Source organism: Heteronotia binoei, chromosome 5 (assembly GCF_032191835.1).
Source record: "Heteronotia binoei isolate CCM8104 ecotype False Entrance Well chromosome 5, APGP_CSIRO_Hbin_v1, whole genome shotgun sequence".
NCBI lineage: Eukaryota > Metazoa > Chordata > Lepidosauria > Squamata > Gekkonidae > Heteronotia > Heteronotia binoei.
In genome coordinates, this window is record NC_083227.1 from 90,327,638 (window position 1) to 90,571,430 (window position 243,793).

Sequence of the window (243,793 nt, forward strand, 5' to 3'; positions counted from 1 at the left end):
TGTATGAACATATGAAGTTCCTTATTTATTCTACATTTCTGTTTCCATTTCTTGAATTGTATTGTGTCCACCTCAAAACAATCTCATAATTTCACAGGGTTTTATTTTATCCACCATGCTATTTAATACCTTTATGAAGCCACTAGGAGAGGTCATCAGGTGGCATAGGCTGTGGTGTGAAAAATTTGCGGAAGATGCTCAATTCTACCTTTCTTTCCCACCTAATTCCAAAGATGCATCGGGCAGATACATCAAACCCGGGCAGATAGAGCTCGTTAATGTAACACCTTCCATCTGGAGGACTCGCTGCCGGCGTCCCGGCTTACTGGGCCATGGCAGATGACCCCAAGGTGAAAGGGTGGAGCCAGTACTGCGCACACTGTGCTTCACCTAAAAATTCCTCTGCGCAGGCCTGAAGGGCATATCCACATCCACAACCCACAACACACCAAGTCCTGCAGCGATGGGCAAGGGGCGAAACGGCAGGTGGAAGATGCCACTGGAAGCCGCAGTCCCGATCCTGCATGTAGGCGGTTCAGGGTATTGGTCGCCTGATGCTGACCCGGAGACGAAAGCATCTTTCGGCAGCACCCTGAATGACCAAGCAGCCTTATCTAGGGACAGCACTGCTTGCTCCACACGGAGAGGGGCCTAGAAAAGGTGGCCTAAACAAAGCTCGTCTCCCCCACCCCAGTTGGCTAGCTGCGGTCAACGGGCATCCTTACTTGCGGTCAAAAAATAACAACAAAGAAAAGGCATGCACCTGCCTCACAAAGTGTGCAAAGACTTAAGCTTGCTTGTTGGAACATCAGAACCATGCTTGACACAGTAGACAGTGGTCGCCCTGAACGACGCTCTGCTCTAGTTGCCCACGAACTTCTCAGGTTGAATATTGACATAGCAGCTCTCAGTGAGGTTCGTTTCCCTGAGGAAGGTAGTCTTCAAGAACATGGTGCTGGCTATACCCTCTACTGGCCGGCTAAGTCAAAGGCTGAGAGCCGCCTTTCTGGCGTTGGCTTCATGGTCAGGAACTCCATTGCCTCCAAACTCGAAAACCTGCCAACAGGTCACTCAGATCGCATCATGTCCATGCGCCTCCCACTTCAAAACAAGCAGCATGCAACACTCGTCAGTGTGTATGCACCAACCCTTCAAGCAGATCCTGCAGAAAAGAAGAGGTTTTTTCTGATCTACGCAACCTCGTACGGAAGACCCCTACAGAGGACAAGGTGATCATCCTTGGTGACTTCAATGCCAGAGTAGGTAAAGACTCGGAAGCCTGGAAAGGAGTACTTGGCAAACACGGCATTGGCAACTGCAATGATAACGGGCGCCTCCTGCTAGAATTCTGCACAGAGCACCAGCTCACCATCACCAACACTATCTTTCAGCAGAAGAACAGCCTGAAGACAACCTGGATGCACCCACGGTCCAAGCACTGGCACCTTATCGACTACATTCTGGTGCGCCAGAGAGACCTTCGAGATGTCTTACACACCCGAGTAATGCCCAGTGCGGAATGTCATACGGATCATCATCTTGTACACTGCAATCTCCGTCTTCACTTTAAACCCACACCCAGGAGAGGAGGTATCCCTCGGAGGAAGCTTCAGGTTGGCAGCCTTCAGTCAGCCGAAGTTAAAGCTGCCTTCCAGGCAAAACTCCAGTCAAGAATTGAGGACCCCAGTTGCCCCACAGACCCTTCTCCAGAAGCACTCTGGGAACACCTAAAAACTACCATCCTGTCGATCTCTGAAGAAGTCCTTGGGTTCTCCACAAGGAAAAACAAGGACTGGTTTGACGAGAACAATCAAGAGATCCAAGAATTACTAGCGAAAAAGAGATCTGCCTACCAAGCACATCTTGCTCAGCCCTCCTGTCCCGGGAAAAAAGCAGTCTTTCGCGCTGCATGTAGCATCCTCCAGCGCAAGCTTCGAGACATTCAGAACGAGTGGTGGACCAAGCTTGCAGAGAGAACCCAGCTGTGTGCAGACGCTGGTGATTTAAGAGGGTTCTACGAAGCCCTGAAGGCAGTATATGGCCCATCATATCAGGCTCAGAGTCCCTTGCATAGTGCAGACGGCCAAGTGCTCCTCACAGACAAGGCATCCATACTGAACCGGTGGTCGGAGTATTTTCAGGCTCTCTTCAGTGCCAACCGCGTAGTTCAAGATTCAGCAATCCACCTCACCCCACTTCAACCAGTGAAAACAGAGTTGGATGAGATCCCCACCCTAGAAGAGACTGTTAAAGCCATCAAGCAACTGAAAAGTGGCAAGGCAGCGGGAGTTGATGGAATCCCACCAGAGATCTGGAAGCATGGGGGGCACAGTACTACATAGCACACTTCACAAAGTACTTGTCACCTGCTGGGAACAAGGCAAACTACCACAGGACTTTCGCGATGCAATCATCATCACTCTACACAAGAACAAAGGAGAAAAGTCAGACTGCTCCAACTCCAACTACTCCATCGCAGGCAAAATCCTTGCCAGAATACTCCTGAACAGACTGGTGCCCACCATTGCAGAAGAACTCCTCCCAGATAGCCAGTGCGGCTTCAGAGCTAACAGGAGCACCACTGACATGGTATTTGTTCTCAGGCAGCTCCAAGAGAAATGCAGGGAACAGAACAAGGGTCTATATGTGACTTTTGTCGACCTTACCAAAGCTTTCGATACCGTTAGCAGGAAAGGCCTGGAACGTTTAGGATGTCCCCCAAGGTTCCTCAGCATGATCATCCAGCTACATGAAGACCAGCGAGGCCAAGTCAGACACTGCAACGACCTCTCGGAGCCCTTCCCAATAGGCACAGGTGTAAAGCAAGGCTGCGTTCTTGCGCCAACTCTCTTTACGATCTTCTTTAGCATGATGCTTCAAAGAGCCGCAGTAGATCTAGATGATGACAATGGTGTCTACATCCGCTATCGCACTGATGGCAGCCTGTTCAACCTGAGGCAACTAAAGGCTCACTCCAAGACAATGGAAAAACTCATCCGAGAGCTACTATTTGCTGATGATGCTGCACTCGTCTCCCACTCGGTATCAGCTCTGCAGCGTATGACGTCCTGCTTTGCAGAGGCTGCCAAGCTATTCGGCCTAGAAGTTAGTCTGAAGAAGACAGAAGTTCTCCACCAGCCTGCACCCCAGGAAGATTATCACCCTCCCTGCATCACTGTGGGTGAATCAGTTCTGAAGACAGTCCAGCAGTTCAGCTACCTAGGGTGCATCATCTCCTCAGATGCCAAGATCGACAAGGAGATTGACAACAGGCTGGCAAAGGCAAACCGTGCATTTGGCCGACTGCACAAAAGAGTGTGGAGCAACAAGCATCTGAAAAAAGGCACAAAGATCAATGTTTACAAAGCGGTTGTGATGACAACCCTCATCTACGGCTCCGAATCGTGGGTTTTATACCGTCATCACCTGCGACTCCTTGAGCGCTTCCATCAGCGCTGCCTTCGCACCATCCTCAACATCCACTGGAGTGACTTTGTGACCAACACTGAAGTCCTCAAGAGGGCGGAGGTTACAAGCATCGAAGCACTGCTGTTGAAGACGCAGCTGCGCTGGGCAGTGCATATTTCTAGGATGGAAAACCACCGCCTTCCCAAGATTGCTCTGTATGGCGAACTTTCCACCGGCCATCGAAATAGAGGGGCACCAAAGAAGAGGTATAAGGACTCCTTAAAGAAATCCCTTGGCACCTGTTGCATCAACCATCACCAGTGGTCTGACCTAGCCTCAGATCGCAAAGCATGGAGGCACACCATCCACCAGGCTGTCTCTTCCTTTGAGAACGCACGCATAGCTGGTCTTGAGGACAAAAGGAGATTGAGGAAGAATCACACTGCTACAGCACCAACCCCAAATCAGACTTTTCCCTGCAGCCACTGTGGCCGGATCTGCCTGTCCCGCATTGGTCTTGTCAGCCACCAGCAAGCCTGCAGCAGACGTGGACTACTGCACCCTTCTTAAATCTTCGTTCGCGAAGTCAAGCCGAGAGAGAGAGAAAGAATTCCAAAGATGCTGTTGATGTTCTGAACTGATGCCTGGAGTAATAATCTTAATGGCCTGGATGAGGGTGAACAAGCTGAAACTTAATCCTGACAAGACAGAGATTCTCTGGGATAGTAGAAAGGCACACCAAGGACTTCTGATTGTCCCATCTTGAATCGGATTATAACCCCCTTGAATAGCTTTGCAGTTTGAGAGTGCTCCTTGATGCAGCAGTCACTTTAGAAAACCAGGTGGCTGTGGTAGCTTAGAAAGCTTTTGCCCAGCTTTGGCTGTGTCCATTTTTGGTTCAGTCACATGTAGCCACAATGATCCAAAGTGCCTTAGGTACCTCTAGACTGGATTACTGCAATGTGCCCTACTTAAGGCTACCCTTGAAGAGTGCAGGATGCTCCAGCTAGACTGCTGGCCAGGACCAACTACCAGAAGTATGTGACCTTGTACTACAGCAATTTCACTGGCTACTGATCTGCTCCCAAGCTCAAAGTGTTTTTTGTCCTTTTAAAGCCTTAGAGGCTTGGGACCAGCTTATCTGAAGAACTGTCTTCTCCCATATGTTTCTGCCTGGGAATTAAGATCGCAGGTAGACTTCCTCCTTACTGTCCTACCAATCAAAGAAGCTCATCTGGTGGGCATATGAGAGAGGGCCTTTTCAGTGGCATCCCAGAGGAGGTGCACCTGGCCCCCTCACTTTCAATCTTCAGGAAGCAATTGAAGACAGTTTTATTTAGGACTGCAGAGTGGTAAAGCTGCAGTACTGCAGTCTGAACTCTCTGCTCATGACCTGAGTTCAATTTCAGTGGAAGCTGGTTTCAGGTAGCCGGCTCAGGTTGACTCAGCCTTCCATCCTTCTGAGGTCGGTAAAATGAGTACCCAGCTTGCTGGGGGGAAAGTGTAGATGACTGGGGAAGGCAATTGCAAACTGCCCTGTAAAAAGTCTGCCGTGAAAACAGTGTGAAAGCAGTGCCACCCCAGAGTCGGAAACGATTGGGGACCTTTCCTTTCCTTGAGTACTTTAGTTTCTGTTTACTGGCAGCCCTAATTGAGATTTTAAATTGTGGCATTTTAGGGGTGTTTTTTTTAAAAAAAAATATTTACATCATAAATATTTACATCAAAAAAATATTTACATCATAAGCCAGGCAGTTCTGCAAGATAAAAAGGCAGCTAATAAAAGTTTTAAATAAAGAAATAAATTGTTGTACAACAACACGTTGATTTATTTACCAAAACGATGTAGTGTGTGATCCCATATGAATCTGCCTCACTACAACCTGATCATTGCTAGCAAAGCAATAGCAGTACCTTTCCAAACCTGACCAAGACCTCTGGATTATATTCATATTGATAAATGCTATTCTCTATCCCTAGTGATTGTATGAGTCTCTGAAGAGGTGAAGGGCTAATTAACCCTGGATTCAGAGTAACAATCAATCTTATAGTCAGAGATCTCCCTCCCCAACTAAAATAGCTAGATTCATGCAGGTCCAGCACTAGGGGTTCTGGCGCCCAAGGGGTCTACTCTTGCACACTTTGTGCACATGGCCCGATGACATCACCAGGAAGAGTGAATGCTTAGTCCACTCCATGCAATGCCCTCTCCCTCTTCAATGGGAGCTGTGTTGGATTTCTTATACATATATATGATGTTTCTATATGACTGTTCTTATTGAAGGGTCCCAAAATATTTCTCCAATAAAAAGGGGTGATGGATGAACTTATCTGGGAAAATACATTTGATACTAATTAGCGGCTGGCCGGATATGTGTGGAGTCAGTATCTTGGTATGTGATTGCATAGTTGCACAAGAATGTTGTAAACAACTTGGTCCCAGAACATCTGGTGTCCTCAACGCATGGAGTCCTAATGAGGATCTAGGAAAACAAGTCTATTAATTTCGTTCCAGAAGAGGACTTTGACAATGCCCTTGTATGGGGCTCCAATGCGTCCAGCATGAAGAAATATTGCTAAATAGCCTGAATCCTATAGAATAATATTATGGATTTTGTCTATACCATGTTGGGAAGAGATGAGATTGATAGGAGGATGAAATGGTCTCCTATAGAGGAGATTCTATAACAATCATCCCAATACTGTAGTGAAATGGAGAAAGGAGGGGGTGAGAGAGAGATTGCCAAATGGGGAATCAGCCGGTCAGGAATTCAGGTATGGGACACAGAGGAGAAATTTTTTATTAAATGGATTTGTTAGACTTTCCTAATAGGCTAGGTCCCATCTGGAAGCTGGCATTCCTACCAATCAGGTGTCTTTGCTTATTTAGGAGCCTGCAGCAAATGTGGACTATTGCACCCTTCTTAAATCTTCGTTCGCGAAGCCAAGCCGAGAGAGAGAGAGAGATGCTGCCTCTTCAGAGTCTTGCTTAAGGTAGTTTACATTTAAATAAAACACAATATTTTAAAAAGCAAGCCATTAAAACATGGAGTTTCAAAGGTGTTATAGTTCATAGTTTTTAACCTTTTCTCTTTTAACTTATCTATATAAGCCTCTTCTGAGGAAACCCTATTGTTGACCAGCCTCTTAAAACTTTTTCAATAATTTACTGTCCCAAATTCACATATGGCATTATTCCTGGTCTCGCATGTGATTTTATTATGATATATTATGATATTATGTTTTATTATGATATATGTGCATTAAGGTATTGATTAGAATGGGTGAGATAGGGTTCTCAGGCTTTCATGGGAAAGTTTTTGTCCCAAGATGGGGGCTTCCCAGGCTTTTGTGGGAAGTTGTTGGTCCCAGATGGGGATTTTTGCCCTTTAGGGTTCAGTGGCCTATCTGGTACTAATTAGCAGAAGTATTTGGCAACAATATGTGGTTTTTTATGTAACAGGGGTTTTGGGGCTTTCAAGCCAAAAGATGACGGAATCTGGCTTTTGGATTCTGATTGGATAGAAGGATCTGGCTTTCTGGATTCTGATTAGATAGAAGTAAAGGGGTGCTTTCTGGATTCTGATTGGATAGACGGAAGAGGAGGGCTTCCTGAATTCTGGTTGGACAGAAAGGGAAAAGGTGGATACTATGGAAAAGGTATAATTGGGCTTACCAAGGAGGGCGCGGCTGGTTAGTCAGTTAGCTAGTTAACAGTGAGTTTAAGAGAAGCCTCTTGGGAAGCAAGACCCCTCCATACTTCTGCATAGACAATTACCTGAAGCCATAGGAGAGGTGAGGATGAAATGCTTTTTGATATCTTTACAATGGCTTTGCTTTTACTAAATGTTATAGGCTAAGGAACCTGAGCATAGGAAGGACTATAACCATGTAACTAAGAAGCTATGTAACCATGGGTCATGCAAACCCATGAGTCCATGTAGTCATTTAATCATGTAGTCTTGTCAGAATGCTGCAGTAACTAAGATTTAAATAAATTTCCAATATATATATTTCAGAACCTGAAGTCTGGTGTCTTTGTCCCTGAGGGGTGTTCTTCCCAGAGTATCTGAATAAAGATCCCCTTTTGTTATATAGGGTCAGAAGAACCCTGTATACTTTATCTGTTAACAGCTGGAAAGAACTCTTCCTGGCTCCCTCTGAAGTGGGAGAGGGGCGGGCAAGGGGAAGGCCAAGTCATGCATTCTTGAAGAAAGAATGTGCAGCTCGGCCCACTTGGTGCCTGACCCTCTCCTGTTTCACAGGGAGCTTGAAAAAGCATAAAAGTTGCCATCAGCAGGGCAGGGAGGGGGCGCCCACCCCGGCCCCTGGCCCTGCAGTGAGGTAGCACCCCGGGCAGCCACTTACCTCACCAACTCCCATGTGCCAGCCCTGGATCTATGGGAACAACTTCTGATCCCACTCCCAATTTCAAAGTAGCTTTCCATGTGGTATGGGAGATGACTGTCTGAATAACAGTCTCACACAAGAGTTCTTGGGGTCACCTACTTTTTATCATATCGGAAAGGCAAACAGAAGGAAATGGGATGGTTTTGTTTCAAACCAAGCCAGACTCAATTTAGCCTTAATTTATTTCTTTTTTTCTAGCATTTGTGTCTGTCTGTATGCATGCCTAGAAGTCATGGCGATTTTTGGTGATCCGCTACTGGGGCTAGAACATTTTCAGAGATGTGGCTTGATATTGCCTGCCTCTGCATCCCAGCCCTGGTATTTTTCGGAGGTGTAACGTACTCAGACGGGAGACGCAAGTAGGGCAACATTCTTTATTAGGAGCACATTGCAAGAGAGAGAACACGCGGGCCGGGTCCCGCTTATGTACAGTCCCCGGTACAGCCTACTGGACAGGTCGGGCCAATCCTGACCTGTTAAACTTCCCGCCACAGCTGGTGATTGGCGGGGGATTTCGCGCCCCGCGCTGGAGGCGTCTGGGACAGCCCAGTCGCCTCTGCGCATGTCGCGTCTGGCTGCTGATGCACTACACCCCTCCCCCCCTGGTTAATGAACATAGTCCTTAAGGTATGCGGGAGGCCGGCGCTCCCTGGTGGACCGTCTGGGGAGGTCCTGTGGAGACGGCGCGGCTTCCGCTGCGGTTGGTGCATCGGTGGACTGAGGTGCGGCCAGTGGCTGCGGGTCTGGGTCCGCGGGTCTTTCGGGCTCTGTTGGCCCCGGCGCTTCGTGCGTCGGGGTTGCTGGTGTTGGGGCCGCTTCCTCGGGTCGGTCCATGGTTGGCTCCCCCCTGGATCCAGCCTCTTCTATGTCCGCCGGTTCCTCCGGCAGAGTGCGGCGGCGCAACTGGTCTATGTGCCGCCTTAATACCTGGCCCCCCTCGGTTGATATATCGTAGTGGCGGGACCCTGTTACTCTTAGCACATGGCCCGCCACCCAGTCTGGCCCCCTGGCATAGTTCCGGGCGTATACCGGGTCGCCCGCGAAGAAACCCCTGGCTGCATCCCAGACCTCGGGGCTGCTGCGGGGGTCTGGCGCCTGGTCGGGGTGTAGCCGGTCCAGTCGGGTTATGAGCTTGCGCCCCATGAGGAGCTCTGCCGGACTGACCCCTGTGACTGGGTTGGGAGTGATCCTATTATTGAAAAGGAACGCGGCCAACCTGTGGTCCCAGTCACCCTGCACGATTCGGCTCAGGGCCTCCTTTGTTGTGCGGACCATCCGCTCTGCCTGGCCGTTGGTGGCCGGATGGAAGGGGGCAGACCTTATGTGTCTAATCAGATATCTCTGGAGGAACGCCTGGATGTCGGCCGAGGTGAACGCGGTCCCGTTATCAGAGACTATGGTGTCCGGGATGCCGTGTGTGCATAAGACCCTGCGCAGCAATCTGATCGCGGCTGTGGACGAGGCGGACCCTACGGGAATGACCTCCAGCCATTTGGTGTAGGAGTCCACTATTATCATGAAGACCTGCCCCTGGAATGGCCCCGCGAAGTCGAGGTGGAGTCTCGACCATGGCTTCCGGGTGGACTCCCACCTTGTGACGGGGGCGCTGGGCGGCTCGGGCCGCGACTCCTGGCACGTCTGGCACCTGCGAACCCAGCTCTCAATCTCCCCGTCCATCCCCGGCCACCAAACGTAGCTTCTGGCCAGGGCCTTCATTCGGACTATGCCGGGATGGGTCTCGTGTAGGGATTCTAGGACACGCTTCTGCAGCGGGGGCGGGATCACCACCCTACTTCCCCATAATAGGCAACCCTTGTGTGCTGCTAGTTCCTCCCTCCTGGCCTTATATGGCTTGAATTCTTCCCCCATGTTCCCCTCTGGCCAGCCCCTCACCACCCAGTCGAGCACCCGTGCTAGTGTCTTGTGTTTCTGGGTGGCCTTGGCTACCTCCGCTGCGTGGAGGGGCGGCTCCGGGAGGCTCTCCATTAGCATTACCTGGTGTGCAGGGGCGGGGTCTGGACCTACTTCCGGCAGTGGCAGCCGGCTGAGTGCGTCCGCGTGACCCATAGCTTTGCCAGCTCGGTGGACCAATGTGTAAGTGTATGAGTTGAGGAATTGGTTCCACCTCAACACACGCTGTGATAGGATTTGGGGGGTTTGTCTGTCAGGGGCCAACAGACCTAGGAGGGGCTTGTGGTCCGTGGCGATAGTGAACCTCCGACCGTACAGATACTCATGGAACTTGCGGACCCCCGCCACGATTGCCAGAGCCTCCTTGTCTATCTGCGCGTAATTGCGCTCGGCCGGAATCAGTGTGCGGGAGTAGTACGCTACCGGTACCTCCCTCCCGTCTGGGAGTTGGTGCCCCAGGACTGCTCCCACCCCATAAGGCGATGCATCACAGGCCAGGATGACGGGGAGGCCCTCGTCAAAATGGTGAAGCAACGCATTGGACACCAGGACGTCCTTGACCGCCTGAAACGCGGCGGCCTGTCGTTTGCCCCAAACCCAAGGGGCTTTTTTGTCCAACAGCCGGTGAAGGGGCTCTGCAAGGGCTGCCTTGTGGGGGAGGAATGAATGGTAAAAGTTGAGCACCCCCAAGAAGCTTTGTAGCTCCGCTTTGCAAGTGGGGGCCGGGGCTTGCACGATGGCCCGGGTCTTTTCTTCCGTTGGGTGGATTCCTGCTGCATCTACGGTGAACCCCAGGAACTCCACCCGTGGGACCCCCAGCAAGCATTTCTCCCTCTTAACCTTGAGCCCCGCTGCCTGAAACCGGCGGAGCACCTCTCGTAGGCAGTTTCCGAACTCTTCTGGGTCTGGGGCGGCGACTAAAACGTCATCGAAGAACGGCTGGACTCCGGGGATCCCTTTAAGGAGAGCGTCCATTATACTCTGGAAGATCCCCGGAGCGACGCTTACCCCGAACTGTAGCCTCCTCACCCGGAAGGCCCCCCTGTGTGTCACAATCGTTTGGGCCTCGGACGTCTTATTGTCTACCGGGAGCTGTTGGTAGGCCTGTGCCAGATCCAGCTTCCCGAAGATTTTAGACCCCGCGAGGGCAGCCAAGACGTGGCTCACCACCGGCACTGGGTAGGGGTTATCCTGTAGTGCCTTGTTTATCGTGCATTTATAATCTGCACAGATCCGCACCTCCCCGTTTGGCTTGATTGGGGTTACGATGGGAGTCTCCCAGGTGGCGTAGTCCACTGGCTCCAGGACTCCCTGGGCCGTGAGGCGGTCTAGTTCGGCCTCTATTTTTGGCTTCAAGGCGAACGGGACCCTCCTCGCCTTGAGCCGGATCGGCCTGACCGTGGGGTCTAGTGGTAGGGAGATGGCCGGCCCTTTGTAGCTCCCTAGGGAACCATCGAATACGTCAGGGAATTCTTGGCATATCTCCCCAAACCTTCTGTGCGTTAGGGTTTGCCCCACCCCCTCCAAGCGGATCCCCAAGGGTTTGAACCACGCCAGTCCTAGCAGGGTGGTAAGCTGGCGCTTTACCACCAGGATGTCCAGCGGGCCGTAGAAGGACCCCCGCTCGACTTGCACCCGTGCCCACCCCGCGATTTGCACCGGATTCCTTTGAAAGTCCCGGAGTATGAAGTCCGTCGGCCTTAGTTGAAGCCGCTGGCGGGGGCACAGTTTCCTCAGGGTCTCCTCCGCTATGATGGAAATGGAGGAACCAGAGTCCACCTCCATTTGGCAGGGATTCCCTTCGATGAGGACCGCCATTTTGATTTTGTCGGGGGTGGCGAGGGGCAAGTTCAGTACCTGAAGGTACGTGGAGTCCGTGGAGGGGAACTCCGCCGACTCGTGATGCGTGGTCGGCCTCCGGCGGTTGGGCTTGGCTCTGCAAGCCCTGGCGATGTGGCCGGTCTTCCTGCAGCTCCGGCAGTCCCAGGTCCGGTACTGGCAGTCTCTCGGGTCGTGGGGGTCGCCGCAGCTGGCGCACTTGGTGGCTGGGACCCTCTCCGTCGCTGGGGGTCGTTCGGGCGCTCAGGGGCGTTGGGCTGCTCTGCTGGGTGGCCCGGCTGGGCGGCGCAGCTGGTAGGCTTCTTCCTCCTCGGGGCAGTCGTGGTCCAGCTCCTCGCGGTGGACGGCGTCTGTCCAAGCCTTGGGGAAGGTCCTCGCGGTCCTCTCGAACGCCACTGCTTCGTTGAAGGCGCTCTGGAGGGTGAGCTCTTCTTTGGCGAAGAGCTTCTGCTGGAGCCTCTCGTCACGGAGGCCCCACGTGAAGCGATTGGCCAGGGTGTCTTCCAGCTGGGGGAAGTTGCAGTTCCCGGCGATCCTGCGGAGGGCCGCCAAGTAGTCGGCGGCCGATTCGCCTGCAGCCTGGTCCCTTTTGTGGAACAGGAACCGGCGGGCCACCTGCGACGGCTGCGGCAAGAAGTGGCCGGTGAGGAGTCGGCTGACCTCTGTGAAGGACTTCTCCGTGAGGCAGGCGGGGTTCGAGAGACCCTTAGCGATCTCGAATGTGGCCGCTCTGCAAACGCTCAGGAGAACGTCCCTCTTCATGCTGTCTTCCGTGACTTTGTTCGCCCTCAGGTAGCATTCGACCCGTTCCAGGTAGGACTCCCAGGCCTCTGGATTCGCGGGGTCGAACGGCTCGACGTGACCGGTGGTTCCGCCCTGGTTGGCCATGGTGGCTGCGGCAGCGGTCGTGGCCGGGTGGTGCCCTTGGTCTCCTTCGTAGACGATGAGGCTAGGATCCCACCTTCGTCGCCAGTGTAACGTACTCAGACGGGAGACGCAAGTAGGGCAACATTCTTTATTAGGAGCACGTTGCAAGAGAGGGAACACGCGGGCCGGGTCCCGCTTATGTACAGTCCCCGGTACAGCCTACTGGACAGGTCGGGCCAATCCTGACCTGTTAAACTTCCCGCCACAGCTGGTGATTGGCGGGGGATTTCGCGCCCCGCGCTGGAGGCGTCTGGGACAGCCCAGTCGCCTCTGCGCATGTCGCGTCTGGCTGCTGATACACTACAGGAGGTCTCCCTTCCAAGTACTTGCCAGGGTTGGCCCTGCTTAGTTTTCAAGAACTGACAAGATCTGGCTTGCTTGGGCTATCCAGGTTAGGGCAATTTAGCCTCAGTTTCAACGTTCACCGTCTTTAGTTATTTAACTGCAATGTTGTGTAAACTATTTGATAACAAAGCTAAATTAAGCACTCACACTTTGAAATCTGCAACTAATTATCTGTCACTTCCAAGAACAGCATTACTATAAATTAAGTTAAACATAATAATGTACTTTGGCTGACATAAGATACCACATACTTTCAAATGTTTCCAGCTCTTCTATCATTCTGCACTGCAGGGGAAGTGCAAGCCAACGCAGAGCATTCTAGCCTTGCCCATGTGATGCAGAGTTATCTCTGGAGAGGCAGGCACTTTGAGGTATCTTTGGAGAAACAGCTGCCTTCTCTTCCAGCAACCAAATCCCCTGGAGTCTGTCTACCCAAATATCTGCTCATGCAATGTGGGTTTGTCAGAAGCCCAGATTTATCTTCCTCCAATATTTGAAGCCCCAACTTCTGTTACAGACAATGCTTTTAAGTCTCTTAATTTTTGATGGGGAAATTAGCTAAGAGACTAGGTAGAGCGAATTTAGGAGCGAGGATCTTTGCTTTCAAGAATACGGAGTTTGGGTTTTCAGCCAAGAATAGTCCAAGCAATTATATTTTTATAGTGTTTACTTAGGATATGTAGCAAAAGGATTTACACACATACACACAGATCTATGCAATCAAGAGACTATGAAAATAGAGGTTATCGATAGAGGAATTCAAGGGTTGTTGAAGCGGATAATATTCACCTGATCCAGAAAAGGAGACACAGTGTAAATCCTGATTCTTGTATTTGTATGTGGGGGACAAACACAAGTTCTCCTGCTTTCATGAACTGGAGGCTGACTCAAGATGCTCCAAGTCACGAAGCCTTCAGTTACACTCTGTACTTGATGGAGAGGAGAGGGTGGTAAGGAATGAGGGCTACTCAGGAGCACAACAGCAAGCTGTGTTCATGCTCATCATGGGCATCTTTCTGTTTGTTTTTTCATGAGAACTAAAGTCATCCCCATTTGAAACAACTGCCCTTTTGCCACAAACCATGATTTGTCCCTAAATGAGGCATTAGCATCACTTTTGAAGTTGTGATTAATATTCAGATTTAGCTGAGGAGGGGAGGTAATATGGAGGCATGGAATTCTCCGCTTCAGACACTGAAGTTGCAAATAGAATTTGGGACAGTAAATTATTGAAAAAGTTTTAAGAGGCTGGTCAACAATAGGGTTTCCTCAGAAGAGGCTGTGATCACCAGTAATTTATATGGCTTTAAAAATATAGATAAGTTTAAGAAGAAAAGGTTAAAAACTATCAACTATAACACCTTTGAAACTCCATGTTTTAATGGCTTGTTTTTTTAAAATATTGTGTTTTATTTAAATGTAAACTACCTCAAGCAAGACTCTGAAGAGGCAGCATAAAGATACCCTAAATAAGCAAAGACACCTGATTGGTAGGAATGCCATCTTCTAGATGGGACCTGGGGATCTCTTGGAATTACAACTCATCTCCAGACTACAGAGATCAGTTCCCTTGGAGAAAATTGATATTTTGGAGGATGGCTTCTATGGCATTATACCCCCACTGAGGTTCCTGTCCTCTCCAGGCTCTACCGCCAATACACCAGGAGTTTCCCAGTCTGGAGCTGGAACCCTACCCCCCCCCCACACACACACACACACACCAGTGGCAAGGGAGGAACTGGCAACCCTTCGTGATTACAAAGTGCTAGGAACAATCAACTAGGGATGGTTGACTTCCTGCTCTGAGCCATCTGCCTAGTTCCTGTTGGAAACAGAATGCTAGACTAGATGGATCTTGGTCTGAGGTTCTTCACCTCTCTTAACAAAATCTATTGACACTGCAAATATTAAAATGAATCTGAAGATATGTCAGTATGTTACAAAGACAGGCCTTGAGCTTTAATTACACAGTTGTGTCTTGAAGCTGTGACCCTTAGCAGAATGAGTTCAGACATGCAAGGAACATTTGCATCATGGGTGAGTTTCCAAGTAACTAGAGAGTGCACCCATTATTAGGCCCTGGCCGTCATACACACCGTTCATATTTGCATTTAATGGTAATCTTTGTGACTGCAAGCTTCTTTTGTGCAATATAATAGGCCATAATTTTCAAACAATTTGCAGTCATTGGTGAAGAACACATCAGGCACTTACAGTCAGAAGCACCTCTTAACATTTCTTTGTAGTCATGTCATATATTTGAAAGACAGCCATGTCATGGTGATGTGATCTTAATAACAAGGGAGTGAAGAAAGGAACTGGACTAAAAAGCAGCTAGAGGTGATACATTCAGGGTTTTGTTTATAATACTGCTTTTAAACTGCTGCTACTGAGAAGTTGGCTCATGTCACATGAAAAAGAAGAAAAGTTGGGTTTTATACCTTGCTTTTCTCAACCTTTAGGGGTTTCAGAGCAGCTTACAATCACCTTCCTTTCTTCTCCCCACAACAGGCACCTTGTGAGGTAGGTGGGGCTGAGAGAGTTCTAAGAGAACTGTGACTGGCCCAAGGTCACCTAGCTGGCTTTCTGTGAAGGCATAGGGGGGAATCAAACTCAGTTCTCCAGATCAGAATCTGCTACTCTTAACCATTCCATGCTAGTTCCAGACTCAGGGCCTTGCTTCAGCCTTTTTAGTGCTATTTAGATCATTACCTATATCATTTATATTCAAATCATTGATATTATTTTTATAATATATGTATTTGACCCCCATGGATTTCAGTGTCTTATTTCCTTCAAAATGAAAATATTTAATCTCACAATGGATCAAGTTGTGTTTAATTACAAAATATCTTTAACTGAACTACTTCGATCAACATTTACTGTTTGGATAAGCCATTATGGAAGGGAAACTACACTCTGGGCCTTTGGAGTACCTGCAATGGCAAATGTATGCATTGAAGTCAAACTGCATCTTCCCCTCCTCCCCTTGAAGACTGACTTCAGATCTCAGGGTGGGGCTGCAGCCTGAAGAACAGCAATGCAAACAAAATTCTAGAACAGCAGCTTGTATTCAGCAATGGGCACCTACTGCCTTATAAGTAGAGCATATGGAGAAGGACTTCTTGCTTCCTCCTCCTACTGCAGTCCATTTGAGCCTGGGGGGGGGGGGCACAGCATATGTAGTACAGCTGGGGTCTGCAGAGGAAGCAGGGAATAGCCAGGAATTGCTTCCCCTCCCCAAAGACAGAAATACTCCTAAGTGTATCCAAAAGGCAAAATGGAAATAATGATTTCTTAGAGAGAATAACAAAAACTTAAGTTTGTCCTGGGTAAATGGGGGGGGGGTACCTGGGTAAAAGTTTGTCCTGGGTAAAGACTGCATAAAGACTTAGATCAGCAATGGAGCATCCTGAAAGATTAAAATGTTTTTTCCCACTGGTTCTTGAGTGTCATGATTTTTTATGAAAAGGAATAAGTATTTTAGAATTTCCATGTAGGGACCAACTTCTCCATTGTATATTTATGTAATTAATTTACAAAACAATTTCTATTTAAGCAGTGAAATGTCTTACCTTTATAGAGAAGTTCTTGCTATATGTACTCCTGTACTTCTCCTACCTGAGTGTTTAATGGGCACCTACTGCCTTATAAGTGTTATAATTAACAATGAATGACACAAGGTCATCCTCCCAGTTTGCTGTACTGGTTAAGTGTGCAGACTCTAATCTGGTAGAATTGATACATTCCGCTGCTGGTGTGACCTTGGGTCAGTCACAAGTTCTCTCAGAGCTGTTCTTTTAAGAGCAGTTCTCAAAAGAGCGCTTTCAGTCCCACCTACCTCAAAGGATCTGTTGTGGGGAGGGGAAGGGAAAAGAGATTGTCAACCACTCTGACACTCTGGTCCTTTCTGCACTCAGCTTTGATGCAGGGTTTGTGAGCACTCAATCTGCCTGTTACAGATCCACATCATCTAGATGCACATAATTGATTCTATTTTTAAAATTTTGTTTCGCACCTTTTGTGCAGTTTTCCTTCTATATTTTGCATCGTTTAATGCACTTCATGTCCTCCCAACTTTCAGTTTGCTGACAAGACAGAAACGGATCAGATTATAAAGAGGAAGAGGGACACTGCTGTTCATCATTAACAGAAAACATAAGGAAGAAAGTGCCTGGAAATTTAATTCCCTTTGCAAATTTTTAAGGCTGTATTCCAAATAGTCTGTATTTCTATCCCCCCTCCCCCTCAATCGTAATGCTGTTTATTCCTTCAGTCAGTCAGTGGCTAATTAGTTGCCTAGCAACTTTAATGCACTGGGGAAGAGAACAATTAAAAGTGAGGCAGAGCTTGTGGAGGAGTTTGGAAACAGGAAGGAAAACTTCTAAACTAGGCTTTGGATCCGGATCTTCAAAAAAACTCCTGATCAGAACTACTCTTGAAAACTGTGGGAAAACTCAAGTGTGAAATCAGCTTCACTGCACATTCAACAAAATGAATATAGAAGACTTATGAAAATGTGAGACAACAGACAAATGATGGCAATGTGCAATGTAGAAGGTGCCTTTGGAATTCACACAAAGAGAGGATTTTTTTGTAAGTGTAGAAACAGCCTCTGAGTGAAGGGTAGGGAATAAATCCAATTTCTTCTTCTAAATTTTGTGGGGGAGAAGATTTTTTGTTTTAAAAGGTACTGTATCCTTCCCTAACATCTGCCCAAGGGCAAGCATACAATCAGATTTTTTTCCCACAGTGATACACTTTCACAAATGAAGCTCTCTAAGATTACATTTGTCCAGTCACTTTTTTCTCAAAGTAAGTATTTCACAGATTTACTGAGAGGGCAAAATGAAGGCATACAGGAAGCCATGTATGCAAAATAAATGCACACAAATATATATTTAACAGTGTGATGTTAATGCCCCCCCCCCCAGGTTAGCCCTTTTCCCTTATAGCAATGTCCACACCATACTCTTAAGTTGTGTTTGTTTAGTTAAGATGAACATATTTATTTGGGACCTGTGCACTTTGTGCCTTTATAGAAGTGCTTATGTAGTTAGATTTGTTAAAAGAAAAGAAGTGCATGCTAAAAAAAATTTAAATTACAGTTAAAGGAAACATTGCTTCTTTCATACCTCATTCTGTAGTGGCAACGCTGTCTTACAAAGTCAGTACCAGCAACATGTTATTATTTACAAAGGTGTAGGCCATTGTGATAAGTGTTCTAATCAGAAAGTAAAACATCGCTTAATTCAAGCAACATATTACAGAGTCAACTTTAGCAGAGGGTAAGACGCATTTCACCAATTCTACTCTTCTCACTCTCTGTCCAAGGGATTACTGAATCTGAAGCAATCTCTGCTGCTGATGCTCCAAAGCCTACAAGTTTTGGCACAGTCCTTTCTGGAACCTATGCCTCCTGAAAGAGGCCTGCAGAAACCTCATTTGCCCTTCTGAACAGTGGTCTAGACTGCCAGGCTTTAATTGGGCTATTTCCTTTACATCCTTTCTGGCATAGATCCTTAACCTTTTCACTTGAAAAGTCCAGCATTGGCTTCAAGTAGAATTGCTTCTGTTGTATACAATATATTTAGGGTTGCCAGCTCTGGGTTGGGAAATAGCTGGAGACTTCAGAGGTGGAGTCTGGGGATGGTGGGGTCTGAGGACAGAAGAGCCTTCAGAGGATATAATGTCATAGACTTCCACCAAAGCAGCCATTTTCTTCAGGGGGACTGATCTGGGTCATCTGGAGATCAATCATGATTATGAGAGATCTCTAGGTGCCACCTGGAGACTGGCAACCCTACACTTGACTGTGCCACTCTCCTACCTTTCTGGAAGAGAATAATTAAGGTCCACTCCACCTTTGGCTGAAGACAAATTGCTCGGTGAGCCTGTCAAACAGGGAGAGCTCTAGACAAAACAGCTGCAGGCTACTCTCAGGTACAGAGGAAGAATAAAGTTTTAGCCATGAAGACAAAAGAAATCAAAAGAATGCAATTTTTTTAAAAACTTTCTTTCAGCTCCACTGTGATCAACTGTTTCCTTCTCATCTTTCATCTCAAAGCAATCTTTAATAGCACATCTTTGACTAGAAGCAGAACTCTTGAAATCTGCAAAATGAACTGTCTACCTGTGGGAGGATCATGCGTTCAGCATGCCACCTGGTTCAGCTATATTCTGCAACGTCTGTAGACATAAGAGCACAAGAGCCTTACATCCACGTTCAACTTTATTTCTGCTTCCTCAGATAAATCTATTCCTGATAATTGCTGAGTTTGTATTAGTTTCTGTAGACTATGAAGACACGGCCTCCTGGTAACTGGGCAGATGTTTCCTGTTTGAGTGATTTCAGTGTGATTGCAGCATGTTTTAAAATAAAGGAACCTTGCTGGGAGAAGAGAGAGAGCTTCTTCTCCTCTGAGCAGGTTTTTTCTCTCAGAACACGTTGAGTGATCATTCCTATAAGTGGCGCCCCGAAGCAGGGACAGCTCACCGGAGCAGGGAGTGCTCAGCTCCCGGGACAAGGGACAGCTCCTGCTTTCAGGCATTGCCTGGCACAGCCCAGCAGCTCAGCTCCTACTTATCAACCTCCTGGCACAGGCCCCAAGTGCACACTCCATTGTTCTCAAAGACCCCTTATTGGTAGGTATGGGTGGACAGTTATCACAGGCTGAGCAGAAACATTTACATGAGTTAAAGTTTTTGATCCAAAAGTCCGGTGGGTCGTGACTTCTGGTCAACTTAAGACTGTTACAAGAGATCAGTAAGCAATGCCCCTGGTACCCGGAGGGAGGTTCTCTTAAACTTCGGGACTGGGAGAAGATAGGGAAGACCTTTCATACAGAGCCCTGAGCTTCTATTGAACTTCTGCAAGTCTGGCATCAATGCAGGTATGCAGTAGAGAAATTTATGCCCATTTCTAACCCAAGCCAGCTCTCCAAAGATTGTCCCCTAAAAGGCACTGGTATCCAACTTGTGCCCCCTGCTCCTCCTCTTCATCCTCCTCCTTCTCCCCCTCCTCCACCAACAGATCCACCCGTGGGCCCACCATCTAACGCCCCGGGACGCATGGTCTGTGAAGTTTTGGAGAAGGAACTTCATCAGGCTAACCATATAGTTTCCCTGAAACCCTAATACTGTGTCCATGTTTGCATAGACATGTACTCTGGAAATCTTTAGGCTATTCCTCACTGTGGTGAAGCCACAAAACATGTAATGGCTCACCTTATTTCTGCCTTTGCGGTAATGGGTCATCTACAACTGTTGAAAACTGATAACACCCCAGCATATAGTTTTTCTGAATTTATTGATCTTTATACACAATGGAACATTCAAATCCAGCATGGCATTCCATATAATTCCACAGGCCAAGCTATTGTGGAACATGCTAATCAGACATTGAAAACCACTCTTCAAAAACAATTAAAAAGAGTGAAAATGGAGGTTCCTACCCAAATGCATGTTCAGGAACAATTGAATTTGGTCTTTGGGCTTATTAACTTGGCATGGTCCAGCTCCCCTTACCTGGGGGCACAGGCATGCTGCTGTGTTTTCTCTTGCAGGTCCTTTGTGGGTTCTGGTACGCTGTGTTCGCCCAGCTAAGGATGGCATGGCATCAGGGTCTCCCAACTCTGATTCCCAATTCCAATCACAGCCTCAAACGAGAGATTGTGCGACATCCACACACCCAGACAGCTCGTGATATCACATGAGGGGATGTGAAGCCTCTAACTAATCCAGCTCAACAAACGCTGGAAGAGGCTGGGCAAGAGCCTTCTCCAGAGAATTTGGTGGCTGCTATTTTTGCAGCTCACAATGATTTTTTGTTGTTTGTGTTTATGTATTTTGTCTCCTGTCAAGGCATTAGTTTTACATTTAACACAGTTTTCTATCTTCCCAATTTTTCATTCATTTAAATCTGAAAATTCCTTTTGTTGTTGGTACTGAATTTTTATTTTCTGAAAAGAACAGTGTTTTATAATTCTACCTCACAAATTTTGGTTCCTACAAGACCTCTTTTCATTTGAAGTTATAGTATGTGTTATAAAAGAACATCTGTACCCTTCCTTGGATAAAACTACCCTCTCACTGTGCATCTTCTCTCTTAAGTCTTGAAAAACTAATACTTTGTTTTATCAGTGACCCAATTATTCTCAGTGTCGTTCTCATAGAAATACCTTTTCTAGATTTGTTGGTAATTCACTAGGCAGAATTCCTGAAAACTCTTGGTCTTCATTAGAAAGCTGGACTTTAATAATATTCTGCATTCCTCAAATGTATATCTTCATTTGCTCTCTTAATGTCATTTAATGTCAATGTTTCATCCATGAACTGCATATATATATCAATCTTCCTATTTAGCTATTACCTGTGGAAAGAGGCATCTACATGCTTATCTATCTTATTTTATGTCTCCATCTATAACATCTTGTTGGAGTTTGACATTTTCTCATTGTTTTGCTCAGTTTGCTCATCTTTTCTTTCAATATCGCTGTGCAGGAAATCTGGACCTTCAAGTCAAGTTTAAATGCATGTTCATTATGATAGTTTTAAGAATTATTGGTAGGTCTGTTGAGAATTGTTTTATGTATGTGTAACCATTATGTTGCTTTTCAGAATTCTTGTTTGAAGTTTTGTTGAAATCTATACCAGGAGGTTTTGGCTGAACTGGCACAGAGAAAGACTGGATTCAGTGGGACTTGATCACCTCACTTATGTCTATTTTTTTTAATTTCTCTGATATAGCTCACCTATCATCTTGGGTCTGATCCCTCTCATAGAATGCTAGCTAGCATTGTTGTTCTTTTCCTTCCTTGAAAAGGAAAAAGCTCCTATTATTGTTGTTTTGTTTGTTTGTTTCACCAAGTATGTTTTCCAGGCTCTTCCATATCTACCCAGCGGTCCTGAAATTTGCCTGGCCATGCCTCATTGATGTTGGAAGGAAGGCCTCCTCCCAAACCCCATCCAAACTGAGTTATGGAGAAAACTTATTTCCAGGGAAATTCCTCTGCCTAGCAAAAGGCTGGTTGCCCCAGCTGATCACAACAGCAGCCCCACTGCCACTTACAAGTTGTGCTTCCAGGAAAAGGAATTCCTTTTGGCTGCAACAGAAACAGATTTCCCTGTGAAAAGATTGTTATGCATAGAGCACACAAACTCTCCATGAACTCAAGAAAGAAAACCTTTTGTTAGACTAAGGAGGAGGGGAACAAAAAATTAGAAAATGGTTTTTGTATTGTAATAATGTAGCCAGTATGGACTGCCCATCTCTGGCAATGCTCTCACCTATGTTTGAATGTGTCATGCTGATCACCCCTACCACAATAAGCTGCTTGTCATAAAGGCACATGAATTGATTCAGTTTATAGCACGTCACTTGCATATGTCCCTTATGTGTTTTAGAAATTGAGATGAGTTCTTGCATTTTTCCATTATAGCTAGTAATGTTTATTGATAAAGAATTGTCAGTACACATAGCTTTTCCTCATGCATGTGTAGCTTACTTTTTGGTGGTTGACATTCCTAGGCCATTTCCCTTTGTCCCAAGTGTGTCCCAACCCTGGTTGTATGAAGTCTGAATGGCAGCGTATCATGAAAAGTGGCACACATCATCCAAGGATTAGGCAGTACTAAAAAAGGGGGGAATTAATACCAGAGTGCTGCCAAATAAAGAGGATAGCCCTGAAAGACATGGTGCGCCCTCTCAAACTAGTCTGTGCACCCAGAAAGGCCCCATGACGGAGACCAGAAAAAACTCCATGCTGGAAGGCTGGGCTGCAAAGCCAAGGCATGTCTCTGAGTGACTTTTCCCCCTCCACACACACATTTTCTCTAGATGGAACGATCCTGAGATGTGCCAGTGTAAATGAGTAATCCCCTCACTGTCTCTCTCCTCCCGTGACCCATCTTTACCTCATCTCTGTCAATTTTATTACCCCATTGTAGCGTCATTTCAGTCTTTCTTGGGAATGTCAAAAACCAAATTGTCACTTAATTGCCTTTCCTGAGTGGTCACACAGAATTATGATCACACAAAATTGTCTTAATAAAATAAGCTTTCAATAAATAAATAAAAAAGAGTGAGATGTGGAAGGATCATGCATTCAGCATGCCACCTGGTTCAGCTATATTCTGCAACATCTGAAGACATAAGAGCACAAGATCCTTACATCCATGTTCAACTTTATTTCTGCTACCTCAGATAAATCTATTCCTGATAATTGCTGAGCTTGTATTAGTTTCTGTAGACTATGAAGACACGACCTTCTGGTAACTGGGCAGATGTTTCCTGCTTGAGTGACTTCAGTGTGATTGCAGCATGTTTTAAAATAAAGGAACCTTGCTGGGAGAAGAGAGAGGGCTTCTTCTCCTCTGAGCAGGCTTTTTCTCTCAGAACACGTGTCGAGTAATCATTCCTACATCTACCAGAATGCTTTCAGCTGTCAACAGCATGTAAAATACCAAAAGGCAAGGTTCCAGTTAGGTGTCAGAAGAAATGTAGTTTTCAAATGAAACCATGTACTTCTTTGCTCGAAATGCCTGGTGGTCTATGGGGGTTTCAGTGGTAACTCCCCATCTGTATCAGCAGCTAAATACCCACCCCCATTATTATTGACAGAACAGCCCCTTTTAGTTCTACCCCTTTTCTCCCCTCCCTTTCCAATTGTGCCATCTAATTTTAGATTGTGAGATTACAGTCAAGGAATTGTCTTTTTAAAATTTACTAGAGGTGCTCCAGTAAATACAATACAAATGATGCTTGTGATCATCAAATGCCATATTCTTCTCTAATCTAACTCCACAGAAATTGTATCTTGAAATGCATTTACTTGGAAGAAAGCCCCACTCATTTCAATGATATTTCCATATGAACATGATTATGGCATTACACCTGCCATTGTGTGGCCTTTTTCTTTACCAAAGTCCTGTGTCTTTCACAGTGCACAAGAAGCAGAGTTGCAGTAGATGAAATTTTTCCTTTTGCCATGTAGAGGAAAACTGCACCTGCCAGTTGAATGCCTGCTTTTCTGCAGCTGTTAAATACACACACACACACTTATACACAAACAAAGCTCTGTCAAGAGAAATGTAGTAATTTTGTTTCATTGCTGAAATAAAATGCAGCTGCTTTTGTAGTAATGGCTGCCTAGTGATATATATAAAACCTAAGCTACTTTAGTAGCTTTAAAAAGATCTTCTAAAATAATTGTATTATAAAATACCCTAAAATCTTCAAATGTTTCACCCTTGCTCTGTTCTCCATTGTAACACAAGAGGAGCTGACGGAAAAGTATTTTACACTGCAGTCCTAAGCAGAGTTACATCCTCCCACAGCTTATTCAAACATATTCTATTTTTGTTAACCATGCTGAACAGTCTTGTATAGTCTACCTTGATATTCTTTTGGCAGAGAAAGCCTCCTGCATAGAAGTTAAATGAAACAGACAGATTGTATGCCATAGCTTACTTGTTTCAGCAGAGAGCTTCTAAGGGAAAAGCTACACTATCTGGTAGAAAAGGAAATAAAAGAAACAGCACTGGAGGTCAGGCAGAGAACCAACTGCATCTGTTGGACATGGGGCAGAGGAAGATCCCCACGCAAAGCAAACTACTAGAAAGTGGTGCCATTCTCTATGGCTGAAGAGCTGATCACCAGGGGTCATTTAACAGAAAAAGAGGTGCCAGAGCTTATTAGCACAACTCATTTGCACATGCCACACACCCCTGACATCACCAGAAGGTGTACTAAATTATATCAGCTCAGCATCTACCTTAAAATCCTTTAATTATAATTGTCATAATAAAACCTTACTCCCAGGGCTTTTTTTGAGCAGGAATGTACAGGAACACAGTTCCAGCTGGCTTGGTGTCAGGGGGTGTGCCCTAATATGCAAATGATTCCCACTGGGTGTTTTCTATTAAAAAAAACCCTGTGTGAAACAATGGTGACATCTGGAGGCATGGCCTAATATGCAAATGAGTTCCTGCTGGACTTTTTCTTCAAAAAAAGCCCTGCTTACTCACATAATAATTTTAAAAAAATTTTCTCCATGGACTGCTGTCTTAAAAATCAAATAACTCAGATGGTTAGGGAAAATGCTAATCAACTATCTTGGACACATGTCAGCTTTTAATGAACATGCAATTATAACCCTGGCTCTTGGAGTGGACAATATTTCAAAGGATGGTTTGCTAGAGCAAAACAGACAACAGGCATTTTACAGATTAACAAAGTATTAATTCTAGCATACATTTTTTAGAACTATAGCCAGTTTCAGGGTTTTCCCATACATCTTATTTTTGTCATGCATGCCTGTACTGTGTCTTTCCCCCTCCCTTTTCTGCATGTGTTTTGCTCCCTCTAGTGGTCTCTTTGATATTTCATCACTGTATCTCTGGTTTATTTCCCTGAACTTTCAAAGACCTTGGGAATACACCAGTGATACAGTGATGAAATATCAAAATGACCACTAGAGCAAAACATATACAGAAAAGAAAAATATGACACAATACAGGCATGCAAGTGATGAAATAACACAAGGGGGGAAGCCCTCATTCAGGAGATCCTGTCATTTTTCTAGAGCTTCATCAAAGTCCAGAGTATTTGCCATAAACATTTTAGGACTTTGCCAAAATACAATAGTAATAGTAAAAGTATCTTATCCCTGTGTATATATTTTCTCTTTAACTTATGACTATTTATCCCAGGCTTCTTATTAAGGATGGAGATGCAGGAATAGAAATTTAATAAAGTAACTAAATACTATTACTTTGCTCTGCATTACGAAACACTTCCCTTCCTCTTACAATTAATGGAAGTTTAGTCCTGGTAGAGAAATCTAGCCTCTGTAGCCCTTTCCTTCCATTTTTTTTTTAATATGGGGAAAAAATCCATGGTAGATATAATCAAGGCTCTTTATACTTTATCTTTAAACAAATGGAAGCTCACAGAATGAAATCAGACCTGCTGTGTGTTGTTTAGTGAAATAGCATTTTAATTAATAGAATTATCTCCGCTAATTCTTCCCTAATCTGATCAAGGAAACTAGTTGGAGGAAACATTCTTCTTAAACCACAGGGGAAAAACAAGAGAGCATCCGTTTCGCACCTCATCAAAGCAGCTAACAGGTTAGAAGAGCTTGGAGTAGATATGCCAGGAAAATAATTTACAATGCAAAGCTTTTACTGTGGAAGGAAGGGTTGGAGCTGCCTCCCAATCACTGGGGGCTGATTAAGACACCCTTTGTCCCTTAGTGAACAGGTATTCTGAGTGCACTCATTAATGGGGAAGAGGTATAGCATGATCAAAATGGCAGGCTTCTCCACCTTAGTGTATATAGTTCACTGGACCGTATTCAAAGCACCCATGTGTATAGGGGAGGGGCAATGGCTCAGTGGTAGAGCATCTGCTTGGGAAGCAGAAGGTCCCAGGTTCAATCCCCGGCATCTCCAAAAAAGGGTCCAGGCAAATAGGTGTGAAAAACCTCAGCTTGAGACCTTGGAGAGCCGCTGCCAGTCTGAGAAGACAATACTGACTTTGATGGACCAAGCGTCTGATTCAGTATAAGGCAGCTTCATATGTTCATACGTATCAGTGCAAAGCAAGTGTTCTGATTATAAGCAGACAGCTGAAAGCCTGTCCAAGGTCAAAATGTAGCTTTTTGGTATATATTATCAATGTATGTATGTGTTTCCCTGACCTTGATAGCCCAGGTAAGCCTGATCTTATCAGATCTTGAAAGTTAAACAGAGGTTGGTCTTGGTCAGTATTTGAATGGGAAACTACCAAGGAATACCAGGGTTGTGTCACGGGCTGGGGCCAGGCCAGGCGAAGTCCAGGGGCAGTTCAAGGTCTGTAGCTGGGTAGCAAGGAGGGTCCAAAGTGCCAAAACCAAATCACAGTCCAGGTATCGTAGGTCAGAGGTTCAGAAGCCGAAGTCAGGGGGTCCAGAAGTCAATGCCAGAGTCAAGGGGTCCAGAAGCCGAAGTCAGAAGCCAAAGTGGATGCTAGAACGTCAGGTAAGTGACTAGTTGCTTCCACAAAGCCTTCTCTCAAAGCCCACAGTTATATAGCCCTCTGCTGTCTGTTGCCCATTTGGGCTAATTGCTGACTCAGAGGGCAGCCAGGATCCTGCTGAGACTCAAGCACCCTCACTCCTAGAAGGGCCAGAATCCTTTCAAAACTCAGGGCTCAGGGAGCGTCTTGCTCGTAAGCGTGCCGCCCTCCTCCGATCCCTGAGGTCCTGACGAAGGTGGTCACGCACACGAGCCACCCGAGAGGGCAAGGCAGGGGGGCTTGGGTCTTCTCCAGCAGGAGGCAGGGGCACTGGTGCAGGTGGCAGGGGCACAGTTTCTTCTGCAGGCTTGGCTTCTTCTGCAGGGCCCCCAGCACCCATGACAGGTTGCAGTGCAGAAACAGGGGACAGCAAACCACCTCTGAATGTTTCTTGCCTTGAAAACCCCATGAGGTTGCTCTAAATACTTGACAGCAAAACAAAAAACAAAAATGTGCTCAGTCAACACCTACTTGAAGGACTGCTTCCCCTTGCATGTTCCTGCGTGATAGATTAGTTCTTTTCTGCAAGGTCTGTTGGTTGCCAATAACATGGAGAAAAAAATGCCTTGCATCTTTAACAGGAGCTTAATGTGTAGAAATGAGCAGCTGATGGTTTTCGTGGCACAGAGGTAGATAACATTAATTAAGCCTGTATTAAAGAGACAGGTCTTTTTTCCCTCCAGTTTGTTGGGAACCATGTTAGTTGGCTTCCTAAGAACTTTTGGCTTGGGGATTGGGATTGTGCTGTAAATCACTGAATATATCAGATCAAATCCTAGTGGAAATAAAATGTAATTAAAAAAAGAAACACATACAAGGGAAGATGACAAATACATCAATAAATTAAGAGTGGGATTTGAAAGAAGGATAATTTCTAATCCCCAAGTAGTGTCTTAACTGGCTTTACTCAAAAGGGCTGTTTGTAAAGCTAGGTGAACAGCTGAAGATTAAATATTTTCTCTCCTCCTCCATACAGACCTTCCACCCCTGCCCTGCCTGGGATTGTGTTTCTTGTTGAATGAACACACCCAGAATTCACTTTGTAATACACACTGGCAGATGGTGTGCCAGACAACCTGAAATTTGGGCTCTCCATTCATTCCCCTGTGTTTCTCCTCTTGGCAATGTGCCAGATTAATGCTGTCAAAACAGCCAGGCCGGCCGGCTGCAGAGCCTCTTTCCCTCCCCGTTTTGAATTAGTTTCTTAAAGTTCAGTAAAACCAGCCTATCCAGATTTAAGACTAAAACCATTCATTTCTATGACTGTTGCTCTCTCAGTTTTTGTTACACCCCAAACCCATTTCTAGCATGTATGAGATTGTGCACCCAATTCATATCTTTTTTTATAACTTCCAACTTCATTTCACATTGTCACTCTCAGAATCGAAATGCACGCAGCATGCCAGAGAGAGAGAAAGAATACTGGGAAATGCAGAGTTGAGGGAGGAGGAGAGAGGCACTGAGAACATCTTTGTCTTTCTCAAATGCAGTTTCCAGACTGAGAGAGATGAGCCACTATATTTCCAACACATGACACCTCAATTCTACTTCAAGCCCTTATGAAAATCTAGTACCTAAACTGGGGAGGAGATGCAAACTGTTTTGACCTGTATCTCTAGCAGCTGATGGTCACTAATTTAGGGAGTTGTGGGTCAGGCCACAAGTGCAAAACCAATCTTGTACCTTCCTCCACTTACAGCAAGAGCTTATTTCCATTTAGTCTGACAACCCTTAAAGCCTGGTACTGTAGGTGACTGCCTATTTTGCTTGTATTTCTGGGTAAACCCTGGGTATGCTGGGAAGGGAAAGACTGAACAAGAGAGGAGAGAGTAGTACAGACCACTGAAGGGGAATGGGAGAAATTCTGGATTCTCCACACCCAGCTTGATGTGAGCAGGGGATTCCCTGATTTTGTGGGACCTGCCCATTGCTAGCCAGCCCTGCACCCAAAAGCCACAAGCCCATGGGACATCCCTATTTGTTTTCTTTGTTTGATTTCACAATGGTGCATATAAAAACAACAAAACAACAACAAAAAATTAAGCATAATTTATAGTACCATAATTAATTTACCAATCTGTCTATCACTTATTGTTTGTAGACATTCCTGCACAGCTTTGTGTCTGTTTTATAGGATTCAAATATCTTTTCCAAAGGTGATTACAGGACTATCACATTTCCCTCAGAAAAATTCACAATATTCTGTTGCTTTGAAAATGTGCCTCTGTCCTTCCTAGTATCCTTCTTATTCATGAGTACAGTTTAGAATGTGGTTGGACAAATGTGACTGGCATATGGCACATCACCAAAGGGATTCATGGTTAAATTAGTGAAGGTTTCATATTCCAGCTTCTTGACTTGTTCTTGAGTAGTGAGTTGACTGAAATGTGACATGTGAGTCAGGAAGTTCCCAGTTCAAATCCTATTTGAGCAATGAACTGAGTGTCCTTAGACAAGCCAGAGTCTCTCTGTCCCCAAGTGCTGAGAGAATGAAAACATGCACATACATGCACACTATCTTAAAGGACTTTTGCAAGGATTACTGATAAAGTGTGTAAAGCATTTGAAATGTACTACAAAAGTGTGAAGTATTTTTTTATGCCTTGCATTACAATTTTCACATTTACTGAGCAGGTTAAAATGCTCTAGAGGGTAGCTTACACAAGCCAGCCATTTCCTGCCCAACAAAGATAGAATTCCCCAAAGAAGGGTTGGATAATTAAGCTTTGATGTGGGTGTGGTGGTTATGGACTGGTGCCAGTCTGGCCAGAACTGTCATTATAAGCTTTTATAATGCTAATCACGTTGTCTCATCATCTCACATGAATTCTATCCTTGGCAATCTGCCTTTTTCTAAACACAAACAGATGTGCCTGTGGAATAGCGGTTCCTGCTTGCTACTGATTGTCCTTTATATTTTGGATGACACTCCTATTGAAACTACTCTCAGAAGGAAATGTAATAAAAGACAGAATCCGTGACAAGGCAGATTTTTTGGGGGGGTGGGGGATGGGTTGTTGGTTCTAACCTATGGATTGTTCTATAGGTTTCTGAGGTATAAAAGTATCCTGGTTAGCTCTCTAATGCTTTGTCTGTTGAACTGATTTCTATATATGTACATGTGCCTAGGATGGATTAGGTTTACCTGTCATTGCCACTAGGATTTTAAACTATTTGAGTATTTAGTATCACATCTCTTGGAAATCATATGAAATAGAATGAGTCATTTCCTATTAAGTGTGTTTAAGATGGCAACATTTCATTGCCATCCTAAGCAAACTGCATGTTGATATTCAATTTATCTTTATATTCTACCCCATAGTATAGGTAAATTGAATGTCAGATGGTGGAGGAAGAAGATGGAAACAAAGAAATGATGGTATCAAGTCATACTAGTTATTTTGTACTGGAGTTATTTTGTATGGTTTACTGGTCAGTGTCAGACTAGGATCTGGGGAACACAGATTTTGAATCCCCACTATGACATGGAAGTAGGGATGCCAGTCCCCAGGTAGGCATTGCACACATTTATGCCATATCAATGAATAAATTTATAACTTTCACATATATGCAATTCAAACTATTTCAGTTTCCAATACTTTTAAAGTCCATAGTCCATAAACACAAATTGATGTCCAGTTCAGATGCTTGAAATTCCACAAATTCCACTGGTTGAACAAGAGGATCATTGCCAGATGAATATAAAGTGCTTCACGGTACTACCTGCATCTGGAACATACAAATACAGCAGGTGTCGATACCTACTTTTTTGGGGTGGAATTTCAAGGTTCGGGACTGAACATCAATTTGTGTTTATGGACTATGGACTTTAAAAGTATTGGAAACTGAAATAGTTTGAATTGCATATATGTGAAAGTTATAAATTTATTCATTGATACGGTATAAATGTGTGTAATGCTTATGTGCAGCGGTTTTGGTTGACAGTTATCTACACGCTGTGGTTTCCTGTTTATGTTTATACTAGTCCCCAGGTAGGGGCAGGGGATCTCCCGATTTTTCAGGCTCCCTTCAGATGGCAGCCAGTTGGTGAATGGGAGAAGCCTCACCCCAACAGTTGTCTATGGCCCTGCTTGAAAAGAGCAAGTGCTGTGCACACCTGCCCTGCAAGAGGCAATTCACAGATTGCAGGGCAGGTGTGCACAGCATCCACTCTTTTCAAGTGGGGGCTGCCCACTCCTGCCCTGCAAGCAGCAAATTCACAGCTTGCAGGGCAGGCGCTCATGGTGCCCATTTTCTCTCCAACCATTAAAAGAGAAGATTCCCTTTAAATGGTGGGGGGAAAGCAGTGTGTGTGTGAGAGAGAGAGACATCATCATGTCGGGGGCAGCCCTTCTCGGAACACCCCTCAAATCCCCTTGCTAGGGAGAAGATGGGACCTGGCAACCCTACATGAAAGCTCAAGTCACACACTCTCAGCCTAACCTACATCACAAGACAGTTATGAAGTTAAAATGGACAAGGAAAGAACTATGTTTGAAGCAACTTTTAGTCCTCATTTGGGAGGTAAGTGGGGTATAAATATCCAAATAAACAAATAGAACACAACAGCTGGTATTATGATTGTTCTGGTATCTGCATGACCTGCTCCAAGAAAAAGATTGGACCCTACTAGCAGTTGCCTCTGTGCTTTAGCTTTCAATTTTTGGCTTGTATCGATTCTGCTGATTCCATTCTTTAATACATCAGAGTTGAGGCTTGGCATAGGAATTGTGCAAATCTTATGGATATTTGTGAACCCCTGTTCTACCATTGGGAAAGGTAGCAATTATTCTTATTTTCTGCAAATAAGTATTATGCACAGCCCTGCCATGCCTGACTGCCAGCTCTGACTCCCCCTATGACAGGACTGATCTTGGATAATATAAAAATACTTAGGAAGATTTTTTAAAGTCAGTTTGGAAGCTCTTATTCACTAAACTTCACCCAAATGATTATATCTGAACTATTTGTATGCTCATTTGTGATATTTTCTGAAGGAACAACAAATCAATGGTGCTTCAGAAGATTCTGCTAAAGGTTCAGGCCAACGTCTTTTATGTAGAATTTCTTCATGTAGGATTGATGAGTTCCTCATGAACTAATATTTGGATAACATAGGTGTAATTTGTTTATTTATTTGATTTTTTTAAAGTTGCTGCTTACGTCAAGGGTCTCGCTGTGACTTACAATACCAAAACAGTATAAATAAGGTAAAACAGCATAAAATCAGATAACAAATATAACATACTAGTAATAAGGCATGTTGTGAGGAGAAATACAACAGGTGCTAGAAATTTGCTGTGGGTGATTGTCATGGCCTTGGTGGGGGGGGGGCTGAGGAGGGAAGGGAAAAATAGAGCGAGGCAAAGTATGAGTTGACCATGATGTTATGGTCAGCAATCTGCCAGCTGCATTCTGGATCACCCACAGTCTTCAAAGTGTTTTAAAGGGTAGTCCTACATAGAACGAATTACAGTAGTACAATCTGGAGGTGAGGTAACATGGATCAATGTGGCAGGATCTGACCCAGAAAAGCAAGGAGACATCTGGAAGGCCTGGAGTAGATGAAAAAATGCCAACCTAGCTACCATTCTGTACTATAATTATCCAATTATAGTACAGAATCCAACCATACCCAAGGCTCTTTACACAGTCTACAGCTGTAAACTGAACACCATCACTTAACTCTCCAGCTATCATCTCAGTCTTTCCCAGCCACATGACCTCCATCTTGGATGGATTCGGTCAGCTCCCTCTTAACCTGCCACTGGCTGCTTATTCACCTGGAAGGGGTGAGTATCATCAGCATATTGATGACACCCAGCTCCAAACCTCCTGATGAGCTTGGCAAGAGGGTGCATATATATGTTAAATAACACCAGAGAGAGACTGAACCCTGTGGGACCCCTCAATTTAGGTCTCATCAGAAGACCTCTCTCTGATAACAACCCCCAGAAAGCATCTCTGGAGGAATGAGGAATGCCAACTAAGGGTGATGCCCCTAACCCCAAGGGACGCAAGGTGGTTGATCAGGATCAAATGGTTAACTATATTGAAGGCCCCTGATACATCTAGAAGGATCAACAGTGCCAGCATACTTTTATCCAGATGTAAACAGAGATCATCAACCAAAGCAACCAGTGCTGTCTTGGTCCCTAAACTAGGTCTGAAGCCCAACCGAAAAAGGTTGAGGCCAGACCTGGAGCTGCTTGGCCACTGCTTGCTCATTTACCTTCCTCAGGAAAGACAGATTAGATACTGAGCAGTAATTGGCCAGCTCCAAGGAGGGTTTCTTTAGCAAAGGTCTAGCAGTTGCCTCCTTAAGGAAGCTGGGGAGACAAATTAATAATCTCAAAGGGTCACATCACTTTGTGGCATGATTTTATCAGCAATGAGGGACAAAGATCCAAGGAGCAGGTAGTTCGTGTCACACATGTCAGGATCCTGCCAACATCCCCAAGAGTGAATGGCCAAAAGAGTAAAAAAACAAAAAACAAACCCAGTCAGTGCAAGCAGAGCCCCCTTCCCTCTACTGTTACCAAATTCAGCGGCCAACTCTTGGCAGAGCTAAGAGACTTATCCATGAAAAAGCTCACAAATGAATCATAGCTGTATCAAGTTTTGCACACATCAAAGGAGTGGTCAACTGTCAAACCAACTGGAATGAGTAAGCTGGTTGTGAGCTAGCAAATGCAATGGAGGTGGCAAAATCTTTAGTAAAAGGCGAAAGATTTATGCGATCTGAAGAGATATCAGAGTATGGAGGTGGCAAAATAATCTATTTTCACTACTTTCACTACCACCTCATAGGCCTTCAATTGGTCTCTATAGTGTGGTGGTGTTGTTGTTGTTGTTATTTGTTTATTTATATTCCACCCATTCCCCCTAGGGGCTCAGAGCGAAGTACAACATAAATAATAAAATCACAACAGCATGACAATAAAAACCGATTACAATGTTCAGTCCAACAGAATGGTTCAGCGGGACCATATAATAAGTTAATGTAGCAAGACAATACAGCCAATCAGCAGAGCAGGATAGTACAGTAGGGGAGGCCAACTGATCTAATGGATAGAATGGATAGATGCCTGCTGTATCCCCCCAAAACCTGGCAGAACAGCTGCATTTTACAGGTCCTATGAAAGGTTAACAAGCTAGGTAGGGCCTGGATCTCCATACAGAGCTGATTCCACCAGGTTGAGGCCAGGACCGAGAAATACCTGGCTCTGGTAGAGGCAAGACAGGCATCTCTTGGGCCTGGGACAGTCAGCCTATCTTGGGAGGCCAAACGAAGTTATCTCTGGGGCACATACAGGAAGAGATGGTCCTGCAGGTATGTTGGTCCCAGGCCGTGTAAGGCTTTAAAAGTCAAAACTAACACCTTGAAATGAATCTGGTACTCTATAGGCAGCTAGTGCCTGCTGCGGAGCACTGGCCGTACGTTCACCCATACAGGTGATGCAGTTAGCAGGCGAGCTGCCGCATTTTGCACTTGCTGCAGTTTTCAGATCAGTCTCAAGGGCAAGCCAACATAGAGCGAGTTACAGTAATCTAGTCTGGAAGTGGCTATTGCATGGCTCACTGTGGCCAGGTCTTGGGGGGAAAGATATGGTGCTAGCTGCCTGATCTGCTATAGATGGAAGAAGGCAGACCCGGCAGCCACCATGACCTGGGCCTCCATAGAAAGAGAGGCATCCAGGATCACTCCCAGACTCTTCACCTGTTGGGTCAACATTAAAACAGTACAGTCCAAGACTGGGAGCCGGGTGCACAAACCCACCCCCCCTCGACTCAGGCACAGAACCTCCATCTTAGTTGGATTTAACTTCAGTTGGCTCTGCTGTAACCATCCCACTATGGCCACTAATGCCTCGGACAGATGTTCAGGGGCTGCTCTCACAGCTTCATCCTTTCATCACCAATTTCACTCTAGCCATCTGAGCAACCTCTTAAAATCTCTTGGACTCTCATTAAACCAACGAGCTACAGAGACACGAGGGTGCAGAGGGTGTCTGGGGAGCAATCTGATCAATGGCTTCCTGGAGACCTCTTCCATATCTCAGTCAGCTCATCAAGGGAACTGCTGGCAGTTCCATATAAATCCTGCAGAGCATTTTGGAAACCAACAGCATCTATTCGTCTCCTTGGGTGAGCACAAATATGCTCAGTGTCCCTGCAGGGGAGAATGGTCAAACCCAAACTGACCCTTATGAGGATGGCAGTCAGGGCTGCAAAGAGAACCTATCTCATGGCCACGATTGCATCTGTGAGCTCACGTCCAGCACAATTGTTTAGATCAATTTGGTCATTTGACTACCCTACCACAGGGTAAATTAAATGCCAGGGAATTGGATATAGGCTGTGAAGTTTTTGCAAGTTTTTTCGCAGATAAGGTCTTGTTACTCCACCGCGACCTCCCAGCCACACTTGAGACAGTAAAGGAACTTAAGGCTCCACCCACATATTCTAGTCAGATTTTGGATTACTTCACTCCACTCAGCCTGGAGGAAGTTGACAGAACGCTCTCCACTGTACGCCCAACTACTTGTAGTCTGGATCCATGTCCATCCTGGCTTATAATGACTGACTGGGATGAACTACTGGTCCCCCTGAGGGAATTTGTCAACCGGTCCCTATCTGAAGGGACCTTCCCACAGCCTCTTAAAGAGGGAGTAGTCCGCCCCCTTCTAAAGAAACCATCTTTGGACCCAGATGTATTGGCAAACTATTTACCGGTGTCAAACTTGCCTTTCTTGGGCAAGATTATCAAGAGGGCGGTTGTGATGCAGTTACAGAGCTTTCTGGATGACGCTTCCATGCTAAACCCTTTTCAGTCTGGTTTCCACCCAGGTCATGAGACGGAGACGGTTTTGGTTGCTCTCATAGATGACTTCCAGAGGCATCTGGATAGAGGTGGCTCAGCAGTACTGATGCTTCTAGATCTATCAGCTGTGTTTGATACTGTTGCTCATCAGTTGCTGACGTGCCGCCTTGTTGATGCTGGGATTCAGTGGTTGGCCCTAAAATGACTTTCCTCCTTCCTTCAGGATCAGGGACAAAGGGTGGCAATAGGGGAGGAACTGTCTCATCAGCACCCATTTGTGTGTGGTGTGCCACAAGAGGCAGTCCTCTCCCCAATGTTATTTAACATCTACATGAGCCCACTTGCCCAGAGGTTTGAGCTGGGATGTCATCAGTATGCAGGTTTTATTACTGACCTTTGATGGGGCACTACTTACACCAGTGCTCAAGGTTAAAAGCTTAGGGGTGCTCCTGGATCCCTCCTTATATATGGAGGCCCAGGTGGTGGCCACCACCAGATCAGCCTTCTATCATCTTCGGCTGATAAGACAGTTGGTCCCCTACCTCGAATGCGACGACTTGGCAACAGTGATCCATGCTATGGTCACCTCAATATTGGATTACTACAATGCCCTCTACATGGAGTTGCCCTTGTCTCAAACCCAGAAGCTTCAACTAGTGCAGAATGCGGCAGCCAGGTTGCTATTGAGTCTTCCCTTATGGGAACACATTTAACCTGGGTTGAAAGCACTGCACTGGTTGCCTATTGCATACTGGGTTCATTTCAAGGTACTGGTCCTTACCTTTAAAGCCCTATATGGCCAGGAACCTGCATACCTTAGGGACCGCCTTTCCCCATATGTTTCCCAGAGAGTACTTCAGTCTGGATCACAAAATCTACTGTCAGTCCCCGGCCCTAAGGAAGCCAGGCTCATGACAACTAGAGCCATAGCCTTCTTTGTAGTGGCCCCCCACTGAAGAAGTTAGGGCCCTGCGAGAGCCCATACAGTTCTGCAGGGCCTGTAAGACGGAACTCTTCCACCAGGCATTTGCAAACTAGATTGTTGGCCCCTACAGTCCTCAGGGAACGTCTAGACCACCTCTTGCAAGCTGCCCTGAAGCAGCAGTGGAAAGGAACATCTAAGATCTGTTAACAGAGAACATAACTTTGAATTTAAGACCATAGCATCAAAATGTTAACTTTTATGTTTTAAACAGTTTTATTGCTTTTATGTCTTTATGTGTTTTATACTCACGCACATGCATAAGCATGTAAGCCGCCCTGAGCCCGCCTTAGCGGGGAGGGCAGAATATAAATGGAATTAAATAAATAAATGACGATGTGGTCTGACTATAGCACTAGCTCAGAAATGACTGCACTGTTCAGATCAAGCTCTGAATAAAAGATCAAGTCTAGTGTGTGGCCTATTTCATGTATGAAGGTCAATACAACCTGGGAGACTACCAGTATTGCCATAGCAGCCAAGACATCTGAGGTTGCACCAAGTAAGCAAGTCCCTGCATGGACGTTAAAGTCCCTCAAGATCAACAGTCTAGAGCAGTGGTCCCCAACCTTTTTGGCACCAGAGACCAGTTTTGTGGAAGACAATTTTTCCATGGACAGGCGGCGGGTGGGGGGAGCATGGTTTTGGGATGATACAATTGTGTACTTTATTTTGGTGTAGTGGTGAAATGCATGAACTCTTATCTGGGAGAACCGGGTTTGATTCCCCGCTCCTCCACTTGCACCTGCTGGAATGGCCTTGGGTCAGCCATAGCTCTGGCAGAGTTGTCCTTGAAAGGCAGCTTCTGGGAGAGCTCTCTCAGCCCCACCTGCCTCACAGGGTGTCTATTGTGGGGGAAGAAGGGAAAGAAGATTGCAGGCCACTCTGCGACTCTATCCTTGAAAGGGTAGCTTCTGGGAGAGCTCTCAGCCACATCCACCTCACAGGGTGTCTGTTGTGGGGGGTGGAGGTGGAAAGTAAATAAGATTGTGAGCCACTCTGATTTTCAGAGTAGAGGCAGGATATAAATCCAATGTTGTCTTATTATTATTATTATTATTATTATTATTATTACATTGTAATATATAATGAAATAATTATACAACTCATGGCCTGGTTGCTAACAGGTCACAGACCAATACCGGTCCACGGCCCAGGAGTTCGGGACCCCTGGTCTAGAGAAATGGAGGGTCCACTAAGCCACCACCTCTGACAGCTTCAGCAGGGAGTCCACTGGTGAACTGGGTGACATCCCAAGCAAAACATTCAAGAGCAGGGATGTTTGGCGAAGAGACCTTCTGGAAGGGAAAACAGTCTCAGATGAGGATCACACATCCCAAAAAATCCCCTCAGTTCAATGTTGATGGAGGTTTGAGTATACTGGGGGAGTAAGCTGGGCGAGGGAACTTACCTCGTTCTCACCCACCCAGATGTTGGTTAAGCATGCCAGGTCAAAGCATCCCTCCAGGATAGTCTCCTGGAGAACTGTGATCTTATTTTTTACTGACCTGGCATTACACAGCATCAAGGTTGAAGAGAAAGGAATTAACTGGGCTGGTGAACCAACATTCCTGGGTTGGGATGGAGATTTGAAGGGGTCCAAGTATTTCTATACCTCATCACCCTTCATTAAAAAAAATCTCCTCCCACCATCGTACCTGCCCCCACCCATCTTACAGGAATAGCCCAGTCAGCAAGACACAACATAGACAGTAAGGAAGCACCTCCAGACACCTGTTTGTTCCTCCACCCCAGGTTCCAAGACAATCAATATAATTGTCAATTGGACCTCTCTATTCCATCCATCCCCCCTGCTAAGTCTTCAAAAATACATCAGTTTTTGAGGGATATGAGTTAGGGAAGTTATCTTGCTTTTCATTTCTAAGGTGATAAAAGGCCTAAGCCTTTAAAAATAGTAACTTTGTAATCGTAAACTAATTCTACAGTGTACAATGACGGCAAACACTATTGCTACTATTATTTCACAGATTTGGAATAGTAACTATTCAAGTACGTAGATATGGTGAAGTAGAAGCAGGCCAGTAGCCAGAAAACTCCAGTTGGGGGGCCCACAGAAAATATTTTTGGATGGAGGCCCCCCCGGCGGCCCCTACTCTCTCCGCTGCCACTTTTCTCCCTGTGGCTCTGGCAGCCCCCCTCCGCGCAGCGCCTCCCCCTCCCTCCCACTCACCCACAGGGAGAAACTTTAAAGAGCGGGCTCTTGCAAGGCACCTCCATTCCCGCTGATCACATGATCGGCTGGGAAAGCAGCTCCAAAGCCGGTGGTTCCTACACTGGCTTTCCTGCATGATAGGCAAGTTCAGTGCTGGGGCAGCCAGTGCTGATCGCGCAGGAAAGCTGGCGTAGGAACCACCAGCTTCAGAGCTGCTTTTCCAGTCGATCACATGATTGACGGGGGGGCACCTTGCAAGAGCCCCTGGAACCCACTCTTTACAGTTTCTCCCTATGGGTGAGTGGAAGGGAGGAGGGGAGGTGCCGTGCGGAGGGGGGCCGCCAGAGCTGCGAGGAGAAAAGTGGTGGTGGAGAAAGCAGGGGCCGGGGAAAAGAGGGGCTGTAACGGTCCGAGGGGGGGTTGGATGGGGAGCCATGCCCCCCCATGGCTACGGGCCTGAGTGAAGGACAAGATCTATCACAGGATTATGGATAATGGTGGATCAGTAATGTTTTACTGAACAGACTCACTGCTGTCCATTGTTCAAAACCAAAAACTCTTGCAAGCATTTTGGATAGGGTTGCCAGATCCTTTGGAACAGCCAGTGGGTGACAGGAGGTAGACTTAATGGGTGTGAGAAGGAAAGTTGGAAATTAACCTGATGAACCTAAGTGACCCAGAAGTGATCCAGCATTTCTGCCTTATTGGGGAATAATTCCCCTCTATCAGCCAGCTGGCCAGTGGTGGAGAGGTGGGGACTGAATGTGGGAGATCCCTGCTCCCACCAGGGGCTCAGGCATTCCTGATTTTGGATGCTGGGGGGGCGGTATTTCTACAGATTCCTCCCTTCTGTGGCAGACCTCTGATTCCCCCAAGCTAATCCTGAGGGTACTCTATAACCCAGGAACAACATTTTTGGGGTCATTTCGGGCCTCAGTGGAAATGGGGAGGCAAGGAAGCCACACTCTCGCAGACAAAAAATCTCTCTCTACATCTACACCACAGACTTCCAGCAGTCAACAAACTCAGCAGCAGTCTTTGCCCTTTGCTTTACAGTTTATGTCAGCAAAATCTTCACCTGTTGCATTTCAAAATTCTAAGCTGTTGCTAAAGCCACAGGAAGCTTGCCAGAAAAAGAAGGCAGTTTCCCCACTCCGTATTCCTTTATCAAAACTATCTTCAAAGCAGCAGTTTAATATTATGATGAAACATGGTAATAACACTGATCATTTTGTGCTTGGGTTTCCAAGTCCCTCTTGCTTGCTGGCGGGGGATTTTGGGGGGCATTTCTGGAGGGGGCAAGGGACATCCCCAACCAATGACCTCACACAGAGGTGATATCATCATGTCAGGGACCCATGCTCCACAAGCCTGAATTCCACTTGGAATTCAGGTGTGGGAGCTCCATCCACCCCCACTCCCCACTTCTTGTAGGGAGAAAGGACTGGATTGGGGAGGTGAGCCTGTGTCTCTCATCCAGCTTGCCTTCCCTGCATGCACTACCTCAGCAGCGCTTTCAGGAAAAGGGAGAATGGGGGGCACGTGAGCCAAGCAGCCACCCCTCTTCCTCCATATTGCAAGATCTAAAGGTCCTTCTAGCTGATGGGTGAGCATGTAAATCTCACAGGAGGAGGCTTCAGGTGATCACGCTTGGGGGTGGATCTTCCCCACTGGCCAGGTAGCTGACAGTGGGTTGGAAGGAACCCCCAAAAGTAGGGGAACCCACACCAAGACCTAGTTGTTGGCAACAATATTTTGTGCACCACATTTTTGTTATACCAGCAGATGTCAAATTCTTGATGGTATATAAAGTTATGTTGCACAGCTTCTTACAGAATGCAGCCTCCAATGATCCTTTAATTTTTTTTTTCTGTGAAATGGTGGAAGATATTGTGCAATGTTTTCTCCCTGGTCTTTGGGGTCTGTTTCTGAACTGAGCTCAACTAGGATAAATGCCACACAAGCAATCTGGATTTTGCTTGAGACCAATGCAGCTCCTAGGACAGATGAGAAGTATATGAAGAATGTGGTAGGAGAGAAAAATAGAATGAGAAGTTAGTAAATTGAAACCTTCTCAATGCTTTGCAACAACTGTGAAGGTTTCAATTGTAAATGCCAGTGGTTGTTGCAAAGCCCTTGCTTGCACATGAGTTGAATACAGCTCCAAGGGAGATTTACTGCCTGACTTGCCACGGCATGAATCCAGAACAGGATGCACCCAGTGATCTCCCTGTGCCACATTAAAACACTTGATGTGCTGCCAGTGTTGCAGGGTTAGAAGGTAGTCAGGCTTTCATTAGCACTAACTTGATGAACACAAGTTATTGAGGAAGACTCAGCATGGGTTCTGTAAGGGATGTAAAAGTGATCGCACTGCTTGGGAGCAGTGACCATAACGTTATTGATTTCACCATTTGTATAAATAGGGAGTTGCCCCAAAAGACCAGCACAACCACGTTTAACTTTAAAAGGTGTAAATTCTCTGAGAGGAGGAGGCATGTGAAGAGGAAACTGAAAGGAAAGGTAAATGCAGTCAAAACCCGTGGGGAAGCTTGGAGGCTATTTAAAACTACAATCCTAGAAGCTCAGATAAAATATATACTTCAAGTTAGGAAAGGCACAAACAGGTATAAGAGAAGGCCTGCATGGTTAACAAACAAAGTAATGGAAGCTGTAAAAGGTAAGAAGGACTCCTTTAAGCGGTGGAAAGCTAGTCCAAGTGAGATTAATAAAAGGGAACACAGGCTGTGGCAAATCAAATGCAAGACTGTGATCAGGCAGGCAAAAAGGGACTATGAGGAGCATATTGCAAAAAACATAAAGACCAACAATAAAAATTTCTTCAAATGTATTAGAAGCAGGAAACCAGCCAGGGAGGCAGTAGTTGCCTTGGATGACCAAGGGGTAAAAGGATTACTGAAGGAGGATAGGGAAATGGCTGAGAAGCTGAATGCATTTTTTGCCTCCATCTTCACTGTGGAAGATGAGAAGTGTTTGCCTGCTCCGGAACCACTTCTATTGGAAGGGGTGTTGAAAGACCTGAGCCAGATTGAGGTGACAAGAGAGGAGGTCCTACAACTGATGGACGGATTAAAAACTAAAAAGTCACCAGGTCCGGATGGCATACATCCAAGAGTTCTGAAAGAACTCAAAGTTGAACTTGTGGATCTCCTGACAAAAATATGTACTCTTTCATTGAAATCTGCCTCCATTCCTGAGGACTGGAAGGTAGCAAATGTCACCCCCATCTTTAAAAAGGGTTCCAGAGGAGATCCAGGAAATTACAGGCCAGTCAGTCTGACTTCAATACTGGGAAAGTTGGTAGAAACCATTATCAAGGACAGAATGAGTAGGCACATTGATGAACACAAGTTATTGAGGAAGACTCAGCATGGGTTCTGTAAGGGAAGATCTTGCCTCATTAACCTGTTACAGTTCTTTGAGGGGGTGAACAAGCATTTGGACAAAGGGGACCCAATAGATGTTGTTTACCTTGACTTCCAGAAAGCTTTTGATAAAGTTCCTCATCAAAGGCTCCTTAGTAAACTCGAGAGTCATGGAGTAAAAGGACAGGTCCTCTTGTGGCTCAAAAACCAGCTAATTAATAGGAAACAGAGTGAGTATAAATGGGCAGTCTTCGCAGGGGAAGACGGTAAGCAGTGGGGTGACGCAGGGCTCAGTACTGGGTCCCATGCTCTTTAACTTGTTCATTAATGATCTGGAGTTGGGAGTAAGCAGTGAAGTGGCCAAGTTTGCAGATGACACTAAATTGTTCAGGGTGGTGAGAACCAGAGAGGATTGTGAGGTGCTCCAAAGGGATCTGTTGAGGCTGGGTGAGTGGGCGTCAATGTGGCAGATGAGGTTTAGTGTGGCCAAGTGCAAAGTAATGCACATTGGAGCCAAGAATCCCAGCTACAAATACAAGTTGATGGGGTGTGAACAGGCTGAGACTGACCAAGAGAGAGATCTTGGGGTCATGGTAGATAACTCACTGAAAATGTCAAGACAGTGTGCAATTGCAATAAAAAGGCCAACACCATGCTGGAAATTATTAGGAAGGGAACTGAAAACAAATCAGCCAGTGTCATAATGCCCCTGTATAAATCGATGGTGTGGTCTCATTTGGAATACTGTGTACAATTCTGGTCACCGCACCTCAAAAAGGATATTATAGCATTGTAAAAAGTGCAGAAAAGGGCAACTAGAATGATCAAAGGCTTGGAACATTTTCCCTATGAAGAAAGGTTAAAACGCTTGGGGCTCTTTAGCTTGGAGAAACGTCAACTGCCGGGGTGACATGATAGAGGTTTACAAGATTATGCATGGGATGGAGAAAGTAGAGAAAGAAGTCCTTTTCTCCCTTTCTCACAATACAAGAACTCATGGGCATTCAATGAAATTGCTGAGCAGTCAGGTTAAAAGGGATAAAAGGAAGTACTTCTTCACCCAAAGGGTGATTAACATGTGGAATTCACTGCCATAGGAGGTGGTGGTGGCTACAAGCACAGCCAGCTTCAAGAGGGGATTGGATAAAAATATGGAGCAGATTGGACTGGATTGGCCATTGGCCTGATCCAACATTGCTTCTCTCATGTTCTTATGTTCACTAAGGCTATTGCTCCAACCCTTTTTGAAATGCCAGGGTCCAGTTCTGGTAAATATGCATAAACCAATTTCCAGAGCTCTGTTAGACTCTCATGTCAGTTCAGAGTTGGTCAATGCAGATTAGGCTGGCTTGGTTATGTTTCCCATGTGCAGTCATGAGTTCAGCCCCTCTTCCCCCCCCCCCCCCCGGGTTATATGCCTGAAACCACGTTTTATATAATCCTGTGTAACTGGTCGACTTCCATTGATTCCTGTGGTGAAATATAAACTGCTGTTTTTTGGGGACAAAGTTATAGTGAATTACAAAAATGACCACTCTCTGCTGACCTCAGAGCCTGGAGGGGCTGCAATGCATTCAGTTTTTACAGACATACTTTGAGCCTCATTCTGGTGTCTACAATACATAGGTCTTCCTTCTGTAAGACACTTATCACACTGACTTATTTTTTTGTAATTAATAACAAAGGAAACAATGACTCTCCAAGCACAAGACTTTTTTGTAGAAAAAGCCCAGCAGGAACTCACTTGCATATCAGGCCACACCCCCTGATGCCAAGCCAGCCAGAACTGCATTCCTGCTCAAAAAAAGCCCCCAGGTCTACTCAGTTTGGTAATGGCTCTCCAATGTGATATCCACTTTTGACTGCGGGTTCCCAGGTTAGAGTACTCACCAGTTCTCAGCTTTCTGCTGTGATCCTTGCAGTTTTTCTTGATCTTTTATTTTAAGAAATTGTATTACCAAATCCCATTATTTCCCCACCCTTCAATTTGAAACAAAATATTGCAACAGTTTTAAGCATGTGTGTATTTTAAGTTAAAAAAAATAATGTCTTTGTGTTTGTCTGGGTCCTTTATAAGTTTGTATATCCACTACCTCACATTACATTTTATGATACACACGGCCCAGTCACAAGTCCCATTTGTGTCAGATCCAGCCCTCCTAAGAGTTTGACACCCTTGCTCTAGACCATAGCTTATTTTCCAGTATATTCTGATGAAGGAAAGTTACCAGGATGTAGTTTACATAGACTTGTTTCTACTGTTTCTTTGTTGTTCCCCACCATGTTTGGAGGCAATGAATCAAGAGACTGCATTCAGAGGCACAGAGAGATTATGAAACCACACAAGGCACTTTTATTTCTAAATGTAAATTGCAGCGCTTGGTAATAAGGCTGTACTTAAATGAACCCCATGTTGAGAGCATCAAATCACAGCAGCTGATGTACTTTATTTCCTGAAAAATAAGTAGGCGAGGTCCCAGATTGCTGCAGAAACTTGAAAACTCCCTCACAAAAAACAGCCTTTTCTCTTTTTCAGTGATACACCTCCTCGTTTTTTAACTGCTTTTTTACCAGAGTATGCCATTTAGTGTCAGAGAGCTCTCTTTGGTACTCTAAGCTTGTATTTCCAGATCATCAGAACTATAAATATTTAGAAAAACCAGTGTTCCCAGATTGCTATCTTGAAATAATCATCTCAGAAACTCTATGCATTTGTTAGTATAGCTGAGATGAGATGGAAATTCCAACTACAGCTTCTTCCTACATTCCCTCCACGCCACCTCAGGAAAGTGCCTGGAACTAGTATGACTGCCATATTTGTTGGTGATTTACCTTCTTCGTGAAGGTAGCAGCAACCCTAGGCATATTCATTGCCCCTCAGATTTAAATTAGTGTATTAATGATATGGTACCCCCTTCTCAGCTCTCCTCCATTGACTCTCTGACAGTGATCCTTCCCTCATCCTGTCCTGTCTTCTTTCCTGATGCCATTGGCAGAGGAGGAAAGCACCAGAGTTCTCTAAGTTAGGGAGTCTGGAACACTTAAATGGGTGGCAGAACCCCTTCTGCTGGGTCATGGGCCTCTATAGAGCCATCAATTTTTCCTGCCGCATTAAGATAACTTCCACAGCCAGAAGAACTAAACTAGTTCTAAGATGCAAGATCCGGGAAGGCTTTGGCCTCTCTGCCTTATTCATTGGCCCTTCTGGGCAACTGTTTGGATTGTGTGTGAAATAGGATTCTGGGCTAGATGGGCTGTGGATCTGTTCCAGCAGGCCATGTATTACAGGAAGGAGTTCCTTGCTGGAGAACTCACTCCCTGGAAACCAGCTGCCACCACTCAGGAACCTCCTGAGAACATCTACACCAGAGGTTTCCAAACTTATTTGGTCTAACGCCCCCTTTTCAGAAAAAAAAATTACTCAGTGCCCCCCTGGAAATTGACCTTCAAGAAGTGGACTAAAAGATGCAGTGACATATTTGTACAAAGAGTAAACAAGGATGTTGTAAAGAAGACACTATGAAGTGTTCTGAATAAAACTAAGTTGGCCTTAAGGTGCAATCAACTCCTATTTTGTTCTACTACTTCAAACCAAAAGGGCTGCCTACTTGGATATATCTACTTTGAAGCTTAAAATTCTAAAATTATTTTATAAAACCAACCATAGTAACATTTGCATACACAGACAATTTTTGAAATTTCTTTGTAATTATTATCCCACCCTCCTTGCAAGTGGGCTCAGGGCAAGCAACAATAATTGAAATATAGTATACAATGCATCACTTCCATCATACAGAACAATGCAACAAAACCAATGGAGATAAAATATGCATGTAGCAGTAAAAAGGAAAAGCAACAGGCAGTCTAAGTTCAATTCACCAATTAGTTCTGGCTTGCAAAACACTGTGGTCAGTTAAGTCCGACTTCTCAGTCTTGCTCATCCACTTCTCTTTCAAATAGATTCAGTTCCAACAAATTGGCAGCCCTGAAGTCTCCAACTTGAAAGATATACACACAGAAAATTAAGATAACAAAGGATAATATTAAAATAAAAATAAGGTATAATGGAGAATTGATCCATGGGTATCTGGGGCTCTGGGAGGGCTGTTTTTTTGAGGGCACCAAATGTTCAGCATAGCATTCAATGCCGCTACTCAAAACACCAAGTTTCAAAACAGTCGGACCAGAGGGTCCATTTCTATGAGGCCCCAAAGAAGGAGCCCCTGTCCTTCATTGGTTCAAATGGAAGGAAGGCATTTAAACAATGTGCAGTCCCTTTAAATGTGATTGCCAGAACTCCCTTCAGAGTTCAATTGTGCTTGTCACAACCTTGCTTCTGGCTCCACCTCAAGGTCTCCTGGCTCTACCCCCAAAATCTCCAGATATTTATTGAGTCAGACTTGAGAATTCTGCCCCCACATGAATAGTTGGGGAAAAGCCACCTTTGCAATTTCTTTAATTTTGAAATCATTACTTACCATCAGCAGTACAGAGATTAGTGTACTATTTGAAGCAGCAGCTGTTTATCTCAGTCAGCTCCGTGGGAAGTAAGGTCAGAGTGTGGAAAACATGAAGTAATGAATGAAGCAGGCAGCCAGAAGTGGGCTCCTGGCTTCAGGCGATTCAGGAAACACTTAATGGCTTCTGGAATGACATGAAAGAATAAGGAAGTTTCTTTGAAGAGGCTTTACTACTATGGTGATATGAGAGGCTTCTTTGATGTAATGCCAGTTGGTCATTGCTTAGGTTGGTCATTGCTTAGGTCATTGCCTGAGTCATAGCTACAGGATTGGGTTGGGAGGGCAGACTAGACTACCATGGTGCCCCATCCACAAGTTGCAGAAGCCTCCTCTCAAGAAATTGAGCGTTTCATCAACCATGTGTGTGTTTGTCTGCATCATTACCTGGAAAATGACAATACCCGAGTTCTAAGTGTTTCTGTGGGTTGCTATCAGTTTAAGTAAGCCTAGAGACCATGTTCTTAATAGTAAACACTTGTAAAATAGTAAACACCTGTAAACTGTCAATTCCAACTGATATGAGGCCATCTAGTTTGACAGGTATTTGACAGCAGAAGATCTATATGGGCCCACCTAGATTGTTTGGAAAGAAGCCTCTGAAGAGTGTCCTTTTTATACTATTTGAAAGTGGCTGGGCGGGTGGCACCTTCCCATTGTGCACATCAGCTCTAACTAACTCAATGGGAAGGTGCTGCCACCCAGCTGCTTTCAACCTGAAAGCAGCAGGCAGCAGTAAAATGGGGCTCTCTTTGGAGGCCTCCTTGGAAGCTTCTGACAAGCACAGGCAACATTTGCCCTGCAAAGAAAAGGGGCAGCGCAGCAGCACTGCCCGGGGCTCTCGGTTTGCCTGCTGACTGGCAAGATTGTGCCTACTCCCATGCACTGTCCCTGCAGAAGACTCTCTTGTGTCTGGGGCATTGCAGTTGGCTGAAATCAACAGAAGCAACCACCTGGTAAACAGAGGACTGTAAGAAGCTTGACGCTCTGCAGAAAACCTTGTGAGGAGAAAGCTGCAGGTTGGAACTCTTCAGAGAAGTTTGTGCAATTGCCTCAGTGCTTCCACTGTCCTGACTTGAATTGTATTACCGAGGAAGAAACGGCAAGCAACCTTGAGAAGTGGCTAGCTGTAGCAAGTATTGGCTATGATAGGCTTGCAAGGTTTTTTGTTTCTGTGTTTCTTGTTTGTCTGTACACCTCTATTTTTTTATTATTCTGTCTTGTAAATAAACTGAATCTTTCTTATATTTTAAGTGGAAGGAGTTCTGGTCCTCATTACTAGTCAAATTAGGTGAATTTGCACTAAGTAGCACACAAAAAGGAACACTCTCTGTTTGTTAATGGAAATTTTTCTCTACATTAGAAATTCTGGATACCTCCCAGAAACATGATGTTTTGACATCTACCACCCTCTTCTCTTCTTCCTTTATGCTTCCACCACCCCCTTATTTTTATTCACCGCCCCCCAATTGCACCCAAGGCTACTATCGCCCCCCTGATTATTCCAGTGCCCCCCAGGGGGCAATATCACCCACTTTGGGAAACACTGATCTACATTGATCCATTGAGAAAGTATCCTTCAAACACCATACCAGACCAATAATGAAATAATAGGGTAGAAATCCTATGAAAATACCTTATAGCAAACCCTGTAGTGCCCTGCAATCCAAAGTAAGAGATTAAGAGAAATATCCCTGAAAAATATTGTACTAAGCACAGCCAAAAGAATCTTTAGAAAAAGGTTTATTATGAAAGAAAGAGAGAGAGAGAGAGAAAGGGAGGAGGTGTTTGGATTAAAGATATGAGGTTGAAAAAGCACAGAACGAAAATACAGGGAAAGGACACACAATAACACAGCACACAGACTTCGAAACAAAAAATACAGTTCATCTAACTCAGCTACATACACATTGCCTAGGTTCCCAAGAGCACTGGCAAAGCTCCTTGCAGTAAAAAAGATGTTGGAACAGCTGGATTTGAGGCCAGTAGCACTTTAGAGACCAAAAAGACTTTTGAGGTATAAGCTTTTGACAGACAAAGCTCCTTTCATTAAATACATGTGTTGGAAGACTCTAACTCTAACTAACTGATTAAGCTGCACCTTGTCAGAGGCTGAGCACATTTCAAAGAGCTCTGAGAGAGAGCAGATAAGAAGCGCTATAAGGGTGAGGTTTGGCTTTCTAAACAGCTGGGGAAGTTGCTGAGAATTTCTGAGTTTGTGTGTCTTTGTGATTGTTGGAAATTCTGAGTTTGTGGTTGCTGGGGAACTGATGTTTGTTTGGTTTGAGTAGGCTGAAGGTGATTGTTGCTGATTGATTAGGAGTGGCTGTGTTCCTGGGGCAGACTGTGGCCCACCCTCTTTGCATTATTAAGCTGCGCTTTGCCAGAGGCTGAGCACATTTCAGAGAGCTCTCAGATAAGAAGTGCTATAAGGGTGAGGTTTGGATTTCTAAATAGCTGAGGAAGTTGCTGAGAATTTCTGTTACTGTGTGATTGCTGGAAATTCTGAGTTTGTGGTTGCTGGGGAACTGATGTTTGGTTTGAGTGGGCTGAAGGTGATTGTTGCTGATTGATTAGGAGTGGCTGTGTTCCTGGGGCAGACTGAGGCCCCACCCTCTTTGCATAATTAAGCTGCGCCTTGCCAGAGGCGCAAACCAAAGGGCGAGAGCTAAAGTGCTCTTAGCCTGGGGGCTGTGTAAGCACCAGGAACCCAGATCCTGATTTTCCTTGTGTTCCCAGTAAGGTAAGAAGACCCTCCACATAAACAAACAGGATTTAAAAGAGGACTGTATATTTTTAAAAAGCTATCATGAAGGTAGAATGCCAGCAGGGGGGTGGGGGCTTTCCAGTGTTTTGCACTGAGTGTCACATATATGACTATCTGCCCACAGGACAGAAGTCTTGGGTGTGTGCTCGATGCAAGGAGCCCCTGGTCCTCAGGGAACGAGTTCGTAACCTGGAGGCTGAGTGACTGACCTGGAGAAGCAGACACAGATAGGAACTCGGAGAAGACTCTCGGGGACTTATTAGATGAGCCTCACTCTGAACGTGGCAGCCCTGTTCCTGACAGGGAGCACAAGGGTCGAGAGGGAACAGGGCACTGTTCTGAGGATAAGAGGAATGCGCCTTCAGAAGGGACATCTTTTTCAGTTGGTGAGCAGGTATCCTTTCGCACCAAGGAACTATCCCTGGGCAGGGAGGGAGGGGGGGGGTCTTGGTAGTTGGTGATTCGATCCTTAGGCAAGTAAACACCTGGGTGGCAAAACCGCATACTGACAGGTAGGCTGCTCCATGGAGCTAGCAGAACATGCTGACCGGATGCTTCCCTAAGGATTACACAGCCACACCATGGGGCTGGATGTGTGCGTGAGGGGGGTGGGGCATGTGGGCAGCCTATTGCCAGGGAGCGCTCTCTCTGCCGCCGAGTGTCATGTGGGCCGGCTCCCCAGCCACCACCAGCCAATCCCTGGTGTCCCTGTGGAAGTGCCCCATCCTGTCCCTGCCCTCGCACCACTCTGGGAGTCCACGCTCCAGTATATTTTACTCATCTACAGGTGGCGGCCTCGGCTTGAGCATGCTGTGCGCCGGTGCCCCAAACCCTTTTGGAAGCCAATGAGAGGTGCCGTAGATCTGCCCATGCCCGAGTGGCTGGCTGCCACGTATGTCTGGATTGGGCTGCCTGTCTCTTAACGTATTTATATTGGCTTTTCTCCAAGTTTTATATTCATTTCTGTAGTCCAGGAGCATACCGTTTCTGTCCTAAAAAATCAGAAAATCGGGATATTTCTGGTACAAGTTTTTTTCTGTATAAATCCCATATTTTTAGTGTAGTAAGAAGTCATTTTCTTGGATTTTTTTTTTTTGGTCTAATTTTTATTTTGCCATATTACTTCCTTTATCTCATAAGGTGCTGTGAATTCGTTAATTCCTAAAACCCAGTCTGGTATATTAAATGATTTTAACATAATCAATATTCTCGTTATATGGGTTGCTATATAGTAATTGCATAGATTATGGAATTGAAATCCTCCTAAGTGGGACTGCCTATACAATGTATTAGCCTTAATTCTGTTTTTTATTATTCCACAAAAAATTCAAGAGCATATTTTGCCATTCTAAAATTTGAGATTTTTTAATAAAAATTGATCTAAATAAAAATAAAAACTTAGGCAAAATAAAGGATTTTATTAAATGGTATCGATCTATCCAATTAAATATTTGTTTATTCCATTTTTGAAGTTGTATTTTAACTTCCTGCACTATTTTACAATGATTCAACCGAAATATATCTTGAAGATTAGATGATATTTTTATTCCCAAGTATTTTAGAGATAAAGTAGTCCAATTAAAATGGAAATTTTTTTGCAAATTCTGTATTTGAGTTTTGGTAAAATTTATAGGTAGCAATTTTGATTTTGTTTGATTTATTAATAGTCCAGAGACCTCACCAATTTCTTGAAGTATCTAACTTTTGCAATGATTGGTAGGGGTCCGAAAGAAACAATAATATATCGTCTGCAAACATGGTAAGCTTATGTTTTTTCTCTCCCATATTAACACCTTTTATATCATTTGAAGTTCTAATAATAGATGCTAGAGGTTCTATCACTATTGCGAATAACAATGGGGAGAGAGGGCATCCTTGCCTTGTGCCTCTTTTTAAATTGAATGTTGTGGAATAAAAATTATTTATTTTCATGGTTGCCTGTGGATTTTCATATAGTGCTGAAATAATATTTAAAAAATACATTCCAAAACCCATTTTATATAGTAACATTTTTAAATATGATATACTAACAGAGTCAAATGCTTTTTCTATATCTAAGGAAAGCAATATATGTGGCTTTTTAGTTTTTTCAGTTAGTTTCAGAATATTTAATACTTTATGTGTAATCTATTAGATCACTATTGGCATGAAGCCTACCTGACTTGACTTAATATACTGTTATAAATGTATTTAGCTTTCTAGCTAAAAATAAAAAAAATTAAATCTACATTTAACAGAGATATTGGACGATATGAGGATGGTAAGGTTAAGTCTCTATCGCAGGGGTGGCCAATAGTAGCTCTCCAGATGTTTTTTGCCTACAACTCCCATCAGCCCCAGCCATTAGCCATGCTGGCTGGGGCTGATGGGAGTTGTAGGCAAAAAACATCTGAAGAGCTACTGTTGGCCACCCCTGTCTATCGGATTTTGGTATTATAGCTATTTCAGCTTGTTTCCATGACATAGGCATTACTTCTTTTTCTCTAATGTAATTGCATACATTTAGAAGAGGATCTAACAAAAGTTGCACAATTTTTAAAAATTCTGTAGTGTATCTGTCCAGACCCAGGGCTTTATTTGTTTTTAATTGTTTAATAGAATAAATAATTTCTTGTTTTTTAATTTGGCTATCCATATACTTTTGATGTTCATGTTTCAACAGGATATGAAAATTTTTATGGAGATAATTCTCTAATTTTGTTTGGTCAGTCTGATGAATTGAGTATAAATTAGTATAAAAATCCAAGAACATTTGTAATTTTTCTGGTTATTAGAATGTAGTTTTTCATTCTTATCTTTAATTAAATGAATTGTTCTATCACCGCATTTAGCCTTAGCCTTTTTTGCCAGTAGTTTTAAATTTTTCGGCGAATTTTGCCATAATTTATTTTTCAAATATAATATACCTTTTTGAATTGAATTTAGTTCTAATATTTCTAATTTACGGCGCTCTTGCAATTTTTTGTATATTTTTTACTGCATGTAATTTTGTGTTTCTGCTCTAAATCTTTTATATTGTTTAATAATTCTTGTTTTTTCTGCATTTTCTGTTTTTTTAAGGAATGAAGCTATAGATATTAAATGCCCTCAAGACTGGCTTTAGTGCATTCTAAGTAACCATTGGATTCATCAATCCCGGTTGAAATCAATTATATAACTGAAATCCCCACCTAGAATAACATCTCTTTCTTTGAAGTGGTCTACTTTTTGAAAAGTTTCCTTTAAGAAATGAATTTGTTCCTTATTTGGTGCATAAATTGAACCAATTGTTGTTAACTTATTTTCCAAGTGGCCTTTTATATGCCTCCCTTGGGGGTCTTTCATAGTATCAATTAAATTAAACCTTACATTTCAAGTAATATTGCCACTCCCCGTGACTTTGACATTCCTGAAGCTTGAAATTGCTGTTGAAACCATGAATTCTTAAAAATCAAATTAACAGAATTTTTAAAATGCGTCTCTTGTACCAATAAAACATCAGGTTTCAATTTGTGTAGATTAGTTGACACCCCTTCCTTTTAACAACATTATTCAAACCTCATACACGCCGAGAAAGAATTTTTAAATTTTGAACCATTCTAAAAACACTTTATATTAAAGATATGCTATTGAACAATGAATTACCTATAATATTATTTTTATAAACAAAAATATCCTAATAATAAAATATTTTAACAATAACAATATTTTAACTCTTATTCTATATTTGTATTTATATTCTGTTAACTCCTTATTCTCCTACAGTTCTAATCTAATACCTCTTAATTTATAAGACTATTTCCCTATACTATTCTAATATCTAACAATCAATTTTACTATTCTAATACCTTACCTATTAACTAGTATAAATTTCTAATTTCTATTATCTCTAATTCTACTAAAACGAACTATTAAAATATTTTATTGAAAATTAACTAAACTATTACTATAACTCTTCCTATATCTAGAATTATTAAACCGCAATTGCTCCTGCAAAAAAGCAGGCCAGTAAAAGTACCTATTACCTTGACTATTAAAAATGGGATACAAACACAAAAATGAGGACTTTTTCCCTTTTGTTTACTAAAATCTAAGTTAGTCTCCCTCAGAAGCCGGCTGTAATATTAAAGCATACATAATTACTTATATTAGTCTTTTTTTTTTTAAAAAAAACTTATTCTGTACCATGAGTACTGTTACTCTATATTCAATTTTCATATCATTTATAAACAATATAATAAGAAAAAACAATAGAGTTTTTTTCACTGTGTTGTTGTTCTTTGAGATGAAGAAACAGGAATCCTGCAGTTCTTATTCTTTGGGGGAGACTGAGTAAACAGCTTCCTTTTGGTGATCTTCTTAGCCATTTCCGATGGTTCTTTAAGTCCCCTTTTTTAAAGAGTTTCAGTCCTGACTCTATATCAATTGCTTGAAGTCTTGCTCCATTGTAAATCACTTGTAGGGTTGCTGTGCCAGACCATTTATATTTTTGCTGTACTGCTTGCAGTTGTTGCAGTATAGGTTTTAAGTCACGTCTTTTGTTGATTGCTTCATAGGGCAGGTCCGGGAAAACTTCTATTTTAATTTCCTTATATTGAAAGGCATCTTTTTTGCCTAGCTGTTTGAAGTATTTTTGTCTTGACTCTGTAGTCCATAAGTGTTACCACTATGTCTCGAGGACCTTTCCTTTTCGCATTGAAAGGAGAGCCCAATCAGTACGCTTTTGTTATTCTAGGCACTACTTCGTCCTTTGGCACTACAGTTCCTTTGCCAACCAACTGGCCATGAACATTTGTAATTCCTGCATTTTGGACTCTTTTTCTGGAAAACCTCTGAATTTCAGATTATTTTGTCTGAGCTCTGTTTCTAAGATAAGAATTTTAAGAGCAGTAGAGTCATTTTCCTTTTGCAGAATTTGATTTTCTTCTGAAACTGTTTCTGCCAGCGTCATAGTCATGGCTGCAGTTTTTTAAACTTCTGTTAGTGTCATTTTTATTTCAGTTAACTGTGATTGCATTGGCTCCAGCGGGTGGCCATAATATCTGCAGGCCAGCCAGGGACACCTTGAGGGGGGAATGAATGTGTGTGTGTGCGCGCGCAAAGCGCGCGTCGCGGGAAACAGGAAGTGAAGTCACTTCCGGTGACGTCATGCCACCGCCGGAAACAGGAAGTGACATCACTTCATGTGACATCGTTTCCCTGCGCCACCTGCCAGAAGCAGGAAGTGACGTCACTTCCTGTGACATCATTTCCCCCAAATGCCACTGCCGGAAACAGGAAGTGACATCACTTCCTTTATACAAAACCACCAACTTCTTTCTTTCGTTATGTAGTGGCACATTTCATATTTACATCAGAAAGGTACTTCTACTTTTAGAATAAAATTACCTGTTTTCAGAGGAACTCATTCCCTGAGTTTGATCTGGGTAGTCTTCTTGAATAAAAGGTAAGCCTAGACCAGTGACTCATGCAGAGATACAACAGGCAGCCTTTTCAGAGGGCAGGTCACTTGTTGCTCCTTTGCATTGGGAGTGGTTGAAGGATCCAATTGTATCTGGGTGCAAAGATGTGGCAGAATAACCATGCTATCAGCAGGGGCCAATAGAAAGAAGCCAATTCCAGAGCAGTGATTCATGCAGAGAGAGAGCACACACCCTCTCTGTATTTTAATTGGATTCCTCAACCATTCCTATTATATAAATGTATCAGAATTTGAGTTCCCGCCGGGAGAAAGGAGGAAGGAAGGAAGGAAGGAAGGAAGGAAGGAAGGAAGGAAGGAAGGAAGGAAGGAAGGAAGGAAGGAAGGAAGGAAGGAAGGAAGGAAGGAAGGAAGGAAGGAAGGAAGGAAGGAAGGAAGGAAGGAAGGAAGGAGGGAGGGAAGGGAGGGAGGGAGGGAAGGAAGAAAGGAGGGAGGGAGGAGGGAGGGAGGAGGAAGGAGGGAGGGAGGGAGGGAAGGAAGGAAGGAGGGAGGGAGGGAAGGAGGGAGGGAAGGAGGGAGGGAAGGAAGGAGGGAGGGAGGAAGAAAGGAAGGAGGAAGGAAGGAAGGAGGGAGGGGGGGAGGAAGGAAGGAGGGAGGGAGGGAGGAAGAAAGGAGGAAGGGAGGGAAGGAGGGAAGGAGGGAAGGAGGGAAGGAAGGAAGGAAGGAAGGAAGGAAGGAAGGAAGGAAGGAAGGAAGGAAGGAAGGAAGGAAGGCCGCCCCCTCCCGCCAGCCGCCCCCCCTCGCTTTCGGCCCCCTCCCTCCCTGCCTGCCTGAGCAATGGTCGCTCCCCAGTGGGTTTTGCCATTGGGCAGCATACATCTTATCCAATGAGTTCCAGGTGGTTTTACCTCAATTCACACTACAAGACTGATCCTGCAGTCCTTTGCATAAGATTGTGCTGTGAATGACTGGCTGAAGGGGACACTGTGAATTTTGTAGTTCCCATGTGAGTTCTTACCTATCAAGACTATTGGTCTCCATCACATTCAGGCTAATTTTCTTGAAAGTGAAGGCCTGAACCTTGAGGACTCACTGAGACAACCACTGACCACAAACTGAGTGGTGGTAGTGGTTAAAGTGTCAGACCAGATTCTGGGAGACCAAGGTTCAAAATCCCCACTCTGCCTCATGGAAGCTTGCTGGGTGACCTTAGGCCAGTCATATACTTTGCCTAAATAATGTATGCTGCTTCAGCCATGTTGATCCTGGAACTAAAATAAACTAAGAACATGATACCTGCTTGGGCTCATTCACACATATCATCCCTCTGTGCTTTTGAAATACCTATATATACAGATCTAGACAAAAGAAACAATGCAAGAAACAGCTCACTAAATACGTCTTCCTAAATAGTTATGATTTTTCTTCTCCCAGCTTTCTAAACCTGTTCGTTCCCACCCATTCACAGCAAAAAGAGCTTTCAGACCCCAGGTGCTACATAAATGGATCCATAGACAAACTGCTGAATTTAAACTGCTGCGCCACCAGCAAAAGTAGAGTTTGCACACACAGCACTACCTTGCTCCCCAACGGAATATTTTGTTCAGTGTTTGTAGACAAAGTATAAGGAAATACTGTTAGAAGGAGGAAAATAAAGGGTTTTCTTCAACAAAATTCTCAGGAAACATGCAGATAGCAGTCTAGGTTTTTCAGTTTCAAGCAGCAGGTTTATCTTGAGAATCTTAAAGGATGCTGATTCTTGGACATACCAGCAGGCATGGTCTCTCTCACACATGAATCATCTACAATTGCGGTTCCTTATTAGAAAAAAAAATCACTTTTGGAAAGACTTACAGTGGCTTTTTCCTGGCGTCTGTCCCCTTTTTTTTAGCATATGAAACATTCCCATAAAGCCTCAACATAAATAAACAACATAGGTCTACAAAGGAGGATTTCTATTAGAGAGATAAAGGATCACTTTGTGCACTAACTCAATTCCTTCTCCCTGAACACAGTACCAGATTTGGACTTTACTTAATATAAACACTGTCCGGACAACCCAAATCTCTCTTACCTTTTCTGACCTGACCAACTGTGTTCTCCTCGGACTGACCAGGAAATAAAAGCGAAAGAGAAATTCCCGTTGTCTTTGCAGAAAGTTAGTTCAGCAGGCCTTTCTCAAGCACTCATTCTTGTCCTCTGTTGTCTATCCCTTCTTATTTTGTACAGAGATTGCAATTCCCTGATTCAAGCCACAGTTTCCCAGCCCCCACCCCCCAGTTCCTCTGCTGGAAACAAAATTCACAGGCAGAGGCAGCCACCGGTCCGTGCCCTTAGTTCCTTTCGACGTCAGCATGATCTTTGAGCCCGCCAGGCAGCGCTCCTCAATGGAATGCTGGGACATGTAGTTTATCTCCTTCAATGACCCTTCATTGAGAAAAGAGGACGTCAGGTTTTAGAAGCTAGGAGGCGTTCCACGGGGCTGAGGAATGTCCAAAGTAGAACGTTCCCTTTGGCCACGTCTTCTGCTGTCTTTTAACGCAGAGAAACTGGAGTCTTGCGGCAGACAAACAAGATTTTATTCCGGCATAAATTTTCGAGTACAAGAGCCCACTTTGAGATGTGCGTGTAGAGCATCTTCTCTAGACAGATACTCGCTCGCTCCCTCCCCGCTGGGCGGGCGGACTGGCCAGGAGGCGCAGCAGCGCGAGGAGGAGCAGGAGGCGGCGGCGGCCCCTTCCCGAGCGGCAATGCTGGTGGCGGCGCTGCTGGCCGGAGTGCCCTGGCGGCCAGGTAAGAGGGAGCTGCTCAGACCCCCTCCCCCCTAGGCGGGGCAGCCGCAGCCAGGCCGCCGGGCCTGCAGGGAGGGCGGGGCACCTCGGCCTCCGAGCTTGAGCCGTCCGGGCAGGGCTGGCTGCGGGGCTGAGCGCAGGCAGCATCTCCCCGACTACTGCTGGGAGCAGCTGGGCATCCGGCCGGGTCCCAGGGCACCCAGTGGGTGAGCAGGGAGGGGCGCCCGGGCTTGGCCTCCCTTTCCAAGCCCCTCCGCGCAGGCTGCCAGCCTCCAGGCGCACGACGCCACCACCGGCTCCAGCGGGAAGCCCTGGCACGCACTACAGCCGAAGAGCCCCGCCAGGGCTTCCTCCTCCTCCAACTCCTCCTCGGGATTTTGGCGAACCCGGGATTTCAGTGGTCCCGGGTAAGCCAACCCGTGAGGCGGGAATTTGGGGGCAGGGGCGGGACTTTCCCGGGTGGGTGGGACGATCTGGCCACCCTAAATAGCTTTAATCTTTTGTAATAAGCTATTTTCTAGTTCAGATAAGTCTGTTTTAGTAAGGGGAGCATTTTGTTCTTGAGTCTCCTGAGTCTCCATTTCCCCCTCCACCATTGTAGTGTTGCCATGGCTTCCTCTCTCCACCTCCGTCGGCAGCGTTTTTGTGAAATAATGGCTTACCAGGTGTGATTGTTTCTCTGTGTGATTGTTTCTCTGGTTTCTTCTGGGTTGGTACTGTCTCTTTTTCTTTTGTTTTATTTCCCATTCATTGAAAGGGATCGCTATTTTAGAGTATTTTCTTGCCGGGATCTGGCAGAGATAAAGCTTTAGGTGTTCATTCTCTTCCACGACGCCACACCCCCCCTCCCACCGTGGCTGTATTGTAAAGCCTGGCAATATACAATGGAACACTTGGTATGCTTAGGATAGTAGCTGGAGGCATGTAGGTATGTTTGTCAGTCCATAGGTTTCCAGTATAAGGTGGTGTCTGTACATCCATTGTGTATTTTTACAGCAGTGTCCAGTAAATGTATTTCTTGAATACATTGGTTCGTTATCATATTGATGGTGGGGTGAAAGCTGTTGAATCCTTGGTAGAATATCTCCAGGGCATTTGTGTATGAGAATACACAAGGTGTTGTACCTCATATGGAAAACGTTGATGTTCACACTTATACAACAATTTTTGTATGTCTAGTAACATCAAAGGACAAACCAGAGGTGTCAGCTTTGCTCTGTGAACTGCTATGAAAGAGAGCATTGAAGATGTGGAAGTAAAGGTCAACCCTCTTCAAAATGAAGGTGGATGTTCCTTAAATAAAAGCTATCCGGAACTTCTCTTCTGAACACTTATTAGTGTTAACATATCTAGAGCAGACTGTCAAAGCAACAGCATCACTAATTCACAATAGCTTTGTCTTTTATAGTCAGTGTCAGGAGTTATTTCCATAGGACTTGCTTTTGAGCATTAAATCTCTCAATCTGTTCTGTTCGTCTTTGGGAGCAATCCTAATGAAGTTTGCTCAGAAGTAAGTTCCATGTTATTCAACAGAGCTCATTCCCAGGAAAGCATGCTTACATTGTAACACATTTGGTAGACTATGACAACACAAGACCAGGAAGAAAGGAGGTAGGGACTGGCACCAGAGCCTTGTTCAATCAAGCAGTGAAATGGAGGTCAAAGACAGGGAAATTGGGCAGGAAGGGACTCAGTACCAAGTGCCTTGTTCAGCATTGTAATGGAGTTCCAATAAAAGGGAGGAACAAGTTCATTACACACTCAGCTTTGGGAGGGGGGATATATCCCAGTGTCTTGTTCACTGTCACAAATTAGCAAACAGTTTTTTCTTTAAAAAGAGGGGGGTGTTGAATCACAGTAATAGTAGAAGAAGAAGATGAAGAAATTGGATTTATATCCCACCCTACACTCTGAATCTCAGAGTGGCTTACAATCTTTTTTACCTCCCCCCCCCGACACACACACATGACAGATGCCCAGTGAGATAGGTGGGGCTTAATGAGCTGTCCCAGAAGCTGCCCTTTCAAAGACAGCTCTGTGATATCTATGGCTGACCCAAGGCCATTCCAGCAGGTGCAAGTAGAGGAGTGGGGAATCAAACCCAGTTCTCCCAGATAAGAGTCCACACATCTAACCACTACACCAAACTTGCTCTTTTAAGCAGTCTTGAGTAGTCTTGAGCAGTGCTATGCATGCACCATAAAAATGTAAAAAGCGGTGGCTGGAGAATCATGATGGAAATGACAACATCATGGAAACCATGGCTAATAATGATGAGAAAAAAAGATTATCCTGTACTGTCTGGAATCTCTGTTGCAAGTGTGCATTGACCAACAATTGCACTGGCAACATGATCATCACAGAAAAAGTTCTTTGTGTGGAATCAGCCGTGAAGAAAAGAACTGCCAGGTGGTTTGGCCTCTCTTGAATTTCTTCTGCATTTCACTCTTGGTGGGCCTGACATAATCCCTTTAGCTCCAATTGTAAGCTTCAGGCCAGGAAGACTAGAGAGGAATTCTACAGGTTTGGACAGAACTCAACAAGCATGCCACTTCTGAGGTATGGGTGTCAACTGCTTCTGTCTGAAGGGTTCAGAGTGGATTGTTTTGGGTTCATATCCAAGTACTCACTGATAAGAGTCACAACTCCAGTACTGCATGTTGTCAATAATTGCCCCACCCATACTTTGAGGGATATTAACAAATGTTAGTTTACCCATACACAAACCATGCGGGACTAACATGAACTGATGCATAAGCTTATTTTTACTTTCCCTCACAGGGCTCTGACTAGCTTACATGACTGCTCCCTCTGTCTTGTATCCCCATAGCAAGCTTGTAAAATAGATTATGCTCAGAGAGAAGGACTGACACAGGATCATTCACTGAGCAACGTGGTGGGGAAGGGATTTAAAACCTCATCTTGCTCCGGCACATGAACAACTACACTGCACTGGCTCTGAATTTGTATGCCTTCAGAGGTTTACTGAATATATATACAGAAGAAGAGTAGGTTTTATACCCTACTTTTCTCTATTTTAAGCAGTCTTGAAGTGGCAAACAATCCTAAACAGGCATTCAAATACACATAAATATTTTCGGGCTTGGAGCAAGAATTTACAGATTTGTCATGAACAAAGATCATGAGGCATTCTGAAAATAAACATAAAAGGAATATTCATTAACTATGTAAAATTGATTATATCAACCTTTTATGTTTTGGTTTCAGGCAAGCTTTATAACAAGGAAAAGAATGAGGATGTTATTTCATTTTCTGACACATAATATATCCAGCTCCACAGTGTGATGTGCTGAGCTAGAATAAAATCCATAATAATAAAAAACAGCCAGGCTATTTCATGATTCTGATTTACATGGAAGATTCTTTATTAAGGGTGGTGCTTTGTAGGGCCAAAGGATGAAAATTATTGAAAGGTGGAAGATTAAAGCAGTTTATATATGGCCTTTGGCACTAGGCAGGGCAGTTGTTGGGTGATCTAATTCTCAGGTGTTTTCAGAACAGATAATTGTTTTGGCTGACACTTAAACACACATGAAGCTGTCTTATACAGAGTTAGAGTTTCTGCATGTCAAGATCAGTGTTATCTACTCTGCCTGGTAGTTGATCTCTAGGGTCCAATGTTCCCTCTAAGCTGTAGAGTCTTGTGAAAAAAAATTCTACTTTGTGAGCTACTGGTATTAAAGTTGTGAGCTACTGCATAAAGTATTGTGCTCTGGGACCATTTCTTCCTGAACTAAGACAAAAATGTGTGAACTGGTGGCTAAAAATCTGGGAGCTAGCTCACGCTAACTCAGCTTAGAGGGAACACTACTAGGGTCTCAGGCAAATGTCTTTTGTTTCACCTGATACCTAATGCTTTTAACCGAAGATGCCACAGATTGAACCTACAACCATCTGCAAGCAAAACAGATGATCTACCACTAAACAATGCCCCTCTCCTTTGCTAATGCCAGTGCAAATCTGAAGTCACTTTTACAAGGTCAATTGATTTACTAGTCCCCACCAACCCACGTCAAGTCACAGTTGACTTAATGGCAAACCTGTAGGATTTTCAGTGCAACAGATGTTCAGAAGTGGTTTGCCATTGCTTGCCTCCATGTCATGAACCTGGTATTCTTTTGAGATCTTACATCCAAACACCAGCCAGAGTTGACCCTGCTCTGGTTCCAAGATCTGATGAAACTGGGCTACCCTGGACTATCCAGGTCAGGGCTAGTGTAACTATTGTTACTAGTGTTACTAAGTACAATTTACAGGGCAATCCTGAGCCCCAAACCTAAAGTCTTAAGAAGCTGACTGAGCATTACCAGCATATTCAAGAGGTATGTGCGTTTGGAAGAGCCCAGAGCACATGCCTCTTGTAGTAGAGCTATACCAGCAGCCACTACCATGGCTGGGTGCTAGAAATATACTGATGTAGTAGAAATAGTCAGAGATGGGGAGTGTTGTGGCTAGAGATGCTCCCTAAGCCTTTCCAGCTCAGGTTAAGCTAGCAAAAATGGTGACACATCCCACAACTATAACACATCCCATAGGTGCCAATGCAAAAGGATAGTCCAAGTGTCCTCCCCTCACAGCCCCAATCCCATCCCCAAGTCCTGGAGTAGCTCAGATAGCCAGCTAATGCTGCAGCCTATCACACCCCTCACCAGCGGTTGGATACACCCTTCCATAAACAACATAGCACCTCCCACCGCCATAAACTCAAGCCATGATGACCGTCCGTGGCATGGACTTCTGTCACTCAGGCCTATGGTATCACTTGGACACTTAGCACCATGGAGAGAGCCCTTAGCATTAACATCTAAAGTAGAACACAATTGTTGTTGTCCTGTCACTAAAACATCTTGGTTTAGAACCCTTATAGATACTTGATCTCTGGAGGTACACACCAAAGAGATGCCTCTACTAATAACAGCAAAAACTATATGGAAAACTAATTGCCTCATATGGAAAACTAATTCAGTCCCTATGCTATCTCTCTGGATAGACAAAGCATGGCATATTTATGTAATGGAAAAGATCACAGATCATTTATTGCAATCTGAAATCTTCCCTAGGCAATCTTATTTTACTGAGAAATGGATTCCTGTTCTAGATTTTTGTTGTCTCATGATATAGTTCCAGACAAAATTAAGTCCCTTAACTTAATATTTTAATATTTCTTTACTGTAAGTCATTAAGAGGATATTGTTCTTGATACTTTGTTCTTCAATTACTTTGTAGAAAGATGTCTTAGTAAATGTTGACTATGATTGTTTGTAATATAAGTTCCACCTCTTTGATGTTGATGATCTCCGTTTTGTTAACTGTTATTCTAATATTCTTATCATTTTGTAACAACTTTGAATTCAATAAACTATCCCAAAAAGATCTCTGTCCGTCAGTCTGCACCCCAGACTGATAAGCAGGGATTGTGGGAACCAATAGCCTCTGAATGGGAGTTTGCAATCACTTCCCTCTGCACCATCACTGCCACCTTAGCTGCTACCCCGCAACTCAGTCTCACAGTTTGTGCATGAGGGCCACCTGAGTCAGGTCTACTCAGCAGTATGTCGCATGGGATGCAAGAGGGCAGACTCAGAAAACTGTTCCTAGAAGTGATGCCTATGGTACCCTCCTTCCTCAGCCAATAGGGAACAAAGGAAGCACAACTGCTCTATGAGGAGGGGGGGTAGACTGTGTAGAAGAATGATTTTGCCCTCGGGAAAGGAATGCACCTTAGAACACAATATGTAAGTTCCTTTCAGAGGGAATATTAAAGGACTGTTCCAGCACAAGGCCAAGATTAAATTGCAAATAAAACCTCAATTTTAAGGGCGCTTGTTGTAGACTCTTTATAAGTATTTCCTGTTATCTGGAAATGTGGAAAATTTAACACACCGGTGTTTGTGAGCTTTGCACTTAAAGATCAGCAGGATTTCAACTTTCATTCTCATCGCAGGTCATCATGGCTGTGACTATGGTCTGAGTAGGAAAGGTCCAGTAGGGATGAGAGCCCACTAGGAGGTTGCTGCGGAACCCTTACGTTGCCAATCGCCACAGCCGCACGCAGCGTGTTTCTGGGCACGGCCTGCAGGGGTCAGCATCCCAGAGGAAGTTGCCTGCCCAGATTCAGCCTTCTAATGGTGATAATCACACTACTTGCTTGCTAGGTTGTTCCTCCAGCACAAATTCCTTCAAGAGGGCAGGGCTGCCTTTCCATCTGGCTCGCCTCTCTAGGCATTGTGGGACTGGTAGTCCGCTAGAGACATACGTAAGCTTGACTGGGAGGCAGCCGGGACTACAAGTCCTAGAATGCCGCAGGCTCCCTGGCTGGCCGTTCCTTTTGAATGATTTCACTGCGGTTTACATTCCCAGCTAGTTTCGCAGGACGCATCATGGTGTAAGGAGCCACCAGATCGCTGGCGTGTTCGGCAGGCGCAAGAAGCCTCCTTGTTTAATGGCAGCCTGGGAAGATTGCGCTGGCAGGGAGAGGGGGATGGCAAGCCGACGGCTGCCGTGGTTTTAAAGGCTGCGAAAGGGGGTTTGCCACAGCCTATCCCTCCTGCTTGCTTCCCCTACCTCTTTTTGCTCCGTCTGGAAACCCCCTTCTCGCAGCCTTGTCCCCAAAGATGTCTCTGTCCATGGAAGAGGAAGAATACACCAAGCTGGTGATGGAATCGGAACCCGAGTGGCTGCGCACTGAGATCAAGCGGCTCTTCCAGGAGCTGGGCGAGACCACCCGGGAGAAGATCCAGGCTGCCGAGTACGGGCTGGCAGTGCTGGAGGAGAAGCAGCAGCTGAAGCAACAATATGAGGAGCTGGAGCTGGAGTACGAGACCATCCGCACCGAGATGGAGCAGCTGAAGGAGGTGAGGGCGCCCGCTTCGCCTTTCACTCGGGGAGGGGGGAGGAGGGTGGGTGCAGGAGCAACTGCCTGACTGCGGTGCCAGCCGTGTTGACGGTAAAGAAAGGGTACGTCGGCTGCTGTAGTTTGGAGCATCGTGCATGCCAGCTGCTCTTTGCGGGGAATAAATGCGAGAGGCAGGGAAGTGTGGGCTAGTGGGTAGAGCGCAGTCGGAAGCGTCGCGGCCGCGTGACCTTGAGGTCTGGAGGTGGGCCGTGTCCCCCTCCTCGTCGACACTCCTTGCACGTGAATGCCTGCTGCATGCCCAGTCGCTCGTGAAGCGCCTGTCGTGCAGATTTCCAAGCACCCCAGCTCGCCCCGAGATTACAAAGACCAGCTGTGGCGCGTGCCTCCCCTCCCCTCCCTTCTCCTGGGCAGGACTGGCTGAGATGCGTGGCTATTGCAGCGCCTTGCAACCCCGCCCCCTGGCTCGGTCCGGCCAATGCGCAGCCCTTGCCGGAAGGCAGCTGCGTCATCTGTTGGCTTCGAGCAACTCGCACGAGGCGCATCCCCAACCCACGCACACACCCCCCTCCCTCCTTGCTCCTCGGAACTGTGCAGTGTTCACAGCAGCAGCCGGAGCCTGCATCTTTCCCTCCTCCTTTTGTTGGCGTAAGGCCATGCAGACCCCTTAAAGAAGCAGCTCAGCAATTCTGTTTCGCTAATGCATCGTGTCCTTCCTGTGACATCTGCGCTGGTTCTTCTCGCGCTGCGGTGCAAATGTGTAGGAAAGAGGATACTCAGGAGATTAATATTCTGGAACTCGGGTGATTGGAAATGTTCTTTTCTCCCATTCTCCCCCCCCCCCCCCCGCCCTTGCAGCGCTCTTGTGTGCACTGTGCCCATCCCCGAGTGCTTCTTGACAGGGGATTCAGTACAGGACCTCTGGAACACATCTATTTTCGATTTCCAGACTAATTCTCTGGAAATAAATAATTTGTCAGTCGCCAGTGGTACTCAGAGTAGTCCAGTGTTTTGGGTAAGGTCGATTTCCAAGGCTTAACAACATGAACTAAGGCTGAAGAGGGCTAAGGGGAGACCTGATAGAGGTTTATAAAATGCATGGGATGGAAAAGATGGATGGAGGGAGCTTTTTCTCCGTCTCCCATAATACTAGAATGGAGACATCTAATGAAAGTGTTGGGAAATAGGTGTAGAATACAGAAATGGAAACACTTCTTTACTCACTGATGTTTGAGAGCTGAGGACTTCCCTGCCAGGGGAAGTAGTGATAGTCACATACATAGATAGCTTTAAGAAGGGGTTAGACAGGAATAAGGAGGAGAGGTCCATCAATGCTGGGTGAGGAGAGCCTCCATATCCAGAGGGAAACACCTCCAAATGCCACTGCTGGGGGTGGGGGCTCAGCTATTGGTTGGCCATTGTGCAAAAACAGGATGCTGCACTGGATGGACATTTGATCCAGTAAGTTTGATCCGGTATGCTCTTCTTATGACTATTAAAAAATGAATCTGGAGTTTATAATTGAAAAAATTAGCTAACGGTTTGAGAAGCTATGCTGAAAGGTTGTGCTGTTGATATCTGATGAATTTTCTATTAGGCATGTTGAAAGTGGCAGAATAAACACCGGAAGTTGTGCTGCAGTAATACATAATTGCATTATCCTGCGTGGGCAAGACAGTCCAATTTGGAACAATTCTTACAGCACATCAGTGCCCAGTATCCAATGGTGAGGGGATGAAGCTGTAGTTGTTAACAGTTCCTGACAAAACTGCAGATCCTCCAGTATTATGATTGCCAAGGTTCCTAGAAATATGATACTTGGTCCCTAGGAATTTGAATTCCTGTTTGGTTGTGGGTAAGTCTGACTACTAGGAATCTGAAATATTACTTGCTTCATTTATTGGGAATATCTTTACTCCATTTCTTCAAAATCTGCTTGAAGCAACTAATGTCAGAGAAACAAATAATATGACAGAGTTTGAAAACAACAACACAAAATGATTTGACTAAACTTATCAATAGTAAAACCACCTCCATTTGTATTTTAAATTAAAACAACAGTCAGTCCAATCTATAGTTTGTAAACCAATTATGATGTAAAAGCAGGTAATAAAAGCGTAAGCCAGATCGATAGCATAACAGGAAAGTGAAATAAAGCTGCATTAAAAGTTTGGGTGAACAAAATGTTTCATCAGGAGTTTGCCAGCCCGGACAAGTAGGTGTCTGGTGAGTTTTAAGGAAGAAGGCATTTCACAGGTGCAGCGCCACCACAAAGAAGGCCCTATTTTTGTCTCTTCCTGCCTCACTTCCAGTGGCAGGGAAACCAAGACCAGTGGTTGGAAGCAAAAACTTTATTTCGACTATGTGGAATGAGGTGCTTCTTCAAGTGATCTGGTCCAAAGCTAAATGGGCAGGGGTGGCCAAACTTGCTTAATGTAAGAGCCATATAGAATAAATGTCAGATTTTTGAGAGCTGCAAGACATGAACATCAGATGTTTCAAAGCTGGAAGGCAAGCAAGCAGGGAAAGGGAATGGGGAGGGAAGGAGAGGTGGAAAGAAAGCAACTTTAAACGCATTTCCCAAGCTGCCAGCTGGCTTGGAGAAATGATTTAAAGAGAGAAATGCCTTCTCCAAGCCAACTAATGGGATGGAGGGGACTTGGAGAGCCACACAATATGTGTGCAAGAGCCACATGTGGCTCCTAAGCCTCAGTTCGGCCAGCCCTGGTTTAGGGCCTTAAATGTAAATACTGACTCTTAGAATTTTGCCTGGTAACCAGCAGGCAGGCATGGTGATCTTTCAGGATCTCTCCCCCCCCTCTCATTTCCAAATGAGGGAGCTAGAGAATGCTTGCCAAAATATATCACTTTCAAGAAAAAAATTCAGGAAACAAGTAGTTCTGGTTATCTAGTAGTTCAGTTATTACCATCAAGATCAGTTAAAAATTGAAATAAAGAAGTTTCTGGGCAGTCCCCAGAGGCAGCCTCATGTGAAATACTTTACAGCACTGGAACCCAGTATGTGATTGAAGCGTAGACCAAATCACACCATTCAAAGAGTGGCTGTAGCTGGCATGTCAGTCAAACCTGATAGAAAACACTACAAGCTACCACAGAAACTTGCCGCTGTAGCCTAGGGTCCATCAGCACCCTAAATGATGAGCCTACTGTTTCAGGGGAAGTATAACCCCTCCTCCTTCAGAACTCAATGTCTCTGCCTACCACAGTGCACCCAGTCGGCCTCTGCAAAGAAGTGTTGGTAAAGGAAGGCCACCTGGGCAGCTTCTTTTCCTATGCTCACTGTTTCTAATGAATGACTTCTATATGACACATGTTCTAGGTAGATTCTTTTCTGCCTTTCTATGGTTCACACTTGGGGGAAGTCACTTGGTTAGGCAAATGGAGTGCTTACTCCTGAACCTTTGGGGCACAGTGGTTAAGATGGCAGAGGCTGGCGATAAACAAACTTGATAAGGATGATGAGGTCCAGGAATGTGAGATATAAAAATGCTGGCCATTAATTTCAGCAGGCTTCTGCTGAATTAGAGGAGGGACACTGACCTTTTGGGTTTGATTGGGAGCCAGATTAGAAGGAAAGCAGAGACAAAAGTTCCAGAGAAATAGAGGTGTTTCCATTGTGGCATGAGCTGTCCACAGCAGGGGCACCAATGCTGGCCTGACTTCAATGCTGGCTTAACTCAGCAGTGCAAAATGTAACCTTGTTGTACTTAAAAGTGCCAATACTTCTGCAGACACAGTTTGGCAATGAAACCTCTTTTATAGCAATGTGCTTAATATTATCAATACAGCTTAAACAAGAGATATCTAGTGTGGCATTATTAATTAAAGCAGGGTGTTTTCCAGGCCTCATTTAAAGCTTTTAAAGCTTGCTTTCATTCTCAAATTATTGAAAACATAGGTCAAGATGCCACTTTATAGTGGTGTAGCACATCTTAAAGGAAATGGGGAGCATGGTGGTCTTTGGTGTCACCAACCCTTGCATCTCTTTTGACTCTAGCCCTGTTCTTCCACATCTGCATCCTTGGTCATGTGCTTCACTTACAGTATAAACACAGGATTTCCTCTGGCTTGTTAAGAGGAAGCACCAGGATTTCTAGCAGTTAGAGGGTGGGACTTTCAGGTTTCTCTTTGCTTCTTCCCACAATTAGTTTAATATGTTATGCAAAAAAAGCAAGTATATTGAAATTTCCTCCATCTAGGAAGGTAACAGAGTTTTGCTTCCATTACTGTGATTTTTTTTAAACAAGTTGAGTGGTAACAAGTTCTTGTACAAGGACTAAACAAGCATGGGCTGTGTTGGGATAGAGAAAAGTACCGTTTGGGGGCCTTGATGATGTTATGGAGAGATCTGGACTTTGTTAGGCAGTTGCTAAATCTATAACAGATGTACACAGGACAGTCTCTGGAAGAACTCTTTGGTGCTTTTTTATGCAGAAGTGTGTTATTTTGTAAGCTTGCCTGAAAGATTTTCAGTCCAATGCCATGAGTGTTTATTCCAAAGTAATTTCCTCTGGTTTTTCAGGGGGCTTACTCAATGAAGAAGTAGCTCTATCCCTGTGTTGTGTCTAGGCTTGCACTTGAGAACTTACTTTTAGCCGTAACAAATGCATTTGTAGTAGCTGATTAACATAACAAGATTGAAACAGTGCAAGCACCAAAATGCTTAGTGCTGTGTTATACTAGAATGGTGTGAAAAAAACCTCTGTAGATACCCTTTCACTTAACATTTGGGTTTTCTCTGCCAACTTGAATTGCCAGTAGGCCCTCTTAGGCCTTGCCCACTGCTGCTAGCAAGCCCTGCTTGGCATGCTGTAGTGCAAAGGCTGGGGTATTCAACAGGATTTTGTATTTCACTAGGCATAGTGAAGCAGTATCCCAAAGATACTGTGCAATAGGTTCTGATCTCCCTCTATACCATGATACCAGGTAAATCGTTCGTAAAGTTGGAAAGCTCTTTATGATGATGAAGGTAAAGGTAGTCTCCTGTGCAAGCATCAGTTGTTTCTGACTCTGGGGTGACGTTGCATCACAACGTTTTCACGGCAGACTTTTTAACGGGTTGGTTTGCCATTGCCTTCCCCAGTCATCTATGCTTTCCCCCCCCAGCAAGCTAGGTACTCATTTTACCGACCTCGGAAGGATGGAAGGCTGAGTCAACCTTGAGCTGGCTACCTGAACCCAGCTTCCGCCGGGATAGAATTCAGGTCATGAGCAGAGCTTAAGACTGCCGTACTGCAACTTTACCACTCTGTGCCACGAGGTTGCTCTTTATGATGAATACAGAATAATTAGAGGAATCCAAACAAAAATAGAGGGTTGCAGATCTACCCATGCTCTTAAATCTCTTGGGACCCTGCTTTATGTGCTACCTCAAAATAGAAGCCAGGAGGGTGATAATGAGGGACAGGGCCCAGGCTGTGGAGTGCTCTCCCAAAATGGTCATTTGTAATTCTACTTTTCAGATGTCTGGCTAAGATGTTTTTATTCTGGACAGCATTTAGGAATTCAAGAAGCTTTTGTCAAGCATGTTAGAATTTGCTTTTTCTTTTTTTACTGTTTTGATCGCTTTAGTGCTGTAATGGCCGAGGACCAGCCTACCTGAGGGACCGTCTTTCCCCATATGAACCCCAGAGAGCACTGAGGTCAGCCGGGAAAAATATAATGACTATCCCTGGGCCGAAAGAGATCAAACTTCAGAACACCCGAGCACGGGCCTTCTCAGTCGCGGCCCCTGCCCTATGGAATCAGCTCCCTGAGGAGGTGTGGGCCCTGCGGAACCTTGATCAGTTCCGCAGAGCCTGCAAGACCACCCTCTTCAGGCTAGCATATATGGACTGCTGAACAAGGCTGTTTAATTAAGGATCCGCTAATGCGGTCCTAATCAAAGACTTATACCGCTGTGTAAATTGTATAAACTGACAGAACTAGCGTCAAAATACCATCGTCACTGTCAGACTAAGCTATAAAATCTTAATTATACTGACTGGTTTTTAATGATGTTAAATTTTAAAGTTTTATATTGTTAAATTTAAAGTTTATATCTATTATTGTATGTTTTATGAAATGCTGTTAGCCGCCCTGAGCCTGCCTAGGTGGGGAGGGCGGGATACAAATAAAATTTATTATTATTAATAGAAGAATTGCAGATTTATACCCCACCCTTCTCCCTGAATCAGAGACTCGGAGCGGCTTACAATCTCCTATATCTTCTCCTCCCACAGCAGACACCCTGTGAGGTGGGTGAGGCTGAAAGAACTCTCCCATCAACTGCCCTTTCAAGGATAACCTCTGCCAGAGCTATGGCTAACCCAAGGCCATTCCAGCAGGTGCAAGTGAAGGAGTGGGGAATCAAACCTGGTTCTCCCAGATAAGAGTCCACGCACCTAACCACTACACCAAACTGGCTCTAATACAGTTCCAGTTTATTGATATTGTGTTTGGATTGTTTGAATTGTGGATCTTTTTTAAAGAAATGGTTTTATTGTTTTATTTGCAAGCAGCCTTTAATGTAACTAATTTAGGGCAAAGGAAGAGCATAAATTATCTGTGTATCAAGTACTAAAAACTGCTACAGTAAAAAAACAGTAAATTATAGCAAATTGTCATGTACATAAGTTCGAGAATATCTTCTCTTTGACAGTCTGAAGTTTGATAGGTGTGCTTGAAAAATCAAAAAGAGTCCTCTTATAAAAATGATCACTTTGTGAAAATATGCAGTGAGTTTTGTTGCCAAAAAAAGAGAATGCTTCAGTGCTTCAAGTGGTGGGCCACTTCTTCCTGAATCCCGTCACCCCAGCCGAAAACAGACTTATCTGGCTGTTGTCTGTCTTGATGGAACAAACTCTGGTTTTAGTGAGTTCACCACCACAGCATGCTTCTCTGGTAGGGCAAATCCTCTTAATTTCTTAGTGTTCTTTGGTCTCTTCTTTACAGACAGATAAGAGTTTAATTTAAAAGAAGATGAATTAGCAGTGATTCCCCCCCCCAAAAAAAAATATGTGATTTTTGCTGAAAAATTGTTATGGAAGATTTTTGTATTTATGTTGGCCTCACTGTTACTGCTTTGCTGCTTATATACTGATAATCCATTATTAAGCAAATATATGCAAATGTGATGAATATTTGTACTAATCTAGTTATGTACATGCCACTCCTTTCTGGCAGTTATGTGCAGGCATCAGAACTTTGACCAGTTCTGTGACCAGTTTTGAACACTTATAGGCAGTTACGTTTTTGGAAGATAAGGACTGATTGTAGGATGTTTTCATCTTTTCTTTTTATCCTTGTTCAGCCTGAAGCTTTAACAGACAATGTGTACTCTATTTCATATAAGCCACTTTATATCTTATTACCACTGATTTCTACCTTACCAGTACAGCTCATTGAACCTCCCCAAATTTTCTTCCTAGGAACTGGCAGACCCTCAGGAACAGCATGATGGGAAAAAGAAACATGAAATGTCATGCAGTCTCAGCTCTTCCTTAGGCGAATATGACCAAATGCATTGTTTGTTTCAGCCTGGGTGAGACTGACTGACATGCTTACAACTTGGTACCTTTGAAAGATTCATCATGTTGACTTTAACTTGTTTACCAAAATAAGGTTTTTTTAAAAAGCTTGTGCTGTATCAAAGAAGATCTGTGTTTAATGTGTTAACAAGCTGTCAAAATATTATGTACTGATTCTGTAGTTCTGATTTATGGGCATTTTTTGTATATGTGCAGAATTTGAGATATTTTTGGTAAGGATTAAGTTGCAGGAGAGCTGGGAAAAGAGGAGGAAGACAAATTAGGGGGGGGGTCAATAATGAATAACAAATTTGTAATTAGTCTTTACGAGGCTAATATTTTTGAAGGGCACATATGGCGTTCCTGTAGAAACCCTGCCCTGGTATAGAAACCCTGCTGTAGTGTAACTGATGCTACCTTTTCTTCAGATTGGATTCAGTGACTTCCTTTTGCTAAGTGTGTAGTCTTTCGGGATTCCTTCTGCTGTAAAGGAAGGCTCTTTGACCTTACAAAAGGAAGTAATTGGACTCAATCCAATTTTTCTAGTATTGCGGTGGAGAATTTTCGATCTGCAAGTTCAAGAATCTAGCAGTGAAATCCTAAACAACCTTCTAAGACTGTTTAGCTCTGCTTAGGATTGTGCTGTAAAAAGCTTATCTATAAGCTAGTTTCCCATGGGTTTTCAGCATGCCCCACTAACCTTGTGTCTTTTTGTGTTAATTGAAAAAAAATCAGACTTTCACAAAGCCATGTGTTCTATGAGACTACACACAGTTCCACCTTTACTCCTTTCGAGTCTTTTTTTTTTTTTAGAACGGCACTGCTGATATAAATCAAGATTACTTGCTTGAGGTTTTGCAGAAACAATTTTTGGCTTGAAGCTAGTGATTGTGTGCACAGCCTAATCACTGGCAGCCTTAGTGATTTGTAGACAAAAATGTGGCCCACGATCCTGACTTCAAAAGAAGTTATCTGCTCTGCATGGTGCTTTGATCTGTATTTGTGATGTCAGTTAGATTTAGAACCAGCTGCACATTTAAAATGAAGCTGACTGCTGCCCAGAGCTGCTTTCTGATTGGTTAGCAAGGCCACTGAATGTCATTCTTCTCATTAATTCCCTTAGTGCATATAAACCTGATGGGGCAATGAATTATGTATTTCTGTAATGCAAAAAATGTGAAATGACAATACATATGTATGAGGTGGCATGGCTGGGTTAGGAGTGTGGAGTCTTTAAAGCTGTTTTTAGACACTGAATAACATTGATGTAAAGTCCGCATATCTACCAACTTGTTGAGATGATTGTCATGAAAAGGCAGTTAGTGTTAATTTTTTCATAATCATATTGGGCATAATTGAGCCAATGTTAATGACTTTATAGATCTCACTGGTTTCTTTGATTGAGAAATAAGCAATTCCTGTAATACTGTGATCCAAAGCTCACTGCCAATTGATTAGCTAGTTTATAATGAACCTTCTTGTCCAATGTGTATATATGGCACCATCCTCCTTGTACTATGTTTCTTAATTTTAATATGCCATTTCCTGTGAAAAAGAAGGAGAGCACACACACAGGAAGAAACTAGCACATTTAAAATGCAATCTTACAAACAGTTACACCCTTCTAAACCCATTAACTGGTTAAGAGAGCACTGTTAGAAGAGTGATTGTAGATTATGTCATGATTCAGAGATGTAAGGTACTGTGAAGCTCACTACAGAGTTCCTGGCTCCTGGCACTGGCTTGCATTCCAAGAGAAGAGAGCCATAAAATGCACCAAGAGGTTCAAGAACAGAGATGGGTTGTATCCAATCTTGCCAGATCTCAGAAGCTAAGCAGGACCTACTGTGGCAAGTCCTTGGAGGGGAGACCTCCAAGGTCACTAGAAGTCATCATGACTTCCAGACATGCAAGCACATGTGCATGCACACACAATACTTTTTTTAAAAATGGGGGGGGGGGGAATGGAGATGGGTTTCTGCAGAGAAATTACCACTTGCTCTGCCTGCCAGGAAGGGCAAGATGGATATCTGTAGTAAAACATGATTCTGCCAGGCCTTTAGTTGAGGCAGCAGGTGTTCACTTTATACCTGGCCTCCCCTCCAGACCTCAGGTCTGAGTGACCAGTTGGGTGGATATCTGTCAAAGCACCAATTAGTTTTAATGCTGATGTTCTATTTTAGATGCATTTTAATTATTGTGTGGTTTTATGAATGAACCCACCCTGTGCCTGCTTGCAGGCAGGGTGGGATAAAAATGGAATAAAATAAATAATAAATAATGTGGGTATTGAGATGTGTGAAATGTGCACCCATGGATGACTGGGACATCAGGGTTCATCTTTCCATGTAGGAGTGAGTTCCCAAAATCTTGAAGAGGCTTTCTGCTTGCTATGGCAGGAAGGGCTGAAAAGTTGAAACATCCTGTAACATTGTTCAGTGCTAGATGTTGGAATCCCCTGCATGGAGCAGATGGAGGGATTAGGATTTGCATTTAGGAAGAGATGTTGGAGGTAAATCTTCTGTATTGTTAACTTTAGCTTTCTTTGTTTTTTAAGGTCTGTACAACCAGTAGGTGTGATAGTTAATTTTCATGCCTTGTGCTCTAGTTTAACCTGTAGCAATAGTTTTCCTGTTTAAGAGAGCAGACTGTGTTTCAAACTCCTTCGGATACGCCTTAGCCATGCACACAGACACACACATGGGAAGGACTGAAGTAGATGGGAAACTGCCCTTTGCAGATACCTAGAAGCAGACTTTACTAATGATCTCCAAGTCACTGGTGATGTGGGAGGCTGGATTTTAGCTTGGGAAGGTGGCATGAAGAAGAGGAGCATGCTTTTCCTGCAGATGAACACACTGCTTGCATGCAAACACACACAGACCCAGGATAGGTTCATGACAGATCACGTGACTATTTTATTTTTTAAAAGGAGAAAACTGAAATGCTTTATGTGGTTAGTAAAAAGCTGATCTACACACTTTCTCAAAATCAGCTGGCTTTTCTCTGATGCAAACTTCATTGTTATTCTCTTGTGTACATCCTGTTAACTTCAGTGGGGTTTACACCAAATCCCTTGTGGATTTTGTTCTGTGGCTCAGATCTTCATGATTTCCATGTTTTTGAGGACATACAAAATCTGCAGTCTGAGATGGAGGCCTGTCCAGAAAAGGATAATTCATGGAAAATTTGCCTTCATTTATTCCAGTTTTTCTTGTACACAAGTCCAGAACCAGTTAGTTTGCATGTTGTCTATGCAAAGTAACATGTTTAGCCGTTTAAGATAAGAACCATTCCTGGTTTGGGGTTTTTCTGTCCTGTGCTCAGCTTGTCTTCCTGCTCAAGATACAGTATGTGCTAAATGTGAAATCTGGGGATTGTAATTATTTCTTCCTTCCACTCTTGTTTTCACAAGACCAGTAGGGATTATCCCTGCTTCTCTTCTTCTGTTGGATCCATACATGGAGAAGGGATAATATGCACATCCGTGGCTTTTGTTGAAATAATTTGCTAGCATATCAACAGAATCATGAGGCAGCTTAGAAACTAGAAGAAGACTGGCCTGTATATCTTGCCATTGCTAATTTTGGTTTGATATTGAAATGTTCTCCAGCTAGGTTTAAAAAAGCTGTGTTGTGAGGGAACACAGGGTCTGGACATTTTTCTGTAATTTGTTTCAGAGAATTACTGCCTGTTTTATTGTTCTGTGTAGCTGAACTGGCTCACTGGTGATCTTCCTTCCTGCAATCAGGCCATTTCATGTTTCACAAGTGTTAAAATGCAAGAGAGAAATGTGAGCATGTAAGAGAGGGAAGAAATTGGTGGTATGTGTCAAGCAAGGCAGGTATGTTGAGGGTCGATCACTTTGTGAATTGGTTGCTTTGGATTCTGACTCTTGAGCTGGAAGGAGAAGTTAGATCAAAGCAGCAGAGAGGTTTGCCTTCTTTTACATTTTATCCTCGGAACAATCCTGTGAGGTAGATTATGCCAGGAGGCTAGTCCAGGACCACCTAGTGACATTCATGACAATGAGGGTTTGAATCTGGGTCTAAACCTTAATTTTATCTTTACTGTGTTGGGCCATTTACAGTCAATGTCAGCTTTGCTCACCTCACATCCTTGCTCATTTTAAACATAGTCAATAAAAGATGCAAGTTAGAGGCCCTTTCAAGAATCTGCTCCTTAAGGCCTTGGTAGCCTGGAAGTATTAGCTCAAATTTTTTGCATATAACATTTTTGTCATATTTTAGAAGAGATGAGTTTGCCTTAAAGGTCATATTAAAGGCTTACGTTTACGTCACACAAATCCTGGTCAATTCAAATAATGTCTTCTCTTTAAAAAGAGAGGCAGGGAGCAGTTTGTTAGGCCTGAGCAAGGCAGTGAATAGCTTCACCATTTCCTTTGCCATTCTACTGTATGTGAGTATGATGACTAATCGGTTACACTGCAGGAGCCATAAGGCTACTTCCAGTGGATGATTCATTCTCCAGGCATTTGTCTGTGCTTTCTTTTTCTCTCTACTTCAGGCTGAGTATTTGTTCAGAGTTCGTAACTGAGCAACAGAAATCATACAGCATGGATTTGGAATATGATCTGTGAGACCCTTAGCATAGCAAACGGATACAAATACACTTTGGCATCGAAGTAATTCTTGGGGCTGGGTATTGAAGAGAGTTTTTGTCTGTCTGTCATCTGTCATCTATCTTTGTCTATCATTGTATTGCATTATAGCTGGGGATTGGATCTTGAGAACTAAAAATCTGCTTATTTTGTTTTTTAAAAGCAGGAAGACATGAACTTGTATTATTTTTTCCAAAGGTAGACTGCTGCTTACAGCTTTTTGGGGAAAGTGAGAAGGAGGGAATATCTACATTTCCAAAGGGCATAATTAAACAGATATGCCCATGAAAAGAACATTGTAGGTTATTGTATGAGAAGCCATTATCTGAGAATATCTCAGCAAATGTCCTAGGGGAAACGTTTCCATGTAACCATGTATATGCCATGTTAAATTAGTTCTGCCTTTCCCAGTATTTGCTCTGAGGCTTTGCACGCTGGCAGATGAAACGGCTAAAGATTTTCCCATTAGCTCTTCATGCACAGTGGTGTAAATAGTGTTTTATTTGCTTTTGGAGAATATGGATCTTAGTACTTTGAATAAGCAAAACAATGTTTTGCAATAGTTCAGCTGCATTTATTTTAACTGGTTATATAACCCAAGACTATGGGATTGTAAAAGATGTATGGTGGAATCCTAAAGACAGTTACATTTTTCCAAGTCCATTGCTTATTTAAGAGCAGGGCTTTTTTTTTTTTTTTTTTGAGCAGGAATGCAGTCTCCTCATCAGTGTCCTGCCTGAGGAAGTTTACAATTCAAATGTTACCAACATGAAAACAGAAAGACTTTAAAACAAACCAGGTATATTGACATTATAAAACTATCCATAAAACAGACCTCTGACCAATCCATAAAAAGCTATAAATGTAAAATCTCCAATTAAAAGCCTGTGTTTCAGCCTGGCACTTAAAAGACATCAAGTAGGTACTAGGTGAGCCTCAAGGGTAGGGTTGCCAGCTCTGGGTTGGGAAATACCTGGAGACTTGGGAGTGGAGCTTGGGGAGGTTAGGGTTTGGGGAGGGGAGGGACATCAGCGGGCTGTAATGCTATAGAGTCCATCTTCCAAAGCAGCCATTTTTTTCCCAGGATAACTGATCTTGGTTGTCTGGAGAGCAATTATAATAGCTGGAGATCTCCAGGTGCCACCTGGAGGTGAGGGTGATTAAAAAGCAAGGTGCCACCACAGAAAATGCCCTGTTTCTAGCCCCTACTCCCTTCACCTCTGAAGTTGGGGGCACAGAGATCAAGACTTGAGAGGCAGGTAACTGATGGATTGAGTAATACAGGATCTTGACCCCTAAGCTGTTTAAGGACTCTAGAAGAAATAAACGCTCTTTAGGATTGCACCAGTAATTGCTTATTTGTTTGAGTATCCCATCTGCAAAATTAAGATTTAGAGTCCTGGACTCTGTTTTGAGGGAGTATGCGAGGTCAAAAGCCATCAGAAATTGGAATAGCAAATAACTGTAAAGATGTTGTCTGGCTATGTATGCTCTGGTGGTTATGAAATAACAACTTTTTTTAAAATGATAGCTCTGTTGGTTGCCTCTTGCATTGCCTTATAATTTCCATTTTAATCTGCATGGTATTTTTATTTCTAATGTATAAGTTAATTTGCAAATTTCTGTTTAAACAAATATAGTTATGTAGCTCATTGTGCCCTGACCTTGATGGCCCAAGCTAGTCCACTTTTGTTAGAGGTCTGAAACTAAGCAGGGTCAGGAGACAGGAGAGCTTTGGCTCAGTGGTAGAGCATCTGCTTGGCAAGCAAAAGGGCTGAGGTTCAGTCCCCAGTATCTCCAGTTAAAAGATCTAGCAGTAGGTGATGTGAAAGACTTCTGCCTGAGAGCCAGTCTGAGTAGACAATACTGACTTTGGTGGACTAATTCAGCATGAGACAGTTTTATGAGTTCACCAGAGAAGTCCAGGGTCTTTATGCAGAGGCAAGTAATGGCAAACTATCTCTGAATATCTCTTGCCTTTTAAATCCCACAGGATTTCTGTAAGTCAGCTGCAACATGATGGGTCTTTCCACCACTAACAGCTCATTGTATTATTATATAACATAACGTAATTGGAATCATAGCACAACATTAGCAAAAGCCTTGTTCCTGCCCCAAGGAATTCTCAGTCCTAAATTAATCAGAGCACCAGGTTGAAGGGAATGAGAGGTGAGTGTAATGTGGAATGAAAAGGAAATGAGTAAATGCAATTATAAGTTCAAAGTGCAGCTCCTTGGAAGTTCAAAGTTTCTTTACCCCCTTACTAAAGGTAAGTCAGTTAAAGCAAGATAACATTTACCAACTTAAAACATAGCTTTAAAAACAAAAGAAAAAAATCGACACCCCCCCCCCCCCCCTTTGCATTTTTTGTGCTGATTCCATCAATAATTTGACTCTTGCCTTCTTTATCCCTCCTCAAATGGGGAGAGGGCTGCCCTTTGTTTCTTGGAAGAACAGACTAAAAATGCTCTGGATAGAATAAAGTTCTACTGAAATGAGCATTGAGTTTAGAGCTGTTCTGCGTAATCTGCACTGACACCATATGGCAAAACTGCAACCCTTTAAATATTACTATAGTAGAAAAAAGTATCACAAAGGAATCTCTTAAATTTGACACTGGGACTGTTTCTCACTCACCTAGGTTCAAATACAGAAACTTCCAAAGTTTTCCCATTGCTAATTGTGGTTTGATATGGTGGTCTAATGTGAGTTAAACTTTAGAAATACCACTGTAACTCAGAATCCCTTATTGCATAGGTGAAGGCTAGCAAGTGAAGCTGGTTTAAACACACACAAACCTAGTAAAAAGATGTGGTCTATTAATCACTGCCTGCAACACCTTACCCAACCATCTACTTTCTAACATTCCAGCTCATTTTTATGCCAACTACAAATTATACAAGGCAAAAGATGCTTTTGATGTCCTCCAGGCCCTGGAAGCATAAGAGGCTATTTAACCTACTGTATAGTGTATTTCAGCATGTCCTACAGGTACAAGATCAGGTGGTGGGTTTAAACAAGCTTCAGAAATGCATTTGGTGTGACTAAATGCATAGGAACATGTAGAGTCTTTGTCTTGGTTTTGACAAATCTCTGCACTGTGGAAGCCTTTGTGGCGTTTTCTAAGAAAATACTCTGTTGATTTTCCTGCTATAATAGCATGATAAGCTTCATGATCTTAACCACATCTAACCGCATCGGCTTTTGTCAGCAACTATTTTAGTGCCTGATAACAATGGAGATCTTGAATAGAATGTTGATTTTCCAGATGAATGAAGTCCTGCCATGTAAAGACTTTTCTTGTATGTAAGTCCAGTCTCTGCTTAACATTGCAGTATCAACACAAGGAACCGTTTTAAAGGTTAGAGTGGCTAGTTCCTTTTTGGTTGTGTTCAGTGGAAGTTAAGGTATTGGGCTTTTGCAGCATTCTCCATTTATGGATTACCGTAATTGCTTTTCATTGCAGCCAAATTTAATTATTAGTAATATTTTAAACATTTGGTGTAGCATGAATTATTTTGGTTGATTAGCTGTGCCTGAAATAAAATACTGTGAACTGGCAGCATATTGCACTTTGGTATGTTCCATGTTTACCAGATGCCCAGTGACAAATCAAACATAACACAATTGTTACCATTTCCAGTACTCCTGGGGAGGGGAAGGTATGACGGTGGAACATGCAGAATTATAAGGGAAGGAGGCCGAGACATGACAGTGCTCGACCCCCTTCCAGCCTGCATCCCATCCCGATGGTGGCAGGTAGTGTGGCCAGGTTAAATTACTTGCCTCCGTCACTGGTGTTATGCAATGCCGGGTCCATAAACAATAAGACCTCTACCCTTAGGGAGTTCCTGCTCGAGCAGGACGTGGACCTAGCATGCGTGACCGAGACCTGGGTGCACGATGGGGAGACTGTAGCTCTCTCCCAGATGGCCCCCCCAGGATACTCGGTCTTTCACCAGTCACGGACTAGCGGGCGAAGGGGAGGGGTGGCTGTATTCATATGAGAGGCTTACTCCTTTCTGGCTCTCCCAGCCCCGGAGATCAAGGGCATTGAATGTTCCGGTCTGTGGGATGTTGGGGAGGGGTTGGCGATCTGGCTGGTGTACCAACCGCCTAACGCACCAGCTGGCGCCTTACCGTCCCTGATGGAGGCTGCAAAAGGCTGGGCATTGGAGTACCTAAGGCTTTTGATCCTGGGTGACTTCAATGTTCATGCCAATGACAGAACCTCCAGTCAGGTGATGGACCTAGTGTCATCCATGGCAACTCTAGGACTCTCCCAAAATTGTTACAACGCCCACTCACCAGGCGGGGCACATGTTAGACTTGGTCTTTGCGGTGGGAGTTTTAGTGGACAATATTACTGCTGAAGCAGTACCATGGTCAGACCACTATGCCCTTAAGGCTCATGTGAATGTCCCGCCCCAAGCCCGTTTAGGCAGCGAGCGTATTTTAGCTCGCCTACGGAGCCAGATGTATCCGGAATGGTTCCAGATGGCTCTACGGGATCCCTGGCCTCCTGGCGATTCCTTGGATGACCTGGTGGAGTCTTGGAATGACAGACCCTCCAGAGCCATTGACGAGATCGCACCTACGCGTCCTCTGCGCCCTTGTCCAAAGCCGGCACCTTGGTATAACCAGGAGTTGCGGCAATTAAAGCGAGGACTCAGACGACCAGAGAGGCAATGGCGGCATGCTCGAGATGAAGCGACTAGAACATCTTATAGAGAGTTTATGGGGGTCCTATGAGATGGCAGTCAAAGCCGCAAAGAAAACATACTTTGTGGCTAAGATTGCATCTGCAATTTCGTGCCCAGCACAATTGTTCAATACAATTTGGACTCTTACAACGCTGCCCAAGACAGACTAAATTCTAAGGAACTGGAGATCGGCTGTGAGGCTTTGCGAATTTCTTTGCAGATAAGATCGCGTCGCTCCGCCATGACCTCCCCGCCACATTGGAGACAGTATGCGAACCCAAGGCCCCGTGCCTGTTTTCTGATCGTGTTCTGGGTTGTTTCAATATTCTCAGCCTGGAGGAAGTTGACAGGATCCTCTTGACTGCACGCCCTACAACTTGTGATCTGGACCCTTGCCCCTCCTGGCTTATTGAAGCTTGCCAGAGGGAGTTCAGATATCCTGTACAGGATATCGTGAATAGATCCCTGATGGAAGGGTGTTTTCCAGCACTTCTTAAAGAGGCAGTGGTCCGCCCTCTCCTGAAAAAATCAACACTAGATCCGGCCGAATTGGCACACTATCGGCCAATCTCGATTTTACCCTTTGGGGGTAAAATTATTGAGAGGGCAGTGGCGTTGCAGTTACAGAGTTTTCTGGAGGATGCTTCCATTCTAGACCCCCATCAGTGTGGCTTTCGCCCAGGCCATGGGACGGAGACAGTGCTGGTTGCTCTGGTGGATGACCTTCAGCAGCATCTGGACCGAGGCGGCTCAGCGGTCCTGTTAGACCTATCGGCAGCGTTCGATACGGTCGACCATCGGTTGCTGACTTGCTGTCTCGCCGACACGGGGATTCAGGGACAGGCCTTACAATGGCTTTCCTCTTTCCTCGATGGTCGGGGACAAAGGGTGGCGATTTGGGGTGAACTGTCCCGGAGACACACACTTGATTGCGGGGTGCCTCAGGGGGCGGTGCTTTCCCCGATGTTGTTCAACATTTACATGCGCCCCCTTGCCCAGATTGCCTGGAGGTATGGGTTGGATTGTCACCAGTATGCTGATGACACCCAGCTCTATCTATTCATGGACAGCCAGCCTGACTGTGTCCCAGAAAATCTGGACCTGGCATTACAAACCGTGGCTAGATGGCTTAGGCTGAGTAGATTGAAACTAAATCCAGCGAAGACAGAGGTCCTTTGCTTGGATCGATGTGGCCCTGGAAGGGAAATTCCCCTACCAGCCTTTGACGGTGTGCCACTGACAATGGCACACAGGGTCAAGAGCTTGGGGGTACTATCGGAGCCTGCCCTGACAATGGAGGCCCAAATAGCAGCCACTGCTAAGTCCGCATTCTTTCATCTTAGGCGAGCGAGGCAGCTGGTTCCTTTCCTGGAGCATGGCGATCTGGCAACAGTGATCCATGCAACGGTCACCTCGAGGTTGGACTACTGTAATGCCCTCTACATGGGGCTGCCCCTGTGCCGAACCCAGAAGTTGCAGCTAGTGCCAAATGCCGCCACCCGGCTGTTATTAGGGTTCCTCAGGTGGGAGCACATTCAGCCAGGGCTCTGGGGACTACACTGGCTGTCAATAACATACCGGGTTCGGTACAAGGTGCTGGTTATCACCTTTAAAGCCCTATATGGCCTAGGGCCTGCCTACCTTTGGGACCGTCTCTCCCCACATGTTCCCCAGAGAGTGCTTAGATCTGGTTCTCAAAATCTGCTAGTAATCCCCGGGCCAAAGGAGGCCCGCCTGAAGTCAACCTGGGATAGGGCCTTTTCGATTACAGCCCCCTGCTGGTGGAACCAGCTACCGGAAGAGGTGAGGGCCTTGCAGAACCTTGGGCAGTTCCACAAGGCCTGTAAGACAGTCCTCTTCCAGTTGGCATATAATTGACTGGTGCCTAAAAACTGCAAAGGAAGATTGTAGAATAGCACCACACTGTTAGATCATTTTTTGTTTTATTGTTTTAGCTGTTGTAAATTATTTAATGCATTTTAATATTTATTAATCTTATTGTTAGAATTTCATGTTGTAAGCCGCCCTGAGCCCGCCTTGGTGGAGATGGCAGGATATAAATCGAATAAATAAAGAAATAAATAAAAACCATCTAATAGTGTCTAGAATAATTTTAGCACTATTGTAACCATAATAGCAGCACCTATTCTGTTAGTTTATTAAACACCTTGGTCACGCAATCAGGTTGGTAGTTCCCATATTTTTGCCCTAAAGGTTGCATCAGAAAACTATGACACTGGGTTTTTTTTCCAGTTGTGGATGTCCTGATGTTTCTCAGGAGTCGGTCTGTATGGTTCAGTATCATGGCTATTTAATATCTGCTAAAACTGTTTAGAAGGATGTGGAATGGTATACTATAGCTTGATTTCATCAGATCTTGGAAGCTGAACAGTGTCGGTGCTTGGATGGAAGATCACCAGTGAAGACTTTGCAGATAAAGTCAGTGGCAAACTACCTCTGCTTAGTCACTTGCCTTGAAAACCCTGTGGGATTGCCATAAGTCTACTGCACTGTACATACACACACCTACCCACACCTGTTTGGAAACTCCAAACCATTCAAAATATGGTAGGCTAAATATTAAATAAAATTAACTGTCTTGAACATGTTTTCCCAGGGATAAAAGATCTGCATTGGTTTCTAGAATGTTTCAAAGTATAATTGAAGGTTGTGTTTTTACCTGCTTTGACTGTGATTCTTGAAAGACCATATTTTCCACATGAACCTACTCAGTCTTCAGGAACTGTATCAGTTACTGCCACCTGAGATCAGATAGCCGGAGATAGGAAAGAGGGCCTTTTTAATGGATCACATCAATTATGTAACTTCTCATACAGATTCTTGAGGTGATAAAATTAATCTGCATTTTAAAATGTTTTGATCCAAAAAGGGATATTTAAAGCCATTTACAACATATGTAAAATACCTAAATCATATGTAATAAAACCAAATGTCCTTAAACACTATTATAATCAAGGGAGAATAGGAAATATGGTCAGTGACATCCAGCACCAGTCTAACCTGAAGGATCTCCTGGAAGAAAAAACGTGTTCTGCTTGATCTAGAAAGCTTCCATTATGACAGCTCCTGAGGAATTCCATAACTGCAGGGCAGCAACTGAAAAGGTCTTCCCCTTGAGATCCCAGTCAATCTAACCTTGTATGAGACCCACTGGGGCTCCATAGATGTATCTAAAGTTCGGTGCTGGTTGATTTTACTTCAGCACTGTTTTATTTTATTTTTTAAAAAATCTAGTTTCCTTATTGTTTGGTTATACATGTGTATTGGTTGTTTTTTTTGTTGTTGTTGTCTGAAGATTTTCCCATGTGTGCTATTGCCGCTGGTTGTTTTTCATTTCTCAACTTTACCCTTGATTTTATTGTGCAATTATTTGTAGACTACTAAGTCAAGAACTAGTGTTAATTTGCTAAATAAATAAAGCTACCAAGACTGGTCACGTTGGAATGAGGTGTTCTCAGTATGAGGATCATCCCCAGCTCTTAAGCTTCTGTGACAAGCTATCTGGGAGCTACCATATTTGCAGAAGATTATAACGCTTGGGTAAGTTGGAGGTGATACTTAACCATAACTTCCGTAATGAAGCAATGACCCAGCCGATATCTTTCCACTAGTTTGTTGACAGTGAATGTATTTAAGAGTCATGGAGAACTTGATGAGCTGTGGAGTGATATTCCTGGTTTGTTATGACACTTTTTGGCAGGGATTGACAGCAAAGCTTATGCCAAATATTTGGGTGTATATAAACTTGTTCATAACAGAAGGAGGGGGGTTATTTTTCAGGGCTTCATTTTATACATAGGAGGAAGTTGTGAGGATGGGGTAGCTGAATTTGATCTCTGTCTAAACCTTTGGATATAATGAGTGTGGCTTTCCACTCTCATAGAATCCAAAACAGTCTTGCAATGGAAAAGCCATTGTGCTCCAATTACTCACAAAATTGGAGACTTAATGGGAGCACAGGCTGGGTCTATTGATCTTAAATTTTGGCAAATGCAAGATTCCGCCTCCATGGTATGCTGGAAGACTCTCTTCAGCCTGTGCTGTGAAGTTGTCATTGTGCTTTGGTGTTTTTGACCCACTGCTGTTTCTCAGACTTGGCTCTGGCCTGTTACTGCAGACCTTGTCTTGTTATTTTGGCTCTCTCCCATCCTCCTCTCTGCATTTCAAATCATTTAGCAACATTGCATGAACAGGAAATAGGAACTTCTGGTTCATACACAGAGCTGATTTAAATAAATCTTAGACCAAAGAGTGCATACAGAAGTCCTCCAATTTTATACCAAAAAGATCTGGGTGCAGCTCAGATCACAGTGTGTTTTCAGTGAAACAAAACTATTTTCAGGTTCCTTCTGTAAAGGATTGTTTGGCAGTGCACAACCTCAGGGGTCAAGAGCCAATATTAACCCCAGAAAGCAGGGTTAGAAAAGACTGCAAGCATGACTTACTACCTTTGAACATGTGGACTAGATAGAGCACAGCAACTGAATTGGACCATAGACCTCCAAACTGGGGCTGGGGTTAAGGCCTGGATTAATGGGGTTGTCACTTGCAGGATTAAATTGCCCAATATGATTGGAACTGCAAACAGATCAAAGTTAAGACGAGTTATCAGTTTTCTTGAAGTGAAATGGGAGAAAGAATACGCTAAGGGAAAAGGCCTTCTTAAGTGTTGCCCTTGGTTACTAACATTGAAGTAAAAAATATACATCTGACAACAAGGCCAGGAAAGTGGATGAATTGCTGCCCTTCCCTTTTAATGCACATGTCAGCAAAGACGAAAGTGATCAGAAGTGTCTTGTCTGATGGTATGTACATACTTGAGTATCACAGTCCAAATGCCGTTATTTAAAGAGCGGATATTATTTAAAGAGCAGATGTGGCTTTGAAAAGCTAGGTCAGTGGAGGGCAGTTTATGAAATGCATTGGAGATGGTAGGGAGAGATACCAGAGCTGCTGATTACTTGGCTTTTGTAATTCTAGTTCAGAAAAATGAGAGCACTATTAATGCAGCATTGCTTATTAGTAGTTTGGATCTTTTTTAGAAATGTCATGGGTTTTCCCCCCAGACATTTTTAAACACAGACAGGGAGTGCTGTTTAATGAACAAACTGTGTATGCCACATATCTGTGCAATCTTTTAATCTATGGATCTGTTCACAAGTGACTCTGTAGTAAAAAGGGCACTAAACTTCTCCCCCAGATTGCAAGTCCATAATGTTGGAAATGCTTGCATCAGAGCTGCTCCTATATACTACTACTGCATTTATGCAGCACTTTAATGCATTCATGGTATGATATGAGCATTATTTCCATACTTCTTCCAAGCCCCGTGAAAGATGGGTTAGTGTTCTCATATTGTATTGGGTGGGTTTGAACTGAAAGCACAGACAAAGGTCACATGACGAGTTCCATTACTGAGGTGAGGTTTGAACGGACTTTTGTCTTGCAGCTCATGCTGTTGCCACACTTTTGAGCTGTCATAGACGTTAAAAGATGCATACTCTCCCTTGCTCTCCCTCTCCTGATACCTACACATGCAGTCTTGTAAAGAGTGTGAGGAAGAGATTGGGACTGCTATAAAAAGCAGGGTTTGGTATGGGTGGAAATGCATGCACTTTTGCGTGCCTGTCTTTTTGCAGCTGCTTAGCTGAATGTGCTAACGGGGGGATGGAGGCATAGCGACTACTATCTCTGTGTGTATATTTCATGCAGTTTTGAACTTCTGTGCAACTGTGTATTGGCTCTTCATCTGGCACCCTTCATAGAAAGCAATGCATATTTGCAGAAAATGAGCAGTAGAATTAAAAACAGCATAAGAATTGCAGAGGCTGTCTTGAAGCTTGCTTGTCAGTGAGTGTGACATTTAGTGTACAACAATCTGGCAGCAGCCTAAGAAACGTAATAATCCCTTCATGGAAAATCACTGTTGTGTCCCATCAGGTCTTTCTATGTACTACAGTGCCTAATTGGACAGCACCTAGAATCATGAAGGCAGGAAACTGGATGTGGTCTTTCAGGATTTTCAGCAGCCGAACTCTCAGCAAGGAGGCCTTGGTTCATGTAAACCAGGGTGAGGAACCTTTTTTCTGGCAAGGGCCATATGGATGTTTATAACATCATTCGCGGGCCATAAAAAATTATCAACTTAAACAGTGCTCTGCCAAGGGAGAATGATTCAGACCAGCAAAATTAATGCAAATAATTGTTTTTTCTATTTGAAGTCATGTGGGGAGAGCCTAATTTGGCACACACACACACACCCAGCCCGCCCTAGGCAAATGCATTGGTCCAGGGCTTTTTTGTAGAAAAAGCCCAGCAGGAACTCAGTAGCATATTAGACCACATCCCCTAATATTAGCATATTAGGTCACACACTCATTAGCATATTAGGCCACACCATCTGAGATAATCAAGTGCAAACTGAAACGTGACAGTAACTTTTCCAGGCCCTGCAGCAATTCTGGCAGGCTGGCCAGGCCCCAGGGAGGCTGCCACACAGTACATCTGAGCTCTGTGATCCCTGCCTGGCCCTGGGGAGGCTGCTGCACAGCAAGGCTGGCCCCCACGATCCTTGCTGGCTAGCCAGGCCCCAAAGAGGCTGCCACATGGCTTGGTTTGGCCCAGCAATCCCTGAGGGCCACACCAGGTGACCTCAAGGCCGCATACGGCCCTCGAGATGGAGGTTCCCCACCCCTGATGTAAACCAAGATGCTTGTCAAATGTTGGCAATCCATGGCTGTTCTGACTATTCATGTGTTTTTATTATTACTTCAGCCTGCTGTCCTATGTATACTCTTTCAAGAGTAAGCCCCTTTTGAGCTCGATCGGGACTGACTTCCAAGGAAACATGCCTAGGATTGTGTTGAGGGGTTTTTCACCTCATTAAATTAGCAAAAGTGAGGATTGAAGAAAACCAATTTTGGTATGCATGGCTCAACACTGGAGTTTAATCCTAGATTTCAACTCATTCATTTAGCTCAGTTGAGCGATTATAATATTTAGGGCGATGAACACGCAAGCAGAGGAGTGCATTTGGCAGCTGTAAAAGCCCTCCTCTGGAGCAGAACTAGAGTCATGAATTGCATACATAGCATTTCCTAATTCCCTCAACCAAAGTATTAGCTCGGCTTGTTCTGTGTCTTGTGTGTGTGTGTGGGGGGAGCCTCTCCCTCATTTGTGCTACAGTACAGGCAATTAAACCTTGAGTGGATGGGCTTAGCTAATTCAATGTGAACTTGAGGTGAACTACATTATGAAATCTCTTTGAACACAACATTGAACCTAATCATTTTAAAAGCATCTGTCCCTGAGACACACAACTGGTAAAAGATGTAATATAAGAGTCTATTGGATGCTACTGAGCATGTGGTTATATAAATTACTGGAAATGTTACAGCAGGGAAGATGGCTGCTTATTTTGTTTTGTTTGTTTTATGCTTTGGCAGTGTTCCTAGCATTGTGTGCTCCCCTTAAGATGTGGCCTGCATTTTCTTTTATCTTTAACATATGTGAGTGTGAGGGATGGTGGTGGTAATGCATGCCATAAGAGCCTTTGTATATGTGAGGCTTTTAAAAATGTAGTTCACCTCAAGTTCACATTGAATTAGCTAAGCCCATCCGCTCAGGGTTGTAGTGATTCAACTATGATCGAGAGGCCCAAGATGGGTCTCCACTAGGGGTGTGCAAAAAACAAAGCAGAATTACACGGATTTGGAAATAAACGGGACCAAAAAAAATACGGAATACTGTGTATTTCCTATTACCGTACTCGGAATAGCCGCATATACGGTAGATGCGCAGCTATTTCCGAATATGCAAATCAATGGCAAAATAGGGTATATTGGAAGCCGCCTGGAGGGGAGGGGGAGGGAGACCCCCCAAATTTGCAGGGGACCTTCACAGGACTCTCCCCTACAAACCCTCCAAGTCCCAAAAAGATTGGGCCAGGGGGTCCCATTCCAGGGGCACCCAAAGAGGGTGCCCCCATACCACCATTATACCCTATGGGCCATTGAAATCAATGGCAACATAGGGCATAATTAGAGGCTACTGGGGGGCAGCAGATTTGAGGGAGAGCCCCAAAAACTGCAGGGAACCGTAGGGAACTCTCCTCTATAAAACCCCCAAGTCACAAAAAGATTGGGTCAGGGGGTCCCTGTCTTTGAGCTCCCCAAAAGGCCCATTGCCACCAATGATGGTGAACGCCCAATTAGCCGCTTCCTCTACTATAATTGCTGTGGGGAAAGTGGCTATAGCCAGAGGGGGGTTTGAGGGAGAGGCCCCAAAATTGCAGGGCAGCTTCAGGGGATTCCCCAGCATAAACCCCCCTTGGCCCCAAAAGACTGCACTCATCAGCGGGCACCCCAAAAGGAACACTGCTCCCAATGGTGAGAAAAAACCAATTAGAGCCACTTCCTCACTGTACTTGTCGTGGGAAAAGTGGCTCTGGGAAGCAGGAGGTTTTGAGGAGAGCCTCCCCAAACTGCTGTGGAGCTTGAGGGCACTGTCCCACACAAAACCCACAAGGCCCCCCCCAAAAAAATTGGACCAGGGGGTCCAATTCCTGGGGCACCCAAAGCCAAACCTAACTTCACACCAGAGAATCTCTATAGGACCCAAATGCACTACATCCCTCTATATCTACTCTATGAACCCTGCAGGCCTGGAACCAATATAAACCCAGTTGCCAACGTCACTGCCACACAAAACACAATCTGCTCAAGGTCTGCTCTGCAGACCTGGGTGCAGCAAAACCAGATGCCAGTTCTCCAGCCCTGCCGCAAACAACACGGGGACAGCTGGCCAAGCACAACAAGCCTGCTGGTTCTGGGCCTCTCACCCAGATGCCAGCTCTCCAGCCTTGCCCCAAACAACACGGGGAGAGCTGGCCAAGCACAAGAAGCCTGCTGGTTCTGGGTCACTCACCCAGGTGCCAGCTTCCCTGCCACAGAACACACAATCTATAGATGCCAGCTCTCCAGCCCTGCTCCAAACAACACAAGAGTTGCGGTGGGCCACATCTAGCTCCACATCATTCTGTATCTGACACAAAGCAAGTAGCATTTAGACTTACCTTGAGTGATGGATGGTTGGCTGGTCCAGGCTCTTTTGCATTACCCAGGGTGCACCATAAGGAGGTGAGCCAGAATTGCACCCCAAATGAGGAAGATCACTCAGAGGGCCTCAGATTGTGTGAGAGGAAGGCAACCATTCCTTCTCTCTCAGCTCAGCAGTAACACACCAGCATCACTGTCCCATTAGAGGGACCTCAGCATTGGTATGGCTGCTGGCTGCCTGTCATCATCACTGGCACCTCCCTCTTTCTTCCTCCTGCCCATGAAAAAAACCCTGGGTTATCCAGGCTGGGCCTGTGGGTGCTGTCAGTTGCAGTTGGGGACTGCAATGGCCCTTTCAGTATTATTAGGCATGTGTGGATGGGAACTTGGGAAATTTGGATCGCTTTGCAGTTCTTAAACCAGCATTCAATTTGGTTTGGAAATGGATGAGGGGTGGGGGGGGATGCACTGCCAATAAATTTGTGAGTTGAGTTTTTGGGCTGTCTTTGGACTCCAGTCTGTTTTTAGCGGGAGAGCGTTTTACAACCACCTTCCAAGCATGGGCCAAGAGAGGATGCAGGCACAAGTAGGTGCTCACTTCATTCACTCTAAAAGTCTACGTTCAAAGAGCCGAACAGAGGCAAGTTTTTTTTAATGTATATTTTTTATTATTATTATTCACTATCCATTTACATTTTTCCCCCAACCCACCCCCCCTTAGTCTATACATCCTCTTCTTCTTCCAGCCAGGGACAAAAGACTTGTAGCTTCCACTGAATGTCCACTCTCCTTTCTCCCTTTGCCCATTTCAGGTAGGTCCACCACTTTTCTTTGATTCTTGATCTTCTTTCCTCCCATGATTCTTCTTGCGACATTATAGCAGCTATATCTGACTGGATAAAATCGAAGAGATAGTTATGCCAAGTTCTTTCCTTCCATTTACTTTTATCCTTCCATCCTACCGCTATTACCGCTTTACCTGCTATCATTGCTTTTAGTAAATCTTGATTATTCTTCCCTATTATCTCATTCCCTAATATACTCATCTGCATTAATTCAAAGTTAATTCTAAACTCTACCTGAAAGAATTTCTTTATCATTCCCACTACCATTTCCCATAATTTCTTGGTCTCAAGGCACTCCCACCACATGTGGGTGTACCATCCCTTCTCTTTCTTACAGTGCCAACAGAGGCAAGTTGACCTTCAGGAAGACCAACTTCTCAACTGTCCAGGGTTGCAGGCGATTGCGATGTGGGCAGACAATGTCGCCCATATGCGAAAAGACATGCTCTCTCTGCACGCTCATCGGTGGGCATGAGAGGTACGCCTTGGCCATGGAAGAGAGGGCCGGCCAGACCCCCTCCTTCGTGACCCAGTAGTCCAAAGGAGACGTTTCCTGTGACTCGATGGGCTCCAAAAGATAGTCCCTCACCATCGCAGCACCTGTCTCCACTCTCAGGGGCCTACCGCCGCTCCTAGAGGGGCCAATGAGCCCCCCGATGAGTGTCATCTCAGGACTCTTCATGGCATGAGTCTGGCGGGAAACACTGCCTAGCCGGGGAGGTTGGGGATGAACAGCATTGGAAGTGGCAGATGAACTGCTTCCACCCCCCTTCTCTTCAGTTACTGGCACTGGGCCCTCCTGGCTCTGCAACTCTCGACCTTCTGGGAGAGCTTGTCTCGCCAGCAATCGAGCTTGTTGGCCCGCTCGGCGACTGTGCCCTTAAGGCGTGGGTCTAGCATGGTCGCCATCATGTAGACCTTATCCTGGGTGAAAGTCTGAAAGCGGGCCTCAAGCCCTTCCTGCAGCCTAACAACCAGGGCGTGCACCACTGGAAGAACGTCTGCACTGCCTTGAACTGGCACTAGAAATGAGGCCAAGTCCTCACGGGCCATGTGGACCATGGGGGCGACCAGTGCTATGCTCGCCGTGTCAGACGAGAGCATTTCTGTGTGAATCTTGAAGGGCCCAAGAACCTCCACAGTTTGAGAAATGACCACCCAATCCCCTTGGGTGAGACAGTTCTCATCCCGAAAGACCCTCGTCTCAGAGACAAAGGCATCCAGGGCTGCTCCCTGCTCCACCATGCACTCCAGCATGGCACAGGTGGAGTTCCAGTGTGTGCTGACGTCACCGATCATGCAGCAGATACGAGTCCGTATTGCTGCATGAGAAGTGACCCATGATGTGCCGACACTTCTGGAGCAGAAGTCGGTACTCATGGGTCGCGGCTAGATACCGACGATCCTGGCTTTTCGTCTGGCCCAATGTGTCCTTAACCACGAGGTGGAGAAGGTGGTCCACGCAAGGAAGGCATTTTAGTGCCTGACGCTGGAAAGCTGCCTTGATGTTGGAGCCACCATCAGTCACCACAAAGCCCATGGTGACGTCCCCGCTGCCTACCCAGCCCTCTAACTGCCGTGAGAGGATGGCTCTGAGAGTGTCCGCCGTGTGCTGCGCATCGACTGCTTTGGCGTACAGCAAGGTCCAGCAATAGCCGGCCTAGCGCTACTGCCACCCCCACCCTGCACCTCACTGGGTTACCACCAATGCGCAGTCAGGGAGAGATACCCCTCGAACGCTTGTTGGGAGCTCCAGATATCTGAGGTGAAATGAACAGTCTCCCCAGCAGCAGAGGACAAATGCTTTTTCACTACAGACCTGGTCACCCTGAAAACAGCTGGCACAATGGTACTGCTAAGGGTGGTTCTAGCAGGAACTTTGTACCAGGGTGCCAGGTACTTGAGCAACCCTAGCACCCCAGGATTCTCGACCACTGAAAATGGAAGCCCATGGGCGACCGACCTGGCAAGGTTCCAGGCGATCACCTTTTGCCGTACCTGATTCCCCTTCTTGGCACAAAGGTGCCACCCCTACCAAACATCTCAGGCAGAGATGGCTGGCGTTCCCGTACTCCCACGGAACGCTCCTGGAGAGCTCCGGAGGTAGTCGTGATGGGACTGACCTCCTGGCTGGGTGATGTTGGCTGCTTGGGCACCGCAGCACCAGCCTGCTTCTCCTTAAGACGCACCGCCGGGTGGTGCTTCCACAGGTGGTTCCACACCCCCCCCCCAGAGTCAGGTGGGCAGGGTCCCGCCCACGACTGATCCGGGCCCTGCACAGCTGGCACTGTGCATAGTGTGGATCCTCCATAAGTTTGAAATACTTCCAGACTTCAGAGGTGTACAGATGCCCAAGCTGATAGGCAGCTTTGGTGTCCGGAGCCACCTCCTGTGAGCTGCTCGGGGCAGACACATTGTGTCTCGGGGTGGCAGGAGGGGCTGGCCACCGGGAGGAAGTGGGCAGAGATGGAGGCCATCCCCTGAAGGACTGCTGGTGCCCGAAGGAACTGAAGAAGGGGGCTGGTCCTCCTCAACCAGCTTCTCCTCCAGCTCCTGCATGACACTCTGCACCCTCCTTGGGGTGATCGTTTTGGATAGAAAACTGTCCCCAAAGCTCATCTTCAAGGAGGGCTGCTCTTGCTGCCCCTCCTCCGGCTGCTGAGGCCGAGCGACATCAGCTGGAGGAGAGACTGCCCGAGCAGCAGGCCCCTGCATAGTGCCAGCACCTAATGGCATCTCTACTGGGGGCGCCCCAGCAGCAGCCTCGATGAAGGGCCCAAGGTGGGCCTTCTTTGTCATCACACTCTGGCCAGAGGTCGGAGTGCTGGTAGGCGGCTGTGGAGTGGCCCTACGCACAGGTGTGGGGGGGAGACCTGGGTCCTCCCCTCCACCCCTCTAGTCTTCTTCTTGGCCTTGCTCCCAAGGCCCCTCTTCTGCTGCCTGTCACTCATGTCACCCTTGGCCAGTCTCACACAACCTGAAATGAGAGTTGGGTTTTTTTTTTTACAAACCTAACTCACTGTGCTGTACCCTGAACCAGCAGGTGCCCTGACTTCTTTTTAAAAACCCTCCCACCCAAACTTGTTTGTTTTTTTCTTTAGTCCCTAACCTGTCCTTCTTTGGGTTGGGGTAGTAGTGATCTGGTAAAGTTTAGGAGACTAGGTGATCCTGCCTCTACCTGGCTACAGTTTTTAAAAGGCTACCTTGAGATGAAGGCAATCCTTGTTATATCCTCCTAGTGAAATTTCTCCTAACTAGATCCTGGGACAAACCAGATTTCCTTGCAAACCAGAAATCAGGTGTCCCCTAACTTGAGAGAAGCTGTGTTTACCCTATGGAAATCTAAGGATGCACCAGCTTTCAGTGGCTGAAAGCAAGATGTACTGCAACCCTAGTCTCTTTAAAAGGGAGCTTGATATGGCCTAGTAGTCACGCTGCCTTTTATGAGAAACCTAAAATCTTTTAAAATCACCCATATCTGGCCTAGTTGAATTTTGAAAGAAGATAAAGCCCTAAACTGGATTAATTTTTTTTTAAATTTCAAAAAACACAATCCCTAAAAACACCCTTATTAGTGGGGCAGCCTATTTAGTGGCCCTAGGCAATCCGAAAGCAGCATCAGACTCCAAAAACAACTCTATAAAAACCCCACCCTACACACCAACCCTCTCACACCAACCAGAGGTAACTTAAAAAAACCAAAACGTGACAGAAAGAAACTTAACTTTGAACCCCCCCCCTCTTTCACCAATAAGAAACCTCAGGCCAAATCAGTCAACAACCCCCCCCCCCAAACCCAGAACCAGGAAAAGGGACAAGAGAAGGCCAAGAAACTCAGCTGTTAAAAAAGTGGCCTTTTCACCAATAAGAAACCTCAGGCCAAATCAGTCAACAACACCCCACCCCCCAAAACCAGAACAGGAGGATGCAAAACCTGCAACAATAGATCTTCTTCGTGGTCTGTGTGCTTCCCCGCTGCTGACGGTCCCTCCTGAGGGGCTGACGCGGCGGTCAGAAGGAACTGGCAGGATGTCCGCTCCTGTCCCGGTGAGCATGCGCGGTGGGGGCTGCCGGGCATGCCGGGCATGCGCACTGGGACGTCGGTGCGGAAATCCGCAGCTTTTGAAGTTTACTGATCGAGGTCGGCGCTGGCGCCTACTCCCATCAGTGTGACTGCACAGATGACCACTCGAAGATCATCAGTTACAGGTAGGAAACCTGTTTATCTAAACAGAAGGCCAACAAATTCAACTGTTAAAAAAGTGGCCTTTTAAACAATGAAAATGAGGCCAAACAGCCCCCCCAGAACCAGAAGAGAAAAGAAACAACAGCAACACAACACAGACTACAGCAACAAATCAAACACAGAAACCTTTTAAAACAGTAAAAAACTTAACTTTTAACAATACAGGAACTTTACTAACCCTTCCCCCCCAAAAAACCCTTCACCCTAACCCCAAGAAATCCAGGCCACCCAAATCAAGAAAAGTAAAAGGACACTGCACTTTTAAAAGTCCTCTCACTAAAGTAAGATACAGGCAAATTGGCAAAAACCCCCCCACCCCAGGCCCCCACCCTCAGCAGAACCCCCTAATCCCAAATAAGCTACCCAGTACTCACCCACCAAATCTGGATAAGTAAAGGGACTCTGAGTCTTAAAAAGTCCTTTTACTAACTAAAATAAAAGCAAGAACCCCAAGACTGTCTTACCTTTAGACATCTTCTCTTCTCCAGGCACTGTCTGGAAGGTCAGGCAAGGCTGAGAGAGAGCAGCAGCAGCTGAGGCAAAGGGCCAGTGCAGCACAATCTCTCTCTCACACCAACACAACAGCAATGAAGAAGAAGAAGATATTGGATTTATATCCCGCCCTCCACTCCGAAGAGTCTCAGAGCGGCTCACAATCTCCTTTACCTTCCAGCTAGGCAGACTCCTTAAAAAGGTTCTCTGACCCACAGAGCAGTTCCAAAAAATAGCACTGCTCTGTGATTGGCCAGAGAACACTGTTTACTTGGATACCCAAGTAAACAAAAGAACAACGATGTTGCTAATGGCTGAGGGAGTAGCCCAGCCATCAGCTACACAACAGCCCTGCAAAGCATGCATTTGCAATGCATTTTGCAAATGCATGCTTTGGATTGGCTGCTGGGGCTCCTATCCCTCTCCCCTCCCTCCCTGATTCCAGGGAGGCTATGGAAGAGGCGGGAAAAGGCTTCCGAAGGCGGGAAAGGAAGCAAGCCGCTCTCCTGAGGCTGCAGAAGCCCCTTTTCCATTGACTTCCGTATACTTCCAAATATCTATACGGAAGTATACGGGGAGCCATATACAGCTCCTGTTTAATGGCCTGAAAATGGGATCGGTAGTATACGGTGCCGTATGCTACCGAATCAGGGGTGATTCGATGCTCTATGCAGTTCGGCTGAACCGAATGCACACCGCTAGTCTCCGCTCTGCCATGTAAGCTTGCTGGGAGACCATGGGCCGGTCACATACTTTCAAGCTGTTGTGAAGTTGTTGTGAAGTTGTTGTGAAGATAAAATAGAGGAGAGGAGAATAATGTAAGCCACTTCAGAACTCCATTGGGAAGAAAGTCCGAGTATAAATGAAATATGCTAAAAGCTTACAAGAATTACTGTGTAAGGCTTTTATTTTTAGCCACTTGAATGATTCAAATGAAGTAACTTCTTTGGGAAAAAGGTCGTAGAAAGTCAAGAAAATGTTCCTCAGTTTTGGCAACTTTCTTAGACATTTTTTTAAAAAATTATTGAAACATATTCCACCTTTAATTTGTCATTCCAGAAGGTTTACAAAAATAGTTCAGAAATGCTTTCAATTTAAAAGCAAACATAAAACAACAAACCCTAAACTTTCCCCCATTAAAAGAAGTCTGCCAGTTCAGACTCCTTCTGAAGCCCTGGCATACAGGCAGCTCTTGCAGCACCTCCTGAAGATCTCCAAGGAGAGGCCCCTTTCTCCACTCCAGGAAGCCCATCCCCCTGAACTAGAGACACAATGGAAAAGGCCTGGGTTCTGGTTGATTCCAGATGGGCCACTCTAAGCAGTGGCAGAGGCAGCAGCTGCCTTCCTGATGACTAGTTGGTGCACAGGGAGGGACCAGGGCTTTTTTTGTAGAAAAAGCCCAGCCGGAACTCATTTCCATATTAGGGCACACCTCCTGATGCCACCATTGTTTCACACAGCAGGAACTCATTTGCATATTAGTCTACACCTCCTGGCACTAAGCTGCTTTCCTGTCTGTTCCTGCTCAAAAAAAGTCCTGACAGGGACATATAAGAGCTGCTGTTCAAAGAATGTAGTCATTTTAGGCAGGGCTTTTCTTCTGGAAAAAAAGATGCTGGAACTCTCAAGAGGAATATGAAGGAGGAACACAAGGGGTGCCCCTTGTGAACTTTTAAACATCGTTTGAGAATTTTGTTTCCACAAAGAGGTTTTGGAACTTCATTCTGCTACGTTCCCCTAGAAAACAAACCCTGATTTTGGGAACATATTTGGTTATTTGGTTTTCATGATTATGTACAGAGTTAGATGTTGACCAAATGCATACCAGAGGGTGTACAATTTTTTAAATGGCATTTTTTGGTTCAGGTTTATTGGACCTGAAAAAAATGTTATTTCTGAAAAGTCCAATACTACTGTGGTATTTAATATTTAATCCTGGATTTGGGGTGGGGGTGGTGGGGGTGGTGGTGGGGGGGTCCAGTAGACCCAAGAAGAAGAAAAATATCGGTTAAAAAAATTGGCTTTTCCTACAGTGCGATTTAAACTGTGCTGCCGGAGGAGCTGGCCCCAGGTCTTATGTGCTGCAGCTAGCAGGTTGCTTCCATTGGTGCAGCAACTTCTGGGGCTGGCTCCTCCTGCAACCTGGTTTAAACTGGGCTGCAGGATAAGCCAGCCCAAAGCCATGCCAGTGGGAACAGACTACTACCCCGGCACAGCTGATCTTTGGGCTATCTTTTGCATTCCCTTTAAACTTTAAAGGGACTGCAGTAAAAGTCTAACAAATGACTGAGAGGTGGGAGCATTCTGCTCTTGCCTCCCTACTGTATGCAGATCTACCTGTAATTCCTGAATATACCGTATTTTTCGCTCCATAAGACGCACCTGAAGATAAGACGCACCTAGTTTTTAGAGCCGTTTGTGTGAATTTAGAGGCATTTGTGTGAATTTTTTGCAGTATTCGCTCCTTAAGACGCACACACTTTTCCCTCCACTTTTTTGGGGGGGGAAAGTGAGTCTTATGGTGCAAAAAATACTGTATATGGGATTTTCTCAGGATTTAAAAAAAAATTCTTGAGAAAACACATACCTTTGGGAAGCAGAAATATACCTGAAAAATATTTTTCAGGTGTATTTATGGCTCAGGTAGATACCCCCAGTGTATACCATTGATTCGGAAAAGTGCAGAACAGATTTTTAAAAATCAGTTCATGCTCCTTGTTCTTACTCTGCCTGATCTGCCATGTTTATCCAGTGACCCAAAAGCAGGTCACTGTCACACATGATGGCATGCTTGCTGAGCGTGCTTCATTACCTCTCTGTGCAGTTGTGCCACAAAGGCAAAGCAGCTGTTAGCGAGTGATGGAGCTCAGCACTGATTTTGATTATGCTTTTGTGCTTCTGTTACTGAGACCTCAATTCCTAAACCCCGCTGTGTTGGTGCAGCTGCTCATATGATGAGTCTATAGCTCCTCTCATATAGCTTTTCCATTAAGCGGGGGAGGGAGGAAATCTATAATTGTTGCTTGATGAAGCAACCTGCCTCACACAATTTGAACAATAATGTAATTTTGTTAATAAGCATGTGAGCTGCTTCTGTTACCCAAACACAGTTAGCTGTATATACTCTTCACAACTCCCCACACCAGATTAGCCCAATAAAAATAGCTGAAGCATGTAGGAGTGTGTTATAATCGAAGGCGGTTGCTGCTGTTGGTATGGGAGATGTTTTTATTTGTCCTGAGGCAGTCGTATAAATAAGCCTGAGTTGCCCACAGTTTTTTTCCTTATTTAGCAAATTTTTATTTAGCAAACTTTTATGCTGCCTCTCCAGAGAAACTGCCTGAAGTGGCTTACAAAACATTAGAAGTTATTAATTAAAATCTGGTATTACAGCTCTAGCCATGGCATTAAAAACATAAACCACTGATCAGTATAAAATAACAGTTTCAGACTTAAAGCACACTAAAATGGTGTTAAAAAGATTCCTTAATTAAAAGCCTGGGTGAACAGAAATATTTTGACTTGGTGCCTAAAAGAGAACAGCTAAGCCTTGAGGGAAGGCCATTCCATAAGCAAGGTGTCACTACCAAAAAACCCCTGTGTTTCTGGTTATCAACTGCCTTACCTCCAAAGGCAGGGGCACAGGGTTTGTGAAGTAGATCTTAACTAGTGGGCTGGACGATATGTGTGGACAGAGTTCTGTTTTTATTAGCCTGGCTACTCACACACTTGCATTAGTTACTGGTGGCATAATTTGAGAGAAAGAAACAACTTATGTAAAGTTTCCTGACCTGCTGACCTGAAGAAGATTCTTATGGACCACAGGTGATGAGATGAATGGTTTGACCAGGGCCTGCATGTGGGAGTAGGTGAGCTGCCTAGGCACCACCTCGCCGTGGGGGCGGGCACTCTCTCCCTGCTCATACTGACCCTTCCCCATCCCCACCGCTTCCCTCGCCATCCCTGACGCTTCAGATACTGAAGAGGGAGAGGGCTGGGCAAGAGGGAGGTCGAGTGAGAACTTCAAAGGAAGCTGGCTGGGCTGCGGGTGCCCATGTCCTCCTTCCTTCACTTGAAGGAAGAAGGATGAGGGCAGCCCAGCCAGCTCCCTTTGAAAAGGGAGAGGGCTGGGTGAGGTGCAGGCCAAGTGTTCTCACTTGGCCCACCCCTTGCCCAACCCCTCCATTGCTTCAGAGGGAGCTGGCAGGGGGGTGGGGTTCTGCCTGGGATTGCAGAACCCCTAGTGCCGGGGCTGGGTTTGACTAAAGTCATTTCCAGTTGCTTGGTTTTACCATGCTTACTTGAAGCACGTATTATGCGCACAATCCTCTGGATATGTGCAGCCTCCGTTTTGTCTGAAAGGGGTAGGGTGCATATTTTGAAATGCAGTACATGCATCCAGTGGTGGGATTTAAATAAATTAACAACAGGTTCTATGTCCTAATGACCATTTTAACTATACCAAAAGATAAACTGAAAGGTAGTTTAATAATTCACACATTAAATACTGCAATAAGAACAGTAAAAGAGGTAAAGACAACTAAACTGTTGTTAATTTATTTGAATCCCACCACTGCTTGTACTCTTGGACAGCCTCCTCCGCAGGAATGATGTCGTGATATTGGTGCTCCCGGGACTGCTCACAGACCACGCAGATGGGGGCTTCATGGTCCTTGCAAAAGAGCTTCAGCGGCTCCTGGTGCTTCTGGCAAACTCTTTCCGTTCTAGCTGCCACGACTCTCTGGTGCCAAAAACCAAAAGAACTGCATTTGTCTTATTTACCACCCCGTATCTCTGAACTGTCACAATTTGCAAATGCGCTAAATCCTCAGCTGAGGGCTCCCCCCTCCTCTAAGAAAGAGATGTCAGGTAGCATCTGGGACTCCTGCAAGAGGAAGCCAAAAATGAAAGCAATTGGAACATCTGGACCCAAATACTCTCCAGAATACATCTACATTAACTAGAATGGAAGTGAGGGTTTACTATAGTAGTTTTCCAGCTATCCCAAAATGACTGCCAAAGGAGGCAGAGCCAAACACAAAATGGCCACTGCAGCAGGTAGATCTGCACAAAAATCCTCTCCCATCTCGAGTCTAGACTTTGCAAACCTCCCAGCTCCCCTTTCTTCTTCACCCACAGAATAATCAACATGTGGTATTTATTGCTGCAGAAAGTGGCAGCGGCTACAAGCAGAGGCAGCTTCAAGAAGGGACTGGATAAACATATGGAGCAGAGGTCCATCAGTGCCAATCGCCAGAAGGTACAGATGGAACAGCCTCCCTAGGGCAGTGATGCTCTATATTCTTGATGCTTGTGGGGCAACAGAGGGAGGACTTCTGGAGAGTTCTGGCCCCACTGGTGGACCTCCTGATGCCACCTGGGTTTTGGCCACTGTGTGATGCAGAGGGTTGGACTGGATGGGCCACTGGCCTGATCCAACATGGCTTCTCTTATGGCCTTACGTCTCATGGTGAAATGAAGTATAGTAAGAGCATGGTTGAATCACACCAAAGGAGGTAGTGGCTTAGCTCTTTATCCAGGGAAAGCAGGAATTCCGCGTTGAAGATGCACCGAGATTTCTAACTTCCTTCTCTCCAGGAGCATCCTCCAAGGGAGTCACCTGGTGACCTCGGTGCTCCTGGGATCTGCTGCCGACCACGCAGAGGGCGGCTTCGTCCTCCCCGCAGAAAAACGTCAGGGGCTCCTGGTGCTTCTCGCAGATGCCCCCTTCCCCTTCTCCCCCCTTCGCTTCCGCCCCTTCCCTTCCAAAGGGCTTAATTTCTTAGCTATTTCAACAAAGTTGGCCAGCAGCTGGTTGGGGCGGAGGTTCCCCTGCTGAGCTGCTCCTCTGCATTGGGGGCAGGAAGGCTCTGCTGCAGCCCCCGCCTCCCCCCAGCTGCGGGTGAGGCAGGCTCGGCAGAAGTTGTGGCCGCACTGGGCGATGGTCACCGGGTCCCTGAAGGAGTCCAGGCAGATGGAGCAAGAGGCTTCCTCGCAGAGCTCCTTCAGGGGAACTTCAGCCACTATGGCTGCCCCCTTGGCCAGGGGGAGAGAGAGAGAAGAACAGAATCAGTTTCGGTTTTTCCTGCGTTTCCCAAAGCAGCGAGGAGGGCGTTTCCCTGCGAGCGAATGACTCTGCCGCCGGCACCCAATCAGCGACCAGCCGAGCAATGCCCGCCAAGAAAGAGTCGCTGGGAAAAGAACAAAGCAGTAGAGGGGGGGGGTTCTTTAAGACCAACTAAATTTTGTTCCGAATGTAAGCTTTCGTCTGCTCTAAGCAGACTTTGTCGGACAAAATTGCAATGGCAAACCATCTTTAAATATAGAGAAAGTAGACAGAAAGAACGCCGCTTTTGCACTTCTTTGATGGCGTTTGGATTAGGCGCCTCGGAGGGAAGCGAGGGAGGCTGAGGGGTCTGGCAGGGGAGACATCCCAGTGTCTGGGGAGATGTTAGAGGTCCCCAGCAAGCAGGGGTGAAAGGCGCGGATCGGGCTGCTGAGTATCTCAATATCTTCCGGTCTCAACCTTTCTTATCTTAACCTCCCAACAATGCTCTTGCCAAAGAACTTGGATCCCAGCAACAAAAAGTGCACGTTTTCTGAGAAGGACATCTGTATATTTACAGGCATTGTGTTATTAACATTTATGATTTATGATGTTTTACGGACACACAAATGGCAGTAGTGCTGTTTCATTGCTACAGTTTTAGAACACAAACAAACGCTGGTGGCGGCGGGGGGGGGGCGGTTAACAGCAGGCGCCCGACCAACAAACGGTTCTGCCGAACCGATAGCGCATTAGGTATCGGTTCGATAGAACCGGTGCGAACCGGCTGAATCCCACCACTGCATGCATCCCAGACCCTTCAGGGGCTTAGATGATAAGTATTTAAAATCTGTTTCCATTCCTTAGGATGGGAAGGTAGGCAATGACCCATAACCCATTTTTTAAAAAGATCCCAGAGGAGATCTGGGAAACTGTAGGCCATTCAGTCTAATGTTGATTCTGGGTGAGTTGATGGCATCCATTATTGAAGATTGAATTAGTAGGCATATTGATGAACAAAAGCCATTGAGGAAGAATCAGCATGGATACTGTAACGAAAGATCTTGTCTCACCCATTAGAGTTCTTTGAGGGGATAAACAAACATGTGGCCAAAGCAGGCCTGTAGCTATAGTGGGGCCCACAGGGTCCTGGTTCCTCCTCTCTAACATGAGGGTAAGCAGGGCTTTTTTGGGTAGAAAAAGTCCAGCAGGAACTTATTTGCGTATTAGGCCACACACCATGATGTCACCATTGTTTCACACACGGCTTTTCTGTAGAAAAAGCCCATCAGGAAGCCCATACATACCCCTTGACACCAAGGCAGCCGGAACTGCATTCCTGCTCAAAAAAAGCCTTGAGTGTAAGGGACCCAGCTATACACTTACAACTCCGCCACCTCAGATTACACATTTTCAGCTTCCTCTCATGCTCCTTGAAAATGCTGGCCTTCTCTTACAAGCTCTCTCCACCGCCAGGTGCTTGTGAGTGGTGTTGGCGGGTGGGGGGCTGCAGCAGCCATGGCGGAGGCACGGGAGTGGGTGCTGAACGGGGGGGGGGGGGGCTGATGGATCAAGCTCTTCTACTGCTACTGGGTTGTGCAGGCCTTCTGCACCAACTGCAGCCAGGACTTCAACCAGCTGTGCAACATCCTCAACACTGTGTGGCTAGGCTAGTGGGCGAGCAGGAGAGGGTCAGCATGTGGAGGGAGTGGTGGCTTGGTGGCTGCCTGGTGGGGCACAGGTGGAGGCCCGGGGCTCCCTTATTTTCCAGTGGCATGCTCATCCCTTGCTGCAGGTGGGCCAGTTGGTGGGCGTGCCAGGGCAGAAGGCATGTTTGTGGCAGAAGCAGGAGTTGGTGTCCTGTTCCTAGCCTTGCTATGATTTAATTGGAACATATGGGCAAGTTGCATTTTTTAAAAATTCCTTAGCTAATATGTATCCAGTTTGGGCTTTTATGTGGGATTGAATGACCACTATTTCAATTTTATGTGGATATTGAATGACCACTATCCCAATTCCAGAAAAGATTTTTAAAAATAACATGTAGTAGAAGGTATTAATTACAAATAGGGAAACTGTATAGTGAACAAACAAAAGTTCAATAAATAGACTGCATGAATGGTAAACTCAGTTCCCTTTTCCTAGATCTAAATGCGTCCTCTCTTATAACTCTAAAGTAAAAAAGGTAAAATTATCTTAATCGTTATCAAATTTAATTTTCCATCTTTTGGTCTAGCAGGCCCAAATGACTCCTTTTCCCTTTTCAGTCTTTGAAAAGCCAAAATACAGTCTTCACTTCCTCTTTCAGAATCAGATGTTCTCCTGGCATTTTTTGCAACAGAGAGATTCTTCCTTTTATGCACATTGGATGGTACCCTCCTTGTACATGGTGAAAAATTTTGGTCTCCTGGGTCCAGTGGGGTCTTGGTCTATAAGTACATTGCTTATGTGACTTTTTGCCTGTATTTAGAAAAATCCTTTTTATTTTATTGGTTGCTCATTATTAACATGTCAATTGCAATCCTCCCCTCCTAGGCAACTTGCATACCTACAGAACACTGCTGTTTTGGCTTCTGGGAGGGGCTGGCTGCTTTTTGCAGAATGCAAATTCAACATTTATCTTCCAAAACAATAGATTTTACGCAATCTACGTGTTGGGTGTAGTTTCATTTCATCACAGAAGGTCTCAAGTTCAGTCCTTGGCCTCTGCTGCTTGGGAGAATCTCAAATAGGCAGAAAAAAATCTTTGTCTGCTTGAAGAGGTGTTGCTAGTCAGAGGAGACAATAAGGAGCTGGTCTGACTTGATTTGTGCCTTGGGAAAGTAATACATAGCAGCCTTGCAAAGTACAGAAGTTACTAGTGCACACTCTAGTTTATTAGGCTGCTCAACCATACATGCTAATAATTTGGGGGCAACATAAATAGCATGGAAAGTGTGGGAGACATAGCCCAAACTCTCATCAAATTTACAGAAACTTCCTCCTTTGCCTCCCTGGCATTGGTTCTCAATAGCTATTTATGAGACTGCTTAGGGAGTTAAATTGGATTGGAGCTGTATCTGCACATATTTTGTATGCTTGTTTTTTATGTTATATGTTCTGTGAATAGGAAATGACTTTTAAAATATTTCTAGTCTAGCCTCACAGGACCAGATGGTCTGAAACCTAAATGGATTATGGGGAACCTGAACAGTTGGGGTTTCTTTTTAAGCTCCAGCAGCAAGCCTGTTAGCATAAAAATTGGTCTGCTGTTCCCCCTGACCCTCCCATTGTTGTAGCTTGCAGGAAACATAGTCAAGTTAGTTCTTTTCATTTCCATCCATGTGTTGGACTGCAGCTGGCAACTTGTGCTATGGAATGTTCACATTCTACTGAATGTGTGTTTCCTGGAAAGCTATTACAATACCGTAACAGAAGATGAGACTTAGCTTCTGACATTGGGAGGATGGTGAGGAGAGAAAAATCTAGTGACCCTTCTGTGTTGTCTACTTATTTAGCTTTCTCCCTCATGTTTCACACAATCCTGCCATACTTTTTTGCTCTCTCTTAAAAATGATGAGATATGTTAAGGCTTACATTGTATTGTATGTATACTTTGTTAAAAAAAAAAAAAAAAGCCTTTTCCTCTTTCTGTTTCATTGTTTTCTTCAGCAGTGTTGTCTGTGTGCAGCCAGCCAGCAGTATCTGTTCCTTCCTGTCTTGGGCTTGCTGAGTGGAGCAGGCCTTCTTAGATTTGTCCTGGCTTTGTGGCACTGTACATAAATGTTAGTTTTTGTTTGTTGGATAGGCAACTCACACTTCAGTAAGCACTGAAAAGGTCCATTCTTTAAAAGACATGGAGACATCCCAGCATTTGAATGTTCTGGAGATCCACTTGAGAAGGATTGAATCTCAGCACAGGTAGTGCAGTAACATTTGGCCCATGCGTCAAAGTGAGATATGGTTACTGCAAATGAAAACTCTTCCCTTCTGCTTTCTTTGAAAGAGAGTATCCTAAATAATGCACTGAAAGCATGATAGTCATAGTCAGGGGTCGCTTTGTTGAAAAATAGGTAGTGGAGTTTATCCATGGATTGTTATGCAGCTGCACCTACTATTCAATGGACAAGGTGGGGAGGAGGAGGGGGAACCATCAGAAAGGTTCAGGAGCTGTGCTCCTGTGAGCTGTTGAATCCAAGGCCTGGAGATAGCCATTATTAGCAGGTGTATCTATACAGCTCACAGGCTTTTGGACAGTATGAAGTTATAGCGCAATTACAATGTAGTGATATAATTGCTGTAGTAACTCTTGAATTTTGTCTAGCTGTTCTTAGATTCTGCACTTGCAACTTATAGGCACATTTTCTCAACCCATCTCCTGAATTTTTCTGCACCTTTCTTCTATACCTGTGGTTTGGTTTTCACTATGGTTTGCCACCCTGAGCTTTTGGAAGGATGTTTTATGTAACTGCATCTTTTATGGGATAAGAAGCAGTTTTCCTTTAGATTCTTTTCAGGCATGAATGGGTTTGTCCTCTTGTGGTTTGAAGTGAGTTCTTGTTTTGTTTATGCGTATGACTGAAGAATGTGCATTGATGTCAAAACCATACAAAAAATTAAACAATATAATATGAAGTAGTGGTCATTATTAGTGTTTTAAGGCAGTCCAGGTCTGATTTTCCAATATTTGGTGTAACTCACCACATGAAATACACATATAGTGACACTTTATATTTAGTCAAACTATTAGTATTGATTAGTATCTCAGAATTAGTTGGTATGACTGATAATGGCCCTCTAAGGCAGGGGTCCCCAATTTTTTTGAACCTGTAGGCAACTTTGAAATTATGACACAGTACTGGGCACAGGTGTCAAATGGTAGCCACAAAATGGCCACCACAAGAAGTGTAACCAGACACCAAATGACAGCTGCAGCTTATAATCAGTCACAGAATGAAGATCCCTGTGCTGTGGGCAACTTTTTAAAAAAATTCCACACAGCCAATCAGAAATCATACCTGCCCCCATCCACTTTCTTAAATGACTTGGCATGTGCTAGGAAAGGTGTCAGCAGGTGCCATGATGTCCATGCATACCGTGTTGGGGACCCATGCTTTAAATTCTCTACCATTTAACCAGAGAATGAATCTGAGGCTTCCTGCATGCAGAGTGTTGTGTGTGTTACCACTGAGCAAAGTGTCACCATCCCATGGGCAGCATTTAATAGGAAGGAAAAACTCTAACCTACCCTAGTTCTGCTGTGGGCTGTGTGTGTAAGAATCTGACAGAACCCGCCCAATTCAACCTTCAGATCCAGTCCTGTCAGCTCCCTCTTGGGTTGCCAATTCCTGGAGGGAACTAGTCTTCTTCCTGCCACTAGGGCATGCTGCCACCACCCGCTCAAGGAACAGGACTCCCAATCCCCCTTTCCAGTTTTAAGGCCTGGCCTTGAGGTTCTCTGCCAACCTAGTTATCACAGAGACCAAATTCCTTCTTAGGGAAACCCCTGGAGGACTGGCACCCTTGCCAACTGCTTGCCTTCCCCCTTCCCAGGACTCCCCTCTTACAGTAGTGTGGTCCAAGGCAATTGAGGAACTAGGTGGTACAGAGTTTTACTGCCAGCCTTCAAAATAGTAAAAGGTTTATTTTTAAAAAAATGAAAGGTTACAAGCATAATCTTAGCACAAGATCTTGTGGTATGAGTGGCTCGTAAGTTAAATATGAGCAACTAGTATGATGCAGTGACAAAAAAGGCTAATGTAATCTTGGAGTGTATCTAGGGGTCCCAATCCTCCCGCTCTGGCGGGAGACGCCAGGTTTTCCAGTCTCTTCCCCCGCTCCCCCCAAAAACGGCAGCGGGGGGAGGGGAGGGGAGGGAAACGGCGCCTTCTGCAGATTCAGAAACGAATCTGACTCTGCAGAAGGAAGTTCTGAGGAAGAGGTGTGCGTGCGTGTGTGAAGCGGCACGCGCAGGTTTCTGTCGCATGCGCAGTGGCTGAGGCTCTGTTCGAGAGAGCGCGCCATGCCGTTGAGGCGCAGGCTGAGGGAAGGCGGGTCGGCCAGCTCGCGGCTGCCTGGCCTCGGTCTGTGGCGGCTCCGGCGCCCGCAGGACGTTCCAGAGTCCCCGGGGCTATGACCTGCCTCCCTGGCTTCCTCAGCGGTGGCTCTCCCTGCGCCGCCCTGCGCTCCCTAAGTTTCCCCTCCTCGCCTCCACCGGGCTCCCCGCGCCTTCCTCGGCGCAGTCGTCGCCCTCGCCACGGCACCTCAGCGCGGAATCAGTTGTCCCTGGGATCTGTGACTGTCAGCCATGAACACAGATGCCTGTCTCTTGATGAAATTAGATGGGGGTATGTGAAGAGAGCAAGCACACACACACACACAGAGCTCTTATGGTTTTTTCTGTGTGCTACACGATAGTGATCTGTTTGGAAGCTACAATGCCTTTTAAAATTTAACTATGCCTCTCTTCCTATATTTCCTTCTGTATATAGTAGGCCAAGGGCTATTTTAAGTTTTAGATTTGGAAACATGTTTTCTTTCTGGCATGATTAGGGCTGTTTGTTTTCTGCCAGCTGCTGGTTAATATTTGGGCGGGGGGGGGGGGTTAACATTAGAATAGGCAATAAGCAACTTTAGCTTGACATATATGTAAATGAAGAGTTATATGAAAATAGTCTGTGCCCTATTTTGTGCCCTCAGAGTTCTTGTTTGACATTCACAGTAGAGGAGCTTTTCCTTTATAGAGTGTCACAAGATTGCTAGAAACTATTTTAATAGCTATTTTTGCCATTTTGAATGTGAAGTAAGGTATAAAAACAGCAGGTTGGACCAGGGGGTCCAATTCTGTGAGCCCCAAAAGAAGGTGCCCCTATCCTTCATTATTTCCTATGGAAGGAAGGAATTGAAAAGGTGTGCTGTCACTTTAAATGTGATGGCCAGAACTCCCTTTGGAATTCAATTCTGCTTGTCACAGCCTTGATCTTGGCTCCACCCCTAATGTCTCCTGGCTCCACCCCCAAAGTCTCCTGGCTCCACCCCCAAAGTCCCCAGATATTTCTTGAATTGGACTTGGCAACCCTAAGTGTATCAATAGAGGCATAACATCCAAATTGCAAGATGTCATAGTCCCACTGCATTGATCTGGCTGCACCTGGAGTATTGTGTGCAGTTCTGGAGGCCTCACTTCAAAAAGGATGTGGACAGAGTGGAGCGAGTGCAGAGGAGAATGATAAGGATGATCAGGGACCTGGAGATAAAGCCCTGTGAGGAAAGGCTGAGGAACTTGGGAAGGTTGAAAGGGGGCATGATTGCTCTCTTTAAGTATTTGAAGAGCTGTCATTTAGAGGAGGGCAGGGAGCTGTTCCTGTTGACATCAGAGGAGAGGACTCACAATAATGGGTTTAAATTAAGGGCTGGATATTAGGAAAAACTTTTTAACAGTAAGTGTTGTTCAACAGTGGAATCAGCTACCAAGGGAGGTGGTGAGCTCCTCCTCACTGGCAGTGTTTAAGCAACAGCTGGACGAACACTGTTTGGGGATGCTCTAGGGCTAGGCTGATCCTGCATTGAGCAGAGGGTTGGATTAGATGGCCTCTATGGCCTCTTCCAACTCTAGGATTCTGTGATTCTATTTATAATGATGTCACTTCCCCCCGCACTGGTTGCCAGGGGATACCTAGCAATCCTAGGTGGGACAATATAGCTGAGGTGTTAGCTGCTAAACCTTTTGTCTGATTCCAGCCAGAATATCCTGTTTTGGAATCCTGTATATTTTTTTGCCAGCTACTAACTTGCAGCCAGGGTCCAATACCTAGGTAGTGTGCAGGTCCAATACAGATGAGATCTCAAAGATGGAAGGCATTTCTCCACAAAATACGTTATCTTTTCTTAGTCCCTGATGTGGTCACTGAACACAGAGGAAACAAAGAACATGGATTCCATGTTGTGACTTTGTCCCTAATGACAGCCAGTGTGGTATGTTTGTTAGAGTGCTGGACTTGGACTGTTGAGAACACTGGCTCAAATCTCTGCTTATCAAATTCACTAGGTGATGTTAGCCACTCATTCTCTGTGTGCCTGAACTATCTCAAAGGGTAAAATGGAAGAGGGGTGAACCATGTGCACTGTCTTCTGCTTCTTGGTGAAAGGTAGAATAATTTAGAATTAATTTAATAAATAACATTTGAAGGGTTTTTAAGGCCGTTTGAGCAAAAAACCCCGTATACATTATGACTGGCTGAAGTGTTCCCACAAGAGTCTGAAAATAATGCTTTGCTGGGTGGGGGGGCAATCTTGAAAGCACCAAAAACTGAGGTCTATGGCAGGATCTGTAGTTTTAAAACATATATTTTATTCCTTACAGTTTATAGAATAAAATTGTAATCAATCAGGTGTTTTATGTAGTTGTGTTGCAGAACTACTTTTGCTGATGCATTTTGTGGAAAGCTGTTGTCCAGCATTGTTTTTCTGTGTGTCTGTTGTTCTTTAAGATACTTCATTATGTGAAGTGAAAATCTTTGTGTTTAGTTGCAGTGAGGCATCTGCATTGCTTGCTTGCTTCTTCTTCTTTTTAAAATATCTTCCCATTTACAACTTCAGCAGCCTGAAGTTGTTCACTGTACGTTTTGACAACTTCTCTTGTCCTCCGTTCTCTTGATTTGCATGCTAATGAATGAGGTGTTTGTGCCAGGAGATAGTGATGTATATGCAAAACATCCAGCAGCTACTCCTAAAGAATTCAATTTTATTTTCTTCCCTGTGGTGTGTCATCTTGTCTTGTGCATTAGGATGTGGATGAGGATTCTGCACTGAATGAGAAATTCAGGTTCTGAGGAGGGAGCCAGCTATTGTGCCTAGTTGACTTGATTTCTCTTCTGGGTTATGTAGTTTGTCCAGCACAGAAAGTTATGCTGGATAAAAGCTCTGCATTGTTGCTTGTGTCTGCCAGCTTCTGTTGCAATTAAGGGGTAATCTTTTCTAAATGGTGCTAAATTAAGCTTAAATCCCTCTCTCATGCTACATAAGAGGATGAATCTCTGGCTTTCTAAAAAGAGCTTATTGTTTCGGACAGTGGCCAATCCAGTCAAAGAACAATGGGGCTGTGATAACTTGCTTTGTGGACAAAACTCTCAAATGTTATTTTTGTGTGTTTTAGTACAGAAGAAATATATGCACAATAAAGGCAAGGAAAAAGGGACAGTTCTTAGTGACTTCCTTATCTTTCATTTTTGTACATGAAAAATAATTGCAACGTACTTAGTAACTTTTCTAGGATAGCTACTTTTTTCATCAAATACAGTGGGCGTTTTCGCACTTACCTTTTACTGGCGCGAACACCCTCCTCACGCCGGCGGATCTGCAGGGATTTCCCACCAGAAGCGCCAGCGCAGCCAAAAGAGCCGGCAGCTTCCGTCGCGGAGCCAGCTCAAACGTTTTCCTGCTTCTTGGCGGTTTCCGTTTGAGCTGGCTCCGCGACGGAAGTTGCCGGCTCTTTTGGCTGCACCGGCGCTTCTGGTGGGAAATCCCTGCAGATCCGCCGGCGTGAGGAGGGTGTTCGCGCCAGTAAAAGGTAAGTGCGAAAACGCCCAGTAATTTTTGTACCCCCAAAAGCATGGTATATTGTGGACACGGTTGTCCTCTCATCTGTTTCAACAGGATTTATTTCATGCAAATTAGTGAGGCAACTCATCACTTGCATTACTTGTTAGTTCCATATCAGATTGGTCATTACTCCATTCCTTACACCATACCAGAAGAGACATATAAATATGAATTTTAGGTTTGATTTGACCTGAGTTGCTTCTTAGGTGAATTTGCTTGGGTTTTCAATGTAGATTGTTATATGCACAAAGGGTACTCTGATGTTCTTGTAGGAGAGCTTCAAATTTCTCACTGTATCCCCCATTCCTATGGTTTCTTCTTTCACTTCCCAAGCATCCCCCATAGCCTCTCACCTTTTCCGGCTTCCTTCTCTCTTTCCCAATCAAAAGCCAACATACCTATTTTTGTACCCAGTCTAAAGCTCTCACTCATTCCCTGAGAAGAGTGTGGCCAAGTTGCATGGTGGCCACTACCACTGGGCCTGATTGAGTTGTGCAGACAATGAATCTCCAGTGGTCACTGCTTCTGTGAGAGCTCTCTCAGCCCCACATACCTTACATGGTGTCTGTCGTGGGGAGGGGGAAAGGTAAAGGAAATTGTAAGCCACTCTGAGATTCAGAGCGTAGGGCAGGGTATAAATTCAATTATTATTATTATTATTATTATTATTATTATTATTATTATTATTATTATTATTATTATTATTATTATTATTATTATTATTTTATTATTATTATTTTATTATTATTATTATTTATTTTTATTATTCCCTCAGGGTATTTTTTATAAGATTTCATATTTTTTTGTAAAACCGGACTTCCTCAGGCTTGTGGAGAAAACTCTCCTATCTGATCCTGGCTCTATCTGCAGCTTTTTTAAACACACTATATGGCCCTGTTTGGAATTAGAAATACGTTTTGTGATTTGGAATTAGAAATACGTTTTGTGATTTTATTCCCCCTCTTTTACAAATACATGTCTCCTCCTTATTGTTTCTAGGGGCAGTCTCCCTCAAAACAATCAGTACAACTCTGTTTTCTTGATATTATCACACAGGTATTCAGTAATGGTGAGCAGGATTAGAGGATGCACACCAAAATGACCAAGACATTGGAGAAGTTGCAATAAGTATTGTAGAAGACTTAACGTATGGCAGTGGCATGTTCTTTTTTTTAAATTAAATTTTTATTTTCATCAAAGCAAATGCCATTTTCTTTTAATATGTACTTCTTTGGCATGTTACAAAGATCATGGAGCTACCACCAAAGGACTAGCCCCAATGCATTTATCAGTTGCCTAATTGCTGATGTACAGGTAGGCATAGAAGAGAGTCTATGATTTCCTAGTGTGATCTAGAACGTACTGTTTTAGTATTGACTGGCGTGATCAGTAGTCAGTTGTCATAGGAATGTTGATGGGTGAATGAATGCAACTGGGGCAGAGCCCAGTGGTGGCTTGCAGAGTAGAGTGCAATGAAGCTGCCACAGCTGTAGTGCTATGCAGACTTGAGGCTTTTGAACGACTAGTGGAACATGGCACTAGCAACTAATGTCAGTGCCATGCAGACTTGAGGCTTTTGAATGACTAGAGGAACATGGCACTAGCAACCAATGTCATCCCCTTATGCTCAATCTGAGCTCCACTAGCCATTCAAAAGCTGCATGTGTGCACTGTTTGGCAATCTTCTACATGCCCTGCGTCCCATCCCATGAGCAGCTGCTGGCAGAGACTAATATGTAACTGCTTTGCATAGAAGTTTTTATCGGTGGCCACAAGCATTCCCCTATCAGCAAGATTATCAAGGGTGCTGGGGAAGAGGAATGGACGTGTTTGCACATTAGAAGTAAAGGCAATGCAGATTCAGGAAGCATTTAGCATTAATGAAATGTTAAAAGTATGCAAGTCTGCTAAGATTATTGCCAATAACTGCTCAATATATTAAATAAAAACCCATTGTTTTTTTATGGGAGCTGGCAGATGGGTCAGAACCAATAGCCTACAGATTGTGTCTGTTAAAATCCGCCTGGTGCTCCTATAGTTAATTAATACAAAATTGGCACATGCTTTTTTATTAAATGTGTAGTCTGGTAGGCAGTGACATCTTTAGCAGAATGCTTGGGGGTCTTGGGTGAATTTAATTATGAGAAGTTTTCAATTAGTGGCTGCCATCTGTGACAAAGCCTAGTTGAACTGCTTGTGGTTTGAGATAATACAGTAACAATATCCTCTGCAGCCTTTTCTGAAGAGTGGCAGAATAACGTCATCTGGCATCTATGTATTTAATTTAGGACAACATGGTTATTAAGGTGCTTGAGCCTCAAAGTTAGCTTTCTGTTTTTAACTATTTGGCATGAGATATATTAGCAAGATCCAGCCTGCAATAAAAAGCTCAGAATTCATTTCAGGTTTTTTTTTGTTTTTTGCAGCTTTTAGCTATGGTTCACATTACATGTGTGCTGCATCTCTCTGCCTGATAGACATGCAACACTAGCTCCCTAAAGATTGTATATAGTTTGCAAACCATGGTTATGAGGGAGCCTAGTTTGCATCACTGAATGTTAAACATCTAACTGTGCAGGAAGAGAGAGGGGAATTGCTCTAAGAGCTAGCTGGGAGTGAGCATTTGCCCTGTTTCCAACCCACAGTTTGTAGGGAGCTATAATTTAGCTCACTCAAGGTCCCGGGATGTCTTTTGTATTGTAGCATTATTGTCAGAAAGGCACTATTGCTTTGGTGTTACAGAAATAGTTCCAGGAGAATTTATAATCTGTAATATCTTGGATTGGGGAACTGGAGACTTGTTTATGGTGATAATAGAATTGAAATTAACTAGAACCCCGCATGAATTCTGCCCATGATGCTTGAATCCATGTCCTGCGTAAACATATTTGAGAGTAGATTATACAGCCCTATTTATTTTTGTATCCAGTTCAGAATCTTTTTCTGAAAGTGATTTTATTCAGTGGTTTATTTTTAAACTCCCAGCCGCCAAAGATATATCAGGTTCCCTGAAAACATTTTTAAAGCTTTGACGGGTTCCCCTGGTCCACTTAGCTCTTTTATGCTTTTATAGTTACAGTTATTTACAGTGACTTGATACAAAGCTGTTCTTTGCTAGCATGCTCGTGAAAATCTTTGTTTGATGAAGACGGTTGACTTTGATTTCAAGGCTAGGCTGTATGGAACCCTGAAGCAAAATGTATTTAATCCATGTAGAGTTTTTCTTTTTTGCATTTAGATACAGGATTGTACCTAAAACAAGCTATGTCTTATCTTCTGAAACAAAAAGTAACATATGAACAATGCTTTAATCTACATGTTTTAGTTGGTCCTCCTTGGAGGATGTCATCCTTAATGGCATTGAGTGAATAAGCTTTATGGCAGTTGCTTAGTGAGACATATTCAGATGAATTTAAAAGACGTCTTCATCTATAACCATTATGTGTAAACAGTTATTACTGCTCTGACCTGGATGGGGCAGGCTAGTCCAATCTCATTAGATCTCACAAGGTAAGCAGGGTTGGCCCTGGTTAGTACTTGGATGGGAGACCACTGGTGTATACTGTTGAGCAGAACATAAGGCCATTGCTATCTTGGTATATAGTTATTAGGCATATTAGGCTGGGTCCCTCAGTAAATACCTGTAGACAAAATGGATTTCTTTCAACAGAATTACCTTGCCTCCCGCTGCAGTCCAAAAATACTGCATCTGGAGGAATAGGGGTCCCATAGGAACTGTTTGAAGAGACCGTGGAATGTCTGCGTAAAGATGGGAGAACTGAAGTAAATTGCCCTCTGCTGTTTGTGGAATTGTACTGTGGGATTCAGATAACTGTGCTGTACATATAACTATAGCCAACTGGTTATATTTAATTTCTGCTGCATGGAAATAGGCATGTAGAAGAGAGAGGAGAATTCATGAAATGGCTGTGCTAGAGTGAATGCCTCCAGAAAAATAAAGCTCTACTTATCTTTACATTTGTCCATCTTCTCTACTAAAGCTCCCAGAACTACAGAGTGATATTAGAGACAATTTCAAATTCATGAAAGTGCTATTAAAAAGGAGAAGATAGTTGTATGAGCAATGAGTTACAGGAGCATAATCAAGGGAAGAATTGTTACCTTCTGGGACCTTGTTTCTGAACATTAGGGCAGCGTAGGAGTTGGAAGCTATTTGAACCTCAAAAATTGACTGAATACTAAACACTCTGCATTTGTGGAAGGGATTTTTTTTTTAAACTTGCCCTTTTATTGCAATATCTTTCTAAAATTATGATTGAAATTCAGGGAAATTTGGTAGACTGGGATGTGGCACCAGGTGCTACAAGCAGTGGGAGAAACTGGTAAAAAGTCCCCCCTCCCTTGCACAAACTCTTTCTGCCAATTTCTCCTTCTGGTGGCAGCCCCCCCCCCCCCCCCCCGGCTCTATCAGTCTCTGATCCTGTATGCTTTTTGAGGGGAAGTTAGAAACATAGAACTGTAAGGGATCTTAAGGGAGGGTGAATGCAGACAATTCACAGCTACCCACCCTCCCCCAGTGACCCATGCACTATGCCAAAAGAAGACCCCCCCCCAAAAAAAAACCCTCCAGGATCCCTGGTCAATCTGGCCTGGAGGAAAATGCCTTCTTGATTCCAAAGTGTTGCTCCACATGGCCGTGTAAGAAAGGGCCATGAGAGCTGAACATTGGCTCACCCCTTCCTCCCTCTGGCCTAAGTTCACAGAATCAGCATAGCTAGGCTTCCCAAACCTCCCACCCTGGCGAGGGACCCCCCAATTAGCAGCCTCCTCCCCCGCTCTCCAGAAATCCGGAAGCGGGGGGGGGGAATGCAGGCTCTCCGGGCAGGCTTCACTTTGCTGTCGGAGCTTGGGGATGGAGGATACTATTGGGCTCGTTGCTTCACTGAGGCTGGGAGGCTTGGGAGCTTTTATTTAGAGCTATGTGCTCACTCGTGGGTGGCTAAGTAAATCGGGAACAGTTGGGACTTGCCTGCCTAGTGCGGCATTTGGAGCAAGAAATTTCCCCTGCTCCTTTAAACAGGTTCCCTAGCTTCCCCACCACCACCACCTCGGCTTCTCCCCTCCCAACTCAGTTCCACTTCGGCACCTTTCTTCCTTCCCAAAGTCTCTCTTGCTCCTCCCAGACTCAGCTTTTCCTCCTCCTTCCTCGGCTTCCTTCCACGTGGTCTTTCAAACAACCTTTTGCTTCTTTCCCAACTGCACTGTAAGTTGTAATTTTTTTCTGAGTGTAAAGGTGGGCGTGGGGGAGAGGTTTGGACCTGGACAAAACAGGGCTCCAGCAACAGGATTTCAGGGCCAGTTTTGAATTTAAAAATAAAATAAAATAAAGGGCACAGAAAAGGATTTTCCAGGGGGAAGGACTTGCACAGTGGAGGGGTGAAGAATAGAAAGAAGCAGAAAAGCAAGGAGCTAAAAAACCAAAAACAGAAGCTTTTCTGCAGCATATCCTGGAAAGATGCCAGCCTCCAGGTGGGAGCTGGGGTTCCCCTAAAATTACAGGTCATCTCCAGCCTACAAAGATCAGAAGTGGACAAGAGCTATTCTGTGCTAATCTCCAGGGGAACTGAAAGGATAAGTTATTTCTCTGTTTTAGAACCAGTTTGCTATGTACAGTCATGCAACATATCAGAGCCATGCATAGTTACAAATGTTTAAAAACAGCCTGTTGTGAAGAATATTTTCCAGCTATGCAAATATGTCAGGGTTTGGTCCTTGATGGCCCACAAGCCTGTTTAAAAGGTGGACATGAGACATATGCAAAGAAATAGTTTTTCATCTTGGATTTGGCTGACAGAGGTGCTAAGAGATTTCTTTATGCCAGTTATGGAATTGCTTTGGGACTGTTGTTGCTGTGAATCTAGTTGTGCCTTCCTTCTTTGGCAGCCTGTAATAATTCCTAGCAGGGGCCATTTTGTAGAAAAATAGGTGATGGAGCTCATCCAGGGATTGTTATGTAGCTGCACCTACTATTCAGTGGACAAGGAATGTAGGTGGGTAGGAGGAAGGGGAACCCTCAGAAAGGTTCAAGAGCTGTGCTCCTGTGAGCTCCTGCTGAATTCAAGGCCTGATTCCTAGACATTTGTGAACTGATTACAAAGCAAAATAACATCCAGTGGATGCTAGTTGTTCAAACCAGCAACTGGCACTGTAAAGAAGAGGGGCTGAAACGCCCTATGACAGGAGTGGTGAACGGTAGCTCTCCAGATGTTTTTTTGCCTACAACTCCCATCAGCCCCAGCCAGCAAGGCCAATGACTGGGGCTGATGGGAGTTTTAGGCAAAAACACCTGGAGAGCTACTGTTGGCCACTCCTGCCTATGACTCAGGGAAGGAGATGTGTGAAACACAGTTATACCCTCAAGTTTTCAGTTGACAGACTTAATTTGCAAAGTAAACAAATTCAGTAGTACTTTTAGTTATATATCATAGTTAAGATGCAGGCAGTTTCTGCTAGGAGAATAAAAGTATCAAAAGGCTACCTTCCAGAGAAAAGAAATATAGGAGCTCCTGGCCACTGGCTGGGAATGGGGGAGTTGGGTTGCCATATCCAGATGAGAAACTTGTGGAGTTTTGGGGACATAACCTGGAGAGGAAAGGCACCTCAGCAGGGTATAATGTCATACAGTTCTCCCTCTGAAGCAGCAGTTTTCTCCAGTGTGTAGTCTAAAAATGAGCTGTAATTCCAGGGGATTCCCCAGGTCCCACCTGGAGGCTGGCATCCCTAGGTTAATAGTTTTCTGTTGTGCATTTTGCATAGTGTGAAGTGTGCAGTTCAGTGCATGGAATCATTGAACCTTAGAGCTGGAAGGGCCTCCAGGGTCACCTAGTCCAACCCCCTGCACAATGCAGGAAATTCACGAAGAAGTTAACAGAATCAACATTGCATGCGTCTCTTTCCTACTAAAGTCGATGTAAAGGGCTTCATTTTTGGCAGAACTTTTATGCCATGCTCTAGACAAGGGGTGGCCAAACTTGTGTAATGTAAGAGCCACATAGAATAGATGTCAGATGTTTGAGAGCCACAAGACATGAATGTCAGATGTTTGGGAGCAGGAAGGCAGGCAGGCAAATAGCTGAGGGGAGGGAGAGGTGGAAAGAAAGCAACTTTAAATGCATTCTTCAAGCCACTGGTTGACTAGGCTTGATTTAAAGAGAGAAATGCCTTCTCCAAGTCAGCTGACAGGGTGGTGTGGGCTTTGACAGCCACACAATATGTGTGAAAGAGCTACATGTGGCTTCTGAGCCACAGTTTAGCCACCCTTGCACTATACTGTTTTTGAATATTTTACCAAGTAATTCATTTGCATTGTTCTCCACTTCAGTAATTGTAGTCCTAATACATTGTTTATTAAAGGCTCTTGCTGTCTGATTGAATTGCTTTTCATTTTTTGTATTCTGTCCTGAGTCTCAGTGAGGAAGGTGGGCTATCAATGAAGCTGATAACAATACTAATGTTATATGTTGGATACCCTCTACCTGTGTGTTGTATATATCTTCTTAAATTAGTTGTGGAGTATATGCAGAAAGTATCCTGTTGGCATTATTTCTTATTGTTAAAGCACAATCTGATGGCAGTATAATTTTCAAATTAACACTGCATTTTTGTGGTGGTGAGGGTTTTTTTGGTCTGTTTTGAAGCGATGAATTATGCTTGGTATGTGTGCTGAGTGAAATGTATCTGCTGGAGTTCCCTATTGCTGCTTAAGTCAAACTCTCTTCTTTTGGCCTGATTTGTTTTCTGCTGAAATTTGACCTTCTTTAAAAACAAACCAATCCAGAGTGCTTTGGTTAGGTTATTTATTTTGGTACAAATAAATATATGTTTTGCTATTTCGTCTATAACTCTCCTCATCAGTAAGCTTCTACAGCATCCTTGATGCTTTATGCAAATTTTTTGTTATTTTTGCACAGGCAGGAGGCCTAAAAGTCTGGAGTAAGGGTGGCCAAACTGAGGCTCAGGAGCCACATGTGGCTCTTTCACACATACTGTGTGGCTCCAGAAGCCCCCACTGCTGCCCCATTGGCCAGCTTGGAGAAGGCATTTCTCTCTCTAAATCATTTTTCCAAGCCAGCTGGCAGCTTGGAGAATGCATTTAAAGTTGCTTTCTTTCCACCTCTCCCTCCCTCCTCCCCTATCCAGGGGTCATTTTGTAGAAAAAAAGGTGTGGGAGCTCAGTAGCATATCTAATTTGTGTGCCCCGAAATCTGTGTGCAGTGGGGAGAGAACTGTCCACTGCATACAGACCCTGGCTGGAGGTTCAGGTGCTGTGCTCCTATGAGCTCCTACCAGATTCAAGCCCTGCCCCCATCTATTTGCCTACGTGCCTGTTTCAAACAGCTGATGTTCATGTCTTGTGGCTCTCAAACATCTGATGTTTATTCTATGTGATTCTTAGCATTAAGCAATTTTGACCACCCCTGGCCTAGAGGTAATGTAAAATGGGGAAAAGGTGGGGGTGGGAAGTTATATACGACAGTATGTTTAAGTTTGGGGGTGGGAAGAAGTTTCTTCAGAAAAAAAGGCAGGTTTGGGAGAGTGCTCAAAAAGTGATGTCAAAGGAAGAAGTGGGGTTTTAGTGGAGTGTGCTGGAAGTGACATCATCGAATGAGTGGAAGTGACATCACTTGATCTTTGACCTGGAAGTGACATCACAGAAAATGACATCACAGAAGTCTCCTGGTTCCACCCCCAAAGTTCCCAGATATTTGTTGAGTTGGACTTGGCAACCCTAAGCATAGCTGTCAGATGGCCATCTAAGCCTCTGCTTAAAAACCTCTGAAGGAGAGCTCACCACCTCCTGAGGAAGCCTGTTCCACTGAGGAACCACCCCTATTTGTAATGTTTAGAGTTCCACTTATCATTTTTAAAGCTCTGTGTAGCTTGGTAGCTATTCAGCTGTACTGAAATGCAGCACTTGAATCTCTGCTGATCCATCTATTGCTTTTTATTTCTGACGTTGTCTTTTTTTAAAAAAAGTTTGCTTTTCCTTTTCTATCCCATGCATTGTCACTGTCTAGCAGCCTCTTTCTCATAAAGCAAAAAAAAAAAAAAGACCAAATCTGTGAAATATAACTACGTATACTTTGAGCTGTGTGTCCTGTTACTATGTGGTCTCAGGCTTCCTCTAAGGAAAATCTGTATATTGTGCTAACTAAAAGCTATGTGAAGGCTTTGATTACAGTTTTTCTGTGCAGAGAAGACAGTTTAAGCATTATCTGGAGAAGATGACCTCACATTGCATCAGCATGCCTTCACACTCTGGCAAAAGTGCCTTTGTTATTTACAGCAGCAAAATTGCATCAAATTAGAGCGACTTCATTGGCTGTGAGTGGTACGTTAATAGTTCACAGGAAGCACACAGATTTTATTTCTTCAGAGCAAATCTGATCTGAGAATAACCTCTTTATCAAAAATCTACAAAGGCTTATATTAAGGCAAGTGTGTGATGTAAGGGGCTGCTTTGCTTTAGAGTAAATTGGCCTTCAAAAAAGAATCCAGTTTCTATATTTAAAATATATGCATAGCAGAATGCCAACAGAGCCCTTGTATTGAATAATCCAACTCCCGAGCAATTAGTACTATAATAGCAGCAGGGCATTTGCCTCAACAGCAGGTACGTATTTTTTGCTGAATCGTAATATCTTTAAAATTGCATGCCAGACTTCTGACCTGGAGCATAAATCTCTGTTCTAACTGCACATAAGACACTTGTTCAGCACATGCAACCAAAAAATGATCACCATTATCTTTTTGAGGCTGAGCTGTGCACTTTGTTTTTAAATTTAACTTAGTAAAGCTGGATCCTTTCAGAAACCCTTCTTCCTGTTAAACCTGGTGCAATGGTACAACCCTGGAACAACAGAAGTCTGGATCTGTGGCCTTCTCAGTGTTGTTTTTCAGACTAACATAAATGTTGCAGTTTTCAACTGGCTCTTTGCTTTGAAAGAGTTAACATGGAAATCTCTGAAAGATTTACTTAATGCAATGGGAACTGCAAATGACCTTCCCTTTACTGTAAACTGTCTCTTCACTGTCCCAAACCCAGAACTGGGTAGAATATGTAGCAGTTCACCCATAGCCAAATGTAAAGAGATAGCTCTTTTCTTAGCTAATAACTGTTCTGGGTTTTATATGTTGCTTTATGCCATATGTTGCTATATGCCATGCATCATGTTACCCACTAGGTAGTGTATGTTGCGACAGACGATGACTTCCCATTATGGGAACGAGCCTTGGAAATCCTTAAACGCTTATTTTTTCATGCATTACTTGGGGGGGGGGGGCTGGATTTTTTATTCTCAACACCCTTAGTTTGTTGCTTTATCTTCTTCAGAATCTAGGTATACAGACAAGATGGGGGGAGGGGAACCATAAATGTTTGTGTGTTTTTTTAAGGAAGTGCCATGACAATCTGTTTCCTGCCTGTAAACCAGGATTAGGGTTGCCAAGTCCAATTCAAGAAATATCTGGGGACTTTGGGGGTAGAGCCAAGAGACTTTGGGGGTGGAGCCAAGATCAAGGCTGTGACAAGCGTAATTGAACTCCAAAGGGAGTTCTGGCCATCACATTTAAAGGGATAGCACACCTTTTCAATGCCTTCCTTCCATAGGAAATAATGGATAGGGGCACCTTCTTTTGGGGCTCATAGAATTGGACCCCCTGGTCCAATCTTTTTGAAACTTGGGGGATATTTTGGGGGAGAGGCACTAGATACTATACTGAAAATTTGGTGCCTCTAACCTAAAAAACAGCCCCCTCCCTGAGCCCCAGATACCAATTCTCTATGATTATCTATGGGAATAAATCTCCATAGGGAATAATAGAGTTCCCAGCAGACATTTCCCTCCCCTCCCCCCCTCGCTTTCTGATGACCCTGAAGCGGGGGGAGGGCCTCTAAACCGGGGGATCCCCTGCCCCCACCTGGGGATTGGCAACCCTAACCAGGATTCAGATTATGTTTGGAGAAACTATGGGACCAACAGTTTGCTTTCCCTGCAGAAAGCATACTGACTTTATAGTTTAAAAATAACTACCAGATATGAAGTAATTTCCTCTTAACTTGCATTAGCTGCATTTCTAGTGGAGTCCTCTTGAATAAAAATAAAGTAATGTAAAGGAAATGTCTTCTTCCTGTTTATCCTCCTGTTAGAAACGGTTGGCGGTCTTTATCCCTTGGAGGCCTCTGACTAAGTACATCTTTTGAGATAATTTTCCTTTTAACTTTTTTCTTTGTTTGGAAACGACCTTGGATCATTGTTGAGCAGTGACATCACTGGAATAGACTTCATAATGCAGCCTCTCAGTTAGTCTGGAGATGCTTGACTCCGGGGTACATTTATTTTAAAAAATTAAATCAAACTTTGCATTTTGAAATAATTGTTTCATGGACAAGCAAGCACATTTATTGCTTGTGATAACATTTAAAATGCATTTTTTCTTGTCCACTCCTGAAATAATCAATCAATTAAACAATCAAATCAATTAATTATCAATTAGTATTAATTTTTAAGTTACTTAGAGGTAAATGACAGGATTGTCCATTATCAACATTGTTTGTTTTGTGTTTAGAACTATTTTCATGCATTTGCCTGACACAACATTGCCTTAATGTGCAGAGTATTTGAGCACAAACACACATAACACAAATCCTCCAGTGCACATGTATGGAGGGTAAATCTGCAATTCATAACACAACACAACACTAGTTTCTGCTCTGTGTAGAAAGCGAGAACATCCTGTGCAGATGGAGGATTCCATAAGTCTAAAAACAGGCATAGAGAATAAATATAAGCATTTGCTTCCTGCCCTGCAGAGTGCTGTCTGTGTCAAAGCCTGTTGTCCTGGAGACCCTGTCTGGAACTGTACAGATGACTGCTATTGGTAGACTGAGAGCATTAGTTCAGTAGTGCAGCATGATGATCCAGAGAATGGGTTGGGCTGGAAGGAGAGGAAGGGGGAACATTCTTTCTCTTGAGGCATTTTCTAACAGACGCCAATATTGCTGCTCAGTGCAGTCTTTCCCCTTTCAACTCCGTTTCTTTTTTGAATGAACAAAAATACTGCAATTATACTCAGCAAAATTATTTGGGGAGCCTGTAATTTTTCTCCACCTATGTTATTTTCTTGGAGAATCTTTGGATGGCTGCCCATGTTAAGCCACTTAAAAACATCTTTGGCATCTGCTGGTTAGCACTTTGCTTCTCAGGCAAGCTTACAGCTCACTAGGAGAGCTTCCCTCCCCCTCCCTCCACTTTGAACAATATGGACAAGGAAAAGACATGCTTTGCTTGTCTGGGAACCATCAATCTGACCCCCTGTCCTTCAAAAATACCAGTACTTCTGGAGACACCACACCAGGTTTCTTTGCCCCAGAAAGAGAGTCATTGAAAAGATGCCTGGCTGCATTTTGGCATGGAGGTTTCACTTGGCATGTATGTAGGAAAGATCTCATTTCCAAGGCCATGAATAATGATTACAGCCTCAACTGTGTGTAACAAAACTAAATTGCCACTGAGCAGGCCAAAGGTGTTTGATTTCCTGTTTCCTGGTCAAAAGATCTCACATTTAATTTAAAGCTGGAAAAACTCTGAAAGTTGATAAATGAAGCACCCTCCTAGTTGTGACTAATGTCCTTTGGTACTTCACGCTTTGTAATTAATCATCTAATTCTTCACTTTGCCTGAAATGGCTACTTAATGCAGTGTTTGTCAAACATGGAAGGAAAGTGCCTTCAAAATTATTCCATTTTTCATGGATTTCCCTTTTGAGTAATGAGTGCACACAGCAGAGCTTGTTTGGATGAACAGTGTCGTATAATTCATGGACTGGTTTGTGCCCATCTCTATTGGCTAACATTATGGGAAAATGTAATCTCCTCCACTGTAGGGCAAAATTCCCCTGGAAACCTGGATTGTAACAAAATTGTGGGCTGAACGCTTTACTGACTTTCACATCGTTTAGATCAAGGGTGTCGAACTCATTTGTTATGAGTGCCGGATCTGACATAAATGAGACCTTGTTGGGCCGGGCCATGTTGGGTTGGGCCGAGCCATGTCAGGTTGGGCCATGTGTGTACGTATGTAAGATTAGGTAGCAGAGAGATAAATTTTATAAAGAACACAGACAACACAAATATATATTTTTAAAAACTTAAAACATGCTTAAAACGTTAGCACTCATTGGTCTTAAAGATGCTTTCTTTGTATTTCTCCCATGGGATCCAGGGAACTGGGCAAAGGAAGCTCTGGCTCTTCCCTTCCCTTCCTGGGGGACTGGGAAGGGGAGGAGCCTCAGCCAATAGAAGGAAGAGAGGCTTGGCTCAGTAGCTCTGCAATTGAGAGAGCCTGGCAAAGCAAGCTATTCCTTTCCCCTTCCTTCTCATGGGAGGAGTCTCCGCCAACGAAGAAAATCGAGGTTTTGCTCTGTACCTCCTGTGCAATGGAGCAAGCTTTGCAAAGCAAGCTGTTATGCAGAAGGAAGCAAGATATAGGGAGAAGGAAGCAGATGACAGCCAGTTGCTCAGGGGCTTGATAGGAGCCCTCCGGGGGCCTGATTTGGCCCCCAGACTGCATGTTTGACACCCCTGGTTTAGATATTCTCTTCTAGTTTTGGTCATCTTGAGTTTGTAAGGGGTCTTGTAAATTCACACCAGTCAGATAAAACTCCTTTGTTAAATAAGTGTTCCTTTTCAGGTGGAGGGGACAGCAGGGTTTGTACCTCTGATTTTGTTTGTGTTCAAACAAACAAAAATGATACTGAGCACAGCTTGCAAAGTACCCATTTTTTCAACCCTTACTAATGAGGGCCATATTTCTGGATTGTCTGACTTTCTTATTTTTTTTCCCTTGAAGAAATTAGATCAATCCCTGCTAATTTAAGGAGGGCAACAGGAGACTGCACTCAAAGGGGTCACTTTACTTTTTGTGTTCTGGGTGGGGGTTAGCATTTCTTTTGGCCTTTTTAGTGTGTGTGCATGTGGAGGGTGAATCATGTGTACAAATCTGTGAGCTCCCAAACACAATAGTATTGTGAAGAGAAATGCTGTACATAGTAATGTAAATGTAATTGCGAGAACCCCAGCCCCTGGAAACCTGCCTGTGAATGAGTGAAAACAGCAGTTAATGCCTTGTATTGGTTCATCTGTTGAGTACAATTAGCTTCATCTACCTATCTTGCACTTCAGCTGAAAGGGCAGCACACAATTTATTAAAGGACTGATTGTTTCAGAGCCACATAATAATAATAATAATAATAATAATAATAATAATAATAATAATAATAATAATAATAATAATAATAATAAATTTATTCTTGTATCCCGCCCTCCCCTGCCAAAGGCAGGCTCAGGGCGGCTCACAGGACATGGTGTTTACCATGATTACAATAAAATACAATCATTCCTATAAAAACAATTTAAAATATAAAATATAGTTGAGTTACAGTCATAAATTAAGTTAAAAGTTAGATAAAACAGTTAAACATTGTAAGTTATTAATTAAGGTGCTACAATTCAGGATATGTATAGGATGGCTAGATGTCAATTAACCGGGTTCCATCTTAAAAGCGAGCTGAAAGAGGGCGGTTTTGCAAGCCCTGAGGAACTGATTCAGGTCTCGCAGGGCTTGCACCTCCTCTGGTAGTTGATTCCACCATTGGGGAGCCATTGTTGAGAAGGCTTGCTCCCTCGTTGTTTTCAATCTAGCCTCCCTTGGCCCAGGGATTTTTAGAAGATTTTGGGAACTAGACCTCTGTGCTCTCTGGGGGACATATGGAGAGAGGCGGTCCCTAAGGTAGGCAGGTCCTCGGCCATATAGGGCTTTAAAGGTAATAACCAGTACCTTATAACGAACTTGGTACACAATCGGCAGCCAGTGCAGCTCCCGCAGCCTAGGCCGCACATGTTTACTGGGTGTCTTAATCATTGGAATAGGTGAAGGTGAGGGAGTAGCAATGTGATCTTCATCATGGTCTCTATGCAGTCCCACACATGGGTCTTGCCTACGTCAATGGATCCTAACCTCGGAGACTCCAAAAGCTCGCTTGAGCATTATTTTTGGCGCACTTTCCGGCTCACCCTGGGCAGCAGGCACCGACTGCGCATGCCTGGAGCGAGCAGAAGGCGCCCCTCCCACCCAGTTTCTTCCTAACCGCCGCTCAGACAACACCTACCTCGTTGTGTTCCTCTCCTTAGCTCGTATTTCTCTTCGTCATCCTGTGGTATCGTATTCTTCTTTCTTTCCCTACTATTTTCGTCCCTATCTGTTTTTTTTTTAAAAAGGTGCCTTATTCTGCGCTTTTCTTTTTTTTCCCCCTTTCCCCCCTCCCCTGTCTGGATCGTATGGAAGGAAAACTACCTTCAAAAAGTGCCGCAGAGGCGGAGCTAAAATCCCGTCCACCGACAGCCATTCCCACTGTCTTTTCTGCCTTGGGGAAGCCTTGGGGAAGTGGGTCGACTCTTGCACCCACTGTGCTAATTTTGGCAAGCAGACGCGAAAAAACAGGGCCACCAGACTTCAGAGCTTTCTCCTTGAAAAGTCTCTCTGGGCTATGCCCACTTTCAGCAATTTGCCGCCTCCCCCATCTAGAGAGGGAGATTTGGCTGCGTTGGCTGCTGTGGCATCGTTAAGAAAGCATAAGTCCGACAAATCTGCTTCGCACCATTCCAAGTCCAGTTACAAGTCTAAGAAGTCGATCCATCACTTGGATCCATCTGCTTCGGTGCCCAAGAAACATCGGGAGTCTACAGCCAAAACCAGCAAGCCTTCTACTAAGTCGGCACCTTTGACTTCTATGGCCTCGTCTTCGACTTCCATCTCGACTCCGATGGCCTCGACTTGGACGCAGCGTACAATCCCAACACTGTTGTCTGCAGAACTCATGGCTCCCACTGACATCATCACTGAGATGCCTCAACTCGCTCGATCTGCAGATGTGATTCCGATCCCATCCAGATCTCCATCGCTCCACAACTCCCTGCCTCTGGATATCCTGGAACAAGACCCCAGGCATCTTTTGGATCTGAACGCATTCTGGGACATTGGGATTTCTCCCCTGTATAGAGCACCGAGCACATATCGAGACGTCGGGGTTTCTCCCCTGTGTAGAGAGCTTTGTGAGTCATCCACCCAAGCTTTATCGAGAAACGTCGACTCAGTTCTCGAATCGAGACTACAGGGCACCCCTCCACAGGGATTTTTCTCACCACTGTTCTTGCTCACCCATCTGCATGGATATCCGCCATGACTACCACTACCGCTACTCCTTGGCCTCGAGATCGCCTTCGCCTCGGTACCGTAGGGCTTACAGGTTTTTCTCCAGATCTCCTTCACATGAAAGACTTCAGCGCTCTCGGTACCATGATTACTCTGAGTACAGGCACTCTAGGAGTTGACAGAGTTCCCAGCAGACATTTCCCTCCCCCCCCCCGCTTTCTGATGACCCTGAAGCGGGGGGAGGGCCTCTAAACCGGGGGATCTCCTGCCCCCACCTGGGGATTGGCAACCCTACTCAACATTAAGGTCAAGTCTGGCACCACAATCCTCAGATTCTACGCCTCACAGCGTGGAGGATCCAGCCATAACACTACCCCTGGAAGTGCAACAGGTTATTCTCAACGCTAGGAAACCTTCCACTAGATGTTCCTACCTTCTCATATGGAAGCGCTTCTCCACATATGTACAATCTCATGACATTAATCCGGACATCGCTCCTATCTCCTTTATTCTACAGTACCTATTGTCCCTGCAAGCTTCAGGACTTAGTTACTCTTCACTAAAGGTTCATTTTTCCGCCATCTCATCGTTCCATGTTCCTATTGATGGTCAGACAGTTTTTTCCCACCATTTATCTCAAGGGACTTCTACATCTGCACCCGCCAGTTAAACCCATCATTCTTGCTTGGAGTTTATCTCTTGTCCTAACCCAGTTTGTTAAACCTCCTTTCTAGCCCTTAGCATCTGTTGACTTACGTTTACTTTCTTGGAAGACTGCCCTATTGGTTGCCCTTACCTCAGGTAAATGAGCAAGTGATCTGTGTTCCTTCTGCTCTGATCCACCTTATACTGTCTTTCATAGTTCCAAGTTGGTTCTTCGGACGGACCCCACCTTTCTTCCGAAGGTTATCTCCCCTTTCTACCTTTCAAGTGCTATCTTCTTACCAGCTTTCTTCTCAGAACCCAAGGACTCAGGTCAGAGGATACTGCATACTCTCAACGTGAAGAGAGCCTTATCCTTCTATCTTGCACGTACACCTTTCTGAAAGGACACTAATTTGCTTGTAGCCTATGGCAAGCCCCATAAAGACTCCAAGATAGCCTCCCAAAGACTTTCCAAATGGGTGTCTAGTGCAATTCGGTTGTGTTATGAGACTGCTAAACAACCATTACCTGTTGGACTCAGAGCTCATTCTACTAGAGCTGTCTCGACTTCTTCATCATTTCTGCACGGAGTATCCTTGGAGGACATTTGTGCCACTGCAACCTGGTCCTCTCCATCCATGTTTGTCGCTCATTATGCTCTGGACATCCGTGCTAGATGTGATGCCTCCTTTGGCCAGGTTGTCCTTCGCTCAATCTTTCACTAATTCTTCTCCAGGTGAGTGCCCATGTGTGAACTATTATGTTTGCTTACCAATTGCCAGCACCCACCTCCTGTGTTTAGCTTGTTAATCACCCATGTGTGGAACTGCACAGAAATCACGATGAAGATAAACAGGTTGCTTACCTGTAACTGATGATCTTCGAGTGGTCATCTGTGCAGTCAGACACGCCCACCCAGCCTTTCCCTCTGCTGGCTTCTTGCTTCTCTCCTGCACGGATGTCAGTAGCGGCTGGAAGAAACTGAGTGGGAGGGGAGTCTTCCGCTCGCTCCAGGCATGCGCAGTCGGTGCCTGCTCTTTAGGGCGAGCCGGAAAGCGCACCAAAAATAATGCTCAAGTGACCTTTTAGAGTCTCCAAGGTTAGGATCCATTGCCGAAGGCAAGACCCATGTGTGGGATTGCACAGATGACCACTTGAAGATCATCTGTTACAGGTAAGCAACCTGTTTTTTTGGGGCAGGATTGAAGTTGGCAGTGGCTTAGAAATGTGGAACCAAATGTAGCTTTAGAAGTGTGTGTGAGGGGGGGAAGTACTCCAAACATAAATTCTATCCCTTTTTTCTTAAAGCAAGACTGTCTAGGAATAAGTTGCAAGACAGAATTTCTCCCCTGCCTCCCTCCTCCCACAGAGCACTAGCCATTAGTGACACCCTTTCTAACACTTCTAGCAGAACTGTTTAATTGGAGCCTGCTATGAGGAGAGCTCCTGACCAAGGACTCTGGGACATGTAAAGTGTGATAAAGGTTGCTTCATTTTTCTACTACTCTAGTGGTAATGGGATTAATCTTGTGCTTCATATTTTAAATTCATTTTTGAATAATTGTGAAAAAATTTTGGTCTCTTCAGTACACCTTGCTGAAAACTGGTAAGTGAAATAATCTTTAGGATGATGCATGCAGAAAAGAAAGATGAAAAACTGTTGGTTTCACCAGCACCAGATTTGGTTTTCAATTGCAGTGACAGAGCTAAATATAAACAGAAACCACTGGGCTCAGAGTACAGCAAGTATTACTAGGAAGTTACTTTTTTAAAAGGGGTGTCGCATAAAAGCCTCTTAAAATTGAATATGGGGTACATAGGAGTAGTGTTCAAATGTCATTAGTTTGTCCATAAATTGAATTTCACTGAACAAAAATGGAATTTTCAAATCCTCCCCCAATTGGCCTAAAAGGCAACATGACATCACCGGGAAGTGATGTCATCACATTGCCAATGTTGCGGGGGATGCTCTAGATTTGAGCAAAACTCTGTGGTTTAGAGCTGATATCACCATAGAGTGTTGGCCCAAAACTAAAGCATTGCCATGTGATGTCAGCAACATGATGTCACTCCTGGGAAACATCATGTTTCCTTTTCAGGCCAATAGGGGGCAGGATTTCCCCCCTGACGGTGGACCCTGCAAAAACAAGGGTTCTGGCAGCCCTAATTTCCTGTCTCCCAGATGCATGTACTTATATGATTGATGTGTATTTAAACACACAAGTCACTCCTGCATTTTACACTTTAAAAATATGTTAAAAAAATATGTGCAACTTAAAAATAATGTCTGAAAACTCCCTTAGCAAGTTATGTTTGCCATCTTGACTAGATGATGGTTTGGAAATTGAATGGTATAGTTCTGAACACCTACCTCGTAAAATCCAGATGTTTTCAAATGGTGTCACAGATGATTGTTGTAATTGGCTTGCAGTGCAATCCTATGCGTGTTTACTCAAAAGTAAGTCTTATTTTATTCAGTGGGGTTTAATTCTAGGCAAGTGCTACCTAAATTTGCCAAAATTCTGTTAACTATTCATGCACAGCCCGTTTCATTATATGATAGCAAGTGAAATAATAAGAGATGTTAGTTTAAAATACTTGATCCTCTTCAGTCTTTTCCCTGGAATTCTTACTTTTGTTAAAGAGAAGAATATACAGTGATTTGCCAGATGATCATGTATCATCTACAGAAGAGCAGAAGATTTAAACTCGAAACTTCCTGTCATTGGCTGTGTGTCAACAGAGTTAATTGTACATTGTTATATATTTAGCTGCTTTATAGCTGAACCATTATATTATATATATAATCAAACAAACAAAAGCTTGATTTTATATATATATAAAATCAAACAAACAAAAGCTTGCTTTATCCTAAAAAAGTATGCTTTATAATCCTGCCTGGGAAAAATGTCTGGATCAGAGTAGCTTTAGGAAATGAGTTGTTGAAAGGCCATAACAGGGCACACACTAAAGCCTGATTTAACAGCATGGGACGACTTTCCTCCTGTACCAGCCTGGGCCAGTCACAGATTAGGTTTCAGTTTATAGGGCTCTGTTTCATTACGTTACTGACCAGTCTTTGACCCCATAGCTCTATCATCCTCTCTGTATGTGAGTCTCAGCCCTTCTATCCTGTTCAGCATGATGTAACAAGGTTTCAGGGGCAAAGGTTACAGGCATTGGAAGCAAAAGTGTGTAAAACAGGAGCCACCTGTCTAGAAATGAAGTGTTTGTGTATGTAAAATCACCATAGTTTCAGAATAATCGGGGGGGGGGGGAGGGAGGGAGGAATGAACTGTACATTCAGGTTTCATTTTTACAGGTTTAGTAGAAATAATCTCAAATTAAATCTCTGCCTCTGATTTATAGGCTACTTGACTCCTCTCATTTTATTGGTTAAGAATGTCTGGATTAGTGGCTGGTTTTTCATTTCACCATTTACTTCTGATTTGTAAATTCAGGAAAGCTTCTTTGAAGTAGGGTTGCCAAGTCCAATTAAAGAAAAATCTGGGGACTTTGGGGGTGGAGCCAGGAGACTTTGGGGGTGGAGCCAGGAGACATTGGGGGTGGAGCCAAGAACAAGGATGTGACAAGCATAATTGAACTCCAAGGGAGTTCTGGCCATCACATTTAAAGGGACAGCACACCTTTTAAAATTCCTTTCTTCCATAGGAAATAATGAAGTATAGGGGCACCATCTTTTGGGGCTCATAGAATTGGACCCTCTGGTCCAATCGTTTTGAAACTTGGGGGGGTATTTTGGGGAGAGGCACTAGATGTTATACTAAAAATTTGGTGCCTCTACCTCAAAAAATAGCCTCCCCAGAGCCCCCAATACCAACGGATGAATTCCCTATTATTCCCTATGGGAATCATTCTCCATAGGGAATAATAGAATGCCCAGTAGACATTTCCCTCCCCCCCCACGCTTTCTAAAAGGGGGGAGGGCCTCCAAACCAGGGAATCCCCTGCCCCCTCCCTCACACACACACACACACACACACACACACACACACACTTACCAGATCTTCTTCCGGAGAACTCTTGCTGTGAAAGTGAAAGCAAAAGAAAGGGCGGGGCTGTTCTCCCAAGCCCTTCCTGTTCCCTGCCCAGCCTTAAAGCGGCAGACATTTTACAAACGGCTCAGGAGCTCTATAATGAAGCCTACAGGTATGTTCTCCCCCCCCTCCACCCCCCACTTCCCACTTCTTGAAGACCGGGAGATGAGGCTGCAAACCCAGGGGACTCCCGCCAGAGCGGGAGGGTTGGGAAGCCTACTTTGAAGAAACCATGTGGTACAATGAACATAAGAGAAGGCATGTTGGATCAGGCCAGTGGCCCATCCAGTCCAACACTCTGTGTCATACAGTGGTCTCTCTCTCTCTCTCTCTCTCTCTCTCTCTCTCTCTCTCTCTCTCTCTCTCTCTATATATATATATATATATATATATATATATATATATATATATATATATATATATATATATATATATATAAAATACACACACATACTGTGGCTAATAGCCACTGATGGACCTCTGTTCCATATTTTTATCCAATCCCCTCTTGAAACTGGCTATACTTGTAGCCGCCGCCAGCTCCTGTGACAGTGAATTACACATGTTAACCACCCTTTGGGTGAAGAAGTACTTCCTTTTATCCATTTTAACGTGACTGCTCAGCAATTTCATTGAATGCCCATGAGTTCTTATATTGTGAGAAAGGAAGAAAAGTACTTCTTTCTCTGCTTTCTCCATCCCATGCATAATCTTGTAAACCTCTATCATGTTACCCCACAGTTGACGTTTCTCCAAGCTAAACATTCCCAAACGTTTTAACCTTTCTTCATAGGGAAAGTGTTCCAAACCTTTAAACATTCTAGTTGCCCTTTTTGGGACTTTTTCCAATGCTATAATGTCCTTTTTGAGGTGCAGTGACCAGAATTGTACACAGTATTCCAGATGAGACCACACCATCGATTTAACATAACATAAGAACATAAGAGAAGCCATGTTGGATCAGGCCAATGGCCCATCCAGTCCAAACTTGGCCACTTCACTGCTCACTCCCAACTCCAAATCATTTATGAACAAGTTAAAAAGCATGGGACCCAGTGCCGAGCCCTGCAGCACCCACTGCTTACCGTCCTCCACTGCGAAGACTGCCCTTTTATACTCACTCTCTGCTTCCTATTAGCCAGTTTTTCTGTTTTAAAACAATTTTATTTAATAACATATGGTATTCATATCCAATAAAACATTAATAAACCCATTATCCCATACATTACTATTTTTCGTACTCTCTTCCCCCCATATCTTGACCCACGCCGGTGTCGTTTATTTAAGATATTTATAAAAAGAAGGTAACCTTATCTCTTAAGAATCTTATAACACACAAAAAAAGAATTATTATTCTTCAAGAATATACACATTTCTAGTATTACTTATATATGACCCTAACTTCCTTATTATAATTCACCTTCATTCTTCATTTTTAACATTGTTAACACTTAATTGTTATCAAAAATCGCCCAATGCCCTTTTATTTTCCATTCTTTTTCTATAATATCTTCTGAATTTCCCCCACTCTGTTTTAAATCCTTCCATCTCATAGTCTTTTAAGATTCTTGCAAGTTTATCCATTTCACTCCATAACATAACTTTTACAACCCAGTCCCATTTTTCTGGTACTTTATCTTGCTTCCATAACTGCGCATGCAATGTCCTAGCAGCTGAAAGTAAGTACCAAATTATAGTTCTGTCTTGCTTTGGAAACTTTTCCATTTGTAATCCCAGTAAGAAAGTCTCTGGAAGTCTCTTGTATTCATATCCCAATATTTTTGTAATCTCTTGTTGAATCATCTGCCAAAACTGTTTTGCTTTTTGACATGTCCACCACATATGGTAGAAAGAACCTTCATGCTTTTTACATTTCCAACACCTGTCTGACATCTTGTTGTTCATTTTTTTGGAGTCATATACCATCTGTATACCATTTTAAAGCAGTTTTCTTTAATATTATAACATGTCGAAATCTTCATAGAGTTCTTCCATAAGTATTCCCAAGATTCCATCTGTATTTCTTTATTTACCGTATATACTCGAGTATAAGTCGACCCGAATATAAGCCGAGGCTTCTAATTTTACCCTAAAAATCTGGGAAAACTTATTGACTCGAGTATAAGCCGAGGGTGGGAAACGCAGCAGTTACTGGTAAACCTATGGTACCTTTCATATACTGCCCCACAAGTTGGCCAGCTTGGAGAAGGCATTTTTTTCTCCTTAAATCACTTCTCCAAGCCAAGTCAGCCAGCCGCTTGGAGAATCCATTTAAAGCTAACGTTGCTTTCTTTCCACCTCCCCCCTCTGTTTTCCTTCCTTCCTCCCTCTTGTGGCTCTCAAACATCTGACGTTCATGTCTTGTGGCTCTCAAGCATCTGATGTTCATTCTAGATGGCTCTTACATTAAGCAAATCTGGCTTTGAGAGCCACACACAGTGGTGGGATTCAAATAAATTAACAACAGGTTCTATGTCCTAATGACCATTTTAACTATACCAAAAGATATACCAAAAGGTAGTTTAATAATTCACGCATTAAATACTGCAATAAGAACAGTAAAAGAGGTAAAGACAACTAGATTATGTTTAAAGAAAGATTTATAATATTAAATACCTGACAGTTATTGAAGATATTTCCATATTGCTGTTTGATTGGCATCCTCACCTGCAATTTTCTTTGCTTTTATCCGAGCATCATCAGCTGTGTGATTTACCCTTAACCATCTTTGCACTGTAGGAGTAGGTTATCAGAGGGATTCCTCTTCTGAACACCAAGGTGCTATTATGGTTAATGGCCTTTGGAAAATGGTTGGCCCCATTTTCTGAAGTCCACCTAGATCTTCATTGCATCTAGCTTGTCTGTTTAGTGAACTTCCCACTACATAATTTACTGCTATGCCCTTCCTTATCCCTGTCTATCAAAAGTCATTTGAATCCAGCAGCACCTTAGAAACCAACAAGGTATAAGCTTTTAAGAATCCAGGCTCCCTTAATGTTGGGGAAAGCAGTAGCCCAGGGGCAGAGCAATTGCTAGTGAGGTATCAGTCATAAAGGGGTCACACAGAGAAGAGAAAAATGTTACAGTCCCCTTTTCCTGAACCTGCCAATTCTCTTTGTACCCTGTCAACTTGGATGGAAAGCCAGAAACAACCAACACTTGAAGGGAGGGGACTGAGCAGAAGGGAAAATAGCCAATTAGAGACAGTAAAGAGGGTCTTAAGCACAGCGGGGAACAGCCACTTCAGATGGAAGTGGGCTTAGTGTGGGGGCCTTATATGGTACACACTGGTTTATGGGTTCTCATTCATAGTCTTTCCAGGTAACTGGAAAGCTACCTGGCAAACTCTTCAATTTCCAAATTAAAAAATTATGCATGTGTGTATAGGTGTGTGTGTTAGAAGAAGAAGGGCTCTCACAGCAGCTGCCCATTCAAGGACAACCTCTGCCAGAGCTATGGCTGACCCAAGGCCATTCCAGCAGGTGCAAGTGAAGGAGTGGGGAATCAAACCCGGTTCTCCCAGATAAGAGTCCGCACACTTAACCACTACACCAAACTGGCTCTACACCACTCAGAGTCACAGAGTGCCTCACAATCTCCTTTTCCTTCCTCTCCCACAACAGACACCCTGTGAGGTGGGTGGGGCAGGAGAGGGCTCTCACAGCAGCTGCCCTTTCAAGGACAGAGTCTCAGAGCAGCTCACAATCTCCTTTCCCTTCCTCCCCCACAACAGACACCCTGTGAGGTGGGTGGGGCTGGAGAGGGCTCTCACAGCAGCTGCCCTTTCAAGGACAGAGTCTCAGAGCAGCTCACAATCTCCTTTCCCTTCCTCCCCCACAACAGACACCCTGTGAGGTGGGTGGGGCTGAGAGAGCTCTCCCAGAAGCTGCCCTTTCAAGGACAGAGTCTCAGAGCAGCTCACAATCTCCTTTCCCTTCCTCCCCCACAACAGACACCCTGTGAGGTGGGTGGGGCTGGAGAGGGCTCTCACAGCAGCTGCCCTTTCAAGGACAGAGTCTCAGAGCAGCTCACAATCTCCTTTCCCTTCCTCCCCCACAACAGACACCCTGTGAGGTGGGTGGGCTGAGAGAGGAGCGGGACTCGCCGGCATCGTGTCTCTTATTTGTGTTCTCCCTCCTTGCGTCCTTTGCTGCCGTCCCTCATCCAATAGACCCTGGGATGCCGCGCTGGGTCTCCCTCCAGATCACAACCCCAGAAGGCGCGCAGAAATCTGGGGCTTTGCTTCATTTCGTTTTGCCAAAACGGAAGAGGGGAGGGGGGAAAGAATTCCAGCTTTGCGTTTTTGTGGAATGTCTGGGGTTTCCCTGAAGCTGAACCGCTTGGATCGTGCACGTATTTTATACGGAAGCTTTGATACTGACGTGGGGGGGGGGGGGGGAGAGAAAATAGAAATATGGTTTCTCTTGCCACTGGACTGATGTTTATTTATTTTTAGTGGAGTCACGGTCAGCCTGAAAACTGTCCGCTGCATTCTAAGAAAGACGAGATGATTGACACAGTCTTGGTATAGTTAAAAGGAGGCTGCAAATCTCTCTCCAAAATCTGGCATGATTTTTGCAAGGGTGCGGGCTAGGGGATAGAATGGTATACAATCGCGGGGTTGTTATGGAGCTGGGTCACGCAACTAGTTTTTTACACAATATTGGCTTGGAATCACATGGGTCTATCTGGATTTCTCCAGCCAAGTAAACAAACAGCCGAAAATCTGATTTATGATTTCCATAAAATGCTCAAAGTGAGTTCATGCGCGGCTTCCTGTTGCCAGCCCCCCCCCCCGCTCGGAGCGCCGCTGCTTTCTCCCCCCCCCCAGCTGCGGAACCCACGGCTGGCGCCAGTCACGTGTCCCGCAGGGCTCGTCCGTCCCCCTTTCCCGGGCGGGGAAGGAAGAAAAAAAGCCGCGTCAACGTGCAAAATGGGGCCGGCTGTGTTTACAACTGCTGGAATTGTGGTTGGCTCTGATTGGTTGTTTTCTCTCTGCTGCTGTATTTACAAATGTTCAAAGAAACACAATGGCCGCTGCAGCCTGCAGGTTGGGGTGAATCATTTTATGGCCATTATATTGTTGTCAAGCTTAATTTTGTCAAGCTTAATTGCCGTGACGAGCCGCTCCGCCGCCCTCTCGCCTTCCGCGGCTGAGGGAAGCGCCTCTTCCGCCGCCCCCTCAGCGAAGCCGGCGAGCGGATTATTTTTTTTTTTTCCCCCTCCTCAACGACCCCAGGCCGGCCGGCGAGCCTTCCCTTTCGCCATGCCGTCGCCGTCCCTGAGAGGAGGCGAAGGCGCGGAAGCCGCGGGGAAAAGCGGGGCCGCCGCTGCTGCCGCCGGCCGAGCCGCCACTTGGTAAGGATCCCACTCCGCCGGGGCTTCTCCCTCCCTTTTTACCTGACGGCTGAATAGTGCCGCGAGTATAAGTCGAGGAGGGGCAGAAAATCTGGGCAGAAAATTTGGGCAGAAAATCTCGACGTATACTCGAGTATATACGGTACATTAATTGCCCACTTTATCATTTGAGATTTTACTACTGCATCTTCAGTAGACCATTTCAGTAGTAACATATATTTTTGAGATCAACTTATTATCTCCCAGCAGAACTTTCTCCAACTCAGTTTGCTCTTTTCTTATTCCTTCATTTTTAACATCATTTTCCACTAAGCTCTTAATTTGTTGCATTTGAAACCAGTCAAACATTATTTAGCTCTTCGGACGTTTTTAATTCTATCTTACCTCCTTGTATTTTTAACAATTGACTATATGATAGCCACTTTTTTTCACCCGTCTCCGAAGATATTTTTATTACTTCTGTTGGCACAATCCACAGCGGCTTCCTCTCATCTCCATATTTTTTGTATTTCGTCCATGTATTTAACAAATTTCTTCTTATATAGTGATGAGAGAAGAAGCCATCCATTTTATTCTTTCCATAGTACATATATGCATGCCAACTAAATAAATTTCCATGACCTTCCAGTACTAAAAGTTTTCTATTTAATAACATCACCCATTCTTTTATCCACACCAAACATACTGCTTCGTGGTATGTATAACTTTAAATCTGATAGTTGGAATCCTCCTCTTTCTTTTGCATCTGTTAAAATTTTCATTTTAATTCTTGGTTTCTTCCCAGCCCATACAAACTCTGAAATCTTCCTTTGCCACTTTCTAAATTGTTTATTGTCCTTCACTATTGGAATTGTTTGAAATAAATACATAATTCTTGGTAGAACATTCATTTTAATTGCAGCTATTCTACCTAGTAATGACTGATTGAGCTTGTTCCATTTTAACATAGCTTCATCAATTTTACGCCATAACTTTTCATAATTATTTTTGTATAGATTAATATTTTTCATTGTAAGGTCCACACCCAGATATTTTACTTTGGAAGTAACTTCACCTTCTGTTAGACTTTGCATTTCATTTTGTTTGCTCACCTGCATATTTTTACATAAAATTTTCAACTTTTCTTTATTAATATAAAATCTTGCCAATTCTCCATATTCTTGTATCTTGCATAGTAACAATGGTGTTACTTGTATGGGATTTTCATTTATAAACATTACATCATCTGCAAATGCTCTATATTTATAAGTAAAACCTTTCGTCTTCAATCCCTCTATTTGTTTATCTTCCTGAATTTGCATCAACAAAATTTCTAAAGTCATTATAAACAGCGCAACATCAGATATTCATCAGATATTGTTTAAGTCGTTCTGCTAGTATTCTTGTATATATTTTATAATCATTATTTAGTAATAAAATTGGTCTATAGTTTTTAGCATTCGTGACATCTCTGTCTTCTTTTGGAATCAGTGAAATTACTGCTTCCTTCCATGTATTTGGTATTTTCCTCTCCATTCTTATAGTATTCATCAGTTTTTGAAGTTTCAGTATCAACACTTCCTTGAGGACTTTATAAAATTTTGCAGTATATTCATCTGGGCTGGGTGCTTTTCCCAACTTCATTGAATTAATTGCTGCTTCAATTTCTATTTTTTCTATTGGTTCATTCAGGACCTTTTCCATATTCTCTGTTAGAGGAGCTTATTTTTAGCCTTTGCAAATATTTTTCCATCTTTTCTTTATTTATTTTAAAGCCTTTAAACAATTTGGCATAATATTTAAAGAATTCTCTTTTTATACCTTCTTGATCCACAATCTCTTTTCCACCTGCTATTATTTTGTTAATGATTTTACTTTCTCTCTTTTTTTTTCATTTGCCAAGTCAAATATTTTCCAGGTTTATTTGCTCCTTCAAAGGATTTCTGTTGCAACCTTTTTAAGTTCCATTCCAATTCTTTATTTAACAAATGTTTCAGTTGCATTTGTAATATTGTAATCTCCCTCATGATTTCCCCCCCCCCCCAGGTCTCTTTCTCAGCTCCCCTTCCTTTTTTTTAAATTTCATTTTGAATGTCCAACATTTGTTTTTCTTTAGCTCTTCTGTCTTTATTATTCAATGTAATCAAAATACCTCTCATCACTGCTTTATATGCATCCCATACCGTTTGAAATTCAATGACTGTTTTCATTTATTTGGAAGAAAGCTTTAGTTTCTTTTTCTAGAGATGACACTATTTCTTTACTTTGTAGTAAGTCCTCATTTAACCTCCATCTCCTTGTCTTTTTGGCCAACTTAGTTGCCCTCATTAATGGGTTATGATCTGCTCCTACTTTAGGAAGAATCTCTATTTTTTTGTAATAAGTCCCAGATTTTTTGTACTCCACAGCATATCAATTCTTGAAAAAGTACTTTGTCTTGCTGAGTAAAAGGTATAGTCCTGCACTTCAGGACTGAACTTCCTCCATATATCTTCCAAGCTTTCTTGTTTAACTAATTCAAAAAATGACTTTGGTAGTTTTCCTTGCTTATTATTCTTTTTTTTCCTCAGACCTGTCCAATACTTTCTTTATTGTTCCATTAAAATCTCCCATTATCATAATTTGTTCATATGACACTTGATCCAATTGTTGTATAACTTCTTTTTAAAAAGAGTCTTTTGCCCCATTTGGTGCATACAGTCCCAATAACAATGTTTTTTTAGCATTCAATATTACTTCCACCACTAAGTATCTCCCATCATTATCCTTAAAAATCACTTTTGGATCTAAATCTTGTTTAATATAAAAAAGAACACCTCTCTTTTTCTGTTTAGCAAACGAATGGAATTCTAGTCCCAATTGTTTGTTCCATAAAAATTTATAATCCTTTTGTTTAATATGTACTTCTTGCAAACATATTATATTACAATTTTGCTTTTTAATCCAATGAAATGTTGTCTTCCTTTTTTGTGGTGAATTTAGTCCATTTACATTCCAAGATAATAATTTGTAATCCATCATGGTTCTTTATATTATGCTGTATCCCCAAATTCTTTATGTTCTTCCAGGAATCTACATAGTTCTCGCGTATTTGTAACTGTCATCCTCTTCCCTTGAAGTTCAAAGCTCACACCTTCTGGTAGTATCTATCTATACCTTATTTCATTTTCCCTTAATTTCTCTGTTAATTTTTTATATGGTCTTCTATCAGTTATAACTTATCTTGGCAATTCGCTCATAATTCTCACTCTGCTGTCACCAATTATTAATGTTTTTTCAAAGTTTTTATTCATGATCCTGTGGCACCCCACTGCTTACCGTCCTCCACTGCGAAGACTGCCCATTTATACTCACTCTCTGCTTCCTATTAATTAGCCAGTTTTTGATCCACAAGAGGACCTGTCCTTTTACTCCATGACTCTCGAGCTTTCTAAGGAGCCTTTGATGAGGAACTTTATCAAAAGCTTTCTGGAAGTCAAGATAAACAACATCTATTGGGTCTCCTTTGTCCACATGTTTGTTCACCCCCTCAAAGAAATGCAACAGGTTAATGAGGCAAGATCTTCCCTTACAGAACACATGCTGAGTCTTCCTCAGATTTCAATGAAAGATTACATATTTTTGTCCACAAGTTCTTTCAGAACTCTTGGATGTATGCCATCCGGACCTGGTGACTTATTAGTTTTTAATTCATCTCTCAGTAGTAGGACCTCCTCTCTTGTCACCTGAATCTGACTCAGGTCTTTCAACACCCCTTCCAAAATTAGTGCTTCTGGAGCAGGCAAATACTTTTCGTCTTCCACAGTGAAGACGGAGGCAAAAAATGCATTCAGCTTCTCAGCCATTTCCCTATTCTCCTTCAGTAATGCTTTTACCCCTTGGTCATCCAAGGGCCCCACTGCCTCCCTGGCTGGTTTCCTGCTTCTAATATATTTGAAGAAATTTTTATTGTTGGTCTTTATGTTGTTTGCAATATACTCCTCATAGTCTTTTTTTGCCTGATTTATACAGGGGCATTAATGATACTGGCTGATTTGTTTTCAGTTCCCTTCCTAATAATTCCCAGCATGGCTTTGGCCTTTTTTATTGCAATCACACACTATCTTGACTTTTTCAGTGAGTTATCTACCATGACCCCAATATCTCTCTTGGTCAGTCTCTGCCAGTTTACACCCCATCAGCTTGTATTTGTAGCTGGGATTCTTGGCCCCAATGTGCATTAGTTTGCACTTGGCCACATTGAACCTCATCTGCCATGTTTGATACCTACTCACCCAGCCTTAACAGATCCCTTTGGAGTGCCTCACAATCCTCTCTGGTTCTCACCACCCTGAACAATTTAGTGTCATCTGCAAACTTAGCCACTTCACTGCTTACTCCCAACTCCAAATCATTAATGAACAAGTTAGAGCATGGGACCCAATACTAAGCCCTGCGTCACCCCACTGCTTACCGTCCTCCACTGTAAAGACTGCCCATTTATACTCACTCCCTGCTTCCTATTAATTAGCCAGTTTTTGATCCACAAGAGGACCTGTCCTTTTACTCCATGACTTTCGAGCTTACTAAGGAGCCTTTGATGAGGAACTTTATCAAAAGCTTTCTGGAAGTCAAGGTAAACAACATCTATTGGGTCCCCTTTGTCCACATGTTTGTTCACCCCCTCAAAGAACTGTAACAGATTAGTGAGGCAAGATCTTCCCTTACAGAACCCATGCTGAGTCTTCCTCAATAACTTGTGTTCATCAATGTGCCTACTCATTCTGTCCTTGATAATGGTTTCTACCAACTTTCCCAGTATTGAAGTCATACTGACTGGCCTGTAATTTCCCGGATCTCCTCTGGAACCCTTTTTAAAGTTGGGGGTGACATTTGCTACCTTCCAGTCCTTAAGAACGGAGACAGATTTCAATGAAAGATTATATATTTTTGTCAGGAGATCCACAAGTTCAACTTTGAGTTCTTTCAGAACTCTTGGATGTATGCCATTCGGACCTGGTGACTCATTAGTTTTTAATTCGTCAATCAGTTGTAGGACCTCCTCTCTCTTCACCTGAATCTGACTCAGGTCTTTCAACACCCCTTCCAAAATTAGTGGTTCTGGAGCAGGCAAACACTTCTCGTCTTCCACAGTGAAGACGGAGGCAAAAAATGCACTCAGCTTCTCAGCCATTTCCCTATCCTCCTTCAGTAATCCTTTTACCCCTTGATCATCCAAGTGCCGCACTGCCTCCCTTACTGGTTTCCTATTTTTAATATATTTGAAGAAATTTTTATTGTTGGTCTTTATATTTTTTGCAGTATGCTCTTCATAGTCTCTTTTTATCTGCCTGATCACAGTCTTGCATTTGATTTGCCACAGCCTGTGTTCCCTTTTATTACTCTCACTTGGACTAGCTTTCCACCGCTTAAAGGAGTCCTTCTTACCTTTTACAGCTTCCATTACTTTGTTTGTTAACCATGCAGGCCTTTTCTTATACCTGTTTGTGCCTTTCCTAACTTGTGGTATGTATTTTATCTGAGCTTCTAGGATTGTAGTTTTAAATAGCCTCCAAGCTTCCCCAAGGGTTTTGACCATATTTACCTTTCCTTTCAGTTTCCTCTTCACATGCCTCCTCATCTCAGAGAATTTACCCCTTTTAAAGTTAAACGTGGTTGTGCTGGTCTTTTGGGGCAGCTCCCTATTTATACAAATGGTGAAATCAATAACGTTATGGTCACTGCTCCCAAATGGTGCGATCAGTTTTACATCTCTCACCAAGTCTTGGACATTACTTAGGACCAAATCCAGGATCGCCCCACCCTGGTAGATTCTGTGACCATCTGCTCCGTAGCACAGTCATTGAAGGCGTTTAGAAACTCAATCTCATTCTCTCGACCTGAATACATATTGACCCCATCAATCTGCGGGTAGTTAAAATCACCTACTACGACACAGTTTTTACATTTAGCCACTATCTTTAATCCTTCCATCATGTTGTAATCATCCTCTTTCTTTTGATTTGGTGGGTGATAACAAATTCCCATAGTTAAATTTCCTTTTGGGCCCTCTATTTCGACCCAAAGCATTTCTAGAAGGGAATCTAATTCTCTGACCTCAGTCTTACTGGACTGTATACCCTCTCTGACATATAGAGCCACCCCACCTCTAACCCTTCCCTCCCTGTGCTTCCAATATAACTTATATCCAGGAATCATCGTGTCCCACTGATTCTCCTCATTCCACCAAGTTTCTGAAATTACCACAATGTCTATGTTTTCCCCAACACTAAACATTCCAACTCACCAATTTTACTTTGAACATTTCTAGCAGTTGTATACAAACATCTGTAATTTCCCAGGCAAGTTAGGCCCGCAACCTTCCTCCTGCTGCCTCGAGACTTTGGCAGACAGTCCATACTGTTTGTCACCATCTCAGTGGACAACTCTGATTCATTACCCGGTAGAAAAGTAACAGCTAACCCTTCATCTCTTTGAGATGAGTCCTCCCGAACCAGAGACATTTCATCTCCTGTCGGCGTTCCCCCAAAATTTAGTTTAAAAACTGCTCTGCCACCTTTTTGATTTTAAGCGCCAGCAGCCTGGTTCCATCTGGGGACAAGTGGAGACCGTCTCTTTTGTATAGCTCCTGCTTGTTCCAGAAAGCATCCCAGTGCCTAACAAACTTAAACCCTTCCTCCCTACACCATCATCTCATCCACACATTGAGACTTCTGATTTGTTCCTGTCTCTTCAGCCCTGCACATGGAACAGGTAGCACTTCTGAGAAGGCTACCTCGGAAGTCCTGACCTTAAGTCTCCTGCCTAGCAGCCTAATTTTTTCCTCCAGGACCTCATTGCTGCATTTCCCCACATCGTTGGTGCCAACATGCACCATGACCACTGGCTCCTCCCCAGCAGTGTCTATCATCCTATCTACAACACGCTTAATGTCTGCTACCTTTGTACCAGGCAGGCAAGTCACCATATGGTCAGTACGCGGTTTTGCCACCCAGCTGTCTACTTGCCTAAGGATCGAATCACCAACTACCAAGACCACCTCCCTCTTTCCCTGTCCAGGGATGGTTCCTTGGCGTGAAAGGATTCCCGCTCACCAACTGAAGCTAGCTCACAGATTTTTAGCCTCTAGTTCACGTCTTTTTGTCTTAGATCAGGAAGGATGACCCTAGAACACACTAATTTATGCAGTAGCTCACAACTTTAATGCCATTAGTTCACAAAGTATAATTTTTGCTCAGAAGACTCTGCAGTTTAGAGGGAATGTTGCACAGGACCTGGTGTTTGGCTTCCAGTGAGTTCACGGCATGGCTCTAACGAATGAATGGATCAGACCAGTACCTCTGCAGCAGTTTCAAAAGACTGCTGACAGCATTAAAAATATGTCCTTCACTAACTCTTGTCCCTCCACAGTAGCAGTTACTCCTCTGGATTAAATCAACAGACTTTGGCACCCCTTTAACAACTGGATGGTGTCTTATTTGCCATTGTGCATATATGTCATGCCTTTGAAGCAAAGTGCAAGATGTTTCTTTTGGTACCATTGTATTGCAAAGCTAATGTGGGTTCTGGTCAGTTTATCTCAGTCTACTGTATATTAACAAGGAGGAAATGGGGAAAGAATTTCAAAATTTTTATGGTTTAATATATACAATAATCATGGAGGAGAGTGGCTGTTTTTCCTCCACTCGTGTATGAACGCTCCCTAGATACTTTAAACTTTTTCCCTATCGAGGCCCATGAAGAACATGTGTCCAGATGACTGTGCAGTGGGATGATATTATGAATGTGAAACTACAGAAGGCTTTCTTCATAGAAAGGACCAAAAAGTTGGCTAGTCCCACCCTTTGTGTAAATGACCACCTGGAACATTCTTCCACCAACAATGCCTAGATCTCTTAGAATAATCTTGACCACAAGCAGTAAGCAGAGGTCCTGTAGAGAGGTACCTGACACATCCAGACACACAAGTAGGGAAATGCAACCTTCTAGATCAGGGGTGGCCAACAGTAGCTCTCCAGATGTTTTTTGCCTACAACTCCCATCAGCCCCAGCCATTGGCCATGCTGGCTGAGGCTGATGGGAGTTGTAGGAAAAAACATCTGGAGAGCTACCGTTGGCTACCCCTGTTCTAGGTAGACAATTAATATGGCAATGAACTTAAGCAGAATCTATTTGTAGATTGTCTCGAAGAATGGGGCAGGTGACAACTCAGTTTATTCATGTTAAAGATCTTCCACTTTGTAGTTCTGTAGAAGCCAGAAATCTTACACTGAATCTGTTGGGTTTCTGCTTTATGTCTTTGTCACAGGATTTAGCATAGCCACAATATTATTTCTTTCTGGGTAGATCTGTTGTAACCAGTAAGACAGTATAATTTGGGAGCTCCTGCTTTGTAATAGCTCAGGTCTACTCAGCCAGCAGCGTCTGGTTTAACTTTAACAAATCATGTGAAGGCGCCTATGAATTATGCATGGCAGCCTGACCCATTTGCTGGCAAAGCTGTTGGCAGTGCAAGCCATGTCACGTGCTGTCTGTGGGGTTGCACCGGCAAATAAAGCTTCTCGCCTCAGAGGTGCACACAGTATAGCCTTGTACTATTTGCCTTAACAGTATGTGTATTGTTCAGTCATTTAGGAAATAATTATTGTGGGGGAGCCAGCCAGGAATTGGAAGTATTCCAAAAAGGGAAACTGTAGTGCCTTCAAGGTGTTCAGTGTTCAGGGGGCATTGCTGAAAATCATCTGGTGGCTCAAAATGCCTGCTTTTGGTTTTACTTTAGCTGCTTAATGCCTGAGAAACAATTTTGTCAACAGCTGTTTCTGTTACCCAGCTCTTTTTTTTTTAGGATGGGGTCATTCTTTTTAGCTAGGTTTGTTAATATTTTTGATCATGGCCTAGTATCCTTTTTTTTTTTAGTGAAGAGCTGTATTCTGTTGCTTTGTTTAGGGTGAGTAAAGAGGGAAAGGAGTGTACAAAAGTATAGTTTTGTGAGCAAATATACAAATCAAAGTTGCTAAGGTAGATAGCAGTGTTGTAGATGTTTTAGATGATAGAAATGCAGAAGCAATAATTGGAGATCTAAGCCAGGAATTTAGGTTCTGTCTCCCTACAGATAGACTGGTGTTAGGAAATTACTACAGTTCTGTGTTGTAGTCCAATGGTAGGCAACTTTTATAAGCCTGAGTTTGTGTCAGCAAACAAAAAAAAGGGGGAGGCAAGGGCAGTACTTGTCCAGAAACACAGAAAGTAGGCCAGGCAGCAGTGACATTGCCAGCCAACATGAGTCAAGGAGGCAGTGTCAGCCATAAGTCATGCCTATTGCCTTATTCCACAGAGCTGGCCCCAGTGACACTACTAACGTCTCAGGGACTCATTTTGGTTGTTTGGGTGGCTGAGTGTGCTGTTGTTTGGCATATGTCCTGGAGCTGAACTGTCCCTCCCGTGATCAATGCTAGTGCAAAATAACCTTTTGCCAACTGTTACAAAGGATGACAGTATTTCCTTACCCTGATTTTGAATGAAACAACTGTCTTGTGCTTGACTTTGTGACAAGAGTCCTATTGTACTAATAAGCAGAAAAGAATGGTTTGAGAGAGTGATTTGTTAATTCTGTACAGATCTGCTTATCTTTGGTCAGTGGTGACCAAAAGTAATTATTAGTTGATGGATGACTAGTAAGTAGCCCATCTGAGCAAAACTGATGCCTTCAGGGAAGCTGCTGGTGGACAGATGTCCATACCACACAAAACCCCATGGGATTAAATTTAACACCAGTCTGACCGTCTGGAGCAGTTTGTATTTGGGTCTGGAGCACTGCTAAAAAAATAACATTGCCAAGAAAAATTAGGCCAAAAATGACCTAATATTATATATCTTCTAATATTATATAGCCAGTTCTTTTTATGTTGCAGTTAGAAGGAATCTAGACTTCAAGCCATTGCTTCTGGCTTGAGGTGGGAGTGGGAGACAATAAATTACCTTTTTTTTTTCTTCCTTAAATGACAGAGGGTAGCATTCTAAGCTGTTCCTTCTATTCCGCCTTTATACTTCCATATGTATTAGCTACTGTATGAAGGTAAACGTATTTACGTCAGTGGCAGAGGACCTTCATGTGCCGCTCTGAGGCACTTTGAACAGCTTCTGCTAATAAGAATGGACAGCACCGTGCTGGATGGATCAGAAGTTTGACTTGGTATAAGGCAGTTTCATGCGTTCAACATGTGTTTCTATTTCAAAGCCCAGTTTAAAGGATGTGTTCTTTTACATATTAAACACAGCCAAAGCTTTTAATTTGCAATCCCAATAAATTTGTCACAATAATATAAATGCATAAGTTCAGTGTAGAAAGAATAATGCCCTTGCTAATGGATTCCATAGCTATGACTGTTACATTGTTGTGATTCTTGCACCATAAATAGGCCTTGTCAATGGCCTAGCATGGCTTCCCCAGAGAATATGCTTTTTGTACAGCCAGTTTTTTAAATCTTCAGAGCAAATACTGCAACTTATGTTCTGCAGTGAGGGGGTGGTTTCAGGTTGTTGTTGTTGTTTGCTGTCCATTTTGACCACTTTAACTTTCCCCCCCACACACCCCAAATCTCATTTTCTGCTAGAATAGCTTTGTTCTTTGGGGACAGTGGAGCTTTGCTGGGGGCTCTTTTGCTTCAGGACTCTCAAAGTGCCTGTACCACTCTCTATGGCCATAAACTGTTCTCAGAAAAACAGAACACACATAATAAACAGTTACTATATCATGGGAATAGGATACCAGGAATATTAATGGTTCCTTTACAATTAAATTTAATAGAAGCAAAACATGCAACAGTTTCTGGAGCAAATGTATTGGGAAACCAAGCATTTGATTTAGATCAAATGAATGTAAATAACTTTTTGACATCCAGTACACTGACAACATTATGCCTCACCAATTATGCTGAGAGAGGCTGACCCATTTTGATATCCCAGGTAGTAAGACTCAGTGGGTGGTTTTGGATGACTCACCATCTGCTGTTTTGCCATCTGAGATCCAAATATCTCTACTTGTGCATGTGTGCTGGAACCTTCCCCCCCCCCCCCTTTAAGCTGTACTCTGGTAGTTTGGTCAGCTACTCCGATGGACTTTGTTTTGGTCTATAAATCCCTCTCCCCATTTGTCAGAAACATGTTTTGCTTGCATGTGGATGTGGAATTTCCTTTGTGTCCCACATATCAATTTAATGTCTGAATGTTAAAAAGTAATCAAGGGAAACGTTCTTCTCAGCTCACAGATGAATACAGTGGCCTAATCAGTTCTGGAGTGACCTTTTCTTTATGTATCCAGTATGGATACATTGTTTCCATTCTCCCATCCATTTGGCTGTTTGCCAGTTTTCTGTTCTTGGTTTATTGATTAAGAAACATTTTTACTGCTCTGAGAGGGAGGGCATCTTGAAACTGGCGATTCCCACCAATTGCTCGGGGAGGCAGGACTAAACTCTTAAATTTCCTGTCTCCCAGGTGGGAGTCACCCTGGCTCAGTTTACTTCCTGTCACATTAGGGAGTTCAACTTTGGAGCAGAGCTCTTTGCTCTTTTTTTACTTGCTTTTCTCCTAGACTGATTTTATATCTGAGAGAGAATTTCCTAACTCTCCAGCCTGTCCTCTTTCTCTTCTTACCCTCTTTCACATCTCTTTGCTCAGCTGTTTGTAGGGGCTACACCTGGCATAATCATAGGCACATGCCAGAGTATGCTGTGTTCCCCTTCCCCTCAGACAAGGCCTCAAGGATTCTGAGCTTCACTAAAAGATCTGGTTAAAGCCAAGACTACCCAGCTGATGTCCCTGGAATGTCTCCAGGGCCTAATAATCTCCTGCACAGGGACAGTTCCATGGGCCTTATTAGTATTACCACTTGGACCACTTCAGTGGTCCCTCTTGCTCTATCAACTAGAGATCCTACAGAGAAGCAACATAACCCCAAACCTAAAATGGTCTGGTGGGCTCACCCCTACAACTGAGATGGGACAAAAAGACAATGATCATCAACACCTTGGAACACAGGGCCATTGGGAAAATGCTGACCTTTTTCTGGGCAGATGTTAGGGACTGACTCCACTTTGTGCACAGAGTGCTTGCAGGATATGGTTGAAGATCATCAATTCCCATTCCAAGATGCCCTGCTCCTCAGAGCAAGAAGGAAACCTTGGATATTCACTGTTAGGGTTTCTTCTACTCTGAAGTTAAGAGGGCATTTTGTCCCACCCAGAATAAAAACCAAAACCCAGAGCAGGATTCTTAGTCTGACTAATCCAATGGGATTGAGTTCCAGAAGAAGATGTCTGTTGGCTCTAATGTGTCTTTAACCTTGTCTCTCCTCTGATTATCTATCATCTGCTATGCTTCTAACAGTGACTTACCTGTTCTGGCTGTTGTTTTATCTCTGTTCTGTTCCTTCTTGTTTCTGGGATCATTAGCTCATGAAGTAACCGAACTGAGCCAGGGCTGCTCCTGTCCAGGATACAGGAAGTTGAAGAATTTAGTCTTCCATCCCTGAGCCCATTCCAAGATCACCCATTCCAAGATGTCCTCCTAATCTTAGAGCAGAAAAAATCCTTACAGTGAGCATCCACGGCACTGTTATCCCACCAATGGAAAGGAGCCTCCAGCTTTCAACGAAGAAGAAGAAGATGTTATTGGATTTATATCCCGCCCTCCACTCCGAAGAGTCTCAGAGCGGCTCGTAATCTCCTTTACCTTCCTTTCCCACAACAGACACCCTGTGAGGTGGGTGGGGCTGGAGAGGGCTCTCACAGCAGCTGCCCTTTCAAGGACAACCTCTGCCAGAGCTATGGCTGACCCAAGGCCATGCTAGCAGGTGCAAGTGGAGGAGTGGGGAATCAAACCCGGTTCTCCCAGATAAGAGTCCGCACACTTAACCACTACACCAGCTAAATTCTGGTGTTAGAAAGGTCCCTGAGCCTAATTCGGCCAAGATGCCTTGACTTGCTGCTTGTGGCTGGCCTCTGCTCTGAAGAAACATGTGGCTGAAGCCTTCTTGTTTACGTTTTCCAAATTCTTGTATTGTATATTCATAAAGGTTACAGCAATTTGCAAAATGACACAAAAATTACACGTAGTGCTTGTAATATGAATTGCAAATATTACGTAAGTTTTTTTTACCATAAACAAAGCTCTACGACTACATTGAGAATCTCATCCTGATTAATGCAAGTATTCTAAAATTGGAAATCAAATTGCAACTAAATTTGATAAAGATAAGTGAGCGTCAGCATTTGAGAGATTATGTGTGATTTTTCCCCTTATATATGGATTGTAGCTGAAGCCTTCTTGAAATTGCTTGTGCAAAGGATTGTAATTTGTGCCATGCATCACCTTGAAATCTGACATTGTTTAGTATAAAGAATCTGTTGCTTATTATGACTGAATGTGTTTGCTATCTTGAATTGTATTGATTTGTAATCAGTAAATGACATACAAATTAATTACTATTTTCCACATTTAAATTCATTCAGTTGTTTTGAGAGTATGCTTGCAAACTATAGAATCCCTAATCTCTGAAGGGTTTTGTCCAAACTTCAGTTTAGCTTTTTAAATCTATGTATTCAACCTATATGATTTTGGCTTCACCAGCCATAAAGGATTGATCAGGGGTGGGGAACATTTTTCTGCCAAGGGCTATATGGATATTTATAACATAATTTGCGGGCCATAAAAAATTATCAGCTTAAAAAACAGTGCTCCGCCAAGGGAGAATGTTTCAGGCCAGCAAAATTAATGCAAATAATTGTTTTTCTATTTGAAGTCATGTGGGGAAAGCCTAATCTGGTGTACATGCACACACACACACGGCCCACTGCCCTAGGCAAGTGCATAGGTCCAGGGCTTTTATGTAGAAAAAGCCCAGCAGGAACTCAATAGCATATTAGACCACATCCCATAAAATTAGCATATTAGGTCACACACTCATTAGCATATTAGGCCACACCATCTGGGATAATCAAGTGCAAACTGAACTGTGACAGTAACTTTTCCAGGCCTTGCAGCAGTTCTGGCCAACCAGCCAGGCCCCAGGGAGGCTGCCGCACAGTATATCTGGGCCCTGTGATCCCTACATCTGGGCCCTGTGATCCCTGCCAGGCCACAGGGAGGCTGCCACATGGCTTGGTTCAGTCCAGCAATCCCCGAGGGCCACACCAAGTGACCTCGAGGGCCATATATGGTCCTCGGAACAGAGGTTCCTTACCCTTGGGATAGATGGTTGTCTTTATGAAAGTGGATATTTCCATCAAACAGATTTTTCCATTTGATGCTTAATGCAAGTATTACTTACCACGGGGAACACGAAATATACCCAGCCCTGATTATAAACAGGATAGTTCTGCAAAATCCAGTGTAATCCTTCCTATGCTAAAACAATTTTTATTAGTAACATATGGTAATAAATCTATATCTATATCTTACATCATTAAAAATTTCTTTTATCTACCCCATATATTACTTTCCACCCACCCCTCCCCCCGTTACTTGACCCCCGCCAGTGTTATTTACTTAAAAAAACCAAATATTAAAGGTACCCTTAACTATTAAAACAAACATTTATATTCTTCTTTTTAAAACTTAATTATTATCAAAAATTGTCCAATGTCCTTTTATTTTCCACTCTTTTTCTAAATATCTTCTAAACTTTTTCCACTCCATCTTAAAAACTTCTAAATCATAGTCTCTTAATATCCTTGTTAATTTGTCCATTTCACTCCATGTAATAACTTTTATAATCCAATCCCATATCTCTGGTATTTTTTGTTGCTTCCACAACTGCACATACAATGTCCTAGCAGCTGAAAGCAAGTACCAGATTAAAGTTCTATCTTCTTTTGGAAATTTTTCCACTTGTAATCCCAATAAGAAAGTCTCTGCAACTTTCATTACTTCATATCCCAATATCCTAGAAATTTCTTGTTGAATCATTTGCCAATACTGTTTTGCTCTTTCACAAGTCCACCGCATATGTTAGAAAGAACCTTCATGCTTTTTACATTTCCAACATCAGTCTGGCATCTTGTTATTCATCTTTGCTAATTTTTTAGGAGTCATATACCATCTATACATCATCTTAAAACAGTTTTCTTTAATACTTTGACATGTTGAAAGTTTCATAGAGTTGTTCCACAAATATTCCCAAGTTTCCATCTGTATTTCTTTATTTACATTAACTGCCCATTTGATCATTTGAGATTTTACTACTTCATCTTCTGTAGACCATTGTAGAAGTAATTTATATACTTTTGAAATTAATTTATCATTGTCTCCAAGCAGAACTTTTTCCATTTCTGTTTGCTCTTTCCTTATTCCTTCAGTTTTAATATCATTCTCCACCAAGCTCTTTATTTGTTGCATTTGGAATCAATCACATTTATGATTCAACTCTTCAGCAGTTTTCAGTTCTATTTTGCCACTTTGTATTTTTAATAATTGTTTATATGACAACCACTTTTCTTCACCTATCTCATTTTTATTACTTCAGCTGGCACTATCCATAATGGTCTTCTCTCATCTCCGTATTTCTTGTATTTCATCCATGTATTTAGTAAATTACTTCTTATATAATGGTGAGAGAAAAAACCATCCATCTTCTTTTTTCCAAATACTCTTACTTAGACTTTGAAATCCCAGGAAAATTAGATGCTATTACTATGATAAAACTTGTTATGCTCTTGTATGTGAAGAAAAAATATTTCCTTTTAGTGCAAATTGAGCAGCAAGACATACAGACTGATACATGAGACACTGATATTTAAAATGCATCTAAGCTGCTGTGAACCAAGTAAGGCAGTCTAAACTATATTAAAAAGTTATTGGATTGGAGGATTTTCATGAACAGAAGAGGGGATAATTTTTGTTGATTTCTCCCCTCCTACTGCATACCTCTGACTCCTCTCTCATACTGTTCCTGGAGGTCCCGATCTCTCCCAGGAACAGTACTGGGGGCTGTTTGGGGTTGCCGTAGGAGGGGAAGTCAAGGAAAGTTGGCTGTAGTGATGGAAATCCCTTCTGTCAACGGAAATGTTTTGTGGGATCTAAACTGTAATTTGCACAAACAAATGTTGGCGTAGTTTTTATTTCATCTGTCCCTCAGAACTGAAAGCTTGTTACAAAACAAAATGTAGGCCTGACTCAGCCATGAAGGTCTATCTCTGTCCCATAGTGTAGTTGTTAGGATAAACTCTGATAGCTAGCAAGGGTAGATGCATCCTCCTCCCCTTTCTCCCTCCAACACACACACACACAGAAAACACACACTGTTAATGCCAAAACCTTACACCTTTGATTTGTTCCTCATTCTTTGCCAAGTTATCTGTCATCCTCACCTTTCCTGTTTGGCCATGTATTTGAATAAATAAATTAGAAGAATCCAGTAACAGTTTTTGTAGCAACAGCTGCTTTCAGAAAATTTTGGGTGCAGATATTTCTTGTTGTACTGAGATCCAAAACTGTACTGGAATGCTGTATTTAGTGCATGATCCAAGAGCTGTATCATTATAATGTGACACAATTCAGGATCAAGCAAGAGTTACCTGAAACGTATGACTGCTGCCTCTCTGTATCTCTTTTTCCTATCTCCTGGTAAAATCTATTTCGGGTAGCCATGTGACATGTTCCCTGTCTCCAGGGAAGTCCCTGAATACAATGATAATGTATCTCATGTCTGCTTGGTTTAGACATTACCTCCTAGAGACACAGGAAATATGTAGATTGGGTTTGTTTTCCAGGTGATATTTGGTTTGGTTCTGTGCAGTGTGTACTCTGTATGGATTCGTGAAAATGATTTCATGTAAACAGTAAGCCCACATATAAATTAGAACTCCTTCTTTTCTACAGCATTGTTATTCATAATCTTGTTTTCTGAATTCGTAGTGTCTTCTATGTAAAAAGTTTGTAAAGAACTTGTAACTATTTGAATGCTCTTTATATTCCCCCAACCGTGTGTTTAGGGAACGTAGTTAGAAGAGTATCATTTGTATTGTGACATGCTCCCATCTGTGTAAAAAGTTTATTATTCCCTCCCCTTTAATTTATAAAAATCTTTTATATGGTATTGAATGTTTTGAAGAATTTCACAGCAGTGTTGTGAGGGACTGTCAGTTTTCAGTAATCCTTAACAGGGAAAGTTTTTTGTGGGGGACAAAGGGAAGCAGAATCAGATTGCCAAATGTTAGTAATACAAGTTCAGATGAGAGGATGTTTCATCCATTGTCTACCTGGTGCAGTTAGTCTGAGTTTAATCACAAATGATTTCTTCCTGACATGCAATATAATGGAGGAAAGAAATCTGCATATTGCAGACCCTATCTGAGCACTGCCTTATCAAGAAACACATCAGTAACATACAATGTCGCAGCAGGACACATAAAGTATTCCTAATTATTCTCTAATTGTCATGCAAGAAATCTTATTAAAATAAGCTATCAGGAGGCAAGCAAATTGTTGCAAAAATCCTAATTGCTTAAAATGTCATTTAATTAAGATACTATGTTAAATACATTATATGCATATAATATTTAACGTTGTGTTAACTTCCCATGGCTTTTTGCATTTTGAGAACCAATGGCCCCAAACTGTCAGGCTCTTTACATACCAAGTTAATTTTGGTCACCTGAAATGCACTTCCACATCTAAAAGCATCAGCCTCGTAATTCATTAGTTTGATTAACAGCTAGAGACATGTGGGCACGTGTGCTGATCTCAAACAAAGACTAATAACAGGGCATTATTTTATTATTTATTATACTTCTACCCCACCTATCCATGTTTGTGCCTCTATGATGCATCTCACAAAAATAAGAATTCTAAAAACAGGATAATAAAATCAGAAAATACCTTAAAATCGACACAAAATCATGAAAAGTCTGGGTCATTTTGTAACAGATGATCTGAAAATGCATATGGGGAAACAGCTGAATAATGACAGATATTGGCTGGCCAATTTCCCTCCCATCACAGCAATTCCTTATTATTGTAGTTGCCCCATCTATGCACCAGAATCTATGCTATCTTTTATGTCATCTTACTAGAGACAGGGATGGGAATGAAGGAATAGAGGAAGAGCAGCACAGTAAGTGGGCTGCCGTATCTCCTGCTTCCGTGGTAGAGAAGATTTAGGTACTCTGTCATTGTGTTAAAGAAGCCAAAGCAAAGTTTTGTTTATACATCTGGGAAAGCCCTTTGGTTGCAGACACAATCCATTGTAGGGAATGGATAAGGTAGACTGCGTTGGGATATGGCTGTAGAAACGTATTTGGGTAATGTATATCTGTAGCTCATGACTTATGAAATTGGTCTACAGCATGTAGTGAAATGCTCCTCACCCTAGGATTCACTCAGTATTTTATTAATTGGAGCTACATTTTACACATGCTCAAAAGGCTGCAGGTCTGGTAAAACTTCATTTATTTATTGCACATATCCCGCCCTCCCCAAATGGGCTCAGGGCGGCTAACAACAGTCACAATTCAATGACAGATTCACATTATAACAATAAAAACATTATTAAAACATTAAAATATTTAAACAGTTTAAATACAGTTCAGATGGTGTTCTGTCTGTTTTGAATTAATTTATGATAAGACTGTGGGGTAGATAGTACAAGCCCCCATAGATGTTAAAGCACCTCCATTTAGTTATTACAAGCCTGCCTGAACAGATATGTCTTACAGGCCCTGCGGAATTGTGATAAATCCCGCAGGGCCCTAGTCTCCTTAGGAAGGGCATTCCAGAGGGCAGGTACTCTTGCCCTTGTAGTGGTCAAATGGGCATCCTTTAGCCCAGAAATCTTTTCAGATTTAATGAGCTTGATCATAGTGCTCTCTGGGGCTCATGTGGGGAAAGGAGGTCCTGAAGGTAGACAGGTCCCAAGCCATATAGGACTTTAAAGGTCATAACCAGCTCGGAGCACTACAGGCAACCAGTGCAGTGTCTCCAGTGCAGGTTTGATGTGCACTCGTAAAGGCAGCTCCAGTACCAACCTGGCCGCAGCATTCTGCACCAGTTGCAGCTTCTGGGTCCGAATCAAGAGCAGCCCCATGTAGAGGGCATTACAGTAGTCTATTCTTGAGGTGACCGTTGCATGAATTACTGTAGCCAAGTCGCTGTGTTCCAGGTATGAGATGAGATTAGTTCTCTCTCACCTGAGCTCAGAGTACTCCAGAGCTTTGTTATGCAAATAGGGCTGGCCAAGTTAAGAACAAAATGTTTAATATCTCCCACTTTGCTGAAATATCATACCTAAAGGGGCAGAGATTGGAACAACCAAAAGGGTAGAAAGTAATTTCTTCATCTTGAAGTAGGAAGACTAGGATTGATCACAGGGGGATAGACTCCCAATGGGAGAGTGTAAAATGTCAGGAAACATCCTTGGGTGGTCACAAACCATGAAACACTAAACTATTTGCATAGGGATTCCATTTTGCTCATGTGTCAAGCGACAATGAGGAAGTCCCAGCTCTGAGAACCAGGATAATGAAAGATTTTTAAATGCTGCAGATTTAAGAATTAATAATTATCCTAATTAAACGTTTTTAGGAATATATATAATTCAGGGTTGAGAAGATTGTGTGTATTCTGCTTTTCTTTATATTCTTGCTCATCCTGATGCTTGAACAGACCAAGTGTACTTTCAATTTTTGTTTATTAAGCTTTCATACATTTTGAATCCTCAAAGCATGATCTTTGTAAACACACTGTACCTGTTTGGTTCTGCTTTTCAAGGAGCAGTAAAGGTGAGGGACAGCAGGTGTTTTCTCTACTCCCGAAGCACAGACATTTGATAGATCATCCCTGCCCTAGCTGGTACAGCAAAGTTGGAGATGTGGGAACTAGGTGGAGTCTTTAGACAGATACAGAGTGTTAGATGTACAAATCCATACAGAAGGAGATACTGTTTCATATTGGTTGGCAGCAGCCATTACTACCCAGAGAGAAGATTCTTTTACCTGGGAATAAGGGAAAGGGGTGGCATAGCCAGATGGAGATGGCTGCAGGGCTTTCCCAAGCTCCCGGGACCCAAGTCCATTCATTCACACAACTGATCTGCTGTAATTTATAACTATTTAATAATTGGTTAAGTTCAGATCAGTCTTCTGTATAGCAGCAGACTTTACTCAAAATTATAAACCTACTCACATAACTTGTTTTGTGAATAGAAATAAAGTATATTGGGGAGGGACGGTGGCTCAGTGGTAGAGCATCTGCTTGGGAAGCAGAAGGTCCCAGGTTCAATCCCTGGCATCTCCAAAAAAAAAAAAAGGGTCCAGGCAAATAGGTGTAAAAACCTCAGCTTGAGACCCTGGAGAGCCACTGCCAGTCTGAGAAGACAATACTGCCTTTGATGGACCAAGGGTCTGATTCAGTATAAGGCAGCTTCATATGTTCATATACAACAGATATTTCATGTCTGGATTAATACTAGTATATGCACATTTGTGTGTGTATGTATTTGTATATGGATGCACCATAGGCTTCCCAACCCCCCCCCCCCCGCCCTGCCGGGGGACCCCTGAATTAGCAGCCTAATCCCCCGCTCTCTAAAAATCTGAAAGCGGGGGTGGGGGGGTGGAATGGCGCCATGTCTCTTTCCCTGCCTGGCTTCAGGCTTCTCCCTTCCTCCGGGTCACAAAGACCCGCCCACCGCCGGCCTGCTATTTGCTCCAGTCCGGCCTCCCTTCGCGAGGTGCATGCTGGGACTCGTAGTCCTTGCATCCTCTCCGGCTGCCGGGTGGCGTCTCCTCGGGGAGTCTGGCCGGCAGGGGGGTGGGGAGCTCCGCCCCCAGAGGACCATGTGCGTTTCTACCTCCAGAGGCGTCAGTCGCTGATTGAAAGGCTTCCTCTTGGGATGGTGTGTCTGTGTTACTTTGAAGAAGTTGGCAGCAACTCGTGAGTAGAAAGGCCCATCCCCTTCAGAGTCGCCAGAAATGGGGGGGGCATGTCTGCTGAGCATTATTCTCTATGCGGAGATTGATTCTCATAGGGTATAATGGGGAATTGATCTGGAGGTTTTGGGGGCTCTGGGGGAGCTGTTTTTTAAGGTAGAGGCACCAAATTTTCAGTATAGTATCTAGTGACTCTCCCCAAAATACCTCCCAAGTTTCAAAACGATTGGACCAGGGGGTCCCATTCTATGAGCCCCAAAAGAAGGTGCCCCTATCCTTCATTATTTCCTATGGAAGGAAGACATTTAAAAAGGTGTGCGGTTCCTTTTAATGTGATGGCCAGAACTCCCTTGGAGTTCAATTATGCTTGTCACACCCTTGTTCCTGGCTCCGCCCTGATGTCTCCTGGCTCCACCCCCAAAGTCTCCTGGCTCCACCCCCAAAGTCCCCAGATATTTCTTGAATTGGACTTGGCAACCCTAATGCACCATGCAGAAATCAAAGTTGTTAACTTGTACGGTTGCATAAAACACCCTATGGGAAATTTCAGTTGCCTAATTGCTTATTATCCAAATAATTAGAACCTGGAATAATAAGTATGAGATATGATTAAATGGCCGCAAGTAATCTGGGGTGACTGCACAGTAGATGCAATTGAAAGGCATAATGGATTGGTAAAAGTTTTAAGACTTATTTGTCATTGGCAGCAGTTCTTAACAAGCTGGAATGAGTCAGTACAAATGAGAAAAGGAACTGCTTATGTTAAATATGTGATTTATGAGAGTAAAAGAGTCAGAAGTGCAAACATCATGATGTCTTTGAGCCTGGAACTGCAGGTGCCAATATACAAGTCAGAAATTCATAGAATCATAGAGTTGGAAGGGACCTCCAGGGTCAATGCAGGAAACTCACAAATACCTCCCCCTAAATTCACAGGATCTTCATTGCTGTCAGATGGCCATCTAATCTCTGTTTAAAAACCTCCAAGGAAGGAGAGCCCACCACCTCCCGAGGAAGCCTGTTACGCTGAGGAACCACTCTAATGGCCAGGAAGTTCTTCCTAATGTTGAGCCGGAAACTCTACTGATTTAATTTCAACCTGTTGGTTCGGGTCCTACCTTTCTGGGACCACAGAAAACAATTCCACACCATCCTCTAGATGACAGCCCTTCAAGTACTTGAAGATGGTGATCATATCACCTCTCAGCTGCCTCCTCTCCAGGCTAAACAGGCCCAACTCCTTCAACCTTTCTTCATAGGACTTGGTCTCCAGACCCCTCACTATCTTCGTCACCCTCCTCTGGACCTGTTCCAGCTTGTCTATATCCTTCTTAAAATGTAGTTCCCAAAACTGAACACAATACTCCAGGTGAGATCTTACCAGAGCAGAGCAAAGTGATACCATCACTTCATGTGATCTGGACACTATGCTTCTGTTGATACAGTCCAAAATTGCATTTGCCTTTTTAGTCACCCCGTCACACTGTTGACTCATTTTCAGCGTATCGTCCACTCCCAAGATCCTTTTCGCACATACTACAGCTAAGACAAGTCTCTCCCATCCCATAACCATGCATTGGATTTTTCATACCTAAATGCAGAACTTTACATTTATCCCTGTTAAAATTCATTTTATTGGTTTTAGCCCAGTTTTCCAGACTGTCAAGATCATCTTGTATCTTATTTCTGTCGTCTATTGTATTTGCAACCCCTCCCAATTTAGTATAATTTGCAAATGTAATAAGCATTCTTTCTATTTCTTCATCCAAATCATTTATAAAGATGTTGAACAAAACAGGTCCCAGGACAGATGCTTGAGGCACCACTTGTCACTCCTCTCCAAGAGACAGATCCACCTAATGGTAACAGGATCCAAACCACATTTTACCAATTTGAATCTTTTTCAACTCTCTATGTTGACTTTATAACAAAAGCAGCTGTATCTTTTCATAATAGGTTAGATATGGGGACAGTTGTCATACAGATAGTTGTTCACAGATGTAACTGACAAAGCTAAGACATTCTGGATATACTTTGGGGTGGTGATGGGCAGAGGGATATGATCTGTCATGGAACACCAAGCATGTAGTGTGTTTTTAACAGCAAGGCTTGACTTGTATGCTGTATATATCTTGCTGAAATGTGTGTGATTGGAATATGTATATCTGGATAAACTATTTATACAGGGAGTGGTGGGGGGAGTCTTTTGATACTCTACTGAGTTTCAAAACTAGTTTACAATGCTCTCTACCAGCTCCATTATATATGTCTGGTATGGTATGTGAACTCCTCTTCACCTAAAAGAGGGGCATGCTGACCAGATAGTTAGGCCTAAACTTTTGTAACTCTAGAAGCTATAGAGAAGAAATTTTTGCCATTCTGAATGAGTTACTCTTCTCATTTTACTTTAGTGAAATTGGAACTTTATTCTCCATATTGAGCTGTGCAGCATAACTGATTGGTAAAGCTCATGCTCTGTATGCAGAACATCCCAGGTTCAATCTCCAGTACTTCCTATTAAAGGAACTCGAATAAATGTGGTGTTCTCTGCCTCAGACCCTAGATAATATTTGGCAAGATGGACCAAAAGGGTTCACTTTGTATTAGACAACTTTAAAGGTTTATACTGTGACTAATAAAGGTAGTCCCATGAAGGAATATTTTTTGTTCTTCAAGGCTACTAATATTCATTATTTGGCATTATGTGGCATGCTGAGGAGAAGCTTTTCTGGGGTTTGCTATCTCTTTAACAGTTATTGAGATCTTGAGTATTAGGCTCTTAAGCAGCTTTGGTGAGTTGAAATTCATTTGGCAAGGACTTGCACAGATGGTGTTTTATTTTTTGCCTGAAATGTGACTCTTTTTAATTTCCTTTGGGATTGCACTGTGACCCTGGCCAGAATATACTCAATGGGTGCTTGTCTCTGGTTTCTCTGATTTGCTTATCTGAAATCGAGTTTGATCTGATAGGAGCGATAAGTGGGTTCCTTGAATACAAGATGGAGCAGACGTGTCCCATCATTAGTTTCAGTCCTGCTTTCATAATTACTGCATCAGCAAATGTCTCCTTATCTAATATGTCAAAGTAATGAAATCCTTAGGCCTACTACTCATATGTTGGAAATAAATTTACTTCTGCGATGACAGATATGGTCTGAAGGGTTATAACATAAATGGAAAATTTGGTAGCTGATTAAACAAGGAGTTTTGTTTAAAGGAAGAGGAGATGCAAAAAGCATAGCATTAGAATTAGCAGTTTTTCTTTCTGTGAAAACATGTCTTTATAAGAAATGGCATGTGGAACATGTATGTTCATCTGGAAGAAGCAGACCCATCTTGGAAGGGACAAGGCTGCAGTGAACTTCTTGTAATTCAAAGCATTCATTAATCTAATTGATTTGTCCATCTGTCAGGTGGATCATTACAAGCAGAGGGCTATGTAAAATGTTAAACTCATTGCTTTTATGAACATATGTTGCCCAAAGGAGCTAACTGCTTCTAAAAGCTAATTGTATGTGGCCAGTGCTGCCCAGAAGGATACTGCAAAGTCCCTTTTTTCACTTCTGGGTACCATGGGAACTGCTGGTGCCTGAGAAAAAGAATAGCTTGTTAGCAAAGAACAAAATAAAATAAACAGTTGTAAATTAGTATAAAGTTAGGCTGATAAAAAGATATATCTATTGAATACATGGCTGCATTGCTATTGTACTCAAAGGGCTACTTCCTGTGTTGCATTTTTCCTTCAAAGAGATAATCACAGTAGAAAAGCAAACATGCATGCCATCTTGCATATCTAACAAAAGCAGGTTGTTGTTTCTGCTTTATGTTTTGGAATGTGGATGTGGTAGTCAGCTTTTTCATCTTGGCACAAAACACATTTATGCCATGAAATTAATCTTTAGTGGAGATTTCTGCATTAAACATCTGCCTTCTTTTTGGCAGGCTTTCGGGCAGGCTCATACCAACCACAAGAAAGTTGCAGCAGATGGGGAGAGCAGGGAAGAGACCTTGATTCAGGAATCTGCCACAAAGGAAGAGTACTACATGAAAAAAGTCATGGAGCTGCAGACAGAACTGAAACAGCTGCGGAATGTTCTTGCCAACACCCAGTCTGAAAATGAACGCTTGAATTCTGTCGCACAGGAACTGAGAGAGGTAAGGTCCTCACATGATAGTATGTTTGAATTAAAACCATCATGTTGCATTCCCTTGACAATCCATAGCTAATTACTTGGTACACTTGCCCTAAATTACATACACCATAGATGATTCAAAAGTACTTATACTTAATATTTTATAACCTGCTTCAGACCCATAGGGGCCCTGCAGCTGCTATTCTGTACAGTTCTATAATATATGTAAACATTAAAATAATTTTAAAAAATACAATAGAACCACCAGAGGTAATATTTTTTAAAAAAAATCACACACAAGCACTATAGAACTAAATGAATTCAGCCAGCCATCCCAAAAGCCTTATATGTCAACGACAACAAAATTAAGTTGATTTTTAAAAACTCACATGAAGAAAACAGTTTGATGAGCTGTCCTGGGCAGAAAATTAAATGAGAATGGTGTTGCTGCTGAAAAGGTTGGATCTAGTGGTTCCTCCAAGGGAAGAACTCCTTCTTCCAGTGGAAGTTTCTTCATTTAGCAGAAGGGAACCAATTGGATTGAACCCATTCCGTGTTAGTTGTATATAGTACACTGTGAATATAGAGTAAAGAGAGCGAATTGTTTTCTAGTTTCCTTTTGGCCTTCCAGAACCCCACATATATCAAAGAAACAAATTGTTAACTACCAGAAACCAGAAATGAAAGTATTTAAATCATTTTCAGAAAAGAGTCATATGGAATGGAAAGGAACTGTGTAGTTCTTCCAAATTAACAAGGAGCCATATGAATTAAACATGCTATCTTGTGGAATTTATACCTTATCATTTACGGGTAATGATACCTTCTGAATTCTACCATCATTTAGTGATGGGAAATTGCAATGAATATACATTATACTGAGCCTGCTGTTGAAACAGCTTAAAAATGGGAAATTATTAACTGAAAAGTTGGGTCTGTGTAGTGATCAGTCTTATCAAGGTGCAGGATGAAGACATTTTGCAGGGAAGGATGGAGCAGAATCTTGCTTTCTTTGAGTCCTAATCTGGCAAAAAATATTGGAATATGAGAAAAAGCACTGACTTCCCTTATTGACAAAATCTTGTGGGTAAATAATGTTTATATGGTAAAGATTTTAAAAATTTTCATGGCAGCAGTTTTATTTTATTTTTGAAAAAATATTTAAACTTATACAATACATACAATACGAATAACAAAGTAATGTCAGGGCACTGAATTAATGATGATAAAAGAAGCAAAGTTAATGACAACACAGAATGCATCTCTAATACCAATTAGGAGTGACATATATTAGAAAAATGGCAAATCACTGTAGACTGCATTGTTAGGAACTACATTTTGCTGAGTTAAATAAGATACAACTGGATACTACTATAACTATAAATAAGATACAACTGGATACTACTATAAAATTTTTCCTGATAATTTTTCAAGTTTGGCATGAGATAATAGCTTGTGATTTTGCACAGGAGAAAATATTCCCACACCTTGTTTTGCCAAAATAATAATGAAGGTGGGCTCATGTCCCTCCATTTTGCAGCAGTTACAATCCTAGCAGAAAGCATGCTGTTGCAGGTCACTTTAAACTTTGGGGTGAAAATAGGATGTTACAGCAAGAAGTAAAGGCAGCAAAGTTTTGGAAGTACTAGGAAGTTTATGAATGAAATAATGTTGGCTTAATTCAGATGTTAAGTGTCCTTGTGAGAAGAGATTCATGCCAGAGGAAAATGTCACAAATAAGATGGAAAATCTATTAAATGCTAAATCCAAGTCAGATAGTGGCATTAATTGCTCATTATAAAATTTTTGTTTGAAGTTTTTGTTATTGGACACAGTTGAATAGATAGAATTTATCATGTAATAGTAAGCATTATGGGCATTAATGTAAATGGTGTGTTTTGCTACTCCCCCATCTGCTTTAAACCTTGCATTTTGTATCACTAATGCAGGCAGATTCTTTCACTTCAGTGAGTGCAGTATTCATAAAAGAAAAATAAATATTTAGCAGGGGATCCATGAAGTGGGAAGCCTTAAATCTTTTCACAGTCAAATTCTCTGTAAAATTAAAGTGGCTCACATAATGGAATTAGTCAACACTTAGCCATTTTCTGCATAAGGCTTTTTTTTTTTAAAGAATAAATTGCAGGAGTGTAATCAAATGGGAGTAATGTTAACTCTGCTCTGTTTTCTCCTGTGACATGATTGCAGGCCCATTAAAACTGGAGTCAAGCTGTGCTTTCTGTAGACTGGCAATCTGCTCTGGTCTCAGAGCATTTCCATTAGTCTACTGTGCATGTTACTTCTTGCCATCATGTTTATTTAGAAATATTCCCAATGTAAAGGCTAAGCAAGACACCTAGGACTTATATTGCACATTGTGGGTTTATTGCAATGTTGTGACCCTGACTTCTTGACCCTGAAAGACAGGTTTTGGTTAGGTGCGGTTTTGGAAAATGTGGCACTGGTGGCTTGGAATAGGATTAGTTGTATGGGTTTGTTGTTGCTGAGCTTCAACAGGCACTCCTATTTTATTTATGCTGTGTATATGTGGAACTACTGAAGAGATATTTCCTTTGAAGAAGGTTGCTAACTTTGTTGTGGTGCTAGCCTTCCCTCTTTTAAAAAAACAAACTATCCCTTATATGTGAAGTTGGATGCTCAGTTTCAGACTGTTAGTGTTTATCTGAAAAATGTGTGTGAAATTTATTTATAGTTTGTAAGGCTAGCCAACCTTTGGGTAGGACCTGGACATCTCCTGGAATTACAACTGATCTCCAGTCAAGAGATCAGTTTCCTTGGAGGAAATGGCTGCTTTGGAGGGTGGACTCTATGACATTATATCCTGCCATGGTGCCTTCTGTCCACAAACCCCACTCTCCCTGGTTTCCACGTCCATATTTCCCAGGAATTAGCCATGCTGGGATTGGCAACCTTTTGGCACTTAGACTCCTTTCATATTACTATTTTAAACCAGATTTTATTCATTGGCCTGATTTCAAGGAAAGCTATACAGGAACGAAGTTATACAGGGACAGCAAATTTCCTTCCATTAATGAGCTTTCTCTGAAGCACCATGGTCATTTCAAACAGTGCTGCTTTTTTCCCCTGCCCTTTTTTTGCCACATGATCTTTCTCAGACTGTTATATCCGTGCCTAGAGATTCATGAGCTTCATACCAGAGAACAATAGATACTAGGATTGAAACATCTGCAACCGAGTTGATCAGCTGTCCTGGACCACCTATAGGTGGTCAGTTGGAATTGACCTATGGGTCAGGAGCAGGTTGGAATCTCACTGTATAATCAGGCCACGGCCTGGGGTTTGCATGCCAGTTTACCTGTATATACTAAGCCCAATCACTTTAAGTAAAAGATGCTGATCACACTCTGGGAGTCCTCGTTCTTCCCCACTGAACCCAGTATTTAACAGTCTTTACAGAAATTAGAAAACAATTTATTTACTGCATTTGTTTCCCACCCTCCTACACAAGCAGGCCCAGGCTGGGTTACAACCAAGTAAAAACAATTAAAATACATGCAGTAAGAACATGATAAAATGCATGCAGTAAGAACATGATAATACTTTCAATATATAGTGCTATAAACCACAGCCCTTGATACTTTATAAAAGTGGGGAGGGACGGTGGCTCAGTGGTAGAGCATCTGCTTGGGAAGCAGAAGGTCCCAGGTTCAATCCCTGGCATCTCCAAAAAAGGCTCCAGGCAAATAGGTGTGAAAAACCTTAGCTTGAAACCCTGGAGAGCCGCTGCCAGTCTGAGTAGACAATACTGCCTTTGATGGACCGAGGGTCTGATTCAGTATAAGGCAGCTTCATATGTTCAAGTGCCCTGAAGAATTCCATTTCACACATTCTGCAGAACAATTGAACTGTGGGAGCCTTCCTGACTACCAAAGGCAGGCCATTCCACAAAGTGCAAGACACAACAGAGAATACTTTGGTAGAGGCAGCCATTTGCAGGGTGGCACCTTCAGTAAATGTTACTCAGATGAGTATTCTGGCTAGAGCTATGTCCAACCAGTGGCTGCTGTGTGTCTGGGTGTCTTACTTTTTGTTGCATTTTTTGGTTTAAAACAATTTTATTGGTAACATATGGTAATAAATCTATACCTTACGTTTTTTAAAAAAACTTCTTTTATCTACCCCATATATTACTTTCTACCCACCCCTCCCCCCGTTACTTGACCCCCGACGGTGTTATTTACTTAAAATGCAAATATTTAAAGGTTCCCTTAACTATTAAAACAAAAATTTATATTCTTCTTTTTAAAACTTATTCATCATCAAAGATTGTCCAATGTCCTTTTATTTTCCACTCTTTTTCTACATATCTTCTAAACTTCTCCTATTCTGTATTAAAAACTTCCAGATCATAGTCTCTTAATATTCTTGTTAATTTGTCCATTTCACTCCATGTCATAACTTTTATAATCCAATCCCATTTCTCTGGTATTTTTTTCTTGCTTCCACAACTGCGCATACAATGTCCTAGCGGCTGAGAGCAAGTACCAGATTAAAATTCTATCTTCTTTTGGAAATTTTTCCATTTGTAGTCCCAGCAGAAAAGTCTCTGCAACTTTGTTAAACTCATATCCCAAGATCTTAGAAATATCTTGCTGAATCATCTGCCAAACATTTTAGCTCTTTCACAAGTCCACCACATATGGTAGAAAGAACCTTCATGCTTTTTACATTTCCAACATCTGTCTAGCATCTTGTTATTCATCTTTGCCAATTTTTTAGGAGTCATATACCATCTATACATCATCTTAAACCAGTTTTTTTAATACTTTGACATGTTGAAAGTTTCATAGAGTTGTTCCACAAATATTCCCAAGTTTCCATCTGTATTTCTTTATTTACATTAACTGCCCATTTGATCATTTGCGATTTCACTACTTCATCTTCTGTAGACCATTATAGAAGTAATTTATATACTTTTGAAATTAATTTATCATTGTCTTCAAGCAGAACTTTTTCCAATTCTGTTTGCTCTTTCCTTATTCCTTCAGTTTTAATATAATTCTTCACCAAGCTCTTTATTTGTTGCATTTGAAACCAATCATATTTATGATTCAACTCTTCAGCAGTTTTCAGTTCTATTTTGCCACTTTGTATTTTTAATAATTGATTATATGACTACCACTTTTCTTCGCCTATCTCAGCCGTTATTTTTATTACTTCAGCTGGCACTATCCATAACGGTCTTCTCTCATCTCCATATTTCTTGTATTTAATCCATGTATTTAGCAAATTATTTTTTATATAATGGTGAGAGAAAAAACCATCCACCTTCTTTTTTCCATAATACAAATACGCGTGCCAGCCATATTTATTTCCGTGACCTTCCAACACCAAAAGTTTTTTGTTCTGCCAAGATTCTTGTAAATATTTAATAGTCATTATTTAATAGCGAAATTGGTCTGTAATTTTTTACGTTCGTGACATCTCTATCTTCCTTAGGTATCAACGAAATAACAGCTTCTTTCCATGTGTTTGGTACTTTCCCTTTTATTCTTATCATATTCATCAACTTCTGCAATTTTGGTATTAACTCATCTTTAAAAGTTTTAAAATATTTAGCTGTATATCCATCAGGCCCAGGTGCTTTTCCATTCTTCATTGCGTTAATTGCTGCTTCAATTTCTATTTTTTCAATTGGGTCATTCAAAACTTTTCGCATATTTTCAGTTAAGGGCTCTATTTTTATCTTTTGTAAATACTCATCCATCTTCTCTTTCTTTGTTTTAACACCTTTAAACAATTTGGCATAGTACTTAAAAAATTCACTTTTTATTCCCTCTTGAGTAACCACTTCTCTTCCATCTACCACAATTCTGTTAATAATTCTGTTTTCTCTCTTTTTCTTCAATTGCCAAGCCAAATACTTTCCCGGTTTATTTGCTCCCTCAAAGGATTTCTGCTGAAGTTTTTTCAAACTTCATTCCACTTCTTTATTTAACAAATATTTCAATTGAGTTTGTAATATTGTAATTTCCCTTAACATTTTCTTTTTCCCTGGCCTTTTTCTCAACTCCCCTTCCTTTTTCTTTATTTCATTTTGAATGTCCAACAACTGTTTTTCTTTTACTCTCTTACATTTTTATTATTCAAAGTAATCAACATTCCCCTCATTACTGCTTTATAGGCATCCCAGACTGTCTGAAAATCAATATCCTCTTTGTCATTCACTTGGAAAAAAGCTTTAGTTTCATTTTCTAGGTATGTCACTGTTTCTTTATTCTGTAGCAAATCTTCATTCAATCTCCATCTTCTCACCTCCTTGGACAGTTTTGTAATCCACATTATTGGGTTATGATCAGCACCAATTTTAGGTAAAATCTCTATTTTCCTTGTTATAAGACCTAAATCTTTAGTTCCCCACAACATGTCAATTCTTGAAAAAGTTTTGTGTCTTGCAGAAAAGAAAGTATAGTCCCGAACTTCAGGGTTAAATTTCCTCCATATATCTTCCAAATTTTCTTGTTTAACCAGTTCAAAAAAAGACTTTGGCAATTTTCCTTCTTTACTATTGTTTTTTTTCCCCTCCTGACCTGTCCAATGAGTTCTTAACTGTTCTATTAAAATCTCCCATTATCAAAACTTGGTCATAGGTCAGTTTATCAAGCTGTTGTATAGCTTCCTCAACAGCGGCTGGAAGTTGAACTGGAGGTGTTTTAAGTGGGTCCTTTTTTCTCAGACCTCTCCTTATTCATTAACTTGTTTTTCTTTCACTACTTAACTTGCCTTTTCTGCAGATAAGCAGGGCATTTTTATAAAGGTAATAGGGCTATATTGTAAATAGAATAACTTAGGAGGGCTCTTCAATAAAAGAAAGAGGACTATAGAATGTATCTGTTTTCTGTATCTAACACAGGGATCTTCAACATGGTTTAGAATTACCACCTCTTTGTATGTATACATATTAGTATAATTGCAATGGCCACCAGAGTTGAGTTCCCACTCTAAATCAAGAATCTATAGGGCAGAGGTCCCCAGCCTTTTGGAATTCTGATGTGGCATGGTGGGCACTTCAAAAAAATGGGTGCCAGAAAATGGCTGCCACGGGAGTTGAGGCCATCCAAGAAATGATTGCTGTAGCTTAACTTGCGTAACACAGTAAAGATCATTGTGCTGTGGTGGCAGCTGCTGCCAAAGTAACATTTTTTAAAAAAATCTATACAACCAATCAAATCTCCAATATTTAGTCAAAAGCCTTGCCAGGCAAAATCCCCTACCCACTTCTTGTTGTCTCAAGCAGATTCAGAGGAATGAGGGATATAAATGTTTTAAACAGAATGGGCTGCAGGTTCCTGGACAAAGTAGCATAACTTCATAGCGGGTAGCATGTTGACATCAACAGCACGTAGCCTGCTTGAGCTCAGTTTTGCAGCCACCTCTGTTGTTCTCTTTATTACATTAAATTTGTCTTGAGGATTCTCTCTGTAGTCAAGCTCATTTCCAGAGGTGAGAGGCTTTCAGCTTGAAGAACCAGTCCTTTTGGAAGCTCATGTTCTGCAAGAGTGTGCATGTTTCTATGTGCACAGAGGCACTCAGCCCATTTCCAAGCATATTATGACCTTCTGATGTTTATGATGCACAGTTGCAAATATTGTTTCCACAATGCTGCATTAAGGGTGTTTTGCTTTAGTCCTGTTAAGGAATGCTTAACAGGGTGGTTACCAACTATGACTTTTGGTTGCTGTCATCAGCTACCTCAGCAGATTCTGTGTCCTGAAGGTATCTTGAATTGGCTACTCACCACTCCCTTCCCCATCCCGTCATTCATTGCTCAATAGGATTGCTTAAAAAAAAAAGCAGCATTAACTCTGAGCAGTGTTGTTGCTACTTCAAGTTAACTGCTTGACTGTGCAGATGCAAGAAATGATTGAGCAGTTCCCTTTTTTCAGAATAGAATAAAGAATATGCTGAATTTATAGAAAATTGCTACAAATGTACTTGCTTATAAGAAATGAGGCTGTCTCTAATTTATAATAAATTGTGTTTGGAAAAACAAAATTCTGATTTATTCAATGTTATCAGTGATTTTTATTCCTCTTAAGACCATAAAATGGCAACAAGTTTCCCGAGGCTGCTTTTGAGGAAAGCTGCTTTGTTATTTTTGGTAGGCATGAGCAGTCATCAATGCTGGGTCTGGGCTGTGTAAATAAACTGCTAGTTACTCTACAAAATGTACTTTTATGATTTTATGATGGCTGCAGCAAAGTTTCTCCGCTCTTTCTCTCCCCCTCTCCTCCATTAGCAATTGGGCTTTACTCTATAAAACTGTCCTGGGCTATAAATTCACTGAGATCTCTAAAAATATAAAAACAACAGCTTCTACAATGCTTTTCTTATTTGTAAAGGCTAACTCTTTTCCTGCTCTCAGCTAAAGCAGTTGGAGAGAAGTTTGCACTAGAAAATAGTAGTCTAGACTCTGCCTACCCCCACATTGCTGTTCTAATGTGAGCAAGCTTTCTGGTTTGTCTTCATTCTTCAAGCCAGGATTCCTAACATGATTTTTGTTTGGCTGCTGCAGCAGGTTTGAATACATTAAAAGAACTCTAATTTTAGTCATCTGCCTTGAATCTGTTCTCAAGGCATGTGAAAGCTAGTCTGCAGGGTTGTAGAAAACACTTGGGTTTGTCAGTTTTGATGCTGTCTTGCTTTACAAGAAAAACAACCAGAAGTTTTTCAAGATGATTGTGTGGTTCCTCTTTCCAGTCAGCGCATTTGCTTCTGATTGTCATGAATTCATTCCAAAGGAGATGCAAGATTATGGCACACAGTATCCCACAATGGTATCCTCAGCTGTCCAGCAATGAGTGGAGTCTTCTGTTTCTTGTTGCTCCTGTGGCGAAACCTGCCTGCTCTTCCTTACAGACCCAGTTCTGCCCACTCCCTTTGTTTGGTTGCCAACTCATGGATGGAGCTGTTCTGCTCCTTGCCATTTAGGGTATCGCTGTCACCACTGTCCTTTTAGGGTCTTCCTGCTAGGAAGGAGAGACTCCCAACCCCCTTCTCAACCTGAGGCTCCTCCTCTGGTCTCCTGTTATCTGGCACCTGGTTAATACATAAACAACTCATTCTTTGGGACTCCCCCATGGAAGGTTGACAACAGGTGCCTTGACTACTTCCCTCCCAACCTGGAGCCCCTCTGGCAAATGAATAGTATGTCCAAGCGGCTGGAGAGCTATGTGGCCTAGAGAACACTGCCAGATTCAAAAGGTAACAATATTTATTGAAAAGAAAAAGTCTACAGTTATTCTTTTAACCCAGCACCAGATCAGCAAACCAGAAATAAAATGGGAATAAACAAATTCCTCCTTTCCCCGCTTCTACCACTTACTCTATTTAGATTTTGTGAGCAGATTAGGCATAATAAATCTTAGAAAATTGCAAGTTTGGTTTTAAGGCCTTTACATCACTGAAGAGATCTGCAGCTTCCCAACCCACTGCCTGGTTTCTCAAAATGGCCTCCGTGTAGCATGGCCCAGCCGGAGGGCTGCTCTCCTTGAAGGCCCAGCACTCTCCACCCTTCTTTCCCTTGGCAGGGAATATCTCCTAATTCTCCTTCCCACCCTGGAACTGGTCACCTTTTTCCTAGAGCACTTTGGGAAGAAAAGCCCCAAAGCATGTCTGGAATTTATTTTTTTTTCATCCTTCCTCTCTAGCAAATAACTCTCTCCTCTGCAGTTAAGGGGGGAGGGGAGAGAGAGAGCAGCCAGCTGTAAGTTAGCTGTAAACTGACTCTCTCCCACAGAAAAAAACCAGTTCCTTTTAAAAAGCAAGTTCCAACAAGAAAGGCATTTCACCACAGCCCCCATTATGGCTTTTACACCAGCTTGCACCCACATTCTGTGGGGCAGCAGTAGTGTGATACTTTCATTGTGCATGTTCCTTTTTTCTCTGTACCTGCATGTGCTCCTCGGTTCATGATCGGAGCCTCCAAATCTACAACTCTCTGCAGAAGGTAAATACCCCCCCCCCCCCTTCTTTTAAACCTATAAGACTCCCTGCTGGGACTTCTTCACAATCTGTAGCAGGATATTTTTCTCAGAATGTCATTTCAGCTTGGAAGTTTTATGGCCTTCAGTTTTGTGGTGAAAATATGAAGTAGATACTGGAAATGTATGGCTGGAAAGAAACTAAAGTTCTTCTCTGTTTATAAAGATTTGCTTTACTGTATAAAGTTCTTTCATTCCCCCCCCCCCTCTTCAATCAGTGTTATTTCCAGCAAGTGTTTATTTTTAGGTGCCTGCTCTGTCACCATAGTAGCCAGTTAAGCTTTTGGTTAGACCCCATCTGCCTATATTGGCTCTGTCTGGTGCTCTTTTTTTCTGCATTCACAGTAGCCTAATTGTTCCAGGTCTCCAAGTTCCTTTAGGCACCTGCCTTAACATCATTAGTGAGGGAAGAGTGTTCCCAAAGTCAGGGGTGCACTTCTACTCCCAATAGGATTTATAGCTAAAATGCTAATTAGTCCTTTGTGTATCATTATCCACTTGTCTTTGCCCCCTCCCTCTCATACATGTGCACGTACACAAACTACTAAACTAGAAAAGTGAAATACAGGACAAAAATTGCAACTAGAGGTTTCCTGGGATAAAGAGCTGAGTTGATGCATTCCAATTTACTTTATGAATCATTATTCTTAAAAGGAACAGTCAAAAAGCTTTTTAAAAAGTATGATAGCTAGTGTAGGGTGTGGAAATAATTTGGGTATATTTAGGTGTTGCTAAGTGAAAACCTGCAGAGCAGGTGGCTGGTCTCATTAGTAGCTATAATAGTTTACAAACAGTACAATCTTATGCACAATTACTTCAGTCTGAGGCAGTTAAAATCAGTGGACTTGGACAGGGTTAACTGTACATTGAACTGCATTGGACATTTCTTTAATGACATGATTAAAAAAGAAACTAGGATGTACTTCTTTGCATTTTAACATTAGAATGTTATCCAGAAATGAAGATCCAAACACAGAACTGAAAAACAAAGTTGAAAGGAAATGAACAAATCTGACTCAGTGCCCCCACCCCCAGGATGATTTTAAATAAAAGCTCAAATTGCAGTTCAGCCAAAGAAGGTAAGGGTGCACGACTCATGTGTGCAGGGCATCATCAGAAGTGTGTATGTGTGTGTGTGTGTGAGAGATACCCATATCCAGGACTTCTCCCTGGGGGGGGCACTAATTAAATTAGATTTAACTTCCTCTGAAGTCACCTACCAGCAGCTTCAAGTTGGCAAGAGGTTCTCCTCTTCTCTGCTGACCATATGGTCCAGTGTGTCCCTGCTGCTGTCCTCTGGGAGGGGCCAGCCTGGGAGGACTGTGGTGAGCACAGCCAGAAGTTTGGGCAGCAGGCCACCATGGGCAATGAAGATGATAAGGAAGCGGTGGCATTCGAGCACCACTGTTTCACTGAGTTTCCAGGGGAGGGGGCACTGGCGCTGCACCCTGGGCTTGGCAGCCACCCTACAGGAGGAGCTGGGCCTATGTTGCCAGCAGCTGCAGTCCCCCCCTCATCCTGCCACTTGAGGGAGGGGCCTCTTCAGCACAGCATGTGGTAACACTAGCAGGTGGAGGGTTAAGGTTGACCAGTGAGTGAGGAGAGTTTGGAGCAGTCCGCAGCAGGCTTCAGCACTCCAGCCTGGCTGACCATGGGAGATTACGCTGGCTGTGAGATTGCCACAGCAGCTGCAGCCGTACTCTGTGCAGCCTGATAAGCACCCTCGCCCCTGCCTCCTCTGCCAGGAAGTTGAGTCGGTTTGCGGGGCAGACTGTACTAACCTCTCTTTGCTCATCGGCCACCCTTAACCCTCTGCCTGCCACTTCATGCTATGTGAAGGGATGCAAAGTTAGGACCAATGGCAACTGTTGAGGGGTGCTGCAATTTTGAAAGGGGGTGGAGCCCCATCTGCCCCACCACTGGATATGGCCCTGGAGACACACACACACACACACACACACACACACACACACACACTGTAAGCCAAAATGCCCTCAAAAGAGGTTGGGGAATTGATAGGGGGGCACCTTTGGCTTAATAAGGATCTAGAATCTATGTATACAGGATTCCACCTCCAGAAATTATTGCTTAAATTTACCAAGGACACTAATTAAGAGAAACCATCAAAACTTTATTACAGAAAAATGTAGAACACACACACATACAAGGTCATGGATTTATACAACACACATACAATCCTAATAAAAACAGAGAGAAAAATACAGAGGTAACACAGGGATGTACAAACAGGTGATAATTACCAATCATAGTCTCCAAGGAAGGCTCCAATGGCAAAAAATGAGGACTAGGGGGAGGGGACCCTCAACTGATCAGGAATCTGGGGTGGATCTAAACAGTGGGAATGGGGTACTGCTAGATGCACACATGTAAAAAATTGGGTCAGAGGTTATAAGGCTTCCTCTGAGCCCTTAAGGGGTGGGAGATACATTGGTGGATGACAGGTGGTCAGCTGGTACATGACCTCAGAAAAAGGGGAGGCTCCACAGTGACCATAAAGGCTAGACTTTTGCGGTAGCCAATGGCCAGCTTGGAGGGGGCATCTGATTGGATGCCCATTCCTGGCCAATTAGAGGACTTGGCCCTGGTTACCTGATTGGACCTCCAGGTAACAATGGGCCAAGAGGGAGGCTCCAGGATGACCATTAATGGAAAGAATGGGGGGAAACTCCTGGAGTGAGGGTGATTGAAAGCTGTTAAACATATCTAAAAGGTGACAATGGAAGGCCAAATTGCTACCTAAGGTGACACCCGATTTACACAAAAATACTTGGCTCTAGGTGAAGACGTTACTCCTCTGCTGGCACCAGCCTTTGTTTTGGGTTCCGTGGGGCAAAAGTTTAGGCAGTCTGACAGGGTCCCCTCCTGGGGTGAGCTTGATTGCCTTATGCACAGGCGACATCTGTTGAGTACGTGAGCCTCCCGCTTCGCTGTTATGGAGTCTGGCGCTGTGGAAAGATAGTTGCTGGTGCTGTTAGCCTTTCCCTAGAGATTCTGTGGTCAAGGCTGAAAACCACTTGCTTGGACAGCTCCTGGCGGCGTAACTTCTTCTGCTGCACCAGCTGAGATGGTGATCCCATGGAGCGACTGGAAACCCATCTTTTCCTCCTGGTTAGCACTCTTCCCAAGACACTGAGTGCTGCTGCAACGTTATGGCTGTTAGTACTCACGTAAGTCCCTTACATTCTGATAGACAAAACCCACACTTTCTGGCAGATGTGTGCGAGTCAAAACTCCAGGCACCCTGGCAATCATACTGGTGATCACGATGTCCATGTGTATGAAAAGTAGGGGGCTTTTTCTTACAACACACAGAGGATGAAGGGTCGTTAAAGTTAAGATATTGTTGGTATTATTAGGAAGCCATTCTCCATATTTAATATTGAAGAAAAATTAACCCAGTTACATGGGGAGTGGAATGAAATATACATAGAAATGAATTCTGAAGGCACTTAAACCAGCATTAGCTCAGACTAGCTCAAAAGACCACATTAAGGATAGATATTGGGATTGCAGGAATAATTGTTTTAAAGACAATAGCCTTTGTTCTTCTTAATAGATGGCAGAGATAATAACATGAGATACAAGATATCTTTTATTCAAAACAGAACCTATGCAGTTATGTAACCTAAATAAAGTATTGGACTTGCCCTTGTTCAGACTGTAAATGTCAGCATAAACACTGTCAAGAGCCCCCCACATAATCCCATTCAAACCTGTTCAGGAGAGTGATTGCTTATCCTTGCATGCACACCTTCCTTCAGCCATTCCCCTTGGAGTAGAGTTCCTGTTGGTTGCTTTGGTTTGAGCATGGAGTCAGAGTTCCTGCTTAACTAGTTTTTACAAGAGTTCTAAGTTCTAAGTCTGTTTAAAGTGGGAACTTTGCTTAGCAGATAACATTGTTACCTACATGACTGTTGGGGAACAGAGATTAACTTTAGTCTCTCTCCTTAAAAGAGCCGATGTCACCAAGTACTCATTCATCACGCCGGCAGAAGGTTCTGCAGTAATATAATTTAAGTGTGTTAAATTACGTAGCTGGTTGCTCAATTGAAGCCTGTTTTTCAGAAATGTTAATGAAATTATATAAAAGGTAATGGTAGTCTCCTGTGGAAGCACCAGTCGTTTCTGACTCTGGGGTGACATCGCATGGCAGACTTTTTTTTATGGGGTGGTTTGCCATTGCCTTCCCCAGTCATCTACACTTTCCCCCCAGCAAACTGGGTACTCATTTTACCGACCTCAGAAGGATGGAAGGCTGAGTCAACCTTGAGCTGGCTAGTGAACCCAGATTCCACTGGGATCGAACTAAGGTCATGAGCAGAGCTTGGACTGCAGTTCTGTAGTTTACCACTTTGCACCACGGGACTCATATAATGAAATTGTGGGCACGTCTTATTTGTTTCCTGTCAGTTATGGTCAAATAGACCCTCAAGTCTGACTATGCATATAATAAATAAGCTCCTATATGAAGGTACAAAATCACATTTGTTTCATGAAGTAGAGTGGTCTAAGGATATCAGCCTGAGAACTTGTGTGAGAATTGGCTTTTTGTGAGCAAGTGAGGGTGAGATTATGCAACTGCCATTCTGTGTGTTTGGAATGTGTTTTGTGATAGGGCCTGCAAAATAGGGCCTGCAAAAATAACCTTTTGTTACAGTGTTTAGGGGAAGTAAAGTGATCTAGTAAGGCTGTTAGGAGATAACAACAGCAACTGAAGTAAATTGCCTATAACTTCAATCAGAAGGTGGGTAGAAAGATTTTAAATAAACAAAAACATATTCCGATTTTGTGTAACAGCTTGGCACCCCGACATGCCTGAAATGCTAAAAAAGTAATCCTAGTTGGTACAGTGATAACTGATCACAGTTTGGGACAATTTTTAGAATTTTCTCAGAGGAATTTTTCATGTAAATTAATGTTTTTTAGCCATTTTACTACAACATATTTTAAAAATATTGTTACAGAGTATCTTCTACAAAATATGTAGATTTGTGGTGCTGAATTCTTTTGGGACAGAAATCCCCCCCCCCCCCCAAAAAAAGTGTCATTTCAGGAGTAGCTTCACTTGTGGTACATAAAACCACTCTTCTAGTGTTGCCAGCTCCGGGTTTGGAAATATCAGGAGATTTGGGGGGTGGAGCCTAAAGAAGGTGGGGCTTGGGGAGGGGAAGGACTTCTGTTGGGTATAATGCCATAGAGTTCCAAAGAGGCCATCTTTTCCAGGTGAACTAATCTCTGTTACTTGGAGATCAGTTGTAATCCCAGGAGATTTCCAGCTACCAATCGGAGCACCGTGCCTATTTGGGATAGCTGCTTCCACTAGCGAATATTCATTATTCATGCAAACAGTAGTTTGCAAAGCTTGAAAGGCAAATGGTGCCTAGACAGTTTAGAATTACTGGTGTTTGGATAAACTGCCAATGGCTGGGCGACAAAGATACACATGACTGCTGCTCCCTTTGCATTAATGAGTTGGGCTGGATTCCGTGGTCCCTGGCTTCAATGATTGCGTTGTAATGTGAACAAGCACACTTTTTTTAAAAAAAAGGAGGGGACAAAAGGTACATTAAAGTTCCCTGCACTTAGCGTGGACGAGTACACAATCAGGATGCAGCAGTGATACCCATTGTCGTCACGTTCATTAATATTCATTGAGTGTACTGGAAATCGCTGATTGCGTTGTAATGCAAACACGCATGTGTGGGGAAAAAAGAGTGTGTGTGGGGGGGAGGGAGGTGAGAATAGCACTGAATGTTGGGGGAACGCCTCGAAAAACAGTAATGTGGAATCAGAAGACATGGAGCAGAGTGAAAGCTGCTCCACAAGAAATCCTCTAATGCAGAATTGGAGGAAACGCCAACTGCGGAATCGGCTAGTGACTCACTGTGCAAGAAGAAGCGCAGGCATGAGCACAGTGGCCCTATCCCCTGCCACCGCACAACTGCTGAGTCTTAGGCACTCTGCAAATGCTTAAGAGACAAGTACCCCAAAAATTTCTCCAGTGTCAGACTAGGTTCTGGGAGACCCTGGTTTAAATCCCAGTCTGTCATGAAAGCTTGCTGGGAGAGTTTAGGGCAGTCACACTCAACCTAACTTACCTCACAGGGTAATTGTGACGATAAAATGGAAGAGAGGTGAATGATATAGCTGCTTGGGGTTTCTACTAGGGAGAAAAGCTGGTATAAATGAAGTAGGTAAGAAATGATAAACTTAATATTAAAAGTTAACAATATACTTGCATTGAGTAATTCTCACACAAACAGCTGAACACATGGTTTAAACCCCACATTAAATTACAGCTGGTCCATGGCTTTATTTGTAAAGTGAACATGCATTTCTTCTTGCTTACAAACAGATGTATGCATGTACATGCAGGATGTATATGTGTTTACTGTAACGTGTGAACAGGGCTCCTTTAACATCAAGCCTTAATACCAAGTGACCTCTGAAATTTGGTGTAAAAAAGAGCAGCTTGTATTAAAGGGGTGTAGGGTTCCCTGAATTCTGCAACTAGTGCCCTGGCAGGTCCATTTTAATAGGTGCGCAAGCACACAATCAACAAGATGCACATTAAATGTAAAACACACAATTATCTCTTGAAAACAGTACTGAATCACAAACAGCAACAGGAATGCAATTGTTTTTTTTTGGGGGGGGGTCAGTTGAGGGAGGAGATGAGATGCTTTTCCTGAGGAACAAAACACAACCTAAAAGCATGGGGAATGTACAATTGAAAGTGGTGGTTGGAGAATTGTGAAAAGGACAAAGGCTTGTGTTAGATCGTTATGTACTGTGTTGCATTGTAACGTGAATTGGAGTTCCTTTTAAAAAAATTATTGCTCATTGCCAGGCATGCTTTCAAAGGGATGGTGGCAAAAGTGATACACCAGTGAATGACGCAATAACAAGGTGGAATCGTAGGTGTGGAATGATGTGGGTGTGTTCTAATGCTGCGGAAGCTTGTCTACACATTTGCAAGAGTTACGCATAAGAATCTAGAACCCCGAGCATGGGGCAACCAAAAACTTATGGGAAAATGAGGTTCACGTTGGCACGGTGCAGAAAAGGATGAGAAGTGGGTCAAACCACTGTGCTGTTTATTTTATAAATAAATAAATAAAATGTTGGATAAAATAGTGCAGACTCCGACAGTAGCCACAGGGAAAATACAGCCATGATGCCAGGGCAAACGCTACTGCAGAATCAGCCACTGTGTGAATAGGCTGGCTGCATAGAACTACACTGTACATATGTTGGGTGTAACTTGTGAACAGGGCTACAGTTAAGAACTTTAGAGGTATTTGCATTTATCAGCCAGTGCTCTCCTTTATTGTTATATTCTTCCTTTGTAAAGCTGAGAGTGACTGAGGGGTTTCCTGTCCTTTGTAAGTGCAGATCAGGTCCACATCCACTAAAATTAACTACTGTGCTCTTGGAGCATTCACTAGTTCCCAACAAACTAAAAATATATCTTCAAATCTCAAATAATTTGGTTTGGTCTGTGGGTCCTTCTTCCTCAGTGTGTTGCACAAACAAGGAAGGTCAGACCAGCTTTTGACTTCAGGCATCATGAAAGAGGCAAGATAAATGGGCACAGTAATTGCAGTTCTATTGTTTCTTGCAAGAAAGTTCAGTTCCTTGGGATCAGAAGAATCAGATCTGAGCCTACTGTGGGGTGCTCTTTCAGCATACTGGGAAATGTTGCAGATGGCAGCTGTTGGCCTTTCCCACCTTATATCTCCGTTGAATTTGATTTTAAACTGAGTTTGCTCTCCCCATCTCTTTTTCTTCCAGGATAATTATAAGAATTATGTATTTTGCTCAGTTAGAAACTATCATTTATCATTTGCAGCCCTTTGAGAACCAATAATGAAAAAGCATTTCAGAGATGATGAATTGTGATGGAAATCTGAGCTGGTTCACTCCACGTTATTTAAGAAGGCATCTGTTCCTGATTTTCTCCATTGTTGTTGTGCATTGATATATTCAAACCAAGGATGTTAAAAGAGCATCTCTTTTAAAAGCAACTGTCTAAAGAGCTGCAGCCTGCAAGCAATGCAGACTTTCTTTTTTTAAAAAAAAAATAATAATTTTATTTTTTCAAACAATAGAGAATAAGCCATATATCTTTCAGGCAGCAAATAATAAATGAACAAACGTTATCTCCTAAATATTACTTATAGGCTATGATGCAGACATTTAAAGTGCATTTTTATTTTTAAATGCACATTTTTGAAAATACAGGTTTTAAAAATCCATCAGATCATGCTTAATGTTGTGGTTTTGTAACTCTGTTACCCAAGCGTCTCTAAGTTTATTCTCTGACTATACATGCTGTTATTTGAAAATTAATACTGTTATCATGCATGACTGAAGCACTTTCTCATCTCTGAACTTTTAATTAAAACCATTACGTGACCCTAATCTCTATTCTGGTAGGTTAATGTCCTTAAAAAAATAAAAAGCCTCATTGGTTTTGACTTTCATTTTGACCATTAAGCTGCTGTAGTTTAGACACTATGGAAAAATGAATCACAGGCTGCAGCCAAACATTTTGCAATGGTGGGGGTGGGCATAAAAGATGATGAACATCATAAGTAAATGCAAAACAGCCAAACATCTAATTATAAGTAGTATAATAAGAACTTAAGAGAAGCCATGTTGGATCAGGCCAATGGCCTATCCAGTCCAACACTCTGTGTCACACAGTGGCCAAAAAAACTAAGTGCCATCAGGAGGTCCGCCAGTGGGGCCATATTTCCAAAGTTTGTTGGCTGATGCTTCCAAAGTTGGTTGACTGATTAAATTACATTAATTTCAACATTCATGTTATGTTCATAGTTACAGCTGCTAGATTCAGACACTAGGAAAAATTTCTAAAATGTAATGCTTACCCTTGTCTCTTCCCCCCCGCCCCCAGGAGTAATGGTGCTTTTCTTCCAGGCCTTCTTGTGAATACTGAATATCAACTAGTGTTTCTGGGTTTAAAAGATACTGGCCCAGAGACAGGTAGAAATACTTTGATAGCTCAGAAGATAAAGGGAGGGATTAATTCTTGTGGTGTTTAAAAGAACAAAACTTAAATAATCTTTTTCATGGTCTTTGTGCTTCACACTCATGGGATAGAGCACCTGCGCCAGTCCCCGAATTGGTACCTTAAAAGCCCGGGATTTTTTCACGCTCGGCACCAACGGGCATGCTCACCGGCGCCAGCGCGAGGATCCTGCCAGTTCCTTTCTGACCACTGCGCTGAGAGGATCTCCTTTCGTGTCCCCGGTCGGTAAAGTAATCTTACGATTGCTTTTTCTTGTTGTATATAGCCCGTTTATTTTCTTAGTGTAGTTAGTTAGTTAGTTGTTTGTTAGCATTGTTTTAAAAAAATTGTTGGACTTGCCCTTCAGGGCCCAGTTTTCTCCCGTTTTTCCCCTCAGAGACTTTCCTGGGTGGGTTTTTTCCTTGGCGTCTATGGAAAGACGGTGGGGTTTTTTTAAGAGGTGCCGCTCCTGTGGGAAGAAGATTGCCCCCCCCCCCGACGGCCATTCCCTCTGTCTTCTTTGTTTGGGCGAGGGACATCGTGTGGATTCTTGCTCGCACTGCCTGAGTTTTTTCCAAGCAAACTTGCAAGAATTGAGTGGCGAGGCTTTCGGCTGCGTTGGTAGAGTCGGCACTTTGTCCTCAAAAAGCTGGCATCGGGCCCATCGGTACTGATGGGAGAGGCCACGGCCCCGACGGTCACATCGGCTGATACATCGCCGATCAGGACCGAGATGCCAGTCGAGCGCAAGCGTTCCACAAAGCGACCTTCTGAAGGGTCAGTGGACACCCCAGCTAAGAAGCGTCGGGATGACTCGGGGACCCGATCATCCGCACCGAAGAAGGTGAAATCTAAGGAGAAGCGGAAGAAGAGATCATCCCGCACTCCTTCCCCTTCTCATGACGCTTCGACATCAATGTCGACCGCTCCACCGAGGAAGATCTTGGCGTCCCCACATCGTAGCCCTTCGGTGTCGAGAGGCAGTGCTTCACAGCAGTTGTGTCTATTGGCATCGGAGCAAGAGATCGACCTCACTCAGCGCTCCCATTCTTCGGGTTCGAAGCGTCGCAGTGAGAGCGACTCTGTCTCAGAGGTGGAGGTGTCGGCACCGATGGAGCCGTTGGCACCGCTGGATCAGGCAAGAGGTTGGAGAGAGCTGGAACTGACCACCGTAGCTCGCTGCTTCCCACCGCTTCCACCATGGGAGCAGCGCCAGTGGCCTCCCTACGCCTATCCATACCCACCATACTAGTGGTACCACCCTCGGGAGTTTGCAGACTGGGACCAGCAATCCGAGGCATCCCATATGTCGAGGTTTTCCCAGCACTCTAGGCGGCGCCCCTTGGCATGGATGTCCGTCCCGCCCGAAAGATGTGGTGTGGTGGTGGAGGAAGTCCAGCCTAGGTTGTCGGTGTCGATCCAGTCACCCATCAGAGAGTCAACGCCGGTGCTCTCGGAACATTCTTTAAGGAGAGAGTCTTCATCATCGGACTCCGAGGTCGGTACCGATGATCCGGACAGGGCTTTGGAACCTTCGCCAGTGTCTCATACCGCTGAGGATCTTCCCATTTCACCATCGGAGGATCTGAAGTCGTATGGGGACCTGGTGAAGAGGATGGCACTCTCCCTCTCTCTCCTGGTGACACAACCGCAACCTGTTGTAGACAACACCGTATTCCACATCATGAAGCGGGATATGTCTACAGCGGTTGCCCTCCCTGTTACGAAGGTCATCTTACAGGCGGTGAAGGAGCCCTGGGCGAAGCCTGCTTCTACACCTGTGTCATCAAGAAGGTTGGACCACATGTACCGCGTCCAAGAGGCCGGTGCGGAATTTCTCTTCACGCATCCAAAGCCCAATTCGGTGGTTGTATCCTCCTCATCAAAGGCCCGCAAGATGCACTCCTCTCCACCAGACAAGGAGGGAAAGAAGCTGGACAATGTCAGGAGGAAGTTTTACTCTGCTGGGACGCTGGGAGTAAAGGTATCTAACTATGCTGCGTGCATGGCTAGATACCAATTCTCAGTGTGGGAACAACTTACCCCCCTCTTGTCTTCCCTGAGTGAGGAGAAGAGGTCTGCTACAAAGAGGTTGCAGAAGGAAGGCTTTGCTGTAGCCAAACAACAACTGGCTGCAGCAAAGCATATGGTGGACGTCTCAGCAAGAACCATCACTTCTGCTGTCTGCCTCCGCCGCTACTCCTGGCTCAGGTCAACGGCCCTCCAGCAAGACACCTGGGCCTTCGAAGCGAAGGCCTCTTCAGCTCGACCACCGACAATGCTCTTCAGGAAATGGATAAGAGCATAAATAATAATAATAAAATTTTATTTATATCCCGCCCTCCCCGCCGAAGCAGGCTCAGGGCGGCTAACAACATACATAGGTATACAATACAATATAATAGGTATACAGACATTAAAATTAACATTATTTAAAACAATTCAGTTCAGTTCATATAAAAGCAATTCAGTAAAACAAATCATGTTGGCGGGTCCCTTTATTTAACCATCATAAATCAGCAGTCCGTGAAAGCCAGCTTAAAGAGGGTGGTCTTGCAGGCCCTGCGGAACTGGTCAGCTGGTAAAGACCTCCAGGAACCTGGGTGTCCCAGCGTCTTCCAGGGCTGCTAAACCAAAACAGTGGCACAAACCCTGGGCCAAGAAACAATATCAAAAGTTTTCCCCGGAACAGCAATGGAGACCTCGCTCTGCCCAACCTGAGAGTAGGTGCCCATACTCGCTACGCTTCTGCACAGACAACCTGCAAGTCCAAGTCCAAGGGCGTTTGCCCTCAAAAGCAGTGCCTTTGACTTTCTTGTAGCACGCGTCACCGTCCCCACTTCTTCGTCTATCTGCCTCCGCCCATTCCTGTTGGCCTGGGAGTCCATCTCTCCGGACAGGTGGGCGCTTTCCATCGTCGTGGAAGGCTACAAAATAGATTTTGCTCAGATTCCGAACCAATCTGTGGTAATCACCACACCCCCTTCCCCACCTCTGCTGGCAGAGGTGAGCAACCTCCTATAGAAACACGCCATAGAACGGGTCCCGGTGGAGGCCAGGACGGGAGGTTTCTACTCTCGTTACTTCCTGGTTCCCAAGCGGGACGGGTTTTGAGACCAATCATGGACCTTCGGAATCTGAACAAGTTTATTCTGTACCAGAAGTTCAGAATGTCCACTCTGCAAACAATTCATAAGAACATAAGAGAAGCCATGTTAGATCAGGCCAGTGGCCCATCCAGTCCAACATTCTGTGTCACACAGCGGCCAAATATATATATATATATATATATATATATATATACACACACTGTGGCTAATAGCCACTGATGGACCTCTGCTCCATATTTTTATCTAACCCCCTCTTGAAGGTGGCCATGCTTGTGGCCGCCACCACCTCCTGTGGCAGTGAATTCCACATGTTAATCACCCTTTGGGTGAAGAAGTACTTCCTTTTATCCGTTTTAACCTGTCTGCTCAGCAATTTCATCGAATGCCCACGAGTTCTCGTATTGTGAGAAAGGGAGAAAAGTACTTCTTTCTCTACTTTCTCCATCCCATGCATTATCTTGTAAACCTCTATCATGTCACCCCTCAGTCGACGTTTCTCCAAGCTAAAGAGCCCTAAGCGTTTCAACCTTTCTTCATAGGGAAGGTGTTCCAGCCCTTTAATCATTCTAGTTGTCCTTTTCTGAACTTTCTCCAATGCTATAATATCCTTTTTGAGGTGCGGCGACCAGAACTGCACACAGTACTCCAAATGAGACTGCACCATCGATTTATACAGGGGCATTATGATACTGGCTGATTTGTTTTCAATTCCCTTCCTAATAATTCCCAGCATGGCGTTGGCCTTTTTTATTGCAAACGCACACTGCCTTGACATTTTCAGTGAATTATCTACCACGACCCCAAGATCTCTCTCTTGGTCAGTCTCTGCCAGTTCACACCCCATCAACTTGTATTTGTAGCTGGGATTCTTGGCCCCAATGTGCATTACTTTGCACTTGGCCACATTGAACTGCATCTGCCACGTTGACGCCCACTCACCCAGCCTCAACAGATCCCTTTGGAGTTCCTCACAATCCTCTCTGGTTCTCACCACCCTGAACAATTTAGTGTCATCCGCAAATTTGGCCATTTCACTGCTCACTCCCAACTCTAAATCATTTATGAACAAGTTAAAGAGCATGGGACCCAGTACCGAGCCCTGCGGCACCCCACTGCTTACCGTCCTCCACTGCGAAGACTGCCCATTTATACTCACTCTCTGCTTCCTATTACTCAGCCAGTTTTTGATCCACAAGAGGACCTGTCCTTTTACTCCATGACTCTCAAGCTTTCTAAGGAGCCTTTGATGAGGAACTTTATCAAAAGCTTTCTGGAAGTCAAGGTAAACAACATCTATCGGGTCTCCTTTGTCCACAAGTTTGTTTACCCCCTCAAAGAAATGTAACAGGTTAGTGAGGCAAGATCTTCCCTTACAGAACCCATGCTGAGTCTTCCTCAATAACCTGTGTTCATCAATGTGCCTACTCATTCTGTCCTTGATAATGGTTTCTACCAACTTTCCCGGTATTGAAGTCAGACTGACTGGCCTGTAATTTCCTGGATCTCCTCTGGAACCCTTTTTAAAGATGGGGGTGACATTTGCTACCTTCCAGTCCTCAGGAACAGAGGCAGATTTCAATGAAAGATTACAGATTTTTGTTAGAAGATCCACAAGTTCAACTTTGAGTTCTTTCAGAACTCTCGGATGTATGCCATCCGGACCCTCATCAACCAAGGGGACTGGGTGGCAACGCTGGACCTCAAGGATGCCTACTTCCACGTCAGCATCCATCCCACGTTCAGATGTTTCCTTCAGTTTGCAGTAGGTTCTCAACATTTCCAGTTCAAGGCCCTTCCGTTCGGCCTGTCCACTGCACCTTGGGTGTTCACGAAGATAATGAGCATTGTGGCTGCCCACCTCCAGCTTCAAGGGATAGTCGTCTTTCCATACATCGACAATTGGCTCCTTTTGGCGGAGTCGAAGGAAAGTTTGTCAAACCATATTGCCACCACTCTTCGTCTTCTTCACACCTTGGGTCTGCAGGTCAATTTGGAGAAATCACACCTTACTCCATCACGGACAGTTCAGTTCATAGGGGCTTTGCTGGATACGAACATTCATCGCACTTTCCTGCCTCAGCAGAGAGCGATGGACATTATCAACCTTGTCCAACTTCTGCAGAGTTGAAAGTAGGGCACAGCGCAGCAGCTGCAGCGGATGAAGGGGCTGATGGTGGCAACTACAAGTGTGCTGATCTTTGCAAAGCTGAGGATGAGAGGCCTACAACTTTGGTTTCTTCGTCAGTTTCGACCGTTGAGGGACTCACCTCGAAAGAGGTTTGTAATTCCACCTGTGACACTTCAAACACTTCATTGGTGGAAATCAAAGGACAACATTTGTCAGGGAGCTCCCTTCCACCTGCCTGTACCAACAGTGATGATCACAACAGATGCCTCTTTATGGGGTTGGGGGCCCCACATGGACGCTCTGTGTGTGTGGGGCTCTTGGCCTTTGAAATTGACTCATTGCCATATAAATTACCTGGAACTGCTGGTAGTTCATTTTGCTCTTCGATCCTTCTGCCCCATGGTGGCAGGGAAGGTTGTTGCTCTGCTTACGGACAATACCACTGCCCTGTGTTACATCAACAGACAGGGAGGGACAGTTTCTCGATGGCTCTGGGCACTGGAACTGTGGTCGGAGTGCCTGGACCATGAAATCTTCGTGAAGGCTGCGCATCTCCCAGGCGTGCTCAGTCTGCAAACAGACCCCTCAGCAGGGGTGCGGCTTACCCGCACGAGTGGGAGATACAGTGGCGCTTCCTTCAACCCGTGTTTCAGCTCTGGGGGTATCCTCAGGTGGACGTCTTTGCCACAGCCGAGAACCGGAAGTGTCCTCTGTTCTGCTCCAGAGGGGGCTTGGATCCAGAGTCGTTGGGAGACGGTCTGCTATTCCCGTGGGAAGGTCGGTTCCTATATCTGTTCCCACCTCTGCCACTATTGACAAGGTTGGTCAACAAGATCGCAAGAGAAAGACCATGCTGCATCCTGGTGACTCCACGGTGGCCTTGGCAGAACTGGTTCACGATCTTGCTCCAACTGGCAAGGGGGGTCTTCTACCAGTTTCCAGTGGAACCGGATCTTCTGTCAGCTCAGGACAGTCACGTATTCCATCACAACGTGCCCCACCTGAAGCTGACTGCGTGGTTCATCGACCCTGTGAGTTCTCCAGCAGAGTCCAACACGTTTTCCTGAATAGCAGGAAGCTGTCTACCCGTGCTTCTTATGATAGGAAGTGGCAGAAGTTTCTTCAGTTTTTAGTGGATCCTACAGTTTCGCCCCAGAAAGTGGGGCTGCTGGTTATTTTTGAGTTTTTGTTGTCTCTGGTGGATGCTGGCCTTGTTTTTTCCTCCATTAAAGTTTATCTGGCGGCAATATCTGCATTCCATGAACCAGTGGAGGGGCATTCAGTTTTTGCACACCCTCATTCTAAGAGATTTTTGAAGGGTTTGCTTAGGCTTCATCTTCCTTCGAGATCACCCCCACAGTTGTGGGATTTGACTCTAGTGTTGGACAGGCTGACTTGGCGTCCTTTTGAGCCGATGGCCACATGCTCATTACAGCTCCTATCTTGGAAGACTCCCTTTTTGGTAGCCATCACATCAGCATGCCATGCAGGGGAGCTCACGGCTATGCGTTGTGACTACCCATATTTAGCTTTTCAGGAGTCTGGAGTGTCCTTTGCTCCTGATATTTCCTTTCTCCCCAATTTGGTTTCTCAGTTCCACCTCAACTTTGAAGCTTGGTTGCCCACGTTTTATCCTACACCTTCCTCGGATGAGGAACGTAGGTTGCATGCTTTAGATGTTAAGCATGCCTTATTGTTTTACTTGAGTCGCTCCAAGAGTTTTCGTAAGGACCAGCATCTTTTTGTTTATTATGCTGCTCTTAAGTTAGGTTCCAGAATCTCGTCTCAGCGGCTTTCAAAATTGCTCACTGAGACTATTAAACTGTATTATTTGTTGGCTAAGAAGCCGTTACCTGGGCCTATTCGTGGACACTCATAAGAGCGATGGCGACGTTGGTGGCATTCCTGAAAGGCATTTCCCTGATGGACGTTTGCAAGGCTGCCACCTGGTCCTTTCCGAATGCTTTTATGAAGCACTACACACTGGATGTGCATGCTCAACAGAGGACTCGTCTGGGAGCTGCGGTGCTGCAGGCTGTTTCTTCTGGTTGACCGTCTTCCCACCTCCAGGTATGCCTTGCTTGCTAATCTCCCATGAGTGTGAAGCACAGAGACCACAAAGAAGACAGACAGGTTGTCTGCCTGTAACTGTAGATCTTTGAGTGGTCATCTGTGCATTCACATTACCCGCCCTTCTTCCCCACTGCTGATGGTCTCCCTCCAGTAGGGGCTTCCAGCGGTCAGGAAGGAACTGGTGGGATCCTCGTGCTGGTGCCAGCGAGTATGCACACTGGGACGCCTGTGCATGCCCGTTGGTGCTGAGCAAGAAAAAAATCCCAGGCTTTTTAGGGACCGATTCGGGGATCGGCGCAAGCGCTCTATCCCATGAGTGTGAATGCAAAGATGACCACTCGAAGATCTACAGTTACAGGTAAGCAACCTGTCTTTATTCTTTTAAAAATATTTATATAAACCCTCTTTTCCATTTTCAGTCTCCAAAATGACATTGAGATTGAAGAAACTGCATTATAATAAAACAAATCATACACGCACACGCACACACACAAGCCAAGCTTATGGTAGTTCATATTGAGCACACTGAGCTTTTGTTGGTTTGTTATTTATATTGTATGATATTGTTCAAATGATTTGAGTTGCTTTAGATGGCCGACAGATGGCTGGCATGAGATAGGGGTGTGTGTGTGCATTATATCATGTATGCAAACCCCCTTGTGGTGCAGGAAGACGAGAACCTAAAGGGTTGGCAAGGCAGTCTCCCTGTCTGGCACCAGATGATTCAACAGATTTCATCCTATCCATCTTAATTTTGCCTAGTTGACTCTGCCATATGATTTGAGGATCAAAGAAATGAGTACAATTACACATTCTCCAGTGGTCCTAAGGGTGGGGCAGTCTTCATTTCTGGGATAGTAGCTCCTCATCTCCACATGAAGATAAACAGAGATATCACTGGTTTGGATTAATACCATGCTTTTCTGGAATGATAGCACAAATCTGAGATTCTTAAAGTATTACAAAATCCTCTCCTGGAACAATCTGTGTTGTTCGTCTTCGGGTGCTATTAGTTGGCCACAGCATTCACTTGTGTTTTCCTTTTATTCCATTGATCTCTTAGGTAATTGTGTTTTTTCCTTCCAATTGGATCCTTGCAGAGTAAGAGCACAGAGTACTTCTAATCTAGCCAATCACCTTGAGAGACAAGCAGCAGAAAGCTGCAGTTCTCCCTCTCTCCTTTTGGGGGGCAGAGCCCTATGTTCTCTGCAAGTACTACAGTTGGGAAAACAGAGAGCTGGGGGGACCTTGTTCATGGACCAGTAGAGTTTGACCCCATGCTCAAAATATGGGGTTCTTTAGGGGACAGGCAGCATTCACTGCTGCAATTTAGCCCTCCTGAAAATTCCCCCATAGGGAATAACAAAAATGCAACTACAAGGGCTGAGGGCAGCTTGTTCAGGGAGGGGTCTGTAGAATTTGACCCTTTGGTCCAATTCACTTAAAACTTGGCGTTTGTTTAGTGAACAGGAAGTACTCATTCTGCGGCACTTTTGGTATCATTTGGCTGAAAAACAGCCACTCCAGCTTCCCACTAGAGATGTGCAAAAAAAAAAATAATAATTCGGAATTACACGGATTTAGAAGTATATGGGGGAAAAATTCAGAATCCTGTATATTTCTAAATTCCTTAGTCGGAATAGCTGCATATACGGTAGATGCATGACTATTTCCGAATATACGGCCCCATTATACCCTATGGGCCATTGAAATCAATGGCAAATAGGGTATATTTGAAGACACCTGGAAGGGAGGGGGTTTGAGGGAGAGCCCCCAAATTTGCAGGGGACCTGAAAGGGACTCTCCCCTACAAACCCCCCAAGTCCCAAAAAGATTGGGCCAGGGGGTCCCATTCCAGGGGCACCCAAAGAGGGTGCCCCTATTCCACCATTATACCCTATGGGCCATTGAAAATTAGGCCAAACAGCACCCCCCCCCCCAAGAACCAGAAGAGAAAAGGAGCAACAGCAGCAGAACACAGCAGCAACAAATCAAACACAGAATCCTTTTAAAACAGTAAAAAACTTAACTTTTAACAATACAGGAACTTTACCAACCCCTCCCCCTCAAAAAAAAAAACCCTTCACCCTAACCCCAAGAAATCCAAGCCACCCAAATCAGGAAAAGTAAAAGGACACTGCACTTTTAAAAGTCCTCTCACTAAAGTAAGATATGGGCAAACTGGCAACCCCACCCCACCCCAGGCCCCCTCCCCAAGCAGAAACCCCCTAATCTCAAATAAGCTACCCACCACCACCACCCAAATCTGGATAAGTAAAGGGACTCTGAGTATTAAAAAGTCCTTTTACCAACTAAAATAAAAACAAGAACCTCAAGACTGTCTTACCTTATCTTCTCTACTCCAGGGAAGTCTGGTAAGGCTGAGAGAGAGAGCAGCAGCAGCTGAGGCCAAAGGCCAGCCAGCAGCAGAACACAATCTTTCACACCAACACACAGCAGCACTGCTCTGTGATTGGCCAGACAAAAGAACAACATTGTTGCTGATGGCTGGAGGATCGGCTACACAAAAGCCCTTCAAAGCATGCATGCTTTGGATTGGCTTGTGGGGCTCCTTTTCCCCCTCCCCCCCTCCCTGATCCCAGGGAGGCTATGGGAGAGGCGGGAAAAGGCTACCAAAGGTGGGAGAGGAGGCAAGCAGCTCCCCTGAGGCTGCAGAAGCCCCTTCCCCGCCTTTTGCATTGAATTCCGTGTACTTCCAAATATATATACGGAAGTATACGGGAAGCCGTACTCGGCTCCCGCATAATCGGCCCCAATTGGAATCGGCTGCAGACGATTCCGTATACAGCCAAATCAGTGGTGATTCGGGGTCTGATTCGGTTCAGCCAAACCGAATGCACACCCCTACTCCCCACCCCCCCAAAAATAATGGCAGACCAAAGGGAAAAGTTTTTTTTGGGGGGGGGGGTGATTTGCAAGGGAAGCCACTTTCACATTGTGAAAGAAAACAGACCACAACAGGGAAGTATAGCAAATTCAGAGTTTTAACATTTTTAAAATGAATTTTAATTTTTTAAAAAATTGTCAGTCACTGTAAAAGTAGGGAAATAAAATGAATGTAATCAGTGTTTCTTTTTTAATGCTGTGCTCAGCTGAAGATTTCCTACTAGGCTGCTGCTTGGCTGCCATTTTAGGAATCAGAAAAAATGCAGTTGCATATAGAGGCACCTACTTCAAGGGTCTGTAAAACTGAACCCCTTTGTTCATCTGCTTGAAACTTAGAATCTTTTGATTAGAGGGAGGACAACATTTTGTGCAAATTTGGTATTGTGCAAACTGACATATTTTGCTTGTTGAATGTGGATATATACACCACAGATCTGTGATTCATTCTGACCTTGCTTAGAAAATATTTGGACCAGGAAGAACCACAATCTGAAAAATTATTTTTGGTGGTTCTAATTATCCCAGTAATGAGGTGAACTTATCTAGTTAATGAATTGGCCCACTTCTTGTGTTTTAAACACTTCTTGTGTTTTAAAGCTTAAGTTAGAAATGTTGTATTTTGAATAATTTTACTTTTTGGTGTGCATTTTAATAATTTGTAGTCTTGAGGAAGGCCTAGTGGCCAAAATGTGTTTGGTTTTAATTAATTTTTTACTATTAAAGGTTTATTAATTTAACATATGTAACCCATTAATATTTATTCTGTTACTAGATCTTTTGTCAATCTTTTGGTTCCCTGGTTTTTCTGTGTTGGTTTGGATTTTGTGCAAATTTGATGTCATAACTTCATTAACAGCTGCCCTAGACCCTTGTGTACATTCTCCACTGAAAATAATATTCCTGAATTCTGGAACCTAAAAAACTACTCAAATTAGAATCCAGAACTGGTAATGTCCTATCCCAAAATAAGCAATCATGGTGAAAATCTCCCCCCCCCCAACCAGTGCAGATCCAAAATGATAACACTTTTTTCTCAGCACACACCCGTTATCATCTTCTAGCTTCCATGCCATATGATTTCAAAGTTTAAGAAAGATTTAAGGCAGAGGTGTTGAACTCTTGTTATGAGAGCCAGATCTGACATAAATGACACTTTGTTGGGCCAGGCCATGCATGCCATAAAATGGAACATGAGGTACTGGAGATATAAACTTTATAAAGGTGATTTCAGATGTTGAATGGCAATAGCAGGCTTGATTGGATTAGGTGTAATATGCAGAGGGTAGTAGGCATGGAGATACCAGCATCAGCATTGGTAAAGAGACAGGAAACCTAGGTCTCAGTTCCATCCAGGAGGATTCAGTCCAGGAGGATGCAAAGAATAAATGGACATAAGTCTGACATTAGAAACCACAACATTCACTTGCTGACTTAAGAGTAGCAGTGCTCTTATAAAGGAATTTCAAAGGGATATTAGAGAGACTGTTGAATTGCAGTTGTTAATGAAGCTCAAGAGAACACATCCTCCTGGACCAAACTGAGAACTAGTTTTTTTGACTCATTACCAATGTGTGCTATTATCATTTGGCATCTGAAATCACACTGCTCTGCGAGATATAAGGACCAATCCAAGAGTTCTAATTTCTAACCTGGTTCTTTTTGAAAGAAAATAAATCCAGATAGGAAGAGAAATCCAATATTTTTTAAAGAAAAACAACAACTTTTCAGAATAAGCCAAAGAAGAAGTGTGTTTCCACACAAAAGCTTATACCTGGAATAAAATGTTGGTCTTTAAGCTGCACTGGGACTCCCACTTTTTTCCTCTCTCTTTCTTCCCCCTCCCTTCCTCCTCAAAAGAGGAGGAACAGTCCTGGAGAAAGAGGCAGAAGCTCTCTCTGTGTATGTGTGTTGTGTGTGTGTGAGAGAGAGGCTTAACTTTGTATTTGTCCCACAAAAAGCAGCCATGGAGCTCTGTGTGGGTGTGAGAGAGAGGGGGAGGGGGAGGGAGGCAAGAGGCAGGAAACAGGAAGCAAAGAGCCACTGAAAGAACTGGGGGAAAAGAAGGCTATGATATGGCTGCAGTTAGCAACCCTGGAAAATGAAGTGGGAGAAGGAAGTTCTTCAGAGGCCAGATTTGAGTTCTGCTCATGTTTGGCACCCCTGATGTAAGGTCTCTGTAAAATAAAGCAGACTCAGTAAAGATTGGAACATGGGCTTTGTAGTAGAGGATTGTGGCCAGTATGCAAGCGTTCCTTGTCAAAGACGGTGGAAAGCTATGACCTAAACACTACCAGTTTAGGTCATAGCTGTTAATATCAATCCATAATAAACATTTGAAAGGCTTGCATGAATACAAGTTGAAGGGCTGTTGTTGTTCCAGAGCAGAAGGTGGCCTTTCAGGATATTTTGAAACAGCATTGTTATATGCTTCGATTTTTTTTCCTTAATGGCTCCAGTCCTTTCCAAGCTAATTAAATTAAAAAATGGCCCAGGGCTATTTCTGAAGTTATGGAGCCCAGTTAGCAGTAAGGGGGAAATGGGAGGAGAAGCAAATCATGGGTCTGGCAGGAAGCACAAATAATTAATGAGAAACTTCTACTGTCCTGGGGACAACTGAGCTGTCAGTTCATTTGCAGGCTTGTGTTTGTGCAACCCTTGATATTCCATTTTTCTCCCCATTGCTAAATAGACAAGACTACTGAAACTAATCTTGGAGAGAAAAGGAAAGTGATGTGCAGTAGAGGGAGATAAACTAGAAAATGGATTAGGAAAATCCAGGATTGTACTTCAGTTTTATCTGGTGTAGCTGCTAGGGGAACTAAGATGAGTTCAGAAGGGGAGCTAAATTGTAAATATTTGAGAATCCCTGCATTGAGGCTTTAAAGCTGGTGACTTGTATTTAAGGAAGTGAAAACTGCAGTGTCACCATGGAACAAAGCTCCTCAGGGTTGCTAGCTGCTGGATTTTATTTAGTTAGTGGAGTGCTCAAGGCACATAGTGGACTGTGTGTGCTATCCAGAAACCAATTTGGAGCTATTTACCTTTGCAAACTAATATGAGTCCTTTTATTTAAGGAACTCCATTCTAGACAGGATAGAGATAGATTTATAATCTCTTCTAACTAGCTAAAATAGATGGAGATACAAGAACCGTGTCATGCTGCCACAATGGAGAAGTCTGGCAAAATATGGAGAGAAGGTGTGAGACCAGAACGAAGTAAGTTTCCCTAAGAGCAGCAATCACCCATCAAAGGATAGCAACAGAGGAGAGAAGAAAAGGATGCTCAGTGTCCTAACCTATCTATCTCTCAGACTCTCTCATGGTCACCCTCCAAAGGCTGAGGCTAAAATCTTTCATTTCCAATACCAGTTACCCCTCAGAAACTGATGGGGGTGTGAAGTGGTTTACCAGGGGGAGGCCTACTCCAGTGTTTCAGCCATTTTGCTGCTGATGCAGAAGTATTACTTCTGGTGCATGTCATGGTGATACTCTGGTATTTCGGCAAAAAACCCTGTATGGTAGGAGCTGTTTTTGCTCAAATACCAGGGCATTGTCACATTGTTTTCAGTGCAATGATATTGCTCCCAGTGTGCGCTGCAAGTGATGCTGCTGTGTTTCTGACAATGATAACCCAAGGCTCTTTTTGCTGCAAGCAACATGGCTGAAACACAGGAGTAGGCTTTCCCCACTGTAAGCCCCCCCCCCCCATCTACCAGATGTTCATGGGGGCATGGCCTGGCAGCAGAGGTCTTCCACCCATGACAGGGACCTGGCAACCCTAGTCCAGCTGCACGCTTGGCTCTGTTTGCTGGATGCTGACAATATGACCATTAACTCCCCCCCCCCTCCAGTGTCCCCAGGGCTGTCTTAACACAAGGGCCTGATAGGCACCTGCCCATGGGCCCCACAAGCATAGGGGCCCCATACTAATCTGTGTATGATGCAGTACTTATTGACCATTTACATTTTTATTCCTGTAAGTAGTTGTTGTAGGGGCCCAGTACACTGCTTTGCCCAGGGCCCATAATGCTGTTAAGATGGCCCTGAGTGTCCCCATCAGTCCTGCCCCAGAAGGAGTGAGGACAAGATGATACCTGTTACAGATGAGTCCCTCTTACAATTTTCTGTAATGGTGTCTTACAAAAGGCTTGTTTTAAATGGGTTAAATTATGATACTGTTTAAACAGTTGATACAACAATATAAACATATATCAGGGTCTCCTAGACATCCTTCATTGTGACAATGATATTGAGGGCTATTCTAACTTGCTTTCTTTTCCAAGTAAAGGCATTTATTTTTCATTGCCAGTTCAGGTCCTTTACAGAGTTTGTTATTGGTATGTTTTGAGGAGAATATTGGATTTTTTTTTTGGGGGGGGGGGAGAAAATGTATATGATTACTGCCAATATTATTCATTGATGGAATAACCTAAGATGATACTATTTCACCATTAATTTATTTGAACATTGTGTCATATCTTTGTTATTATGTGTGAAGTGTATTCCTAGATAAAAAGATAAAGGCAGTCCCCTGTGCAAGCACAGTTGTTTCTGACTCTGGGGTGACGTTGCATCACGATATTTTCACGGCAGACTTTTTACAGGGTGGTTTGCCATTGCCTTCCCCAGTCATCTACGCTTTCCGTCCATCAAGCTGGGTTCTCATTTTTACCAATCTCGGAAGGATGGATGGCTGGGTCAACCTTAAGCCGGCTACCTGAACCCAGCTTCTGCCAGGATCGAACTCAGGTCATGAGCAGAGCTTTGGACAACAGTACTGCAGCTTACCACTCTGCTCCACAGGGCTCCTATTCCTAGATAGATAGGCTTATATTTGATCCAAAGACCAAAAGATTGTTCTAACATTGTTCTTTTTTGTGTGAGAGATTGCAGCTTATAAATTCTGTTTTCTTCTGGTTTATTTTAAGACCTGTCATATCAACAAATTCCTACAAAGATGCAAGAAACATTTCTAGAGAACTCATTTGACTAGTAGTTATAACTTCCATGTCACCTGTATATATACAGTTAAATTGGATGGATCCAAATGAGAGGCTCAGATATTAAATTGAGTTTGACATAGGCTCAAAATCTAAAGAACAAGGAAAAAAGGGACAGACATTCCTTACATACAGTATACCTCTAGACAGACAGATTTGTTGATCCATTTAGGTTCATAACTTTATGGTGTCCAGAGAGCCACCGACCTGTACACAATAGAAGTTTAGACTTATTGTATGCCTGTCTCAGAACAGTTAATCAAAAGTGTAAATTTAACATTATTGCCATGGTAAGATTACTGCCTGCCTTGATTTTTTTACATGTAAATGTGTTACATGATTGGTCAAATGACTGTAATAAAGAATGACTGACTGAGATTACTGTCTTATGAAAACACACAACTACGCCCTTCTGTTCCCAATCAGATGGTGAGATCAATTAGAAAATCTCCTTTCAGAGACATGCAAGGTGCTTTCTCAGTTTGTACCAGATGGTCCTAAATATAGAACTACTCAAGAACTACCCACCATTTCTCCCCTAACAGCTTTACATTACCAATAAGCAGCAAATGTATGCTTAGGAAATGTATGGGGAACAAGAAAAGATGTATCCACTGATAAACGCATAGGCTTCTTTTCAGCAGTCTCCTTTTTAGAACAGGTTAAGTGGTAGTGAAGTGGTGTAGTAGGCACATAGGTAACCAATCATATGGACAGTGTAAATTTTGATCCTCAGACACTTTCATTGTTGGGTATAGAAGCTGAGGTGCAAATTCTGATCACAGTTTATGCTCCAAAACATAATAGCAACTGAAATGTTACTATTTCTATATACAGTCCTAGTGCTTTAGTGTTTGGGCATGCAAAGTCTTCCATGGGTGTAGCAAACTTTGACCACTTAGAACAATTTAAAGTGTTTTGTGATTCTTGTCCATATGCCTTTTCATTGCTCCAATGCAGAAGTTCCACATAGGGTCCAATTCAAGAAATATCTGGGGACTTTGGGTGTGGAGCCAGGAGACACTGGGGTGGAGCTAGGGGGGAGGGGGGGAAACGGCACCAAGGACTCCAACCTGTTTTTACTGCCACTAACAAAGCCTTTGGCTCACCACCACTTGATTCACCGGGGAGACCTTGGGGGCAGGTCCGGTTCTCTCAGCCAGACCATCAACCTTGCAGGGTCGCTATGTCAAATCCGGGGAAAGGAGCGGGGCAAGCATTTACCCTGGCCTGATATACTTTCAGGGTTAGCGGTGTTGTTTTTCTCCCAACAAGGGATCTTTGGAGCCAGAAAGGACGCGCCTTGTGCCCGTCCTTACCTTCACCGAAGCCTTCTTGACATGCCCCGGCGCCTGCAGCGCGCTGGGCAACCCCTGCTGGTAGTTGAAGAAGTTGACGGCCGTCTGGGCGGCCCTCTGGACCGGCGGGCTGGAGGCAGTCAATGTCCCACGGCGACTCAACAGCGGGTCCTTCCACACCAGCTGGGGCCGTTCAGCCAGCAAGCCCCGAGCCGCCGGCAAGAGCGTGAGCAGCGCCGCCAGCACTAGCAGGGGGGACCCGCTGGAGAGGGCTCGCAGCGGCTGCATCCTTCCTTCCCGCGCGAAAGCGGGCGAGAGCGGGCTTTTCGGCGCGAGGCAGCAGGCGAGCCGAGGGACTGAGTGAGCCGCGGCTGGTGCAGGCGCCCGCCCAAATACAAAGAGGCCGAGGCTGTCCCCTGGCTGCCCGGCCCTCGCTCCCTCCCTCCGGAGGAGGAGCAGCTATGGTGAGCGGAGGGCGCTCCTTGGCGCCATTTCCCCCCTCCCCCCGCTTTTGTTTTGGGGGGGAGCGGGGGAAGAGGCTGGAAAAACTGGGGTCCCCCGCCAGGGCGGGAGGGTTGGGACCCCTAGTTCCACAGCTCTCTCCATAGGGATGCTAGTGCATACCAAGGAGCTCATATACAGCAGGGAGCAGCAGAAATTCTGTTTCAGGCATGCTCTTGTCCATCAACCAAAGCTACTCTTATGCTTCTGTGGTTGGTGACTCCAATCTAAAAAACACTTGTTCCAAAACAGTTTATTCCTCTACTGCTGTTTTCAGAATTTCCAAAGCATGACCATTAGCTGTCCCTTTATATAATCCACTTCCATGCAGAACTCATTGGTTGAGAGGAGTGAGATTTATCTTGCCTGTTTGGTGTTCTGTTTGTTGGCATGAGAGCTTCCCTGAACACTGCAATATAGTAATTGAATTTGGCATGCCTGTTCAGGATGCAGGTCTGCATTCCAGTTTTATATCCACTTGACTGTCATGTACTTAGTTCAAAGGGGATGAGGAAGTATAAACTAAATATTTGGCCTATAAACTGAGAAATTAGAATGCAAGTTGGTATGCACCTTGAGGATATAAATCTTATGTTTTGAATTTGAACCCCAGCACAACCTCCACTGTTGTGTTCACTGGGAGCCAGGAAGGGAGGTAAAGCACATTATACTGCCACATAGAAAGAGCACAAGGAAATTTGGTAAGCATATTTAAAGCCAAATACTTTGTATGAGGTTCAAACACAAAATTGATAACCACAGTTGTGGGGGTATGGCAGAGCTTATTATATGATCATATACTATGTGAACTGAGACCATTCAAGTGACTTGTACCAATATATCAAAATAGCATATGTGGAAGTAAAGCATGTACCAAGACACTGAGGTTGAAGGATTGTATCCTGTGTGATTCTGAATGTTGTAAATCACCTATCTCACTCCCCCCCTCAAAAAAAAATATTCTGTTGCTTACCAATGTTAATTGAAGAGTGGAACGGGGTAGGGGTGTTGTTGTAAATTCCGCTATGTTTATGAACTGATTCATGGTAACTCTTTGTAAAAATTCTCGGAAAACTGCTCAACACAAATTGTTATGCTTGGCTGTTTCCTCCGCTTTATTTTGGAAGGCAGGCTTTTATATATCATAATAATAAATTATTTCTCTATGGAACATCTATAGAGAATAAGTTTTCTCTGTAACAGCACAGAAGTTTCAGTGAGGGAATATTTAAGTGTTAAAAAGAATAGAAATGGGTGTGGAGGAGAGAAAAAATAAAGTTTCTGAAGCATGCAGTGTATATTGTAATAGAATTCTCTGTGTTTATGTGTATTAAAAAAGATCTAGTTAGGTGTGCCTGTAATGCAGCTCATGGCAGTTTCCACATCTATTTGCATAAACTGCTGCTCTCTTCCAGTTCATCCTGTCTTGTGATAAAAGGTAACTAGGTGAATCTGCTCATTCTAGCTGCCCTGCAGCATTAATAGCAAAGTTTCCACAGCCCTACTTTCTCCAACCACGTTTTGTAAGAATAGGTTAAAAGCTACCAGTTTTTTTTCTAAAACATTGCAAACACCATAGCACTCTGTTGTCCAGTATCACTACATCTGCAGTATGCCATACTGATGCCACCACAGCCTGAAGGATAGTGATTTGTCAGTCACTAAAGACATGTTATAATTAGTTAATGAGGTTTCTTTGAATAGCCTTCTGGGTAGAAACTTTATTGTTGAAACTTGTCTGAGATCTCTGCTGCAGCCCATTGTTCTCTCATATTACTGCCCTTATAAGTTCCAAAAGTGTGGCTGGGGTACATGGACATATTGGGGCAAGGTTGTGGGATGGGCAATGCCAAAGTTTTTATTCACAAACTCCATTACTTGATAGAATATAACTGTTGTTAGACACTGTGAATTAAAGAAACATTTTGGAACAGCCACACCATCTTTTAAAATCTCTGCTTCATTTCTAAAATGAGGTGGTTCTTTTGGATACAGTCTGAAAGTGCATACAGCAAAGTTGTAGGTCATTAGGTCTGAGCTTGGTCAATGCCTTAATAAGAAACTTCTAGAGATTCTTGTGGGCACCACCTTGAGTTCCATAATATGAAATGCAGATTCCATGTAGAACTAAAATGAGACCAGAAATAGTTCTGCTGTTTCCAATTCCTTCTCTTTGATCTCTTAGTTCATGAACAACAATTTCAGTTTTAACGTCTGGACAGGTACTATAATATTCAGTACCTATTCAGTACACACTCTACTGTGTTAGGCCCAAATAGAGACCCATTTGAGAAAGAAATACTCTGTTTCTCAGGACTGACATGTTTTATCTTTTGTATGAAAGAACAAAATCCATATCTAGACTGTTTTTGCACACAGAGTATTGATGAGTAGTGACAGGGAGACTCTGAAAGCGGAATTGGTAACAACATGCAGCATTGCTGTGAGCTAGCCCTCTAGCAGGACAAATCGTGTGCTCCGTCTAACCCTCACAAAGAAGGAGGCACAGCCTGTCACTTGGAATTTCCTAATTTTCCTGTGAAGAGCACACATGTGATTTTGAATGCAGAAACAGATTGTGATCATAGTAAAACTGATTAGGAAATCAACAGCATTGTATGTGCAGATGTCAAGTTTTGCTACTTAGGTATTGGGGATGGTTCATGAGATTGCTTCATCACTTGCTTAGATTCTGATTTTTAATGTGAGTTTGTATAGCGGGGCAGGGACAGGGCTAGAACATGCCAAAATTCAGATGTAAAATACAGAACTGGGAAAGTAATGAAATTGCCTTGCCAGGGCTTTTGTTGGTCAATGTAGCTGACAAAAATGATGTCAGTCAGCACATTCCATTGCTGTGCGGTGTATCACAAATCAGTTGTACAAAAACAGCGGAAGCCCCATTTAGGGTCTCAAAGGTTCAGGAACCTGAAAACATGATACAGTATGAAAGACATTTATTTTACAAAATTTGTATCCCATCTTTCTGCCCTCACAAGGACCACCAAAGTGGCTAACAAATTAAAAAAACACATGGTAAAATCAAATTGTAAAACCATAAAAAAATTAAAAACAGAGCTAACATATGTACAAAGACATAAAATATTGGTCAGGAAGGAGGAATGCCTGAGGGAATGCCAAACAAAAACAAAGAAGTCTTCACTTGTTGGTGGAAGATGGCAAAAAAAGGGACAGTTGAATCTTCCTGGGAAGAGAGTTCCAGAGCTTTGGCACCACAACCAAGAAGGCCCTCTGCTGGGTTGCTGCTTACCTGAGGATATCCAAAGCATGTGTATCTTTGGCTGCCTTACCTAAAGCCCTCTTTGTGTGTATTGTATATTTTGTTTTGTGAAGTGAGGAAACCCACTTTTCAAAGGCTGGTACATGAGAATTTGCTTTTCAAACAAGGGCCTTACACTGTGTATATTTAGATCACTTAATTTGCCGTAAGGAATGTTTTGGCAATGGTTACTCAGTGTACCATTTTCTAATGCATTTAAGCTACCTTCTTCACTCCAGAAATAACTGGATATTTTATATGTTCTAGTTGTCCCTGGGCCAATCATGATATGAAGATTACATTCATTTTACAGAACAAGAGATGTTTAAGAGTGTTTGTGGTTTTTGGAAGACCCTGGAGGTCCCTTCCAACTCTATGATTCAAGGCTAGAGGTAGAATCTCTGTTTGGACATAAATTAAAACACTAGGTGTGTAGTTAGAAGGAACAACTGGGATTAAAACATTGGATGTATGGGGGAATAGAATCACAACAACAAGAGTGATTAGGCAACTGCTGAAAAAATAAGAAAAGAAAAAATACACCAACTATGTATTTTTAATATGTACTATTTATTCCTGAAGGATTTTGAGAAAAACTCAAGGGAAGTAGGCTGAGCAGTTGTGAAATTAACACAATTATTTTCTCAACATTCATGACTTCCCATAATCGTTGTCACCTCCCCCTGCCATCCATGCATATGTAACACATGACTGTCTGAAGTGATTTTCTGTTAACATTTAAACAGGGGTCATTTTGTAGAAAAATAGGTGATGGAGCTCATCCAGGGATTGTTATGCAGCTGCATCTACTATTCAATGGACAAGGTGGGAAGGAGGAGGTGGAACTCTCAGAAAGGTTCAGGAGCTGTGCTCCTGTGAGCTCCCGCTGAATCCGAGGCCTGCATTTAAATAATCCAAAGGACAAGCATCTTATAAATATCCACAGTTCCTAAAATTACAGAATTAAAAATTGTTAGGAATATACATGTTTGGTTTTGCTAAGTGTGCTGTGTGGGTGCATCTTCAAGAATGTAGATTGAGAATTTAAGACTATTTCCATTGGCAGCATCTCACTGTACATTTGGGATTAAAGGATGTTTCCCCCTGTAGGGACAAAAAAAGTTTGGCTAAAGAAGGGTGGGAGGAACCACGGGCTTAGATCCTAAGTCTTCTGCTTGTGCTGAGCCCTGTTCATTGTCGGGATGTTCCTATTTTGTTCTAGTGGGCTTGATTTACCTGCTTCCCCGCCTTATTACTGCTAGAACATTAGGCTGCTTCCTTCTGCAATGCCTAATTGGTCAGCTCTGTGCTTCTCAATATAATAGAGAGATCCATGTCCAGAAAAGCTGCTGTTTGTATCGCCCAACCTTGCTGTTGCTTTCACCTAGCATCTCAGATTCAGGGTATTAGCACCTGGCCTTTCCTTGCTTCCTGGTAGCATTAGTCCTTCTTGATCCGCAGTAGAATGTGCCTGAAGATGTTATGCTGAAGAAAGCCTTCCTTTCATTTGTTACAAGAGTGCAGCTCCCTATAAAGCATGTTCTAGATCTGCTTCACGAAGAAGCCAGTCTCCCCACCACACACACAACACTCAGAAATACACACTCAGTGTAGAGAAAGAGGAGACAGAGGTTATCATAACAAGGGGAATTAAATGCAGTTTAGCTTAGATATACTTGACTGGCAGAAGAGGAAAGCAAGCAGGCGGGTGCACCTCATTGTATTTGAGGCACATCCTGAATCATTGTATTGCTATATAATGTGTCTGATTACAAAGTGGGTATTGTGCAAAATAAGGCTGGATGAGGCTTACCATTGTATGTGCAAAAATATTTAATGGGAAATGCTTACAACTTTCATGCTATGTGTTGGCTGGGCGCCTGCTTCAATGACTTAGACAAGGTATAGTTGCTTTGATTACTAAACATAATGCAGAATCTGACTTGTTTTATTTCTTTGCTGAAGGAAGCTCTTATGTATGCAGTCACAAGTATAGTTTCTTGCTCTTGCAGCTTATATTGTACAATGAACTTTGTTTTCACCATTTATCCTCTGATAATGGCACCTCCCAGACAGCAGTAGTAAATTATAGTTGTAGAAAAGCTGTCTTCACTAGACTTAAATTATGCCTGACAGATGCTCATCTGCTTCTTAAACCTCCAGGAAAAGAGATTCCTCTTCTCTGGTCAATTTTGCGCCATCTAAGAAACAGAGGATGAGCCATTTTTATTTTTAAAGGATTTCTTGATATGCATCCTAATACACTTGTGCTCCAGTTAATTCTTTTTGCCTTTTCATTCTAGCAGCCCTTTAGTTTCTTTAAAGGCCACTTCTAAGAATTACATAACTAAGGGCTTATAGTTTCAAAAACAATGTTCAAAGATTATGGCCTTTTGTACGGATGTCTTTAAAGACAACAACACCAAAGTCCTTTTCCACAAGTGTTGATTGCTTCATTTTCTGGGCAAGAATGTGAGGGAAAAGTGGGCTCATTCCTGAAATATTACATTATTGCTTGTGGAAAGCTGCATCATGATTGTTTATGTTCGCTGTTGTAGATGAATCAGAATGTGGACGTACAGAGGGGCCGCTTGCGAGATGACATCAAAGAGTACAAGTTCCGAGAAGCCCGTCTGCTGCAAGATTACACCGAGCTCGAGGAGGAGAACATCTGCCTGCAGAAACAAGTGTCTGTTCTGAAACAGAATCAGGTGAGTTTGGACATGTCATTACTTGCAGAGGTGTAAAATTCATTTCCTCTTTGCCACTGACTCCACAAACATCCATACTCCAAAGCACTTTGGCTGTTCTTTTCCTTTCATTACAATTCGTTTTTTGCCTCAACACAGAAATTCAACTCTGTTTTTTACTTCTCATTTCTTGTATGATTTAGCAGTTAGAAGCCATAATATATAGAGTTGGATATCATGTATTTATTCCTCAGGCAATTCAACAGGCTCCAGATTTAACAGAACAGATTAGAAGTTGTTTGAACAGATTAGAAGCTGCTTGAAATTTGGAGTCATCTGCTGTTCAAAAGTGACAGTGATGATTCTTTCAAACAGTTGGTATGAATCATGTTTATTTAAAGGTAACTTTGAAATAGGCCTGACAGGTTACAAGTTAAAGCACAGTTAAAAGTACAGCAGTACAACTTGATTAGGTTAAAATTAGACAATGTTCAGTTTATTTGTGAAAAAAGTTAACTCCTGTGAAGAGTTCATGACTTGTTTTGTCTCTTATTCCCTGTTAACGTGAAAACATTTTATGGTAGGTGGAGTTTGAAGGGCTAAAGCATGAAATCAAGAGGCTTGAAGAGGTAACTGAATTCCTCAACAGCCAGCTAGAAGATGCCATACGGTTGAAAGAGATATCTGAACGCCAGCTTGAGGAGGCCTTGGAGACCCTAAAGACAGAACGTGAACAAAAGAATAACCTTCGCAAGGAGCTGTCGCATTATATGAATATCAATGATTCCATGTACACCAGCCACTTGAACATCTCCTTGGATGGACTGAAGTTCAGCGATGAAACCACAGAGCCCAACAATGATGAAATAGTGAATGGCTTTGAACAAAACTGCCTGAGTAAAATCAACAATGGCAACAATAAAACATCTGTGCCGAAGAAAAATGAAAGCTTCCCTCCTGCTCCTAGCCTTGTCTCAGACCTCTTAAGTGAGCTGAATATATCTGAAATCCAAAAGCTGAAACAGCAGCTTGTGCAGGTAAATATACAGTCCATTAGCCTCCTGAAATTAATCTTTTCCCATAGCATACTCTGCTTGTCCCTTTTATCTCAAGTACCTATGGATAAATGTGAAATGTGACATTGCTTTAATGTTGAGGTTATACGGTTAAATGTATTTAAAATAGATTAGTTCTCCCATGCAGTGAATGGAAGTCATCAAGTCAGCTGCTGAACTTCTAACTAAATTTTGGCAGCTGATACTGGGATCTTCATATTATTGTTATTTTAAAGATAAAATATATGTTGTCAGATCAGACAGTAGCCCCCCATTATCAGTGGGTTTTGTTTCTGCTGAGAACTCTGCAAGCAGACTTTAAAGAGATTATACTTGTTACAGAGAGGAAGAGAATCATATACCTATCATGTGCTGTGCTTGACATGCCTAAATTCCATTGATGGTAAATCCTTTAGAGGTCCCTTTAATATTTAATAGCATAGTTTAGACTTCAAGTGGATAGATTCACTCGATGCTCTTTTTATGTCTTAGGGAATGTGGAAGCAGACAATATTAGTGGTTTAATATTGTATGAGTAGCTTATTTTGTAGTGCCTACAACTTTTTTTCCTGCACTGTAATGCTTGATGAAATTTCTTCTAACTTCCAAGTTGAACTTGTGGTGGATTGGAGTTAGTTAAGTTAGGAATGTACAGAATGAGTGAACTGTGTAGGAAATTAAGAAATTTGCATAGAAAGTAAGCTTTGTTTTCACTTCCACAAACATATAAGTAAGTATGAAAGCCGTGATGGACCTGTTCACTGTCTTTCTTTAGGCATATAAGGTTCTGCATTACCTGAAGTTAATTTTTCTCTTAGACAACCAAGGACTGCAAATACATTAAGAGTGCCAAATAATGTCTAGTGATTTCCCGTTTCTTGCAGCTACCTGCATTCTTCATTGATGCACAAACTGTGTGCTCCATTATTAATGAAGGAAATGAGAAATAATGTGAATTGAACCGCATGATGATCACTGGCACTTTGAATATATTGTAGGCCCAGATTCTTCCAAGGGGCCACATCGATCTGAACATTGCTAAGTATAATAGCAATTGATTTTTTGGCTCACTCAACCATAGGTACAATAGCTAGCTTCAAGAATGCACATGCGTTTTGCAGAATCAGACAACTGGTTCATCCATAATTGTCTACTCTGACAGACACTGGCTGTATTCAACTGGAGACATTAGAGTTAAAAAATTAGGACCTTTACATATATACACCATGTGCTGTGCCTCTTTGTTACAATCTCTTTTATGTCAAGTGTTAAAATAGATCATTATCGATTCTTTATTAATTGCAGATGGAAAGGGAAAAGATGAATTTGTTGTCCACGCTTCAAGAGTCTCAGAAACAGCTGGAGAATACCCGGGGAGCCCTTTCAGAGCAACATGAGAAAGTTGGCAGGCTCACAGAGAATCTAAATGCCATGAAGAAGCTCCAGGTCAGCAAGGAACGTCAGTCAGCTCTTGACAATGAAAAGGAACGTGATAGCCATGAAGATGGAGATTATTATGAGGTTGACATCAATGGCCCAGAGATTTTAGAATGCAAGTACAAAGTGGCTGTGGCAGAGATTAGCGACTTGAAAGAAGAGCTTAAAATCCTTAAGGCCAAATATGAGGAATGTGAGTCCAAGTATGAAGAGGAGAAGAACAAGTATGAAACAGAAACTCAAGCTCTGACACAAAAGATCACATCACTGGAAAAATCTAGTAGGCAAGATAGGGAGCAGGTAGTCAGGCTGGAGAAGGAACTCAAGAAAGTCAGTGATGTTGCTGGGGAAACCCAAGGCAGTCTCAGTGTTGCCCAAGATGAACTAGTCACCTTCAGCGAAGAGCTAGCTAACCTGTACCATCATGTTTGTATGTGCAACAATGAAACTCCAAACCGGGTGATGCTGGATTACTACAAAGAGGGTAAAGGAGGACGCACCAGTCCAGAGAGCAAAGGCCGCAGGTCACCAATCCTGCTCTCCAAGGGCTTGTTGTCTATAGACTTAGGAAAATCAGAAAATGGGAATGGTGACAGCAGTCCATCACCAGTGTCATCTCTCCCTTCACCGGTATCAGATCCTAGGAAGGAACCAATGAACATTTACAATCTGATTGCCATAATTCGTGACCAGATAAAGCATCTGCAGGCAGCTGTAGATAGAACAACAGAGTTGTCCAGACAACGAGTGACTACACAAGAACTTGGGCCAGTAGTGGACAAAGACAAAGAAGCTCTTATGGAGGAAATCTTAAAGCTGAAATCTCTGTTAAGCACCAAAAGAGAGCAAATAGCAACTCTAAGAACTGTTCTAAAGGCCAACAAGCAGGTGAGCAATATATAAATAGTGACTTCCTGTAGTTTTGCCAACAGTGTTCAGTTTTTAAAAAAAAATCAAAATCTCACTAAACCCTAATCCCACCATGTTTTACATGCCAGATCCTGTCTCATACCTCAGTAAATGCCTGCCTTTCCTATTAAGTCACAAATGGTTGGTCTACACATTACAGTTGCCATGTGGATCATCCTGCCTGTAGTAAAATTTGCATCAATCGGTGTGGTAGATATTTAAAAATCTGCATATCTATTCAGTCATTCAACCACATATCCACCCTCCTTGGGGTCGGGGGGAAGAATTTTGCAAGATGGTGTATAACACAATAAATAATTTAGAAGAAACAGTTGTTTTTCTCAGATGTCCTTATAATCAAGGACAGTTAATTATCCCACCTGAGCTCCACTATTGTGTGGTGGTTTGAAGAAGAGTTGTTTTTTATACCCTGCTTTTCACTACCTGAAGGAGTCTCAGAGTGGCTTACAATGGCCTTCCCTTCCTCTCCCCACTACAGACACCCTGTGAAGTAGGTGGGGTTGAGAGAGCTGTGACTGGCCCAAGGTCACCCAGCTGGCTTCATGTGGAGGAGTAGGGAATCAAACCCAGTTCTCCGGATTAGAGTCCACTGCTGTTAACCACTACACCAAAACTGGCTCTCAGAGTTTTGAACTTGAAGTGGGGAAAGAGGGAGACTTAGGTTCAAATTTCCATAAAGTCTACTGGCTGACCTTGGGCCAGTCTCATGTTATACCTCACAGAGCTATTGTGGGGATAAAAATGGGGAAGAGGAGAGCCACGCTGTGTTCCTTGAATAGGTAGGTAGATTAATTGTTCATTGTGTGATGACCCCAAGCTCATAGCTCAATTCAGGTGTGGACAAAAAACTTATGTACAGGGATGCTGCTCCCCATGCTAATGTTGAATCCACCTCAGAATTGTAGAAGTCAAAGAACCAGAAAAGTCTCAAATTCCTTCCTCTATATGCACAGCTGGAAAATGGAGCAGAATGCTGAGGTGGTAAAATGTATGACTCCTTATCTGCTCTGTGGGGATTATATTTTTTTAATGCTTCACTTCATTTAAAATTAACACAGCAGACACAAAGAGTTTCCTTTCACCCTGTTATGTTTTTGTTTTTAAAATATTCCAAAGTGTTGTTATCCTCATGTAACTGGAAGCAGTACAGTTCATTTCGCACACACCCGTCCCATCTCTTTCTTCTGCATGTGTAGATCCAATATTTGGCTTTTGCATCCCTGAATCCTTGTTTCTGATGGGTTTTGTTCCCTCTTAAGGTAGTTTCCACATGGGAATAGACTTAAGAACATAAGAGTGTAAGAGAAGCTATGTTGGATGAGGCCAGTGGCCCATCCAGTCCAACGTTCTGTGCCACACATTGGCCAAAACACAGGTGACATCAGGAGGTCCACCAGCAGGGCCAGAACTCCAGAAGCCCTCCCACTGTTGCCCCACAAGAATTCAGAGTATCATTGCCCCAGATGTAGTGTTCCATTATATCTTGTGGCTAATAGCCTCTGATGGACCTCTGCTCCATATGTTTATCCAATGCCATCTATGCTTGTAACTATCACCACTTCCTGCGACAGTGAATTCCGCAGATTTGTATGGTATCTTCATTGTTGTTGTGGTTGCTGATAGTCCAGTGACAGCAGGGCTTCCACATGGCAGGTTTCTCTGCAGTTTTGCTCCCAAGTCCCCAGCTGCAGCTCTCCCATCCTTGAATACAGGGGCTTTTGATTTTTTTTTAAAGGCACTAGGATATAAATAAAACCTTATTACAATAGGTATAACAAGCTTGCTGAATACCCAGGTTTTGCCGCCTTCTTTTTTTTAAATCTCTGCCTTCTTCCATTACAGAGATATGTCTTTCCCCTTATATCTCCGCAAGGGAAGGGGGTTAGAGGTTTTTTAAAATAGTTAATATGATAGTCTAGTGCTGATTTTTTAAAAAGGGGTGGTTGCTGCAGGGGGAGTGTCAGGGTAATTGGCTGCCATTTGGGCAAGAAAACTGAAATTTCTCCCACTTCTACAGCAGCTATCCAGGTACTCTTACTGAAAACTTCAGAGCAAGACAGGTTTGAGAGAAAGACTGGAGAAAAGCTGGGGACCCTAGGAGGTACGTGAATGTACCACAGTGCTGCAGGGAAGCAACACTGAACTTGGGACACATAACCCATGTGAAAATGGCCTTTTCTTTTGGCCTGGTTCTTTTATGCCTCAGTGCTGAGAATTACAGCTTTCACCGGAAGGCAACCAAAAAAAGTATAGGGTAAAAAACCTAATCAACATTTATTATTTATTTGTTTCATTTATACCTTCCTTGTCTTTCTCCCCAATGGGGACCCAATGTGGCTTACATTGTCCTGCTCTCCTTCATTTTAACCTCAGGAATCCTGTGAAGTGGGGTGGACTGAGAGTATGTGACTGGCCAAACCAGCAAACATCCATGGCAGAATGGGGTTTCAGACCTGGGTCTCCCAAATCCTAGTCCTACATTCTAACTACTACTAGGAAGCCTCCCAGTTTACAACTGATCTCCAGCTGGCAGAGATCAGCTCCCTTGGCGAAAATGGCTGCTTTGAAGGATGGACTCTGTGTCATTGTACCATGTTGAGGCCTATTCCCTCCCCAAATCCTGCCCTCTCCTGGTATTTTCTAACACAGACCTGGCAACCCTACTACTACCCCATACATTGGTTTTTTGCTTATCATCACAAATAAATACTTTCTGGCTGCAGCCACATATAAAATATAATGTTTATGTTGATCTGTGTCCTATAGTCCTTAAAGCTGCTAGCTTCTTTCTTTCTACAGTAGCTTCAAATAAATGTTTTTAGTTGGTAGCTCCAATCTGTATGCTGCTGATCCTCTCCTGTGTGATACTGCATAGTCTGAAAAATGTTTATGTTACAAAGAATCTGAAGTACACTTCTACTGGCAGTCATTTGTTCTCAAGGTCTGATCAGTCTTCACACAGCAGTTGTGATGGCAAAAAGTCTATCACATCCTTAGACTCCTATTGCATTATCCTTTTTGTTGCTTGAATTAGACAAATTATGAAGAGCTTTCCCAGTGGAATATGATTGATTTCATTGGTATTAGAGAACAGTGACTGCTATTGCCAAGCAATTGTTTTGATACAAAAACAACTGAAAGTCTCTTTATCCAATTGCTTTGTGAAACATTCCCTTAACTGTTAATGTTTTATTGTTCTCTCTCCCTCTCCTTCCCTCCCTCCCTCTGTTAAACAAACAGACGGCAGAAGTTGCCCTTGCCAATTTAAAAAGCAAATATGAAAATGAAAAGGCCATGGTTACAGAAACCATGATGAAGCTCCGAAATGAGCTGAAGGCTTTAAAAGAAGATGCTGCTACCTTCTCTTCTCTGAGGGCTATGTTCGCTACCAGGTAGGTGTACGAAAAATTCAACAGAAGTTAACTACAAGGGATATCTTTGTACAACAGACTTTGCTTATTCCAACCAATCTTAGAATCCATTTTTTCCTTTTACACAAATATGAGAGACATCTTTTTAATTCTGTAAAGGAAAGGAAAGGTCCCCTGTGCAAGCACCAGTCGTTTTCAACTGGGGTGATGCTGCTTTCACAACGTTTTCATGGCAGATCTTTTTACGGGGTGGTTTGCCATTGCCTTCCCCGGTCATTACACTTCCCCCCCCCCCCCCCCCAGCAAGCTGGGTACTCATTTTACCAATCTCGGAAGGATGGAAGGCTGAGTCAACCTCGAGCCGGCTACCTGAACGAGCTTCCACTGGAATCGAACTCAGATCGTGAGCAGAGGGTTCCGACTGCAATACTGCAGCTTTACCACTCTGCACCATGGGGCTCTTCTGTAAAACAGACAAACAAAAGAAAATCCTGAGGTTGAATGTGTATACACTGTAGCATGAAAATAAGAGAAAAGTGCCATGAATGAGAATGGCCATAATTTGGTTTTAGAGTTAACTACATTTGAAAATATAAAATAAATGCTTAGAGCATACTGAAAGGTGAAGTTGTAATTTGGCGATGACTATATGCAGCCAGAATTTGATCCTTTTCTTAGAAATGCAGTTACTAGGGTATGCTAGAGGTGGATGAAAGTTGAAGATATATTAGAGTTGTGCTTCTTTTGCTTGATTTAATAGTTTAATCATGGAGGTACAATGTATGAAGTTTGTTTCGCTTGTTCATATATGTTAGGGGTGGCCAAGGGTAGCTCTCTAGATGTTTTTTGCCTACAACTCCCATCAGCCCCAGCCAGCATGGCCGATGGCTGATGGGAGTTGTGGGCAAAAAGCATCTGGAGAGTGACCCTTGGCCACCTTTGATATATGTGGTGTCACTGGAAGATATTACACGCTACAAAAGTTTCTTTTAAAAACTCTGAATCTTATAAATCACCACTTATCTTAGGTTGCATTTAAAAAAAATCAAAATGGCTGGGGACACAGCATAATGGGAATTAGGAAGAACATTCCACCACGTTCAAACATGTCTTTAAAAAACTCTGGAGTAGCTCCTCTGAAAAATAGAAAAGTCAATAGATGGGACATTGAATGAAACATGATCATAGGATTCCTGGTTCACGATAAGCCCATGAAGGTGCTACTTTGGCAAATACAAGAGGGACCAAGCAGATGTAAGCAATGACCATAATTTGATGTGACAATAATTTACATGCCTAGCTCATATAATTTTCACAAACCACAAGGAGAAAAAGAGCTGTGTGTAAACCTTAAGGTAATGCTTGCCTCTTGTTTTTTGTTTTTTAAAAGTTTGACAAGAGCGATTTTAAACTAAACTGGAGTTTTGTTGATGTGAGCAGTGTTAAAGTAATGGGTATTTTTTTTAAAAAAAACCATTTCTTTTTCAGCATTTGAGAAGAGACTGCAGTAGCATACTATGAGACAGTGACCGTTTTCGCACACAGCTTACCTCGCAGTCACAGTCCTGTTCCCTCCACAGCGTCTGTCGGATTTCCCACCATCTGCGCCGGAGTTACAGGAAGTGCCGTGGCTTTTGCGTAGCAAACATAAACTGGGTTTTAGCGGTTTACGTTTGCTACGCAAAAGCTGCAGCACTTCCTGTAATTTTGGTGGGAAATCAAATCAATCCTGTTCCCTGCGGAGGGAACAGGATTGTGACTGCGAGGTGAGCTGTGTGCGAAAACGGTCAGTGACTTGTTCTCCAATAGTGTTGAATTGTGAGAAAGTATTACCTTTGAAGAGAAGTGCATTAGTTTTATTTTTCTAGTTAAGGAGGAAAGGGTGCAGACATTGGTAACATTTGAAGGAAACTCATTTTGTCTCAGACTGAAATCTGAGGAGTTTATTGCTGTGTTTCCCAGGAAAGGATATTTTTGACACTCAGGACCTCCCTGCATTTTTCTGTTAGAACATCAGACTTTGTATAATTGTGACCTCTCATGTTTGAGACAGTGAATGATGATCTAATTGCTACTGATACTTGGAAATAAAAATTGTGGAGCTTTCTACATTTTATTTAAGCTGATATCTTAAGTATGCATACAAGGAAGTAAGTCTTATTAAACTATAAGCAGCAAATTTCTGAGTAAAGCTTCTTTTAGTAATTCTGATTAAATGGGCAATGCTTCTGAGAACAGGAGTAGAAGATTAACCTCCAGGAGGGCCTGGTCTTCCTTGGGCTGAGGAAGATACCTAGCACATTTTATTATTTGCTTCCATGAGATGTTTCGGTAGATCTGGGTGGTTTTGCAGGGAAATCTGCATCTGGGACCTACGGTACCTTTTGGCATCCCTACTAATTGAGGTTTAAGTAGCTGAAAGTATCTGCAAAGGATTTAATGATCTCCCCCCATCCCCTATTTTACTGCACTTCACTGCTTTTTTGGAGAAATTATTGCAAGTATTATGAGTGAAGCTATAAAGTAGTCCTTGAGAATGATTTATGGCAATTGACACATTTAAGATCATGTATGATATTTAGGCCATAGTTAAAACACCAACAGTAAAATGTTCTGGGATTAATTAACCATTTTACAAGCACATGATAGAGTTAAAATTATTAAAATTATTGTTACTGATTTTATTGGTATCAATATTATATGTATTTTGTTTTTATGTTGTACATTGCCCAGAGCCTGGCACTAGCCAGGATGGGCGATTCATCAAGAATGATGATGATGATGATGATGATAATGTATGAATATATATAACACGTAGTCCTTTTTAATAAGTAATGTTCATGCCGATATACTTTTGAAACTGATTTAGCCTGGATACATTACCCTCTAACAGTTTTAAGATAATAATTTAGTTACAGCTGTATGAATTTAAACTTGCCTCATTGTCATCCTTTCAAGTTTCCCTCCTCCTATACCCATAAAAATTTAAAAATTTATGCTATGTTTCTTATATAAAACATGGTACATTAATAATGTTCCTTAAATTCTGATCATCCTGGTTAATTACTAGACGTCAGAATGTGATAACACCAAAGTTTTAGAAGTACACTATTTGTTTAGTTTATTGGAGTCATTAAATAGAAAAATGTTCAAAACCTTAACAAAATGCATGTTATCTTACATTTGGCCTCTTTAATGATACAATAGTTTAAAAAGCTAGTTTTGCTTACAGCATGAGAAGCCATTGAAGGAAAAACATTCTAACCACTGAAAAAGCTGCACATCTGTAAGGAATTCCTTAACTCTGTATAAATAGCAACCAGAGTACACAGTGCAGATGCCAGTGGAGAAGAGGGAGCTTAGCTCTGGCAACCTTCAGGCATGCTGTAAAATAGTCCCTTTTACCCCTCACTAAAAACTCCCAGGCATCCTATTAGATCATGCCTGCTTCTCATAGACACCAGGTTTCTCCTGGCAGTCACAGCTAATATGTGTGCAAGAAACCAGTGTAGTTGGGGTGAAAAGAAGTTAGGAATGTTAGACTGTGGGAAAGCAATCCAGTGCAGATATGCTTCTCTCCCAGTGCTTCCCATGATTGAAGATTTTCCCTGTTTCTCTGTACAAGCCAGATAATATCTACTTTCTCAGCTGGAAAAATGGAAGAAATCAGGCAAGGGGGGGGGGGGGTGATCATGGGTATAATTTGAGAAACACAATCTTGTATGACACATACCATGCTATATAGCATATTTCATTGCTGAGCAAACCCAGCCTGCAGTTTAATTTGAATTCATGACAATACCTAATCTTAGATTTTTTTTAAAAAAAACCTGCATGACAGGCTTTTTTGTAGAAGTACCATAGAATACTGCATTCACAAACACACAAGGAATGTCTTTAAAATGTAAAACATATACAGTAACCTTGGAGATATACAGTGACGCTCATGACGAAGCATATGTTATAAATGTGATATAATTTCCTCCAGTTTGTCATATTGCTATGCTCCTATCCCATTTAGTGGCACACAGTCTTTGACAAGAAAAGACTTGAGTAATAGCAAGCTGAATGGCAATGTGAATAGCCTGTTGCGTGGGAAGCTTGTACTCTCTTTCCTGCCATGCTCTTGTTTCTGCAGGCTTCTCAGGTTCTTTTTAGGAGCAATCAAGAAGAAATGCACATTGGTTTTCCTCTTAGATTTTAAAGCAACATTTATCCAGTGGGAATATAAGTAGTTGACTGGGAGGTTTCAATTTCCTCTGGGGAAAGAAATAGGTGGTTGTTTAACACTACAGGAGTAGAAAAGGTAGGCTTCCCAACCCTTCCGCCCTAGCGGGGGACCCCAGGATTTCCAGCCTCTTCCCCTACTCCCCCAAAAAATGGAAGCGGGGGGAGGGGGGAAACAGCGCCAAGGAGCGTGGCGAGCCGCCCCATCTCGGAGCGGGCGACACCGCTGCGCTACTGCCGCCTCTTCTCCGCTTCACCGTAGCTGCACCTTCGAGATGGGCTCAGGCTGAGCCCATCTCGGAGGAGCAGCTAAGATGAAGCGGAGAAGAGGCGGCGGCAGCTCAGCAGCATTGCCCGCTCCGCCTCTGAGGTAAAATCAGAGAAGGGGAGGGTGGAGGCAGGCCAGGAGCATGGCGAGCCGCGAATCTGGGTCCTTCTAGGACCCGGACTCGCGGCTCGCCACACTCCTCGCCTGCCTCCACTCTCCCCTTCTCTGATTTCACCTCAGAGGTGGAGCGGGTGACGCCGCTCCGCCTCTGAGGTGAAATCAGAGAAGGGGAGGGTGGAGGTTAGGAAGGCATTTAAAAAGTTGTGAGGTCCCTTTAATTGTGATGGACAGAACTTCCTTTGGAGTTCAATTGTGCTTGCTCCTAGCTCCACCCCAGTGTCTCCTGGCTCCACCCCCCAAAGTCTCCTGGCTCCACCCCCCAAAGTCCCCAGATATTTCTGGAATTGGACTTGGCAACCCTAAGAAAAGGAGCTTTGGGCCCATGATTGTTCTAAGCTTTGAATTTCAGGAATGTACTCTGTAGCAGAATATGATCATGTATCAGTGATGTCACCATTCTCCTTTTGGACCCAGGACAATTTATAACATGCTGGTAGTTTAAAGAGGGTAGTGATGTCTGTCCAAAATAGAAGAGCTAGATTTGAGTCCAATAGAACCTTAGAGACCAAGATTTTCAGGGTATAAACTTTCAAGAGTCAAAGCTCCTTTTGTCAGATACAGTTTTTTGTTTTTTTTTAAATCCGCTGAAGGGAACTTTGAATCTTGAAATCTCCCCAAAGTCCTGTTGGTCTTGATGATGCTACTGGGACTCTAGTCTAACTCTTACAACATCAGACTCTGCAGCTGAAGAGTTCTATTGTGTGTCAAGTACTGAGAGTCTGATAAATCCTTGCTGCTATCCCTGAATTGTCACTCCCCTTTTAGTACTGGGCCCTGACACACAATTTGGGTAGCTGGGGAGGAGGCTGACATCACAGCAGGCCTCTTTGAAGCATGCCTGCAGTGAGATATCACATGCTTAATTTTTGAAGGGGAAGAAGTTATGGGGCTTTCAGATGTGCCTCTCTAATCTGTAAGTCTTTCCTTCAAAATGACTGGCTGTGATTCCTCAGTGGTGAGGGAATAGCAGAATGTTTAGCTCAAAGCCATTCTCATATTCTAGTTCTAGGATAAAACACTGGTATTAAGGAGGGGCTTGTATAGATGCTTGTGTGTGTAAGTTTTATATAAAATATGAAAAGGGTTTATATAAAATATTATAGTTGCCTTCTGGAAAGGAAAGGTCAATAAACAGTAATTACAGTGTTGTTGTGCTAAATAATGAGCAAGTTCAGTGTTTATAACTGTTCTTTAAAAATGCTACAGCAATACCTGTGACACTGTTAAGCCCTAAAGGTAAAGAACAGTAGCTAAGAGGAAAATTAAATTGTACTTCAGGTCCTGATCTGGGTAGCCCAAGCAAGCCTGATCTCATTGGATCTTGGAAGCTAGGCAGGGCCAGCCCTGGCAAGTACTTGGATGGGAGACCTCCAAAGGAATACCAGGGTTGAGACGTAGAGGCAGGCATATCAAGCCACCTCTATGAAACATGTCCAAGCACCAGTAGGGATCACCAGAAGTCACCATGTCTTCCAGGCACACACAAAAAATAAAATAAATTGTACTTCAGGATACACTGATAAAGAGAAAAATTCAGTAGTGGAATGACTGTATTATGAGACCTATAATATGCAAGGTGTTTGCTGGTGATCACCAAACTTTCCATCTTTTCCTTCTCCCCAGCAGTCTTTTCTGATCCCAGGAAAGTTTATTCCCAAAGCTGCAAGACTTGCATGAAGTAAGAGTCATGTGGGTTGGGAGGCTGTAGTGAGGTGGGTGAACAGGCTGAAATAGCTTCTTTCTCTGCCTTCTGTGAGAAGAAGTGTCTGAAGAAGTGTGCATGCACACGAAAGCTTATGTTCTGAATAAAACTAAGTTGGTCTTAAAGGTACAATTGACTCCTGTTTTGTTCTACTACTTCAAATCAACACGGCTACCTATTTGGTTCTGTGAGCAGAGTTCTGCTGATGGAGAGGAAGTAGGGAACTTTTTCACCCCTTCCCTCTCCCCAATACCGCCTCCCAATTTGCATGGCTCCATGCAGGTCTCACAGTCCTAGGATAATAAACTTTCCTGAAGTGAGAGAGAGCTGTTGTAGAGAGGGAAAAACTGTGAAGATTGGTGGGGGGTTTTGCATTATTTGTGCTGGATCCAGCCAAGGTTTTATATTTTTGTAATATTTATAATAGGATTTAGAGTTTAATTTCACTTATAAATTTATGATAAACTTTTCACTTATGATAAATTTATAATCTACTGTAGCAGAAGACTTAAGGCCATTTTAGATATGTTTTTTGAGATTATACCTATTCTGTACGATTTCAGACTGTGTGGGTGGAAGGTTAAACATTGGATACCATTCTGTGTCAAAACTGCCCCTTGTGAAAAGTTTCTGCCCTAGAAACCTAGACTTTTGGACACAATTGTTTTGGAATCAGATAATCTTGGGTAATGTATACAAATAGACACCATCCATGTACTGAGAATCAACCTGTACAGGGACTGTTACTCTTGCAACTTTTGGACTCTAGGTGATGTATTTTGTCACTTTAAAGTGTTTTCATATTGCAGATGCGATGAATACGTCACCCAGCTGGATGAAATGCAACGCCAGCTCGCTGCAGCCGAAGATGAGAAGAAGACTTTGAACTCCTTGCTCCGCATGGCCATTCAGCAGAAGCTGGCCTTGACCCAGCGCCTTGAGCATCTTGAGCTGGATCATGAGCAAGCCAAAAGGGTGCGCACAAAATCCACTTCCAAAGCCAAGAGTAGTAACCCCAGTGTAAGTCATATACGATCCTGCGGAGACAGATCTGAAGGGTCTGTGCTTAATAACCAGGTCTTTTGCAGTGAGAAATATAAGATCTGTTGTGACTAAGGAGGCAGGTAAAAGGACATAAATGTGTATCTAACGTTTGTGCTGTTCAGTGTCAGCATAAATCCCCACTATTTTAATGTTGCAGTGATGAGTGGATTTGTACTAGTTTGTTGTTAAACCATGTAATACAGGTTGTATTATAGTGGTCTTAACTGTAACTGATTCGCAAGCATGGGGTAGGGGTAATGCTGTTAACCAGTTAAGCAGTGGAAAAGTCCTTGGCTGTTTCCACAAGGAGGGAGCATGGTTTTGCTGTCTTATGGGTAAGTATTAAAAGTGCACACCTGGTGCATCTGGTGTTATTAACTGTAGCTTGTATAGCACAAATGTGATTCTTTCCCCTGGGTTATAGGCATGCTTCATAGTAGAGATAATATCTCTGACAATGAGCATCACTTTATCTAATACATTTGAGAAGTGGTGAAATGCATCACTTGTAATTAGGTGCATAACCTGGGCATGGAGAGACTTCGAAAACCAGATGCCAGTTAAAACTTGCTGCGGTGGCAAGTGGGTTGCTTTGTATTATCAAGGTTCAGAAGCTTCAAAAGTCAAAAGAACTTGAGGGAGATTAGATTTTGAGATCCTCTGAAATGCTTATTTTTTCTGCTCAGCTTCAGAGGACTAACCTATAGAAAATTGCACACACACGATATGCAATATTATTCATTCTGGAGTGATACTTAATGCTAAAAGTAAACAAAATCAGGATCTCAGCACTTCAGAAAAGTTATGCGGTGGGATAGTAGCATCTACTGCAAAGATTTTTGTGGTTGCATGTTGTTTCTGGCCGTATAATGCTCGGGTAGAAGATATATTACACACTAGGCATTGTTCAGCCAAAATTAAGCTGCAAAGTCTGTTGATTTCAGTGAGAGACTTAAAGATGAGCTGAACTATCTCTGATTGATTGCAATCAGTGGACTTCATTGTTATTATGCTATCTACACGGTATATGTGTACATGCTTAATTGGAATATGTAATAGTATTGTCAAGTTGCAATGCGGTTCCTCTTACCTTTCAGTATTAAGGCTTAGTAGCATAGCTTTACAGAGCTCTGACTTTGTTTTAAGCAAAACAAAACAACAAAATATATTGCATTTCTTATGCAAGCACATGTTTCACAGGGCTCTACATTCTAGGCACAGGAAATTATATAACCAGTTTATTATTGCTGATACATAATTATGAAGTAGGTTAGATATATGTATTTTTTAAAAAAAATACTTTGTCCACCATTGAACTTTTAAGGGACCTTTTTGCCACTTAACTTCAATATGTTATGAATAAGAATAATAAAAAGTGTACTTCATAATTGGTGCCTATAAAAGCAGTAATGATACAAGACTTGGGGAGGTAATGATGCTTTTAAAATTGTGATAAATTTAAAGAGCACAATAAGGCATATTTCTGTGAAAAAGGAACAAAACAAAAAGATACAAAAGTGCCTAGTGTCGATCTTCATTTTAATGTAAAGCCCTGTTCATTTTGTACTCTTTTCAAATAATGTGTGGTTAGAATATTAGTAGGAAGTAATGCAGGACTGCACAGCTGTGACTACTGATAGTAGTTCATTCCTGCCCTTCCCCCATCCCTCCAAGCCATGCTAATAATAATCTTGGTGTTATACTGCCTCATCTCACATTACCATTTCTTTTGTAGATGATCAGCAGTTTGCTTTCTCTGTATTGCCGCTCTGCCTATAAAGTAGTTAAGGGGTATAGTAGTGTTACTGTAAGGTGATAAGGGGCACTCCTCCATATTTCCTAGTAGAGGAAAACATATGGTGCTTGGACCTCTCAAGAAATTGGAAGCCCGCCCCCCATCTGCGAAAAGAAACCTGAGAATCTTGCATCTAGAAAGTTATAACTGCTGATATTTCTGTTTAAATGTAGAGAGATTATGAACAATGTGGGTCTAATGCATTACTAAAGAGTCATAGGAGAGAGTTGGTTTCTTTTCTTTAAAAATTAGGTTGTTTAGTGTCAGAAAGGCAGGCTCTGTATGCCTCACTTATTACTGCCTTTGCAAGAAATGCTGTATTCTCTGGAATTTGAGCTTTAATATTACTTTGTAGCAGGTTTTGATGTTTTTTAGAAGCATACCTTTTAACAGTGTTCAATCCTGCTTTGTTCCTCTTTGCTGCAAAATAACCCCAAAAAGGCCTTTTTAACTCCTCTCCATTCTTGCATTGTCTCTGATTTTTTTTAAAACAAAATGTCTGTGAGAGGGAAAATAACTAGGCATTTAGAATGCCTATGCTCCACTTGAACCAAGCATCTCTTTTTTGCTTCCAAATTAATGGGGAGCTGTTAATACAATGCTAACTGTATCCTTTTTTTTTCTGGTGGTGCTCCTAGCGCAGAGTACTCAGAGTTAAAAAGGAAGTTTTAATAAATGGATTGCATTGGCAAGTTTTCAAGTTAATTGAAAAAAATTGGGAAGTGTCAGTGTTGTTTAAGAGTAGCTGTGTCCTATCAGTAGTCCACTCATTACTGCACTACAAGAGTTTGCCACAGGTTTGCTTATGGTTTTCATCATCATCTCTGTGTTCTTTATACACAAAGGAGTGCGGTCAAATAAGCTCTTGTGCCATTTTATGCTTGGAAACTGGACAAGTAGCCATGCTCGTTGGATCCCATCTTGGAGCAATGCTGCTGCACTCTTAATGTTTTGTAGCAGCTGTATGGTTCCAATTGGTTTTAGTCCTTGGTATAGAAAGAGAAAGTCAGAATAATCTCAAAAAAAGGTGAATTGCTGCATTTGTTGTCTAGATTTGGATTCCAGATGTTCAGAGTTTGTAAGCTTTGTCAGCTTCTTAAAACTAACTTTTGTTGATATATAAAAGGGTTTGCTTTTTTGGGGTTGGGAAGCAGCATGGAAAACTTACTAAGCCATCACCTACTTCTGCGAGCAGGACTTTCCTCATGAATGGTTCACTATTCTCTGCATTGGCTGGCATGTTACACTGACCTGCATGTTTCTGGAGAACCTACAGCTTCATTGATAACTTCTCTTGCCTACTCTGTGCTGTCTACTTTTGCTTGAGCAGCAGAGCTTGTTTCAGGACTTGTAAGGAACTTTCTTCCTGTAGAGCTTTTGCTAACCAGCAAGTGCATTGAAGCATTGTTTTCAGATGCTTGGAAAGCACACTCAAGCTAAGATGGCTGCCTGACTTTGACAACTAACAGCCCCTCAGCTGACTAATGTGCTATGGACTTTTAGTTCTTAAATTGAAACATAATGACCAAGCTTTTTGAAAAATCTCTAATGTTATTATTTTTTTTTTACTTTCCACTTTTCAGCTGTAGAGTAGTTCCTGGAGAAGACCATTGCAACTGTGCAACTTCGTATCTTAGCCTGTGGTGATAACCCATTGCACAAAGAGTGGAAACCACTGATAATGACCCCCCCCCCCTTTTAAAGCAAAGCCACACAATTTTCAATCCGCTTTCAGCTTGGGCTTTTTAAAAATTTCCTTTTTTGGCAAATTATGTCTGGATACAAAAAAAAAGCTTTACACCCTTAAGTGCTGCTGCAGGAAGAAACCTTACAAATGCTGAAGGAAACCTACTTCATAATGTAATAATTGCCATGGCGGCTCACTCTGGCCTGCTAGAAATGTTCCGATGGGTATTTAATTTCCTTAGAGCATTCATTTTTTTTAAAAAAAAAAGTCTGTTTAAACCTGTGCACTTTTAATATTTTGATATTTACTTTCTTTTTATTCTTTTTGTAGAAGAGTTTATATATTAAAAAATCCAGTGATTTATGTTAATAATTTCCCTCCAGTTTGGATTTGTGCTTTGATGGTTTCTATTGTTTTCCATTTGCATTTGGCAGAGTTATATATTATCTTGGTTTTGCTCTACACTGTGTTTAAAAAAAGAACTTCAAAACAATCTGTGGGTTCTGTTAAAGTATATATGTGCTGGGAGCCAGCAGCTTGCTTTCTCTGCTCAGTTTTTTAATTATAAAATGTTAAGCTTTATCTGTTTTTAAATTACTGATTTTAACTGCCATGTTAATTGAGAAATCCAGGGTATTCAAATTCTGGGGTTTTTTCATATTGTATTATTATTCTTAGGAATAGTTCAATGTAACAAGAAGAAAACTTGACTTTGCTCTGGTTAAAACAGTGATAGGCACTTGAAAAAATTTAGTGTTACCTATAAATTCCAGAATGTCTGGGTTTTAGGAAGATGTTACAACGTATGATTGGTTAACAGAATTTTGTACAACAATATCACTTAAATTCCAAATTGGAATTGTTTTTGTTACTACTTTGTTTTATTGTGCCAAATTGTGGTACATTCTAAGAAGACAAATTCTAAAGTTGTCAGTGATGGGGTGTTCTATTTCAGCGCCTTTGTGTTGTTTAATTGTTGCCAGTAGTGCCTTTCATAATTTTAAGGGAGAGCGTAGGCTAGTTTAGTCTGTCCAAGAAGAAAGAAACAGTGGTTTTGGAACCAAGGGATCCATATGGAGCAATAAGTGCAAAATGAACTCCCCTATCGCACATTTTTTTAATGGCTAGACCAACTATAGAGATGATATATGCGCAAATTGTAAAAAATTCTGTTAGTCAATGATACTTCATCCTGCAAATCCTTGCAAATTCAGGGGCTTAAAAGAAAAAAAATATTAAATGAAACCTGATTTATACTTTGTGAACCAAATGGATTTTATTGAACAAAATAATAAGCAAAATGTATTAACGCATTTGTGGTTGCAGTACAGAGGATGTTTGGGGATTTTTGGTGTTCTGGTAGCTGTATGGTGGTGGATCCAGTTTAACCATAGTATTGTTTGCAAATGTGAAGAAGACGAAGAGGACAACATTTAATATTTTTCTCTTGCATGTTATATCTAATCATTGTAATTTCAGGAAACAGAAACTGAAATGTGCCTCAACAAGATGTACCTGCTTGTTGTGGTGCTAATTGTTGAGGCTACTTGGAATGATTAAATTGGTACTTCAGGGGGAGGGGCTTCCTCCTTTTTAAAAAAAAAGTAAAAATTGTAATAATAATGTCATGGGGAAGAGATTTCTGTTTGCTGGAAAAAAACCTTTATAATTCCTAGAAGTGGGGACTTATATTTTCATCTTTTGGTTACAGTATTGATGCATATTATGTTTAAAATTACATCTCTATGTGGGTATTTATTTGAAATGTCAAAGTACTGTATTATGTTTTTATGTGCATTACCTTTTAGTGGTGGATTGGTCTCCATTTTATTGTTATATGCATGTACCTTTTGCCAAGTAACCTTTACACAGACCTGGAAAAAAGTGGATGTAATTGCTTAAAAGAAAGATGTGGAAGCTGATTAAGGGATACTCTGTGTTAATTTGATAACTTTAGGATGTGTAGAAGGCAAAAAAAATGTTAATTCCAAATTAATCCAAAAAAGCGTGGGTTGTATAGGAAAGCAATCTACCTATGTAAAGGTAGTCACATTGGCAGTATCAATAAAGGAGAAAGAAGACGTTATGTCTGGTTTATTTTTGGATTATTTTACCATAAATAAAAATATGATCAACATATCAGACTTGAAAACCCACCCTACCCGCGACAGCTAGAGTCCAGGTAATATGTACCAATTTCCTGCCTCTTAGACCACCACCTGCCTGCATCCAGTGCTTGGGCCTTTTCTATATATGTATATGTAAACATTTTAATATTTTAACATATTTCAGTTCCCTTTATTTATTTTGATTTATATCCCGCCCTTCCTGCAAAGCAGGCTCAGGGTGGCAGGTTCCATCAGAAGGTTAAACATTAAAACAACATTAAAATTCACAGTATAAAAAAATACAGACTTATGCCTCAACAGTCATAACCATTCAGGTCCAGAAGTCCATCAGATTCCAAGATTGCTGGGGATGGGAAGGCTTAAAAGAAGGTAATGTCTGCGGCCTCAACTGAAGGCCTGGTGGAAGAGCTCTGTTTTGCAGGCCCTGTGAAATTGCAACAGGTCCCACAGGACCCCCTGATCTCCACAGAAAGCTCATTCCACCAGGCAGGGACCATGCCCGAAAAAGCCCTAGCCCTAGTCGAGGCAAGTCAGATGTCTCTGGGGCTGAGGGCCACCAGGAGATGTTGAATCGCTGATCTTAGAAACCTGCGGGGCTTATATGGGGAGAGGTGGTCCCAAAAGTATGCTGGCTCCTGGCCATAGAGAGCTTTAAAGCTAAGTAGCAGCACCTTGAAATAGATCCGGTACTGTCGGCAGCCGGTGCAGTTCGCACAGTGCAGGATGGATCTATGCCTGCATAGACAATGAGGTCAACATCCATGCAGCTGTGTTCTGTACCAAGTGGAGTTTCCAGATAAGACTCAAAGGCAGCCCCACATAGAGAGAGCCTTTCACGGACTCTTTACACATCATGGGCATGTTCTAGCCAGCCATTTTAAGTCCTAATGATTTCAGTGGGATAAATTAATTTAAAAGTATTTACACACACACACATATATATATATATTCTCCATATAGATTGGAAAACAAAAGTAACACCTTCAAATGCAGAAGTGAAATAGAAAAGTACAAGAAAGTGGTTCAAAAATAGGGTTGTATACCACATGACCCACAATATGAGAAAAATATATGATGAGCATACGGTTATCAACAAAGTTCAATGTAACACTAACAGTTTTATAATTAGAAAGTACATACAGTAGAAACTGATTCGCAGGATAACACATCAAAAGAACAAACAGGTAGATTACCAGCTAAACTCCATTTTGACTCCATCAGAATGTTGTCTTGTTTATTCAGAATTTGTAATTGTAAAGACAGCCACCAATTCAAAACAAGAAACAAAAAAGAGATCCCTCATCAGTGCTATAGAAGATGCAACATGACATCAGCTATCATGCAAAACCATGGTTAAAACTAGTTGTAGGTACAGTTACCTATTTATGGACCACTTCACTAGGTAGAATCATTTAGGGTTCAGCAACCCAAGATTTTAAGCCATATTTATAACCATGTTTTTGTTTTTCTATCAAGTCATATCTGAGTTATGGTGTCCCCATGTGGTTTTCAAGGCAAGAGAGATTCAGAGGTGCTTTGTCATTGCCTTTCTCTGCCTCATGATCCTGGTATTCCTTAGTGGTCTCCCAAATACTGTTCAGGGCCGACCCTCCTTAGCTTCTGAAATTGACAAAATAAGGGTAGCCTTGGTATGTTAGCCTTAAGCATGGTTTTGTGTGCTGTACAAACATAGACATCCTAGTTTAATGCTGGTTTGTTTCCTTGTCGCTGCTTCACTATAATACAGGTCAAGGAACATACCAAATTTGTATGGGGGTGGGGACTGAAAGTAATGAAATCAGCATTTTCCAAAGGAAACAGGAATTGAATGATCATCTGTGAACCAAATCCTACTTTTACAAATGAACCCTTGTTTTGCATTGTATCTAAACTCTCCATGGCAGTCCTGGGAGTGTTACTGTGCAGTGTTTCAAATGATCCTTAGAAAGAGGATCACAATGTAAGATAAGGAAAAAGTAGATAATTTAACTAAGTTTACAGCTAGAATAAAGGCTGAGTACATTATAAACACCCTTTGGCACACTGCAATTTTTAATGATCTGTGATATTTCATTGCATAGTTAATACTTTTCTATATAATGCTTCTATACATGAGCATATGATACCACTTCACAAGCATCTGAGTAGATTACCAAAAGTTATTGCTTGAGTAGACCTTGAACAATTAAGATGCCATGACTGGTTAGTGTGTAGTCGTTAACACTGGAGGACTGTAATCTGGAGAACTGGGTTTGCTTCCCCATTTTTCCATGAGGCCTGCTGGGTAATCTTCAGCCAGTCACAATTCTTCCAGAACTCTCAGCCCCTCCTACGTCACAAAGTGCCTGTTTGGGAGAGGAAGGGAAGGCCATTATAAGCTGCTTTGAGACTCCTTAGGGTAGAGAAAAGCGGGGCATAAGAACCAACCTCTATCAGATTTAATAAAAATGCAAAATAATAAATACTGAAACAGTCTTTCCTGTAATAGGAGAAACACTATTCCTTGAAATTATTATATTTTAAAGAGTTATAGCTTCAGAAAGACACCTTGCACTTCCTCCTTTAATTTTATTTATTTATTTCTCAGATTTATATCCCACCCTCCCCACCAAAGCAGGCTCAGAGTGGCTAACAACAGTCAAACTAAAACAATAAAACAGTAAATAAACAATTAAAATTTTAACAATTAATTAATACCAATTAAATAATATTAAAACAGTTTAAAACGATTTAAAACAATTCTGGTGCTAGTGTTTAAGAGTACCTTCCGTTCTACTAGAGAGTTCACAGTGGCGTACAGGGTGGTGATCCCATTTTAAATGAGCAGTGATGGCTGCCAGCTTAATCTAGGTGTAGAATTCTCAAATGAATCTCTCTCTGGCACAAGCTCAGCTTGCAGAAAAATAAATTTGCTTACAAACTTACAGAATTCAGTTTCATTTCCTAAAACAGTATCAAGCAAAAGTTTCTACAATTCATGAATGTACTCTTAAGTACAAAGGAAACACCTGGAGATGCTGTATGGAAATTTCACAAAAAATTCCTAGTTCCCACAAAGTCACTCAAAGTCCATATGAAAGTTTCAAATGTAGATGAAATTCCAACTTGAGCTTACAAAGCTTACTCCAGGAACGCTAGTTTTTAACCAAAGGATTTCTCACTCAACAGTTCCACCAGCTCAGGATAGTGTTTCACAGATGAGTTTCCTCAGTAGTTGTTCCTTAGCAAACTTCAAAAATGTTACAGCGTTCACAATCCAATGTACAACATAGAATTCTCAAATGAATCTCTCTCTGGCACAAGCTCAGGTACACTAATCTAGGTGTGGGACATGAACACTAACTTTCCTAGTCTGTCACTGTATTCATTACACCACATTGTTTCTTTCTTTGAATTTATATTCTCTATACAGTCATCTATCGAAATCCTGCTTCTGTTTATTCATACACAAGCCTGTAATTTATATTTTCTCTGTAGGATTTGCCAAACTGCTGTGCTACATGCCTAATGAAATTACCAAATAGTTATAACCAGTTGCCCATAATACTGTGTACATGAACAATGAAAATAGGTAGGATATATTAGCTGTGAGGTTTTTTTAACTTTAGTAATCTTTGTTAAATTTAAGATAAAAAAAAATTCCTGCCCTTTGGAATGCAACACATACAGTTTCCAATTTTATTCCCCTCTCAATGTATTTCATGCTGCAGCACTACACCATAATGATCACAAATAAGATTTTAGAATAGCAACACATTTCAAAAAATGCATCAGTTAAATAATAATAAGATATTGGATTTATATCCTGCCCTCTACTCCGAAGAGTCTCAGAGCAGCTAACAATCTCCTTTACCTTCCTCCCCCACAACAGACACCCTGTGAGGCAGGTAGGGCTGGAGAGGGCTCTCACAGCAGCTGCCCTTTCAAGGACAACCTCTGCCAGAGCTATGGCTGACCCAAGGCCATGCCAGCAGGTGCAAGTGGAGGAGTGGGGAATCAAACCCAGTTCTCCCAGATAAGAGTCCGCACTCTTAACCACTACACCAAACTGGCTCTCCATAATAATAATACATTCAGTGAAATAATATATTCAGTTAAATGTTTAGTCCGTATCTACTGTTCTAATGATTTAAAAAAGCAATTATCTCTAAAGAAATGCTTTAATTTTTTTTTTAAAAAACACCCCTTTCTATATTTAATTAGGCATATCTGTTTTACACAAAGCAACATGTTTCCTCATTCCTCTGATTTGGTCTTCATGAGAAATGTTAGTTTTCCATATATCAAGTGGTGGTTCTAAAATGGGGGCTTAAGCTTGTAACCTTGGCACAGGGTGGAAGTTCTAGGTTGACAGATGATGCCCTTTTTAATCTTGAAGGGATGGAACCTTCTTTCTTTGAATTTATATTCTCTATACAGTCATCTATCGAAATCCTGCTTGTGTTTATTCATACACAAGCCTGTAATAGGGAGTTGCCCAAAAAGACCGCCACAACCACATTTAACTTTAAAAGGGGTAAATTCTCTGAGATGAGGAGGCATGTGAGGAGGAAACTGAAAGGAATGGTAAATACGGTCAAAACCCTTGGGGAAGCTTGGAGACTATTTAAAACTATAATCCTAGAAGCTCAGATAAAATACATACCACAAGTTAGGAAAGGCACAAACAGGTATAAGAAGAGGCCAGCATGGTTAACAAACAAAGTAATGGAAGCTGTAAAAGGTAAGAAGGACTCCTTTAAGCGGTGGAAAACCAGTCCAAGTGAGATTAATAAAAGGGAACACAGGCAGTGGCAAATCAAATGCAAGACTGTGATCAGGCAGGCAAAAAGGGACTATGAGGAGCATATTGCAAAAAACATAAAGACCAACAATAAAAATTTCTTCAAATATATTAGAAGTAGGAAACCAGCCAGGGAAGCAGTGGGGCCCTTGGATGACCATGGGGTAAAAGAATTACTGAAGGAGGATGGGGAAATGGCTGAGAAGCTGAATGCATTTTTTGCCTCCGTCTTCACCGTGGAAGATGAGAAGTGTTTGCCCGCCCCAGAACCACTAATATTGGAAGGGGTGTTGAAAGACCTGAGTCAGATTGAGGTGACAAAAAAGGAGGTCCTACAACTGATAGACAAATTAAAAACTAATAAGTCACCGGGTCCGGATGGCATACATCCGAGAGTTCTGAAAGAACTCAAAGTTGAACTTGTGGATCTTCTAACAAAAATCTGTAATCTTTCATTGAAATCTGCCTCTGTTCCTGAGGACTGGAAGGTAGCAAATGTCACCCCCATCTTTAAAAAGGGTTCCAGAGGAGATCCAGGAAATTACAGGCCAGTCAATCTGACTTCAATACCGGGAAAGTTGGTAGAAACCATTATCAAGGACAGAATGAGTAGGCACATTGATGAACACAGGTTATTGAGGAAGACTCAGCATGGGTTCTGTAAGGGAAGATCTTGCCTCACTAACCTGTTACATTTCTTTGAGGGGGTAAACAAACTTGTGGACAAAGGAGACCCGATAGATGTTGTTTACCTTGACTTCCAGAAAGCTTTTGATAAAGTTCCTCATCAAAGGCTCCTTAGAAAGCTTGAGAGTCATGGAGTAAAAGGACAGGTCCTCTTGTGGATCAAAAACTGGCTGAGTAATAGGAAGCAGAGAGTGAGTATAAATGGGCAGTCTTCGCAGTGGAGGACGGTAAGCAGTGGGGTGCCACAGGGCTCGGTACTGGGTCCCATGCTCTTTAACTTGTTCATAAATGATTTAGAGTTGGGAGTGAGCAGTGAAGTGGCCAAATTTGCAGATGACACTAAATTGTTCAGGGTGGTGAGAACCAGAGAGGATTGTGAGGAACTCCAAAGGGATCTGTTGAGGCTGGGTGAGTGGGCGTCAACGTGGCAGATGCGGTTCAATGTGGCCAAGTGCAAAGTAATGCACATTGGGGCCAAGAATCCCAGTTACAAATACAAGTTGATGGGGTGTGAACTGGCAGAGACTGACCAAGAGAGAGATCTTGGGGTCGTGGTAGATAATTCACTGAAAATGTCAAGGCAGTGTGCGTTTGCAATAAAAAAGGCCAACGCCATGCTGGGAATTATTAGGAAGGGAACTGAAAACAAATCAGCCAGTATCATAATGCCCCTGTATAAATCGATGCTGCGGTCTCATTTGGAGTACTGTGTGCAGTTCTGGTCGCCGCACCTCAAAAAGGATATTATAGCATTGGAGAAAGTTCAGAAAAGGGCAACTAGAATGATTAAAGGGCTGGAACACCTTCCTTATGAAGAAAGGTTGAAACGCTTCGGGCTCTTTAGCTTGGAGAAACGTCGACTGAGGGGTGACATGATAGAGGTTTACAAGATAATGCATGGGATGGAGAAAGTAGAGAAAGAAGTACTTTTCTCCCTTTCTCACAATACGAGAACTCGTCGGCATTCGATGAAATTGCTGAGCAGACAGGTTAAAACGGATAAAAGGAAGTACTTCTTCACCCAAAGGGTGATTAACATGTGGAATTCACTGCCACAGGAGGTGGTGGCGGCCACAAGCATGGCCACCTTCAAGAGGGGGTTAGATAAAAATATGGAGCAGAGGTCCATCAGTGGCTATTAGCCACAGTGTGTATGTGTGTGTGTGTGTGTGTGTGTGTGTGTATATATATATATATATATATATATATATATATATATATATTTGGCCGCTGTGTGACACAGAATGTTGGACTGGATGGGCCATTGGGCTCATCTAACATGGCTTCTCTTATGTTCTTATGTTCTCCTGCTCCTGCCTGTCATGACCAATCTGCAATTTAATGCTGAGCATTTGTTGCCTGGCTGTAGGGGCACCTCAGGTGAAAGAAGAGGGGGAAAAGATTGGATTATAGTGCAATTGTTGTTATGAGAGGATGATTGCGTCTACAATAACTAGGCCTGAGCCTTCAGACTGCTGAGTTCCTTCTCTGTCTTGCTAATTTTGTGGACTGCTGGAGTTAGGTGCCTTTTTCTGTTCAGCTAGGCAATGGAAAGAATATGAATTTTTCTAGCACACATCCATGACTAGAAAAGAAAGATGGCAGCAGTGCTGCCTTCTCTGTTACAGAGCTCCTCAGGCAGCAGGATTAATTTTAGGAGTGTAAGCTTGGCCACTTAGAATTAAAACAGTCATTTGTCATGGACCATTTCCTGCTCAGAAACAATTCATGCTGCTGCCAGGACAATATGAAAGTGGTCAAACCATAGGGAGAGAAGCTGCAAACTGAAAGCAGAATGGACTTGCATCTTTCTCTGCCTTCCTCTAGGAGACTCCTAGGAATTCTAGAAAGCCAGTGCTGGAGGTTGAAAGAGTCTTCTGCACAGCTGTTCCCCATCTTTTTTCTTCTGCTGGAGGAGTAACAGTGGTACAGCAAGTTTTCCATTTTCATTAGAAGGAAGAAGCCATTTTGCTGAATTCCTTTTCCTCCCTGCAGTTGTCCATTCTTCGTGGCATTTTGCCCATGATGAGCCTTTCTTGATTCCCAGCATTAACTGTTCAGGGATCTTAACAAAACTACTTGGGAGAATGGGAAGGTGGGTAAGGGGGTTACATATCACTGATCGCCTTCTGCTTGTGGTGTGTAGGATCCAGGCTACAGTATGGGTGGTGCTACGAAGTTCCTGTTCCATCAAATCATCCAACTACCATTGCCTGTATAAGTAATCTGAAATAAGTAGACTTAAACCTAGTTTATTTACTTGTCATTCTGTGGACAGATGTTTAGATATAAAGTAGTCCAGCATAATAGCAGATAATACAGATTAAATTGTTACAAATTCAAATGATGTGGGATAGAGTGGAAGAGAGTTTGAAACTGCTCAGGAACAGGATTTTTTGACAAAGATATCTTTGGACATCTACAGAACAGTTTTATCTGAAGTGATTACTAGAGAGGTAAGGACTTTGAGGCAATCCATCTCCATTACTGAAGTGTGAGTTTCAGAGCATCTTACAATCCTTTCCCTTCCCAAGACAGACACCCCTGTGAACTGAGAGAGCTCTGAGAGAACTTGTGACACAGCAGGTGCAAGTGAAGGAGTAGGGAATCAAACCCAGTTCTCTCAGATTAAATTCTGCGCGCTTAACCACTACACCAAACTGGCTCACCAAAAGAGAGATTTTATCTCAATTGATATACCGTAAATGATTTTTGTAAAAAAAATCCTGTTGGACACCCTGCACCCCCGGTATCCTATTTCTGAAAGTGCATCATCAACAACATTAGAATTTGAAAGAAATCTATATCAGGCTAACTCCAGATTTTGAAAACATGAAATTAAGTCCTAGTAACTGTAGCATTACTGAAATGTGTCTTTCTGCCATGGAAGGCCCAGAAGGTGCTTTTCTTTTTATGTTTATCCACAGCTACAGCACAGGCTAATTATGTATGCCATTAAAGTTTCTATTTATTGCCAAACACTTCTACCTCAAATGCTTTTTGATAAAGCTTATTTATTCTGTGCATTCTATATTACCTAGAATCATCATTCACTAGTGAGTCAAGGTCCAACTATGGCTAAGGGAATCTTGATAATGGATCTCCAGGTAACTGAGTAATAACTTGATACATGAGACTTACAAGCATTTGCAAATTCTAGGTCAATGTATATGACTGCCAAGTTCTTGGGGAACATTTTCGAAACTGCTGACCTAATGTCATAATTCATAGCCATACTCAGCAGCCATATTTTATAAATGAATGCACCTTTGCATGATGTTGATTCTAGCCAACACAACCTGGATGACAAAGTCTGACGCTGCATATGTACCATCCACTGCAATATAAAAATGGAGAAAGATAAATCTATATATAGCACCTGGAGTTCCTTGAAGAAAAGGTGCGATAAAAATATGCAAAGTAGTTTCTGAAGTGCATACCATTGCTATTCTATGCCTTCTGTTTCTGTCTTTCTTGCTTTCAAAACAGTTGAAATTGTCACTGTCATGCCAGCTCCCTTCCTCTTCCTATATTCTGTGAATAATTACATGAATGCCTCTCCTATGTTGGGAGGATATTTGCCCCAGTGTGCTACCATACTACAAGCAAAGTCTATTGGAAGTGAAGATTGGTCTCATAAAGGTATTGGGTTTAGTGCTTCCAGCTACTTGAAATAACATTCATGCCATACTTTTTGCAATATTATCTTAGGCAAACATCTTTGTATTAAAGAATTCAGCTCCTTATAGTTAGGCACACTTGTATTTTCAGAGTTTGGTAACTTAAATTCTGCTCTCACTTAGACCTCTTAGACCTACCTGTGAGATGGTATTACTTTAAATGGCCATATGGAGATTTCAGCCTCTTTGACTGAATAAAAATGTGATTAACCACTAAATCACAGTGCTCCTTGATAACTGAATGCGCTGTTAAAATGCTAAATCTTTGCAGACTCAGCCCTCAAACTGAGATACTGAGGGTTGTTTGTTCCAGGTTCTAACGGAAACCCTGCATACCCCAACTGATGTATTACAATTGTTATTTTAAAATAATCTGATCACCTATAGATCTCATTAAACAAAACTTCATTGAATAGATACAAAGATTGCTAGCATACCCCACAGGAATCAATCCTATATAAAATACATGTCATTCTGTCTAGGTTGACTTATTTTTAAAGGTTAATTTTCAAAACGTCTTACCCAGAAATTGTGTCTATTAAGAAGAAAGCAGATTTCACTGAATTCCAAATTTGAGAGAGAGCGTGTGTCCACATTATAAAGATGCTATTACATAGGCCAGCACATGATTTTATTAAACTTTAAGATACTTCTGAGTATTTTTTAAAAAATAATCATCGTAAACTGTTCCAGTTCTGGTGTTTATTCTGGGCTTGAAGCCATTTATTCATAAGCTATCCTTTAAGGCTGAAAACAGGAAAATGCATGTTTGCAGATTTACACAAGAATTTAAACACAAACTCTCAGGTCTCCTGTGTCAAAACGTCCTAAACAGTTATTTAAAGTTAAAATCTGCAACAATATTTATACATGTTAATCCTGGCAAGGGTCTACATATTATTTTAAACATCCTTGAGAAAGCTTCAGCAATCAACTAGTGCAAGACTGCTTTGGGGTTCTAGGTTGCATTGCCAATAGAATTTTATGGATATTTCAAAAGACTTTTTATCATTTATTCCAATTGCATTTATTTTTCTGCTTCAAATTATAAAGGTGTACTCGGCACCAGAATAACAAGCATTTGCTAGTGCCTTAAAGTGTTTCACATATAGTCTTCATTTTTCACAACACACCCATAAGGAAGATCACAGTCATGTTCCCATATTTCATATTGGCGTGGGGGCCACTGGTCTATGATGGCTGAGGTAAGAGTCAAAGGAAGAAGTTAGTGGCAGAACTCCAGGTGTGCAGAAGACTACCAATTCAATTAACAGCACCAAAAAAGCCACACACACACACCCAGTTTAGGTTTATTGGACCTGGAAAATATCAGTATTCCCAAGTATTTCTGAATTCCAGGATTGGCATTGTACTGGTATTTGGGTATATATTTGGGAAACCTGAATTTATTCAGCTCCATACCCTATGGCAGGGATGCCAAACTTATTTGTTATGAGTTGAATCTCACATAAATGGGACTTTGTGGGACTGGTCCATGTATGTCACAAAATGTAATGACAAGTAGCAGAGATATAAATTTTATAAAGGATACAGACAAACATAAAGATTTTTTACTTATAATACAAACATGCTTAAACTCTTGTGATATTTTGTTTAAAATGAAAATATGGGGGAATAGTGGGATTTGGCAAAGGAGTTTAATAATAAAGCATCAAGAAAAAGCACAAGGATCACAGCAGAAAGCAAACAAAATAAACTAAAAATATAAATACTCTAATCTTAGGAAGACATGAAATGACTGGGCATTGCAAGCATCTTCCTCGCCCCCAGGTCTACTCAGTTTGTAATGGCTCTCCAGTGTGATATTCACCTTTGACTGTGGGTTCCCAGGTTAGAGTACTCACTAGTCCTCTGGTCCATTCAGCAGAGACAAGCTGGCTCAAAGCATCACCCCTTTATTTGCTAGGAGTCAGCTCCAGCAAGCAACAGTTTCAAATGGCCATACAAATGTTGGAAAGTGAAACTACTTGAGCTCCATTCCATTGAAATACATTGCAGCCCATACAAAGTTGCAAGAAGAACATGGAATGGATATTCCATTAAGGTCTCTGAGCCCAGGTAGACTACTCTGGGACTGGAATGATAGCTTCCAGAGTGAAATGACAGTCCCTGGGAGTAGCAGAAAATTCTGGAATTTGAATGCGGGCCCCCAGGGTGGAATTCCATTCCCAGAATGCTGCTGCTATTCCCAGGGGCTGTCATTCCACTGCACCTTGTCATTTTGGTCCCAGAATACAGATTCTATTGCTTAGGATAGTCATTCTATTCCGGGGGCTGTCTTTCCAGTCCCAGAGCACTGCAATCTCTTTAAAAGCCTTCTAAGCCATGCTTTTATTCAGGTATGGCTAATAAAAGCTAATAGCAGCATTTAGTCGGGTGTGGCTATTTTGGTAGCCAAATCAGATTGTCCAGTCTGAATTCAGCTGAATAAATGCTCCAAAATACCAATAAGGTATTTTAGTGTATTTTTTGTCTTGGTATATACTGAGCACACGCCCCTAGTTTTTACAAAGGATATAAGATGATAGGCCTGAGAGAGGTCTTAATATGAGATTCTGAAGGCCATCTGTTGGTCACAATGGAGTCAATCATACCAGGCTAGACAGACTAACAGTCTGTGACAGTATGAAGTAGCTTCATACGAACTCCACAGACAGATTTTAACATCTATCACTTCATTTTATTCCATTTCATATATTTACAAATTCAGGTGGTAGCTGTGTTGGTCTGAAACAGCAGAACAAAGTGTGAGTTCGGTGGCATCTTTAAGACCAACGAAGTTTTATTCAAGGTATAAGCTTTCATAAGCAAGTACACTTCCTCAAATACATTTATTTATTTATAAGGTTTGTTAACTGACTTGTTTCCCAAAAAGGCACCCCAGCCAATATAAGCCTTGTGAATTCAAAGAGTTAAAACACCAATAGAAGACCTTGCAGAATTCTGACATTGATTCCTCCACCCATCCCACTTGCTTGAGCTGCCTTTGTGCTATAAAACTACCAGCAGAGCTACAACTATTCTGACACTACAAACCACCTATTTCTGTTCAGCCTAGACAAGTATTCGCACCCTCTGCAAATTTATTGGTTATTCTGGGCAATCTGACAAGCCCACTTCCTGCCTTCTCTGTCTGCACTAGCAATTTGTCAGTGGTAATGACAGCCAGTCTGTCATCTGTACTGGCAATGTGATACCTTCAGCTGATTCTTCCTAAGTTGGCCTTCCTGTGGATCTTGTTTGCCACTTACTCAGATGTCACATCTGGCAGACTTTTTGGAAGATAATTTTAGGCAGAGTGCATGCATACACATATCCCAAGGCAAAAAAAGCAGAGGAGTTTTCATGCTCAGTGATTTATTTTGAAGGTGTTAAGGTTACCTCCCTCCATTTCATTAAAGGGAGATAAGAGTACTATAGTGGATTCAGTCTGGATGTTGGCAACACGTAACATCCTTGTTCAGTGATTTCACTTGAGGGCCCATTTTAATATACATGCCATTTCAAGAACAAAATGAGAAATAATTGTAATATCGCAGCCTTTTGAAGAGAGGAAGTAAGAGATTACCAGAGCAATTTATCTATTTGTCTCCTGCCCATTCTCCAAGGAATTCAGGGTGGTAAACATACTTCTCTTCCTCACCCTCATCAGTGCTCACAAGAACCCTGTAAGGTAAGGTTGAGACTGTAATTTACCCCAATGTTACCCGGTGAGATTCACAGCTGAGGGCTCAGTGAAGTGGGTAGACTTTTGGGCCTTCATCTGGGACACCAGCTTCAAAATCCTACTCTACCATGGAAGCTCACTGGATAATTTTGAGCTAGTCTCTCAGCCTAATCTGTCTCACAGGGTTATTTGAGAGTAAAATGGAGTAGAACTATATAAGAAGAGTTGGTTTTTATAACCTACTTCTTTCTACCTCTTAAGAAATCTCAAAGTGGCTTACAGTCACCTTCCCTTCCTCTTCCCACAACAGGCATCTTGTGAGGTAGGTGGGGATGAGAGAATTCTGAGAGAACTGTGACTGACTCAAGGTCACCTAGCAGGCCTCATATGGAGAAGTGGGGAATCAAACCCAGTTTTCCCAATTAGAGTCTGCCATTTATAACCACTACATCATACTGTCTCTCTTTGGGACCCAAATAACCAACTGTGTTATAATTAATGTTGTTTTCTTTTGCCAGTGTAGCTTCCTGGAGATGCTGTATCAAAGAGAAGGTTGGACATGGTGGGGGCATGAGATCATTTCCCCTTTTTTATTTCTTTTATCCCCCCCACCGCCGCATCATGGAGAAAAAAATGTATGCATCCATAAGTTTTTCCCAGCAGAAGTAGAGGCATGGAGGGGGTGGTCCCACTGAGAAAACAGCAAGGAGTGAAGGGTCAAAGACCCCTCTTTTCCATGCCCTTTGATAAACCAGTGAGGATGCCTTTAAAACAAACATGTTAGTGTAACTGAGCCTTGAGTGGGCATTTTAAGCTGGCGGTGCAGTCCTGAGTTATTCCAATCTAAAGCCAAGTTGTTATAAACTGAGAAACCACATGGGATTGCACTGTAAATCTCTCCATTACTCAAACCACTACTCCACATTGGCTATGTAGATCTAGCAGAGTATTTCTGCTAATTTCTGTTCAAGTAATTTATTTCCTCTTAAACCACAAGATGCTAAACTGTAAATAGACTCTGGTTTTTTTTTTAAGTAAGGAGGCATCAGAAAAAGCAGCTAAAGCCTCAACAGTGTCACCCTGTGGCTGGAGCATGAAGAACAGGAATGAGGGTTGAGGACTATACTGAACATGGTATTTAGAGACTGGTTTGTCAATAAATACCAGGGCTTTTTTTGTAGCAGGAACTCCTTTGCATATTAGGCCACACATCCCTGATGCAGCCAATCCTCCAAGAGCGTACAGGGCTCTTCGTACAGGGCCTAATGTAAGCTCCAGGAGCATTGGCTGCATCAGGGAGGTGTGTGGTCTAATATGCAAAGGAGTTCCTGCTACAAAAAAGCCCTGAATACCTCCTACTATTAAGGGTTTCTCTGTGCAAGCATGAAGCACTATCTGCTTACCCATGAAGCTTTAGTGGGTTGTTCAGAAGCATAATGCAGATATTTGTATTTGACCACTGTTGAGACAGCCCTGGTTTTCCTGGAGCAATCCTTGTTTCTGTATAGATGCAGATAGCCGGTGTTGAGTAGTAGTTAGAATATAATCTGGGAGACCCAGATTCTGATCCCCACTTGCCATGGAAACTTGTTGGGTGACCTTGGCCAGTCACATGAAACTTGTTGGGTGACCTTGGCCAGTCACATGATTTTAGCCTAATTTACCTCACAGGAGAGTTGTTGTGAGGATAAAATGGAGACGAGAACAATATAAGCCATTTTGGGTCCTTATTGAGGAGAAAAGTGGATTATAAGTGAAGTACATAAACAAATAAATTCTGTCCTATACCGACTGAACAACAGAATACATGAAAAACACTTTAACAACAAATCCTAAACAGTAGCAGGAGAAAAGATACTTGAATCAGCCCTTGCCTCCTTCAGGGCCATAAATTAATGACTGCCAAGCTTGTCCAAAATAGGGCTGTGTTGCTCACCTTATACGATGAGGCATGATTCCATATTTCAACCATGTAATATGCAAAATTTGCTGAGAAGTTTGTGACTACAAGCAGGGTAAGATCCAAACTCCAGTGCTAAGGGAGCAGGATTGTCTCTTGTATAAAAAAAATTCACATGCATATAAGAAGCTATGCAGGGTTCTGAGTCCCCACTTTCCTATCTACTGTGGAACACTCAGCTCCTCCTCTGTGGAGGTTCCAGCATACTTTAAAGCAAGGGTGTCAAACATGCAGCCCAGGGGCCGAATCAGGCCCCTGGAGGGCTCCTATCAGGCCTCCGAGCAACTGGCTCTTGTCTGCTTCCTTCTCCCTCTTTCTTGCTTCCTTCTGCATCTCAGCTTGCTTTACAAGGCTTGGTCAATCGCATAGGAACTACAGAGCAAAACCTCAGTTTTCTCCATTGGTTGAGGCTCCCCTCCCTCCTGGTCCCCTGGGGAGGGAGGGGAAGAGCTAAAGCTTCCTTTGTCCAAGAGTTCAACTTTGGCATTTTGATGCTACTTTTAGAATTAGCACAGCATGTTCCTTCCACCCTCCCCCACTCAACCTGTACAAGTTGAAATAAAATAGATACTACAAAAACATCAGAAGCTACAAGTACACCCGTGTCCTAGAGAATCTGATCATCTAAAGTTGCAACAGAAATCCCTAACACTTGGAAAACATGACACAAAATATGGAGAAGAGGCTTAGCTGGGTTTTGGAAATGAGTATGAAGTTCATAAATGGTTTTAGACTTAAGGGAACAAACGGAGGAAGCAGGCATGTGATGAGCACAATTCAGAGGATTGTATTCGCAAACACAGTAAAGAGGGTGACAGTCATGGTGTCATTAATGTCTCCATTAATGGTAGCCTCCTTTATCTAGCGATGATCCAGGGCTTACAGCATCAGGCAGACATTGAACCAATATAGCTTTCTCTAACAGGGGCTTGCACTTGTTGGATTTTTATCTCTTCTTCATTTGTTAAATCAGAAAAGATGGTAACTACCTTCCTATTATAAATGGACTTCTCCCATGTAGAACTACTGCAGTTCAAACAGGAAACAATCAGGACACCTATACATTAAAAAGTAGTCCCACAGCTGGGCGATATAAAACAAAGCAACCACTAGATGGTGGTGCAATACAAAATGGTCTAATGCCTGTACCAAGTAACTAGCAGGCATAACGAGACTAAGATCTTCTGTGTTATAAGAGTTGCTTGCTGTGGAAAATAGTTTGGACTGCAAGAATGTACGGTATTCTGACTTTGCAGAACTCACTGGCAGTATTTTTTCATTGGTTTCTAACCAATATTGCATTTTGTCCTTGGGAGATATTTTTTAAAAAGGTAAAGGTAGTCCCCTGTGCAAGCACCAGTCATTTCCGACTCTGAGGTGATGTCGCATCACGTTTTCACTGCAGACTTTTTTTTACGGGGTGGTTTGCCATTGCCTTCCCCAGTCATCTGCATGTCCTCCCCAGCAAGCTGGGTACTCATTTTGCTTGCATGCGTAAACTAACCAATTGTTGTTCCCAAAAAGATAGTGACACACCAGTTTTTTGTAGCTTGAATCTTCTGTGTCAATGAACCATCGGATTGTTCTACATTTACTTTTGAATGATGTCACCATAGTGAAAAGCCAGATGGGAGAGGGGCAAGTGCAGATCCCTGCTCCATCTTGAAACTCACTTGGTGACCTTGGGCCTACAGCCTTACTTACTCCCACAGGATGATCATGATAATACAGTGTAGGAGAGCTCCTTGCACATTTTCTGTGAATGGCCTTGCTAACCTGTTTCTGTAGGTTGCAAGGGACATCAGTAAATCAACTAATGCATCCCTTGAGAGGAAAAGAGCTGGAGTCATATTTCGGTGGGAATGGAATTACAACTTATACTGGAAATAGGCTATACAGAGGCCTTCCCTGAAATGACCTTGTACTTCTGTTGGACACATCCACTGACTCATCTAACTAATATAAGATGTTTAAATTAGGGGATCAGCAACTGGAGGACTATGTGCCAAATCCGACCCTTACCAGTGGTTGTCAACCTAGACACAAAAGAGAAAGTGGCAATTGTAGTATGATAATGTGGAGGTACCCTCACCAACTCTGTTCCTTCAAGGAAACATAATAGCTGATAGAGATTTAAAGACTTTTCACTGAGGGCAGCAAATCAGGAGCATGGTGAAACCTCAAATGTGACCTACTGCTTTGAATAGTGCCAAATTTGATGAGAGCCCTTCTGAATCTCTCTCCACTCCCCCCCCCCACCAAGATCTCTGTAGTTCAACACTATCTGAGGGAAATACCAGCTGCCATCCACATGGTTTTTCACACACAAGTGCGTGCACACACACACTGAATGGATCTGATGACGTGCCTCCAGTCAGAAGCAACAGAATACTCGATTCATCCCCATCTTTCATAAGAACATAAGTGAAGCCATGTTAGATCAGGCCAATGGCCCATCCAGTCCAACACTCTGTGTCACACAGTGGCAAAAAATTATTTATATATATATATATATATATACACATATATATATATATATACACATACACGCACACACACACACTGTGGCTAATAGCCACTGATGGACCTGTGCTCCATATTTTTATCTAAACCCCTCTTGAAGGTGGCTATGCTTGTGGCCGCCACCGCCTCCTGTGGCAGTGAATTCCACATGTTAATCACCCTTTGGGTGAAGAAGTACTGGAAGACCAGGGCCAAATAGATGTGCCAGATGGCCAAGTATTTACTTTGATGGGAAGGAAAACGAAACATCTATTACATTACATTAATTTATTTAGAATATTTCTATGGTGCCCCTTCAGAGTCCTGCTCAAGATAGCTAACAATTAAAAACACAAGCCATTAAAAACAGAGCTAACAATGCTTTTTATAATTAATATGACAGTATTAACTTCAGCCAGCAGTTTTTCACAAATAAGAGCCACTGCAGTTGTTCACAACAGAAATAGTGGTATGCACAAGCGAACTTGCTCACAGCCAGATGTGTTCCCAGACCAGTGTTAGAAAGGTAACAGTTACCTTTCACAATCAGTTACCAATGTTATTGTAGCATTATTTCTATTAACTGTTCACATTGATAGTATTTATAAATAACCTTCTAATGCTAGTACTCCAGTGACTGAAATCTTACCAGTGTGTGGGTGTACACTGACTTCAGAGTAAACATCACTAAATCTAGTGAACCTTACTTCAAAGTTGGCACTGTGTGTCAAGGAGAAATTCCTTTAAAGCTGAAGGACTAATGGTTGAAATGTAAGGACTTTACTTTGGACAATTGTGTGCTTGGAGCACATGAAAGCTTATGTTCTGAATAAAACTTTGTTGGCCTTAAAGGTGCACTTGACACCTACTTTGTTCTACTGCTTCAGACCAACACGGCCGCCCACTTGGATCTATCTACAACTGAGCCAGTTTCCTAGGTAGAGGTTTTAAGAGAAAGGGGAGGAAAAGCTTAAGACAAAACGGCAGGTAAAAGTAGATCGACTGTTGGATGAAAGGAGATAGGGTTGTCAACTAGAGGTGGAGGTGAAGTCCGGGGTGGGTGGGGTTTGAGGGGAAGGATCTCAGACAGATACAATGCAATAGACTCCACCCTTCAAAGCAGCCATTTCCTCTGAGGGAACTAAGGTTGACAACCTCCAGGCAGGGGCTGGAGATCACCCAGAATTACAACTGCGCTCCAGATGACAGAAATCAGTTTTCCTGAAGAAAACGGCTGCTTTGGAGAGTTCTTGCTACAGTAAATGTAGGCTGGCTGATGGGTGGGAAGGAGAGGAGGAATCACAAAAATGGTAGAGGCTATTACCTATGGGGGCTTTCAGGAAGGTTAAGAGGAAATAGTGGGGGAGGAATAAATGAGATGCCTCCTGCAAGTCCTAGCATGTTCCCACATCATAGAATCATAGAGTTGAAAGGGACCTCCAGGAGAGCCAGTTTGGTGTAGTGGTTAAGTGTGTGGACTCTTATCTGGGAGAACCGGGTTTGATTCTCCACTCCTCCACTT

The 243,793-nt window shown here is 43.1% G+C and overlaps 1 protein-coding gene across 3 annotated transcripts; it reads left to right on the top strand.

Moving 5' to 3' along the window:
* Positions 1-64,019: 64,019 nt before the first annotated feature.
* Positions 64,020-224,923, top strand: BICD2 (BICD cargo adaptor 2). 3 transcript variants are annotated; one of them, XM_060239804.1, is made up of 8 exons: positions 64,021-64,613; positions 162,889-163,101; positions 205,015-205,167; positions 205,731-206,183; positions 207,507-208,526; positions 211,809-211,960; positions 219,126-219,336; positions 222,739-224,923. In XM_060239804.1, exons 1-8 carry the CDS (start codon positions 64,374-64,376, stop codon positions 222,742-222,744), a joined length of 2,448 nt encoding a protein of 815 aa, XP_060095787.1. In that variant the 5' UTR covers positions 64,021-64,373; the 3' UTR covers positions 222,745-224,923. The 3 variants fall into 3 exon arrangements, with proteins under 3 accessions (XP_060095786.1, XP_060095787.1, XP_060095788.1); XM_060239805.1 differs by having other exon boundaries at positions 219,126-219,291; positions 222,739-222,804; XM_060239803.1 differs by lacking the exon at positions 222,739-224,923 and having other exon boundaries at positions 64,020-64,613; positions 219,126-220,599.
* Positions 224,924-243,793: the final 18,870 nt, after the last annotated feature.

Coding starts and splice junctions, on each gene's coding strand:
- BICD2 (XM_060239803.1), top strand. CDS start 64,374: ATGTCTCTGTCCATGGAAGAGGAAGAATACACCAAGCTGGTGATGGAA. Junction 205,168..205,730: donor CTGTTCTGAAACAGAATCAG/GTGAGTTTGGAC, acceptor ATTTTATGGTAG/GTGGAGTTTGAAGGGCTAAA. Junction 206,184..207,506: donor TGAAACAGCAGCTTGTGCAG/GTAAATATACAG, acceptor TATTAATTGCAG/ATGGAAAGGGAAAAGATGAA.